This window comes from Mchenga conophoros, linkage group LG13 (genome assembly GCF_057382185.1).
Source record: "Mchenga conophoros isolate Kocher_MC1m ecotype Shallow Benthic linkage group LG13, M_conophoros_male_GT1.1, whole genome shotgun sequence".
Lineage (NCBI taxonomy): Eukaryota > Metazoa > Chordata > Actinopteri > Cichliformes > Cichlidae > Mchenga > Mchenga conophoros.
Window position 1 is genome coordinate 19,484,052 of NC_140538.1, and position 288,358 is coordinate 19,772,409.

General features: G+C 39.6%; 9 protein-coding genes and 1 long non-coding RNA gene across 22 annotated transcripts in view; 3 read left to right on the top strand and 7 right to left on the bottom strand.

The window, feature by feature from the left end:
* Positions 1-4,757: 4,757 nt before the first annotated feature.
* bmp5 (bone morphogenetic protein 5) lies at positions 4,758-18,406 on the bottom strand. Its single transcript, XM_085297068.1, has 7 exons — positions 17,440-18,406; positions 14,856-15,048; positions 10,818-10,966; positions 10,259-10,456; positions 6,437-6,513; positions 6,201-6,311; positions 4,758-6,068 (listed from the first exon to the last, which is right to left on the bottom strand). Exons 1-7 carry the CDS (start codon positions 17,930-17,932, stop codon positions 5,919-5,921), a joined length of 1,371 nt encoding a protein of 456 aa, XP_085153194.1. The 5' UTR covers positions 17,933-18,406; the 3' UTR covers positions 4,758-5,918.
* Positions 18,407-19,427: 1,021 nt separating this feature from the next.
* col21a1 (collagen, type XXI, alpha 1) lies at positions 19,428-43,447 on the bottom strand. The gene is made up of 29 exons (XM_085297069.1): positions 43,282-43,447; positions 39,073-39,200; positions 38,391-38,945; positions 38,052-38,217; positions 37,732-37,960; positions 36,483-36,653; positions 35,143-35,220; positions 33,941-34,015; positions 32,730-32,792; positions 32,254-32,307; positions 32,117-32,170; positions 31,973-32,026; positions 28,165-28,218; positions 28,026-28,079; positions 27,897-27,950; positions 27,471-27,524; positions 25,711-25,755; positions 25,564-25,617; positions 25,439-25,492; positions 24,372-24,425; positions 23,747-23,818; positions 23,372-23,407; positions 22,704-22,748; positions 22,314-22,346; positions 22,077-22,223; positions 21,917-21,971; positions 21,643-21,834; positions 21,487-21,564; positions 19,428-21,350 (listed from the first exon to the last, which is right to left on the bottom strand). The coding sequence occupies exons 2-29, from the start codon at positions 39,167-39,169 to the stop codon at positions 21,163-21,165; spliced, it is 2,865 nt and encodes a 954-aa protein (XP_085153195.1). The 5' UTR covers positions 39,170-39,200; positions 43,282-43,447; the 3' UTR covers positions 19,428-21,162.
* Positions 43,448-51,248: 7,801 nt separating this feature from the next.
* On the bottom strand, positions 51,249-68,324 carry LOC146561206 (uncharacterized). Of its 2 annotated transcripts, XM_085297070.1 has the most exons (28): positions 68,211-68,324; positions 67,649-67,760; positions 66,471-66,594; positions 64,977-65,370; positions 64,799-64,876; positions 64,609-64,704; positions 64,474-64,527; positions 60,675-60,728; positions 60,519-60,572; positions 60,393-60,446; positions 60,210-60,263; positions 60,069-60,122; positions 59,937-59,990; positions 59,482-59,535; positions 59,337-59,381; positions 59,206-59,259; positions 59,058-59,111; positions 58,914-58,967; positions 58,701-58,772; positions 58,580-58,615; positions 57,628-57,672; positions 57,515-57,547; positions 55,250-55,396; positions 54,591-54,767; positions 53,779-53,869; positions 52,580-52,657; positions 52,164-52,319; positions 51,402-51,461 (listed from the first exon to the last, which is right to left on the bottom strand). In XM_085297070.1, exons 2-28 carry the CDS (start codon positions 67,725-67,727, stop codon positions 51,403-51,405), a joined length of 2,304 nt encoding a protein of 767 aa, XP_085153196.1. In that variant the 5' UTR covers positions 67,728-67,760; positions 68,211-68,324; the 3' UTR covers position 51,402. The 2 variants fall into 2 exon arrangements, with proteins under 2 accessions (XP_085153197.1, XP_085153196.1); XM_085297071.1 differs by having other exon boundaries at positions 51,249-52,319.
* Positions 68,325-69,039: 715 nt separating this feature from the next.
* Positions 69,040-172,435, bottom strand: dst (dystonin). Of its 3 annotated transcripts, none has more exons than XM_085297073.1 (105): positions 172,050-172,435; positions 171,697-171,728; positions 170,353-170,541; positions 166,243-166,456; positions 149,750-149,811; positions 147,505-147,594; positions 145,759-145,857; positions 144,605-144,682; positions 142,070-142,162; positions 132,875-133,041; positions 132,561-132,673; positions 132,345-132,451; positions 132,142-132,261; positions 131,797-131,892; positions 131,577-131,704; positions 130,091-130,184; positions 129,851-130,005; positions 129,289-129,757; positions 129,063-129,191; positions 128,870-128,947; positions 128,602-128,763; positions 128,248-128,352; positions 127,941-128,036; positions 127,731-127,856; positions 127,491-127,643; positions 127,244-127,398; positions 127,009-127,135; positions 126,658-126,841; positions 125,895-126,052; positions 125,626-125,804; positions 125,389-125,527; positions 125,110-125,303; positions 124,834-124,996; positions 124,673-124,756; positions 124,349-124,456; positions 124,159-124,257; positions 117,835-117,981; positions 116,568-116,656; positions 116,374-116,482; positions 110,589-115,796; positions 110,338-110,484; positions 110,006-110,221; positions 109,784-109,927; positions 109,457-109,693; positions 108,608-108,760; positions 108,286-108,519; positions 107,891-108,175; positions 107,066-107,614; positions 106,473-106,649; positions 105,510-105,633; positions 104,631-104,839; positions 104,188-104,505; positions 103,938-104,104; positions 103,645-103,801; positions 103,115-103,241; positions 102,877-102,927; positions 102,381-102,616; positions 102,105-102,234; positions 101,633-101,832; positions 101,037-101,535; positions 99,460-100,928; positions 92,637-92,798; positions 92,365-92,535; positions 91,920-92,086; positions 91,621-91,780; positions 91,073-91,399; positions 90,831-90,915; positions 89,894-90,135; positions 89,592-89,798; positions 89,379-89,498; positions 89,141-89,248; positions 88,835-89,053; positions 88,544-88,747; positions 88,001-88,232; positions 87,547-87,773; positions 87,320-87,442; positions 87,134-87,235; positions 86,168-86,269; positions 85,641-85,814; positions 85,225-85,380; positions 84,762-84,959; positions 84,305-84,433; positions 83,570-83,740; positions 82,432-82,587; positions 81,882-82,088; positions 81,505-81,624; positions 80,805-80,974; positions 80,566-80,725; positions 79,835-80,029; positions 79,620-79,748; positions 79,120-79,263; positions 78,642-78,830; positions 78,387-78,516; positions 78,031-78,194; positions 77,781-77,943; positions 77,542-77,696; positions 77,387-77,461; positions 77,169-77,186; positions 76,229-76,345; positions 74,239-74,356; positions 73,494-73,607; positions 71,291-71,481; positions 70,932-71,042; positions 70,255-70,381; positions 69,040-70,137 (listed from the first exon to the last, which is right to left on the bottom strand). In XM_085297073.1, the coding sequence occupies exons 1-105, from the start codon at positions 172,231-172,233 to the stop codon at positions 69,881-69,883; spliced, it is 23,307 nt and encodes a 7,768-aa protein (XP_085153199.1). In that variant the 5' UTR covers positions 172,234-172,435; the 3' UTR covers positions 69,040-69,880. The 3 variants fall into 3 exon arrangements, with proteins under 3 accessions (XP_085153199.1, XP_085153200.1, XP_085153198.1); XM_085297074.1 differs by lacking the exon at positions 145,759-145,857 and having other exon boundaries at positions 73,542-73,607; positions 110,589-111,757; positions 112,277-115,796; positions 172,050-172,432; XM_085297072.1 differs by lacking the exons at positions 109,457-109,693; positions 109,784-109,927; positions 110,006-110,221; ... (1 more) ...; positions 110,589-115,796; positions 145,759-145,857 and having other exon boundaries at positions 172,050-172,412.
* A 2,486-nt stretch (positions 172,436-174,921) lies between these two features.
* znf451 (zinc finger protein 451) lies at positions 174,922-183,343 on the top strand. 7 transcript variants are annotated; one of them, XR_014894846.1, is made up of 14 exons: positions 175,682-176,024; positions 176,125-176,188; positions 176,433-176,516; positions 176,615-176,728; positions 177,251-177,362; positions 177,746-177,893; positions 178,001-178,127; positions 178,215-178,374; positions 178,557-178,695; positions 178,833-180,349; positions 180,419-180,487; positions 181,753-181,818; positions 183,036-183,141; positions 183,219-183,343. XR_014894846.1 is itself a non-coding variant. In XM_085297076.1 (14 exons), the coding sequence occupies exons 3-14, from the start codon at positions 176,129-176,131 to the stop codon at positions 183,074-183,076; spliced, it is 2,637 nt and encodes an 878-aa protein (XP_085153202.1). In that variant the 5' UTR covers positions 175,682-175,878; positions 175,982-176,024; positions 176,125-176,128; the 3' UTR covers positions 183,077-183,194. The 7 variants fall into 7 exon arrangements, 6 of the variants coding, with proteins under 6 accessions (XP_085153205.1, XP_085153207.1, XP_085153202.1 ...); XM_085297076.1 differs by lacking the exon at positions 183,219-183,343 and having other exon boundaries at positions 175,682-175,878; positions 175,982-176,024; positions 183,036-183,194; XM_085297079.1 differs by lacking the exons at positions 175,682-176,024; positions 183,219-183,343 and adding an exon at positions 174,922-175,052 and having other exon boundaries at positions 183,036-183,194.
* Positions 183,344-184,336: 993 nt separating this feature from the next.
* bag2 (BCL2 associated athanogene 2) lies at positions 184,337-187,033 on the top strand. Its single transcript, XM_085297085.1, has 3 exons — positions 184,337-184,593; positions 184,877-184,986; positions 186,242-187,033. The coding sequence occupies exons 1-3, from the start codon at positions 184,472-184,474 to the stop codon at positions 186,634-186,636; spliced, it is 627 nt and encodes a 208-aa protein (XP_085153211.1). The 5' UTR covers positions 184,337-184,471; the 3' UTR covers positions 186,637-187,033.
* A 577-nt stretch (positions 187,034-187,610) lies between these two features.
* Positions 187,611-194,737, bottom strand: rab23 (RAB23, member RAS oncogene family). The gene is made up of 7 exons (XM_085297084.1): positions 194,326-194,737; positions 191,948-192,181; positions 190,955-191,040; positions 190,537-190,693; positions 190,326-190,408; positions 190,134-190,226; positions 187,611-190,029 (listed from the first exon to the last, which is right to left on the bottom strand). Exons 2-7 carry the CDS (start codon positions 192,100-192,102, stop codon positions 189,896-189,898), a joined length of 708 nt encoding a protein of 235 aa, XP_085153210.1. The 5' UTR covers positions 192,103-192,181; positions 194,326-194,737; the 3' UTR covers positions 187,611-189,895.
* An 8-nt stretch (positions 194,738-194,745) lies between these two features.
* Positions 194,746-233,314, top strand: LOC146561211 (DNA primase large subunit-like). Of its 2 annotated transcripts, none has more exons than XM_085297083.1 (14): positions 194,746-194,977; positions 197,083-197,232; positions 197,364-197,476; positions 200,326-200,420; positions 200,522-200,642; positions 201,402-201,497; positions 202,478-202,615; positions 207,200-207,267; positions 207,981-208,053; positions 208,294-208,479; positions 216,635-216,761; positions 216,947-217,029; positions 230,005-230,073; positions 232,295-233,314. In XM_085297083.1, the coding sequence occupies exons 2-14, from the start codon at positions 197,088-197,090 to the stop codon at positions 232,520-232,522; spliced, it is 1,542 nt and encodes a 513-aa protein (XP_085153209.1). In that variant the 5' UTR covers positions 194,746-194,977; positions 197,083-197,087; the 3' UTR covers positions 232,523-233,314. The 2 variants fall into 2 exon arrangements, with proteins under 2 accessions (XP_085153209.1, XP_085153208.1); XM_085297082.1 differs by lacking the exon at positions 194,746-194,977 and adding an exon at positions 196,138-196,251.
* LOC146561212 (uncharacterized) lies at positions 221,320-227,333 on the bottom strand. The gene is made up of 2 exons (XR_014894845.1): positions 224,358-227,333; positions 221,320-224,056 (listed from the first exon to the last, which is right to left on the bottom strand). It is a non-coding gene; the product is annotated as an uncharacterized LOC146561212 (long non-coding RNA).
* Positions 233,315-247,941: 14,627 nt separating the features above from the next.
* Positions 247,942-288,358, bottom strand: part of khdrbs2 (KH domain containing, RNA binding, signal transduction associated 2) — a 78,358-nt gene continuing 37,941 nt past the window's right edge. Inside the window, exons 5-13 of one of the 3 annotated variants that reach the window (XR_014894847.1) lie at positions 286,211-286,338; positions 283,710-283,896; positions 265,146-265,228; positions 264,416-264,474; positions 256,810-256,906; positions 254,299-254,351; positions 251,660-251,753; positions 250,534-250,601; positions 247,942-248,661 (exon numbers count right to left, since the gene is read on the bottom strand). Coding sequence is in view for 1 of the 3 variants with exons in the window: in XM_085297087.1 (XP_085153213.1) it covers positions 256,812-256,906; positions 264,416-264,474; positions 265,146-265,228; positions 283,710-283,896; positions 286,211-286,338 (552 nt within the window). In the remaining 2 variants the exon portion in view is untranslated. Of the gene's footprint in view, positions 250,602-251,659; positions 251,754-254,298; positions 254,352-254,473; positions 256,907-264,415; positions 264,475-265,145; positions 265,229-283,709; positions 283,897-286,210; positions 286,339-288,358 lie in introns of those variants that run through there. The other 2 variants (XR_014894848.1, XM_085297087.1) reach the window with 2 other exon arrangements.

Here is a 288,358-nt window from a genome sequence, read left to right on the forward strand (position 1 = left end):
ACACACAAACTGTTCCATATATTTACTCAAATGATTTCTTTTTTTTTGTACCAGTGAAAAAATTCTGCTATGAAGTTGGGCATTTTATGGACAAGAGTCCATGTGGGAATGACTCACTTTTGGAGCATGCTGCAAGTGACCACTTCAAGAGCTGCAGTTTTTGGCTAATCTGTATTGGCTTGATTTTTCTGAGCTAGAGGTTGCTGCTTGGTTCAAATGCAGGGAGTTGTTGCAAAACCATAAGTCAAGATTCATTACCTAAAATGTGACCCCCAAAAAGTATTTTAGGGCAAACAGAAATACAAAGAAAGGCTAAAGTATATAAAAACCATTTGGAAAAAACTGATGCAGGAAGCAAAGTAACAAAAAATGAATAAATTCAGAAAAAATAAAAGCTAACACTAGAGCCTTTTGAGGTACAGCAATTTGAAACCTCATTCATACAGTAAATCGCCATGATTATTACAGGACAGACACGGATTTGGATTCAGAGACAGGGAAATATCCTGTTCATCAGCTTTTGTTTATATGTTACATTATTTAAAATTCCACATGTTCTTTGACAAAAATAGTCCAACCCAAGCAACATGGAAAAAGAAGACAGCAGGCATGGTTAATCATAACATATAATGTTAGAAGCTATTTTTGTGCTAAGAAAAAAAACACAAAGGAATCTCTAAAGACTACCATGCTCTATGCATTTGCATGGAAAAAATCTGTTGTGCAAATGCTGCATGCAATAGAAAGAGAAAACGGCTCAATGTTCGATTAGCATTTAAAAACATGCAGTATGCAAAGTAAACTGGACATTTAAATTTTTAATTCTAGCCTATTTCTTGCATCCCATCAGGAAAGACCAATGCAGTTTTAAAACATGCTAATAAGACTGAAAGGAGAACATTTTAAAAATATAGAAAGAGTTGAAATGCACAGGTGCCAACTATAATATTAATTGGAGTTGACAGCTGAGTTCACAAACAGTCTGCTGTAAATTAGAGAACCTGAGAGCCCCTCTTCTCTTACTCTCAAAGATTATGCGCATAAGGGAATAACAAGCAAACATAATAGTGTTTCTGCACTGCCCCTTGTGAGGACACATTCCTCGATGGTCCTACTGCAGCCTTGTCATACCAAACAATGTGTAAAAATGTGACCCATATGGTCTCCTTTTCAAGAGGGTCTGATTGAGCTATATGGAAGCCATAGCCCACCCACAGAATACAAATAAGGAGAACCACATGTGGGGAGATGAATTAGGTAAACTACACAACATTTTTATTAGATACAATTTCACTTGCCTTGTGGATGGACTGCAAGGTGACACTTTCAAAATAAACTCTGAGCCACAGAAAGAAAAAGATCTCTGGTTGACACAGTGTAAATCAATAAAACATGGAATTACTAAACTAAATGAACAACGGCTATTATTTTGCACAGCTATATTAGACTGAACAAAATGTGATCAAGCCAAGCTTTGTTTCAGTCATCGAAACTGCCTGCAGCCCACAGCAGCAGTAATTGATCACATCAATGATAGTCAAAGTCAAAAATGTTCAGGTTAATTGTGTGGAAGTGTGCATTTGCAGTGTACCCAGCATATTAATCTCCACTAAGGCGGCGAATAAATGTTTAGTTTCACAGTTTGTGAGTATATTTGTGAACAGTTCCAATTCCAATTCATGAACAACTGGTTACATGTGCTTTTTATTTCAAACAGTCTGATTTGCATCACTTGTTTAGAAAATTGATAACTCATAATACTTCAGATGCACTTTAAAATAAACTGGAACAAACTATTGGAAATTAAATTAAATACTCAAAAGGGCCAGAAGCCTTAAGTTTAAAAAAACAAACAAAAAAAAAAACCAGTGTTAAAATCATATGGTGGACTTTGTGTCATGTATGGCAAGGTACCAAGTTTTATCATACAGGGGTGAACAGATATAAATATGTGTTGTGTACAAAAGTCTTAACCCACCCCCCTTTTCTTCATATTTTTCTTGAAAAATGTGAAATAGGTGCAGCAATTTATTAAAACTTCTTCAAATTGACATGGAAATACATCATGTAAGGTTAAAACTCAAAACAAATAAGATTACTTTAGTTGCAGAGGCTTCGTGAAGGAAGCTCCTCTTTGGATCTTGGCTGCCTTTTGTTCTGTTCTCTGTCAAGATGACCACACTGCTTCAATAATGTTAAGGTCTTAGCTCTGGGGAGGCCAATCCATGTCTGGAAGCGTGTTTTTCTATCCACGTATGCTATGACAGTGTGTCTGTCATGCTAAAAAATAAAGCTTTTGCCAAGCGGACCCTTTAAATATGGTATTGTCAAAATGCCAAATTTGGATTAATCACTGCATAAGACTTCTTGCCACAGATTTTCAGTCCAGTTCTTGTGTAATTTAGCATAGCACTGCTTTTTTTCCCCTAAGAATGGGTTCTTGACAGCCACCATTACACTGAGACAAATTCTGATGATGCTTCAGCAAACAGTAGCTGGACCAAATTGAAGACTCAGATGCATCTTTAGGTCCTGTGTCAGGTCTTTTTTTCTTATTTCTTAAGAAAATGACTTTAAGATACTGCTCATCTGTTTATGCCCATCAAACTCTTATCTTTGGCACTTTTTGTAAATTAGATTACTTTTTCTAAGACAAAAAAATAGAAACAAATGATGTGTGTGACAGGCTGCTATTACAATTTAAAACTGGTTCTTTACTTTAAATTGTATGGTTGGCCCAACACTGGTTCATCGCTTCAGCTAGGTGACTTTTTATGCTAGAATGATTCATAGGTCAGGGTTAAGTGGCTTAACAAACAAAACATTCCCCTGAAAGTGGTGAAGTACAAGGACTGGACTGAACTGGCTGAGTGAGAAGGCAGCCAGTGGCCAAAGAAAAATTATGAAAGACTTGAACATTATAAGAAAGTCTGGCTCCTTAGAAGCAAAGTTTAAAGTAAGGAGGGATGGCATGATATTTTTACATTAGACAATACTTTGCTTTTTCTATCCATCCTCTTCTGCTTATCCTTATTAGGGTTGCAGGGGGCTGGAGCATATCCCAGCTTCTTTGCTTTTCCAGTATTTCTAAAATATTTCTTTTTGTGTAGTTTTACCCATTTAGAACCAGCTCCTCTTGACTATGGAAATTTTTTAGACGATGACTGATATGCTTCACTGCACTAAAAGGAATTACATTTTTAAAAAGGAAAAAAGACTGCAACGTTCTGCCTCTTTTAAAAAAAAATAAATCTGTGATTCTAATTTTGTCATCTCTAAGTGGCCACCTCTGTTTGTGGTCTGACAAGATTAATGGCACGTTATAGCAGCTTTTTGTATTTGTTTTTCAGCATGGGTCAAAGCATTTCCTGTGGTGGTGGATTCGTTTACATTAAAATGACCTAAATCCTCAAGCACTTGTGACTTTTGGCCCAGTCAGGTAGGAGCTTCAAGATGATGTCTCCTTAATAAATATATCCTGTTTGCTGAATAAAAGAACATGTTCTTAACAGCTGCTGACATGGATACCTCTGTTTTCTTAATCAGGTAAAGAGGATAAACATGTTTGTGGTAGAAAAAAAATATCAGCACATGGAAACGCATCTCAACATTATGCAACTATGTTTATGTAAAGCCAACAGCATGTTGTGACATATACTATAAACCGAGTGCACGATGCATGAATAATTCACAAGCAACCATTCAGGAAAGGTAAACTACCAGAGGTTGTGACCTTTTTCAGAAGTGGCCACTACAAGTGCGGATCTGATAAATGTCAAGGCACCTCTGACTCACTGCTGGCTGCTTTTGACCGCGGGGGTCTCGGAGGAAAAGGGGCCACTATATTAATCCGCCCCGAGTATGGCAATTGTTACCCTTTCATGTGGTCAAGAGGTTACTGTTGAGGAGGGTTGTGTCATTTTGGAGAACCTAAATAGAAGCTCATTCATAGCAGCTCCTGCATTACAGACAAGGAAGAAATGTAGCTGAATTGGAAAGAATCCATCATATTAAACAGTAGATGGGATTGTTAAGTGCTAGGAGTAATCATGCCAGGCAACAGGCCACAGGAATGCAAATCACCCCTCAAGCCAAGAGTTAAGTTAGCAGGTGGCCTCTTCTATTCACTGAATGTCAACACTCCTTTTCGATGGAGCCCACATAACATCTGGGCAGGCCAGCCACTGCTTTTAATTAAGTGAAATACAGTCACTCAATGTTCTGCCATGTCAGAAAAAATGTTATAAAACAGGGAGGGTGGAGGGGGAAAGTGCAACAGTACATATCCTGTGTTCAGTGAGGGTCAACACAGTTGTGCAAATAAATATTAATCCTTAACCTAATCCCTGCATTTCCAAGACCATTGAAGAGTTCTGCGTAACCATAGTACTTTTTTGGAAAAAGCACATTCCCTCGCACTTTTCGGGAAGTCCTGCTTATCCATGGATGAGTGCACCAACACTCACTCGGTTTTGTTTATGGTTTCCACTTTGTTTCCAAGGTTGAATCTTAGCTCGAAGCAGATGGGCAGTGACAAAATGTGAATTTACAGCATGCCGGTAAGTATATATGTATCAAGCATGTCACATAAATAATATGGTTGATGGGAACTTTCCACCATAATCTGGAAAATGTTGCTTTTCTCTGCTGTCATTCTCATGATAATCACTCTTTTGGGCTGGTATCGGAGGTCACAGCATTGCCTCGCTGGTAGCACTGTACTACTTAGCATTACCGCTCCCTAAGAGCATGTCATCAGGCTCTGTGGGTGTACTTCTAGTTTATATCATACTTGTCAAACATTGATAAATCTGAGACGGTAGTTTGGCAGCAGTGAGTAAAAGATCCACAGAATTCCAAACAGAAATACCTAAAAAACTAAAAAAACAAATAAGAAACAATAAATAATGCATTTATTTCACCAGGGATTTTTTCTTTCTTCTTACAGATTTATAGTTGTGCGTGATAAATGAAGAAAGAAAAGCTGCGAAGTCAATAAAAGCCGAGCAAAGATAAGAGCTTTCAAGTGGTACATTTATTAAATACACAGCACTCTACGTTAAGATACACTACTTTCCAAACATGAGATCGAATATGTGCGGCGCAAAGATGTAACTATGACAAAGTCCACAGAGAAATGAGAAACAGTGTTTATGTAAGAGATAAACATTGTTAAAAAAATAAGCGAACACTCAACATTATACGTGTTTCATTCCAGACTGACATATTCCCTTTCTGAGAACACCAGAGAAAAAAAACTGGCTTGGAAAAGGTGAAACAGTATCAACGCTGAAAGACGGTGACAGCTTGAAAACAGCTTTGGGCAGTTTGGTTTATATTAGAGAACGCTCAGTGTGTTATTTTAATCCTGTGATCCGATTTAATTTGAAATATTTCCAAGAGCCTGTTGAAGTTGAGACGTTAGTGTTAATAGCATAATATGGAGATCCCCCTTGTTAATAAAATGTGCTTGTGTTACAGTATCGCGGGACATTATTCTGTATGCGTCTGTCATGAACGATTACCGTTCTGAACTGGGAATGAACTCATTAAGAAATTAACATTGAAATACAGTGTTTATAGCGTTTGTAGAACACTATGTATAGGAAAAAAAAGGAGAAAAGAAAACAACAGAAGAGGAAGCGATCATAGTGACTCCAGTGAACAGTTTTCTCATAAAAGATATACAGTCCTAACCAATACAAAGTATATGCCAACGGACACAGAAGTTAAATGATAACTGTTGTAAAGTAAAATCAGTATTTTGTCCTAATCATTTAAATATCAAAATATTCAGTGCTATTTTTTTTAAAAAGGAAAATAAATTAATAAAACTCTATATACATAATACTGAACATGACATCACACCTCCAGCAATTCCCATGCCAGACTGCATAAATTAAAATTGGCCTCGCCCGTTAATGGCACCCACAAGACCTAACTACCATATTTCTATATTTCTTCAGGATAACATTTGAGCTGTCATCAAAGTAAAGTACTGATATTGCATTGAGCTTGGTTGGGGCGCAGCATGGTTTTGGCACATTGTCAGGAAACATTAAGTGGACCTATAAATGAGAGCATAAAGTAGAGTTTAAAGAGGTGCAACAGCAGAGAGTTACAAATGGTAAGAACGTTATTAGCTTATAGCCAGACTTTACTGCAACACGCATGCGGGATACACTCTAAAGAATGCTTACCAGAGTTTGCACAATAGCATGATTTGTTGCATTCATGTGTGCGTTGAGTGGAAACGAGCACTCGCCATCACAGTAAAAAGCAGCATAGCCCTCCGGTGCAATGATCCAATCCTTTAGAAAAAGAAGACATTTAGTATACCTGATTGATTATCTCATAATTTGACTAAATGAGTCATTTTTGTGTGATTACCTAACAATTTTTTCATTGTAAGAGATGTCGAATATTTGTGTTTTACCTGCCAACCCAAGTCCCGAAAGCTGACATAAAGCTCGTGCTTCTTACAGGCTTGCTTCTGTTCACTGGTGTTATAATCTGAAAAATAATAGTACTTTTTTTATGACAAGAAATTATTTTTTTAACTTACTACAACATGCTATTATGAATGTATTGCTTTTGGAGTTAATGGATGTTTCAGAGAATTATTAATACACCCAACATTTAAAGTTGAAGTAAAATTCCTTTCATTTATAATGGTAATTGGTGGATAATAAGCATTAATCAATGTGCTGGATTATTTATCGAAATGACAAATATCATGTGTAGCCACTTATAAACAAATTTGTTTCCAAAGTAAGAAATCAAGAAAATACTTTGAGAAGAAGAACAAAGAACAGCAGAACTATGATTGAGACTGTGTCAGCTCCCAAAAAGACAAATAACAAACTAAAAACCAGCAACAAACAACTTAAACATAAACAGTTACAAAGAAAGAACAATACAGTATCCACATCTGAACCAAAGAGTAAAACAGTGAAATGTGGATTATTAAATATTAGGTCTCTCTCCTCCAAGTCTCTGTTAGTACATGACTTAATAATTGATCAACAAACTGATTTACTCTGCCTTACAGAAACCTGGTTGCAGCAGGATGATTCTGTTAGTTTAAATGAATCAACACCCCCGAGCCATTCTAACTACCAGAAACCTCGAAGCACAGGCCGAGGGGGCGGTGTGGCAGCAATTTTTCACACCAGCCTATTAATTAATGAAAGACCAAGACAGACTTTTAATTCATTTGAAAGCCTGATGCTTAACATTGTCCACCCCAGCTGTGAAACTCAGAAACCAGTCTTACTTGTTATCATCTATCGTCCACCTGGGCCTTACACAGAGTTTCTGTCTGATTTCTCAGACTTTATATCTAATTTAGTTCTGAGCTCAGATAAAATAATTATTGTGGGTGATTTTAACATCCATGTAGATGCTAAAAATGACAGCCTCAACATGGCATTTAATCTGTTATTAGACTGAATTGGTTTCTCTCAAAATGTAAAAGAACCCACCCACCACTTTAATCACACTCTAGATCTTGTTTTAACATATGGCATAGAAACTGAACATTTAACAGTATTTTCTGAAAACCCTCCTGTCTGATCATTTCCTGATAACATTTACATTTACAATAATTGATTACACAGTGGTGGAGAGTAGACTTTATCAAAGTAGATGTCTTTCTGAAAGCGCTGTAACTAAGTTTAAGAATATAATCCACCCACTGTTATCATCTTCAATGCCCTGTACCAACACAGAGCAAAGCAGCTATCTGAACGCTACCCCAACAGAGGTCGATTATCTTGTTAATAATTTCACCTCCTCACTACATATGACTCTGGATACTGTAGCTCGCTCCAGTGAAAACTAAGGTCTCTAATCAGAAGTACCTGACTCTGTGGTATAATTCTCAAACACGTACCCTAAAGCAGATGACTCGTAATCTGGAGAGGAAATGGCGTGTCACAAATTTAGAGGATCATCATTTAGCCTGGAGAAATAGTTTGCTGCTTTATAAGAAAGCCCCCCGCAAAGCCAGAACATCTTACTATTCATCACTGATTGAAGAAAATAAAAACAACCCCAGGTTTCTCTTCAGCACTGTAGCCAGGCTGACAAAAAGTCAGAGCTCTTTTGAGCCAACAATCCCTTTAACGTTAACTAGTAATGACTTCATGAACTTCTTCACAAGTAAAATTTTTAGAGAAAAAATTACCAATAATCATCCCACAGATGTAATATTATCTACAGCTACTCTTAGTACCATTGATGTTAAGTTAGACTCTTTTTCTCTAATTGATCTTTCTAAGTTAACTTCAATAATTACGTCCTCCAAACCATCAACGTGTCTTTTAGACCCCATTCCTACAAAACTGCTCAAAGAAGTCCTGCCATTAATTAATTCTTCGATCTTAAATATGATCAACCTATCTCTAATAATCGGCTATGTACCACAAGCCTTCAAGCTGGCTGTAGTTAAACCTTTACTCAAAAAGCCATCTCTAGACCCAGCAGTCTTAGCTAATTATAGGCTAATCTCCAACCTTCCTTTCATATCAAAAATCCTTGAAAGAGTAGTTGTCAAACAACTAACAGATCATCTGCAGAGGAATGGTTTATTTGAAGAGTTTCAGTCAGGTTTCAGAGCTCAGCACAGCACAGAAACAGCTTTAGTGAAGGTTACAAATGATCTTCTTATGGCCTCTGACTCATCTCTGTGCTTGTCCTGCTAGACCTCAGTGCAGCATTAGATACTGCTGACCATAATATCCTATTAGAGCAATTAGAACATGCTGTAGGTATTACAGGTACTGTGCTGCAGTGGTTTGTATCATATCTATCTAATAGACTCCAGTTTGTTCATGTAAATGGAGAGTCCTCTTCACACACTGAGGTTAATTATGGAGTTCCACAGGGTTCAGTGCTCGGACCAATTCTGTTTACATTATACATGCTTCCCTTAGGCAGTATCATTAGAAGACATAGCATACATTTTCACTGCTATGAAGATGACACCCAGCTCTATCTGTCCATGAAGCCAGATAACACACACCAATTAGTTAAACTGCAGGAATGTTTTAAAGACATAAAGACCTGGATGGCCGCTAACTTTCTGCTTCTTAATTCAGATAAAACTGAGGTTATTGTACTCGGCCCTGAAAATCTTAGAAATATGGTATCTAACCAGATTCTTACTCTGGATGACATTACCTTGGCCTCCAGTAACGCTGTGAGGAACCTTGGAGTCATTTTTGACCAAGACATGTCCTTCAATGCACATATTAAACAAATATGTAAGACTGCTTTCTTCCATTTGTGCAACATCTCTAAAATTAGAAATATCCTCTCTCAGAGTGACGCTGAAAAACTAGTTCATGCATTTATTACTTCCAGGCTGGACTACTGTAATTCATTATTATCAGGATGTCCAAAAAACTCACTGAAAAGCCTTCAGCTAATCCAAAATGCTGCAGCAAGAGTCCTGACAGGGACTAGAAAGAGAGAGCATATTTCTCCTGTTTTGGCTTCCCTTCATTGGCTTCCTGTTAAATCCAGAATTGAATTCAAAATCCTGCTCCTCACATACAAGGTCTTAAATAATCAGGCCCCATCTTATCTTTATGACCTTGTAGTACCATATCACCCTATTATAGCACTTCGCTCTCGCTCTGCAGGCCTACTTGTTGTTCCTAGAGTATTTAAAAGTAGAATGGGAGGGAGAGCCTTCAGTTTTCAGGCCCCTCTTCTGTGGAACCAGCTTCCAGTTTGGATTCGGGAGACAGACACTATCTCTACTTTCAAGATTAGGCTTAAAACTTTCCTTTTTTCTAAAGCATATAGTTAGGGCTGGACCAGGTGACCCTGAATCCTCCCTTAGTTATGCTGCAATAGACGTAGGCTGCCGGGGGATTCCCATGATGCATTGAGTTTTTCCTTTCCAGTCACCTTTCTCACTCACTATGTATTAACAGACCCCTCTGCATTGAATCATATCTGTTATTAACCTCTGTCTCTCTTCCACAGCATGTCTTTTATCCTGTCTTCCTTCTCTCACCCCAACCGGTCGCAGCAGATGGCCGCCCCTCCCTGAGCCTGGTTCTGCCGGAGGTTTCTTCCTGTTAAAAGGGAGTTTTTCCTTCCCACTGTCACCAAAGTGCTTGCTCATAGGGGGTCATATGATTGTTGGGCTTTTCTCTGTATCTATGAAGCGCCTTGAGGCGACTTTTGTTGTGATTTGGCGCTATATAAATAAAATTGAATTGAATTGAATTTTAAGCCCACTTACCTCCAGTTTTTGGTGCCTTTGAGGATTGTTGTTGATTATTCAATTTATTGCGATTGTGGTTCTTTTTTTTCCCACCAGCAGCTCTGACTGAGCGAAGCAACACCCCGCTGGCCTTGAAGAAAGCAACCAGGAACGGCTGTTTGGACTGGGGCCCGTTCCTCCCGATGATTCCAGCAGATTTCATGTTTATACTTCGTCCTTTAAAAAAATAAAAAGGTAAATAAAACTTTTAAAACAACATTTAATCTCAATGGGTAGTTTTAGAAATTTATGACTGCTTTCAGAGTAAGTACAAATACAAAAACCAGGTCAGCTCATCTTAATTTTTTTGATTTATGGCAATTAATTGGTGGGAATTGGTGATAAATAATCATAATCCAAACACTGCCAGACATTTGACCTGATGTCACATAAAACATTTTTGTAAAATCAAATGCAGACATTGTGGATTGTCTTGAAAGGTGAAGTTGACCTTTTAAAAGTCTAGGAGTTTAAAATAAATCTAAAGCGATTACAAGAGAAAAAAAAGTAATGGAAAGAAAAACTGAACTCCACTTGCCATCTACAGTTTCCACACAGAGTTGCAGGCCCAGGTTCTGCTGTGGATTCATCACCCAGTGGTTACTGGTAGCTGTTATGTCAAACACTAGCCAGCCTCCATCAGATGCCTGGACCTTTTTGGAGTCAAGTAAGAACGTCTCTGCATCTCTAAAAAGTCAATGAAAATAATGTCATGAACATCTGCACTAAATAAGCTACAGTTAAAATGAGCAAAAACAGCTGGTGCATATATCACTGGCTACTTTGTTAGGCACATCCATTCAGCTGCTTGTTAACACAACTGTCTAATCAGACATTCACGTGGCAGCAACTGAGAGAATTCAATCATGGTAAAGACAACCTGCTGAAATTCAAACCGATTCAGAATGGGGAAGAAAAGCGACTGAGATCAGAGAAGAATGGCCATAAACGCAAACGCAACTCAAATAACCATTTCTTAAAACCAAGCTAACCAAAAGAACTTGTCTGCGTGCACAAAAATTGGACAACAGAAAATTCCATCCCACCTAGTATCTGCAGCCTACCTGAATATTGTTGCTGACCATCCCTTTATGACCTCAATGTATCCAGCTTTCTGTCTATACTCCCTTTCCCCTTACCCTCCAACTGGTCATGACACTTTCTTCAGTTTCTTCCTATGAAAAAGGAGTTTTTTTATTCCCACTCTCACAAAGTGCTTGCTTATAGGAGATTGTCTGATTTTGCTGTAGGATATTTACCCTGGCATAAAGCACCCTGAGGTGACTGTCGATGTGATTTGGCACTAAACCTGAATTAAATTGAATTGAACCTAATTGAATTGAATCTTCTGATAGCTGCTTTCAACAGGATAAAGGACCATGTCACAGAGCTCAGACTGTTTAAAACTCGTTTCTTGAACATGACAATGAGTTCACTGTACTCAAATTGCCTTCAGAGACACCAGATCTTAATCCAACAGGGCACCTCTGGGATGCGATGGAATGAAAGATTGGCATCATAGATGTTCAGCTGACAAATCTGCATCACCCGTGTAATCATATCAATATGGACCAAAATGTCTGAGAAAATAAAGTGGCTGGTGAGTGCACATGTACTTGGCATTATTTTCTAGAACATGTAGACTGAATCTTATCATGACTGAGTACTTTATTCCAAACTCTGTGGCAACTCTTCCCTCCCTCCTTTGGAAATCAAACATTTTCATTCTTTTTCCCCCCATATGTGTACTTGCAAAGATATATAATGACTTTAATTTGTGTGATTTCTTTTGGGTTATTTTTTTTCTTTCTCTTGTTTGTCTGATTTGTTATGTTTTTATGCTTTTCCTGATAATGAATAAAAACTTTGGTCTGGAAGAGTGTTAAACTCGTTACTGTGTGCTGGACCTGAAAAGAAAGCGGTGCTTTTGTTGGAAAAACCTTTCACTAGTAATAAATAGCAGAGTCGTGGGGCACAGGGTTTGCCAGTACTTCAGAACTTTCAGGAGCTATGAATCATGCATATCAGCTGTTTTTCTTTTGCTGTTTTTTAACATAAGCTTGACATAAGGCCTCAATCAACTCAAAGTTGAAAAAAAAAAAAGCCCTACTTCCTAATTTGCATTGGATTCCTTTCAAGTTGCAGATCAGATAAAGCAGAGCCTGTTACGTTTTTGTGGTTGCCTGATGCTGGTCAGAGACAACCAAGATTTTCCGTCAGTCCTTCAGGAACCATTTATGTCTTTATTGCAGGTGTAATAAAAATCAAGCATAATCTTTATGCATGACATACTTCTAAACTTCCTTTTTGACTTTTGTAGCTTTTAGCTTATTTCCTGTGATAATTTAGCCTGAGTAGGTATAGGTTTGTAGCTGTATCCAAGAGTGCAAATGTTTATCCTACATTTTAATCTGGGGTCACTAGAGAATGTGACTGAACACCAAAGCTGAGTGGTAACTGTTCAGACTGCTCTGTGTTTAACAAACTATGTTCACAAGTCAATATTTTCCATTAGGAATTCATGTTCAGCAGTAAAGTTCAGTACCAGAGCAGGTGTGACTCTGAGATAGGTGTGCAGTTGTCTGAAACTACAAGTACTCTGACTTTAAGTATACATTTGACAACCTGTATGGATACGAAGCAGAGCATTTTCACATAGTTGCTTTTGTTTCTGTGTTTCATTAACTCAGTGAAGACACTAGCAAGTAAACATAAACCCTGCAAGTTTAAAATAGCAAAATAAGTTGTGCTGTTATAAATTTTAAAAAACAGCTTAAAGTTCAAAGAACTTATTAGTCCTCAAATACATACATAAAGTGTATTCTGGTTACAGACTCCACAGACTTCCCCAATACCAGCATCTTATATACAGTGTTATTCTCATGCACTATTTAACACATTATCTCTATCACTGGCCATTGCTTTTACTGAACTTTTATTATTTTAAGTAAATGGCAGAACATGTGGACAGGAAACATTTTTTTTAGTGGGATTTGATTTTCTAAGCTTTATATTGTCAGTCTCTTAAACCCCTAAAATACCCTAACAAAATGGTTTTAAATTTGCTACAGAGACCACAACCTGTTCAATCTGTGCTAAACTGATTTTGTTGAATGGGCCAAATGAGAACCACTGGCAATCATGAGTATTTATATAATCAGCATTTTGTAGAAACTTAGTAGAGGTTTGTGGCACAACTTCACCCGCTTCCAACGTACAAGGTGAAGAGGATATGGTTTAAAAGGGGGTCAGACCTCCAGCAACTTGTGTAGTATATAAAACAACATTAAGGGCACAGGCTGAAACTCGTCTGTGTCTATAAGCAGCATTCTGCCTAACGTGCTGGAGGCAAACACAAAAGAATCTGTATGGCTTTACAAATGAACCCTACTCATACTGTAACTGCATTTAAGCTTTTATGATGACAGAAAAATCCAGAAAACTGTTCTCTAAGATTTCAGTCACTGTGAAAGACTCGTACCTGTTTGTGAGCACTAATTCAAATACACTATTCTCCATGAAAGCATGTGTGAAAACATGAACTGAGCATTCTTCCCCTTTAAGATGGTAGAGTCCATTGACTTGGACCTTTTCAAAGCCCCGGAGGGCCATATCTTCCCTTCAATCACCCACACACATTTTTGGCAAGCAAATGTGGGCCCACTTTTAAGTGCACCCTTGTGTATTCAGCTATGTCTTGCTTTAAACTTCCGGAATATTGTTAAGACAGGCAGGTGGCGGGCATAACAGTGACCACGGGAGCACCCTAGGGAGCCTCCAACCCCCTCCCGATACGGGCCCTCGTGGTTTCATCTGGGACACAGCCAGCTTGGCAGGCAACACAAGACGAGTGATAACTGACGGACCTTCCAAGCTTCATAAGTGGCCAACTTGCTAATGGAGTTCTCTTTATCCGTGAACTATATTTGTAAGGCAGACATGGTGCGAATGAAGGAGAGCAGAGTTTGAGATGGGAGGATGTGCTTTGCAAGTGGAAAGTTTCAACCCCCGACAGACAATGGCCATTATGAAATAAGATACAAATCGAGATGCAAATAGTTTTAAATAGTTCTCACTTTTTGCAGTAGCGGCTACTTCATTCTGCTTTTTCACTACAAGGAAGAAGCTTCCAGCCTGTTTTACATTTCACTAAACCTTTAAATAACTGAGAACAAACTTAACATAGGTCCTTTGTCTTTGTTCTTTTTTTTTAAAAGACTGACTCACTTTATGACTCATTTTCCCCCTTGTTTATCTACAATAATTTTATGCCCATAAAATGAAGCAGTAAGTCCTTTAAACTGTAATCCAAGAAGTGCTGGGACATTTTTAGTTAAATGCAAGTAGCAGCATTAGTAAAAAGAACACTTTCATGAGTTTACTAAAGCAGCAAACACCAACTGGTTGAGGTAAAGCATTTTAGTTACACATTGCTGGACACTTTAAGCTATCGTTATGTAATAAAAATATCAGAAATTATTTAGAGATTACCCAGTTAAACAGTTCAGGACTACAGAGGTACAATCACATTTAATATGAACATTTAATACATAGTTGTGGTTGGTCTGGCACTTACTTGTTTTGATACTCTTTGATGACTTGATATATGGTCACCTTCAGGGTAATATTGTCGTAGCGGCCATGACTACGGTCCTTATAGATCCTAAACTCAGCTGCAGTCACTGCCTCCCCGTCCGGTATTTGAGTCAGATCAAAACGGAACTCCTTGTAGTGTCTTCGTTGGTGAGAAAAATCTTTATCTTTCTCCACTGGAAAAGAAAATACTTTATGACAAAGTTGATTTCTACCGGGAAGAAAAGTTGATGAAAAAAAAAAATATATATATATAAATGTATGAGTTCACCTCCTGAACTGCTTCTTAAGCTGTTTAAAGGAGAAAATATGCCAGCATCAATGCGCAGGAAAAAAGTGTAATTTATCACATCTTCTTTCACATTCAAGGTCCAATCCAAACATTTTGACTACCAACAAAAGCACTTTCCAGTTCATTAAATCAGTCAACTCAATACAGGTAGCAGTTCCCAGACAGGCCCTCTACTGTGTGCCTAACTGCATTCTCTGGCCATGATGAATGGGCTGTCAGTTAAGAAAAACAGGCTGATTTCAATTAAAGACACTTTCGTCTGCTCCTCAAGTAAGAAAAAGAGCAGACAGGATTCTTCAGCATCACATGAGTGTCTACTCTGACCTCTTTTCTGACCTCATTCTGACCTCTGCTAGGCTTCATAAAAAGTAGCTAACCCTTAAGCTTGAAAGTAAAATATTTCTAATATAACAGATAATATAAGATTACTTTTTAAGGCTCGTCTTTTTTTTTTTTTTAATCGGTGGATTTGTTTTATACCTATGTGGAGACAAGTGGAGGATATGCACAGCTTCTATTTTTTTTTCCTAAGGGGAAGCATCTGATTTATATATATATATATATATATATATATATATATATATATATATATATATATATATATATATATATATATATATATGTCCTCAATTTCAGCATCAAAGAGCTCCAGTGTACCTACATTAGGGACATGCTGACAAAGTGACCTCGGCCATCTCTCACCTCCACCTGGTAGCAGAGTAAAGGCATGTGGCTGAGGTCAGCGGATGTTCTGGCATCCACGGTGATATCATGCAGTGCATTTCCCTGATATTTTATCGAGAGGGAACGCCTGCCGTTACTTAGCACAAACAGGTCAGAGGTCAGCTCTGACTTTTACCCACTGAGCGCGTTCCATTATATTAGCCACGGGTGGTAATCTGAAACAGAAGTGTCACTGAGAACACAGAGCATTTACCTTTGAAATAGCAAAATATTAAATAAAAATGTAAGATATCAGTTTTATTCAGCTGGTTCTAACTGGGCTGTAATGAAATTATCAAATGACTGATGTTTTATTAATAAAAGCCCCCCTTTTTATGCTGTCTTGTGTGTTTGGATGTTTGAATAGCTGGCTTCTTATTGATACTAGCGTAAGCATATTAAACCGCATAAAATGCCACATAGACATTTTAAAACAGTTGAGGTCAGTAGCTATATGTGAGTGTACTGTAATAAAGACAGAGCCCCATTGAACACTCCACTGACAGTCTCCAGAATGAGAGCAGAGCCTTCAAGCCTGACAGTGTACATGCCCTGGTGTAGCGGTAAGTGGAAACAGATGGGCTGAGACCAAGGTGAGGGAATAATGTTACAAGCAAGTCTCCACAAATTCGCTTTGTATTTTGGAAAATACAATCCTTAAAGAATAAAATAGTGAAACTTTGTAGATGATATGTTACAGGGATTTGTTTTTAAATATTCAGTTCTGCAGGACTGTGTAATATTTTGATTAATATTGCGAATATTTTTAATGTCATGATGGAATAATAAATGGTACAAATAGCACAAATATTATGAAAGGGGCTTGTGGTTTCTCTTAGTGACAGAACCTCAGATATGAGTATCAGTCAGTATCACCCTCTTTTAACAACAGGAAATAATTTAGGCCAATTTTCTCAAGGTCAGACAGTCATCTGATAAGTCGCTGTGAACTGCTGGGTTAAGGGTCGCAGCTACCGAACAAACACAATCATTATACATAAAAGCGACTTCAGAAAAAAATAGAAAGCAGCACAAATTGATGGGTCAAAACGTTCAGCTCGATTGTGTTAAATACAAAATATTTAACAGGAGTCTGTAGCAACCCCTCGGTACTCTGAAAATGACTGATGTCTGACGACGAACTTTATTTTTTTACATTTAGATGCACAAATGTCTTTTCAAAAATTATAAATCTTGAATTTGCTCCTCGGCAAGTTTCGTATGAGAGCTTGCACAGGTTTCTCTAAAAAAATATTGTACGTGTGTCCGGTTATTTTCCAGAAATAAGTGGTAATATTTTTCATCCCAAAAAGCAGGCTCGTTCAGCTTATGTTGGTGTTTTAAGATTTGCCTTAATGTCATCTATAATAAGAGAAATAAAAAGTTTAAAATCCCTCACTTATCTCTGTCGAGGAAATAGAAATCTAGTGAAAGATGAATAAGTCAATTTCTTTCAGTGTCCGTGATAACCAAGAATCACCTGCACATAATCCCGATGTATATATTGATTTATAGCACGTGTGGATATTGATCCCGTTTTAATGACACTTACCCAAATTGACAAAACTCATAACCATGTCGGCGTCATTGAGAAAGTTGGTGTCTTGCGCTGTGGTGAGTGCGGGGCTGTGGCCTACGAGAGGGGCCGCTCGGTAAGGCTGTGCCACACGGGAGTAGCCGGCATGCTGGGGGTTGTAGTAACTTTTCCTAGAGTGCCCTTGAGCCTTGGCACTAAAGCTCTTCCCTGCGCTCTCCTGCACGCCCTCCTCCTCATCCACGGCCATGGCGTTGTACAGGTCTAGCATGAACAGCGGCGCGGAGGACGCCTGCTTCCCGGGAGAGAAGGGCCTGGGACGGTGAGGCAAGCCCAGGATGGAGAGGATCTCTCTCTGTATCTCCCTGCGCTCGTGATTGCGCAACCTCCTGTAAATAAAACTGGAGTGCACATGATTGTCACTTAAAACGCAATGCACGCACGACAGGAAACTCAAACAGCTCCACGCAAGTCCAAGTACGGCACGGTTCAAAGGTGTAAGCGCTGTCATCTTGACAAATCAGCTCACTTTGAGATGTGAAGATGAACTACATCGCACTCAGTGAAGGGAGAGAAAAAAGCGTAACAATTTATGCTATAGTTGTGCCAACACGGAATCATAGACTTTCCATATTAGCCAGAGGCACCACAACTTTCACGGTGGTAACTGAGGAGGCTTTTAGCAGTCTGCCCTTCTACAAATGAGGTATCAGCTTGCAGAAAAATCGCCGCTCCTCTCCTGTGTGCGAGCTTCCTCCAGCAGCAGTATTTACGCCTCCAGGATCCATCCGAAGTCTCAGCCACACCAAGTATTTATGGAGCTGTGTGACCCCGTCCCGCACCTTACTCCTTTGTGATGAAAAAACGTGTAGGTACGCCCATAACGTCGGGGGATAACCTGGAGTTTCCAAGTGGATGAAATGTGTTGAACTGTGTCAAAATTAAGCAGAGAGAAGCACTCGACTCATGCCCCGGCGCGCATTTTTCTTTCCCCCCCTCTCTCTCACTTTTTTTCCTCCCCACTGAGAATGTGTATTGGGGCTAGTTGCCCTTTGAGTCCACCCCACACTCCTCAGCTTTTGTTTTTGCATCCTCCTCTAGCGGCCGCAATAAAACTTCAGCCAGGTCCCATGATGAATGTGGCGACTCAGGAGTGTAAAAGGAGACACTTGAAATCCGAGAGGCCTTCCTAACGAGTGAAAGAATAATGACAGAGCCTTTTAATCACCTCAAGTTATTGAAGGCTTCATAAAAGAGGGTTTCAGCTGCATCCACCGCAAAACAACGAGGGTCATGTTTTTATCATGCATGGAGGATTCACAGGTATGGAAATATTAAATACACTAACAAACAAGGAGAATATAGTAAAGCCATAATTCAGGACGGGAGGAGATAAAGGCCTGCTGTAAACCACATACCGCACGTGGTTATATGCTTTAATTTAAAATTACATCATTTCACTCAACAGCAAGAATTAAACATGAGTATTTAAGTTTATTGCAGAAAGCTTCACCCTCATGGGACATTAAATAAACACAAGCGAAAGCCGCCATGCTGGGATAATTAAACATATAAACAGAGAGGGATTCACGTGTGATGAGTGGCTACTGTCCAAACAGGGTGGAAAGGAAGTCTTCTTAGAAAAATTCATACGCATACTAAGATGTTGCCACATAGCGCCATCTAGCGTAAAAACCGAACATTTAGTCATTTCTGAAGTTTCCCTGCCAGCCACAGAGCGTTTTAGCTGAAGCTGCGCTCATCCAAGTTTCCTAAAGCAGTGTCCTAATTCGACGAGCCATGCGATGATCTCTCTCCTCTTTTTTCTTCCAAACCCATCACCGTACTTAATCCCCTTTTGATGCTTCACTTTGAGTGGAAACTCCCAAGTGCAAACCACACCCACGATTCCATGTGAAAGATGAGATCAGTGATGTGATAGGAGAGCAGAAATAAACGCGTAAAGTTCAGAGACAGGACAGCAAAAGCCAAACAAAGTTCACAAATCCTTTAAAAGATTTTTTTTAATTCTAGTTTTTAAAAAAGAAAATAAAAATGGCAAAAGTCATACCTTCACACCAAATAATAACATTACAAAAGATGTTTAAGAGAGGTCACTGCTGAAATGTGATGTGCCTCTCTTATAAATAAAAAAAAAATACCTGCTACAGTAATGAAAGGTAAGCTGGGGGAACATAAATGGATTAAAATGTGAAACTAAAGTGTTGGTGTGTTCATAGGTGGCACATTTTTTATATATATATATATTTTACATCCTAAATATAGAACAAATAAGACATGGCAATGAATGGAGAAGTATTGCAGTAGGAGGGTAACCGGGGTGATGTGTTTTGTAAAAAGTTTTCACGCACAAAAGTCAGAATGCTTTATGAATTCGAGCTTCCAGGAGTGAGTACTCAGCGAGAGGCAATCAAAGTCACAGTTTTGCGCAGAAACTTGTTAATTTCTGTGATAATTCATCACGAATCAATTCACAAATCATCATTGTTTTTTCATGTGTGTGTTTGAGTGTTGATTTTTGTTGTTCTGTTTTTTAGTGGAACATGTGGCACCTGCCCTATGTGCAGTAAAATCTTATAACGAAACATGCAGTGAAGGAACACAAGGGGGCAATATAAGAAAGTGTACCAGCCACAGGGACTTACAGTACAAACTTCAAGATTATTAGGAGTCAAATATGTCAGCCAACTGCAGTCAAACGCTTTAGTAACGCCATATTAAGATGTGACCAAACAATCACCATTCATTTAGAATTCACAAACAATTTGCACATGTATGTACACATAGGCCTTATACTGATAGGTGTCACACTGGAAATGGTGGGTTTATTTAGGTGTGGTTCACAAGAATCGAAAGGTTGCATGTAAATAATGTTCAACATAATTGACTGTATGTGTAATCTGCACATACACCTCACGTTTTGAAGTAGGTGTGCATGTAATTAGTTGATGTTAATGCAGTGCATGCCATAAATCTCATTCAAAGTAAATGATGGCATGGCTCAAAATGGGTCCTTCCTCTGAGCTGACTAAATGCCAACAGCTTCAGACAACAGCAGGATTGACAAACACCTCAGACTCAAAGGTGTTCTCATTAGTTCTAATTATAAATTCATCTCTTCATCAAGATTAAATATAAGGCTCAAACAGTAAACAGGTGTATGTTTTTTGTCAGCAAAGCAGAAGATTTGGTAAGATTGTGTTGGAAAACCATAATAAGCTTTCTTGATATGCAATAAAATCTTGGTTAGACCTTTATGTTTGCTGGCGTTTGGTATGCTGCACCTAATACGACAGGCACTGCACTTACATTTCCTACCTATACACAAACCCAGATATCCATCAAACTGTTAGCTGTAGTGTGTTCATAGATGGTGTGCATGAGTCTATGCGTAGTAATCTTAAATGCAGTGAGTACCGTGCGTTACATGGCTGGCACATTTGATACCTCATATAAGGTGCTTGGATAAGAGGTATTCACTGGAGCCAATCATTAATCCTCTTAACACCACTAAATTTTCAAAGAATGTTCAAAGCCATATGACTAATAATACAAAATACCATCAAAGAAACTGGGATGCATAAAAGGTGTCACATAAACGGTGTCAGAAGAGGTACGTTTTGTTTCCATGTCAGAGAGGAACTGTAATGGTGAGATCTTCCTGAGAATATCTGTTCTGCATCAGCTTTATACTGGTGCCTGCAGTGATGCTGCCTTATGTCAATAGTTTGGGCCTTTGCTGTAAGAATCCCGCCTCATCATGCCTCCATAGCACATGGATGGATCGCACACACCAGGCTCACCAGGGATGCCAGGATTACCACTTTTACCCTCTGGGCCATTTTGACCAGGGGGCCCAGGTTTACCTGGAGTACCTGGTTTACCATGTCCCTCCGGACCCATTGGACCTGTGGAGATATAAATAACAAGCAACCACAATGGAACACAGCTGAAAGCTAAATACCAGATATCCACTAAAAGTGCTTCTGCACTTTTACATGACCTTATCAAATGAATGGAAAATAAATCTGTGATGTTCTTTACCTGGAGGTCCAGGAGGCCCATGGTCTCCAATCATGACCCGACCAGGGCTCCCCTTCTCCCCTTTGAAACCTGGTTCTCCTGCAAACACAAGTGTCCTTGTTAGAGAGATTGTGCAGAAAGTTTTAGGATATGCGACTAACTTGACCTTTATTTTACCTTTGAGACCATTAATCCCAGGATACCCCGGCCGACCAGGGTGGCCTGGCAGTCCCCTAGAACCACTAAGCCCAGGAAGACCTCTGAGTCCCTGGGGCCCCATTGGACCTGGTGGGCCAGGAGATCCAGGCTGACTTTGACACCTGGTACAGCTACTCTGCTGATTGCTCAGTATCAATAGAGGCAGCTCAGCTGGAAGGATTGATAATGAGATAGTTTCATTTGGGGAAAATACATAAAAAATGTTCAGCAGGTAGATTAAAATGATACATACCCTGAAGAAGCTCTCTGCATATCTGCCGAATGTGATTGTCTGACATTGCACTTAACTGCAATATAAAGTGATAGACCACGACCAACCACTAAGTTATACATAACACGATTACAAAAAACCATTACAAACAAGTTGTTAGTACAGTATAAGGCACACGTACATATCTTCCTTCGGGTCCAGGTGGGCCAGGAGGGCCCATATCTCCCCGCAACCCTCGGGGGCCTGGTTGGCCTGACTGACCTGGCTGTCCGGGTCGTCCAACTTGACCTTCTTGACCTCTCTGCCCCAGATCCCCTGCTGTCCCTTTCTGGCAAGGATACCACCCCATTATTAGTAATACTAGTTATTATTCATGTTACACTGAGGTAAGGTAATTGCTTTATTGAGCTTGACATACCTCTCCTTTCAGACCCATTGGACCAGGTGATCCCTGTCAATCAAAGTAATGATAAATAATTTAAAAAGATGATAAAACACTCTGAAAAGCACTGTAATTGACATTTATTATTATCATTCTCACTACGTACCACTTATTAGCATTTGTGTGTTTAGGCCTATGCCCCCCCCCCCCAAAAGAAAACAAAATAAAAACAAACTAGAATAGTAGGCATCAAACTCCAAAATATGAACAGATAATCTGATTTTTGGAGGTATTGAAGAAAAAATATTATCTACTAATTTTCTTGTCCAAATTTAGTTAAATCTCGCTAAACTATGCATTTGTACCAGAAACTGTTTTCTTACACGTGTAGTTATGATGCAACAAAGCCTTTCAGAATTAACTCACCACACCCCCTGGCCGCCCCTGCTCTCCTTTTTCACCTTTCATCCCCTGGTGTGGAAATCATTAGGTCAACATTAGATTATATTAAAAAAAACACATAAAATCAGGTTTCAGACTTCAGCCAATGCTGTATATGCAAAGTACTGTAGATGGTGCTGTCCATTAAAAAATTCACTTAAAACAGGAAGAATGACACATATTTATAGTAGTATTGAGTTTTAATGTAGTTCAGTGTAGCCATTTCATTCTCATTAGCATTGCTTAAATTAAAAAAATATGTTGTTTACATCCCAGATCAGAGAAACCTCCTGTTCCAAAAAAGCAAGTAAAGCTGACGTGAAAGCTTCCAAATCCAGATACAAGATGTGATAATAATGATTTGTAAGTATATTAGTAGACTGAACTATTATGAATTCTATGTCCAAAAAACCTTCCATCATCAGGAGAGGTTCATCCTTCCAGACAGCAGACACAAGCCTGGAATAGACTTTTGATTTGAGGTTCCACAGTTTCACTGTAATTGCTGTTTTTGGACAGAAGCAAATCTTAATCCAACACCCAAAGGTGATGTTGCGCTAATGTAAAACAAAGGTTGTGTTCTCAATTTTCTAACCATTATTTGATCTGCTTAACTTGTGCTGACTGCAATATAATTTTGTCTTGAATCTTACCATGTCGCCCCTTTCACCTGGATTCCCCCTCTGTCCCTGTGAAAACAACAAAGGCACAGAGTTTCATTTTATAACATGCTTTTAAAGTTAGACACACTAAAGTCTGTGCATATCACAAAAAAAAAAAACCTAACACCTGACTTTTTGTAGCGTTTTTGTACAAATTACAAATATTACCTACAAATCTGATTGTGATTTACGGCTAATTGATATGAGTGTTCAGTCATTTTTATAACTGCTATTTCTGCAGACCATGGACCTAAATTTCACAATCTAAACAGACTTAACCCTGACCTGGAATCAAGAGAATACTTTGAATTTCTGACTAGATGTTAAAATTCTGGTGATATCAACAAAAACAGATCATGGAAATACCTTGCTTCCCTTCATTCCTGGCATGCCTGGGTGCCCTGGTTGACCTGGACTTCCTGGTTGCCCTGCACTGCCCTTTAAAAGCATGCAGTTAAACCCAGTAGTTAAAAATGGAAGCAAACAAAAGAAATAACTGTTATTTAAGAAAGATGCTGTTCGGCCAGAACATCATAACCAGACCCTTCAGAACACTGGCATAGGATCTGTCAGGGTGTCCTGTAGGGTCTAGCTTAGGGTTGTAGAGCTTCTGGATTAATGAGTGGGGCCTCTGTGGGGTCATACGGTGGTATTCAATGGGTTTTGCAGCTGAGGAGTTTCTATAGGAGTTTGTCATTTTCTTTTTGCAGTTCCTGATCAGTGTTTGTGGTGTGGCAGGGTGCATTGTCTGCCTTTGTGGTCTGTAACACCGTTTAGGTATGTAGTATGCATCAAAGTTTAAATGCCAAATGTTTCCCACTAGAACATTCCATTTTAAATAAAGGAAAATAATGTATTTTACCTGTCAGTGTGGTTTGTAGTTAATGTTGTGGCTAATCAGTGTGTACTGTGGTTTTGATTTATATACTGCATTAATTATCAGCTTCCAAAAGAACTTGCTCATCTGGTTCATATTTAAATGGTAACATACCGCAAGCCCCGGTGTGCCTTTTATGCCCGGACTTCCTCTTTCACCCATATTCCCCTTAATTAAGAGATAAAACACATTTTAGATTGCAGAAAGAATACAATGAGATAGCATCCAAACCGCATCCTATTATGTGGCTGATATTTTTGCTTTCTTATCATAATTCATTTTCAGTGATACATGCCATAGTTTGAGCATACTTTCATGAGGTTTTGGGATTGTGCAGTTTGAAGTTTAATTGTGTCTAGTCGGTGCTTTCTTTTCCAGCTGAACAAGCCTCTGTAATTGCAGTCTGAAGTTCAGCCATAAAATCAAAGTAGTGCCTGCATGTCCATAAACTACGTTTTCACTTGTGTGCCATTCACCAATACGCATTGGCTTGTTAAAAGCAGATCAGCTAATGAAAAATGATTAGGAGACAGCGTGTCCAGACCAGACAAGCCCAGACTGCTTACATTTCCACTAAAATTCCACTGACGAAAGCACTAGATCCTGATCGTTGCTTAATTTAGCTCCACTGGAGAGGCCAGAAGATCGTTACTTGTTCTAAGGTGTATTATAGCAAAACAGGGACCAAACAAAACATGCAATGCTGCCGGCCAAGTACTTTTTCTTGTTTTTCCTCAAAGCTTAGAAAGCATCAAAGATTCAACATTATCCAAACTAATGTGATCATGTGCTGCAATTCATTTAGTATCGGCTGGACAATATATATACTGATGCATGACAATATGCCATACTGATCTGCTGTACTTGGAGGCAGCTGCACTGCATTGTAATTGGAGACAGTTTCAATCAAGCTTGAGCTTGCTGCTCACTAATGCAAGCATGGATTAATGTGGATTAATCTTAAGTTATTGATTTCTCTGTGTCGCACTTTTAACTAGTGCATTCACAGCCCGAGGGCTATGGAGGGGGATAAACTCACGTTAACCTCATAGTTTATCCTGTATTAAATGTCTGTTGGTAAGATCAAAGTCAGCCATTATTTCTACTAAGTTCATTCTTTTTTTCATCACAGCTGTTTGAAGAAGCTCAAACATGATGTTCTAACAGGTGTAAATCATTACCTTCAGTCCGATCGGTCCTTGCAAACCTGGTTCACCAGGTAATCCCATTTCACCCTGCAAAAGAGGGCAAAACTGTGTTGCTAACTCTTCAGATCAAACATAAACAAGAACAGCTATTAACTTACAGGTGGTCCAGTCGATCCTTTAAAGCCCCTGGGTCCAGGCTCACCAACTTCTCCCTTTAATGAGAATCTTATCAGTCAAATATAGTCATAATTAATAAAGCAAAACCATTGTTGAGTTTGCTTTGCACATACATTAGGAGCTCTTACCTTTTGTCCATCCAGGCCTGCATTTCCAGGCAATCCAGGCATACCCTAAGAGCAACGTGGTGTTCCAGTTAGTATATTTAATAATGAAAAGAAGACAATATGACTATCAGTGCTACAGATTTGCATTGTAAGAAACAGAAATGGCATTTTTTAAAATAAAATTTCAAAGGTATCGTTTGACTTTATGCCTTACCATTGTTGTGAAATGATTATTTCATTGTGTCAGTAGCAATTGTTGTTATTTTCTCTCCATAAAAAAACATTATCTAGTCCTTGTGGATGGAGAAATGCCTACCAAAATGTTATGCTTCCCAGATGTGGTTGGTTAATTTACATGAGAAGCAGAGTAAAGTAGCTTGAGGCTTTTTTTGAGGTTAAATTCTTGTGAGTAACAATTTAGTAAATGTAATCACCCCCAAATCAAACTATTTCCTGCAATTTAAGTTTGTTCTTTAAACTAAACCACATAGATCCCTGGAAAAACCCTATGTGCCTCAGCTGAACCTCAGTTAAATACACTGTATTTGCAGATAAATGCAATAATTTTTAAGTGAATGGTTTAATGCACTGAAAGTTTTTTAAGGTCAGCGTGCAGCAATTACTATACTTTTTTGTGTTTCAGTTAGCTCCCATATGGAAAACATATATATAAATCTTATAAAGTTTTTATCTGTCTTGTATGAAACTTGTATGAAAAGCATACAAGAGTGAAAACACATATAAGATCCCTTGAAAAATTATATAATGAAACCTGTATGTTTTGTATACTTACTAAAAAAATATATGAAAGTAATGAGAAAGTGGCCACTTTCATGAGTAAATCATGTAAGCCTTATATGATTCATATATGATTTACTCATGAAAGTGGCCACTTTCATGAGTAAATCATATATCATATGGGCTTTTCTTAAATAAATGCTTTCAGATGCTGCCTTACACTGAAGTTTCAGTGTGCATAGAGGACAGATGGGATAGGAAGGCAGTGAGAGAGTATATAGTGTTGCCGTGAACACACAGTCCTCTCCAACACGTGAAGAAATCCCCTTGTTGGGACCTACAAAGGAGAACTGCATCTTGTTTTAACTTGAGGAAGCGCAGTTCTAATCCTGCCTCCTTGGATACGTTGCTAGCGCTATTGTTCTGATGGGGGAAAATGGCTTACAGCCTTGTGGAGCAACTGAGTCATCTTTTGCAGACCCATCGCAAAAGTTTGGACGAGGCTTATAATCATGATCAGTGGGGTGGCTGCCCAGTTGAAAGACTTTCTTCCTAAAACAGATTTGCCAGAGCGTCACAGCATTCCCCCGATGAGTTACTTTCACTGCATGAGTCTGTTTGTTACATAACAGGGTTATCCTGGGATGAACTACAGGGGAAATACCCCTAATTTACTGCCTGTCAGGGGTAGTCTTCGTACTGACACTGTGTTAACACTGCAGTCTTCATACACCAAAAAACATTATACATGCAAACCTGCATGATCCGTGAAATCGGCTCTTGCAGTGGCCTACTTTACTCTTCTCTTTGTATGTTTCTACTATTATTTCATGCTAGAACATTTGTAAAACATTATGTGTTCTGCACTTCTGGTTCAAAATGCTTTGCTTAAAAGTTAAAATCTAAAAAACAATATGATATTCATGCAAGTCTTCAATGTCTAGGACTCCAATTAAAGTTGCAAGACAATAGCAGCAGCTTAAACAACCTGGAAAATACCAAACCTTTGATCAGCACTGTCTATGTGTGTGTTTATGACTTACAGGATGGCCTTCCCTTCCGTCAGTACCAGGAATACCACTGGCTCCAGCTTCTCCCTTAATACATTTGAAAAAAACTGACATTTAATTTCATCAAAATTTATAGTTAGAAGCCCTCAATTCCAATACCCACATGCCAGCTCAATCACAGTGCCCGACATTTTAGTCAATTTGAGTCAGTCAGTCGACATCTATTTAAAATGTGAACTTCATGCTCGATGTTTACAAAAGCTGGGAATTGGAAAAGGACAAGAGGGACACTTGGTTATGCATGATTCGATTTCCATGGTTGCCAAAAGTCAACAGCACAACATAGGGGAACAACTAAGTCTTTTAGGAGTGTGTGCACTCATCCAACCTCGTGTCACTATTATTCCCCTAATCCCTGAATGAGCTTTGTAACATACTACACTGTCAGAGCAAACAGACCTTTTGACCAGGTCTTCCTGGAAATCCACCCTTTCCATCTCTCCCAGGTAGACCCTGAAATCACAGAAAATTTCATTATATACACAATTATGATGGGCTGTGAGTCGATTCTCAGTTTTTTATACATACAGGTTCTCCCAGAGGACCTTGTGGCCCAAGAGGTCCTATACTTCCTTTTTCTCCCTGACAGTAGACAATCAGCCAGTTAAAGCATGCATATTTCATGTTTAAACCTCTGAACTACTTTCAGGATTGTGTGGACACGTACCACATGTCCAGTTTTTCCTGGTAACCCTGCTGCTCCCGGGGTCCCTTGTGCACCCTAAGGAAAGATTTTCACCTTCAGACAGTCGTGTATCAACATCTGCTCCAGAGTATCAGAGTTGTTTGTGATATACATTGATGGAAAAGCAAACAACTTTTTGTTAATCTGAGGCCCATAATGTAGACAGAGAACTTCATAGTAAAGTCTGCTCTGTCACAAATATGCAGCAGCAGTGGTCTTTTCTGTTGCCTAGATAAACAGTGAACTTAACTATTTAGACTGAAACTTCAGGGAGTGGCATGTTGTATTGCATCATTGGATATTTTTAAATTTGCACTTGCTGACCCAAAACTAGACATTAGTAAAGTTTCTGTTATGCGTTGCCAAGTTAAGGGAACAATGCGTCACTGGATTATAACATACTCAGAAGGAAAAAAGCCTAATTTTGGAACAAACGGGGAATTGCATCACTTGTTTTTCTGCATTCAAAACTATGCTAATGGCCTCAAGAAGGAACAAATTACTGTATAGTGCAATACCAAGATGACATTTGTTACTGGCTGACTCAGTGACTTTGGTGGGCGACATTTTTATTGAGATTCTGTTTGCAAAAATATGCTGAATGCAAAAAACACCGTTGGAAAAGTGTAGACGTTTCTCTCTTTCTGTCTCAGCCCCATTTGTTGTTCACTTAATAAACATGACCCAGTAGCATTCTCATACTCAACTGTCTCAAAAAACACATCAGAAATCTCCCTGGCTATAATACTGTAATCTTGTTTGCAATGGATATCAAATGAGCTATGGCAGAGGGATTAAAGAAGCATTTATGAAAGCTTGTTGTTGGTCTTCACGCTGCAGTGAGTTTTGATAAATAGGGTTTTGTTTTACTTGTAAATGCTAAGATGTGCCAACCTATATGACAACACAGAGCTTAAAAGAAGGACATTCTTGGAGACTGCACTATAAGCTGACTGACCAGTGACTTGCAGAAAGCTTTTGCTATGGGGCTCATGCTAACAGGTGTGTTTACTTTCGAAGCAGGGGTGCGGTTTTCATTGATTTCTGCTGAAATGAATGCCACCATTGTAGTTACAGTGTTAATAAACTACAGAGATCAATATCACAGGCTGGATGCCCACATAATTAGCAACAAATTGTTCATTGAAGGGTGATGAATGACTGCGGCCATGAACAACTACCACAGACTGCAAATACACAAACATAACCTTGAATTCTGTTCTCCTGGCTTAATTTGGCAGACATCTCATGTTTCTGTTCTCTACATCCTATGCCAGGAAAAAAAGATTGCACCCTTGGTGGTCTTACTATATGGGAATAGTTTGAAAAGGCAGATTGAAACATGTTTGTATCCAAAGAAAACAGTTTATTCTGCAAAGGGAGGAACCTAAAGAAAAGCTTTCGTAGGTCCTTGCTAGGAAAGGTTTTTCGGCTATTGTTCTGCATTGGAAACAGAACAATAGCCGAGAGGAAACGCCTTTTGACCCAGACATGAAGGGAAATTTGGTTTGATAGTTTCATTTAGACTATTTAAAGCTGATTGCCAAATAGTTATAATTTCTGATATAATTATTCTTTCTCCCACAGCTAGGAGGATTTCATGCATGTAGTCCAATAATGCTCTTTTCACTGTTTTGGCCTCACAATGTGTGTGGAATGTCCTTCAGTGAAGTCCGGGCAGAAAAGCCTCTGTCCATCTTCTGACGGAGACTAAAAAACAGACTACCTCTGCTACCTCTTACTCAACAAGAGCAATCCAAGACTGCATGCCTCTGCCAAGGTTGAAAAATTCCCTCCACACCATCCATGAATTAAATCCCTGGATCCAGAAAGATATCTGGATCTGGACTAGTTTGTGATACTGAGACAATGTCTCTCTGCATTTCTCGTAATGGTAAAGAATTCTTCCAAAAGTTCCTGGATCTAGACTCATATTTAGATTGACTCCAAACCCCTTATTACTTATAATCTGGGCAGACCCTATTTCTGGTAAAATCTTCATGCATATCTTTAAGAGTCCTGCAAGCAACCTAACAAACCAAACCAAACCAATTACGTAACACAAAAATCTTTTAGAGCTCTGTTTATAAAAGAGGTACTCCCACATTTGGACGATATTTAGCTTTTGCTCCACTTAGGTTAAAATTCACTTCTTGTAAGTCACTGTCTGCCAGAAGAATGTAACACAAGTAGAGGTCCAATTATGGGATTTCAAAAGAGCGCTGGAAATGGGATAAAATAAATAAATAAATAAATTCACCTGGTCCTTAATAGTGTAGTGTCTGCTTATCGAGAAGACCGTCCAGCAGCTTGTAAAAACCTAATGTGATACATCCTGGACACATGTGTCCGGGACAGATGGCACAGGAGGATTTACTCCAGGCGCAGAAAAGTGTCAGCAGTCAGCTGAGAGAAGTTTTTAGACCAATACTAAGTGCTTGAATTGTTCTCCCCTTCAGCCAAATAGCAGGGGGCCCCTGTGGTCCCACTGATGACTGATGATATGACAGAAATGATGCAGTTTGCAGCAGCTGCATTAACTTAGTGAACTTTAAAGCAATGCTAAACACAAAATGCTGTTCAGATGAACATAAAAGGGACTCTGCTGTGTCTGTTGTTGCTGTTTCGGTTATCGAATAAGCAAAAAATGCTGGATCACTTAGGCTTCGCTTGCTTTTAATTCATTTTTAATGGTCATTTCTACGAAAAAATGTCCTTCCAAGGAAGATTTTCAGACTTTCTTGTTGCTGGATAAAATTTACATTTTCTCAATTTTTTCATTTGGACCTGTTGTGGTGGCTGGCACATTTCAGCGTACATATGATGTATCCTATCATATAACAACATGCATAATTTTCTATTTGTGTGACTAAACAGTGGAAGCTGTTTTTTAGCTGATGCACCACTTATTGTGGGTAAGTCTTGATTCCATAACTTGGTTTTGTTGTCATCTAAGGCTTAGAGATTCCATCCATCCATTTCTGAAAATCACTTGTCCAAATAAGGGTCATAGGTCAGAAAGTGCTTTTCCCAGCGGTCATGGGATGAGAGGCAGAGTAAACCCTGGGCAGGTTGCTAGTCACTTGTATTTTTTCCAGAATTATGAGGTTTATTCCTAACTGAGATCCATGTGACACATATAGTCCTCTGTCAAGGCGTGATCAGTTTTGTTAATTTGGTTTCTCAGATCACATGGTCTATCTACAACTAAATATTAACCGCACTTCTTGTAATCCAGTCCTAGGACCTCTACCTTAAATATTGTAGTTATAGACTAAAAAGCAAGGAGAAGATGCAACTCGGGCTGAACAAGACACCAAGAGGAAAGAAGATGCACCCCCGGTTCTCTTTTTTAACGTTCCTAGGAAATGGCGGTACAAAAGTCAGGAAATATGAACACATTTAAAAGGTCTCCGATGACCCTCCTGCTCTCTCTGCTCTCTTGTTCCACACTATAGATGCTGTACTTTTTACTCTCCCAATGGATCTGCTTTATCTTCAAAACATATGGCTTCTGGAGTGATTGATGCAACAATGTTCAAAGTTGATGTGTCTAGCAGGGATTTCCTCTCAATCCTACATTTGATCTCATAAAAAAAAGATTTAGCTTGAAAATTCAATGTGTTTTTCTACTTTTAACTATCGTTTCTTGTTCTTTTTTTCCCTTCCAGCTATAGCAGAGTTTCCATGCTTGAGCTGATTTCTACAGAAATATAAGGAACTGGATCTAGATACTATATTAATGAATAGAAATGAGGCAACAGCTGAAAATAATAAATAACATCAGCACCTTCTCGCCTGGTTGTCCAGGTGGCCCCGGTAACCCAGGAATACCCCTCTCACCCTGAAAGAATAAACTTGTGTTTAAAAAAAATGTCTATCAGTCGCCACAAAATCATGCGTGACACCACAAAGTGTTATTTGACCTTCCTACCGAAACACCGGGCCTCCCTTGCTCTCCTTTGTACCCATCTGGTCCACGTGACCCCTTAAAACAAGGAAAATGAAAGCAGCTTTAAATTTTCAACACTATCTTATCACTGACTTTTCATCCACTGGTTATTGATTTACCTTAATTCCCGGCGAACCTGGGAAACCTGGAATTCCTCTAAGCCCAGGGATACCCTTGAAATGAAAAACAAAAAAGACAAGAGATGCACACGTTTGTTTAAACATCTGAATCCCCTCCACTGTGTGCATGCTCTCTGGGTGATTCTAGGCTGCGGGCAGATGCTTTTTCTGAGTTTTTGATCATGCTGTAGAACATGTGGTTTACTTTTGGATAGTTTTCATCACACAAAATCACCACCATGTTGCCAGTGCTGCTATAAGCAAAGATGTTTCTTATTTAACCACTGGAAAATTAAGAAAGTAAGCACATTTACCAGTGTGTTTTAACATTCTGAAGCAGTCCTGACCACATATAATGAATAAGAAGAAAACCGTTATGATCTACTGGACACAGATACTCAACTGGCTTTCTCAAAAGCTGCTGTGGATGCTGCTGTTGGTGATTATGTTTGTATATTGAACTATGTAGTACTCACAGGCTTACCATCAGCACCAGGAGGACCATGCTGACCAGGAATACCAATGCTTCCTTGCTCTCCCTAAAGAAAGTGGAATGACGTTATTCAACCATGTGTGATTAAAACTGTATCATGCAGTCTCAAAGCAGTAAAGTAATCCATTTAACACACCTCCGGTAACAGTAAACTTTCTCACAGTGTTGATTTAATTTATCTATAAAGAATGCTTAGCAAGCTTGTTTATCTAATGTAAGATGCACCATGTGGGGTCTTAAAGAACATCTGCACGCCAGCAATGTTCCCAGCATTTTGGATCTATTAGTAAATGTAATAAAAGCATACCGGTGACCTTATAAACACAAACATTAACAAAGAGAGTCTTTTGCCAAGCTTATATCTCTCTGAGGTCCTTGTATAACGGCTTTTATGACCGGGGCTTTTTGATACCCTGTGATCAATAATGGCAAACATGTAGGTTTTATTTCCCACTTTGGTAATTTTCCATTGCACCCAGTATTTATCTTTGACAGCAGTCTGGTTTGGTTTAAGAAAAAACAAAAGTACAATACTCCGTACATGTCCTTACAAGACAAACTTACACACACAAACACACCATAGCAAGCCTCACTGGAGAAAAAAAGACCACTTGGTGCATCCATAAATTATAATACTGTTAGTTTTCAGCAGGTAACTGTGTGCTTAAGAGCTTAAAGTGCTAAAACTTCCCACTCAGCACCGTTTCTGACACAATCTGTTTTCACAAGCTAGTAGGATCTGATCTGTTGGTGAAGTGCAACGTGTGCTCGTCATTTACAGGATGTCTGCACACAGTTCACTAAGGCTGAGCTATAAGAGAGGGAAGGTTTGAGTTCTGCCCTAATACAGTTTGTCATTCCTGAGTTTACACATAAATTCATACTGTTAAAGATAAAGTTGCTTTTGTGATAATTAATCTCTTCAGTCCGCTACAGCTTAAAGCAAATATTTAATGAGCAGTCTGGACACTGAGGGGCTGGACAAGGCAACAATGTATGCCAAAGCAGGAACAAAGTCAATGTGTCTGCAGTGTTGGCACACAGGCAAAGAAAGATCTTGTGACTAGATTCAGCTCTTTTTTAATATGAACAGGGCAATAGGGTGTCTGAGCGATCTCATGGTTAGATACTGTGTGCAAAGCAAAACGACAAAAGGCAAAGACTGTGAGGAAAGAGACAGAAAAAAAAACTGACCTTCATTCCTGGTTGTCCGGGAGGTCCAGGAGGACAAACACAAGGTTCTGGAGTCGGTTCAACGCGATCAGAGCACTGTAATAACCAAGCATAACAAGAAATCACAGCCACACACTAAACATAATCTGCAAAGCTCTGATATTAAGGTTTAGTCTTTGGGTTATTTGGTCTTTCTCATTAAAACTGAAAATATGCATCACGATTTCTTGAAACCACTTTAAAGCTGCAAACCATGAGAGAGGGATATATATTCAAAGGATGCAAAACAGAGAAAAACAACACATTCTCAAAAATCAGAAGGTGAACGACAAGTACAGGCTTTAAAAATTCAGTTCAATTCAGTTTTATTTCTATAGCACCAAATTACAAACAAATACTTCAAGGCGCTCTACATCGTAAGTGAAAAACCCTACAATCCCCTGTGGTCGAGCAAATGAATAAATAACATCCTTACATATGAATTGTTCTTGTCATTTTTAATTAAATTTTTTAAGAATTCTAAAAATAGTAAAATAGAGTTGATAACATGATATAAACAGCTTCACTATGTTTAGCTCTAGCCTACTTGCATATGTACATATGTAGGTAGATATGTAGGTGTCGGAGAGCCTCCATTCAAAAGAAAATTGATGACCAATCCTGGAGATTCCAAACAAACCACTGAAAAGCACACACAGAGAGAGGAGAGAAGTAGCGATACTTGGAAAGCATTTGTAATTTTAGGCTTCTCATCTTGTCTCTTTTGATATTTTTATCCAACAGCTTCACATGAAAAACAGTTATTTGGCACTGGCTTTTGCGGTTGTAGCAAATCCCAAGCCAACAACGGGCCACTGCTTTGCAAACACAGTTAGAGCCAGCAGGCAATAAAAAATATAGTGCAACATCTCTGAAGCTGAGCCACGGGTCCTCCTCCAGCAAATTATTCTCCGCATGAACAGATGTGTCTTAAAATTAATATGCTAAGCTTACACCTTCGCTTGTAACGCTGCAACGGACTACTGATGAAATAACAGGAAAGAAAGCATCACTGTACAGTCTGAGGTGTGGAGTTAACTGAGGATGAAATCTTTGGCTGCGCCATCACGGGGCGCATTGCAGAGCAGAAGCAGATGTAATTAGGAGAGGTGAAAAGTAGGTGAAAGTACGTTATCTTTTGGATGGAAAAACAGGTGTTGGGCCAAGCAGACTCATATACTTACAACTCCAGGTATTTCACAAGCAGTCTCCCGGTTGTTCTGCTCAGGGTCACAGTAAATGCGAAGTTTCTGAATTTCAAACTGGGAAAAAAAATTAAAGGAAGAGGTTGTTGTTAGAAACAAAACTTCCGATATTGGGGACAAACAGATTGTAATATGTGGCCAATTACGTGATACTTATTTTAGTTTTATCGGTGCTTTGCCACTAATGAATTGTAACAGCTATTGTATAACTGCTGAAGAAAAATAAGTGCCCTGATTGGCTGCTGAGCTGCTACATGTTGCCAGACCTCCCTCAGTGTGCACAAATGCTCTGCAGTGTTGTTACGCTATTCTTCCATTATTTGGTTATTTGGTTTGTTGTGCTGGTAGTGAAACGTCTCCAGGAGGTCCCAGGGACTGCGTCACTTCAGTTACCATGAGAGCATAATAATAATAATTTACATTATAAAAAAAAAAAAACCCAGATCAACACATAGCTTTGATAATGGCACTGACTTTAAACCTAAATAGGTTTGAATATAATAATATAATTTCTAGTTGGATGACTATTTTTACTTATAATGTTAGTGTAAATTGGCCGGTTTTATCTTTCTGTGTTTATAAAGACTCAATAACAAAAATGTTTTTTCAATTACAGGTGTGTTTATTCAGAAATAATACCATGACTGACATTGTTAAATAGCTCAGAAATTCATGGTCCTTATGACAATGGATAAGCACATAGAAAAACATTCACTGTGTTTAATATTGTGGTTCATGTGAATATATTCCCAGGAATGTTGAATGAATAAAAGTTGGTATTCTTTCAAAACAAAGGATTTTCTCATGCTTCCCAGTTCTTCACGTGTCTTGTTTTAGTTCTGGTGAATCTTATTGCATTAACTAACACTGCGGCACAACGGTGACATGAGAAACCTGCACATCTATATCATGCATATGGGCCTCGGGCTCCTTTATGTAACTGTTTGTGTTCCATCAAACTGAAAATAAGAATGAAAACATCTAGAGTGCAGAGCACATCTATTCTTCTTTTCAGTGTGATTATTGTTGGCTCACTGAGAACTGACCTCCATATATCTATCTATGGAGCAAATTACAACACAGCACTACTAATACAACATTTTTAGTGCAAATGGTGCCAACTGAGACAAATAAAACAACGATTCATAAGACCATGTGAACAAAAGGGTTCATTTTTGCCAAGGATTTATCACTCACGGAGTTAAACATGTCTCCTAGGAGGTAGCAGTAAACTGCATGGTATTATGTGATCTAGTTAAAAACATATATCGGCACTGAGTTTGCTTAGCTACTCATTAAACAAATGCTCATAGACTTACTGGCACTGTTGTTTCCTTTCTGACATATTTTCCTACTTGGGTTTTTCCATTGATGAAAATGCCAACAGGGGGCTCCAGTGATAAGGTTTCAATTTCCAAGTCATCAACATAAAGAGTGACATCCTCTTCGGTGACCAGCAGACGTAGCTGGTGCCATTTCTCATCAAACAGCTTCATTTATCATAGAAAAAAAAACAAGAATAGCCAAAACACATTAAAACAACCTAGTGTGATGATAAACACATGAAAAGGGAACCTATTATGCTCACTGCCAGATCTGTGTTGTTTTTTCTTTTTCTTGGACTCTAGAAGATTAGCTCTGCATGATTCACAGTTTGGGCCTTTAAACAGCCCCTCACTGTCTGAAAACAGTCTTTTTCTCATTGGCTGCCCCTCACAAACAGAAGGTTTGAACAACAAGTGAGTGAGTATATGGCAAACTATAAAGAAGAGCATAATAGGTAAACTTAAAATAAAACTTTGTGTACATTGCTTTGCAACAGTTTCATCTTCTTCAAAGCTATACAAAGCTGGCATCAGGATTAGATTTTGACCCTTACACACTTTAATAAGGATTGTTTGGCAGTCATAGCTACCATACAATCTCACAATACTCATTTAGGACATTTTTCCACTTCAGTTTTAAGGATGTGCACAGTTTTATAAACAAACAACAGCAAAGTGCTGCCAGGCAGTTTTGAGATGTGACCTAAAAGTGAGAACCAAGATCATCATTTTGATCAGGTGTTTCAGCGAGAAAGAAGATTTCATGTATGTATTGCACTTATAACTTAACTCCAGTGGGGATCATGTTTTGTCTTTCTGTCTGAAAAAGAAATCGCATTTATTGTATATTCTAACCTGTTTGTTTTGTTGTGTTGTACAAAAACATGAAGAGAAGATAAATGACCCAGTACAGCTTAAAAGCATCAGTAAAAACTAGAAAACTATTACAGGTACAAGAGACAGATTGAACCAGAATGGTCCAAATGAAACCCTTAGAAGCTGAGATAGCCCAACTTTTAGCCACTTGTATGGCTTCTAAATGGGCTTTACCTCTTTTCCCATAATGCAAATCTGTTTTGAATTAGCCTGTCTTCCTCTTAAACATCCTCATGTTCTCTGAAATAGCTGGAGCTGTCTTGAAAGGCAAAGAGAACTTAAACTGATGACACCACAACAGTTATTTTGACTTAATAAAGCTCTTACAAAACAACAGAGGATACAGCCTTTACACAGTGTTACCTACCTTTGCTGTCTGTTGTGAAAAAGTAACAGTCTGAATCCCATTTGGTGCCTTGCTGGTTGTTGTGAACATGACGGTGTGGTCAAAACCGTTTAAAGTTACCGCCATCTGAGGTTTACCATCTCGTGTCTGTACTCTCCACAGGTCCCACTCCTCTTCTGCAAGTGATCCTTTGTACCTCAATGTGGCCACGAAAACATATGAAGGAGGCAGGCCATCAGGAAAAAGGTTCCTGAAAAATAGAATAAATAGAAGATGGTCAGCGTGTCATACTTTGTCATACATAAAGATGATAAAGAAAAGAGAAAAGCATCCATAATTACCGTGTAGCTTCACTCAAGTCGACACGAGACGTCACCTGATAGGCCTTAGAGCCATAAAACGTCCCTTGAGTGTTCTTTGCTTTTTTTGCCAGATTTAAATGTAACAAGATATCAAAGCCCTTCTCGTCACGGGAATCTATAGGAATTCTGGCGGGACAAACAGTCTCTGTAACAGAGAAACGCAATAAAAAGGACAGAACAAGAGGCTGGATGACAAATGGAGTTCTTTATTATATTAAGAAAAAACACTATACTACTAGCACGAGAGTAACATTTGAACACATTTAACTTCATCATATTGGAGAAGAAAAACACAGACAACAATCAACAGCTGCTTACCTTCACATAGTTTCTGTCTTATGACCTGCCTGATCCTGGAAATAGCTTTGTAGTCCTCAACAGAGAAGACATAAGTTGAAAATGGCTTGTTTGCAATGTCCCTCAGCTCATCCTTTTCTGTCTCTGGACCAACACCAATTGCAAACAGGATTACTCCTTTTTTCCTCGCTGCCTCAGCAGCTTTCAGAACCTCATCTTGAGACTTCCCATCTGTGAGGACAACAGCAATTCTGGAAACGCTCGCTCGCTCAGAGAGGCCAAATAGTCTGTCTGTAGCAAACTCAATAGCTGCCCCGGTATTTGTGTTACCCCCCCTGTATTCAATGGACTCCATCGCCTTGATGAGGTCTCTGTTGGTGGAGTGCTTCCCCAGAGGTATTTCTAAATGGGGACTGTCACTGTACTGGACGACTCCAACCTGGGTAAACCTCTGCCCGACATTGAAGCTCGTCGTTATGTTGACTAGCCATCGCTTCACTATTTCAAAATTGACATCTTCAACACTCCACGAGCCATCTAGAATAAAGACCAAATCACATGGTGCAGTCCTACAACCTGAAGTGGACAAGAAGTGCACAATTAGCAATGCAAAAAAAACCGTTTTAATAAATCATATTTAGTTGAACAGCTACTAGATATGCAATGCGTTACATGTGATAAATGAAGACAGAAGCATTCTTACTTCTTAGGTCTTCATCTTGAGCCGCACTAAAGAAATGGAGAAGCATGAAGCACAGGCATCTTAACACACAATGCATGGATGTTGATTTGTAACCCATTACGGAGCAGTAACTAGTTCCAAATTTGCACCTACAGGAAAAGGGAAAAATATGCTTTGTATAGCACAGAAAAACAAATGGACAATGCATGTATTTATGACATGGTCACTGTGTATTTCTTGCCTTGAAAAAAGTTAATGACTCAGGCTATTGTTTTCCCAGTTATTATTGTTATTATTAAATGCTTGGCTGACATTTATTTTGGCTCACCCCCAAACCACATGTAGGTGATTGTACAGGGTGTGCAATACCTTAAGTTATGACAAGGATGTTGGCCACATAATAGGTTTTTCAAAATGATGATGAATGATTCAAGCTTTGTGTACACATGCAAATTAGAAGCAACTGTGCAGCATTTACGCTTTGAGGTCATGGCAATTCCGTGAATTAATGATTCATACTCTAGTTATGCATTTAATGTTTATCCCCTTGTGCTTTTTCTTTTTTAGAACTGTCTCCGCCACAGATATTACTAGAGATCAATGTCTCGTCAAGCTGTCTGGGTCCATTATCAGAAACTATACTGTAAACTTTGTTGTCAGGTTGAGGCCCAAGTTAAGCAGAGAACAGATGGGGTGATCGGCAGATATCGCACTGTGTTGCTAATGAACTGAAATAATAAAGTTGTAGGGGGAAAAAACAGAAAGACAATGACCTTAAAAAGATGCAAAGAGCTGAGATACTGCAGAGTCAGCTAATAATTCATCCTTGAAAGTGACATTTTCACATTAAAGTTGGGTACTTGATTTATTTCACGTTAAAAATAAATATTAGTTGGAGCAGCTTTAAATTCAAAGTAGAATGCTATTACTGGTATCTTAAAGTTACACTAACCCTAAGCCAAAAAGTTTTGGCATCAGCCACACATAAGGTAATGTAATTGTGACATAATGCAGGATAAGTTTTCACACTACGCTTTTCCTAGAGTGCTAAACCGCAAAAGGAAAAGCTCCGGGGTATCATGCTCTGTTGACAGCACTACTCAGTAGCCACCCAGAATACGACATGACTGACTCGCACTGCTGCCATCAGGTATAAACCCTGTTATACTGTATTTGCTTACATTCACTTCCTCGCTCCAATGCTGCCACAATTCCCGCGTGACTCCAGAAATTCCATATTTACTAATAAGCACCACTAATCTCCTCACATCTCCCTCGCATCCTTCCTTCATGTGGCGCACAATATTTTTCCGATCTCACCGCACAGCCTCCGCCGCCTCAGTACACCTAAGCATTTTCCCTTCGAGCCTCATCAACCACATCCTCACATGGCTCTGTCAGCTTCACAAGTAAACAATTTATTGGACCTCTGACCACAACTGCTCTGAAAACCAGTGCTCAGTGTTTCCTGTGGGATTATCAGCTGTTTCCTCAAATCTGCTGCCATTTGCCAATCTCTGCCCACCCTTGGCCCAAATACAAGACGCCTGCCCAGAAAAGCTTCACTCCCACACTTTCCCTCCTCCTCTTCCTTCTTTCCCATCAGCACATGGAGAAATGTTAACCGGTGTCTGCCACATGCTGCTAAAGACGTACAGCAGTTATGTTGTCAGGTGGGTCATTCTTAAGAGTAAGGTTATTGTACACTCTGGCAAAATGTTTAAAGTTTTGGCAGAAATGAACATAGAGAATGAAAGTTTGGGGAGATGCCTGCTAAAGTGTTTTGCACTTATGATTAATCACTTTTGTTTTTCTTCCATATTATTTTAAACTCTCTTCGGCTTATTCATCACTTTTCTGGCTCTGCTACATTAGCCTCACTTGTGCTGACAATTTATTAACTAATTGACAAACTCCATTGTGATCTCACTTCCCAGCCTCTACTTATCCACCTGCACAACAATGTCATTGAATGATACTGAAATAAAGCAGTTTCAAGGCAAGTGCACAAAGCAGAGTTTGTCTTTTAACAGTACTTAATACTAAAAAAAATACGTGTCTGTATTTTTTTAGTATATTTTACAAGTAAGCACTAATGCGGTTGCATTATATTGCAGTGCAGTGATCATTATGTTTGTTCTAATAGACATATGAACAACACCGTAAAACGATGAAAGTTTTGTTTTTATATTTAGCATAATGAACTAGAGAGTGCAACATACAACTGTGTGTTGCTTCTCTGGCTCTTGTATTAAATCATCCGTTAAAGTGGTTCCCAACACGTGAAAGAAAGAAACTGCTGACATGCTGAAAGGAAGCGGTTACAAATGAGGACCAGATATGCCGCATGCAGTAAAAGACTCAGGCCTTGTGGAAGGAATTTGATGGGAAAAAACTGACCATATACCTTTTTGAAGCTTTTAATTGTGACATGTGAAGGTCAACGAACACACGGAGCAGGATATGACCCCTGGCCTCACGAGTATTTTTATTCCTGTGCGGGCAAAGAGCGGTCACACTCTTTAACATAACTAAGTTTTTCCACTGTGTAAAGTCAGCGTGGAAGTGACACCAGCTGAAGGAGGCGTTAAGCTGCCGTCGTTGTGCAAGCCGTTTTCCTCAGAATTTTTTTCCCCCGCTAGAGAGCTGGAGGAGGTTGCTGGAAAACCCCCTCACTGGCAGCGTCCAGCCAGGATGACTTTCCCCTCAACTGACTTTCCTCAAACCGAGTATTTCTACACCTCTGCTCGAGCCACATGGAAATGATTTGCGCCATCAGACAGTCAAATTCCAGCTGTGGACGGTGACCAGACACATGTAGTCATGATGAAGGGAGTCATCCTTCATCGAGGGATAAAAAAAAACAACGTTGCACGTGCCGTGCCATCATCCTTCATGCATAATGTAGCAGAGTTAACAGGTGCACTCGTGTTGCAGGTAATCATCCCACTGGCGCACTGATCTCTTGTGTTATTGGAGGCAGCACAGACACTATTAACCTCCAGCTTTTGTTTTTGGTGGTCTCAACAGTGAAGCTGGTATGCAGAGGATTAAATAAAACTAAGTTAAAAGGTCTAAAATAGCTACCACAAGACACTCATTCTGTGCTGAATCTGTTGTTTGTTGCATTTTATTCCACTTTAATAGAATTTTTGTGAAGCTTAGTTTAGTAGCACTTTAGCTCCAGCTGGAAATGCTGTTCAGAAAGCTGCTGAACAAATGATATCTCACATTTCCCCAGATAACATTTCACTTGTTCAGGGTGGGCGACACACACTGAGTCATCACAGATACTAATGAGAGTATCAGACCTCATATTTTAAGCTTAATAATTACACCTTACTTGAAATGTGGCCATGATAGCACTTTTTATTACTAAGCTCGCAACGGGAGAAAATTAACACATTTTTCTATTTGTCTTGTTTCTGTAGTGTGCGCAATGCAACTGCAGACTTTAACTCCACGTGAATTGCTGAAGTTAAAATTATCTGCTGCAAATTTGGCTAAAGGAAGTTGTTCCATTCCAGAAACAACAACTGCTGTTCAGCATGTGCAGCACTTGCCAAGATCGAGGGGATTTATTGCTGCCAAATTCTTCAAGCAACAAGGGAAAGCCAAACCCTATCAGTTGTTCTGCGTGGAAATCTGTTCAACTAATCCAAACAGTTAAATAATGCGTTGTAAAACGTTAGCTCATAGAGGTCCTATAGCTTTTCAGCAAACATCTCCATTTTAAATGAGTTCATTCCTTATTTATGAAGATGACTGTGCTTGACATGCATGCAATTCTTACATATGTTTAAAAAAAAAGTGCACGAGTACAATACATGCAGTGCAGTGATGCATTATCCAGAATGTTTGCAAAGATTTGAGAAATATGACAGAAAAAAACATTTTATGAGAGGAGAAATTGCCAGGAAAAAAAATCCTGAGATGAATCCCATTCATTCTTTTAGGATAGTTTCATAAACAAGGGACTGATAACTTATTTAATGTCTTCAATATGCAACTGCAACAAGTCTAGTACACCAAACTAAGCAGTCAAATCTGAGCAATGTTACCACGTTATAGCACACAGCAGACTGAAAATCATGTCAACATGTGAATGTCAGTGATCATGAACAAACACTTTGAAATTAGCAAACAGTTGTTTTGCTATGCACACAAAAAACCTATACAGCACAACAGCATCTTTAAGTCAGTAAAAACAGAAAGGAAGTCAAAAGTTACCAGTAAGCGTCCAAGCACTTGTCTGAATTCCCATTAATCCTCTCATTGAGAGCCAGTGATCAATACTGTTCACAGCCCCAGATTCACAGAAAGTGGATTTCGCGAGAAGTGCACATGTTTCACTGCTGAATGAAAGCCTGCCCTTTCTAGAAGCTCTCCTCTGTTTCTGTCCTTCTTCCTCTCAAACCGGCCCCCCTCACTCCGGACTTTTACTGGCCCGCAGCCACCCTCAATTACCATGGGTGGAAAGAGAAGCAGATAAGGAGAGCATGAAATAGTGAACCAGACAACCCATCTCCAACAGTCCAAAGGGAAAATAATAGTAATGAGCAGAACTTCTTTCCAAGTGTTGAGGGTTTGGATTGTTGCTTAAGGCATAACCAGAGAACATGGAGTTTTCTGCAGGACAAGCAGCATACAATTTTTGCTGCACTGAGTCACACATATTGTATTCTTCCATGGTACCCTCACCAAGATCAAGAGTGCTCAGCAATGCTTTGCACTACCCCTGTTTGAATTCCCCCTTACTCACTCCAATTCACCACTCAATGGGGCAGCAGATCATGTTATACAAGTCGGCAATGAACAAGGTGTGAAAAGCTACTGCAGTGCTTTTCTCTGCACAGACAGCTGGAAGTCATTAGAAATGCACAACTTAATCTGTTATCTGCAGAGCAGGCAGATTTCATTTTGATCCACACTAACATGTTTTATCATGTTTGTACTCAGGGGCAGCCTGCTCTGCATCAACTAACAACAGCAGCTAGAGGCTCTGTGAAGGCTCCAAAAAGCACTGTACAAAACAACACAGAACAACTTGAAGACAAATGCATACAGTAGTAAATCTGTGCAAGGCTGGAACTCAGAGAGCAAAATACAGAATAGTGCATCACAACAGATTTATAGTGCAGCATAAAATTAACCTTTGCAACTGTAGATATAGCCAAAACAATGCAAGAAAAACTCAAAAATGTCTCATTTGCATTAAAACAACTGGAATACTAACATTTAATTTCATTATGTGAAATTTATTGAAGTTATTTAATACAAGTAGATGTACTCAAGCAGTTAAAGTAAGATTCCTATCATGTTAATTACCAGTAATAATGAGGATTTGTAATGCTAAATAAAACTAGATTTGATTTTTAAAAAGGCCAGCGTTCCACACTTCTATTTCTGATTATTCTTCATTTGTAATTACATCAAGAATTAAAAAGGAAACTGCACAATTCTTCTTATACTACTCTATACATTATCCCCCTCTCTATAGGGTAAACCAAATTGGTAGACAGCACAGTGATAAAATGTCTAAAAATAGAAATGTCATCTTACGCTAAGAGCAGCAGTGGTTCCTTGATGACGCCCTTAGTGACCCTGAGCCTCAGCACACTCTGGTGGATCACACAGGCATATACTAACTTGGTGCTGGGAACCTGGGAGTGGCCAGCCTTCTGGTGAGACCAGACTTTCCAATGCTGAGTAATCTCCTGTCTCTTTAGTTTGTAACCAACAGGAGATGATCATCAAAGAAACCACAGAGGAGAATGTGTATTTATGCTAGAAGAAATCTAGTCAGTGGTCATATCTGGAAATATCTGATCTGAGCTTATTCAATTAAATGGCACAGGACACTTAAGATAAGCTGTTTTACGGAAAGCATGAAATAATAAATAAGTCGTATTTGATTAATCTTACTTTAATACACAAAACTGTTGTCTGTGTGTTTGTTTGTTTGTTTGTCTGCAAACTGCTCCTACATGATCAGGATTTGAGCAGTAAAACTTTGCACAATGTTGCATCTTAGGTTTCTGAGGGTTCTCATCTATACCATGTATCATGATGTCATCATAATTCTGTGCAACCACCTAGCATTTGGCTAAAAGTGACCTGTTTTCACATTTTAGTACCCCTTTTTTAAATCATCATTGATATTTACACAAGTTATACAAGAAATATTATGGCACCATCATGATACTTGGCAACCACATAGAGATGGGTTAAAATGGCCTGTTTTTTTGTTTGTTTGTTTTGTTTTTTACCTATGTTGACCTACAAGCATCCCATCAATAGCATCCAATCAAATAGGGTGATCGTGGCTCAAAGAGTTGGCCGGAAGGTTGCTGGTTCGAGCCCCGGCTCGGACAGTCTCGGTCGTTGTGTCCTTGGGCAAGACACTTCACCTGGTGATGGCCAGAGGGGCCGATGGCGCGATATGGCAGCCTCGCCTCTGTCAGTCTACCCCAGGGCAGCTGTGGCTACAACTGTAGCTTGCCTCCACCAATGTGAGAGTGAATGAATAGTGGAATTGTAAAGCGCTTTGAGGGCCCCGAAAAGCGCTATATAAATGCAATCCATTATTATTATCATTTTAATTTTATGACAATAACATGTCATTTATATCTACAAATGCTCAGTAATGCAGATCATAATGCAAACATCTACTAAAAGGCTAAAAATGATCAACAATTACCACCCTGTGTAATACAAAATGGACAGATTTCTTCCTTCAAATAAAACTACACAGACTCAGCTACTGTAGCCATGGTTATTGTACAGCTGTTACAGTTTTTCTCAGTCGCTTTGGTGCGTTTCTCAGAACACCATTAACATTTGCACAGCAGTTAGTGCATTTCCCAAAACAATTAGTGCAAACTGCAAAACCTAGTGGATAGCCTGCAAAAGCACGTCACATGCACAGAATTGATTATCCATACCTCAAAAGCAAGTATCCATGTCAATGAAACTGTCAGTGCCATCAAAATGAAAAGTCTTGACACCATCTTTATGAACAAGATAGTCAAATGGCATTGTCATGTTTCCACTATGACAGTTTATAATTTCAGTGTTTCCCATTGCAAAAACAATTGGTGACACCTGAAAATGCTGACGACAGCACTATGGCCTACCTGTACAGCCATCTGAAATGTGCAGTAAAGTCACTGTAGATGTTATGGGAGTCTTGGGAGTAACTGAGACACTGAATACGTACGTTTCACATTTCCATTGTGTAGAAGTGTTTGTAATCCTACAGAATTGTGCAAAAGAAAAATATGCTACAGTCACTTGTGCACTGTAGAATACATGTAAACATAAAATCACCCATTTGGTAGAGCTGTGCACTAATGTGAACAATAAACAGCACATGTAACAGTACAGTAAATCATTCTGGCACATCCAGACGTTCCTGTCTGTCTGGCCACATATTTTCATCTACATCACAACAGATGTTATCCCTCGCAATGCAGCGAGGAAAGTATCTCCTGGAGTGGCGAATCCATCCTCTGCAGGACCCTGCTGTGATGTCGTCACATGCTGCATCCATGGCTGCTAGCAAGGCCATTTGCTCATGTGGATTTAATTTTTCTTGAGTACTCTGTCAATTGTTGAAATTGAAACAGATTCAATATTGCCAAATACCGTGTAATTCTCTATGACAGCGCTTTGTATGTCTCTCAGCTTTATTGCATTGTTTGCAATGACCATTGCACAAATGGCTTCTTCTTGCTGTGGGGTAAAAAGGGGCCCTCTTCCGCCTCCGCGAGGTTGTCTTACAATCCTATGTGGTGCAGAGTGAACTTTTTGTGAAATTGCAAATACAGTACAGTAACATGTGATGTGTCTGAGATGGCACAGTACAGTACAGTGTATTACTGTTTTCCCTACGGAATGTTTGAATGATTGAACTGACAGTAGTTCTTCCAATATTGGGTTGCACCCTTCGACCAGCCTCCTCCATGGTGAGGCCGTGATTGACAACATGGTCCACAATTGTAGCCCTTATTTCATTAGGAATCCGCCTATATCTGCCTCTTCTCCCTCTTCCCCTTCCCCTTCCTCCCCGCATCCTCACCCCTCTTCCACGGTGCTGACCTTCCATTTTGTGTCACAGAAGTGTAGAAATGGTACACACTAGCTCCTGCGCAGTTTATATATGCTTGCCAATTGGGGATTCACAGGATTCATCCATAATTGACAGTGAACAAGTTGTTTGTCATTGGTTACAACTAAACTTTCACACGCCTCCTCATGAGTGACAGCTGTAATTCACCCGAGATCAATTGTTCAATTTCGGAGACATTTCCAGGAACAATGATACAGAAAGGTATAGGATTTGCTTGACAGATGGCCAATATTTGGCATGTGATAACTAGTTCAACAATTTTGTGTGTGATGACTCAAGCAATGGATGTATGACTATTAGTTTTATTGGGAACGACTATTCAGCATCCATAGGTATGATTACTTTTGACTGACATGACATAAGCAAATGGAAATGTCAGAAAGCAGCAGGGAAATGTATGGAAGCAACTGATTCATGTCCAAAAGCATTTGCAGTTTGTTCAGAGAGAGGAGAAATTGCTACTATGATGTGCACAAATGACTGAGTGTTGTGGAGGTTGAACTAATAGTTATGAGAATTTCAATTCTGATCTGAGAAACGCACCAAAGCGACTGAGAAAAACTGTAACAGGGTTAGGGATTGGAGCAGAAAAATCCCTGATGGTGGTGCAACTATAGATAGACAGACAGATAGACAGATAGATAGATAGATAGATAGATAGATAGATAGATAGATAGATAGATAGATAGATAGATAGATAGATAGATAGATAGATAGATAGATAGATAGATAGATAGATAGATAGATAGATAGATAGATAGATAGATAGATAGATAGATAGATAGATAGATAGATAGGGCCGACTTCATCCAACCTCCAGAAAGGTTTTCAAACATGTGGTAAACATTGTGAAGGGGTCTATTTTAATACAAACTATGATCTTTTCCCAAACCAACCCAAGATGTTTTGGTCAACCAAAAAGAGACTGGAGAAGAGCATAATCAACAACAACAAAAAATAGCTGGAATCTTTCAATCAAAAGACGGTCATGCACAGGATACAAACCACAGTCTCCTTGGGTAAAGTCATGTGCTAGTATTTTTTATCCCAACCCAAAAGGAGTCTTTGTTGAGCTTTTATTTGGCAAACATTCACATGTTGCTTGAGGAAACAACCTATTCTGTCTCTGAGGTATATAAATGTGTTCATGTAGTCTTGTGTGCAATTGTTGCTTCAAAAATTATGTTCTCTCCTCATTGATTTCTGACTTGTGATACAGCACTTATCCCTAAGCCTTTTTCTAGTGATTCCTGATTAGTACAACAGTGTGCACACACATAATATATCCAGAATTTTGTGCAGCAGAGTGTAGATTTTCTTTTATTCTTACTGGTTAATTATTACACAACCCATTGTTTTTACTGACCCAGTGCAACAGGAAAAGGAATGTTGTTGTCTGGACTTCTTTAAGTTTTCTGTAGACGTTTCACCTCTCATCCGAGAAGCTTCTTTAGTTCTAAGCGCAGTTGGTGGAGAGTTGCCCTGGCTGTGTGGTTGAGGTCATTGTCTTGCTGAAACGTCCACCCGAGTTTCATCTTCATCATCCTGGTAGATGGCAGCAGATTTTTATCAAGAATGCCTCGGTACTTTTTTCCATTCATCCTTTCTTCAGTTATATGAAGCACGCCAGTGCCGTATGCTGAAAAACAGCCACACACCATCATGCTCCCAAGTCAAAACCTCACTGTTGGTTTGGTGTTTTTGGGGTGATATGCAGTGCCTTTGACCTCCAAACATGCCGTGTATTATGGCATTCAAAGACTTGAATCTTGGTCTCATCTGACCACACTATATTCTCACAGCATTTCACAAGCTTATCTGTATGTTGTTCAGTTATCTTTAAATGGGTTAGGGTTAACATGTCTTCAACATGCTTCTTTATCACCGACAGTGCTCACCAGAACCTTCAGTAGTGTAAAATTCTTCTGTAACTGGTTTTACCCTTCACGAGATGTTTAATGTGTACCACCTTGGTAATGATACACCCTTTTATAGGCCAAGCAGCTGATATTTATTTGCAGTAAGTGGCAGGAATACTTTATATCTGCTGATAGATTTCAGCTCGTGACCTTTAATGCTTTTTTGCACCTCCCTTCTTCATGTGTTTAATACTTGTTCCCTGTTTGATTTCTCATTATTGCACATAACTTATGGAGATCTATAGTTTGATAATTTTTTTGCATGTGTGAATGGGAAGGGTTCTTATAGGCATCTGCTGAGAATTTCATGTCAATAGCACCTTTAGAAATATATTTACTTAGAAAATTGGTGACATATTCGATCCTTATTTTGCCCGTATCAGTGCTATCTCCAACCATTATCAAAACACTAAATGAGGGAATTTGTTTTAGAAGAACGGCGCTCCACCTCTTGGTGTTGTTCCAGAGACTTGTCCCCTTTAATTAGATCTCTCTCTGTATGGAAAATGTAAATGCTTCAGTATGACAACAAATACTGTAACTTCTTTTTATTAACAAGTTCGCCTTTAGGCAATAATATGGGAAAAAGGCAGATCAAAGACAGCTGAAATCAGTTAAAAGCCTCCTTTGTATTTGGCTGTTCATCACTGTAAGTGATTCCCATGATATGGCCCCACAGTCTCAGGCAAAGGGAATAAAGGCCTTTTAACAGATTCTTGCATTGCCCTCTTTTTCCTTCGTGATCAGAAGACATTTTTGCACAAAACTCAACCCCATAATATTTAACATTTATATCTGGGACGAACTCCAATGTCCTGTCCTTTAAAAAAAGAGAAGGGATGAATCAGTTTGAAGTCTGTTAATAAACTAAATGAATCTGGTTTGCCCAAATTGGAAAATCATATATCTGCATGAAACCATCATTATGTCATCTGCCCATACAGTGCCATCGCATTTGCCAGCATATTAAAACTTGTGAATGGGCTAAAAAGTAACATTAATGAAAGGTTTGCTTGTCTTTATTATCACTTTGCTGATTCTCACCTCTACAAAAAACATGACTATAAATTTGGCTTCTTACTCGTATCGACCAACATTTACAGCGTCTGGCAGCTGTTGCTAAATTTTAAGTAACTGTGTGAGGACAACATAAAACAGCTCTATGAGAATCTCTGATTTAACTCTGTAACTTCTGTCGGTGCTGTGCTTTTTTGGAAATCGAATTTCCCAGAGGAACCCACCCGAGGGATTAATAAAGTTCTATCTAATCTAATCTGATTTGGTGCCATCACTTTGAAGCTCAACTATACTGAGTCATTTTTAGTCAACTCATACGCATTAAGCCATATTTATCATGATCACTTGTCTGGTTCGCCACAGAGATAAATAGCAAGCATGTCCTGAAGCAAGTGGTTGAGCACAGAGCGAAAACTCGGAGGATAATCATGGATTAGTAATAGTTTCCATGACAGAGATTGCTATAGCATTCTTTGATGGTGCAAAACAAAGCAGCATGGCACACATGATGCTGCAGTCGCGGAGAGTCTGGAGGATGACCATCTACTTTTGATGGGCTTTGCAGAGGAGACAAACATAAGACACTGAGAGGAGCCACACACAGCGTTCCACGTGTGTTTCTTCTTTCTTCATCAGATTTGGACAGTGGAAAGAAATCTTTTTTCTCAACTCATTGACTCCTTTGTGGGCTGCAGGATTAATGGGACCTTTCCAGCATGAATGGATCACAAAGCAGGGAAATGCCCCGCGTAGGGCGTTGGCCAACTACACGGCAAATACAGATAGATAGACTCAGCACCTCTTACCCGCGAGCAATTTAGAGCCTTTCCACTTAAGCAGCACCTTTTTCAGCTGGAAAGTCCACAAAAGGCTGAGACTGAGTCAACTCTGCTGCACTGCTGTGAAGCAAAAGCTTTGTAACAGTAGTTAAAGAGCTACTCTGTAGGAAACATTGCAGCTTGTGTCATTGTTGTAGGATTTTGAAACGTTTTGCTCGTTGAATGCAAGGACTCACAGATGTGTAAAATTCAAAAGGCTGAAAAGTACACCAACACCCGATTTTATTAAAATGCATCATGGTGACTGTGATGGCTGTTGGCAAATGTTATAAGAAAATTCAGTAAGTGCATCTTTGTGTGGGATTTTTCTGCTTCGAGGAGTTTCTGGAAACACCCATCCAGAGTTAAAAATACATTTTTAATTGGGGTTTCATTTTTCCATGTCTAATACAAAATGAACAATCACAGATTTCTTATTTCAAATAAGACTACAGAGTCTTCGTACTTACTTGCTGTAGTGATGGTTGCTGTAAATCAGTTTACAGGGTTTGGAGATAGGAAAATCTGTGAATGCAGTGCAAAACCCCTCAACAAAGGTAATAATTATTCACAAGAAATCAAAAACCCAAACTTGATATTACGTTCCAAGTTGGCACCCTATTCAAACACTGCATGTTGCTCACCGAGTCCAAACACCAAGAATGTTTCTCTTTGCTTTTGGAACACTTTAAGCATTTAGTAACATCGTCTGACCCAGACAATTAAAGCAATGATAATAATAATAATATTAAAATACAGATAAATCTCTTCCAGACTTTTGGAAAGATTCAATTCCGATATTACTGAAGGGGAATGTACTGTTGTGGAATTTGTGCAGCACACTAACGTCACACTAGCATCCAGTGCCAGTTTACAAAAATACATGCACAGTGTAGCAATTGATTAAGAATTAATTAGCAATTATTAGCAACCATCAAACATTACATGGTTGTTGCACACACAATAACATGCTCTCTTACCAAAAATGGATTTTTATTATAAAGATGTGTAATTTTGTTTTTTACAAATATATTTTTTGCACCACTTTTGTTCTCACACGATCAGTTCACGTTTGATTTGCATATTTACATTAAATTTAAATGTATCGTATCAGATTCTAACAAACATCATGCATGTTTTATTCCTTTAAGGTCAGTATTGAACATCTATATTTCTTCATCTATGGCTGATTCCTCAACCTTCGCTCTGCTGGCTGCGGTGACCCACCAGTGGAGTTCAGCTGAGCACACCCAGAGGTGACGCACACACCTGGAGGTCCTCTAAGACCCGGATGGCCCCTGAGCCCAGGCCGGCCCGTATGCCCCCTTTGACCCTGCCTTCCAGGCTGGCCATTGAAGGCTCTGCCAGGACGTCCACGCTGACCTGCGACAGAGTCAAAAATATTGTTTAGTCTTCAGTTCATGCAGTCTGCTCAGTGAGCTGAGTAATGCTTCTTGTGCAGATTCCAAGACCAGCGTACTTCCAGAGAAAAATCATTTCATTCTGTCCAAGAAGTACTCATGTTACTGTACACCAGCCCCTTTTCCCTGGAATTTAAAACTAAGAATAAGCTGAACATGCTTAGCAAAGATGTCGACATCAGTTGATGCCTTAATTTCAGTTAAAAAAAAAGTTAAAAGTACCCTTTGGTCCAGGGTCTCCAGTATTACCAGGCAGGCCGTAACCCTTGGCTCCTTTATCACCTTGCTCTCCTCTGTCACCTGCAATCAAAACACACACGCAGATGCATGAGTTCAAGAAAGATCTATATGTTTGGGCTGCTAGACTACTCTTTACATCATTTCCGCTTCGCCATGCTCTCAAACTTAAGTAGTCATCACTCTGGTCCACTCATTTTCTTGGCTGCCTCATATGAACCAATCAGCCTCTTTCCCTTTAATTCTCAGTACTCTTCTGTCACTCTGTCTTTTAGCCTCACTTCTGTGTGTGACCCAGCTTCTTCCCATCTCCACCTCATCTTGGCCAGACAGAGATCCTCATCCAAGTCTACACATGCTTCATCTTTGCCACCATCAGCATCTAGACGCCGCTATGTAGCTTAACTGGAGTGTAATTGCCAGAGTTCTGACTTTACTACTCAAACTCTATATTTCAGGAAATCATGTTCAGTTCCTTTCTGAACTCTACTAATGACCAAGCTGTTGATGTTGATTAAACACCATACGTGTTACTGAGATCACTGGTAAATTAATGTTTAAAACACCTTATAAATATTCTTCAGTTTCATTGGCCTGGCAGGGGTATGACCGTGACATCACACTCAGGCCTCAAACCATAAATAAGAAAATGTACACGTTCATGACCAGGAGCTGAGCAACCAAACTGTGCACACGGCTAAAACTTGATGTTGATTATCTATATCAGATATTATGACATCATCATGTTGCTCAAAAATATGATCACACAGAGCACACCTGGACCCTGAGCCCTTGAAGGGTGCAGGTAGATGCTGGGCTGGTGGAACGCTTAAAAGACTCAAGAGATTTCTTTTTCAGTAGTGTCCATTTGGGACATGATTCTACGACAGTGCAAAATCTGTGATGCAGCGCAGCTCAATTTGCTGCCCTGAAGAACTTGAAAAAGAGTCAGACACCATGTATTTTGAGTAAGCGTTCCATTCATAATGTACTGATGTATTTCTGGGGGGTTTTGTCCTGATGGTAAGAGGCCAAAAAATAAAATGATGTCTGTTTAAGTATAGGATATCATAGCCTTCTTTCCAGCACGTATTCTACCTAAAATAAACCTTGATTAGTTATTATTTTTTCATGTATATTAGACTGTATTCATAAATACAGTCTCCCTTGTTTGTTATCCATACCTGCTTCTCCTTTTCGGCCTGCTTCTCCAGCTTCTCCGTAGAATCCCGGTGGGCCCACTTCTCCTTCCGTGCCATGATTACCAGGATCCCCCTGACAACATCATCAACAGGAAAACACATTGTTAATCTTTTGAGTGTTTTCAGCTTGAACCTGGCCACCACTTAAGTCCTGTTTCACCTCTAACCAGCTCTGAACAAAAAGTCTGAAAAGATTTATTTGGCTGATAACTCAATACTCTGATGGGAAAACACTGCATTTTATTGGTGCATCACTTGTTTTAGCACCAAACGCCACAACATCAGGCTTACCATCCAAAATCTAATATAGAGGAATATTTTTATATAGTCATGGTTTCAAGAACATTTATCAGCCAGAGAGTTATTGTGATTAGGAGTTGTGGGACATGAATTGATTCTACACTGTAAAATAATGTGGAAAAGCCTTTCTAATCCAAAGACAGCCTTGATACTTTCCAAAAACCATGCAAAACAGACCAAGTGTCTAGTCTGTGACTCCTTATTTGTCCTCATGGAGACGTGGAAAATTGTAATGTTTTCATTCCAAGCTTTTCTGCCAAATACTTCAGCTCTCTTAGTCCAGTCCAGACCTTCGCAATGTGTTTGCATTTTACTCAGCCAGGCAGACAATAATGAACAATGTATGGAGAATGTACTTGGATTCTGACAGTGTGTTTAAGCTAAAGGTCTGCACAGGACATGTGCAAATTTTTTTTCTTTTTTTTTATAGTAAATGTTCCTAGAGTGTAGACTGATATGTCTTGAACAGTGAACACCCAAAGTGTAAAACTCACAGGTGGTCCGGGGGGTCCTTTCTGTCCAGGGGGACCAGGGGCACCCATGGGAACATCCCCGTACAGAGGACAGACAGCAGCACATGTCCTCTTCACTGAGTTGGCAAACATGGACATCTGCTCCAGGACCACTTTCTTACAAACCTCAATCACGTGTTGAGCAGGGAGGGTCGGACCCTGTGTAAGAAATCATTACCACATCCATCACTGGAAGGATTCCAACCACGGGACATGTAAAATGGATTATTACAGGACGGGGCACGCTGAAGCAACGGCTGCCTCTCTGAGGGAAATGCAGCGAACAAAGCCAACAATATTTCCCGAGGCTCATTATGGATTTATAGCCACACTAAACGAAACTCTTGCTGTGACTCACTACTAACTGCAGGCTAATGAGACACTGTTTAAATGTGTTCTTGACACCAAAGCTGTTACCAAACACTGTGTGTGCCAGTCAGTGTAACTACTAGAGCAAATGATTACTCTGCGCTTTCTGTGCCATTTTTCACAGAACGATGACGTGCCAATTATAGTAGAGACTGCTTTTCATGTCAGTTACAGAGCTAAATACAAACAGTACTACTCTATACTGTAAGCATTTAAATGTTATTTGTATCAGCCAAAAAAAAAAAAAAGCCGGAGGCTTGTATTTTACTTACTGGGGGACCCGGCGGCCCCTGAAAACCATCTGGTCCAAGTTCACCTCGAACACCCTTGACTCCGACAGGACCTGAACGTCCAGGTGGGCCTGCAGGCCCGCGCTTCCCTCGTCCTCCCCGAGGACCCTGCTTACCCCTGTCTCCAACCTTTACAGGATGTTAACAACATCAGCAGGACACGATTAAGGATGGAGCAAGCGTATACGTCAGGATACAACATGTAATCACTTCTGCATGGATGCAAGCTTTATGGAAAGCATTAACTGCTTAAAATCTGAATGATATGAATGGTTATAGGTTTAGGGACAAATGTTATACTGAATACAGGAAATAAAGAAAGTGTAAACAGACATTTAAAGAGTAAAATCTTTCAACCTCCCAAAACCTGCCCTGGAAGTATAATGTATAAATATATTTTTAAAAAAACATGATATTTTTATGGACGTTTGAAAATAGAAATTAAATCCGGCAGAGAGCTTTGAGAAATGTGCAGAATTCATTTTAGTGCATTTGTGCTTCTGTTCTTATCACATTGACAGATGTTCTAAATATGTTTGGAATGTTATTTAATGGATTCGTATCATGTGACGATCGGATTTTCTAATCGCCGTAGCTGCAGAAATATTATAGTGTTAGGAAACTCCACACCTGCACAACTCCTCTCTTCAGTGACTCAACTAATCACAACTAGCCTGATATATTAAATCGGAGAACTGGGTTGATTGCAAATGACAGCTTATAGTGACGGAAAAAAGGTTCGTGATCCCTCTGGAATTCCCAGGAATTCTGAATTGATTATTCCTAAAATGTGCTCTAATCACAGTTATAGCTGCAATCCAAACTAATAACACAGAAACATTTGTACTTTTCATGCCTTTATTCAACGCATTGAGTAATCACTCAGCGCATTCTCCTTTACTGGCCAGGAAGTGTCTCCTTTCAGCAGACACTTCCTGCAGCTGCTTATGAGTCTTGAACAACAATAAAGAGGAAATTTGGACCATTGCTCCTACAATAAGTCTTTCAAAACATTTCTTGGATTGTTCTTGATGGAACGGACCTCATCAAGTCAAGCCAAAGCTCAACTGAGTCAAGATCAGCAATCGAAATCAGAAAAGGGATTTTTTGTTTCCCCTCCCCCTTTTCCATAATTCTTGTGCTGTCTTACTCGTGTGCTTTGGGGTATTGTCCTAAGCTTATGTGATGCTGCCCTCACATTCACCTGTACAATTTATCTCAATGGCTGCACGTCTTTCAGAGGTAAGGCAGCAAAACAATTCCAAATCATGATACTCCCTACACCATCTGTGGTTGGGATGAAGTTTGGGTGTTGCTGAGCAGTTCCATTATTTCCACTTAAGTCTCATCTGTGGCAGAACAGAGTCTCAGATGTGTTGTGGAACATCTCCGTGGACATTTGTAAACCGAGGACGTGTTGCAAAGTGCAATTCCAGTAACATCATTCTTATTTTTAAGTCTTCTCAAGTGGCATTTAAACACTGTAGCAAGTTTTATTAAAGTGTTTTTTTGTTACCACCGAGCTCTTTGCAGGTTGTGCTCTTGATGTGATCATTGGAGAAGACTTTTGCTTAAGAAAAGTAGCAACAGTGTTCAGTTTTATCCATTTTTTTCTTACTTTGGCTTGAACACCTTGAAAAGTGTACTAGAAAGCAAGATTAATGACTTAGCAAAGTAGGTCGAGCCTAGAGTTGGGAGTTTTCAGTGTCACAGAGGTGACCTGACCTGGCTAGATCATTATGGCAACTTATGTTGAACACATAACTTGGTCTTTAGTAGATCATGTTCAGAATTGTGTTCAATGAATACAATTAATTTCACTTCAATTTTGTGACAAACTAAAGCTATTTCCATATCTCCTTTATTAGACTATGGGAACTCAACAAACTGAGAAACCTTTAATTTTCAATTGTAGACAATGCACTTTAAAATTTCTGAATTCTTAGAAACAAGCAGCAGCACAGTGAGCACACTAAGGGGTAATATGGATGCATAAACTCGTAAGAAGTGCAAAACTTATGTTGTAATTCTCTCTCACTTAGATGACACTGAGTCTGGAACTTCAAGTAATTACACAGCGTGCAAAACGTTTTTCCTGTAACTGCAATTGAACTCTTTAAATCAGTTTGTTCTTGAAATGAATGTTGTACACCAAGACTTTTAATCATTAGTCGGTGTTATAATTATTATGCTCCAATTTATCGTTAAGAAAAAAACACAAATACAGTCTCATGTATGAAATCTCACCTGTCCTGCTGGGCCCTTAACTCCTTGTTCTCCCTTTAAAAAAAATTAATTTGATGTTAAGATAGAAAAAATGAATATGTTGAGCAACAGGGAAAAGATAAGTAAGGCAGTACCTGTACACCTTTAACTCCTTTAATACCCTGGATTCCCGTGTCACCCTGTACAAGGCAAAAGAAAAATAACATTTTCATGATTTTTTGCAATTATTTTGGTTCATTATATTGATCACATTCACACTGAGCAGTCCCACACATACTTTAGCAGGTTAGTCCCATACACTAAAGTCCAACACTGTTAGCTACTCTACTCTATCATTTTTTGCCAGTGTTCATCCCACATCCACTGTGGGCTGACAGCTGAGATGATCCAGTTGTAGAGCTATGAAATATTTCAATAAGCATATCTCCTGCATGCATTCTAATACCATATGTCCATCCATGCTGACCTTTACCAACCCATATGCGAAAGTCATGTTTGCAAATTGAAAACACTTCTGAACATGCTTTATTTTAAATTACTTTTCATTTATTGATTTATTTGTTACATAAATTATTTGTTTTTCTTCTTCATGTGAAGTAAAACAGTGGTTTCTGCATGAATATCTCCCCTTTTCATTGGTGTGGGATGTACTGTAAACACTGAGAGCAGGTCCTGTGGGGGAGTTTAGCACTTTTAGTGACCTCCTGTCCATATGGAGAGACAAAAATACACTGAGCCAACATGCCCTGAGCAGCAGCCTCTGATTTGACATATTAAACTGTTTCCTCGAACTCTACCAACTTATGTTACATTAGTGGGCAGCGAAATTAGGGATGGTTTATACAACATTATAAAAAAGTGCTGTCTAGTATCTAATTGGACCTACCATTGTTACCTAAATACAAGGTTGCTTTCCAAACCAGGAAAATGTCTTGGTTTGGACAGAGAATCCATCTGTAAATCTTAAATTCTATGTGGCTCATTGACCCAGCAAATGATTCCCAAATAGCCACTATAATTGAACCATTAACAGTAATTTTGCCCCCATTTTATTTCTCAAATGGGTAATGGATAGGGATGTATTACCTTGGGCCCTCGTTTTCCAGGCATGCCCACATGTCCCTGTAAAAAGATGACATGGTTTAATAGCTCGAAGAAAATGAACTAGTGTTTGGAAGAGTTAAGAAAAGTCATCTGGAGCACTTACAGTGGGTCCAGGTGGGCCAATAAATCCAGGTCTTCCTGGCTTTCCTGCAGAACCCTTGTAACCTCTGGGGCCCTAGAGGATATAACATTTATTAACCAACCTAAGCTACAGCTTTATTCTTTGTCATTTCCCTTTAGGATGGCAAACTACTTTACAAACAAAATGGATTATGTGCTGTCTTTGGTGAATGAAATGCCTGAAAATGTGACTTACAGTTTGCCCTCTGGGACCTATTTCTCCTGGTGGCCCCAGGGTGCCTTTCTCCCCCTGTAAAAGGAACAAATGGCCAGATATTAATCTGCCAAAAAAAATACATTGTACACTTATTTACAAAACTTAACAATATCAGTGAGTTACCTTTGCTCCACTTTGTCCAAGTTTTCCGCTGAGGCCCTGTGGTCCTTGATAAGCCTGTAGAGAACAGATGACATTTACAGTATAATGATAAATGGGCACTGCTTCCAAAATTCTACATAAACATGTCATTATAAGAAGAATATAATACCTCTATTCCTGGATCACCATCTCTGCCAGGTAAGCCCGGATCTCCAATAATGCCCTAAGGAGACATATTATTTTTGCAAGTGCAAGTGAGCCCTCGGGTGTGATGCGCTGAGTGTGTTGGCAGTGAATTACCTTTGGTCCTATGGTGCCAGCTCTGCCCACAGGTCCTTGAATTCCCTAGATTTCAAGACAAAAACACTCATAAGAATTCAAAATTATGTTGTTATAAATTTAATCAAGCAAAATAATATATCCCCACGGTTGATCTGTGACTTACAGGTCCCCCCTTCAGTCCAGGAGTTCCACTTTCTCCAGGATCTCCCACAATGCCCTGTAAATTCATCATACAAAGTGACATAAGTTAAAATGTTGCTTTATCTGCAATACATTTGTTTCAGTAGTAAATTAATAGGACGTGCCCTCATATAGTTCATGCAGTGTAGGTATCATGTAGGTTATCGCTGCAGTTCAAGCCCTTCTTCCAGTGACTCACCAGCTTACGTTAATATAGTTCAGGCCCTCAGATCTCAGCCAAAATCCAGCCACATGAACTAATGTTGTTTATGGAGACGGCACATAAGCCAAAAACATAGCTCTATTCCAGTGTTTTACAACATTAAAAATGATTTACGCGCCCTTCATGCTCACATAAGGGGATTTTGAAGGAAGCGCACAAAGACTATAGAGTGTTTTTTTATGGATCATGGAAAAGGGAATCCCACAACCACCCACCTGCTTTCCTCTAAGCCCAGGTCGCCCTATTGCACCAGAAGCCCCTTTTTCACCCTAAAAATAAAAACATAACAGTTTCAGATTATATAATATGAGGGAAAAATTAAGTAAACTGTCAGGAAACTTGAATACCTTAACTCCTTGAAACCCAGGAATCCCTTCATATCCTCTGATGCCTTTAATACCCTTCAAGGAGGTCAAAATGTTAGCTATACAGTAATTATATAATGATTTGCTTAAGGACTTACCACTGGGCCTGAAAGGTTAACTTACAGCTTCTCCCAATTTTCCAGTCTCTCCAATGTCTCCAGGTGGTCCTTGAATTCCCTGTAATTACAGTCAAATGTCAACATTAATTTCTTTGAGTCATCTATAAAGTTATATAGCTACAACAACAAACTTATAACTTCATTAAGTGGCTTGCCAATTAAAGCAAGAACTCAAAAGGGTTATTACCGTAAAGCCCGTTGCCCCTTTTAATCCTTTCAGCCCTTTGGGACCTCTGTCTCCCTGTTAACACAGCATCCCATTAATATTCATCATCATTTGTAAAATTCTGAGGTAAAGAAAATGATAAATTACCACTTGGCCCCAGGGTCCTCTCATTCCTTTCTCGCCTTTGATTCCTTCTTCACCCTGAGGATACATACATGCATACATGAGGCTTCATTAATGAATCTTGAGAACGAGCCAAAGTGAAGTGCAGCCCTGATGGGATCGTTTAAAGACAAATCTCACCTTTGGGCCTGGTTCGCCAATGTTGCCATAATCTCCTGTGTTCCCCCTTATGCCCTGCAAAATAAAGTTTGACTTAATCAAAAGCAAGACTTCTTGCACAACAGCTATTTGTTGGTGAAAGGCCCGGGGAGCAGCGTAAAATTTAATTAACGGTGACTGTTCTCACTGATTACAAGTTAATAAGATTTTTGTCGTTAAACTTTGGATACATCAGACTAAGAGTCTCTTACACTTCAGACTTTCATCCCTAATAAACACAAGGAGGAAAGGTGAAGTGCTAGAGAGATGAGTGACAGGGTGATTTGGGGCAGAAGGACAGCAGCAAGAGAGACAGAAAAAGGGAAGATCTTCAAGCTGGTGTCATATATGGTTTGGAGTGAGAGTTCAGATTGAGCAGTTTGGAGACAAAGTTAGAGAGCCAAGGCGGAGATGGTTTTGATATGTGCAGAGGAGGGAGAGTGGATATACTATACAAAGGATGTTGAAGATGGAGCTTCCAGGCAGGAGGAGAAAAAGACGACCACAGAGAAGAATCATGAATGTAGTGAAGGGGACCATGCAGAGTGTTGGTGTGACAGATGAGTCAGGGAAAGGGTGAGATTCAGGCAGATGATCCACTGTGGCAACCCCTAAATGGAGTAGCCAAAATGATCATTTGGCCACTGTAAGACAGAGCTAGAATAGAGAAAGAAACATCCATCCATTCACTTTCGCTTATCCTTTTCAGGGTTGTGGGGGGACTAGAGCCAATCCACAATGTCTTAGGGTGAGAGGCAGGGTACCTCCTGGACAGGTCACCTGTCTGTCACAGGGCTAACACAAAGATGGAGACAACTATTCACACTCGCATTCACACCTATGGGCAATTTAGAGTTTCCAGTTAACCTATCCCCACTAACTGCATGTCTTTGGACTGTGGGAGGAAGCAGGAGTGCCGGGAGAGAACCCACGCAAATACGGGGAGAACATGCAAACTCCACACAGAAAGAAAAGGAACTCAGGACCTTCTTGCTGTGTGGCAACAGTGCTAGCCACCATGCCACTGGGCAGCAGAACACATTTTAAATAAAAATACAATTCTTTGCTTCCCTTTCCCACCATTAGCTAAAGTAGCAAAACCATTATCATTGTGTCAAAATGATAACGGGCGACCGTGGCTCAAGGGGTTAAGAATCACATCTGTAACCGGAAGGCCGCCGGTTCGATCCCTGGGCTCTCTGTCCTTGGTCGTTGTGTCCTTGGGCAAGACACTTTACCCTGCTTGCCTACTGGTGTTGGCCAGAGAGGCCGATGGCACGATATGGCAGCCTCGCTTCTGTCAGTCTGCCCCAGGGCAGCTGTGGCTACAACTGTTGCTTGCCTCCACCAGTGTATGAATGTGAGAGTGAATGAATAGTGGTATTGTAAAGCGCTTTGGGTGCCTTGAAAAGTGCTATATAAATCCAATCCATTATTATTATTAAAACATAAGATTAAAAACACTGCAAAGTCTACCATATAATCAGTTGTTTGTTTTTGCATTATTTTTGCTTATTTTCCATTATGCAACATTATTATTATTATTATTATTATGCAACAAATTGGCCTAAATATCAGCTCTAAAGCTAAGGTTAATACCTTAGCTTTAGAGCTGATATTTAGACGCACAGCTGGTGAAAATAGCTTTCAGTAGAGAGTGGGACAAATGCTTTGTACAGTGTCACAGCAAATTATTTAGACAAACATAAAAGCAGCACACAGTAAATAATGTTCTTGGCAAATAAAGGAAGATTTGTTTTGCCTTTTTGTTTGTGTTTTAGAGAAAAAGCTGGCTATCTAGTTGTTAACCGTGTCTCTATATTCATCTGGTATTGATCTTTTGATTTAATTCCAAGCAGAAAGAAAAAAATGAGACAGTATATTTCCTAAAATGTCACATTATTGCTCTAAAAATTAGTCCCCAGCCAGAATAGAGTGAGTTTAGTTTAGCCCACTTTGACCTGGTGGGAGAGGTGGGAAAAACTTGGTTAGTCTCTTTTAAGATCAGTCATTTGGTGCTCATGTGTAATAGATAGGTGTAGTATCTATTTTATCATTGATTGATTTCTTTTTTTTAATCTTTTGATCTTAGACTAGACCATCTAATGCTAAGCTAACATTTTCAAGGCTAGAACTTCCAAGTATTAAGCTTACCATTTGGAACAAGTTTATTTATTTTTCTTACTGTCAAACTAGTCTGAGAATACAAATAAGTTTAAATACTGTAAATGTCAGCGCTCTCATATTAGTCACTTCAATGAAAAATATACACTAGCACTATTTAGGAAAGCTTGGTATAACATGGATCACTGTTGTTTGCACAGATGCTGAGTTCCTTAGTAGTAGAAGGAAAAGTGTTTCCCAATTGGCTGCATTTCACTAAGTCAGCAAACACATTAAGCAAGGCCAGGATGCCTTTGTCGTGACAGTTTATTTGTCTATCTCACTTAAAGCTGTCTTTACGCAGACTCAGCTGGATGGAGTTGAACCTCTAAACAGTGAGCCGAGAGGCATGACCTTGAACTTTATGACATATCAGAGGCAGTGAGGCTGAGAGGAGCAAAGGACCACCCACCACCTGAGATGGCCAGTTCATATCCTCTGTGCCAGGAAATGCCCTCGTCAGATGCCAGCAGGGAAGGAGATAATCAAGCTGGGGTTGTGTACTTCACAAGCCAGCAGGAGATCAAAACTCTAACCACTTACACAAGGCAGATGTTTATTCCCAGAGGCGCTACAGCCGCAATTTGGGACATGAATAATGTAGCATGTACACTTCTGGAAATGTGCTCTAAGTGTATGTGAGTCGACACTCAGGCAGCATGGGAGATTTCTTTGAGAGCAAAGGGCATGTTAAAAAGCCAAACTGACGCACAAGTATAAAAAAAATGCTCCTTCTTTAAACACATGTTCAGAGACTTTCTGATCCGTGCCAATAACAGTGACTGCTAAGCATCAAAGAGATTAACAAGTCATAAATTTAAAGTGGAAATAATCACGTCTGCAGCTCTCTGAAGGATAGAAAAGTGAGAGTATTTATTCATTCACTGATGCATGTATAACTGGCTCCGTTAGCCTAATGCTTTAATCTTTCGAATTTTCTGACACCTTTTCTCTTTTTCCCAAATCAGTCCTCCTCTTGTAAAAGAATTTGCCTTTTAGAGAAACAATACATTTGACAATTTTTACACAAGAGTTAAGCAGTCTAATGCCACTCATTACCAAGCACTTGGAGGGCATGGTTATTGCTCAACTGCCTTGTTTTCCTGTGTGTGGGATTCATTACGTTTGGCACGGTTTCTTCCAAATGGGAAAGCAAAACCATTACAAATCCTGTGATCGTTTGCCAGTTTGAGTTTAATCCTGTATTCTAAAACAACAGCGCCTAAATTTTAAGATGTAAATGCATATTTCAGAGCTACAACAACAGCTTATTGTCGCATCCATGTTGGTTCATGTTTATCTAGGATTCTTCAACATGAGTTTTCGAACCGTGAATGGAGCCCCCGTGTTTACTATCGCTAAGCGCTTCTGCTTCCAGATCTGTTTCCATCCTGTCGTCTCTCAGTTGTGCCTCTGTTGCCATTTTCCACAGCTTTGCTGCTGTCTCACGAATGAAAGTTTTACAGTCTCCCTCACCCACAAGCCAGCTTAACTCTTTATTGAGCGGCAAGAGGAAGAAGATTCTGCTCATGCTGAGAATACGTGATGTATTGTATACTGCAGTATGCATTCATCCAGTGAGGTTTGACGCTTTCATGGAATATTGTATATTTTTTACCCAGTTCCCTGGTCTCCCTGGGTCTCCATCCTCTCCCGGAAGGCCTCTATGACCCTGCAGAAGAATAAAAAATATGGCATGACAGATTCAACTTGTCTGTCAACTTGAGCCAGTTGCATGCAGAATGACATTCACCTTTGGTCCTGGAGCGCCCTGGATGCCAGGCTGCCCATGCATACATTTGCAAGAGGGTCTTCCCCCTGTGAGGCCGATCACTGCATATCCTCCACACTGCAATGGACATATAGGTAACCATGTGACTCCACACATACTCCACACCTATCACTAAAAACAGAGATGCAGTAATGTTAGATGGATGACTCACCACGCTCGAGAGCTCACAGCAACCTTCTGAATAGGCCTTTTCTGGGTCACATGACACTTCCATCTGCTGTAAATCCACCTTGAAAGAAACGGAAGATAATATGAGAAAATAAAGCTATATAAAAAAAATCAAAACAAAGACTAGTTAAGATAATTGCAAATGCAAAGTGTCAACATACAGACACAGAGCGATCTCCTGCAGCACGCTTTACAATGGAGGTATATCCTTGGTGGATGATTGGCCTTGGCTCATCAATGGACTCCACTCTGATCTCTTCACAGTCTATCAGCAGTTTCACCTGGCTGCCCTTCACACTCAGTCCTACCTTGTGCCACTCTCCATCAAAGACCTTCTCCACACCATGGAAGGTCCTCAGCATCTGGCTCCCATGGGGGCTTGTGAAGAAGAAGTCTAAGGAACGTGTATCACCCTGGAACCGAAGGCCAACCTGCTCTTGTCCCTCAGGGTCACTGATCTGCCACAGGTTCCAGGACTCCTTGGCAGTGTCTTTGGTCGCCCTAAATGTTGCAATGACCGAGTAGTCGGAGGGAAGTCCATCTGGGTACATGTCGCTGTGGCACAAGAATCAGGTTTAGAGGGCTGGGTGACTAAACAGAGGGTACTTTATTTCAAAAATCAGCAAAAAAAATTCTGGGAATTTAATAGTTTTATTTTATATGAAGAAGTAAAAACTGAGACACTTGAACTATGGTGGTGGTGGAGTTTTATATATCAATAGTGCCAAAGTTAGCTTGGTAGCTAATCTACAGCTGTAGTCTGCACAAAACTAAAAAGGAAAAAAAATGTTAAAATGCATTTTCTACATAATAAAGTGTCAATCGATGTTGCTAAGCTTTTAAAACAGATGTTTTAAACGGTGAACTTGCACAAAGGCAGGACCTCCCTCTCTGAGCAAAACGAAGCCATCATTAACACCTGTGATTTTCCTACTGTGACAAGTCAAATTCTCTGATGTGAAAAAGCTCTACTGTGGGAACTTGACCTGCAGTGACACCTGTACCAGAATCCTACACCACAGTTGTTTGTTCATACTGCAGACACAACACAGTTGTCAGTGTTAAGTTGTTCAACAAAGAGAAATTTAACACCAGTCTTGAAAGATTAAAGGACTCAGCTCCGTTTGCACTCCTGACCAGATGCAGTGTGATCAGAGGTGTCCTCTGCTGCACCTGTGACCACACCTGATATTCAGTGTGCACTCCTACACATACCTTGGTTACACCACTTGAGATCCGTATCAAGTAATATATTATATGAAAGGGAATGAAGAGAGCTGTACAACAAACTTTTTTATTTTGTCAGCATGATGCCCTAGGATTTCACAATGACGCCTTATGGTTTGGCAAAATCGCACACGGATAACTATATCTTTATATTCTCAAGTTTTCACAGCTTATAGAAGCTAAAGATTTCAGGCAGTTCTGCTCCAGTCATATGAATAAAGATAATTAAAAGTCAGCATGTAATGCCTCAAGGTCATAGGCCAAAGGTCGGACATCAGCCAATAAGAGGAGGCTGACATCCTCATATTATAATAAAACAACATAAAACATCAAAGTTTTAGTGTAGACCTTCGGGGGAAGTTCTCAGAGTGCTCTTAAGCTAGTTTTTAATTATTTCTAAGCTCTAGTGAGGTTTAGCAGATCTGTACCTCATGGACTTCTGTAGATGGATGGAGGGGTTGATACGGTAGGCCACTGCCTCAGGTTGAGAGCCGTCCACCCTCCTCACTCCTCTTGAGTCAGGCACATGAAACTCCTCCAGTAAGTCAAAACCTCGCAGCACAAACACTCAGGTTAGTTTGCTTTATAACTGGTTGAGCATCAAAGGTGTTGGACTATTTCTGAATCTTACGTCACTGCTGATATCACCGACTTTTATTAGATAGATGCATTACTCAGTGTTGTTATTAATGCCATCTAATCAGTGAGGTAATCCATTAAACCCATTAGCACAACAAGGCTGTTTATTTTCCTTCATGGGTGAATTTAACCACTAAATTTTAAACACTGGATGCTTTGTACTGCACTCTGAATGAGATCAGCATTGCTGCAGAATTTCCTGTAAATGTTCAGATTAAAGCTGGGGAATGTTTATGATTACACACACTGTGACCTAAATATACACCTGCTAAGAAATATTAGCCTTAGATTTTTTGGAAAACACTGTTGCCAGGTTATTTTTATGTGAATTGGCTTGTTTGTGACTTTAATCTGTGGATACTGAACAGGACACCATAGCTAAGAAAATGTAAAAAAAAAAAAATGTTTCAGGCTGCACACTCTTTGGCTCCAAATAGTAATCTAATCCTCAAAACATTTGTTCCTGATTTCTCTCATTTTTTTTTTTTTTTTGCTGCTCTGTTTTCTATCAAAAGAAATAAAAACACAACGATAACTGTTTTTTAGTGATAGCGTAACTCTGCTGCAGGAGTTCAAAGTTTAATGTGCAAATCTTAACCCTAGATTGACCTCTGCACACCTTTTACTGTGCATATTGGCATGGAGCAGCTGTTGGACCAGGCACTGGGCTGACAAACAGTGACATCTGCTGGTCAGAATACAGTAGTGGGCTACCGTTTAGAAAAAAAGAAAAAGAAAAAAACAACTAATTCTTAATATGATATTTAGGATTATAACTGCCGTTTACTTTTTTTTACCACAAAGGGCTGATCTGAGATTAGATGGCATCATGTATAACAAGAGCTGCACCCACACAATCAACCAACACCTGTCTACATTTGGTTATGATACATAAAAAATTGTTCTTTTTATACATTCGAAAATAGGCAGTAATATGAGGTTACGCATTTAAAAAATGCAAACTTACTTGGCAACTTTTGACACTGGGCCAGTCGCAAAAGAGAAAAGAGAGCCACAAACACCAGCATATTTTTCTGAGCTGGCATTTTCAGTTTTTTGATGTCTGGAATTATAAGTGCCTGTAATACAGCAATTAAACAAACCAATAATTCTAAGAGATCAGGTCGCACACTATGTTAATATAGGCTTTGTGAAACCCTCCGATGTCTTCCAAAAGTACTCCCTACCCATGCACAAAGGTTAAAGATATCAAAAGAATAGAAGGAAACTAAGAGTAATAATAATACCAATAAGAAAGCATTTTTCTGACTATGTTTTATTGCAAGATTATCTTCAGTATGAGCTGTAGTTACAGCTTTGCCTACGCAAATGATTTGCAGTTTAAGCACCTAGATTGTTACCTATACTATGATTACAAAACTAGATAACATGTGTAACTGATCCAATTAAAATGTCCTCAGCTCAACAACCTGATATCATTTATTGCTTTTAAAACTTTCCTGCTACCTCCTTAAATTGTATTAAATGTAAAAGTTAAGAAAACTGTATGGAATATTAGAATTACTTACATATTCCTGTGAAGCTTCTGGGAGTTCCCGTTGATGGATCTTTCCCAGTTTCTGGTGTGTGGATTTAAACCGTTCTAAAGTGCCATCACAGGGCCGGTGTTTGAGCTGAGCAGGAGGATCATTCAACCCCTGAGCTCCACTCCACCTTTGGTCCCCAGAGGATCCTTCTCTTCTCATACGTCAGCCAGACCTAAGACGACTAAACAGCCCTGCGTCACCACATTGAAGAGGCGCAGGCATACTTCATGCAAGTTAAAACTACTGAAATGATGCTTCAGTGTTGGAAACTAATCCTGTCCTTGAACTTTGATCAAAATTTTGATCAGTTATGCTAAAAAAATAGTTGAATTTAGTGATTTGCCTTCGGAAAATCAGTTTCTCTGAGAGAAAGATGCAGTATGTCACAGCTAAACACAAGACGCTCTGCAAACATTCCATGTAGAAAAGATCACACCTTCAATCTAACCCGCCACTGCACCTAAACACTGCTGAATTATACTGCATACAATAAATACCTGCAACACATGAAAAAAAAACCCAAAAAAACAAAACATAAACTGTTCTGTTTTTGCTTAATAAAACAAGTTCCCATTTCCCAAGTTCTCCAGCTTATGTAAAAAAAAATTGACAGACAAACAGAGATGACGAGAAATATCCATCCAGTCTCTTTCACTTATCCAAATCAAGGTTGCGGGGAGGCCGGAGCCTATTCAGGGAAATCTTTCAGACAGCTATTGAGAGATTGGCTGGTGGTGTGACCAACATCAGAGCTACAGGGCCATTGTGAAGTTGCCCATGCAGCTAAAAATAACAGAGGAGACAGAGGCGATTCTGTGGTGCACACCAGTCTCTGGTGGCTTTCTGCAAGCAGGTTTATTACAAAGTAATGTTACAGTAACAATTTCAGCTCTACCGAAATTAACCATACATTGACATGGGTGCACAGAGAATGTCTACATGAAGTGGTACCTCTTCGAGGTCAGAGTACTCATTTGCTGTGAGGTGGTTAAACAAAAGACGGGCTGCAGCTGCTGACAAACGGGTACATAAAAGCATCATGGTTACGAGGTTTTTGCTACTTGTCTTAAATAGGGGTTTTCGAAGGCTTCTGCAGTGCTTAGTGGGGTTTATTGTAATATATTGCATTGCCCTTTAAATGCATGTTGGCAGTATAACATAGCACTTAAATAGATAATCGCAGTGTGTCAAACGGTACCATAATGCACCATCTACTCCAAACAAAAGCATACATAAATAATAGTACATTCAGTAACTCTTAGAGCACTATCCTGCATCTTTGCCCTTCATTAGTGTAGAAATGTTAGTTCGGCTTGATCATTCCCAGATTTTCTAGTGTTCATCAATCCTCTTCGGGATTTGCATAAATAAAAATAAAGTACAATAAAAACAATTTGACATATTTTCACAAAAAATAAAATACATTAAAAACAAATACACAAGGCCATTGACTTTCCATTCTCACAAAATATTAAACCATATTGCCTCTTAACAGAATATTTTACATCTTTGCAAGAATTTAAATAACACGTGACACATTTGCAGTCTTTTTTACTTTTTTTTCTTTAAGTTACACATCTCCAGTGTCCATTATGTGTTTAGGGTGCAAATAGCTCCTGGGTTTGTTGTTTGTTTGTTTTCAAGGCCACTGTCTATCGCTTCAATCCCTTGGCCAGTTTGCTTGTAGGGGTCATTCTTCTTTGAGGTGTGGGGATCTTAGAGGGTTTCCCTCCGTGTTGACGGGACGCGGAGCGCGGCGTCGCTCTGGCAGAGTCGCCGACCGTCTCGGAAACATCTGAGCACACGGATTGGATGTCTGAGATGTCAAAGTCGGAGGCGTCACTTCCTCTGCGACTGCTTCCTCTGCTTCCGGCTTTACTTCCTGGTCGGCTGGAATTTTTTCTCGATTCTAGAGAGATAAAATCGGGAAACACTTTAAGAAACACTGAAAAGGAATTCAAATTTACATGTGAATGCGATGGATAGATGTGGAGAAAAAGTTGCAAAGATGATGCTTTCTACTCACCACCTATTGCCTGCGTTCGAGCTTTTAGTACAGCAGCACTGATCAAGCTCCCTTCTTCACCTGACTGAAATCCTTTGCCGGACAGGTACCCAGGCAAACGCAATTTGCTGCCTTGAACCGCATTACTCTGCGAAAGAAACAAACTTTTATTAAAATGTAATCAGATGCAATTATTAGTAAAAAAAAAATAGAAGACCAAATTTTTAAAAATAAAAGTCTTGAGTATGTATATGTAATAAAAATTAGTCTTAATTCTTATTTTAAAAAAAAGAAACATTTTAGTAAAATCATAATTTTTCCCATAACTGAGGTGTATCTGTCAGATGCAGTTAGTATGAATTCATGTACAGCAGAGCAATACGTCATTAGACATTAATGACATGCAGAGGCGACATATGAAGTTGTACATGATGTAGTGGTATAAAAAATAAAGGTTAGGAAAGAAAAGAGCTAGTGATTGAGCCAATTATTCAAGAAAAATAAAGGTTACAAACCCAAATAAAATCTAATAAGCTCATTTTGCATCTTCAAATCCAATGAAGTCAGAAATAAATCTACAAAAAGGCACTTTTTGCTTCTTCTTTTTTTTAATTTTTTTTTTTAAAGATTTTTCAATAGATTTCAGTTGGGTCATATATCTGAAGTGTTTCACATCATGTGCTGCATTATGACTATACCTCTGAGGATGAACCTTGGCTCCCAAAGGAGTCTGATGATTTAAGAGGAGTGGAGGGTTTGCTGTTTGTAAGCCATGGTTTATCATAATTGCGGGTTATGTGTTGGGGATTCTGGGGAACAACGGCAAATCAAAAGACAGAGAAATGGATTCACAAACTCAAAAACTATCAGGAACACTAGATGGAAGAAACACAGAAATCAAACAACAAAATGACCAAATTCTGCAAGGGTAATTAAAAAAAACAAAAACAAATTAAAAAGCAGATAAATGAGAGGAAAATCATGATGGTGGTGGAGAGGTTGGGGGTGAGACAGAATGAGGCAGCAGCCAGCTCTAATGGCAGATGTAGCCTCTCACCTTGGGTGTGCTGGTCGCTGCTGGGTTGATGGGGACGGGGAGGCTCTGACTGGAGGTGGATCTGTTGGGAGAAGCTCCTCGAGATGAAGGCCGAGACCTCCGGCCTCTGTAGCGGAAGCTTGCCATCACTTGAGTGGTTCCCTCTGGGAGGATGAACTTCTCTCGCAGCTCCACATTGGTCCTGCCTTTAGCTAAGAAAGACACTCAAAATGAGCCATGATGCACAAATACACCTGTCACTGTTATTTTTGTGTTAATGGTGATTAAGATGATGGTGAGTTAACAACCCACCCCCTCATTTCTTTATATTGTGCCAGAAAAATGGGAAAGAGATGCCGAGATTTATTAAAACATGCAGACTGAGAGTAAATGGGAAAACAGTATATGAGGCGAAGTCTGAACAATTCTAATGAGCTTTTATTCTTCAGCACAGTTTGAACTCTCTTATGAAAGGCTTCTTATAGTTTCTGATACTTAGTAGTCTTCAGGAATAGCTCTCCAATCTTACTGAAGGATATTCAAATTTCTTTTTTAGATGTTGGCTGCATTTTGTTGCACAATAATAATGTTGAGCTTCAGGCTCAAGGGAGCCCAATCCATGACAGACAGTGTTTCACTGTGAGCTCAGGATCACTGTCATCCTGTTAAATGACGCTGTTGTCAGTCAGATCCTCTCCAGATGGTATTGTATGTATGTGGATCCAAATCTAATGGTAGTTTTTTCTGTTCATGATTCCAACAATTTTGACAAGATCCCCGACACCACTGACTCCAAGCTCCAAACCACGACAGAACCCCACTGAGATTTACAGATTGCTGCAGACACTTACTGCTGTGTCTGTCCTGACTTCTTCAGTACATATTGATCACTATTTGAACCAAAAATTTCAAATTTAAATTTATCACTCCTTAAGACATGTTGCCACTTATTTTCAGTACAGTTCTTGCCTAATTTGGTGCGCATCAGCCTCTTCTCTGTTCCTTATTCTTAAAAATTGCATCCTGACAGCCACATGAGTTTTTGCAACAGGCTCTTAGTAACCAAGTACCTAAATATACCATTTAAAACTGGCTCTTTGCTAGATTGTCTGTTGTGTGCAGATAACACTGCGTAAAGTGCCTTGATTTATGTTTTAATGATTCACAGGACGGTGTTATTCATCTTAACAAACAAAAAGCATTCCTCTGATGCTGGTCAGAATAAAAATGAGTGAAAAAGCAGCCAATGTCCAAAGAAACATTTTGAAAGACCTCCAGAAACCCAGAAGAACTATTGCTCAAGACCACTTTCAAAAATTTACCAAACATTCTGGATCCTTCGATGCAAAATATAAAGAAATGAGGGGTGGCTCCAGACTTGTGCATGTCTTGTCGTGCACAACACTGCATGCTAAGCTGTATTCCCGGCTGTGTAGAAATCTGTTGCTTCTAACGGTAATATCATGAATTGGAAATTTACCAATGTATTTTTCTTATAATCATCACTGAACTACACAGCAATTTCCAGGCGACCCCAAAGAACAGACCAATGAAATGTTATCATGATGTGACTCAACAACAAAACAGCTCATGCAGTTTCATATCTCATCCATACTGTTGAACAGACGTCCAGTTCCTGTTGCAACGGTAGTGGAATAAGTGACAGCGAGAAAACTAAAATAAATCAAAGTGAGTCTAAACACTCTCACAAACCAAAGAAGAAGAATTATAGGAAACTAAACTACAGTGTATAAACTAAACAGTACGGTTACATTGAAAACAAACAGACCTGCATGCAGTTTTAAACACTAAGCCACCCTGTCAAACAAAGTAAATGGTGTAAGAAATACTGCTTCGGTTTTGTGGCGTGTGTTTCATAGAGGCAATGTAACCATTTTCCCCTATGAAGGAGCCTATACTACCAGGCAATACAGTCAGATAAGCACAGCTCGAACCCTGGACTGTAAAAAGAAGCTTGACTCAGAGCTCCCTATGACATGCGGCGCGAGTAAAATGAGCCAGTTTCATTGTGCTGAAGTGCTCGAAGGTGATGTGATTCCCACAAACAACTGCATGCATGAAAACCAGCCGCAGCTGAACGACAGCTGACTGCAGGTGGAGCCGGTTTCCGAGGATGACATTCTTTCACACTGAGCGCTCACACGCAGCTACAGTACGGCACACACCAGGACCAACACAAGCTCGGATGTGCAGACACACATACCACTGGTGGGTTCATGGAGCAAGGTGAGAAAGTTTGAGATTTGCCAACCTATAGGAGACTGAGTAATTGAAGAGTTTGATTCCGAGCGCAACATTTTGCTCCCGTGGTGATGCACTAGAAGAAATGTTCATGTTGAGCAGGAGGCGGGTTTAGTGGGAAAAACAGAAATTGATCATTAATACAGATGCTAGCAGAAACATGTCGGAGTACCAAAGCTAAATGTGGGTCGCATTATGGTATATATAAGTATATATGTAGGCAGCACTGTTAATAAAAATATGCTTACAAATGAAATATATTTTTAACAGATGATTTAACTGTGTTATCTCATTCAAGCATTCAGTGTTGAGATAGCGGGAACAAAAGAAAATAAACTCATTTTAACCCTCAGAAAATTGCAGTATATTATGTAAAGATATAATATAATATAATATATTGCATGAATTATCGATATATGTGATATATCTTCTATTTTTAAGCTCCAAGTTGCCATTTCAAACAGGCCTATATAAATAGACATTGGACAGTAGTTACGTTTCATGTTTCAATAACTGAGCTAACATCACTGAATACACAGTAATCTTAATCCAGATCATCATCATCCTCCATGTGTGGGTAGTAAAAAACAATGATATACAATCAAATTCTTTCATCGCACGCGAACAAAGAAAGTGAAAGTCAGTACAACAGCTGACCTTTAAACAAAATTGGATCGTGACTCCTCAAAGTTAACCTTTGAACTCACCTCGACAGGGGTCATTCTTCACCAGAAACTCGTCCAGTGCCATCCAGCCTCCTCCCACCCGCACCATCACAGTGCTGCGCAAAATTCTCACAAGGCGAAGCTGCTGAGAGTCTCCAAACTGCGATGGGGGAAGGAAAATAGAGAGGGGAATGTGTGAAAAACCTGACCTTCCTGTGAGCACATCCACACTGCAGACCAGAAGCTGTGCAACACTGGAAACCAGAGTGGAATGAAGAGTTACATTTATTCCAGCTAATTATTTTAATTGTGGGGGAGCAGATGGCTTTCATCCAGATTATTTCACTGAGCTTCAAAAACGACCTGTCGGAAAAGATTCACATCTGCTTCTGGTTTCTCTTATATGTTGTACAGGTTTAAACACACACACGTAGACATACAATCATAAACACAAACAGATTTTGACACAAAAACATGAATTTTATCTTTTCATTCTCAGACACAACAGAACACAAATTACACAAAGGTCAATCCAACTTTTTTTTCTACAAGCGTGTGCTATTGTTTTACTAGTTCTAGTTACTAGTTCTAGTTACTCATTGAGTTCATGCTACAGTGAACTGACTACTTCATAGTCATTGATTCATTTACTATACACTACAACTTGAAGTAGAGCCTGACTGATTTTGTTAGTTGATATTCATTTACTTCAGATATCCCATACAGGATATTGGTATCTGTGTAAATAAGACAATAAAATAATTACACAACATAACGTTCAAAAAGAGCTTTTTGTGACATTATCATGAATTTTGTGAAGCCCAAATGATTTTTAGTGATACCCGTACCAATGATATTCCAATGGCCAATATATTTTTCTCTGTCATGCACAAAAAACCTCACATTGGTTATGTGAAGTTATTTATTTACATGCCCACCTCTGCTCGGAATGTTTTCAGAGCGCCCTCTGGTGGACACACATCAACACTCATAACATGGTTGAATGGTTATTTCTCCCGTCTCTTTTTTACTTTTTAATTTTCATTTATCAATCCCAATAAATGCTGATGCTGACAGATTAGCAAATAACGTTTTTTCCTTTAATCATATAATTTCATTTGTATTTTTAATTAGAGCTATCAGAATCAGCCTCAAAGCCATATCATCAGTCAGGCTCTACATTCATACCTGCTGCTGTTGAGGGTTAACTTAATATGAGATGTTGTAAAGCAGTAAATACATCAAACTTCACAGCTTTACAAACTTAACCAGCCTATTTTTTCCTCTCTTTTTTCAGTGATCACTGTGTAATTGTGGTTTCTGGTTGTAATGTCTATGTGTCTGGCTTTATCTCAGCAATGTAAGACTCCACTTTTACTGCAGAAGGAGCCTGTGAAGAAAAAAAAACACCATAACTGAAGGCACATGATTACACCACCAGGGGGCCCCAGTGTGTAATAATTTGACTTCATGTCACCTACCACACATAGCAGACATAGGAACAGTGAGCATGTTATGGGGAGAATGATTCAAGCTTTATGAGGGCATACCACACATGTCAGCCAGTTGGATGAGACCATGAGCATCAGGCACAAAAACGGAGTTTGCAATTACAGCGTGCATGCTTTCTGTCAAAATCAACATCACATTCTGATCAAACGCACAAACATCAATCTCCTACAATCCAGCACTTTGTTGCACTTTCTACAGCTACAAATACTCAGGATGCATTGACACTGATGCAGATCCAATGCAGCTAGCTCCAAATGGCACACATGAGGAATGGTTCAAATCACTTCTGTCTAAATCCACCACCACAGTGTGACACGCAGACATGACCAAACACTGATGACGGTCCACTAACTTCCTATTATCATATGGTATCTCTTTAACTGATAACAAAAATCCTGCACTTGTATGATTATCATAATGATTTAATGCCACTGGTGAGTCTAGTGATCAAATACATTAAAGGTGATGATGATCTGGAGTAAAAGGAGGCACAAGAAACAGCTTAAGAATAACCATTTACCAGAATACAGCTTTCCAAAACTGCAACGTGTAGGTGGGGGGTAAGATTTTGATTTTCCCTGTTTGCTATTGTCTCATCGCCGATTAAGGAGTCATGTAAGCAGTGAACCAGACCAAACTGTCAAAAGAATTATTTTTAATTTATTGTTGTGTGATAACAATAATACAAACTAGTTCATAAAGCATCACTAACGCCCCTATCCCCTCTCACTGACCCCTCAGTAATGACCTTTTTCCGACATGCAGGTTGCCAGCACATATTAACAAAGTAAGAGAAGTGAAAAGCAACGTGTTCATTGAAATCATCAAAGTTGCCCAAATAATGTAATAAATAGTGTCAGCCAGTGCTGAGGTAAATCATTCCCATGACACTGAAGCACCAAAGGCAAGCACACAGAAAGCATTATTGTATGCCCAGCAGATGAATTTATGCCCATGAACCAGTAAAATATGGGCTGAAATGGTACTGGCACGCCAATATTGCATTTTCTGAAACTCAAAAGCAGATATACAGATATATATATATATATATAGAAACATTAATTGCACTAATTATAACGCAAATAAGTCTTATTTCCCCCCAAAAAACATAACCTATGTGAAAAGAACAAATTTAGATTGGACATAAACGTCGACTGCCATAAAACTTGAAAGCATGCTTCTTTCATTTACTCATTTTAAATCAGATTTAGAGTTATGTGTGAAGCTACCATAAATTCTCAGACCAAACACACATCTCAGGCCAGTGTTAAATAAAGTTAGATTAAATCAGCAGGCCATAGACTTTTTTTATTTCTACTTCTGAGTTCCAGAACATCTGAGAACATCAGCCAGGAATCTGGGCAGAAAGTGTTAATTGGACAGCAAACGTGGTAAACGAAAAAAGGACGCAAGGCTCGATAAGGCACAGAAGAGAAGGAGGGAAAGAAAAGAGGATGTACCTGATTTCCAAGGTAGAACTGGTGATGTGAGGAACAATAAAAAATATAAAAAGGTTAGCACACATTCGCACTTTTGTCATCATGTTCAACACTTACCTTTAACAAGAGTATTCCCTGAAAAGTCTTTTATTTTAAATTATTTCATAACCATGTCACAGCTTGTATTGCTTAAAAAAATTTCACTGTTAGATAAGCCAAACACATAAAAATGTGCTTACCCGGTATTTATTGGCACCAATTTGCTCCACCTGGAATCGTTTTGGACATTTGCACTTTGCCACTTGGCGCGTGACCTGCGAACGCATCATTTTTTTTATTAAGCGACGCCTCACATTTGAAAATGTGAAATTAATGCCGCAGGCGTTCTTATTACCTCGTCCTCAATTTTGTCAGCATCTGTTAGTGGTTTGTAAGCGTCTTTGTTGGGATGTAGAGCTGCTACAAACTCGTAGTAGTCAATGTAGCCGTCACCGTCTCTGTCAAAGATGTCTGCCACGGCGCTCATCTCCAGACGACTTGTTGGGAATTCTGTTGAAGAGACACTGAGTGTTGCAAAAAGGAGCATTTTGTTCAGCGGTGTAGATGTTTTTCAGCTTTGAGTCTGACACTTACTGGAGGAGAGGATGCCTTCTATGAACTCCTGTCGCGTCACTTTGCCGTCTTGGTCTTTGTCAATGCGGCGGAAGAAGTCCATGACGCGAGACTTTTTATGGTTCATCCAGCGCATGTAACGTTTCCGCCACACATCAAAGTCAAAGTTGGCAAATTCTTTCAGCTGAGCAGATAAAGAAAGAAAGGTCAACATTAATAACTAAAAAGCTAGAAATTTGCAGAAAAATGTCTGCAGATTTTGCTAGATTACCTCCTCCAGTCTGTCCAAAGCATCATTGAGTTTCCTCCTTCTGTCCAAAGCCAGCAGCCACACGTGCTGCCACTTGGTCACCAGCAGGTTAACCCGTGGGTTCTTTGTTTCAATGGGAGCTTGTGTTGATGACGCATACATCGCTTGCGTGGGAGAACGTTTTCCTGTAAGGGAAAGACAAAAAACTTTAAAATGACTGTGTTTCCACCATATAATCAGGAGGAATGCATTCACACTGACATCATTCCAGGTGCTAAAATGGGCAAATTGAGGATGTCGTGTCACCCTGAAGTGATTCAGAGCATGGCCAGATGGCTCGGGTCATACTCTATGAGGAACAGTGATTGGATACATACTTCCAGCTCTTCCTTTGTCCAACACGGGGATCTGAGACTGGATCTGGGGCTCCGCAGCAGCCTTCCTTTTGTGTGTCTTGGTGATTTTGTCAACATCTGGTTGCTTCCTGGTCATTTCCTCCATGAATGCCTGCAGGGGGCGAGCAGCAGTAAACTACTGTTAACTGAATGCCCACGCAATCATTAAAATATGGAATTAAAAAAAAAACGAAAGTTATAAAATTTGATTTATTATCATTTGCTTTTTTGATGTACCTGGTGTTCTGCTATGAGGTTTTTGACCTCCTCGATCTCCTGAGGGAGTGGCTCCTTATCCTTGTCGTTGAGGTTGGTCTCAGCCCACTGTAGCCACGTCAGAAGATTTTCCAGCAGCTCCTGAGTAGCTAGCAGCTCAGTGAGGGCTGTGGCCAGTCGCTGCTGGTGCTGTCTGGCCCAAGCCTGCACCTGTGTAACAGCAGTAATACACTTATATTACTAATAACTAAATTAATTTCAGATACACTGAAATCAAGTTAACTGCACACAACTTGATTTTGTTTACCTGCTAAGATGAATCATTATTACTTTTTTTAATATAATGACTATCCATAGTAACTTTTTCTCTGATTTTTTGAGTGCTATAAAGAGTTTCTGATCCAACCCTTGTTAAAATGAGTAATTCTTCCTTATTTTAATTTATCAAAATAGGTTAATGTGTTCTGTCAAACCTGAAGGTATGAAACAGTGGACTGACCTCTTCAAAGCGGGCTTTAATGATGGTGTTCCAGTGCTTGATGGTTGTGATAGAGTCTGGATGGCAGATGCTGAGAATGGCCTCCCCCATACTGGCCGCTTTATTTAGAGCCACTCGCTTTTCTTCCAGTTTTTTCATGAACACCTTTAAAAGAATTTTTTTTTTAAATTGAAAAAGCGTTGGGATTCGAAACTATCCCATCCCATATCTAAAAATAAAAACAAAACATTGCTCATACTTGGTTTAAAACCGGAGCAGAGCCCAGTAATTCTAATCAGATGACCTCATAGTTAAGAAAAATATTTTTGGCACTGAAAGCAGCATGCCATCTACTTTTAGACAGGCTGCAATTACAGAGTCAGGATCTTAACTGTTTATTCAAGCAAAGTATTGGCAACGTGTTTTATTTCTTTAATAAAGCAACAAAAATATGAAACAACTTAAGACATAAAAGTTTTTTTCTGAAATAAAAAAAAGCAGAATCATTTGCATTGCTTTACCTTGTGTTGTTCGATAAGCGCTCGCAGAGCTTCTTCATCGTCGGGCAAGCTGCCATGGAAGCGCAAACTTTGCTCTGCCTCAGCTAGCCACTCCAGCAGGATGTGAACAGCAGAGTGAAATTCTTCAGCCTGCAGTGGGAGAAGACACATATGTCAGGCTAACATACTTTACTTACCTTCTACCTTGTGATTGTTTGGAGTACTGTCAGGAATACCTGGCCCAAAGCCTGCTCCAGCCGGGTCTGCTTAGACACGGACAGGTTGCACACCGTCTCCCAGCGCGTGCTCAGCTCCAGCATCTGGACTTTGACCCAGGAGGAGTCATCGTGAGTGTTCTCAATCAGCTCCCTGGCTGAACGTTTGAGGGCCTGGACGCTTACCGTCCGCTTTCCCAACTCCTTCTGAAAAACCTGCAGTAACGAGACATTTGAGGACACAGTCAGCCAAAATATTAACAATATCCAGTTTTTTAAATGACAAATTCTTAAATTAATTTTAAACATTATTTCAAAAAACATCTTTTTGTCTCTATTTCACAGCTGGCCCAATGACAAGAAGCATAAAACAGGGTGCTTTTAGTATCTGTTGTCCTCTTACTTCAATAAAATGCTAACACAAAGAATGTTATTAATATAATATTAATAATGAGTAAGGAAAAACACACCAGCATCAATTTTCAAAGCTTTGCTCAATACACAACCCGAAAGAAAACAGACTCTCAATGAGAAAGTAATACAATGCCTCCCCTTTTGTTGTTTTAATGTATTGTCTATCCCCCGTGTTAGTTTAAGATTCTTTCGTCTTGTATTGTGTTAGGAATGATAAAAGGTTTGGGCGTGGCAGCAGTGAAAGGTTTCACTTGATTTCTGCCACTAACGTCAGCAACAAATGGGCCAATCAACAAAACAAAGGGATCCTGGGTCTTCGGTGTGGTGCTGTTCTCTACCTTGTGGTTGTCTATCAGGTTGAGAACCAGGTCTATGTCTCCATGTACGGGCTGGTCCTCAGCCAGCTGAGGTTCCACCCTGTACAACCAGTCAATAAGAGCCTGGAGAGCATCTGTAAACTGGCCGGAGAACAACAAGGCCTCTTCCAGCTTGTTTTGTCTGCAGAACAGAACAAAATATTCACAGTGAGGCTGTTTAGCAGAATGAAATACAACCCTCATTGGGAGAAAATCCTCACCTTTCCACTGACTTCCCACAAACAGTGTCCCATTTGTCCCTCAGTTCACTCAGCATGTCGTCCAGCTTCTGTCTGTCATCCTGTAGAGTGGTCTTGTCTTTCAAGGCCCGTCCTGTTCGAGTGGTGGTATCATACACAGAGTGTTTGCTGCCAAGAGCTTTCTGGAACTCCTGCACGATGGGGAAAAAAAAGGAAAAATAATATACACAACCCCCAAGTGGTCCGGTTTAGTGGACTCATAATGCCTCTATCTTCAAATGGAAACAGCAAATCATCTCAAGAGATTTTATTATTATTACTACTGGCATGTCAAACAGTATCTTAATCTGCGTGTGGTGTGTGCTTTTTGTGATTAAGAATACAGTCTTCAGCGAGAAGAACAAAAAGGAGGTCAAAACTCAAGAGCTCTTGCTCCATAGAGATTAAATGTATCCAAAAGCTAGGGCAGCCTTAAAACATTTGGTCCATTCAGGGATTATGACAAGATTAGCACAATCTCCCAGCATAACACCACAAACACAACAATAGTCAACAGCAATGTAAGCATTTGGATTCTACTGACTCTGTAATTTCAAATAACAGATCCCATTTTCAAATTCCAGCTCTGGTGTTTCAGATATTTCTGTTTAATGAATGAAACGTTTTTTGTAGATGTTGCTCCATGTCTCTGGCTGTGTTAACACATTTTTCTCTCAGTTACCTTGTGCTGTGCCAGCTGCGTCTTGATTTTATCGGGATCATTGGCAATTTCCACTTCAGAGTCCAGAGTCTTCTCAGATTCATCTAACCACTCCATCAGTTTATTGAAATTTTCATGGAACTAATGAAAAATTAAGAACAAAAAACAGTGTAAAGCATTTTAAAAACAGGTATGAGTTCACTAGATTTATGGCAGAGCCCTGCTTAATGTTAGCATGATTGGAGCAGAAGGGCCCTATAATTCAGAAAGTTCTGTAATAGGCTGCAGAAAGAATAAGAAACAGGTTTAATATCCTATTTCCAGAGCTTTCCAATGATAATAAAAAGTCCTGATGTCATGCCTGTTCAAACTCAGCATAAATATTCACAGAACAGTACCTGCTTCGCCCTCTTCCTGGCGTCGTCCAGTAGACGACCCCGCTCAACAGACCTCTGCACCAGCTTCTCCCAGCGCCCTTGCACGCTGAGCAGCAGGTTCTTTATCAGGACCACATCCTGTTTCTGGCTGAAGTACTTCAGATGTGTGCCCGTCTTGTCCAGTTCAATAATGTGTTCTCTGTGGGAGTTTACCTCCGTCACAAACATCTGCACAGACACAATGCGAGGGAGAAAAGGGAAAGGATTCAGGCCAGATGTTCTAACAATAAAAAAGGAATAAAGGTTTTTCAACTGACAGCAGAGGAAATGTAAGTCATGTGGGTAATGTGCTAATGAGCGCTGTTCTCAAGGATAATACAGATGCCATTAAGTCATTGTTGGCTTTAAGACAAAGCAGAATGATGAGCTGGTAATCATGAACCGGTAATCAGGGTACTAATAATTTTAATTTCTCACCGACTCAATAAGACTACTAGACGTTACCGCAGTAATGTCTAGTAATCAAGCAAAGTTGGACCAGAAGGCCTGTCCTCCACGTGCAAAGACGTACCTTATGCTCATCTATCTGAAACATGATGGTCTCCAGTATGAGGGAAGCGGGCGAAACTGTGTTCAGCGTCTGCTCTGCTTGGGTTAGCCAGTTGATGAAATCTTGCAGGGAGTTGTGGAAATCTGTAGCCACAGTCAAAGCTTCTTCTAGTTTCACCTGTGGAGACGAAACGTTAAAAAAACTGAAGTAATACTGGACAAAAATCAAAGAGCGCTATCCTGTTTATAACACATGTGCATTGTTTAGCGGTGTAAAGTATCTCTGGTTGTTATAGCAACAGATAAAGAGGGCACTGTGGGGGATACAATTGCACTTCAACAGTGCCAAACATGACCTCTATTTAAAGAGAGGAAGTTAATATATCTGGAGGGGACTGATGGCTGAGGCATCATGAGGTTTTAATTGAGTAAAGGAAACAGCCACTCCATCACTGAAAAACATCCGTTTGGTACAGCTGAGGCCGGTGGCTCAGGGTCATCACATGGCAGTAAATGCTGTGCTAATGACATTACAAACCTGGTGAGAATTACGGCTGCTGATGTGTTTTTCCCATTTATCGTGGGTCATGTCGAGTGTCTTGCTAAATATGGAATTGTATTGTAGCAGTGCATATGTCCTACAGAAAAATAAGCCACTTGACTGCAGAGGTATCACAGGGAAGGCTGTAGAGAGTTTGGCCAGCAGCTCTGACCAGCGCTAAGATTTACCAGACTTTGATTTCCTGGGAAGAGGGCCAAAGTAAATAGGATGCAAAAGCAAGATGTTACAGTAAAAGTTGAAGCAGCTAAAATAAGGAGAACCATATCTGAGAGCAGTGGTGGTGTTTTATACATTTTAGCAACAAAACTAAAAAAAAACCAAAGTGAATGATGACATTTGGCTTAAATATTAGCTGATGTTTTGTCAACCCTACACTGTGGAAACGTATGACACCACTGTTGTTCCACTCTGATCTACAGTGTAACCGCATCCTGTGTGTCCTCGCCAGCGCTCTGTCTTTACACCATTGGTTATTGGCACTGGGATTAGAAGCTTTCAACCACACAGTCATGGCTCAAGTGTGTGTCAGCGATCCCTTAATCTGAAATCCTGAGTCATCAAGCTAAGGGCAGTGAAAGCCATTCAGTCATTCCCCTACCTTTCTTTCAGCGACCTTCGCTTGCACTGCTTCCCATTTTTCCTTCAGGTTGGCGAGGTCCTGCTCCGTGTTACTGTCTGGACCCTCGGGCATCATCGTTAGCAGTTGCTGACCCTTGTTCTGGAGCTCCTGATACAGTTCCTCTTTTGACTCAAAGGCAGAACACAACTCCTGTGAGGAAAAAAAAACAACAACACAGAGGAGAGTGATGGTTTTGTCAAACAGGCTGAATTACAGTTAAAGACCGATCTATTGTTACTTTTGGATTTCTGCAGTGTTCAATGGGATGAATTTGTCAGTCGCTAGTCCAAATGTAACTCGAAAATGGTTAAAGAATGAGCATGGTGAGTCATGCCGAGCATCTCAGAAGCATGTTTCTCACAAACATTTGACCAGGATAATGTTACTAATTTGATGAAAGTAATCTGTCTGTTTTCAGTTCCCTGAACTGTCACCACTGCTGCCTCTTAAGGGAGAGCTCACTGTGAAAGTGTCTCCATTACAAAGTAGGAAGACAAAGCAGGAAAACATTCCTAAATTCATTATAGTCAGATACGGATGAATCAATTTGAAACACTTGAAGAGGTCTTTTTTATCACAGACTGCAGGGCAATGAGAGTAGTGTATTTTGTAGTGTCGTTTAATTTTCACACTTCAGATAAAACACAGAAAAGACAGTCACCTCCTCCCAAGTCTGCCATCTGTATGCAGCCTCTCATATTGTTAAACACATACCAGATGGGCGTTAAGCTGCTCCCGGGCCGTGTCTGGTAAGCCTCCCACAGCCTTTGATGCCAACAGCTGACGTTCTGTGTCTTTCAGCCACTGCTGCATGTCTTCTATCTCACCATGGAAACCCTGAGCCTGCAACACAATTCAACCTGAGTCAGGACAAAAGGTGCCTCACACACTCGCTATTAGCAACCTGTGATTCAGAGAGGAGGATGTGTGAGTTTTTAATTCCTTGGATTCATTTAGCTCGGTATTTATAAGCCTGTTTCATAATGAATTAAAACCTTAAAGTGAAAACAATAGAATGATTTACTTTAGCTTTCAGGATGCAAATCGAATAATAAGAAGGGGGTAGGGAGAGAAGTCTCTCCTCCCTGCAGAGCTTTTTGACTTCGACCTAAAAACTATTTTCTCACAATTTAACAAGAAATGAGACACAGGTTAACTTTTTTTAATATACCTGAAGCAGAGAGCTTTCCAGCTGTTGCTTCCTCTGCTCCGTCTTTTCCAGGATGGCTTTCCATCGCTGGTTCAGATTCTCCAGTTTGCTCTGCAGACTAGAAGCTTCCTCTCCAGCGCTGGACTGCACCAGATCATTGCCGGCTTTGTTCACTGTCTCGACTGTTGACTTGTGAGCCAACACATCTATCTGGAGGACCTGCAGAGATAAATCAGCAGGAACGGCAAGATGTTGTGCAGATGGATATTAAGCACAAAGTGGATAATGACTAATTTACTGTAATAAACAGCACACTGACAGATACCATAAATGTTTACTTAATATGGTTTTAATGCCTGTGAAGTGTTTTACATTTTTGTATGTGATACTGGGCTATACAAATAAAATTGAACTAAACTGAACTGAAAGGACTTATTTGAAAAATAGCCCCCTAAAAAACCACAAAATAAGAGGTTTGTCATACGTTGTGCTTGGCGAGCTCTATCTCGATGGCTTTGGGGTCTCCTCCAGCATTTTTCTGTTCATTGAGCAGCTCCTCAGTGTGGCTCATCCAGGCCAGCAGCTCATCCAGTGCATGCTGGAACTGCCCCAGTGCGAGAAGGCCTCCCTCCAGTTTGTGCTGGATTAATGACAGATTAAACCATTTAATTTTGCAGGGAGAGAAAACAAACTGTTTAAGCCATTGCTGAGTCTGGTTTCTAGCCCACAAGAAGCTGTAGAGGTACTATACAATATATTTCACAGAATGATTGCAGACCTTGTTTAAACATGATATTGCCATTCCTTTTAAATTTAGATATCAGTGTCAGCGTTTCTGTTTTCTTATATAGCTTGCACTTTCGGTGTGAAGCTCCCCTTCTGCTTCTTTCTCTCGCTGACCTGCCGACTGATGATCTTCTCATCCAGGTTGTCCCAAAGCATTTTGAGTTCAGACATCGGCTCCTGGATGGCGGAGCGGTCAGCCTCCTCTGTCACCTTCTTCAGCAGGAGGCCGGCCTGGTGGTTCAGACGCTCCATCTCAATCTGTAGCTGGTACGCTTCTCCTTTGAACTCCTGGCAACCCAGCACATGCAGCGGTACACCCAATCAGTCAACAGAAAGAAGGACGCACAGACAATACCAGCTTTGTGTTTTCAGAACAAGATTTGTCTTATTGTACATCAAAGTAAATCCGGCTACTTTATGAAGCCATTTTCTTAGTGCTTTTGAACTAACACAAAGCAGACCATGAATCGAGAACTCAGCATAAACACAGCTGGTGTTTGACACAGCTGCTCTAACATCAAGGAGTCAAGTTAAAAGAATTGAAAAGTCTGAGAAGAGCTATAACAATAATAATATTTCTGTTTTTGTGAATGATGTTTTGATCTAAAAAAACAAAACAAAACAAATCTACAAGACTGTACCTTGAGTTCCACAATCTGCTGCTTGACGGTTTCCAGATCCGTGCCCACAGGTGACATTGAATCCAGCTTGCTCTCCAGAATATCCACCCAGTCAAACATACCCTGCATACAGCGTTGGAAACCATTGTTAGTGAGAGAACAAAGCTGGGTGCACAGGGTGTCAAGTTTCAAACTGAGTTTAAAGTTATGCCCTGAATCTTACAGTTGGTCTGTTTGGCTGATAAATTAGAAAATTATACACAAAGAAAATGAAAAAAAAAACCCCAAACAAGCCCTGAGGTTACATGCCAATGTGCTGAAGAAGTGCAAAGAGGAGATTTAAACTTGTGTAAAAGAATCCTTCCTCACCGTGAAACTTTCTTACACACTAGTTAATGTTTGAGCCAAATATATCACGACCACGCGCTGGCTGGTGTTTCAAAATCAGTAGAGCTCTCATGAGATGTTATATCAACTGTTAGATCAACTGCATGGTAATATGTGGTTTCATCAAAAGGCCTCGGAAACTCCCTGGCTCACTGTATCTGTTAAATATCAAACATCTTGTGATGAACAAGTGCTTGTATATTGTGTAGCTTGATATTAAGTATTTAGCCCTTAAAGATGACATTCCCTCTTAATCTGACACCTCTATATATATATTAATAAAGATGTGGTTTGATGACCCTTAGAACAGTTTCCAGGTTTTTCCAAGGATAGCTACACAGGCAGAGACAACCCTTATTAACTTGCATGCTCAGTGTTTTGTTCTATAAGCAGGCCTGATATATGAGAGAAACCCCACGTCAATAAAATAGCTTCAAGGGTTACTCCTAGGCTTCCAAAAGATCACATCAAATAAAGTTAAAAACCACGAGAACCGTGACTGGGAAGTTTTGGAAAAGGTCTGCTGTTTCAAAACTTTTTAAATATTCTAAACCCTTTAATTTTCTGATTGTGTTGCTCTTGAGGCAGTGATCAAAGCACCTGCAGGCCATCTTGAAACTGCACAGCAGCTTGCATGGCTTCTTCCAGTCTCTCTCCTCTCTCCTTCCACGTCTTATTGAGATTCTCCCACGCTGTATTCACCTGAAAAAATAACACAAATATTTTAGCATGATTATCTTGTAGGCAAAACCTGTAGAGTGAGTGCTTTTCAGTGTAGTCTATTACTTCATCCAAGCTCTTCTTTATCACAGGTTTATCGGGTTCCCCGCAGGCAGTCATGAGCTCCGCACCCTGGTTTCGAACCCCATCGAGTTCCTCCTGCAGCCCATCAATCTCCTCCTTAAATCCCTGTATGGATGCATTGTTTTTTTTAATTATTTAATAATCAAAGTGCACCACCTCTCTTAATTATCCATTTGTTAATGATCAAAAGTAATAGGTTTTTTATTTACCTCCACAAATTCCTGTTGCTGTTTGACGACTGAAGGATCGACTCCGGGCTCCTCCAGCTCCCTCAGCAGGTCGTGGCTGTCCTTAATGGTGACGATGAGGGCGGTGTGGTCACACCAGAACTTGTCTGCGAGGTCCATCACATCCAGCAGCTTCGCCTCCCGCTCTTCCACCAATGCCTGGATGTCGTTCCACAGGAAAACCATGCGGTCCAGTTTGTCTTGCACAGCTTGTACAGAGAAAAAGTCACAATTAGGAGGAATACAAAATGAGGCAAAGAAAGTTTTTCCACGTTTACAGCAACATTTACAGCGGGAAACTTGGACTTTTTCTTGATTCGTTAGTTATCCTGAAAAAGGAAATACATAAAAGCTACATGCACCTGGAGAAAAGCTTGATGTTTGATAAATAATAATAAATGTATAAAAAATGATTGAAAGCATATCTATACCGTACCTTTGGCAGACAGGTCCTTGTCTGCCCCTTCGGATCGTGCGATCATCTCTTCACCTCGTTGCTTCAGTGTCTCATAAGATGGCTGCAGCTTCTCCAAATCCACAGAGACCGTCTTATTTTCTGTAATCTGCTCCCTGATCTTGTCCACCTCCACTGAGATGGATGGAGGCTGATGGAGGCGTTCAGCGATCCGTTCCAGGGATTCGAGCATGGGATCAATTTTATCATGGAACTGGAAAAGGAGGAAAGGAAACACGTCAGTTTGCATATATAATTTATATCATGGGTTTTTATTATGGAAAGTTACCTTGAAACAAGAACACGTCTGTATAATTATTTTTTACTTTGACAAATTTGCACATATTCAAAAATGTAAAAGCTACTCAACTAACTGAATAGACAATTAACAGCCAAGGTAATGTTGATGTTTACATTTGCAAACTATGACCACCATTTGCACCAGACATCACTATGATCAACTTAATTATTCCCAATAATCATATATTATCAAATAATCAAACCTAATAAACAGCTACTGCTTACCTGAGTGGATTTGGAGATGGCTTCATCCAAAGTGGCAGCTCTCTGCTTGACATCAGCTTTCAGTTTGGTGTAAAGTTGGTCAGTAGCTGTGTATTTCTCTCTGATGGGCTCACCCTCCACTGGGCTGAGCTCAAGTAACTGAGGACCAGTTTTATTCATCTTATCAATATGGGGCTTGTGCTCTGCAATCAGTTCCCGCATTTGCTGGAGAGGATGTGACATGATCAGTTTAGTTTTTAATTATGTGATTAAATGTTTTGTGTTGAGCATCAGCGCACATTGACCACTTACCCTGAGGTCCTCTTGTTGCTGCCTGAGCGTGTCGTACTCAATGGCAGGCGGGGGTAACTGGCTGAAGGTGTTTAAAGTTTCCTGAAGCCATGGCCCCAGCTCCTCATAGGTCTCCCAGAACTGAGTGGCAAGAGACTGGGCTCGCTCAAGCTGCAGACAACGCTCTGAATTCAGCTGGCTGACGACACCATACTTCTCGAGGAGAGTCTGTGTCTTGGCCTGATTGAAGCCCAAGAAGAATCATTTTGAAATTTCTGTCCATTTTCTTACTGAAAAATGTCTGAAATTTGAAATATATTTTCTTACCTTTAAGATTTCTTTCTCCTCTGGGTTTTTGCTGGTCATGATGGCCTTTCCTGTTTTCACAATCTCATCTACAGCATCTTTGTGTCTCATGATGTCCATGGAGAAAATCTGTAAAACCAGTAGAGTGAGTTTGGCTGTATGTCAACAAAAGAAACCACTGTGTTTACTCTAATTTGTTTAAATAGAGATCTGTACGCACACACACAGACATGCACACACACACACACACACGGCTAACCTTCTGTGCTTGGAGCTGAGCTGTGGTTTGGTCCTGCTCCAGCCTGATCTCACCCATCGATAGCAGTTTCCCCTCAGCGTCAGTCAGCCAGGAGAGTTCATTGTCTGCGGCCTGTTCAAACTGGAAACAAGAAAAAACAAGAGATACATTTAAAAAATAGAGAGAGACAGTCGAATGAGAATAAAAGGCAGTGCGTTAAGTTATGTGGTTTACCTGTTGTGACTTGAGTATGTCAGCATTGATCTGGTCGACCTTCTGGGTCAAAGTGTCATAGGCAGCTCTGTACCTCTCATTATCCTCAGACACAAGTTTGTCCAAACTCTCACGAGTGTGCCATGGGATCAAATCCAAGAGTGAACTGCTCAACTCATTCAGCTGGTCCAACACTGGTTTTTGGTCTTTGATCTCTTTCAACATGGCCTGGACAGAAAGCACCAGTTCATAAGTAATAAATGCATTGCTGCATTGTATGAATACAATTACAATGTTTTGGACAAAGTTGTAGAAATCCTTACCTTCTGCCTGCTTTGTGAATGAATCAGCTGCTCGCCGACTGGCTCCTGATGAGCAAAGCTGTTAATCTCAGCCTCTGCTTTCTCTAGCCATGAGCTCAGATCCGTGTGAGTATGCTGCAGCTTAGAAGACAGACTCAAAACCTGCTCCAGTGTCTTTAAAACACTGGCACTCATAGAGTTTATCTCAGCATATTTTGTTTTTATTCCATCCAGTTTGCCTTGGATAACGATCACCTCATCACCTATAGACATAAAGTAAATAATAATGTTCACTGTCATATGCTTCTTTTGTTCTAAAACAGAGATACCTTATGCTAACAACTTCCTGCTAGCTGAACTCCGGGCCAAAATTCATGAGGTTAACAGAAAAGAATAAGCCTGCATCCTACACAATGTTGTCATTTACAATCTGCATATTAAATTTATAGCAACATACATCTAGCTGAAGGTTAGCTAAGCTGATCACAAAGGCTGCAAACATAGAAGGAGTTTTTTTAAAAATTGTATTTGTCCTGTACTATGCAAATCAGAGAACAGGGGTTTTATCCATAACCTTAAGTTTACCTGCCCCTGTCCAAAAGTAACAAAGCGTGCTTATTTGCACAACCAGGGCTCTCTTTTTGCTACAAAATATATACTTATATGGAGATTTATATTAAATAGATGGTGGCTAGCAGCTACTGTGTTTTAAGCATTTCTATTATGCTAAGCTAAGCTAACTGGCTGTTGGCAATAAACAAATATAAATCCCATTGGACAGACAGGTGTTATCTCACCATCATTGAAAAATTAGAAATCTATTTCTCTGCAGAAGTTCATAGATGTGAAAACAACGTAATTCATGCAAAACGTCACTGCTCAATAAAAAGGGCAATAAACCTTATGATGAGTAGTACAGAGACAGAACTGTTTGCTACACTGATAAATGAAGACGTGCCTGTTGTTTGCTTCAGTAGCTCTACCCCATTGGAGATGGCTTGGTCAACATTCTTCTTCCTTAAGCCAATATCATTTTGCAGTGCCTGAAAAGAAAAAAAAAAAACAGACTTCAGAGAGTCACTGAGAGTAACAAGAAATGTTCCTATGGTGACACACAAAAGAGCAAAATAAACTGAAACATGATTGATGCAACTTAAATGAAAGGGCTACAAAATGTGTGGCCTGAGGAGGAGTGTATACCCGTTGGTCTGCCAGCTGCTTTTCAAGAACCTCTAGTCTGTAGTCTTCCACCGACACTTCACTCAGCCTTGTGTGTATCTCGTTGAGCCAGTTCATGAGAGCCACTTCATCCTCTCCAAACAGCTGGGCATTTGCCAAAGCTTGCTGAAGCATTTCAGCTTTCCTCCTGCATCGCTCCTGGAGCTCTATGTAACTGGCCTGAGCGGTGTCCAGTTTAGACTGAACAAACTCCTTATCGTCCACTGAGCTCACAGTTTTGAGCATTTGGCCAAGATTGACAGCCTGAAACAGGTCTTTACTGTGATTCATAATCTCCTCCTCTAATGCCTGGCGGCAGGGGATGGGAAATGGACCAAGAAAACATGACAAACAAAAAACAAACACGTGATAAAAAATATTCAACTGAAATTTAGAAAGATGAATGGGAAATAATGAGAAGCGCAAACTTACAAGTAACAAGCAAAATGAATAAAACTGAAGTGAACTTAACTGATAGTTTAAAAAAAGCATGAAAACAAATGGAAATGATGAAAAATGATGGATATTACCTTGTGCTGAGATATCTGATCTTCCAGCTTAGAAGTCTCAGTGCCTATTGGCTCAGAGTTGGCGAGGTGTTTCTCTGTGGCTGACAGCCACTCGCTCAGCGGCTCCAGAGTCTCATGGAACTGCTGAGTCACCACTAAGATGCTCTCTAGTTGTTTGTGCCTGGAGATTGAAATCATACCAACCAACAGACTTACTCCTACTGGTCATTAGAAAGAATGCACCTTCGCTTTTAAATATTGAGGATCCACCCATCTTTTATATGCAGTCTATGGTTTTACATTGCAGTGTTTATACTAACCTGTTTTCAGCCTTCTTGAGAAGCGTGTCCCACCTCTGTCCCAGGCATTCAATCTCTTTTGCCACTTTCTCCTTATCCACAGACTCTGCCAGTTCAGCAACCTTCCCTCCCTCCTTTTTTATTAGCTCCACTGTCGGCTTTCGGTCGTCCAGCAGTCTCTGTAAGAGCTGTCAAAGGCAAACAAAGAAAGAGAGTCATTGGGTGCCTTTTCATTGCTTTATTTTGAAGAAAAAAAAAAACCCAGTAAATTTACCCAACAAAAAAGAAGTGCTCTTTAAACACAAAGCTTTGTGTACCACACTTGTTTTTAACAATTAATGCCAATTAAATAAAATTAATGGCGGGGCCAATGTTAAGCAAACATGAAGTATTGAAGTGCTAACATTAAAACAGACTTCAATGTGTTTTCTCTTTGTGTGAATCTGTGATTGCACCACTGGCTTACCTTCTGCTCTTGTATCTGTGCCTTCACCACTTTGAACTCGGCAGACGGAGGTTTTTGATTGGCCACGAGCTCCTCCGTGTCAGTCAACCAGCTGAGTAGGGACTCCAGAGCATCCTGGAACTGGCCACAGTGCAAGAGGGCTTCGTGCAGCTGGGCTGAACGCTCAGCAATCTGCAGACCAAATGGTAAATATAGATGTCACCTGTTTTAAGGGCCAAGGTCAAGTCTTCATATTTTCACAATGGAAAAAAAAAAACACAAACACGTGTAACCTTTTTGTTGAGGGTATTCCACTTAGAGTTGACACCTTCCAGGTCGTCCTCGAGTTTCTTAGTGCTAGTGCCTTTAGCAGCATTCTGGATCAGACCCTGCCCGAGGGAATTGATGTCTTGAAGCTGGTTCTGCAGTGGATCAATGTCCTCTTTCTGAAAAGCCTAAATAGACATGGAACAAATCATAATGAATATTTTAGAATTGCTCAAAATACAATGTCATTGATCTTCAGGACATTATTTCCTGTGGCCTTGAAAAATCACATTCATACAAATCCAATTAAACTTGCATTATGTGTATGGAAAGAACAGATATTTCCATGAATTCATTCAACAAATCTGGAATTTGAGAAGGTGAATTACAATAATGTCCTGTTTTATAAGTTAGTTCAAAAACAGCTAAAAAAAAAGACACACATAAAAATTCATAAATTCAGTGCATAATCCCAGGAAGTTATTTCATTATTCATGTCCAGAGACTACAATCGCCACATCAACACTTTTGGTTAACTTTTAAAAATCCAGCTAACACATTCAACTGTTTAACCAGTTAAGGAGTCATCAGCTTGGTTAATGGTTAAATCCCAGCTGTACACAATCACGCAGACAGACTTCCAGTCTGGCTGCTGAGAAAAACCTCATTCACCCATCGTGTAATCAGATATGTAAGACAAACACCAATCCATCATCCATGAAAAACGTATCTAAAGAGATGCATAATAGTGGTCAAAAGTTCAGAAATGGAGGGAGAAACTATTTTGGGCCACCTGTGGGGTCAATAAGCCCATAGGGTCCATTTCGGGGCACGCAGCAATGGCATTCAGTAAAGCCTCGATCTCTTGCTCCCCTGCGTGCTGGAATGTCTGTATACTTTTAGGCAGACAGGCTTCCAGTGACTGCAGAAACTCCTCCAGCTCCTCCATGCTGTATTTGGATGCCCCTTGTTGTACAGTACCGGGTTGTGTTTGCTGGCAGCTCTCCGTGGGTAGAGTTACAGAGTTTCCGTAAGTCTCAGGCTGTGTCACTACCACACTAACCAACTCACAGTCATCCTGAGATGACACATCCTCTAACAGTTCAGCAGTGGATAGCTCATCATAGTCTGTTAAAGTCCTGGAACGCCATCCAGAGGTGTCATTTTGAGCTCTGGAGGCTGACCCTGAAGATGACTTCCCTGTGGAAGATTTATAATCTCCATTGCTTAGGTTATCCCTTTCATTAACCTTGCTCCCACAGGATTCTGTCTCCTGAACCAAGCTGCTACTGTGGTAAAGAGATTGGTTGTCCCTCACAGGCGAGAAAGGAAAGTCCTCCTGCCCTGAGCTGAGCGATCGCCCTGTTTTCAGGTCCCCAGACACATGCATTGCCTCGGAAGATGAGAAGCTTCTTGTACCGGGGCCTGTTCTTATGTGGGATCTACGACCATGTCGCTCCCTCTCCACAGTAGGGCTGTACAAACCCGAGTCCTCTTCAGATGTCAGTGAGCTGGTCCTACTCTGTCCTCTTTTGCCATTGATCAGGCCAGGCCTCTCCGCACTACCAGAACTCACTGTTCCACTGCGGCTTGCGTATTCGCCCAAATTAGTGGGGGCAAAAGTCCGCCATGACCGCCGATGATGACCGCCATGGTCCTTTTTCTCTCCTCCCTGCAGACGTGACTTCGACATTACTGTGTCGTTCACCCTAATAATGTCCCCATTCAGCTTAAGTCCATCAAAGATGGCACGCTCATCTAGCGTGACAGGTTTTCTGGTTTGGATCTCAAATGAGCTAGAAGGAGTGAGAGCTCCATTTCCACACAGGCTGCTGAGGTCTAACGTGCGATGGGTGTAAGGGAGGTTGCCTGTGAAGTGACGGGAAGAAAGACTACCTTTAGAGCCCGAGTCTATTTGCTCATTGAGCCGGACGGTGTCATAAATGGATCTCTGGGGCACATAGCAGTCATCAATGTTCATATCCTCCTCCTCCCCCTTCCCAACACAGGAAGGGTTTTGTCTGAGGCAATCTGGTCTGCTCAGAGGCTTGCCCATACTAAAACAATTGTCACAGCTTACAACAACAAAAAAATATAAAGGAGGTATTGAAATCCTTTGAGGTATAAATTTAGTGTATGCTGAGTAGTTTAAAAAGAAGCCAACATGTGGTCAAAGTAACCGTGTGCAAAATAACACTGTTTGTCCTCTCTTAAATGAGAAGCTAACAACTGAACATAAAACATTTCAACTATTTTTTAAATAAAATATTCTCTCAAATTACAAATTCAGCCACAATTAAGATGATCAAACTTCAAAACAAAAGGCTTTGGATATACAAAAATATTCAAACAATATCTCCCAAAAATGCTCGGACTGTAAAACAACTTTATATTCCATAAAAGGAATGAAAGTTCAGTCTTTCAATAAAGTCACCTATTCCAAAAATATATTCCTCTGGGCTCTTCTCCAAGTATTGCCAAATACATAATTACTATTCCTCTGGTAGAAAGTGCTTCCTTTTTCCTGAAATCCTTACAACATCCACGTAAACTTCAGGAAAATCCTCAGTGCAAAGTGAAAATATCCAGAAACAAATCCAGCAGGCTCCACTAAAAACTGCAGGCAGTTCTGAGGAGAGCTAGTACTCCTGGATAAACAAAAAAGCCTGCCCTTCCTCTCCCATCGCTCCCCTCGCACTGACAGACACTCTGCTGGCAGAGGGTTTCATGCCCCGCCCCCGCTCATTATTCAGACAACATCTGCCACAACTCCTTTTGTGCTCTGAGCCGCTCCGGCCCATGTTGATTGGTGGGCATATGACCCTTTTCCCCCCCTGTTTAATTCCCCCTTATGTCCGCACGGCCCATATGACTTCACTTCTAACCCATGTTTGCATCATGACACATACTCTCACTTTTCCCTTTTTTTCCTTCAGTGACTGAGGAAATGAGAAGGGGAAGCAGTACGCACCAGCTCTCACTGTGATGACATCACACTACGCTGAAACACACACACTTTTTTTTCCCGTCTTTTCTCGCTTTGCCCTCTGCTTTCTTCTCGTGGACGGTTGCTGTGGACCCCACAGATATTCTTAATTACAGTGGAATGCTGAGGGAGGCACAGGTCCCAGGTAATTTAACACCGACGGCTCTGCCAAGTGCATGACGCGACTTTTTAATGTCCACTGACCGGGGGTAGGAGAAGAATGCAGGATAGAGAGGAGATAATGAAAAGAGTTTGTATCTGTTTCCTGCATTGTCAGCACCGCAGCAGCTCTGCGTGAATTTCAACAACCCAAACCACGGTTTCCAGTTCTGCACGCTTGAGCAGAGACGGAAAGAGGAAGACGTTAGGGATAAAAAAGCAAAATTTTAAAGCGAGCGTGTGTGAAGCTGGGACAAGTCTGAAAATTTGAATATATGAATACCAATTATTTTTCCTTTTCAGCTGCTACAGGTCTCTTTGTCACTCTTTGTAAGTTACATGTAGCTTTACAACCTGGCAAACTTTTCATAAATTGTGAACACTACATTTTATTTAAGTTCTAAAGACCAAAAGTAGAGGGCACTAAAGGTTGAAGAGGTGGTTTGTTTGTTTTTTAAATTGAGTAAAGCTCTTTTATTATCACCAAAGATGAGCAAACATTATTTAGAGTGCATGTAGTGTGTGTTCGAGGGCGTGTGTGCACTTCTTACAAGGATTACCAAATCTCAGTGATGCTTTGCTTTGCTTTCGTCTCTATCGAGTTATTACTTTTGGCCTGTAAATGGTAAATGGCCTGTATTTGTATAGCGCTTTTTCTAGTCCCTAAGGACCCCAAAGCGCTTTACACAACCAGTCATCCACCCATTCACACACACATTCACACACTGGTGATGGCAAGCTACATTGTAGCCACAGCCACCCTGGGGCGCACTGACAGAGGCGAGGCTGCCGGACACTGGCGTCACCGGGCCTTCTGACCACCACCAGTAGGCAACGGGTGAAGTGTCTCGCCCAAGGACACAACGACCGAGACTGTCAAAGCCGGGGCTCGAACCGGCAACCTTCCGATTACAAGGCGAACTCCCAACTCTTGGTTGAGATGGCCTGAAACAACATTTCACTCAAACTCACTGCTTTCACACTAGATGGGTCTTTTTTTTTTTTAAATCCTATTGCATCTAAACTTTATGTCTGCTCTCTCCAACACTAGAAACCTTTAATGAGTAAAAACTCAACATAACAACTCCATTACACCGCTCGGCTGGCCCACAGGGGTTTCATGTTTCACATTAATAATAATTTCTCATGACTTTGTGAATAATGAATAATGTGGCTCCAGTGACACTTTTTACAACTATCATCACCTTCAATGAGCTGGAGTAGCTACAGTGTGATTCAGAAGGTAGACATTTGTCTTGACTTGCAAGAGACACTGATGTAATGTCTCAACAGTGAGAAAAAGTTGCCACACCAGCCCCCCACCCGTACAGTTGAGTCACTAAAACATGACCTTGGGTGCACATAAAGACACACAGGGCTTCCAAGCTCCTACACAACTCACGGGAAAACAACAGCAAACACATGAAGTCGAAGACGTCTCATTCGAAACTTGACCTAAAATGGTAACAGCACATGAAAGAAAGGAATCCAAGCGCTGTCTTTCTCTGTTTATTTCTTGCTCACTAGCTGCCAATAAAGTCCACTTAACCAACAGCAAAAAATAGCCTGATTCACTGGATATAAAAAGAAGATGACACAATTATCCAGACTGCTGCTAAATAAAGAAACAACTTCAGGTCCAACACTGATTTGCTGTCCTGGACCGTTCCCCCCCCTGATATTGTTACAAATGAGTGTAAAGAGGATTTTCCGCTGACAGCTGAGGCCGTGTATGCCCTCTAAACGCAGAGTGGCAATAAGACAAAGACTTGGGGGGTGAATCACCGTGACAATGCTGCTTAGCAACAACTTGAATCAATCACTTTGTTAATAGCTACCCTGCAAGCTCTTTAAACTAAACTCCACACTAGAAGCAGGCACCTCCGACCTTGCTACCCCAATGATATTTTAATACAAGCATCCCTTGTGGGGGTTGGATGCTCCCCTGTTCGAGTGCAGCTCCCCATTAATTGAGAAAAAACAATCCCTTGACCTACATACAGGACAGATCTGTGTGGTTTGCCTATACACAGCTGTTTACATTGTTTGGGGGATTTTGGTAAATACTAATACTATAAATAAAGAAGGCCTTCATCATTGCACCTCTACAGCAAATATAGGTTAATCTGCTTTTGAATCCACAGGAATTTAGGAGCTTTTAGAATATTTTGCATCCGTCTGTGAACCTTAGTACTGGCTAACCCATGTTTGATCCCTAAGTGATATCAGCAAAGGCACCCATAATTTTGTTAACAATGTGTGAGAGTTCGATTAACTTGAAAACAAACCATTATGTCTGTAAAACTTTCCAATATGCTTAAAGGCCCTACAATAACGCTCCAATACGCTTAAGTCTATCAATTTTACACACTGAATCCAAAAATTACAGGCAAAAGTTGAAATCAAGAATTTATAGACTTTGGGATTAAAGTGTTCATTGGCATAGGCTGTAATTACATAGCAGATAGTTAAAATAATCAACCTATTGATTGATTTAAAAATGCTTCACCAATTGTAATGGACACTTAACTGAGCACAAATACTATATTATTCAGGGGATTTAAAAAATGACAGCAATGTCTTTACCAACAGGGGTCAAAATAACAGACATCGACTTTGAGCTCAGAGCTGCAGATGATCAGGTTGCAATGGTTTGGATCAACCATATCTGTGTTAAGAGAGGAAGATGCAGGCTCAGCGTCATCATAAAATCAAGCAACACCCTGCTGGCAGCCACCTGGCTATGACGGCCCTTCCCTTTTGCCCCATCACTGCATATGGAGCCCTAGCTCTTTTGTTGACACCAGATGCCCTAAATGAACCAGGAGTCCCCAGAGGATTGTGTGCTCAGTGTGCTGGTATAATTTCTCCTGTGCGAGGTTCTGTGGGTAGACAGCATGTATATGTAGGTTTTAAAAGTTGTTCTTTTTTTTCTTTAAACTAACGGAATCCAGATTTAGGCTTAAAATTAAAGCAGGATTCCAATTAAATCTATGTAGATCACAACTACAGTTCCCTCAAAGTGCTCTATACTGTAAGGTAAAGACCTAAGAATAACTAAGAAAACCACAATGAGACAATCCTCTGTGAGCAAGCACAGTGGAAACAAAAAACTCCCCTTTACAGGAAAAACCCTCCAGCAAAAAAATAGATCATTCTTAACTCATTTTTTTGTAAAGCACTTAATCCACTATTGTAAAATGAAAATTTTTACTTTAATGCTTAAAATGTAATTTTAGCAGGAATATCAGATATATTATATATATTGTTATAGATATTGTTGAATTTATTATATTATATTCAGTGTTGCTAGAAATTAGTTTGAAAATATTAAGCTTTAACTTTATTTTGGAGGGCTTACATCCGAAACAAAATCGTTAGAGTAGAAACTGACAAAAACACAGCACACATGATAAGATATCAAATGTCTACTGCTTTTCCAAAAGTAAAAAGTGAATGCAAGGCACAAAAATTGAGATTTTTTTATGATCATAGGAAATTACTGACTTTTGAAATAAGCTAGATGTATGAGGAGGTATAAAGTTCCTTACAACAATGATCATCAGCTTTACTACTGTAGCAACACTGATTCCCGGAAATCACAAACCAAAAAGGTGCAGATATACTGTGGTTTAATGTGTTAAAAATGCCATATTATCAGGCAAAAAAACTGAAAATAAAGCCTCAGATCAGGACAAACATACCTTAAAAGCCTCAAGCTGCTGGTTGATCACTTCTGTCTCCATGCTGACTGGCTCCTGGGACGCCTCCTTGTCCACAGCTCTGCAGAGTTTATCTTCCATTTGATTGAGTTTACCATACAGCTCCTCTAGCTTTGTAAGAGTACTCTGCACCTGGACCTCTCTTCCTTTGGCTCTGTCTAACAGTTTGCCACACTGCTTACTCAGAGCATGCAGATCTCTCTTCAGGCCCAGAAGGTCAGGTGAGGGTTCAGACTCTAACATCTTCTTACAGCTGTCTCCAGCATTGGCTGTGTTAGCCATGAGCTCTCGCAGCTTAGTCACAAAACTCTGAATGCTGTCCTGCTGTTCTTTAAGAGTGTCCAAATTGAGATCCACTGGGGACATGCTGTCTAGCTCATCATCCAGCTCTGTGAACTGTGCAAACATCTCGCGGATGTTGTTTTGAAACTGTCCGATACCCTGCAGTTTACCCTCCAATGCTTGACATGTCTCCTCCAGTTTCTTATTAAGGTTGCTGTAGTCCTTTTCTATGCTGTCTGCCTGTAGTAAGAGGTCTGTCACTCCTTCAGCATCTGGGACATCCACCACAAGGTCCTTGGCCAAGGCCTTCATGTGCTCTACTTGATTCTGCACAGCCTCTAAACTCTTGTGTTGGGCTTTCATGTTGGTTAGGCTCTTGTTGCTGTGTGCCTGAACTCCCTGTGTTTCATAGGCATCCACTTGCTTCTTAGCTCCCTCAAGCTGAGTCTTTGCCTCTTTGCACGCATCATTAAATTCCTTTACTGTGTGCGAGATCTTCTCTGAAGATTCCCTTTTGCTCTGCAGACTTTCCACTATATTGTCTACTCTTTTGCCAGTGCTAGCCTTCTCTTCTTTTATAGCGTCAGTGTCTGTGTTGGCCACTTCAAGAAGGCTATCTGCAGCTGCGTTGAGCTGCTCCACCAACCCTCTGTGCTTATCAACATCCTTCTGGAGAGCTTTCAACTGAGAAATGGAAGTCTCCACAGCAGCAGGATCAACGGTGAGCTTGACTCGGCCCTCGCTAGCCTCACACTCCTGAATCCAAGAGTTAAGCTTCTCCGCATGCTCCTGATACTTCAGTGATCTCATCAGAGCAGTTTGGAGTTTGTCAGCCTGCTCTGCGGAGCTCTTCTTCACTTCTTCCCAGTTGGATGAGAGGGTAGTAAGCTGACCTTGTAGTGCTAACTTCTCTGCACCATCAATGTTGTGCAGAAGCATCTCTCCCTCTCCAATGATTGTATTAAAAGCTTTCTCATGTTCACCGAGAGCCTTCTGGAGTTTACTGTGCTCCTCCACAGTTTGTTGCAGAACCTCCACTTTGGCAGAGATGGGTTTGGGCTTCGATTGGTCCTGGAGCTTCTCACCCAGCCATGACTGTAAATCTCTGGAAGTCTGATGAAACTGCTGAGAACTGGCAAAGGTGGAGTTTAACTGTTCAATTCTTTTTGCTGGAACAGAGAAATATGGAAAACATATTCAGTAAGTTGATCAACACCAGCGATAAAGTGAGTTTTATACAATATAACCAAACAGATTTTAATTTTCAGGACACTAACCTGCTTTCTCTTCCAACTGCTTAAAAGGCTTGCAAACACTCTCCAGCTGCCTTGCGAGGTCTGCTTTGAGGTAGTCCTCAGTCACCATCGCTGTGAGCTCTTCATTGATGGCCTCAGCCTCCTTCAGCTTCTTCTTCTCCTCTCGCAGCTGAGCCGAGATGTTCTGGGCATCCTCCAACTGCTTCTTCACAGCATCAGGTTGCGTGCTGAGGCCCTGATGGTTTGTGAGCTGACTCTCCAGGTGAGTGGCAGTGTTACTGAGGCTCCTCAGTAACTCCTGAAACTTTCCGGTTTTCACCACTGCCTGATCAATAAGGCTGTCTCGCTGGTCCAGCTGTCCTGTGAGGCCTGCCCACTTCTGAGTGACTGCAGCAAGCTGCTCGTTCACCAGCTTCCCACTCGAAGGGTCCTGATCACCTGATGAGCTTAGGATGGCGGAGGCAGCTTCCTCGAGTTGTTCATATTGAGGTTTGCGGCTCTTAAACTCATTCTGGAGGATCTGGGGGATAGAGAAAGAATATCAGATGACGATGAGCACACCTTAAGAAATCCTCAGGAAATGCTCAGTGAAAATGAGTCAAAGGCGCCATTCTAACCTGGACTTGTTGCTTCTGCATTTTAAGCATGTTCGGGTCTATGGAGAGGGGTCCAAGGACACTCATCATCAGCTCCTTCTCTGAAAGCCACTGACCAAGCTGCTGCTCTGTTGTTTGGAAGATGTCCAGATTCTTGTTGGACTGCTCCAGGTGCTGCTTCCTCTCCTCAACAGAGCCACTGATGTCTGCCCAGGCAGCATCTGAACAGGAGGACAGAACAATCACACCAATGTCCATTAGTCAGCACAACAGCACCTTTATGTCCTCTGTCCCACTGTTCTCCTAGCAAGCCTCCCACCTATTCACAACCTGGCACAACACATGTGTTAATTTAACCAGTGTACTGGGGGAAGGGACTGAGGTAGGCTCACATTTTGATAAATGAATTTATTAAATGCAACATTAGAAGTCAACATAGACACATAGACATAAACAACACGAGGCCATTTGAAGCCAACACCACGGACCACACCTATTTCTGCCAGCATCTGCTTCCATTTTGCTGCCTCGGGTGAGTTTGGATGAGTCTTAATCAAGTCGAGAAGCTTCTCTCTGAGCTTGTGAAGCGCCTCTTGTTTTTGCTTCATGTTGTCTTCAAATGCCTGAAAGAGCAAAACAAATCATAAATACCTAATGATTTCTTTTAAGATTGTCCAATGGCTATCATATTCACAGTGAGAACCACATGCAGTTTTGTTATATAATTAAATGTAACACTCCACGTGGAGAGCAGCAACACTTTTTGTACCTTCTGCTGTTCAAGCTGTGTTTTCACCGAGTCTTTCTCTGTGGCTGCACTGTTCCAGGACTGTGCGGTCTTTTTCATGTCCTTCAGCCACAGCATCATGTCATCTGTCTCCTTCTGGGCCTCTTTCACCTTCTGCAACAAACTACTCAGCTGTGCTGAGCGATTCTTCAGCGTTTCTCCGAGGTCCGTGTACCCCACATTGATGGAAGACATGTTCTGCTGAATAACCATCAGCTCTGAGGATATGAAAAATAATCTCACTGTTATAATTTTATTTTTTCCAGACATTTATAGTCAGCATGAGATATTAATAATAGTAATACATTAGCAACATGCTATATGGTATAGGACAGTGTATTCAGAATATGAGGACATTTCTTATTGTCTTTTTTCTTTAACTAATAGTTGTAATCTGAAGATACTTAGAGGTTATTTACGCAGCATGGACCACATACACTCTGATGACAAAGCAGCACCCACATACACACTTCATTACCTTTGTTGGTTAGGTAGGTATGGCTTGCTGGACCATCACCATTAGTAAGAGCTGATGCAAAGACATGAAACAAAGCTTATGTTAGGAACAAGCAGATGGACCAGAACTCATGGCACCAGATCCTTCAATGATCTTTAACAGTTAGTAATTAAACAACACTCAGAAGACAACCCAAACACTACCCATCTGATTCAGTTTTATGACTCATATACACGAGTCTATGTGTGCTGATGTTTACCCGACTTGTTGGGAGTCTTTGTCTTGGTAGGTGATGTGAGGAAAGTAATCAAGTTGCACAGCGTCGATCCTTTAGTGTTCAGGTCTTGGACAATGGGGCCTTTGGATGTCCATTCATCTAGTAATCCCTGATAAAACATTCATTATATGTCATTTAGAAGATAGATAGATAGATAGATGGGTAGATGGACAGACAGACAGATCTTTTTATCTTTTCTGTGAAGAAAACAGTCTCTCTGCTGGACAGCGCACTGTTTCACTCTTAGATATGTCCTGTATAGATACCAACTATTTAGCTGTCATTAGCAGGCAGAGTAAGCACATTTGGGTAGTTTGGACTTTAAGGAGACTCGGACTATAATCTACTAAAACGTAGTGACTACCTATTGCAAAACCCATGAATTCCAAACTGCTGTGTCAGTGTGTAAACAGCAGTGACTTCTGTTCCAGCACCTTAACTGCAGTAAGATAAAACACATATAAAAATAACACTCTCTCTAAAATATACTTTGTATTTATCTCATGACTCACGGTGACTATCTGCAGGTCGCTCTCCAGAGTTTTCTCACTGCTGCTTGGCTGATCTGCAGGTACTTTGTCATTAGCCTCCTCCAGCCACTTAGTGAGAGCGCTAGCTGCAGATCTGAACTCTCCCAGCTGGTCCTGACAAGATGACAGTTCCTCTTCCCTGCAAGCAGGCGTGAGGAATCAGTCAGAGTTTGCATCCATTTGAATATTACAAACAATGCACAAATGTTAAAGTTAATAAAAAGAACTCAAAATTAAGAGTTAAAAATAGCAAAACCCTGTTCTTCCAGACTTACTTTTCTTTGATGGTGTCTTTAAAGGTGCTGAAAACATTTGAGAGATTGTCCAGCTTGCTCTGAATTTGGGCTTTGTTTCCATCAGGGCTTATTTCAGACAGTTCCTTGGACAAAGTCTGCAGCTTCTCCAAATCACCAGCATATTCAGCCATATCAGCTTTGGTGTTCTGCAGAAAAATATCATCTGTCAGCTAATCTGTGCATGATGAAATTAGATTAGTGAGAAAATAGTCAAAATTTTTAAACGCACCTGCATTAGCTGAGACAGTTCATTGAAAGTTTTCCCTGGGCCGTCTGTTTCGTGCAGGTCCTGTGAGCGCTTCAAAACAAACTGCTGGACTTTTTCGGCTACATTCTCAAACTGCTCTACCTTTTCTTTCAGCTTCTCCAGAGTAGCAATTTTTTGCCTGTGCTGATCACACGCATCAGAGAAGCGTTGGGAGAGAGAGTCCATCTTAGACTGCAGAAGCGCGGCAGCAGAGGGATCAGCCGTCTCCACAAACTTCTTCACCTTGGCTTTCATGGCTGAGATGCTGCTCTGGCGACTTGCTATGTCCTGCTCTAAAGCCTTAAACAAAAAAAAAAAAGATTGAAAACAGTAAAGTTTTATTAGATTATTAAAATAAATATGAAGCTGGTACGAAATTTTAGCATTATTAGAGCGCTGAAATGTTGACCAAAAAAACCACATACTGCTTCTTTGCTCAGGATGCCTCCAAGAGATGCAGAGTCCAAGGTTATTTGCCCTTTTTCTTCCACACTGGCCTCAACTCCCTCCATCCATCCCATCATCTCATCCAAGCCATCCTGAACACTCATAGAGCGAGTCAGGGTGATCTGCAGCTTCTCATTTCGATCGCTTACAGACTTGGAAAGGTTGTCGTAACGCTCCACTATGTCATCTAAAACGCACGAAAACAAATCAGGTTCTGCTTAAAACAGGATCATGTCTCGCTGTCTGGAACACACCATAAGGTAAACATTTCAAACTAAGGTAGAAACATATTTGGCTTTTATGAGTTTGTTTAGGCTATAATGTTGGCAAAGGACATCCATTAGCTTTTTGGTTGAGGTAACAGCATTTTAAGTACATGCCAAGAAACCAATAACTGGGGAAAAATGAACACAAATGATTCAAAAGCCATGAATCACACTGATAACATTTTTCTGTTGTAGTAAAGTAATGGTGAACTCTTTGTGGTATGTTGACACCAACCTAGCTTGATAAATCATGGCTTTCTTTTTTACATTAACACAGTGCTCGATTAGTATTTCACAGGGCAGTTTAAAATATGTAAAATTTTCCAAAACTACTTCCAAATTATTTAACTGTCTGCTGCCTTTCAAGTTACTTATTTAAAAGGTCTAAATCTGAACAGCAGGAATTTGGGTGTCCCTTCAGCCCTGAGTAGCTTTTCCAGACCATGGATTAGGCCCAGACTAAAAGAACAAGTAGTGCAGACTTTCATTAAAAAAGTTCATAGTCTAGGACACTAGGCTTAATGTCTGTCTGGGAAATTGAGCCATTAGATATACAGATCATGCTGTGCAGCTGACTTTTATTTTTCTCACCTACTGTCTCCTGGATCTCATCTGGATTGCTCAGCAGGTCACCTTCAGATGTTATTAAAGACTCAGCTGTTTTACGTAAAGAATCAATAGCAGTCTGGTGCCCCATCATCTGACCTTGTAAAACCTGGAGATTAATAAATAGTGACAAGAAAGGTAAAAAAAAACAACAACAATCCTCATAAATACATGCTCTGTTTCTACAAAATCTACTCTTTTTATATAGCGTACTTGATGATAATAACCTCAGAGCGATCGTGTCTGGGTTTAATATTGGTTAGCTGAATGCACCTATGTGACTTCACAATTACTCTTAGAGAAGTGCTTAGAATTTCTGCAGTGATTTCAAGTCCAAGCCCAAAGTACTGTGTTTCTTGGTTGGCTCACAGGCAGCTCTTATCTGTGCATATTTATCCTGTAAGTCACTACCTCGCTACAGAGAAATGTTGAAACTAGCTGCAGCCAAAGCCTTGACAGAGACAGCTCTGTCAGCCCAGTTCGTTATCTTCTCGTAGGAGTATGCGCACTACAAATGACCAAAGTTAAACTATTCACATGTGGGTTTGAGTTTAAACGCAAAGCTAAAAATAACTTTGTTGCACTTAAGTCAGTGGAAACACTGTATATGGCGAGGCAAGGTCTATTGCCCTTATAACCCCTATAACTGTCACGTCTAAACAAGGCTGTTCCTTCTGTCTGTGCTTGGATTGCGCCTAACCTTTAGAGTTGACGCCGAGTTGATGAAAGCTATAATGAGGATAAATAACACAAAAAATAACATAAAAAAATGTCTAAAAGTATCTTTTCACATGAATTCTCTTTGGCCTCGATAACAAGGGATAACAATGAGATTAAAGAAAAAAATACCACAGGGTTGAAACAAATCTCGGCTTTTCAACACAACATTCTTGACTTGACTTTAAACTCTTAGGCCTAATTAGTTCAGCTTTTTGCTGCGGTTCTTGCCTTGGTGTCCTCCAGCTGTTTCTGTAGCGTTTGAGGGTCAGCTGCTATGGCCTCTGATTGCTGCTTTCTCGCCTCCTCCTCTGAGCTGTTGAGCCACTTCAAAAGACCGGTGCTTGAGTCGTCATACTTTTTGTACTTGTCAACCACGTCTTTGAGGTTGTTGCCAAGCAGATTGCACTGTGACAAAAGAAAAATAGATTCACTTTGGTTGTTTAAATAAAAGAATAATAGCAAAAATAACTGACCATAAGATCTCGATCTCAAAAAGCCATTTTCACAGTAAAGTTAACTAAAAGAGGTGCTGCAGTTTTACTTATATTATAAAATAATATTTTCAAATCTAATTTCAATCAATGTTTTCTGTTATTTATTCCACTGTAATTCCAACTAGGACAGCTCTAAACTTTCTGTGCAGCAAATCAGCTTCATGTTAAACTACATCAACTTTAACCTTAACCTTATATACATTTAAATAAAAATTAATTTGCCATTTAAAACTTTTTTTGGTGTTTATTTTTTATTAGGACAGATGCTGCCACACAGTGGGAAAAATAAGCCATTACGCCCATTCTGATCAGCTGCATACTAAATACCTGTGAGTGTAGTGTTTTATATCGACTGGCTGCTGAATCTAGTTTATCCTTGACAGCAGAACAGGTCCCTGAAGTATCCACATGCAGCAGCGGATTCTTAGCTGCCGGGTCAGCTGATCCAAATGCCTTAGCCACGTCCAGCACTTTCTGTCCCGAAATAGTGATGAAGCGAAGGTCCCCTTTGTGGGAAATCACATCCTCCGAGAAGCTTTTCTGTCGCTGAAGGTTATCACTGAGGATATTAAGGGAGCTTGCAGGTGCTCCCAGTTCCAAAATCTCTTCTTCAGCCTGGTTTAACCAGTTTTCAAACTCCTCACAGTCGTCCTGGAACTTCTTCAGCTCCTCCTGGACACACTGCACCTGCTTCATCTGCTGCTCAGCCTGAGTCAGGGACGTCTCATAGCGCTCCTTTAGCTCTTGGATGTTCTTCTGCAAAGCCTCCTTCTCCTGTGGAGACAGCACGTTGGCTTGCTTGTCAAGCATAGCCTGAGCTGACTGGGTGGCCATGATCAGATCCTGCTGCTGGGACAGAATCTCCTGGTGATGGGCCTATGGTCACAATTATAGCAAAACATGTTATTAGTATGCCATAAGATATTTTAGACATTTTTGAGACCTTAAGTGTAGTCTTATCTATTTTTTAATGTTTTGAAAACACTCAGAGGCATTTCTTGTCTCCACCATCTCTTTAATACACGTTATATTTCAGTTATTAAGACAGCTTCATGTTTTCAGTCTAGTAATCTTAATATTGTGAGCTGTTAGGAAAAATGGTATGAATCACTATTGAAAATAAATAAATAAACTCCAACAAACTAACTATACCTTGAGCCCTTGGTACTGCTTATCAAGATTCGGGGATTCATTGTCCTCGCCACTGGTCTCTCTGCCAAAATCCTTTTCAGTGGCCTGCAAAGCGTTTCCGTTGGCATTATCATCGTCTGTTATCAGTCCCTTAGCTGAAGGTTCCTCTGGCAGGTTTCCATTTTCCTGACTTACATGGTCTGTTTGATCCAGGCTGCTCTTGTTTTTATTTCCTACATTGGAAATCCAGTCCAGAAGACCTTCAATTTTGCTCTTACTCTCCTCAAGCTGTTCGACAGCTGCTGCCTGTGCCGACAGACCACACATTAACAATGCTGATTTCACTCTAACATACAATTCAAATTCTCAGGAAACAGAGAGTTTTTACAGAAAGCACACATGGAAGGAAGCCAAACCTTTTCGCTCTCCTGCTGTATGGCTGTCGTGACAGCTTTCTCCAAATCTTTTCTGGAGTCCTCGGCTCGCTGGTTGATGACCTTGGCTTTGCTTTTAGCCTCTTCCAGCTTGCTTTCAATAGCGGTGATTTGATCTGGTGTCATCTTGCTTCGGTTTTCCACGAGAAATGTATTAGTACTGCTGATCACATCATTTAAGGCACTGGCGTTTGTCAACACGTCTTTTTGGAGAGCCTTGTGAAGAAACAGAACGTTTTTTTAACTGATGAATGAAGCATAATATATTTTTTTGTAGGGCAAACCAAGTGAAGTTATGACAAACCTGATGCTCCTGCTGGTACTGCTGCAGGTCTGTAATGCTCTCAGCATTTTCAGCCTGTTGCTTATGGCCAATCAGGCGGTTCTCAGTCAGCGTGAGATTATCACACACGTCCGCCAACTTGTCTGTAAACTCCTTCTGTTTCTCCAATAAAGACTGACATTAGAAAAAAAAAGGTCAAACTTTATATCTTTAAATTTCGTGTTGCGCAAATCTATTCTCACTAAAACATTCATGTAGACACAAACATCAAAGGTGTAAAATAGTTTTCACATAATGAAAATGAAAGGAAGGAAAGGAAGGGAGCAAGAATTCGAGCACACAGAGGTAACGTGCAAAGTTTGCTTCAGAATAAACTCTCCTAAATCAAACCACTGTAAATATCGAGTTTGCTGTAAACATGCTGTTTGCCAATTTGTTGCCATGGTGCTAAAAAGCACAGGAGGACATCATATTGTGTGTTAGTCTGTTTGTTTTTCAGGACATTTTCCAACAGAGATAGCACATTTTGTCCAGTTAAATGTTCGCCGGAGTCTCAAAGCCTGTAGAATGAAAACAAGCACAGAAGTTAGTCTGCAGCAGGGATCGAGCACTCAAGCATGCAATGCTGTTATTTCTCTGAGCACTTACAACCTCAAACTCTGGAAAAGAAACAACAAACTCAGACCAGAATACACTGAAACATGCAGAATGTCTAAAATAAAAATAAAAACCCACTCAGATTTACAGCTTAAATTCAAGTAAAACAACTGAAAATGTCAATCTAAACTGCAACAAAAACAGAGCTACACTTTTTCTTTCCAGGAAAAATCTCAGTGAAATGATATATTTATAACATATACACAGGCAGACCTCTGCCAGGTTTTCTCTCTCTCTGGCATCAAGCAGGACATCTAAGGCACTCTTCTGTGTTACAAGCCTTTCTATCTGGTCTCTGAATGCTCGCTGAGTGGTGCTGAGGAACTTGAGGAGGTAGCTACTCTTAGCCGGACTCAGGAACTGAGTGTGCTCTGAAATAAAGCACTGGATATCAAACGTGACATCCTCTAACTTGAGCCTGGCTTCTTTTTGCAGATGGTCCTCCATGTCCTGGGAAAATAAAACATGGAAGGATGTTGAGGGTTTTTCTCCTCTTGTTTACTCAAGCTGTGCAATGCTTTAAACTGCAATTTAAGGTACCTTATTCTGCTGGCTCAGATGTTTCAGAGTGTCCACATCACATGTGTTCAAATCCACACCCAACATCTCAGAGTTATTTTGAATGAGCCCCGCCAGCGAATTGAGATCACTGAGATGCTGCTGATATGTTGATTCCAAGTGTACCTAAAATCATATATAAAGGGGTTAGTGGCTGATGCTACTGCTATATTATTGTATTTTAATTACTGTGTTAAGACTGACCTTCCCTGTTTCCATCGCTTGAATCAGAGAGCTGCTTCTTTCTGCACACATCTGAGACACAGCAGTAAAATCTGGCTCTAACTCCAGATATATCGAGGCCAAGTCGTGGTGGATCTGCTGGGGAACGTCTTCATCAGCAGAGTTTATGAGTTGTTTGGCTTTCTCCATATCGACTGTCAGAACATCAGCCAGACTAGAAAGCTGAGACTGCAGAGACTAGATAGAAAAAAAAAGAATTTGATCAGGAACTGAAACACATGTTGACATTTGAAATATGTTAAAAATCGATCATTTATTCAAAAACAAATGGGCTTCAGCTGGTCATTTCTAACCTGACATTCGTCTATTTGGTTCTGCAGTTCTTCCATGTTGTTGTCTGTGGGTATTGGGGTTGAGAGGTCTTTTCTGGCATCTTCTAAAACATCAGAGTGATCCTGCAGTCTCCCAACACACTCCAAATAATCGTGGATGGAGAACAGCTGTGGGTAAAGAAAAAAAAAATGAATTCACAAAAGGAACAGATGTTACTAATGTCCAAAACTAAGAAATGATGAGCTTAGCATTCAGCCAAAATAAACCGCACCTTATATTTGACCTCCTCAACTTTGCAGCCATATGAGCTGGCAGAGGCCTCAACAGATGGTTGGTGAGTCTTTGGAGCACCATCATCCTCTCCCGACTCCTCATCCTCTCCCTCTGAACTTTCCTCTTTGATGCTCTCCAGTGTGTGCCACTGTTCCTGCTGTGATTCATACCCCAGAGCGCTGCTGAGGGTATCCATCACTTCCTTAAGCACTGAAAGGTCTTGGCTTGTGGAAACAGTCTTAAAAACCTGCAGCAGCTGCAGCTGGATATTTGGAGCATCAGACTGCTCTGTCTCTTGACTTCCTCTTTCATCCTGGCTTATCAGTTTTGCTTTCCTCATGTCCTCGCTGTCTAAACTGAGAGAATTTTGCTTCAGTAAATTCATGAGGTGATCTGGGTGACTGCTGTCTGTGAATCCTTGAGATGTGCTACTCTCGTGGAAACTGTTTTTATGTAAAGATTGTGCATTATTCTTATCTATAGAAAGGGCATCTTGAGAATCTTGAGCTTGTGCCCTTTCCAAACCACTGCTCTTATCACTGTGTGTAATATCTTCCCCCTGGTCATCTGCATATGTCTTTCCAGGATTAGAAAACACTAATGGGCCTGAAGAGGAAACAACAGGTATTATACTGCTCTCAGACAGGAAATCCGTAACTGTGTGAGTATCCACAGAAACACACACTTCTAAACGTTGATCCTCTTCTATAGGATCAGATCTCATCTCTTCTCCTATTCTACTTCCAGGCTGTCCAAAGTTGTCTGATAAGGGAAACGATGGATTTAAACAGGACACATTTCTATCACTATCAGGATCGTCTGTGTCCGTTCTTGATGCAGAGATCTGTTCAGTATCAATAGCGAAAATGCTGTTGTTTTGCCTCTCTGGGAAAAGCCTCTCAGCATCACCTGTAACACCAAGCACTGGCTCTAACAAGTCTTTAGGAGTCACCGCTAAATCTTCAACATCATTGCTGCTGTGATAAACAGTATTTGTAACAGCAGGTATCTCAGAAGAGGAGCTCTGCTCTTGTGGAGGTCTTTCACAAACAGGTGCACTCAGGCTCCGTTCTCTCTGACAGAGAGATACAGGGATTTGCTCAGCATCAACAGTGAGAATATCATTGTTTTCCCTCTCTTGGGGAAGCCCCTCAGGATCACCGGCACCTTCATGGGCCGCCCCTAACAAATCTTTAGGAGTCAGGGCTGAATCTTCAATGTCATTGTTGCTGTGATTGATGGTATTTGTTGCTGTTATGCTGCTGTAAACAGCACATAACTCAGAAGAGGAACTCTGCTGCCGGGGCCCTTCACAAACACCTGCACTCAGGCTCCGATCTCTCTGACAGAGAGATACAGGGATCTGTTCAGCATTAACAGTGGGAATGTCATTGTTTTGCCTGTTTTGGGAAAGCCTCTCAGCATCACTTGTAAGGCCACAAGTAAACCCTAACAAATCTTTAGGAGTCAGGGCTGAATCTTCAATATCATAGTAGGTTTGGTTGATAGTACTTGTTGTTATGTCTCTATTAACAGAAGATATCTCAGAATAGGAGCTCTGCTGTTGTGGTCCTTCACAAACAGGTGAGCTCAGGCTCTGATCTCCCTGACAGACAGATACAGCATCAATAGAGGGAAGGTCATTGTTTTCCCTCTCTTGGAAAAGTCTCTCAGCATCACTTGCACCACCATGGGCCGACCCTAACGAATCTTTAGGAGTCAGGGCTGAATCTTCAATATCATTGTTGCTGCGCAAGATGGTATTTGTTGCTGTTATGCTGCTGTAAATAGCAGGTAACTCAGACGAGGAGCTCTGCTGTTGTGGAGGTCTTTCACAAGCAGCTGCAATCAGGCTCTGATCTTGCTGACAGAGAGCTGTGGAGATCTGTTCACCATCAATAGTGAGAATGTCATCATTTTGCTTCTCTAGGGAAGGCCTCTCAGAATCACCTGCTCCACCATCTGTAAACCCTAAGAAATCTTTAGGAGTCAGGACTGTATCTTCAGTATCATAGTTGCTGTGATTGATGGTATTTGTTGCTGTTATGCTGCTGTAAACAGCAGGTATTTCAGAAGAGGAGCTCTGCTGTTCTGGAGGTCTTTCACAAACAGCTGCAATCAGGCTCTGATCTCTCTGACAGCTGCTGGGCTCAGATTCATCATTATAATCACTTTCTGCTTGCTGACGTAATGCAATTCTGACATCTTCTGCCCTGTTTTTCACAGAGTTACAATTACCCCTGGAAACCGAGATGACTGCACCCTCAACCAAATCCCCAAGCGATGTGTAATCCACACTCGGAGCTGGCTCACTGCCCAAAGTTGACCGAACCCCACTTTCATCTTCCACTCTAGCTTCCAAAGACAAAGCACTGGAAAATGAAACTGACGTGCCGGTTTCACTCTGAATGAATGTCTGTTTTCTTACACTGGTATCATATCCATCACCGAAAACATCATCATCACTGGGTATGCTGTCAGATTTACCGGAGTGATAAGCAAAAGTGGCAGACTGAGTCTGGCTTTTGGAATCAGTATTGATGCCAGAGATTCTTCCTGTCAGCTCGCTATCCATTAAGGTGTGTGACTCACTGTCCTCAGCCCCTAAAGGCAATTTTCCTATATGATTGATACGCTCTGCTGTAACCTGATTCCAATAAGAGGGTGAGATCATCTGAGGCATGTTACCACTTTCTGATGGAAGGGAAAGATGTACTTTATTAGTCATTGTTTCTACACTCCCCACTGCCTTACACGCCAACTCTCGATTTCTATTTTCACTCTCTCCTTCTTTGTTATTAGCCTCTTCTTTGGCTAAATCAAGCACCGTGACAGCAGCATTTCTTGAAATCACCTGCTGTGTGTTTTCAGCTGCGTGAATTAAACCCAGATCTTGATCTTCAGAAAGAGAGTAAACACGGTTTTCCTCTGGGTAAAAGTTGTCTTGCGAATCTGAATCCCTGACTAATTCAAGCGGGAGTGCCTCACCAATGCTCCTGCTGCAATGAGACCTCAAAAAGCTCTGCTCTGTGTGACATCTGCTTGACAATGCCTGTTTTAATCCAGAAAATCTGTCTGTCTCAACCATCAGGATGGGATTTTTTTCATCTGACTGTGAGTCATGCAGCTCTAGTACCATCTTATCATCCACTAATCCTTTATTAAGAGCTTCCTGCAGGTTATAACAATTCCCAGAGGTGACGTCCAAAATGCCCTCTTCCTCCATTTGGGTTTTCAGAAGCGCAATAGCACTCTTCCACTCATTTCCACCCTCCACTGAGTCCTCAGAGCTTAAAAACTGAGGTTGTTCAATATGAACACTTGTTGTATCAAAGCACTTAGCCTTATAGTGTGGTGGCACCTGATGGCAAGATTTAAATGAGGACTCAGAGCCAATCATCACTGAAGGTGAGCTAATATTTCTGCTTTCCCCAGAGCAAAATGTGTGAGGGACTGACACATTTAGAGAACCTGGAATATCAAGACCTTCCCTGGCATAATCTCCGGCCTCCTTTTTCAAAGTATTTCCAGAAATTCCTTCTTCAAACTGATCTGACTTTGTCCACCATGTGTCGTTTTCAAACGCGTTTTCCACCTCTACACCTCTGGTGTTAAAATCAATGTCACTACTCACTAAAAGGTCCTTGGCATGATCGTGTTTTGAAGCTTTGTCATTTTTATTCGATTTTTCATCAAAGGTTATTCTTCCATTGCCAGAGGAAACGAAATTATGAGGCTCAAATGTGTGTTGTGTGTTTTCATCAAAGGTGATTCTCCCGCCGGTCTGGGAAACAAAGTCATAACGATCAAACACGTCCTCTGTGTTTTTTATTAACTCCTCTGATTCATCATTTATGTGTAGCGACATCTCAGAATCTGCGTCTTCAAAAGGATTTTTGGCATCAAACAAAGTCAAATCAGTCAAACCTTCATCATCGTTCGGATAAAATAGCGTGTCTTCAAGAAAAGCATGAGCCATTTTGTTTAACTGATCATCAAGTATCAAAACCCTCTGTTCTGACTTTGGATCAATGTAACTGTTCATCATTAAGTATGAGATGAATAACTGTTTTGCTTCCGTGGGAGAGGGGAGATTAACTTCTGAACCATCATGAGGCCACCCATCAACTGCCAGCTTTTTATAAGTGAGCCAAGATGAAAACTTTTCACTAAGGTGATCAACATCTGGCAGCACATCTGGGATCTCTATGGATTTCAGAACCTCTGCTGTGTGACTGTCGATCCAACCATTTTGAATAGCGGTAGTGATATCTATCACCTCTGAATTTTCTGGAATGTAAAATGCTGCTATTTTCCCTCGATTAGTAAAAAGTCTGCAGGTAAACTCACTGGAGGTGCTTTGACAATCAGATTCATGTGAGGCAGACACCGTTTGGATTTCCCCAGAGTGAGGCAACGCAAGTCCCATGAACTGTTGCTGATTTCCCAGGACGATGAGTGTGCTGCTGGAGCTCATCAAGTCACACTGAATGGCCGCATCCACCTTCAGCCCACCTCCAGCATTCTGGAAGTTACCATTTGACACCTCAGTTTCATTCTGACCTTCTAGATCCCCCTGAGCACCTAACAACCTCACCATAATCTCCTGATTACTAAAACCACCCGAAGTCACACTGTTAATATTCCCCTCTGATGTCTCTGAGCTCTCTCTGCTCAGGCCCTTGAATATCAGTTTATTAGCCTCACAAGCTTCACCCTCCTCTTCAGGCTCTAAAAAAGACAGACTTTCTGCAGTGCCAGGATTTATCATATCCTGGTGAGACTTTTTCCTCTGAAGGATGTTTACGTAGACAGAAGCAGGAATTAAACCACACTGAAATGCCTTCTCCAGGGTCATCGTGTCCCCTGTGTAGGACATCTGCACTTCATCACTGACCTGGCTGGCCTCTATTATCTTTATGATCACATCTTCACACATGGACCCTTCTCTAGCTGCTGCTATGTCAGACAGGGACACAGAGGAGACATGTGAACTCTGTATGCATTTGCTTGAATCATTCAACACTGGCAAGTGATTCAGCGTTGATGTGTAGATGCGATTTTCTTCAATAGCTTCGTCACACCCCAGATGAAATTGGGGTTCAGAGAGGTTAGAGGTTAGGAGGGCCCCTTGATGATTTACCAAACCTCTCTGATCAATCAGGCCAGTCATTCCAGTCCCAATCCTATCAAGGGGTTTGAAATCCTGCAGGAAATGAAAGCATGACAATTAATCTCACTAGCTTTGGCTTCAGCCTCAAAATTTGTTCAAATTTTACTAACTGAGGCAAGACAAAATCTATACTCACCACCACACAGACACGGGTTTGTTAAGACAGCGTTTGTGCAAGAGCAAGACTGCAACGGGGTTGCAACAGGAGGGTGATGGAGAGTACATTTAAAGCTATCATGCATCTGGAATATAAGCATTCAGCATCTTGCAAAAAGAGTGTCATTAGTCACACAGCACACTGTAAAGTTATATATCTGCTATCCTGTTGAGCTCTTAAAGAGAGCTTAAGCACACTGAAAGAAGTGAAATATCAGACCACAGCTTGGTGCAATTAGCATGTTTACAGCATACTCAGGTTTGACTGGTTTCAGCCATACTAAGTTTCTGTTCCTAAGGAGCCAGTCTAAGAGAAAGTGCGACAGAATTTGGCAAACACTGTACTAGGGAAAAGAGGATAATGGTTAGACATGCAATCGAACATCAGGGGGCACTGTTTTCCAACACATTATAGGGCACACTCCATTAATAAACACGAAGCCTATAATCCAACCTCATCTGCAGAGGGAGTCTGATCTGAACACTGCTGGGAGAGTTCATTGTAGGCCTGAGTGAGAGACTGCAGCTGCTCTTGGGCCTTCTTTCTTTCCTCTTCTGTCATTCTGTAAAGACAAAAAAATATTAAGGATGAAGCCCCTAGCTTTACCAGTCAGTCTTTTGCATGCTAGTCCAGGTAAGGAGGCTTACTTGTCACTGTGTTTGTTTAGCATCGTTTGTGTGGACCTCAGCGCTTCTGCAATTTGTTCTTTTTTAGTGACGATTTCCTCCACTGACACCTAGAACATCAAACAGCAACAACATGCATATCACCATGTTAGAGTCAATGATGCATAGTGACTTTTATGGTAGTTTTACTTTACAATTGCAACAAAAAAACAAGATAATCCTCAAAAATGCACACACACACACACACACACACACACACACAAATACTTTTTACAGACTAAATTAAATTTTTCATGATTCATTATTTACATGAAGCATACTGCACACAACAACTTTGCAATAAATATTAGCAATGGAAACCTACATAACATTTTAGTGTTTCTCCTAAAGAGGACTTGACTGATTTACACAGTCTTTAATGAGGCTATAATTTTAACACTGTTATTTCTGATAGCACTGTGCACATTGTGCTTTATTCTGTTTTACATAAGGGGCATGATATCAGAAACAATAAGGGGAAGGGGAAGGTGATTTTGACATAATTTGACAAAATAAAGTCTAATTATGTTACACTGTAATTACTGAATTGTGATTTTACTTTACAGACATTTATTTAAGTTTATGAAAGTATTACTACAGAAATGCAAAGGTCCACTACTAACATCAAAAGATATATAAGAAGTCAGTGATCTCATTAGCAAATGACATGTAATGAAAATCTAAACTTCTTTAATTCACACATTTATTTTATTTTCTATTCTTTTATGTTGGGCAGATTTAATTATGGACCCCGTGATAATAAACTGCCTCTCACCACTATTTAGCCATGATTTAATTCCTTTTGCAATATAATGAACACATCAGGGATAGTTTTATATAAATTTCATGTAACCTTAAGGTGAATAATATCAGTTTTGGGCCACATGTTAAAATATTTCAATAACCCGTGAGACTGACGTCATTTATTATTCAGTGAAGTGCATTAAATATGGGTGCTTGTGCAACATATGCATTTGTTTTTATTATGAATAAAATGAAATAAGTATTTCATATTATCTTTGTAGGTCTTTGTAAGTGCATTAATTAAATCCATGAGCTTCACAACATATATGGATAAAATGAATCAGGAAGTAAACAGTTTGTTTTATTAGAAATCAAACGCTGTGACAGCAAAGGGTGGTGGGATCATTTTGATTGGAGTGTTTTTGTCATTAAAAAAATTCATATATAAACAAAAGTTAGCAATAATAAAAAAACAGGACACACCAGGAACATACACATTATTTACCTGCGGCTTATTAGAAGCATCTGTGTTGGCATTACTATCTTTCAGAGCATCCCCACCATTGCTCACGGTCTGTTTCACATTGGACATCCACTGCAATAGTTTGTTAACCTTATCACCATTCTCTCTCTTCTCCTCATCAACAGATCTCTAGAATTAAAATAGACGGACTTTTAACAAGATTGTTAACTTTGCTACAAAAATAAACCAAAACACAGGAAGAGAGCTGTCAAAATCCATTCATGATCACGTTAAAATCAGCAAAAACCAAAAGAAGAAAACACAAGAAAGCTTTGGACAACCATGTACTGAAAAACTGTTTTGGTCAGAGCTGAAGAAGAATCAGCAGCACTGAAACACAAATATTTTTTACCAGTTTAGCAATGCGAGGCTTCATTGGTAATACCACAAGAGGCATCTTTGTTCATCAAAAGGTCAAAGATAACGAGAAAAGACTCACTGACTTTAAATCCACCCCACCAAAGGCTAATGCTATAATAACTGACAGGTTTTTATTTATATGCCCAAACATAATGAAATGTTGACTTTGGTCCAAAACCGTGGGATTTCGTAGCTTCCAGTAACCTTAACCCGGTGTGGCAGTCGTACACGCTTCTCTCCAGAGCCTCTTTGAATGTAATTCTTCTCTTGGTCCTTGGACAGGTGAGGCTTTTGGTGTGGAACTTCTCGTCTTTGAGTACAGTGGCGGTAACTTTATCAACGAGTCCGCTCTGAACGACTTCTTCAAGTGAGATTCTGTCGTGGGTGTCAGGTTTTATCAATCCTCCAGTCAGGAGCTGGAATTCAATACAGCGGAAACCGGCGTCTTTTGGGAGGAGATTTTCCTGAACAGCCTGGGAAACAGACAAAGTCTTTGCAGTCTTGGGATGAATGAAGCCATTAAGTGCTTGGTCAAACTGCAGAAGCTGCTGACTCAGTGCTTCATCCAAAAGACCTCTTTTGAGAGCCTCGGTGAGGGTAACTCTCTCTCCACATGACGGGTCACAAATACCTCCAGTGCAGGCCTGGGCCTCTAACAGCCGCAAAGCAGTAGCTCTGTCAGTAAAGCCCTGTTGAAAACCCTGAAAAACCGAAAGCCTTTTCTTCTGAGTGACATCCCAAAGTCCAGCAATGGGGCTGTTAACATCTTCCACAACAACCATTCTTGAAAATATCATGTCTGCGATCTCAGTGATACTAAGAAGACCTCTGCGATAGCTCTCAAGCTCAGACGATTCCAGGAATCTCTGACTTAGAGCCGACTCAAGGCAAAGCTGTCGGCCACCTTTGACATCAGTAATGACGTGAAGTGGGGTTCCACTGGGGTCAGCTGTGGACTTCTCCTGCCATTCACTCTCCTGCTGTGACAGAAACAGATATGTCTTCTTGTCAATGTGTTTCCCCTTGAATGCTTCATAGGCTGACATCTCAGTGCCACAGTTGCTGTTGACAACTGACACCCTATGAGAGCTGGCAGGAGATGTGCTTGTTAGGTGCCTCTGACCAAACGGAAAGAGAAACACTCCACCACTGATGTCGTACAAGCATGCCTTCAGTATGTCAGAGTAGTATGCTTTCTGCCCAGTGTCAGGGTTGTGATAACCTTTGGGGTTACTGACTGGATCATAGAGACTCTGTAGAGTCTCCTTGTTCAAAAGACCCTGATCTACAGCAATGTGAGCTGTTACCCTGACCCCAGTTGCTGGGTTTATCAGTCCTCCAGTAGCAACCTGGACCTCGAGGATCTTTTTGGCTTTGTATCTATCGAGAATCCTTTCCTCCATGGCCTGAAACACAGACAGCTTTTTGCCTTTAAAGATGTAGCCACTAATAGCTTTCTCAGCCTCCATCAGTCTGTCTTTCAGGCTCGGATCTATAATCCCCCTCTCCAATGCCTCGGCAGCTGAATGCGTTTGTCCGGTAGCCAGATCTGTAAGGCTTCCTGTTGCAGCCTGAGCCTCGAGAAACTCAAGGGCATATGTCTTTGCTAGGAAGCCCTTCTCAGCAGCTTCCAGGAAGGATATCTTTTTCTTGCTCGACTCCACATAAATTCCAGCAATAGCAGCCGGTTTGCCGATGTACTCTTCATCCGAGGGCCTAAATTTGACAATATTTTGAATGCTTACACCCCCTTTGAGGTCTGGGAGCTTTTGGGGAGTTGAATATGTCACGCTCTGCTGTCCATTGCGGTCTGTTATACTACTCTCTGATGCGCTTTGGTACATTTTTGTCTTGCTGACATTAGTTTCGTGCAGCTGTTTGTCTTTAAGTCCCAACAGAGCCATGTATCCCTGTGCTGTCACAGAGCTTTGGAAATCAGTGTTAACGTGGCTCTTGTAAGTCACACTTTGCACATCTTTCTTGAGAAAAGCGGGAGTTTGATAAGGGGAGCTATCCAACATTGAGTTTGTTGTTGAATCCTGCTGAAGGCTTTGACTGTGAATGATCTCCCTCTTATCTTGTCTGACATGTTTAATCACTTCAAGGGTGATTTTGTTCTCCGTTGTTGCCATCTGTAGATGTGACATTGGAAGAGCTATTAAGTTTTTACAGCTACAATTATTAATATCAACTAACAGAAAAAAACAACTACTGAAAGGAGCATACTGCATTTAAAAATACTGGATCTGTTAATAAATGCACTATTATGTTCCTGTAATGCAAAATTCAGCCTCGTGCGTACCTGTGAGGACTTTTTCACTGAGAGAATCTCTTCATCTCTCCTGCTTTTTGTATCTTGATTTGAGTGCACCATTTTCTGCATTATAGCGACATCTGCATTCATCAGATCAGCCTTGTTGTCTTTCACATACTGGAAACTGCACTGAGTCGCCTCTAATCCGAGTGTCGAAAGCTTCTCCTGAAGGCCTTTAACCTCTTTGACGTACAGCACTATTTGTTCCCGCAGAGATCTTGCCTCATTTTCTCTCATTGTGAGTTTCCACTCGCTGTCTTTCAACAGCTGTTGAAACTTTGTCCATTCACCCGTTTGCTCATTGCAAAGGCTTTGCATAGCACTGATTTTTGACTTGAGTTCGACTTTTTCTTCCTCGAGTTCGTCTATTTGAGATTTTGCTTTTGACAAGTCTCGCTCGAGCTTCGTTCTCTCTTGCTGCACTTTGTCCATTTTGATTTGAAGCTGTTGGTCCAGTTGTTGCTTTGAATCAGCTGTGCTCTGATGTTTTATCTGCTTCATGTCTTGCTTGAAATACTTATTCAGCATCTCTGCTAGTTCAGCGCTGTGCACTTTGGATTTCTCGCTGTCGTTTGTGAGCTCGGACTGCAGTAAAATGATTTTTCTCTCTATTTCAGTTTTCACTAGCAGCAACTGCCTGTCATAGCCCTCTCTCTGGAGTTCTAGTTTGCTCTTTAACTCCTCCAGCATTTTCTTACACTTATCCAGTTGTTCCTCCATCTGCTGGGACCTCAGCTGAAGCGCAGCGTTTTCTATTTGCTTTTGCTCGGCTTCCGATTGGGCGTGCTGAAGGTTTTCTCTCAGTTTTCTGACTTCAGATCCCAATAAGATGCTTTTCTCTAATGCCTCAGCTTTCTCCCTCTTTAAAAGTGTATTCTCATTTTGTAGGTTTGATCTGGATTTCTCAGAACTGGACATCATTTCTTTGATTGCTATTCTATTTTTCTGAAGCTCAGCCTCCAGCTGAATTAGTTTGGACTCTTTGACTTTTCTCTCTTGGGCCTCTTTTGCTAACTCGTCTTTTGTTCTTTGCAGTGAGGAGCTTAAATCTGAAAGTTTAGCGTTCAGGTTCTCGGCTTTCCTTTCCGTTTCTCTCTTCTCACTCTGAAGCGTGTAAAGTTCCTGCTTTACGTTTTCTGTCATTTTCTCCGAGGTGCTGGTTAACCCCTTAAAACTGTGCTTTTGTTTGAAAAGCTCATCTTCTAAAGCTTTGATTTTACTGAGATGCTTTTGATTCTCTGCACATTCCTTCTGCAGTTGTGCATTTTTAGCATTCAGCATCACTTTCAAATCATTGATTTCAGCTTTCTGCATGTGGACCTTTTGATTTGCCGAATTCTTGTCAGAAAGCACTGACATCAGCTCAGTTTTAAGAGAGGTTATTTCTTTCTCATAACTGGCAGTACTTGAACTGAGAACTTTGATTTTCTGCTGCAGTTCAGTCATTTTCTTTACCTCCTCACTGTAATCTTGCAGTTTAATTTGAAGCTCATGAGAGCTTTGCGATTTCTTATTCAGCTCCTCCTCGATAATTCTGACCTGTGATTTGGTGCCCTCTACTTGAGCCCTGAAGATTTTAATTTGCTGATCCTTGCTGTCAATTTCCATCATCGCCTGATCCAGTTTAGCTTTGATGTTCTTTAGATTTTCCTCCATCTCCAGATTGATCTGTTTCATCTCATCTACTCTCGCCTGCCACTGAGAAGCAGCTAATTCACTTTTTTGAAGTTCTGCTTCCAGATTTTTACACTTGCCCTGCAGCGCCTGCTCAGATTTTTTCATTAAGCTACTTTCTTCCTTTGCTGTTTGAACTTGCTGTTTCCAGCTGTCGATCTCTCTCCTTAAAGACCTGAGCTTTTGTTCTGAAAGTGACCTCTCTTTTTCCATTGACTCCATCTGGATGTGAAGACCTTGAATATTACTCTCCGATGAGACATTCATCCTCGTCAGCTCACTGGATTTAAACTTCAGCTGATCTATTACTGACTGCTTGGAAGCCAGGTCTAATTCTAAGCTGTTAATCTTGTAACTATTTTCCTGTTCAATGGAGCTTTTTTTCTGCAGCTCTCCATGGGCGATGTTCAGCTGCTCTTTAAGGCCTTCTATTTCAGTGCTGTGAAAAAACATGTTTTGTTCCAGAGAGGACTTTGCTCTTTTGAGAGATCTGATTTCGTCTTGAAGCTCATTGATGGATTTCTTCATGTTCTGTGTTTCCTGCTGGAGTTCCTCTGATTTCTGTCTCATGCTAATCCTCTCAGCTTCCAAGTCCATCTGAAGTTTCTTCAGTCTGTTATTGCTGTCATCCAACAGCTTTTTATAACTCTGTGCTTTTTCTTCAGCCATGTCTGCTTTTCTCTGGACCAGGACCAGCTCCTCTAATTTCTGCTGCAGAACATCCACCATCGTGCTGTCATTTTCTCTGAATGCAGATGATCTCAGCTCACAGTCTCCTGCTGACTGGCTGTCAAAGGCCAAAGGCTGCTGAGCCACACTTTTAGCATGGATTTGGCTTTGCAGCTCATGAACAGTGGCAAAGTCTATTTCCTCCACATCTTTTTTTCTGTGAAGGCTTTGGGTATTAATATCGTGGCCATCGTTTCTATCTTTTAAGAAATCGTCTAGCTTCTTCTGAGTCAAAGACCACGTGGCCTCTGACTGCTCGATTAACATTTTTGTGTGCTTTAATTCCTGCTCAATTGCCATTTTGTCTTTAACTGCTATCTCTAATTTAGCATGATACTGATTCAGATCATGCTCGAGCTGGGATTTCTGACACTTTAGATCACCAATTGTCTTCTGCTGTGTTTCTATTTCTCCTTCCAACTTTTCCAACTGTTCTTGCCTCTCAGTCAGCAAAGCCTCCTGCTCCCAGACCCGCTGCTTAAGTTGACTAATCTCTATATCCTCTGTAGCTTTTTGGAGCTCCATGCTTTCTGTCCACCTTTCATTCTCTGCTCTTTCAAAAGCTTTTCTCTTCTATAATGGGAAAAAACACAAATCATCCACTGTAGACATTGTAAATTAGCGCCATTAATAATAAAACAATCTCTCCAGGAATTTCCTTAATGAGTTTTGTTTATAAAAGAAGAGATAGTTGTACTGTAAATGCCTAAAAACTGCAAACATACCATCAATATTTTAGGTTTGATTTTATTTCAGTTATAGTTTTATATGTCAAAACTAAGCTTTAGAACTAATGCACAGATTCCTGGAGAGACATTTAAAAGAGACATATAAGATCTACTGCAGCAGAATTAGAAAAAAGCTTTCTCATCCCAGCAAGTCAATATCTCCAGGAAGGAGCTACCATCCATGCAGACATGCACTGCTCCATTTCCTTTGCTTCTTTTGTACAATGAAGCAAACTCTCTTCCCTCACGATGAGACCTCCATCTGGGATAATTGTCTTGGAGTGAGTCAAAAAGTCAAGGTAGACAAGTAGTGGAAGTGCTGTGAGCCACTAAAACAAGCTGATAAAAAAAGAGAAGACCACCCAGGAAGCATGCCCATGTGCGACAATACAGCTACATTGGCATCAGGAAACAAATGGTGAACAAATTGAAATTGAAAAAGTGCCACACGAATCCCTGTTACCACAGAAAGTTTTATGTGTTAAAGCAAGAATAACTCACCTCCTCGTCCTCAGTTCTCTTCAGCGTTTCGCTGGCAAACTTCACATACTGAGTCATCAGAGTCACCAGAGCAGTGTAGCGCGTTCGGAGATCCATAAACTATAAACACAACCAAGTATATTACTGAGCAGGCACTGTTGTTCATACAGAACTCATTTCTTCTGCTGACAAAGCCAAAATAAAGTTTCACCTCCTGCTGAATGGCATCAGAAGAACTCTGCATCCTCCGTTTCTTGAGAGGAGATTTGTGCTGGGAGTCGACCATCGCTCTGAACGTCATCAGCTGAAGTTCATAATCCTAAAAAAGAATTTCACATGAATTGATGGTGAACTAGTTTTTGTTAGATTATTATTGCTCAGTCTCCTTTCACCAAATGTCAACAAAATGTGACTAACTGCTGCACTATTCAGAAAAAATATTCTGCAAAAGCCTGCAGACCTGATGCGTTACTGTTTAGATAACAGAACTGTAAAGTGGGGGTTAAACTAAATTAAAGACAACAAATGGCTTCACCTTAACAGCAGATGAGTACTGCTCTGAGTACTTTTGACATTCGTCGATACTGCTCTGTTTCTTCTCAATTTCAGCAACAAGGATCTGAAAAACACACATTTTAATACATTGTGTATCTATATAAATGTTTTTTGCTGTGAATAACTTCTGTGTTGTCCTACTTTTTGTTTGTTTAACAGCTCAGCCAGTGCCTTGCTATCCTCAGGCTTGTGTTCTTGGGCCTTCAGCTGTGCTGCCTCCATGTCTCTAACCCATTCATCAAGGCTACTATAGGAGTCTCTGTAGTGCTTCAAAGATTTGCTGATACCATCCAGGTCGCGGAGCCTGAAAATTGGTTGGATAAGCTTTTAGTGATCAATACATACACTGACTATTTTCTGCAAAAACAGCTGGTGTGCTTGATTTAATTCAGAATGAATAAATGAAAAAAGCCAAACCTGCTATCGATCTGCGAGTGGATGTTCTGCCACCTCTCGCTCAACTGATCCGCCTTTTCTTTGTGCCAGTCGAGGTCAAAGTCGCGCTCGTTGTGCGCTTTAAACATGCGGTCACTGATGAGTCGCGCCTTCTGCAGCTCATCCTCCATGTCGTGGAATGACTCCTGTCTCTCATCAATCTCTGTCCGCCAGTGCTGTGTGCAGAAGCAGGAATGGTTAACAAGTGAAGTCAAAACACTGGGTGTGTTGGTGAAATACTGTATCATGTTGGTGTAACACCTTTAGTGTGGAAATGACATTTTCAATGGATTTGACATCAGGGTTCATGGCATCTTCTTCATAGAGTTTGGACTCATAGGCCTTAACAAGCGCCTCTGCACTCTGACTGTGTTTCACCACTAAACTCACAGTTTTTAATCTGCAATAGAAGAAAAAGGTCTTTAGTTCTAATATTCTTTTGTATTACAAACATACATATAAATGAATTACCTAATTACAATGAAGGGAAACTCTTACTTGTCCATATAAATGGAAGACATGGAGTACACTTGGCTCATGCTCTGAATGAGGACTGTGAGCTCAGATGAAAGCGTTGCCACAGACGGAGAACCTGCGGCCTGTCTGAGGAACAGCTCGCACTTCTCCTTCATGGCATCCAGATCCTCCTTCAGCTTATTCAGCTCTGCCGTCTTCCTCTGCCAGAGCAGATGAGGGCGGGGGGATGATTTAAACTGACAATAACAGCGAAGTTCTCGAGTATCATAAATGAGTATTGCAATGTGTACCTCATGCTCTGTGATACGCTGCAGACTCTGCTCCAGGTCATCTCTTTCCAGGGGTGAGCGTATTTGCCTGATCAGGTGTTCTTCATGGGCCTCCAGATGCATACGGAAGTTGCGTATTTCCGAGATGTAATGATTGTACACCGACTCCTCGTGTTCCTCTGTGTAACAGAAAAGGATCAAAGTCTATTAAAAATACTGACATCTTGGTTGCATTTTTCTTTTTGAGAGTAATAAATATAAAGCTTTGCGTTATTTTGAAAATCATCCAAAGGAAAATAATTTAAACCCAAAAATACTGCAGTTTAAACTGACTGCCTCTAGGTGGCACCCTTATTATGCTATAAGGTCAAGTAAGGTCTGATGCAATGGAGCTCAATCCACTGAACTTTGTATGCTGCTGAGGTGGAGTCAGTCCCAAAATGAGAAAATTATGACTAGTGCATTGAGAAAAAAACAATCTTTTAAAAGGAAATGCAAATATTTTATACTGTATATGTGAATACTGCCCACGTGCATATGTATCAACACAGCGGAACAAATATTCTTCAAATTTTCCCAAAATTAAAATTCATGACTACACATAACACTTTAACGGCATATCAGTGCAGTATTTACATTCACAGCAAAATCAGAGTAATTCCAATAGGTATTAACTTAAGGCTTAAAAGGCTTAACAGCCATGTGTTTCCCTTTGCTGTGTTTTGTACAATGTACACAAGCTGCTTGTTGTTACGCAGAAGGGGAAGGGAGATTTGAGCCTTGCCTCTCTCTGCGGATCTGAGCAGTTCCTGGTAATACTCCTTACACGCCGCCACGTCTCTCTCGAGCTGCGCGCAGTCCGCCATAGTGAATACCTTTGACTCCTCGCTGTCTTCCAGGAACTCATCAAAGTGGGACTGCAGGTTGCTCAAGACCTGCTGATGCTCACCTGGCAACATGGTCTTTATCTGGAGTGATGAGAGCAAAACAGTCAAACAAATAAAAACAAGTGTAAATAACACAAACTGGCATTTTCCTAGAATGATCGTTATCAAACTGAAGCGTGATTATCACAAATGATCGTCAAAAGAAAAGCTCGACTGACTGCAGTCTGAAAAAACAAACTTCGACATACTGAAGCCACATTCCAGTTGCGGATGGCTTGAATGTCAGCCATTAGATAATGCCAAGACACCACACTCTTCATGTTGACGTGGGAGTGGTGCCACAGTGCCAGGACGTTCTGATATAACTGCTCAGTTCTGCAGAAGCAAAGGTTATATTATTAATATTATTTGCTGCGTCAATGAAATTTGTGAAAAAGATTACTATAGGGGAACTGTAGGAAACTTAGCATCCTACCAACTCACCTTGAAGCCATATCAACGGCCTCTTTGTTGGGTGGAGGGACAGTGAAGCAAACAGAGGGAACCATCGCCTCATTACCTGCTGGGTTGATGACTTTCCACTTAGCCCGGTGAGAGTTACTGGCCAGTACGCACTCATCCTCTTTATAAATGGTAATCTGAAAGAGTTGACAAACCGTAACTGATTTACTATAAATGTTTTATATAAACCGAGATTAAATGTGATGATTCACGGCACCAATAATAGTACCTCTATCTGACGATAATCACAGATCGCTTTAACAGGGATGGAGGATCTTAGTGGATTTTCAGGGTTTCTGGGCTTGAGCTGCACAATATTTTTAGCCCTGCCCACCAGCCCAGCCACAGTGCTGCGGTACTGAAGGAGCTGCTCTTTCTCGTCCTAAGGACACAGAAACCCACAAAAAAATGTGTTTTCTTCATTTCGCCTTTAAATGCACACACACTTCATATCTTTCTGTCATTTTACCATGGACTCCTGAATGAGATCCTCCAGTCTGTGTAGGCTACTTGTTCGATCACAGCTGTACTTTCTTTGAATCGAATCCTGCAAATTTTTCAGGTAATCCATGGACTCTTTGGCATCACTGAAAAACTGCACAGTGAAGGAAAGAGAGTTGAATTAGATGTGGCAAACACTTTGCTGCATTCGCTGAAACAGTCCACGGCAGCAACTCACCTCAAAATAAATGGCATTCTCCTTGAGATGTTGTTCGACACATGAGCAGAGCTGTAAAATCCAGCTCCACTGGGTCTGCATTGCAGCTTTGTATGCCTTAAAAACAAACCCCAACATTAATTTTTTCAGATTAAAAAAATACATACATATCTTGGCATCATAACTGGAAAATTACAAGTTGAATCAGGACTTTATAATCTTGTAATTGCTGTGAAAGATGAATGCAGGGTGGAGTCACTGCTGCTAGTCCAAAATTTGGATTCTTAATTGTCATATTGAGGATGCACAAAGAACACAAAGGGCTTACTTCAATAGTTAGCCTGGCTGGGTGGTTCTTGAGCATAAGGCGCTCTGCCTTGTCCTGCACAGACTTGATGGCTTCCTCCTTTTCATCCAGCTCCCTCATCAGGTCCTGTATTAAGACATTAAGCTGAGCATCACTGGCATTCTGCCACGGCATAAAACCAGTTAGTCCATCATCTAACAAAATCTCATATCCCGTCTCACTGATTTTAAGTTTAAAAGCTAAACATTCAAGCCCCAGTTCCTTTTGATGCGAATGGTGCCTCATTAAATAAATGGAGCTATAACGTAAGCAAAAACTAGAAAGCCAAATCGTTGTTGATGGAAGGTTTACTAGCTTCAACAAGCAAAGACTTACAGCGTGGTAATCCCTTTTTTTGGAGATGTTAATGTTGCGATCGCTCCAGTCAAAGGCAACCTCCTCTTCCTCCTTCTCGTTCAGCCAGATGAGCTCTTGAGTTGCCTGTGATACAAAGTCATGCAGGCTCTCCAGGTGGCTTTGCCGCTCCCTGGATGAGCTCTGAAAGAGACGGGCGAGTCAGACAAAAACAAGCACGTAAGCAGTTGTAGTATTTATTGGAAAGCCATTCATAAATTCGGAATATTAAGCTCGACAAATCTCTCACCAAGAGTCGTTCATACTGCTTTTCCAGTTTGTTCAGTTTGTCTGAAAAGCTGAGCTTTAAAGGCATCGTCATCTGAATCTGAGAAAAGAAAAACATGTTTATTTATTTATTTATTTATTTATTTTATTTTTTGGGGGGGGGGGGGGTTCTAACACAGCTAACAAAAATTTATGCAACTGCAAGAAATACTTACTTCACTTATTTTGGCTTCTTTAAGACTCATTTGGAATTCTTCGATCACTCTGTGTACATTTTTGTGGTTATCTAAATTCATTTTCACACTTGGCATATCAGATCCCCACTCTGAACGCTCCAGCTCCATCTTAACAACAGAAAAAAAACTCAACACAGATACTCAGCATCTCATTTTAAGTGCCTTAAAATAAACCCACACCAAGTTATAAATCAGAGATGCTCACCTGCATCTCTTCTACCCAGTTTAGAAGGTCCTGAACAAACTTCATGTTGACCTCTTCTTCTGTCAAGCTGGGGTCTGCCAGTGAGGACTTCAGTAAGGGCTTCCGGATCTGCATGTTTTTCAAATGCCTGAGGCTACCTGGGACCATGTCACCACCGCTCCCCAAGTAGCTCTGGACTGATGCAGGCTGCAGACTCGGGGTCAAGGCAGGAGTCAAGGATGGGGTGAGGCACGGCGTAAGGCTGGAGGTGAAGGTGGACCCAGGGGTACCTATTCCCCCTGGGGTGAGTGCAGGAGTAAGGGCTGGTGTCAGGTTAGTGTTAATGCTCTGGGAGAAGCCAGAGTTCAGACTCTGTGTGATGCCTGAGATCATCATTTTGGTTTGCTCTGTTGTCAGGGTGCGGCCTTTGCTGTACACAGAGGAGCATTCGGCTCTCAGGGCTAGAAGATCATCGCGGAGTTTTGACACCCTGTATAGAAGCAGATGACAATTTGAGACATGTTTTTTTAATGACATGAGGAAATTTCAGTGTTTTATTTATACAGAAGGATGTACTTTGTACCTTTGGACAAGCTGATCTGCAAATGGGAATTTTCCATCCAGGAGAATCTGGATATCCACTACTTGTTGTCTGAGAATATTCTCACACTCCAACAGGTAGCCAGCGATCTCAGCTTCATTTAGGAACTGAATACCAGACTCAAGACGTTTTGCATCCTTTGAAAAGAAAAAGAAAGGACTTCCAACTCATTGCTATTTTATCACAGCTTGCTGGAGTATTAAACTGAGAGTGCATGCTTACAGACTGCAGGGCCGTTCTCGCCAGTGCAAGCTTGTCCTCGCCGTTAACACAGTCTCGCTGAACCCTGTTGGCAATCTGCTGCAACATTTCAAGCCTAAAAAAACAAAGATGGAAAGTTATTTTACTTGTTTTCACTTGTTTAAAGTCAAAATGTCTAACTCCCCCCCCCAAAAAAAAAAAATTGAGTTGTCACACAGTGCGCTCACCTGGATCCATAGGCAATGTTGTTATTGAGAAACACTGAGCTGTTAATCTGTAAAGGCTCAGAGTAGACGGTGTCACCAGAGCCGTAGCTGGTGAAACTACTGTTGCTCCCGCTTAAATAAGCCATCTTACTTTACAATGCAAAACTCCTACTGCAGACAAAATCACTGTTTTTCATCCTAACCATCCCCCGAAACAATATCGGGCTCCAAATTCGACAGCTCGATGAAAGCATTCGCAGACCTAACTGAGGGAGCTGTTTTCAACTTGCTCATATTTATAGTGTCACAGCCAGGTGAGGAGCGAGTACAAACTCCCACCCTGAAATACTATGCCGCCCTCGGGGAATAAAAATTAAACGGCAGGTTGAGACAGTCCAGCGTTGTCAGAACTGAGTCTGTTTGGAGGACAGCCAAACTGCTGTAATTGCTGTTTCTGCCAGTTTTCACCACACCCTGAAATAATGCAGTAAATATGATGTGTTTATAGACCATGGAGGAAGGAATTGATATGTAAACTTGTCTAAACGACCATCATTCATAGGGAATTTGGGAAGGTGATGTGTGAGTTTCCATAGAAATACCAGCTACACTGTAAAGCAAACAACAGATGGGGTTCAAATACTTGAAAGTCTTCGCCAAAGAAAATCGCTGCGTCGGTTCACACTTTGACATAAACTTGTGTTGATTGCATTTGCAAATTTTTGCCACACAGGAATCAAGATAATCGAGATTTGTTTTTGTGCTGCTGACTTTGCACTTCATTATTCAAGCAGAATGTAGCCCATCCTCATCATATGCGTAGCATGCACTTTGGCTGTAAACCTGAGCTGAAATATATCATGTAAACGAGATCTTAGATCAGTTGGGGGATTTCTGCTTTAATGAGGCAAATCGCTCTCCGACATGCTACACTGACCATCGGTGTCTGGTTTCATTAAAGCCATTAGCAGGCTTGCAATACGACACCGAAGCACTCTCCTCACGCCACCCTCAGAAAATATTTTGCAGACTCACTTAACATGTGTCTTCATGTTTATCCTTTTTTTGAAGAAAAGCAGCTCATCAGTGATGGTTTGATTTCTGCATGTGACCTCCAACACACACACAGTTTGTCATATTAAATACCCACTACATTGACTTATGCGCCTACACATTAGCAGAGTTAATTTCTTCTGCCCATTAAAACCATAAAGTCATAAATAAATTAGTTTATAGAGACTATAAAGATGAGACCTTAAATCACATTAGGATGAGCCTGGGCAGAAAAAGTGCACACCTACCTTTCCACCTCTGGCCTCAGGCTCTTCTCTCTTTCCAGCATGGCGACAATTAGTTTACCCCATTCCTTCTCCACATCATTCGGATGATGACCTGGGGGTAACTGAAGACGTCCAAACTCGATCCACATCTGTCAGGGACAACGCCGGCACACTTATTATCGCTGCAGTGCGTAAGACCATAAATGCAGGAAATGTGTAATCCAATCGTGCACATGTGTACCTCAAGCATTTTGTAGAGATTTTTGATTTTTGTTTTCTCATTTTCTTTTTGTGGGATTTCATGTTCTTTGAATTGAAGATATTGTGTATAAAGTGCCTGTAAAATAAAGAGCAGATTACATAAAAAACAACTTATTTAAAAGTGTCCGATCACTTTTCTGTACCCCCTGCATAATAATCTCTCATGCAGCAAACGGATGCAGCTGCCCTCTCACATCATTAGCATCGCTTTAAGTTGAGCATTAAATTGCAATTATCCTTTACCTTTCAGACATACAGATATGCCTACATTCCAAACACAGTGTAAAACGGGATAACTGGAGCTCATCTTGTTGTGGTGCCATACCTTGAGTTCTACAGGGTTATTGGGGAATGATCTACTTGACATTATGGCCACATTGTGTTTGATCCACTGGCTGAGGTATTTGATCATGTTCTGGTACTCCACCCATTTGATATCGACGTCCTGTTTATAAGAGAAGAAGAATCATGAGAAATAAGGGATTTCTTAGCATTTTAACTTGGACTCGTTGAAGTCGCTTAACTTACATTAGGACTAACTCCTTCAACTCCATCGGGTACTTTGGGGAAGGCATCGTACAGTGTTGAGACGTAGGTGATGACTGATTTTTCATCAGGAGACTGGACGTCAACATCTGATGAGAAACGTACAAACCCAGGGGTCACGAATGACAGCAAACAAGAGCAAGCTGCACTCTGAGAGTTATTTTTCATGATTTGAATGACTCTGTATGTGACTCTTACCCTCAGGATCCAGTAGTCTGGCCACCCCCAGCTGTTCAGCTACACAAAATGCGTCTTCTAAATTTGATCGGTTGGTCTGTGTTGACACACGGCTCATGTCCACAAGGTCCGGTCTGTAATAGAAAGAGGCAGAGGTAGGTAGAGGTAAGGTACACACGGTGTATTACTGTAAGGATAGGGCAACTAAAGCTATAAAAATAAACTCAAGCAGTGATGTCCATATTAGCTGCATTTTTTGAATAAATCAAAAGAAAACCAAAAGCACTATTGTTCTGCAAAAACATGCTGTGTTGTGTGTGTGTTTGTTATAGTACCTGTATTTGTGAATAAGGGCATTAAATAGCCTCCCATCCCTCCACGAGGTTGTGAAATTTTCACATCGCACACCTACGTAGCCCTCTGTCGTCTGCTTGGACCAGAGCAGCAGTCTCTCCTTGGCTGTCATGTCCTCGGACTCTCCCGTCACATGGATCTCCGAGATCTGCCGCAAGGCAAAACAAAAAAACAAAACGCAGAAATGAAATGGCATGACTTCCACGCCTGAGGGTTCAAAGACATCAAATCAAACACATAAACTTGCGATGCACTGCTCTGTGGCATTAAAACTTTATCTTCACTGATTTGCCTGTTTTATAATGGGCTTTAAATGGTCTGGCACCTTCATGTTTCTCTGACCTTTTGCACCTCTGTGTTCCATCCCATCCTCTCCAATCTCAGGCCCCTGGCCTTCCAAAAGTTCCCAAAGCCAGAAGAAGAACTACTGGGCAGCGTGCTTTTTCTTTTCGTGCCCCATCTTTAACTTAAGCTAAGTTAAAGACCAGCTTATTCACTCTATCCTGCTGGTCTTAATCTTATGCCTAAAGTTTTTACTGGTTCTTATTGCTGTTCTCTTTTGTTTTATCTGTTTTTAACTGTATTGTTTTTATTTATTTCCCATTTTTACCTTCAAATAGCAATTTATTTGAAAGTGCATTATAGATAAAAAAATTTTATTATTATTATTATTATTATTATTATTATTATTATTATTATTATTATTATTATTATTATTATTATTAATATGAGGGGAAGGGCATGCAAGAACAGCAACACCAATGGCTGTAACTTAAATGGCTGCTGGATCGACACCTGCGTGCCTGATAACTCGCTCACAGTGAGGATACTCAACTCTATAAGGAAAGTTTTAGTTTTGATTTGATTAACATGAAAAAGTGAAATGATTGTCTGTCCCTGTGTGTTGGCCCTGCGACAGACTGGCGACCTGTCCAGGGTGTACCCTGCCTCTCGCCCTATGACAGCTGGGATAGGCTCCAGCGCCCCCCGCGACCCTGAAAAGGATAAGCGGAAGCGGATGGATGGATGAAAAAGTTTGCTGAAAATGTCTGCAACATACCAGCAACGTGAGACAGAGTTGCATAATAAATTATCCAATAGTTTTACAGCACACTATACAGCTTCAGTATGGTATAATGACGTAAAGCAAACACTGCCACGTCACAGGTTGATTTTACAGCTGCGTGTTTATAACGTGTATTAAAAATGTGTGGTTGGTGCACTAGCTTTAAAGTTTATTTTCATATCTGGAAAATCTCTTTAACTTTGGTTCAAAACTTTCTAGGAGTTTGTTTTTGTGGAACACAGATACCAAGTAGCCGAAAGTATGGAAACATTATGCATGAGAGACAGGCTTTACACATAAAGCAGAAAAATCACAGACTGTGGTTTTTTTACAGAATGAACTGCAGTCAGTTCAGTAAATCATCAGTCAGTTGATCAGTAAATCAATCTATTCAGGTAGGGAACATGGTGACAACAACAAAAAACATGGCAAAAAAAGAACAACAAAATCCTTAACATACACATGAATAAAATACAGCGATGTATAAACCTCTGTTTAACTGGACACCACTTTAGTCCTTTTATGCTTTAAACGGAAACCATATATAGTGAGCACAATCGGGCACAATTATGCAACAGTTATACTATTATTATTATTATTATTATTATATTATAGCCACAATTCCAGCAGATCAGCTGATCTCAATGCCAGTCCACATCAGCTGATTGCTTATCTGATATCAATATAAAACTCACTATCCGACATACAGGAAATCAGACTGTTTAGGCTGCTAGAGCACTTACATGCTCATCTGCAAGCTGCTTTGCAACCCAGCTCCAGCTTTCACATTGAGAATCTCATATCTGTCACTGACGCCATGTTCTGTGCTGAGGACTTGCTGCTTCTGTCTCCTGTTTGCATGTATACACGTGAAAGGGCTTTGATTTCCCAGAACATGCCACCAAATATAAATGACTGCAAATCAAAATATCAATCTTCCACTTGAGTATAGATCTGACTTAATTATGATTGTGGTGGTAAGTCAAACTTCCCAACCAGGGATTATTACAGACAAGCCAGGGTAACCACAGCTTTCTTCAAAGTGAAAAATAGAAGTGTTAAAGAGCTTAATCTGATTAACTTCATTAATTTAACTGAATGCCTTCATATGACTGTGGCATCCATACCACAACACAACACAAGGGTAAAGGAGATTTAATAAGACTAACAGCAATTTGGTGGATCATCAGCAGGGATGCATTTCAGGGTGAATCACTATATCGTTTACTTTTGCACATTTTAGCCTCCATAACCCACTGAAGCTACAATACTATAATAAAAATATGTAAAAATACAAATTAATAATTGAGCTGTTAAATAACCAAAAGCAAAATCTGAGTAACTATTTTTCTGATATGGTTTCTTTGTTTATTTTTGTAAACAAATGGGGGAAAAAGTGCCAAAAACTACTGATGTGACTGAGTTGCAAAATGGTTTGAGGTTACACTTTTTTTTGTTGCATACGTGAATACAAAGTTAAATATGAAAGCGCAAATACTTTTGTCACATATCTGACACTTCCTCCCAAACCGCCAATTGATAATGCACCACAGATATTTACTTTATCTCCTACCAAACTTTACTCTGTGGAGAACTACAGTTTTCTCTCTTCTCTGTTTCACCATAAGTTGCTGCTAATGACCAAAAGAGATGAAGATGAAGATAAATTTGAATGATTCTCAGCATTCCCTGATAGTGTTAGCCAGCTAACGCAGATAACATCAACAGGAGTTTGTAGATTTTGTTTGAAGGAGGAAGAATAATGACAAACAAGTTTCGAAGAAGCATGACACTAGAAATAGCTCCCATACTTCAAGATAAAGTCATCTGCCAACTGAGCAAAGCAAAAATGAATCATATACATCTCAACTCTTAGATGTAATAACAGTAATATTATAAACTGTTCAGTCTATAAGGAGATCTATAGATGTGCCTTATATAGAACAAACACACAAAAGTTTGGACCAAAATATTAGATTTGCATTGAATCAGTGAATCTCAGGTACACAAGTACAGATACTGAATTTCCTCTCTAAGCATTGAGATGAGTGCAGAATAGTCGCACATTAAAACACATTTATACAAAATGCTTTCACTCGTTCACAAATGGTAAAACAACAATTATGAGCTTATTTTCACTGTTTTTTCCATATTTATAAACTATTTTTGAAATACTGTTAAAATATTGTGTACTGTATGTACTGATCATCAGTATAATATGAATTTTTTTTAATGCAAATCAAAAATGTTCTATATGAAATATACAAAAACGTACACGTATAATGAATTATTCTATTACAGTATATTCTTCTCAGTTCAAAACAATAGTTCTTAGCTAATGTGATTATGTGACCTAAATGGTTTTCAAATCGTTTTCTCTCACGTGATCTTTAGTTATTGTGTCTACAAAAAGCTTTTAACAATGCAGAGTGACCTATTTTATCATCTATCATGTACTTGGACACCACCATTGCACTGTTACAGTATCAGACTTCTCCCTAATCTACATGATTTACCCCTGTACCGCCTACAAATAGCACATGGTTTCTTGGTTTACCTCGTGTTCGCTGGAAATACATTTGGCCAGAGCTGGAGCATGTTCTACGTAACCAGAGCAGGTGTAGGCCCTCCGTCTCCTCCTTCGGTGTGCTTGAGAGCCCCATATAATCTTGGCAAAGGTTTCCTCACTTCCAGGTCTGTCATTACCCCTTAGTGTCCGTAGCGTGTGCTCCACTGCTCCAAAGCTAACCGCCCTCCTTAACTGGCGTTGTAGAAGCTTCTTTACAAGCAAACCCTCCTTAGCCGGGACACCTTTGGAAGTAGTGCTGACACCATGGAGCTTCTCTTCCACAGAGGACCTCCTTCTGTCACCATCTGCCTGGTTTGTAGAAAACTTTTCCAACCTGCACGTTAACCTTGTGGCAAGAGGTTGAGTCTGACCATCCCGAAGGATCAGAACTGGTATTTCTCCAACATAAACACCTTTGCTGATGCTGTCTTGCCTAGATAGAGGTTTGGCCACTCCTGATGGCTCATCCAGCTCGGTTTGGTTTTCTCCTGTGTTGCCATCTGGGTCATTTTTACACTCTCCACCACTGCAGATTGCTTTGGTTGTAACAAAAGTCTCACTTTCAGGACTTCTGAGAGATCCAGCAAGCTTTAAGTCTTCCGATTTCCTCTTTTTCCTCTGAAAATAGCGGCGACCTTTAAGATCTTTGGATTCAGGTCTCAAAGGAGCCCTTTTGGGGTCCAAATAATATTCCTCTTTCGGACCCCGAACACAACCACAGGTGTTTCCCATGGCTGTAAATCATATGGTGTCCTAAACATCCACAATGTTAAGCTCCAAACAGCGACCGGTTTTAAGGCGAAGTATCCAGTAAGCTCTACTCAATCTAAAACAGCAGGATCCCATCGACATGAAGCCATTGACAGCTTTGCAAGTAGAGCACCGTAAGCAGCGCTTAGCAGGGCAGCCAGACATAAAGCTGGCTCCACTCAGAGCAGAGCTGCCTCCGTCCTTTTGTTGACTGCGGAGAACCGGTCAGCCCCTCGCTCTCTCTGTCTCTCTCACTCTGCATTTCTCACTTGCTCTCTCATGCGTCTCTCCTCTGACACTGGAATCTTTTTTGACCTTTGAAACATTTCTCTGGCTTTGATAATCCAGCACAAACACCATAAATGCACACACAGACGTGTGCTGGTAGCCCTCAGAGCAGGAATGAAAAAGAGTCGTGGATAGACCTGTTTCAGGATGACAAGTCTGTTGCAACAAAACAGTAAACACGCATATGATAGCCGCCTCTTTCCTGTCCTAATATTTATGTAATGCCATAATGTTTCTTTGGGTAAGAGGAGAAGGATCTCAAACTGAAAGTGCATGCCAGTAGAAAACCACGAGCTATGCTGCTTGAGAATTTGGTTCAACAAGTTTAAAGTTCCGTTTAATGCGACGAGTCAGAACGGCTTTGAAAAACAGCAACATATATAGGCCACAAAGAGCAGAACAAGCTCAGGCAGATCCGAGCCGGACAACATAGTGCTTTCACTTTGTCTATCGCTCAAACTCTGCACAATGGCTGAGCCAGAGGTTGGGCTTAAGTCCAATGGTTTAACCAAACAATATGATCTCAGCTGATCACCATGGCAGCAGTTCACATGGGGGCAAATGCTGTGCCCGAGAAATGATTCACCGCATAAAACTCTTCTAGCAATTCAAAGAATTATATAACACTGGACACTTAAAACACTGTCTGAGAAAGAGCGGGACAAACGCACTGCAGAAAAAATGAGGGAAAAAAGTGAATAATAAGTGTGTTAAAGTGTAACTATAATCCCACCACACAGGAAAGCTTAAAATAGCTTTGAGAGTAACATTTAAACGAGTCCCTGAAGGTCAAAGTCACCTGACAGCCAGCACAGTCCAAACTGCCGGTCACTCCTGCTTCTTCTCACGTTCACCTCATGAGACAACTACGTTGGCCAAGCTGCAGTATTAGCCTATGTTCATACATCTGACAGTAAACATGCTAATATCTTCAAAAGAGTGTGTTAGCATTTGGATTTTTGTTAATGGTGTGTGTGTGTGTGTGTGTGTGTGTGTGTGTGTGTGTGTGTGTGTGTGTGTGTGTGTGTGTGTGTGTGTGTGTGTGTTAGGTAAATGACAGCACACATGGAAAGAGTGATACTTCATTAGGGTAAAACAAACTGGTTCAGTCAGCAGCAGCAGTACTTTGTCATGCCAGCGGCATCTAGCCCTCCACACTAAAATTAATATTGTACTAGTTCCCCATGTCACAGGTAAAAAAAATAAAGATAAATATAGTGTGCACCATTTTGAGAATAGGAATATCATCGGCTTTGTGTAGCAAGGAAACCTCTTGCACACACAGGAATAAACAATGAAGAGCGACATAACGAGTTAACTGAAGTCAAATATTTGCATAAGTCATAATAAAGTAGCCTGCAGGTATAAGAAAAGCGTGTCATGGAAACAACCCTTTGTTTTCATGCAATATAAAAGTAGTGTTGAGTTCATACATGCCAGTGTGCTATCAGCTGTGACATTTAATAAAAACCAAAGCTGTACACTTTCAGTAAAGCTCAAGTTCTCTCCTGAAGTACCCTTGTATCCTTTTTAAATCAAGAAGAAACAGGCCCCTCGCTGCCACATCCACAGCTTAAGGGCTTGCGTGAGACCGACAGCAGCAGGTGTTGGCATCCTCGCAGACGCTACCTGTCAGCATGTCCAAGCAAAATTATATCAGCTACTTTTCCTCCATTAATTCACTCAGGGCTAGTCAGACAGATGTTTGTTCTATTAACGCTATACGCCTGTAAGACACAGAATTATTTTTGCAATATTTTTCTTCTGACTCACAACTGCCACGTGCCAAAAGCATAGTTAATCTAACAAAAGAAATTGAGATGGGTGAAGTTTCTGCATGCTGTTAGACTTCAGAAGAAGACTGCATGCTGGGTGGACACTCACATTCTTCTGGCACGCACATGCAGACTAGCTCGCTTGGCATAATGTGCCACTGTTCAGTGAAAGAATATTTTTGAGAGCATTCAGGAGGAAATATAACCAACTCTAGAGCACACGATACCCCAAAGCTTTTTTTGTTAATGCACATTAATGCTTAGTTGTACCAATGTGTGCACAAACATTCCCGAGATACTGAGAACATTAAAAAAATTATCTTTTTCAGTAATTTCCCTTTTGTTTAGACATTTAATATTCCTTAAAGGCCCTTTAGGCTGCTAGGAGCCATCTGATGTTACAACTGGATATGAATTAAACATGAACTAAAGTAAATTGTCAAGAAAGACAGAAAAAAGCCCAGAGAGATGAATGTTGATGATGGGCTTGATGGAGGGTATGGCACTTGGCAAACCAGCTTCAGAAGGGGTAAGAACTCATTCTTATCAAAAGAAATGGCCTTTTTTTTTTTACTATGTTTAAAATATTAACAAACTTAATTACAAATGAATCAACTGTGTCTGTAACAACTTGTCACATCATCCCTGTGCTCATAAACAGCTTTGTGTCTAAGCAAAGCCAAGCTGTGACGAAGCACTTCACACATCAAGTGCACAGGCCAGATGATGACACTCACGCAGGGGTGAAGAAACACCATCAGAGGTGATGATAGTGATTCTAAATTACACAATTGATATTGAATACTACTGGAGGGGCTATAATAGAAGCAGTAGAATTATGCTGCTGATACTTCCCAGTGCAACAACAAACACAGGAAACACACTGAATAATATCAGAAGGTACGACAGAGGCGTTCCCTTCAGACGGGAGGCGTTACAGGTGCTCATGTTGGAGGGGAGATGTATTATATGGATATCGATATCTATAAGAATTATCTATATCATTTGTAAATATAGCTGCTACTGCCAACAGGGTGACGAAGGAAGCCAACCAATCTACTGCTGGTCAGCACCCACTAAGAGCTAACTAAAGCTACTAATCTGGACTAGTGCAAATATACAAGACTTTTTTTAAATGTGGAGTCAGCCTCTGCAAAGAAAGACATCTCTGGTTGACAAATGAAGCAGTGAAGTATAGCAAGCATGTCCCATCACAGTGGCATTATGGGTGTCGTCTTGATGATCGTGGTGAGATGATGATCTTGGAAAGAAGGGTTATTTGCAAGTGGTGGTCTGTTGCGGTGGCTGGGCCAGGACTGTGGCTGGGGGGAACCTACTGCCCAGTGAACATCAAGAAGTTAGAAAGGTGCTTGGGTCACCCTTTGGCTACAGCAATTCATCTACCAAATGTGACAGCGATGAACTTCCAGTGTATATGCCCAACAGGATGATTTTCCAGGGCCTGAGAGGGGACACAGTTTCTCTTTGGTGCATCCCAACAGTGGAAGACGGGCCTTGTGATGGCAGATGCTTTCATCGCAGTGGATATGACCACCATGAAATCCAGAGAGGGGTTTCAAGAAACTTAAAAGGCATCAAGAAAAAATGGCTAAAGTAATAAATATATATGAAATCAATAAGCGGTTATTTTTCGTCTAACTTGTAAACATTTTTGGATATTTTTGTAGTGTCCTTAAGTATGTTCCTCAGGAATCATAATAAGGCTGATGTTTATATCAAGCAAACAGCCTTCCAACAAATAACATACCCACACACACCTACAGTCTCCACTTTACATGGCTTAAATTCATGTACAGGATGCTGTGTTTTTACATCAGACTAGACAGATAAATCCTTCAAAGCATCAGGCTTTTCTAAATGTTCATGCTGCTTTTCCCACACGTTTGCATGAAACAGCGAATGTAGTTTGTTATTTTCTTACAACAACAGTTACGAAGTACTTTTTCACAAGTGTTTACTTAGGTATGATCTAAGTAAACACTGTCGCTAAGTTACTTATCAAAACTAACCACGGTAACAAGGACCTATGTCACCACAAACTGTTGCGCCTTTTTATCCAGCAGAATAAGACAGTCCAAGGTTAGATGAAGTTAATAGTTGATTCTTTTTGTGTTACTGCGTTTATAACTCCTGAAAACATTTTAAGCTGTTAGCTTCTGCAGGCATTAAAATACACGTTTTCTTCGTCTTCTGTACCAGTAACACCTCTTCAGTATTATAAAAGTACAGACTGGGTGTCTGTAGGTTCTGACCCGTTGTCTCTACACTTTACTTTTTAAAGGGATCTGTCAGTTTTTTATTAGAGGCATGGCTTTGGCCAGTAGGGGTGCTTATGAAAATGTAGCAGTCTCCTTCACTTTAGCCTTTAGAAAATTCATTAAACTCTTGTACTATTGGGCAATCCAGCAAGTTAATCATACAAATTTAATAGGAAAGCTAAACTGGACCCCTATGGTGCTATGGTGCTATGGCAACACTGAAAACATAAATAATGTCCTTCACTAAACTCAGCATAACAAATGCTGCACAACTTTGACACCTTGTGGTTAAAAACAGAAACACCCAAGTAATGTCGTTAACTAATTTTAAAACATCTGACCTCATTTAGCCCAACACAAGACATTCAAAAGCAGAGGATGCAAAGATCTTAATTACTTGGCAATTAAAAGCATGAGGGTGACAAAAATAACTGGAGTGCAAGACTGACCTGAAAGTGCAGAATTATGGTCCAGATCAATCCCAGCGTCAGTTTTGGGTTGCCGTCTGTGATGTCATCATTTCTTATATTTACAAGTTTGACCTGGTAGAAGGAAATGCAAATTTAGCACATGCAGACTTATTTAAGTAGTCATAGCCTGCTTCTTCTTTTTTTTATATATATTCACCTTTAAGCACTAACAATGAGTTTTCCTCTTCCATATTATGCCTGTCATTCCACAACCACCACAAGAGGGCACAGTCGCCATTGTATTGTGCTAGGGAAGATCGTTACCATAATCACAGTGTGGCACTGAGGGGAACTCGTTAATGTTTTGTAGTAATTAAACGTTTTATAACATAATGAAAAAAGTGCACTTTTTAAACACCCCCTTCAAATAAAGCAGGAAACTACTAAAAAACGAAAATAGTCTGACCACGGTTAGATATTATAGCATTTAATAAGGAACTCATCCACTGCCCATCAGATCATCTGTAACAGCTGTAATCAATCAAAGTTCAGCTTGGACAGTTTACATGCTATGACTACAGAAGTTGCATCATGTGTCTGGTATGTACTGAAGCAAAACAATAGGACAACTCATTTGTTGCGATCTATGAATCCTTTGTCTCGAGCCTTACGTCACATCTGGCTGTGGCTCAACCAGGCTGCCTTCATCTTCTCATCCTGAGCATGGTGGGGGAGGGGGATGCAATCAAAGCTCTCTGAAATCCCACTGTTGGGATTTGCAGTCAGCGCTCCTTAAATGCTGCTATTACTGTTCATGTTTCATGAATTTTTTGTAAGGAAACAGAAAAATGCCATGAATCCAGCTGTGTCTGATGGTGGCAGTGTCTGAGAACCTGCTTGAACCCAGATATCAGCTTTTTTGCTGTATAAACAAACAGATAGCTACCCCTAAACATGAACTGATATATTTGTGTAAACCATTTGTAAGCCTTTATGTGTACTTAAATCCATAGGTTCTTGAGGGCATGAGACAGTTAATTAATGTTGCCTCTGTACACCAACACAACAATTTTACTGCACATTAATCAAATTGTAATCAAATGACAATGTAACTGAAATGCAGACATTCAGTTTTAATTCAAGGGGTTTAACAAAGCATTGCAAGGGCTGTTTTTAGTAGCTGAATGAAAATCCTTTGTAGTCAATGACTGTCTGAAGTCTAAAACCCATAGATGTCACCAAAGGCTGTTTCCTCCTATGAGGTGCTCTGCTAGGCCATTACTGCAGCAACATTCAGCTGCTGCTTCCTTTTGGGTCTCACATCTGAAAATTATGCTCTCTTGGGGTGAGATCAGGTGACTCATTTGTCATTAAAGAATATGCCATTTCTTTTTCCTTGAGAGAGCCTGGTTTGGTTTGGTAGTGTGCTTTGGGTCATTAACCATTTGTACTGTGAAGCTCTGTCTGTCAGTTTTGTAGCATTTGTCTGAATCTGAGCAGAAAGTACATTTCTGTACACAGTTCTTCCTACTACATCTATCAGCAGTCACAGCATCAATAAGCACTAGTGACCCAGTTCCAGTGGCAGTCATAGACTCCCATCCGATGATATATTCTATATCATGTTTGATAGATGAGGTGAAATGCTCCAAGGCCATTTCTCTCCTTCTCCATACTTTTCTCTTCCCATCACGCTGGTAAAAATTTATCTTGGTTTTACTTGTGGCTCTGGCTGTTTCTAATCTGCCCTTCTTGTTTCTTGAGAGCACCCAGTGGCTTCCACTTTGTTGCAAACCCACTGTATTTCTATTTATGAAAGGGTCTCTTGAATGCAAAATCTGGTAATGATACACCTACCTCCTCAAGAATGTGGGCTCGACAGGGTTAGATATTAAGAAGCTGATTTTCATAAACAAATAAAGATTTGTGTTATATTCTACTTTTGTTGTCTTCTGTGCAGACCTTTTGTTGGTTCTGAGCAGGTCAGTCCATTCCTTTCTAAGAAGGTACCAGATTATTGACTTGGCCACTCCTAAAATCTTAGATATCTCTCTAGTTGGCTCATTTTGGGTTTTCAGCCAAATGACGGCCTCCACGGGACTCCTATCGAGATTTAGAGTGAGCAGCTGCAAAGCTCCAGCTCAAAATCTGGAATTAATGCTTTATCTGGAATAATGAGAGAACATGTCTAACCACTAAACAATTAATTATGAGCCTCTGAAAATGGGGGGTTGTCCATAAAAACTGCTTTCCTAAACAGTTAATGCAGTACTTTTGTAATACCCCCTGAATTGAAGCTGAAAGCCTGCATTTATATCAGATATTAACTGTTTTATTTAAAATTCACTGTGGTGGAATACAGAGGTCAAATGACCAAAATAAAAGCATAATTGGCCAAAAACATTTGGATCTAACTCTAATTCATTACCAAATCAAAGTATAAAAATTACAGCTACTTTTTATGGAAACTTTCAGCTGTGTATGCAAGCTGATTTCCAATAGTCAAGCTGATGGTGTATAATTTAAAGAGTGTGTGGCAATATTGGTGAAATTACTCCAGTCACTATTCCTTACCTGCCGCCTCTTTAAATAGTCCAGCGCTATCTGTACATTCTGGAGTCTGTGGAAGCGCATCCTCCCTCTTTCCCGAGGCTGTGGACATAAAAAGGGAAAGGGAGCCATGTGTGCAAATCAGGATCTTCTCAATGTTAAAGGACACATTTTAAAACAATACAAATGACATGGAGGAAACAGGACATGCGTCTAAGGTTCTTACCCACTATTCTGGTAAGATGACATAAAAGAGCAAACACACAAAAGCTCTTTGCACAACAACAGTGGCCATCTCCCTAAAGAAGATATGCTACATATCACGTACCATCTTAGAACATTTTCCACCATTACCACCTGAACATGTCATAACAAATCACGCTTCCTATGACCTGAATAAATCAATATTATTTGCATGTCTGTCTTCAAATCATCACAGAAAGTTGCATAATATGATCACTTGCGGCAGATGCTTGTGAATAGTCAGGGGCCACTGAATGAGGTCATGAAATGGAAAATGCATTCAAGCCAGGATGCAGCAGCAGCTAAAGACTTGCACTGCATTCAGCTACCTTATTTTGTTTAGTAACGATGAAATGACACCATAAATATAAACCCCATTTGGGTAGTGAATGGTACTCAGTTCCCCTTTTGAAGCCTTCTTCTCAAAAGCAGCATATGAAAAATGTCCAGATCATCACGCAAGACTGAAGAGTTTTGACTGTATGACTAATGATGCGCAAAGCTAGTGAAATGAGTATAAAGACCCAAGCTTCATGGACAGCTTCTGTCATATTTTATTGAATCTTTTTAATGATTTTGCAAGATCAGTGAGCCAAATCGCTCTGTCTTTTTTTAACAGGAACAAAAACTGAAAATTAAAAAGCCTGGGTCTTTGGATCAAGGGCACATTTTTTCTGTGCCATCGGTATCACATTCTAATATGAAAGAAATTTTATAATGTGCTCATGAAAAAAGGTGACTATGAAACAAAGTGCTTCATAGAAGGAAAAATAAAATGGCCAAGTTGTAAAATTCGTCCCTGCTAAAGCAAGTATTTTAGACTACAGTAAGCACAAATCCTATAGTGGGATTGTGTCTGTGCTTCTGTTAACTGGTCACAGCACGCCCTGAATTAGTTTGTTACTAAAGGGGGTGGGAGGGCAAGCCACACGTACCCCCTTATCATCATCCACTGTGTCTCCATGCTGCTCAACTGCGCATGCGTCTGTCCCACTCACCAACCGCAAAGTCTTCAGAAAATCACGCTCCCTTGGCTTATCATCGAAAAGGCAACACATGGGGAAGAAGAGGAAGACATGGACACACACAGCGGCCAAATCATAAGGAAGTTAGACAGTGGACAGAAACAAGTCAAAGAGTGGAGAACAGAGGAGGAGGAAAGTGGGATGTAAACAGAAAACAGATATGCAGGAGGATGAAAGTTAGTCATACTAATGGGGAATAACTGCTGGGATTCCTTGCATGGGACTACATGCAGTCTAAATATACAGACTAGCAACATATTAACACTGACATGTACTACAGTATGCACAAAAAATATCTGAACGTACTTTGGGTAAATAAAGGATTAACAGGTTAACAGATGAATGAAATACTTCAATACTGAAAACATGCAGTACTTCAGGAGCAAAGCATTGCAGCTACATAGTTTTTACTTTCAGTTTTGTTTGAGTATACATTTTCACAGTACGACTACTCGATACTGCAGATTAACATATTTTTAAATGCTGGTCAGAAACAGAAATTTAAAAAAAAAATGTGACTGGTGATGTTGGGAAAAAAAATCTATCTCAGTTTCACTTCCTGGTCATTCCAGGTTTTGCATGACAGAAAGTGGCTTCAGCAAAGTGTTGCTAAAGAAATCCCAATGCTTTGACTTTAACTGTTTATATTTTTTCAATGCAATTCTGCCCACTTAAAAAGATTTTACATCGTATATATAAAGTCAAATAAAAAATATTTAATTTAATGCATATTGTCAAATTAAATTGACGTGTTTAGCATACATCAGTTTAAACCAAGTGTATCCTCTTTAATAATTAATTGTTTTCATAAATGAACCTTGAATTTTATTTATTTCACATGCATTTTACTCTAAATTATTGCTTCGTGCTCATGAGGGTAGAGACTGTTTTTTAGTTGTTTTGAGTGAAGCATTGAAAGTAAAGTGATTATTCCTCTGAGCTGTGATGCAACATTTTATATCACTTGTTTTAAAAGCAGCCTCAGGAGTTAGAGGGCGAAAAAGCTTGTTAGCAAGTTTGTTAAGTGCCCCAATTAATGTGTCAGAAACCACAGTGGGCAACCACAGAGCTGATTTAGAGTTTACATTTCTGAATGACAGACTACTTAAATGTTATATCAAATCCCACATGAGCTTGGCACAACTTGAGAAGTAATACTGCTACTACTATCACAAATAAACAAGTAACAAAATGTGAATGTAAAAAACAAAAGACATACTCTACTGCTCACATTCATCTTAGACTGAGTAGAACAGCTCAAAAAATTAAAAGAATGACCACATGAGGAAGTTGCATTGATGTCACAGAGAAGACAGAGAGGAAAATTCATTAAAAGTGGGATTTTGATGAGTGGGTTTTGGTGGATACAAAAAGTGATTGGATGGTTTTCTCCCAAGAATCCCTCCCTCCCACAATAAGCCATGTGAGTAAGAAGAGGGAAGGGCCAGTGCATCAGTTATGAGATGGTATGACATAGTGCCCCATGGGAAAAAGAACAGTTCTCGCACTCTGTTTATTAAAGTCAAATGAGAATCTGAATGGGTTTGTAAGACTGGTCTCATAGGAAACTCCTCAGGCTAAGAATTCAACTGGATCCACAAGTACCAAAACACTGTCAGTGTTTATGACTAGAGTAACAGAAAAACATGAACTCACCAGTGTATCTCCAGACAAAACCTCCAACAGCGAGATCAGGTTATGTCCATCTCGTAAGTCTTCATAAAGATCATTTATATGCTTTCGTACCTACACAAACAGGGAAGAAACGACACTGTAAACTAACTGCATGCATCATATTAATACCAGACTCTTTTTTTTTTAATGTAGTTTTAAAAACATTTTAAGAACAGATCTCACAAACAATGAAGGTCTATCACATTCATAAAGTTGGCATGGCAGTCATTGTTTTTGTTGATGCTTCCATGTGTCAATCACTTAAATTGGTTTCATTTAAGGTCTAATTTTGGGAAAACTTGTTTTAGATCACATTCTTAAAACACGCTGAATCTGTTGAGTTGTAGCAGGATATCACTGTGACACCTCATCTTAACACCTGCGAAAGGCACTTTGCAAATCCAGTTTGATGCTTCCTCCTTACAGCAGGCCAATTTCTCCTTCCTGCCCTAAATACCGCGCCTCTGAAATCACCCTGCTGCCCGATGACCTGCTTTCACACAGGGCTTCCAGCACTGTTATCGCAGATAGTGGCCACAGCTGTAGAGCCAAAATAGTCCTGTACCCTTATGTTACTGGATCAGCAAAGCAGGTCCCCGACTATTATTCAGCACCTCTGAATTCTCCGGGACCACATCTGAGGCCTGCTCACACAGACATTACAATAACTTAAAGTGGCCCGAAATCTGTCGGTGGATCAGAGAATACAATGTAAATATTACAGTAAAACCATTAAGTCAAGTTGAAACAACTAGGGGTAAAACGTTTCTGATGGTATTACTATCTATAGATTTATTGATGTGTCATGTACAGACAGAAGACATTATTTCCTTATTTCTTCTGCCAAGATTGTGGTAAAGTTTACATGGTGTGTTGATGCAAGCTGTAGCAAGCATTTCCTCAAGGTAGGAACTAGTAGATTCTTCTCGTTCACCCTTTTTTTACTTTTGAAAATAATAAAACATTTCTGCTTAACCTCACATGTAACCAACCATCCATAAGTCATAACCAGTCACTGATAACAGGAGGCCCATAGAGGACTGATTTTAAGAAATCAGTTCTTTATTCCAAGTTTATCCTCGTATTTGCTGATAATTGCATGAAAAGCACAAAATACGCTTATTTCATATACAGATTAACCAGACACTTTAATAGGTATACCTGTTCAAGTGATGGTTAACTCAAATATCTAGCCAATCACATGGCAGAAACTTAATGAATTTAGGCATATAGGTGCATTTCAGTGCAAGCCATCCTTCCAAGACCAGAAATATCACAATCTTAATAGCAATCAGATGCATGCATGTCTATATATATATATAATATAAAGTCAAAATGCTTTTTTATATTTTGCTTTGTTCATTGAATTTATTTTTGCAAGACACCACATTTGACTACGAATGGATTAAAAACGCTCCTCATTCGGGAAGCTAATGCAAAGAGTTGCAAACTGATTAAGTGGCTGCACAGAACAAAGCCGGACATTTATTTTTGCTTCAAAATGTTTGTCGTATTGGCATTTATTCAGTTTTAATACAGACAGATAAAGACGTCCTACTCACAGGAGCATAGGATTAGGAACTAATCAGAACTAATGAGCAGCTCACTTTTTTCTCTGCTTCATTATGTTTTCTTTTCTTTTTAGGGACTTTATTTAAACTGAAGCAAATGAAAAAAATGTAACTGAACTACATATTTATAACTCGCATTACATACTGGACATAATTGAGACTTTGGTGATTAATGTACCACTTATGCAAGAACCTCATAAAGACAACACTGTAAATTGCGCCCAGATTCTTTTATTACAAAGACATATTAGACGAGACGTGCCGGTGCTTGTCTGTCTGTCTGCTAAAGTGTTTCATTAAATCCACACAGATTAAAACGCCACAGTAAGCATTTCAAATTCCTGAGTCAACAAAAGGCAATCATTTGCTGCAACAGTGCAGCAGAGCATGTCCTTCTAAATGACTTTTAATAAGCTTTAATAACATCTGAGGAGGAATGTTAACGTGTTAAGACCTAACAGGGAAAGTCATATTACTTAGCCAATAAATAATGAAGAACATGAAAATGGTTTTTCAAGCTGCTGTGGAGAAAAAATGTTGGAACACTAGCAAGCATTCAGACTGAATCTATAAACGCCATGGACACAGAAATTGGGATATTAAAAAATAATTTAGAAGTTCAAAAGAAGCACTCATAAATCAGCAATGATTCTTACCTTCACCAGATGCTGGTTTATCCATTTTGTAAATGTCTTCTTTTGCACTCTGTCTCTTTCATCTGCAGAGAAAAAAAACACTTTCTTTAGATTCGGTGTTTTGGCAACATACACCCCTTTTTGTAAATGCCACCACTAAAGAAGCTTAATCCTGCTATGCATACCTATTCTACATAACCTTTTGGGATGCTTTGTGTTTAAAGTAGCAACAGGACATTATGCAAAGTGTGAAATAAAATCTTCCCCAATGTATGTATGAAGGTAAAGGTGGTTGTTTTTCCCCACAGACGGGCATCTAAAATGTGCTGTAAGTGTTTCAAATAAAATAATATATTTCCTGTGCCAGTAAGTCACTCTGTAATATTAGTTTGTGGATTTACAGCTTTGATGAAAATCATGTTGAAAAGTAAGTAGAGAAAATATGCCCCAGTGTCTCTAAAGAGACAGAAATAACTGTATGACAGTGTTTTTTTGTTTTGCGTCACCATAGCAGCCAGACTTCTTGCAGAAAATGGCATATAGGTGGAACCAGGAAACAAATGGATGCAATTAAAGGAGAAAAAAACAAGAAAACTAAAAAATGAAATCAAGTTAAGTTTTAAAATATGTTTCTCAGTAACATAATAACGACTGAGAAAAACTACACTCTTTTCTAAACAGTGACTTGTTTAATATTTTTCATCATATTTTTCTTTGAGTTGGACGTCCATTCACTGGCAGAGGCAAACCAGAATCAACCCTGTCACCACAGCTATGACTCATTTCCCCTGATTCCACATCTTCCAGCTTCCAGCAACTTATCCTCATTGAACAGAAAAAAACTCACATGCTCAATCAATAACATGACTACACCATCTGTCGGCCAGATCACATTCATTCCAGCAACACTGTGGAAGCCTGAAGCTCTTACTGCAGACGAACAACACAGATAACCTCCTGTCTTTACTAATCTTCAGCGTGGAAGATTAGGCTTGCAAAATAAGTTTTGCGTAAGGACATTTTACCTGCAGTTAGTAAGAAGCAAGTACAGGCATGACTAATCTTTTTAAGGAAATGACAAAAACCAGTAAGACGAACACTAACCCATGCAGCACATTAGCGCTACCAAGCGCTCCCTACGTTCCCTCTCTGTCATTAGGCGGTACTTCATTGTCTGCACCCCTTCCTGAGGGCTGTCGAGAGGATCGCGATCCAGGTACACAGATGCCATGCGGATAAGTGACTGAAGAAGAGGCAGCAGCAACAGTCTCCCTCTTCTCGCCTGCTTGCCAACCACCCTCTAGGGCTCTAGCTGTGACTCCCTCTCTCGTCAAACTTCCAGAACGAGTCCTGTCAGGTTTTCCATGGCGGCTTGCTAATTTTGGTTTCCATGTGGTTCACTGTTTATCTTGCAGCAGCGCTCAAAAATCATATAAGAAAGTCAGTGTGCTTCATGGAAAAAAGGAAAACGGAGAAATTGCTCCTTGTTAGCTGACTATTAACAAAGAACTAGTTTCTTTAAACCATGTATCACACTTTCTCATGACATCATGTTTCACTTAACTATTTCACATATCAGATGCATCTTGTGCAATATAAACATTATCAACTGTGAGCCCCAATTTTCAAGAGTGCAAAAATAATCATCTTTCTATTGTTCAACTGCCGCCAAGACTTAAAATGTTTACTCCAGGAAAAACAACTGAGAACACTTTAAGTCAAAGAACGGCCAAAACCTCCTATTACGCAACATGAATAATAACAGTTTTTAGTTGAAGTCCTTCATCTGTTTTCTTATCATACTGAACATCACAGTTATATAAGACAAAAAATGAAAGTGCTCTTGTAGTGACAAATGATGCTTCAGAAACTTGCATACTTACATCCAACACACTGTATTGCAATGCATGGCTATATACATAACTATAATATTTGTTTGTAATATTGTAATCCTGCATTTTGAAAGCATTAGTTTCTAACAAGAACTGAGCCACTCTGTATCTACCTAAGTTTATAAAGGACAGCATATTCTCTGTGGAGTCACAGAGTCTGAAAGATGCCCACACAGTATATAAGCTCCCTTTTCAATGATATAGCAGCTTTGCATGTGAAGGGAAAGAGTCCTTCAGGTTTATAATGAAGCTCGAAACATGCATTTACAGAACAGGGCGCCTTCAGAGCTCTGTGACTGTATTCTCTGCAGATTTGTACATTTAGCTCATCTAAAAATAGTGCATGATTAAAAGCAGCTGAGAATTCAAAAGTGGGTTGGACTGACAACTATTACTTTTTTGATAATCTGCACAAAGCTCAAAGACTGAATTAAAAAAAAAGATACAGTGCAACAAAACTAATCAGGAGAAGCAAACTGAAAGGAAAAGCGAGAGTGATGCAGTGAAACCCCTTCCCAGCAGCACTGCTGTGTCATTGCTGATGTGAATGTCCCCGTGACTCCGTCGTGCAGCTGAATCACACAGAAATAAAGCAGTGCACTCTGCAGCAGGACACCAATTTGGTGCGTAATGCCCATGTCTAAGCTCTCTGCTGCATAATGCATAAACCTCTCCTGAAAAGCTCATTAATATAGATTGACTGGGCAAGTTTTCCAGGAAACTCTCCAGCTCAGAGCAGAGGTCAGGAGCTGAAAGAAGTGTCATCAACCAGCTTTCAATCACAGTCAGTAACAGATAACCTTAGAGCACATGATTTCACATACTTCACAGATTACTGATAGCGCACAGTCAATACACTCATATCAATAAATGTCACAGCATGGCAATCAGGTTGACATTATTGCTGCCATTCATGTTTAAATACAGTATAAATAGATAATGAACAGTTTAGCATATTATTATGTGCTACAAAGCAAGTCATTTCTGTAAATAAGCTTCCTAAATATTATTAAAGTGAGTTTAGTGGTATGGTGCCCTCTTGAGGACTTAACAAGAATAAAAGTGCTCTATAAGAGCAGCCTGAAAAGTATGCCTTATAATTCTAGTGATATATTATTTGTCTATGAAATCAGTGAAGATCAGATATTAAACAGCAAGTACTCAATCTCTGCCCCTCTAAACTAAAGTCAGACCTAATGTGTTTATACAAACGTCTCGTCATGATATAAAACGTTATCAGCCTTATCGCACACTTACTTATTACAGTTAATAAATTCTATGATTGCACTGCTTGGACTTTTGTTTCATCTTATATGCGGTGCCACATTTAAGGTTCCAGTGACACAGGCGTAGAGACAGGCCAATGACACCCCTGACAACCACAGGTCGTTTGAGAAGATTGGTTGCTGAGTGCTTGCACACGGTCAAAGTGACCCCTGCTAGCGATTGCTAGCACACACTGTGACTTTGTGACCCACTGACAGCCAGCAGCTGCTCACCAACCGGTCCAGCAATACACATTTTTCCCAGAAGGTTGCTGGCCATGCTCTTGGCCTGTGTGGCTGAGGCCTTATTGTGCTAAAACAATGCTGTGCAAACGTGCATTTGAGCCATCTACTTTCTTCCACTTATCCAGTTCAGGTTTGTGGGAGCCTGTTCCAGCTGTCACAGGGTGATCGGGAGGGTGCACCCTGGACACATCGCCCATCTGTCACAAGTCAACATGTAGATACTGATACAGCATTTCAGTTATGACTAAAACATGTGTTATTTATTACTGAAATACTGAATTAGTATATCATTTGAGTATGTAGATGAAATCTCTTTAATATACTGGCTCAACCCCATTCGGTTACATCAGTGACACACAACATCCATGCAGTTCATTTTAGCAGTTATCTGAATGATGCCAAAAACTATGATACTGTCAATAAATAAGTAAGAAAGTGAGGAAAACATCATATGAACTAATTAATAACTCAATACTTGAGGTAGTAAATGTATGATGTTCGGAAACCTTTGCAAAGTAATTAAACTTACAGCGTGTGATTGCTTGTACGTGTCTGTTTAAATGTTCTCACTTTGGTAGATGATTCACCTCCACCAAAAGTCTGGGAACCGGATAACTGGATTGTGACCTCTGACTTTAAACGGTTGATGTTTGAAGAATCACAAGTTGTAGAAAGCCCGACCCGACAAACCACCATCCTAACGTCTACAACCTCAGGCGATGTCTACAGAATGCATTTATCAAAACCTTCTTCCGATGAGCAAATTTACACCGAGGCAGGAAGTCAAACTGGTAGTAATTAAGGTGTTGTTTACTGCACAGTCTTACATCGCAGTGTGTGAACATATTCAAGTGAATAGTTTCTTTTAACAATGACAGCAAACAGCAGTGCTGTGAATCATTAGCCACAGCAGCCAGTCTTGTATAAAACTAGATGATGAGCATAACACTGTTGTGAGGCCTGTGTGCACTCGGTCTGCAGTCCATGCCGAGTGCAAGCCAAGAGTCCACCCACAGCATTCGAACGGTCAGCCTGAGACACTTATTTGTAGACCTCAGCAAAGCACATGTGCATGGCTATAAATAGCTACAACCCTAAACCATGCTGCCCCTGCAACTGCAGGCTACATAATCTGTGCCACTCAGGTGACATCCTTCATTTTCTGCCACGCAAAGATGAGTGAAGCGAAATCGTCCTTGTAATAGAAGTGAATGTATTTATTTGAACAGAGATTAAAGTTGCATAAGTTTGTATCCTTTGATTTTGGAATCTGATTGATGTAGCGCAAAACAAAACGGATCAAATCCTATGATATGTTCTCCAGCATCGAATTTGCATATTCAAAACTACATATTCAACACATGAAACTGATTTTGTACCCAAATAAACAATTCAGATTCTAATTTGCTTTCAACTGACTTTCAGAAAATGAAAAATCAACCCAGCAGTAGTACAGCCTACCCTTTGACTGGCTGTTCAATTTGTAATTTCATCATTCTGTTTAAACAGAAGCAGAAACACAAACAGATGAATTTCAGTTTTCCTGAGAACATCTGGCAGAGAAGGACAGGGACACCCTTTGGTATTTTGTTATGTCACAATGCCTAAAATATCCTCACATTCTGAGAGGAGCAAAGAAAGCTCTACCAATCACAGTCCACCCTATGTAATCCCTTTGCTCTCTTATGTGAAGGAAATAAAAACAAGCATAAAGCCTAAACTCAAGAGCACTCAACCTTCAACCCACTGACGAGGACGCACTGAACGTTCTTGCTCAACGGCCTCCTTTCACAGCTCTTATGCTGCAGCCACTTCAGTAAGCAAAGGCCTGTGTGCTTTATTTAGAGTACAAGGTAACCCATTGCACCTTTATTTAATAGTGACTCTGGTCATTTAAAAAAAACCCTCAAATAATTCAAATAATAAGCCCCTCCTCCACACAGTGGTGATCCTGCTCATACACTAACATACATTAAAAAAATTAAAAAAAATAAACCTTTCACTAAATGCTCCATCAGGACAAAACCTGTTCAGTCTTTGCGTGTTCCTTTTGAAAATGTTGAAATAAATCTATTTATTATATCACTCTACATCATAATTATGGTGTTTATTATTTAAACGCTTATTATGTTTCGAAGCAAGAGTGCACACTCGTGGCCTACAGCTGTGGCTTTGTGAGGCTGCACATTAGAAGAGTGGCGCTTTGAGCAAAACACCAACATGCTGGTGACCCCTGGTTTTTGTCAATCGAAGGTCGGCAACCTTTGCTATCGAAAGAGACATTTTTGAGCTATTTTTCTACCCCCCAAAAAATCTATATGGAGATGCAAAACGTGGCTACTTATGATTATTTGATACTTTAACTGCATTTTCAGTTTCTTATTTTGGATGTTTTGCTAATTATTTTAATTCTTTTTTCTTACCAAAAAATAGATCAAGTAGAGGAAAAACAGTCTAAACTACTACTTCAACTGCCTTTTCTTCTACTAACATTATGCTTCTGAAGCGCACATGTACATAAAGACAATGGCGAGTCAGAATGTTTACCAAATACATACCATATTTGCTATCTTAGCATATTGCCCTAAATAGCATAATCGCATTTCCTAATTAGTGATAAACACAGTCTACGGCTAAGCTGGTATAGCTTTAGGGCTGCCACAAACGATTATTTTGATAGTCTACTAGTCACCGATTATTTATGCAATTAGTCGACTAATCAGATCATCATCCACTGGACATAAAACTACAGCTTATTGCACCAGCAGCATCTGCTCTTATATAACTATCATTAGCTTACAGCTTTAAGCTTTTAAGGTGCTAACTAAAAATAAAGACAAGATGATAGTTTATTCAATTTTAATGAAATTTGCAGATTGTTTCGGTAAAGTTTAATAAACTCCTTGCTATCTAAAATATAACAGGACACCAGAGTAAATTCTCCAGCATCTCACACTTCTGATAATCAGCTGTCTGCTTGACGTTTATTCAGCTGTGTAAAAACTATAACTTTAATCTCAGCCAAACCGATTTACTCAGGAACAAATAAAATACTAAAAAAAAAAGCCAAACAATAACATTTTTAATTTATCTAAGTGACTCATATATATTTAACCTGAGTCGCGAAAGACGGCGTGGGTTTGAAAACAATTTGCCGGGAGTCCGGTGTTCTCACGGCGCTAGTGACCTAGCCCCCGGCTAGCTATCGAGCTAGTGGGTAACAGATGTCTCCGAAAACGTAGGAGCGCTTTTGAAAATATGTGGTGTCCTGATAAACTGAGCAGATATTTGAGGTTTACACAGCTACATTCTCGCCTGAAAATATGTTAAACGTTTATTTTGTGACCCAGAAAGAATAATAAGAGTAATATTAAAACTAACTAGCTACCGCCATTGTTGGAAACTAAGCTGGGCCGCGCTATGAATTCTGGGACACAGCTGCTTCTTCTTCTTCGGGGTTTAACGGCAGCTGGCATCCTTGTACATGCTGTGCTGCCATCTCCTGTTTCAGTCCGTTATTACACTCTTAAATCCTGCTATTATTCCTGCGTCTTTTGCGATCTTACAAAGCTTCAAACGACACGTCGACTATTAAATCAGTCGTCGACGATTTTGATAGTCGACGTAATCGTGACTAGTCGACAAATCGTGGCAGCCCTATATAGCTTTGAGGGCCATAACTCATAATCCAAACTAAAATGAAATGTTAAGTCAATCAAATCAGAAAAAAAAATAGTGATAGGACCGAGAGACTGTCAGCCCTTAAACATCAAATCTCTTGCAACTTACAGCAACCTAATATTACTGATTCTATTATTCAACAGCATATGCCTGTCAAACTATAAATTGGAGGTTTATATAAGCTGAATCACAACAGAGGACGACTGGTGGCTCAGTTCAATATGATCAGCTGCAATCAGTGTGTGTTTTAATAGGCACGCTGACATCATTGTTCCTGGTGTAAACAAAGACAGAAAAACATCATAGAGGGGGAGATACCGGAAGGTGCATTTTTCCCATTCTTTGTAAGTGAAATATTGTAGCCAGTAGGGTAGGGCAAAGACAGAGGTATGTGACTGGAACAGGTTGCCAAGCCTTCAGAGCAGCCTGTTCAGTCAGTCTTTGCTTTTTTGGAGACTAAAGTAAAGAAGAAACCATAATATTAATTTGTTTATGACTCCTTTCCTACAACTGCTGCTGAGAAAGTGCAGGCTCTACATTAAAAACGGGACAGCATGAACCAATGCTGCATATCCTTAAATTAAAAGAGCCATCGCTTTCTGAAAACGTGCAGTAGCTGCAATTTTAGCTGGATACACAGACAGAAAATAATAATTAATGACTATTCTCACCATTTCTGGTGTAATAATGATGCGCCCTGCTACACCCATGGGTGAACTGACCCTTGATGAAATACAAATGGAGCATAAAGATGAAGCTGGCAGCTTACCCACAGACATGAGCTGTAACTACTCAGGTACTCAGCAAAGTCCAGCAGAGGAAACAGAGAGCCATTAATGATAGCTAATGGCACATAAATACAGACTTACGGCACTTGCTTGAAAACACACACTCACACACGCTCAAACACACACAGCTGCAAACAATCCAATAGCTTCCATTTCTTCAGCAGCTGCACCTGCCTTATTGGACCATGACACCAATGAATATTTGGCTCAAATGTGGCCCATATCTGTAGATTTCTGTGCGCCATATTTGGCCTTGACTAAGACCATTGACTCAAGGTGAATCAGCCACAGGTTCACTCTATATGTAGCCCACAAAACACTTGTCATAACACACATCAAGCCCATCTCATAACTTTGTTGGCCAGGTTTGCCCGACACAACGTTTGCCAACGTCCTAATTGAGACGTCACTCAGATTGCACTCAAATTTTGCTGCTCTCCACTGTTGTAAAACAATGACCACTCAACATCAACAACTGATTCTTTTTCTTTTTTGAAATTAAAGAAACACCGATTCACAATTCACACTGTTTTACAGACCATAAGAATAAAACAAAATTAAACAAAGCCACATTTTTCCATCATTCTGAATTATTTTGTCCTAGTTTCCCTCCCAGTTTCTCTCCAGGTACTCGGGCTTCCTCTCAGAGTCCAAAGTCATGTAGTTACTGGGGTTAGGTTAACTGGTGATTCTAAACTGTTGATAGGTGTCAATGTGAGTGCAAATAGTTGTCTGCTTCTCTGTGTTAACCCTTTGACAGACTGGCAACCTGTCCTGGGTATACCCTGCCCTTCACCATATGGTATCTGGGATAGTTTTAACCCCTCCTTCAACCCTAAATTGGATAAGCAGAAGAGAATGGGTGGATGGATGGATGGATGGATGGATGCATAGTTCAACTGTATAAGATACACAAAGCTAATAATTATCTAGATTTGTTCTTACAATATTAAAAGAGACAGAATATTCAATGGTATCTATAAGGTGGTTCAGTGGTCCTTACTAAATAACTCTGCCTTTTTTTTCCCACAGATACTTCCTCATAAGGAATAATAAGATATGATTAGCACCATTCCACTTTCAGTCAAAACAATGATTCCCTTCACGCTGTACAAAAGCAGGTATCCCCGTGCACTCATTCAGGTTTTTCCACTAATTTGCCATTATTGCGAAGCTTATATGCTACATTAATTTCTTACAAGTGAGCATAGCAATAGCTAAATCTAATATGAATTCATAATGTTTTCATTTTCACCAGTTACACAAGGTATAAGGATAATCACAAGAGTATTGAAATGGTTTTTAACCAGCAGGTTTCGTGATGTGAAGGCAAACCAAAAAGCAATGGAACAACTCATTTAATGGCTGTTCCACTTTAAAACATGGAGCAAGGAAACCTGCTTCCTCTTGCCACTGCGCCACTGTGGCACTGCTTCCCAGCAACGGCTGCATTTGGGAGAGAAGGGTGTTGCTGCTGGAGCGGGAGAGGAAAGGCTCCAGAGCATGAGTCAGGGGTGGGACACAGAGACTCACAAGATGATCTCATGTAAGCGGAGCTAAGCGGGCCTGTGGAATGAGGTTCAGTCATGCTGGTCTCATCACCATGACAGCATATAAATACAACAGAGAGCATGTATTGCACTCAGGCACAGATTTGTTTTAATGCAACGACACTGGACTGCAGTAAAGCCATATTACAGATAGATAGATAGATAGATAGATAGATAGATAGATAGATAGATAGATAGATAGATAGATAGATAGATAGATAGATAGATAGATATGACAAAAATAGTAAGTTGCAATTCTGTCGCTGAAGACAAGGGAATAGTAAAGAAGTGTTTTAAGAGTTGTTATGTTTTTTTGAAATGAGATTTATTGATTAGATCCGTGAAGGACCTCGCAGCAAGAACAACATCATGCTTTAGCACTTGCTGTAAACAAAATGTACTGGCCAATAGCAAGAAAATGATCAGGCATTTGATTACTGACTGTAGATAAGAAGCAGTATGATCTAGGAATGCATCTTGGCGAAACCTGCAAAACGAAACTGAGAGCACTCTGAGGGTATGGAGAGTGTGAGTGTGTGTATGTCGTCCATTTCTGTGTGCCTTCATGTTGGGTGTGTGTGAGTGCTTGTGTCTGTGTATGCTTGTTTGTCTGGTGTCAGGTCACATCTTAGACTCTCCCTCTCTCTTAGAACATCTCAGGCTCCCCCAGGTATGGGGCCTATTTTCCCAAGCTACATTCCTTGCCAGTGGCTGGTGTCCCCATGGACTGGTGCATTAGTACTTCTCGGGGTCTGGGGCTAGGTGCTCTGGTGTGTACTGGCTCACTCCCAAGGGCCACTTGGTGGGCCTTGGGAGTGAGCCTCTGCTAGGGGCTAGGGGCTGAGCCTCTGCTAGGGGCTGGGGTGCCCTTGGGTCTCTGGTCTCTGGGCCCAGAGCTCGGTCTGCTCCGGGATAGCTGGCTTCCAGTGCACCACTGAAGCCATCTGGTGCTTCTGCAACATGGATGCTGGGTCTCTCCTCTGCTCTTCTCTGAGTCGGGGCCGCGGTAGTACCTCCTACTGAAGCTCTCGTGCTCTGGGGGGCCTGAGGATGTCTGGAGCCCAGGTCTCCTTCATGTCTGCTTCAGGTCCTCAGCTACCCACTTACATGGAGAAACATTACGAACACAAGCGCACTCACACAAACAGGTGTACATAAAAGTGTTCACACAGGTGTTCACGCAGGTATTGACAAACACACTATCTTGGGCTGCTGCTGCCTCTAAAAAATCTTGTACTATTACTGTGTGTTTTCCAGTAACATTGTTTTTTATGCATATATTGGTTGTTGCTGTGGTTGCTCTGCTTTTTTTTCTCAACAGCTGTTGAAGCAGTGTTTTTCTTTCTTTATCCCTTTTCATGTCCTCTATTTTCCCTTCTTCTCCTTTTGTTAACTTTCTTCCCAACTTCTCTTTCCTTTTTTTCCCCTTTTCCGCTCCCCAGTCTCGTCCGTTATGGTTGTAATAATCCAAAATAATAAAAAACTAGTTAAGTTCTAATAAAATATGACTATCAAGTGGACAATTATAGTGAAAACCGTAAGGCTTCACTTGTGAAAGTACATCTGTTTGGCATTTTTTGGCCTTCGGACAACAATTCAAGACAACAATGCCGAACAGGACGCGGGAAAAAAAAGAAAAAGATGATAAAGCTGAAATCAGAAACTGATCCAGAAATCTAATGTAATTTTTCTGTCATGAGCAAATGAATCTGCAGCTATCAGATGCATAATATGGCAGGACAAACCTCATGTTCTTCCTTTAAATAAATTCCTATAAATAAATGAATTTCAGGAGTATCACCTTAATCACCATGGCACATGAACATGTGTCTGCAACTTGTATCTTGCTTCCATTAAAACAAAGTATCTTTTGTACGGTAGCAGACTGTCTCCATACAGCCAGCCTGCTTTGTGTGTGGGCCACTAGGCCATTTGAATGTGATGAGTGGGCTGTCGACATAGAGCAAAGGGGTTGGGCTGCACAGCCCAGGAGGGTGGACAAAGGCAGTGACTGTGCAAAACATGCAAAGCTCTCACTTGCCTCTGTGTGTGATAAAACAAGGCAATAAAAATATTAAAAGGGGTTAGCTTAAATCATACGAAGATATTTTTAAGTATCTGCAATAGTCCTGCAAGTCATAATGAAGAGCACAGAGACTCACAGAGAGAAATCTGACAGACACACTGGCAGACCACACCCTAATAAAAAACAGAACAGGCATCCTAAAGACTGGTTCAGTGCTTTGTATGAGTACTTGCAAATAACACACATTTTTAGTACCTAGCTGGTTACAGTACACATCTTCTTGAAAATTTATTACAAAATTGGAGGATTTTGTGTAATGTGCTTTATTAAAATCTGCAAACAAAAATGTATGTGTACTGTAAGGTTTACTGGTTAAATAAACATTTCCAGCAAGATTCTCCTTTATCAGCAGGCAAAACATGTGCATGTGGGGTTCTTATTTCAATTATTACATTGTTCCTCCAATGTAATAAAACCATCCAGGCCATCAAACTTCTTAAGAACAAAATGAACTGCAAGAAAAGCTGACTGAACCACCAAATGGTTAATCCATTAAATCTTTCCTGATTTCGAAGGATCATCAGCTGTTAAGAAACCCAGTGGCCCCTTCATCCTGACAGCCTACCAAGCAGGCTCTGCTAGAACAGTGTGATCCCATACAGCCACTCCCCAGTGCCATTAAGCACTGCATGTTTCTAAAAAACATGTCTTTAACTCATTCCTCGAGTTTACAGTCTTTTGTATGTGTACCCTGCATTGAATTTCAGTTCAACCCAAAGCAGTCGCTCTGTTTAACGTATTATTAGTGCAAGTACCTAATTAGTGCCACATTCCTACATCAGGTATAATAACAGCAACATACTTGCCCTCATTTGATGGCAATTGTGGCAATTCTAAGACCTATGAACTCACATTAGCTCAGAACCACAGTATGTTTGTAAATTGATTTAACTCTTCAATGGTAAAGTGTACAGAAGGTAATATAATATATTAAAGCCAAAAGTGTAAGGACAATAATCAGCATAATAAACGTATACGTTCCTTGTGTTTGCATTATAAGCATGAGTGATAAATACATAACTGATACCAAACAATTATAAAAGTTATTATTTACTGAACAAAGCATTCACACTCAGTAGTGACCCAGTGCAGCATTATCTACCCATCCATTTTTTTTAACTGCTTATCTTCTTAGAGGTTGCAGGAGCCTATCAGAGTTGTCATAGGGCAAGAGGCAGGGTACAGAGCACCAGTCCATCGCAGATAATACACACCAATCACCAATTATCTTAACAAGCATGTTTGGACAGTGGGAGGAAGGCAGAGCATCCACTGAAAACCTACAGAAACAAAGGGAGGACATGCAAACTCCACACAGAAAGCCCTAAGCTGACAAGGAGCATCAAAACTGCACCACTATTCTATTTTCACTAATAACATGTTTGACATAATTTATCTAATAGCTTTATTCAGTGAGCGCAGAGTATTCATGGTTAAGTCTTAAAGCTGAAGGCACAGTATAGAAGTGTATACTTAACATGCACACTTCATTATTTCTTTACTTGTCACAAATCTTGTCATCACTGCACTACTGAGAAATGTTATCGCACACCGAAATGTTTCCTGACATCACGGAGGCCTAGTGTGCCTGAATTTCAACAGGTAAAAATGAAAACAAAACAAACAAAAATCTGTCTCTTAGCCTGCTCACTGGCTTTTCTGTTTACTGGTCTGTGTTTGCTTAGTTACTGTTGATGAATTTGCTATGAAAAAGCGACTCTTTGATACTCTGGCCATCACATGGAGAGACGCTTCAGGCTGTGATCGTATCAACTGGAAATAAATAAAAAATAAAGCGATTTTTAGACAACGTCCAATGGAAAAATGTCTCAGCTCTGAAGAAAACAACATACTTAATGAACAAAAGGTTGCACAGGATTGATTTAAAGAGATTTATCAGCATTACCCATATGGAAAAGATATATATAAATCTTATAAAGTTTGTATCTGTCTTGTGTGAAACTTGTTCGAAAAGCATACAAGAGTGAAAACAGATATAAGATCCCTAGAAAAATTATATAAATGAAACTTCTATGTTTTGGATACTTACTAAAACAATATATGAAAGTGGCCACTTTCATGAGTAAATCATATAAGCCTTATATGATTCACTATATGAAGTAGGCCACATCTGATGCAAGTCTTTTATAAGTTTTTTCTATTTCTTTTCCATATGGATATCATCCGCTTATAAACACGACTTATTAAGGCAACTCAATCCAGTAATTTCATCAAACTTCTCCTGTTGTGTAAAACTGCAGATGCAAACAATCCAGAACTTTGTAAAGAATCACTTCAGCTCATAAGTAATGTGTTTCTGCTTTCTTTAACAGACTCTGGTAAATGAATACTGAAAATCTTTTTACTTTAACCGTCAAAGTTTGTTGTTTTTTTCTCCGATGAAGTGCAGAACGTAACCAAAATAGATTGGCTATAAGAAAACTCACAAACAAACCTTAAGTTTTAACCAGGGTCTGTCTGTCCAAACAATTCTGTGCAGAATAATATCAATAAGTCCAAAACAAGGACTCTAAACCTATTTCATTTTTCTTGACATAGTGATAAACTGGTTAAACAGTAACATATAAGCATTATTCTGCAATGACAATGCTTCAGACTGATGCAAAATAGTTTCTTAAAATGATGAGGAAAACAGAAAAGAAGCACCTTACCCTTCCTTGATAAGTTCATATTTCATGCAACTGTTGATGCAGAGTTAACGTTTTCCCTAAAATCAGTTTATAACATCTAAAGCGGATCACAGACTAGCTGTGATGGCAAAAGAACACTCAAAAATAAGTCTGCTTGTTGTCTTATTGCAGCTCTTCTGCCGGAAGACACCAGCCACAGATTCCTAATGATGCTACATCATATGATCCCATTAGAGTGCAGTCGGGGCGTTTAAGCCTTATACCACAGCTGACTGTGCCTGCTGGCTAAAATACTCAACAGCTGAGAGAACATACTCGCAACAACTATCTGGTACAACAGGGCATAGTAATAGTTACATGTTGTTCTGATGCTTCAGATTCAATGAACAGGAAATACAAGAGTTGAAAGCATGACTGTCTGTTTGAATTTTGCCCTACCGGATCTCCAGAGGCCTGCTACGAGAATGCATGATTATGAGATGTCAAGATCTAGCCGTCGCATATATGCTGAATGAAGTTAGCCCTTTATGTGTGATGGATTTGTTCTATTTAATGAGATAGACCCAAAAGGAGCAGCCAGAAAGCTACTGATGAGAGCTGACGCGTAGCCTGCTATGTCATTGTCCTGCCAGGTCTGAAGCACCAGACATTTGAATTTCATTCCTGTAAGCGAGATCATTTTAAACATACAATAATAATAATAATTTACATTTTGAAAATATGATTTGCTCATACTGAAGACTTGTTTTATCCACTTGGACCTTGACGCTTGCAATCAGAGTTTTTCCTAAACATATTTCAAGACTAATGTTTTTAATATAACAGCTAAATAAAATAATTAATAAGCCTCCTATTTAGTGAACAACTATGATGACAAAAACCCTTTGTTTGGACTATTCAAAATCAACCTAAATGTGATGTCATGCAGGAAATATTCCCACTTTTTCCACAGCAGTGATAAAGACACGAACACCAGCCAGTCACCAGAGAGAGAGAACGGGGGGAGCAGGCTGACATTTGTTGAACTGTCAAGCAGCAATCAGGCAATTTCTTCTTCGCCCTAAAGCTGACACATATCCATTCAACACTGACTCTCCTACCTTTGTATTTTTCCAATACATCCTCATAAGCTTGGAGGTATTCCTGTTCGTCCGAAAGCGCATAAGCCGGCGGTGCGTACTGAGCCATAACCCGGGCTTCCCAAACTGGACATTCACCAGCGACGGACAGGGACACAGCACGAGTGAGTGTGTGCGTGCGTGTGTATGTGTGTGGATTCAGAGTGTAATCGGCGGTGTTGTTGTACGAAAGGAAACGCCCTACAACCCTCCCTTGTCTGCGCTCCGACCAATAGGCGACACTTCCTCTCCGGACTTCACCAGATTGATAGGAATGACTGTCGTACAGGCTACACTGGAAAAAACAACCGAAGGTTCATTTTTTTAGCATGTCACTTAAATCAATACTGGCTTTAAGGATAAATTAAAGCCATTTCAAAATCTTATCGCGAGTGATTTTCATTAAACCGGAAGGACCTCATCTCAGTAGGATTTTAAAACTGGGCTGAATCATGCTAACTGCTCGTTTTTTTAGAGTGCGCAAAAATAAACGCCTATTCTTGTCAGCCTCTCCAAATAGAGACCGTGTAGCTATCGCGTGTCCGAGCGGTTTTGGCTGATTTGGCCCAAACAAAACGTTTGAAATCGTATATTTATCTTTGTCGCCGACATAAGCTCTACATTAAATCTACGGATACCCAGCTTTCATTGAACGCGTCACGCATGACAATCTGTATCTGAAACGCTATTTCTCGTATTTTACGGCGTTAATTAGAGTCAAAGTATCATTATAAAATGCTTACGTGCTATAAAACAAGTTTTCCGATCAACTTATCAAGTGTGAAGAAACTGCCAGCCCATGGCAGGGGGATAAAAAGCTTTAATTACCCACTTCGGCGCCAATAAACGTGTACTGTGACTGTGCATATCAGCAAATACATTTTAAAAAATTATTATTATTATTATAATGTTTTACTTTTTGGTTAATAACAAGGGACAAATGTTAAAACTACACTAGACAATCAAATTTTTGTTGGTTGGGTTTAAAGCATCAGTCTAAAAGCAGAAAACAGGTAGACCAAAATACCATCACATGTGCCACAGATCCACGTCACTACAGACAAGCTTGTCCCCAAATAAACCTGAGCTCACGAGAAAATAATAAACTTAAGGAGGTCTGTCATTTTTTTCCCTCTAAATACATCATATGTGGGGATTGTAACATATCCCAAGACGGTTTTTGTCCTTACTGCACATTGCTATCTAATAACTCCATATTAAGGAGACTCCCCCTCACCTGCGATCCTGAGCACAGCTCTCTCCGCCGGATCCAGCACGGATCCTCCCTGGATTTTCCTCTTGGACCGCTCATGTCTCGGCAGGTTCCAGGGTAAAGTGTCTCCGGGTGCGGGAGACGCCGATCCAGATTTAAGACTGTACTCATCCTCGTCCGAAAAATCCGCCGAGGAAGACATGGAGCAGTGTAGGGAAGGATTGCCCGAACTGGAGCTCTGTGAGACAAAAGAAAAATGGGGATAAGGGTGGAAAGAACAATGCTTGTCTTTAAATGTATGAGAAACACAGCTAAGCAATTAAAACGTTCACAACCCATCCCCTCCCCGCCTCACCATCGCGGGTCAAGGTGCATAAATATGGGCACGTTAGGTGTGAGGACGCACACTTGATCCACCAACTCCAAATGACCCGTAACAATAAGCGAACGAGGCAAATGAAAGCGATGCGAAATCAATAGTATCTGGCTCCCCCGCCAGGTCAATGACAACACTTACCACTGTATACATGGAGACCTGTCAGCTGGAAGAAAGGCAAAAAAAAAAAAAGAGAAAAGAATCCTTATGCGTGTTATTGGCTTTCAGACTTCATAGACATTTTTCATAAGGTGCCACGCCCTTTGAGTGATGCTCCGGCCACGCGTTCGTTCCTTGTCGGAGCATTAAAGATGTGAGGTGATGTCAGATCTCCAGAGGGCTGGAGGGATGATACGCTGTGTGTTGTCGAGGCAAAGCTGGACCGTGATGGGAGAGCAGAATGCATGTGTCTGCGCGTCATACCCGGTAGCCAACAACAGCAGCTCCAGGAGCAGCGACGGCGGTGTTAGAGCGCCATCCTTGTACAAATCTGATGTGTTGCTACAAATAGCGACCTTAAACGCGGGGTTAATATGAAGACGGGGGGTAATCCCACTGATTACCATGGCGAGGACTCCACAACAGACCCCCCTGGGTCACTGCTCTGACTTTGCACACAGTTACACAATTACGTGCGGATGGACACTGAAGTGTTAAACAGAGTAAACCACTGTGCTAGTCAGAGTCCAGCGGTTGCACAACACGACACACTTGGTTTAAATATTAAATCAGAAATATATATTTTAGAACAAAACCAAATTAACTGACATTTAGTTCCAGGATTGACCAATTAGTTCAGTTCTCACACATTCTCCTTTTGTAACACAAGTCACAACAAAAACGCTCAAAGGCAGGACTGGTAAATGGATTACCTTCTTTTGCAATTCCTTGCTGCACCCTAACACACCTGAGGTTGGGCAAGAGAACAAATACAGGCAAGCACAGCCCAGTGGATAGGGTGGGGCAAAGTTATAGCAACTTCAACCACTTAAGTGACAAAAGTGCAGTTTAATGACACTTGAAACAGATAATCTGTGCACAGGAAAGGAAGAGGTCTGCCTTCCTCTTAGTCCTGTGTTATTAAAAGGTAAACCTAGAGCTTCTGCACAGATTGTGAAAGTGGAGGATATTATTTCTTTGGAGTGACAGAAAGTGATTTGTGGCTTAAAATAGCCACTGCTTTCATGGCTGTCTGCAGAGCTGATAAAAGCAACATGCTGTTAATATTAGCAGCCTTTTTTTTTTAAAATTGTCGCATCACTTTTCATCAGGATGAGATCAGTCCTAAAAAGTGCAGCTTAGTGTTGCAGTTTTTATCAGCTCTCTTCATAATTCCTACTCATAAAATGCAAAACAACTGCACGATTCGAGGAAAGTTAGTACTAACTTACTACTGGAATAAAAGCATGTTCTCAGAAGTCCGTTTGCACTTAGTTTCATTTAAAGAAAATTACAGGCATAAGACTAGCTGAAATATTAGATCCACTCTCACATCACTTGGGGAAGTAGATGATTCTTTATTACTTTTTAAAACCTCATAATCTTTGCCCAAGAGCTGTTACTGGCGCTAAAAATAATATGAGCATGATCATCACGAAGGTTACTCTTTACCGGTGAAGACTTCTTTTGGTTACTGTAAAAGAAACCAAATTTTTCCACTCACGACCTGGTTTGAATCAACACTGGGCTGAAATTGCTTGTTTAAGCTGTATTCTGCTGCTGGTCAGTGTCATTTATATAGATTACATGTTTATCAAAAAAAAACATACACAAAGAATATTTGGTTTTATCACAACAAGCGAACCATGGTGGATTATTCATTTTAAACACACTGTTGTGAGCTAGGCATGTAAACACATTATAAATGATGTATTGTGGCCTGAATTAGGCCCGTGCTCACTGATCTTGTTGTTTTCATAATTGCATTCATCTCTTAATTGTTATTCTCATTGTAATTCAAGTAATTTGCAAACCTCCTTTTCTTGCTGTGTTGTTAAACTAACAAGATTGTGTCATGGCATCATTTATCTTTTTCTTAATCCTTGGTTAAACATTTCACCTGCATAACAAATGTATAAATAAAACGTCACATAAAATGTTAACTGGTGGCAGCAAAACATCTGGTTCAGAAGCCAAATGACTACATCTCATAGATAAGTCTTTCCTCATAGTTGGCTCCAGTCAAGTTGTTATTCATCTTGTCTGCTGACCAGTTAAATAGTAAAAAGCACAAAAGTGTTTCTGTTATCTACAGTATTGCAACACAACAAACAACTATTGGTGGAGTCTGCACCAGTGATGGGTGTGAGGAGATCAATATCATCCTTTGGACAGTTTGTCAGTCTAAATTTATACACTCATACTAAACAACACCAATGTAAAGCAGTAGGGGTATGCTGTATGCTGGTTAGTGTATTTAACATTCTCAATGCAGTCACATTTGAATCAGACACATTCAAAAACACCCACAGATGAGATGATTTTGTGAAATCAGAATTTCTGTCTCAGGAATTCAAATATATATTCCCAGATTGGAGGAGCAATACATAAAGAAAGGGCATCAAACCAAAGGACTTTAATGTGGTTGCACCTTTTGTTTCTGTAAGTCACCTTCTTTCAGGGGAGGTCCCCTCCTTCTTCTGCTTTGTGCTCCTGTAATCATACGTTATCCCCCCACCCACTCGGTCTTTGGGTCAAATGTTGTCCCTGTCTTTCCTTACTGTAAATTTTTACCAGCACAATCTGAAAGTGACAAAAGTATTGAAGGACAACAGGCCCAGTCGTGTTCTCAAGCAGTGCAGCTCACAGACAAGATAACACAAAGAAGGTGGAGATGTGGAAAAGGTGAAGATCTAAAACTGCGGTGAGTTAAAGGGCACAGGGAGCGTACCATATTATGCTTCCAAAGGCACGCACTAGCGTGCAGGCTAGGATGACTAATTCAAATTATTTAAGGAGTCATAAAATCTAATAAAACGGGTGATTCACTTGTGAACTTCAAGCTGCAGCAAAACCAGAGTTTATTACTATAATTATTGTTATAATTAAGTGAAATATGTTTGGATTGTTGAGTCCACTGAACCTTTTTAATGATGCAGCTCCTTTAAAACACCGCGGCATGGGGCATATCCATAGAATACTTTATTTCTGTTGAGTTCATGTACTTTTTAATTTCTGGGGAAAAATATTTAAAGCAAAGATTACAGGATCTGTTGGTAAATATCTTTTTTAAATTTTTAAATGTAAATGCTGCTGTTGATTATTTGCACTACTGTCCATGTACAGCTCAAAGGCTACTTTATTTTTTTTTATTTAATGTATATCTTGCACCACTGACACTATTCTACATAGTGGCAGTAGTTCCTTAGAGTGTCCTTTATCTTTTCTTAATTCTTCTTTATAGTAAGACTAGGGAGAGACAGTATTTCAATTCTTCACTATGTCCTGTACAGGATTGGCAGTAAAAAAAAAAAAAATCTTTAAATGTTTGGTCTTGATTATGATGATTAGAAACTGAACAAGACACCCTGCAGTACCAGCACAGCAACGTTTCATTTCTTGGTAAGAAACCCATCATTCAACAGCACACCCAAGTGTCAGGTTCCTTAAATAAGCATCTCCCCTTTGCCCTAGAGCAAGTTAGCACTCCTTTCCCAGAATCAAATGTACATTGTGATGTTCCTGTTGAGGGGAGCAAGCAAATCCAGCGTATTGTTTTATCATTACTCTTAATGGTAACAGTGAAGTGGGGTACCTACAGGTTTACGTGTAGGGGTGACTTGTACAGACTGGTAAAATTCTGGCAGGACTCTCTTCTTCACTTTGCGTTTTCTTAGAGACGATGATGAATCGGGTTCACTTTCAGGAACCTCGACCAGATTGGGCTTTTCCTCTGTCACTCGAGCATGTATGCTCCTTCTCGGGCGATGTGGACTGTGCCTGAAGCCCTGGGGAACATGAACATGTCAAGCTGGTAACAGATTATGCATTAAGCATACCTTAGCATAAGAAGTTAAAAGCTGTGTTAGATTATGAAGAATTACAGCGTTTGCAGTTCAGGTTTAAAGTAGAGGTGGGATGCTGTTACTTTATAGGCTGATCACACAGAAACTTCAGTCACTCTGAAGAGAAAATGTGCTTTTTGAAATTACATTTATCTCAAGTTTTCTTAAAGATTGAGGACACTGTTTTACAACATTAAGGCTCTAAAACTGCCCTGCATTTGATGTCCTTGAACATGATACTGAATCCCTACCAGCTAAAGTACTGAGTCAGTAGGGATTCTGTATCATGTGGTTCAATAACATGACCTACAAATGAAGGCAAGCTTTTGGTTTTGCAAATATAAAAACAAGAGAACTGCATTCTATTCTATAGCAGTGTGGTTGGCCATAACACTGGTCTGCCAATGTTGCACTTGAAATAAAGAATAGCTTTACTAAAACCTTACACTGTCATTAGTTTCCAACAACTCCATAGTTGCAATTGTAATTAAAAAGAGGCTATCTCTTTCATAGGCCAAGTCAGGAAGATTAAAACCGGCTACTAAAACAGCTTTATCCATAACATAATGTTAATTTTTAGTTTAGCATAGCTGTTGTAGCGCTTATTTTTATTCGTAATCATTCTCTTCCAGGCTAAAAGCTTAGTACTTACATGGCTATTTTCTTAAACCATTTCTACTTTTATTTTGAAAGCAAAAAAGCTTAAAACGGAAACGGATCGACAGAAAATGGTCTTCGTGTTTTCAGTCGTCAGCACCAAATGACATTTAACATAATGATATTGTGGATCGTTTTTTTTAAAAAAAAAGCGGTTTCTGTGGACTCAGAGTTAGCTCTAACCCATGTGTTTCTGGGGAAAAACAGTAGTGAAACTGCAATATCACCCACATCATTTATTGATAACACATGCGCACTGCGCACAGCATAGACCCTAAAATAGCCATGCAGCCCTCGATAAAAGTCTAAAAGAAACGCTCTTTAAGGTGAAGCGTTGGTTAAATCACAGCTTAAAGCTTAAATGTAGTCTCACTTTAACACAAGTGATCATTCCTCCTGGCTATTAGGTGACAAAGCCATTATGTAAAAAGTTCATCCTACCTCTGATCGAAAATGATGCGTTCGCAGGCCAACTATAAGACAGATAACAGATGTTACAAAAAAGATGTTAGGATGTAAAACATTGCAATGACTGCAGCTCGGCTAAGAGATATGCATTTGGTCAGAAGTAATAACAAGTTTAAGATGCTTCAGGTTACTTTACGCACAGCATCACCTCTGAGTCTCACAGCCCGAACAGGCGTTAACAGTGATGACTCTGCTTTTATATACAAAAGATAAACATAATCAGACTATGAACGATTACACGTATCTCTAATGTCTGTAGGCTACATGAATATATGTACCCTGAGCTGTCAGGAGGAGAAGATGCGGCTGGCCTGTACGCTACTCACCGCGGTTCTTGGGGCGTCCAGAGAGCACAGATTTTATTGGATGCTTTCCATTACGAAGCCTGCGATGCCAGCAGCAGAAAAACAAAATTGTCGCAATAGTCCCCAGCAAAAGCAACAACAACAGCAGCACACATTGAATACTGTACGGCCTTAGTAGGACCAAAAACGCCGCAGCGATCATCATAAGACGAGATATAGGGCAGATCTGGCAGCCTCAGACAGCCGGCTCCTCCGCTGCCGTTATGTCGCTGATAACTCGGCAAGAGAATAAAGACACTCACTGACATACGTGAAGCATCGCACAGTAAACCGTGGAGAGCGCACAGGTCCAGAAAGGACAGCCCAGACTATTGATATCATTATTGTGGGGTACAATGCATGACTCAGCAGAGACGCCACTTTAAATTATTTATTTATTTTTTAACAGGGGCAGGGAGAGTCAGCAGATTCATCCCAGCATCACTCTGCTGCAGAGGGGGCTGCCCACACGAATAACGCTGCAATAGTAAATGACACTAATCCGTGTAGACCCGTGGATGTACTGCACTAGTAGGGTGGATATATATTTCTTTAATATTTTTAAATGTGATCTAGCGTGTCATCGCCACTGTATACACATACAGCATGTTTTTGGCCGGAAATGAAATATCGTTTGTATTTTGTAGAGCAGGTCTACCCAGTATGGTTTTAAAATGTATGATAGGTGCTGAGATGAGGCAGGTCCTATGCACAGATACTTTGAGGATTAGAGCGAGCAGAAACTCTGATCATAAGCCAACACGGGTTATGTAATTTTGGGGTGAGATGACATCATCTCTCCTTCTGCTAAATGAAAGACTCAGACAAGCAAAGTGTGGCAGGAGAAAAACACGTGTTTATACAACACCGCACATTGTGGGCGTAGGTATGTAGATTACGACTATTCTATTTAAATTCTTAGACTAGTAAATAAATAGTTTTCCACCTACGTATAACAACATATGTATAGTTGTATGTGTCACTCATACATTTACCAACTTACAAATATAATCATCCCAATAGTTAGACATAAAAATCGACATTTTATTTTTCAAATAAAAGAATTAGTTCTCATTATCCATCAGGTCATCTTTGATGTTTAAGAGTACAGCTTTCAGTATTATTGAATTAAACTGTGTTACAAAATGTCAGCTTTATAAGTTATTGTAAAAGCTGTGTACTTACAAACTGCAACTGATGCCCTAGATTGCACAAGGCTATACTAAAATGTCTGAAGGTGTTATCATTTGTCATAAAAAAGCAACAACAACAACAAAACACAACCTACAGACCTTCTTTCACCTTGTTTGAATCCTGGTTATGTCTGTGTGCTTGGCTTTAACTTTCTAACTACATGGCCTGCTATAAATATCACTGCATATTGCCATAAATGCAGTGATATCATATTGCCTGTGTCAAATATGTAACATATGAGTTTTAATAAATAGAAGAGAACAGAACAGAATGAAACCCATATCCAAAAAAGTAAGATGCTGTATAAAATGTAGATAAAAACAGATTGTAACTGAATTTTTTAGTCACAATAGAACATTATAAAAAATCTAATCTTTCAACTAAGACATTTTACTATTTCATGGAAAAAAAAACATTATTATTATTGATGTCATCAGCACATCTAGAAACAGTCAGGATTTGGGCAACTAAAGCCTGGAGGTGGTGCTAAAAAGAAACAGCTGGAGTAGCATGTTGCAAGGGACTAGGCTCAGTGCCAACAGGTCAAACCAGAGTGTTTCAGAAGTAAAGATGGCTATAGGTTCACCAGTCGGCAAAAAACGAGGTTAAAAAATGTGGAACAGTTTCAGAATGACGTTCCTCAGTGTAGAATTGTGAAGACCTTGAATATTTCATTGTCTACAGTGCATAACATCATCAACAGAAAATCAAAATTGGGTGCCTGCGATATTTGAGCCCTCAAACAGCGCTGCATTACGAACCTGATGATCCTGCTATGGAAATCACTGCATGTGCTTTGAACAGAGTTCACAGTACCATCCACAAATGCAAGTTAAAGCTTAGGCATGCAAACAAGAAAACCTTATGTGAACATGATCCAGAAATGCTGCTGTCTGATCTGGGACAAAGCTCCCTTAAAATTGACTCTTTTAAAGTACAAAACTGTTCTGTGGTTGCACATCTGGAAGGCCACAATCAATGTTGTAAGGTGTGCATATTTCAACAAGGTGACACTAAACTCTATACTTTCACCAACTGACAACATTTGACACATCACAAAATAACATAAAACAAAGAAGACCCAGGAATGTGGAGCAACTACAATCCTATATAAGAAAAGAATTGGAAAAGATTCCTCTCCCAAAAGTCCAACAATTGGACTCATTAGAGAACCTAAACGTTTACAGACTCCTTTTAAAAGAAGAGGGCATGCTACACAGCAGTAAACATGGCCCTATCCCCCACCCTTTTGAGATGTGTTATACTTTTTTTATTGTGAATAAAATATTTGTTTATGAGATTTGCAAATCAATGCATGATGAAACTGGAATTACAGAATAGAGTAGATGTGTATTCTGCATTCAACAACGTGGTAGAGAAGGGCGCAGATGAGCACCATGTAATGCTGCTATTTACATATGTGTTTGGTGTTTATGTATATGAAGGTGTACAATTCATCTCTCCACTAAACGATGTTAAATATGATACATAAATATGAATCTAGGTAAAGTTGGCGCCTCTGGCGGGGATAACTAGAATATTAAAATAGTTGTAGTTGGTAACATCATCGCGCTTCGACCCGGATTAGATAAGAGCGCAGAGGCGGACTTTGTTCTCTCGTGTATTTTGTAGCAAGCCCAAGCTCCGTCCACGCGGCGCACACTCTGCGAACAAAAAAACCGCACCCGCGTCCGCATGACGTCATGACGTCCGGACTAGCTGCGTTTACGTTTATTTGGGATGTTGTAGCAGTGAGCTACCAATCTGACAGAGTGAGCAACACAGGCACAGGTAATGCGATGCTTATCTTAATTTAAACCATGAGTCTCAGTTATGCCGCATTTGATCGGTTTTACCGGACGTTAGCCCCTCGTCGGCATCCATTTATTTTTTTTAGAGAAGGTCGTGTAGCACCTTGTGGGAATGGGGGTTTTAGTTTCAGAAACACTTCCAGTAATACCCTACGAAGCGGACATTAGTTAAGCGGTGTGAAAACGCCAAAACTGCAAACACTCGTTTACAGTTTTTAATTTTTTAAAAATCTAACATTACACAACATAATATTATCTTGCATATCTCACACAGTGAGTGTTTGGGACCCATGAGTTATTTCTTTCAGAGTGGAGATATCACTGCTAATAATAGTCTTCACCAGAGTATGGTTGGTAGAACAATCCCCCAGCAGAAGATGAGTGAATTCTCGGTGACATGTAGGGCTTTTTAACTTCGATCATTTCAATGTGTGTAAAAATCGCTTTGATTTACATACTATGATCATCGAACTTCATGCAGCCCGTGAACGCACCACCATAGTGTAGTGGCGCGTAACTTCTTCTTCGTTCCACTTTTGAAGTGCTGTTTAGAAGCTCGCAGCTCACTCCTGCCGCCGCTGGTTAACAGGTATACTGCAACAACACTGATTTAAGCCGTTGAATAGTTGCTGTAGAGCAGCTCCCACATGAGAGGCAGCACCGAAGAGAAGTACTAAATGAGGTGGCGAAACGAGGAAGAAACTATGCCCCCATGTTGAATTTCTACACGGGTGACCCTCGTTAAAGCAAGTCGTATTTTCCTACTTTTAAAAGGCTTGACAACGACAAGAAGTTTTCAAAAAAAGGTGCATGCTAATATTCGTTTGCTCAACGTCTCGCATATTTGCTACGAGACCTAAGCTATCCAGCTGCTACTGTTTCCTTTGCCTAACTGTCTGTGTTGTTCAGGCTTAGCTTAAACGTAACTGTTAAGCTAATTGCACCAAAAGAGGTAATTATAATTGTTACTGTGTTGTCCGAAGAACTGTCGCTTAGCTTTATAAGCACGTACTCCAGCTTGAAAACGTGTGTTATCTTCCCGTTACCTTTAGGAACATGTCCTCCACAGTTGACGCAGATGAAGATGAGGTGGAAAAAGAAGTCGAGTTTGTATCAGTAAGTCATATGCACTCTGGCTCTATTAAATAAATATTAGTTGAAAATGATAACATTTTGGTTTTCAAACTAGTGGCATTGTTCACTGTCACGTCAATGAAGCCTAATAAACAGACGGCTATTTTTTTCTCTCAATTCACTGATGTCTCATACTGTCCAGGTCCTTATGATTTGGACTTTAGATGTGTTTTATAAGCCTGAAATAGTGTTGATGTTTTTCTTTCTTTTTCTTTTTTTAATGCAGGAGGGCCCTCTCAGACCAGTATTGGAATGTATTGACCTGTTGAGTGACAGTGAGGATGAGGGATGTTCATCATTGCCCAATACAGTAAGTTTTTTTTTAAACAGATCATTTGGTTATTTAATCCTTTTAATTCATATGTTAATATCCTTTTTTTCTTAAAAACACATTTCTTTCAATTGTAGCTTGAAGATAAAATCAGCCGACATAAAGCACGTGTTACATCTACCCTGGACAGACTGGCACACCAAGTGGCTGTACAGAAAAAGGAACGAGCAGATAAATGCAGAGCATTCAAGGTAAGGTTGTTGACAAATAAACTGAGCCACTGTCATTTGTTGTTTGTTGGACTTTCATTAATCATTTAGCCTGTCAGAAAATTGATTCTGTTTTCACTGTTTCCATTCAGATCTGTACCTTTTTTTTTATGCACAGCAGGAAAGAAAAGATGCATTGCCTTATGCTTTATGTGAACTGTTGTAAAATAAATTTTACTATGAATTTTAAATTGCTAACACATACATGTGCTCATTAACATATTCACAAAGAACATGAAATTTAAACTCAACTTTAGATCCTCACCAAGATTTTACTGGGTTAGTGTATGGGTAGATTAAGCCCAACTTTATGAGCAGCAGTGCCCCCCTGTGGGCACAAAAAATGGGGAAGGTAGTCTATTCATAACATGCAACATTACTTGGAGAACCAACATTAAACAGTCAGCTGGTTTTCACTGATGTGTTGTTTTGTTTGTTTGTTTTGTTTTGTGTTTTCTATGTGAGGCAAATATCTTACGTGTTACGTCTTTGTCCCTTTTTCAGGAGAAGCAGATCCTACAAAAAGCTCATGGACAACAGGAGCTGGCTGTTAGCGCTGTAAATGGGATTAATCAGGAAGCCAAACGTTGTGTAGACATGTGGTTAAAGATGCCAGGTAATTATTGATCGGAATTAGAAATCTGTTGTAGTTGTTTTACTCAAATAAGTAGAACGACTTTTAAAACATTTTCCTGTTACGTAGTTGCTGTTTGTTTCTGTCTTTTTGGTTTGTTTTTTACATTTCTATCAGTATGCTAATTGCCTCTGCCAAGGAGGTCATGTTTTTGGTAGTGTTTGCATGTGTACATGTTATTCTGTCTATCTGTAAACACAATGGCTTGAAATGTTTTGAATGAATTCTAAACAAACCTTCTAGTGGTGTAGAGTGGCTTGCATCCACCGGGGTCAAATCAATGATTTATTGGTGCAATTTTCTGTTATAGTTGTCAGTGGAGTGGCTTGTGGGACTTAACATACTGCAATATTGTGTTTATCTAGGTCTTAAACCTGGAGCGATCAGTGCTGGTTCCGAGGGAAGACAAAGAGCTTCTTTCCACAGAACTATCTCAACTAGGCATACTTGTCCAGTAATTAACTGTGGTCGAGTTTATGATAATGCTTCCCTCCTTGATGGACACTTGAAAAGGTAATAATTCTTCATTCGTGAGTGTGTTGGTACAGCGGCTTAACTGTTTTCCTCACAAAAAATGGTTGTCTCTTGCACATGTATTGAGTAAAAGCTCTTGTATGCAGGTTTGATCACTCCCCATGTGACCCGACTATCAATCTTAAAGGAAGTCCATCAGAGTTTTTTGCCTGTGTTGCATGTGGAAAGAATTTTCAGGCCAAAGAATCCTGGAGGAACCACGTTAAGTCGAAGGTCTGTGCACTTTTCTGACTGTGCAATTAGAAGTTGCAGCCTGAATCCCTGCATGGTGTAATAATTCAGAACTGTTTTGGTTACTAGGTGTCCTCGTCTAATGCCGATGGTCATAGCATCAACCAGATGTATCAGCGAATTGTGTGTTTTGCATGTCCTGCCTGCTACAACCTCTTCAACCTCAGAGACGAGTGTCTCCAGCACATGTCAGCCGAAAGCCACTTCAAAGACTCACTCGCCTTAAGAGGTAATTTTTTTCTTTTTTTTTCTTTTTTTCCTCTAATAAATAAAATCATTACTTAAAAACAGCATTTTATATTTACTCAGGTTACCTTTGTTTGTGTGGTTCTAGAAGATCTTAGATACTGGAAAGTAGCTAAATGAGCCAATTTGCATTTTATTTTACATTTGATTTTAAAAAACCCACAGGAAGTCCGCTGCCAGTCCCTGTCCCTCAACATGTCAAGAATCGTCTCATCGCCTTGTGCAAAGATGTAGCGTTCAGTGTCCGCTGCTCTTTGTGTCATAACGTACTGATCTCCCATCAAGCAGCTCAAGCTCACTTTAAGTATGTTTTGTTTTTGTTTTGTTTTTTTACAACATTTGAATGTAGTGAAACCTCTTTATATATATTTCACTGATTGTATTCAGATCCTTTATGAAACTCATTTTTATGGCCCTTGTCCCTCATTTTCCTCTTTTTAGTGTGTACTGCAGACAGGGCTGTGCTGTGGCCAAAGCTGACAAGACGATAGTGCAGGTCATGAATCAGCTGCAAGTGCGAGGACAGTGTTCTGTCTGCTGTGAAATCTTCCTCAGCCAAGCTGAAATTGAGAGACACAGGGAGTCGATGCAGCATGAAGTTGAACTCAACCAAACAATGGCAAAAGCACTTCTTCAGCACTGCAGGTTTAGTGAAATTCAACACTTGAAGAGAGCTAGAGACTCAACAGACACAGAGGAGACCACTGGCCTTGCAACACCTCTCAAAAGAAACAGGAAGAGCGATGACCATGACAGATTTCCAGCTAAACAGCAGAGCTTGGGGACAAGTGTGACTGTTACCAGTAGCGGGAGCGTAACAGCTTGGTGTTGCGAGTGCGGTCTTCAGTTCTCAGACGAGGCTGGAGCCAGTAAGCACCTTCTGGCTGTGAACCAAATTTTCCATCAGTGTGGCGTGTGTGGCAAACATATGGGGGAGTCTTCCATTGCACGTCTGCATATGAGTCGCTTTCACGGGGGCGCTCATCTCTCAAACTTCCTCTTCTACTGCCGCAAGTGCAAAGTGGAAATGCCTCGGTACGAAGACATCCTGTCACACGTGTCCGGAGCTCACAGCGGACACACGTATTTCAGTGAACAAGAAGTGCCTGAGCAGCTTCCCATAATCGTTGATGTCAAGCCATCCACTAGCAGTGACGTCACATTTCACTCCTCGTCTGTGGCCAAAGTCCAGCTGAGCACAGAGGTGTCTTCATCAAAAGTAGAGCAGTCTTGGATGTGCAGGATGTGCGAGGATGTCTTTGACTCGGAGGCTGCCGTCCGTAAACACTGCAGCGATGTTAGTAGTCACAGCTTTCAGAGATTCGTCTGCGGACACTGTCCACAGAAGTTCTTCAAAGAGTCCACCGTACGGAGACACTGTATGAATGAGCATGATGGGCTTGTAAAAACTTCCTATTTCTGCGGCCTCTGCGACAGCATGGAGTTTGGATCTGAGGAGGAGTTTTTTGAGCACTACAAGAATCTTCACAGTAAGGACTACTACTGCATGGATGAGGTTGAAGTTGTTCAGCCAGATGCCGCTGATGCTGCCGCTGCCGCTGAGAGGACCAGTCAGTTTACATGCCCGTGCATGGGTTCGGAAAAAAGTAAAGAGGACATGAAAGCCACTTACACACAATGCATGAGGAATCTGGCTGCGGAAGAAAAATGCCAGTACATCTGTGTGCCTTGCGATGTATCTGTTCCATCCTATGCACAGATCAAGACTCATGTCCACACAAAACACACAGCCTTGAACCTGGACAGGAGCTTTGACATCAGATGCAAAGACTGCCAAGAGAGTTTTATGGATGTACCGAGTTTCCATAAACACTACCACTTGCAACATTGTACACTGGATCCCTGCATGAGTTCCAGGACCTGCAGGAAAAGCTCAAAAGCCGAACCCACCACTCCAATAATACCTAATGCTGCGGAGATCAAACCAGACAGCAATGGTAAATCTGTTAAAATGATTCACATTTAATGTCTTGTTTTTGGATGTTAATTTGTATTCATGTTCGCAGAGATTGACGACGAAACGCTGACATTTTTGAACATTGATCACACCAATGACGAGAGTGAAGTGCAGGAAGGTAGGCAGTAAACTATACATATATATCACTGATATACAGATGAGGCCAGAATTATTAGTCCCCCTATGAATTTTTATTTTTATTTTTTTTTAAAAAGTGCTGTTAAACAGAGGAAAGAATTTTAATCACAGCTTTTCAAAAAAATCTTAGATTTTTATTGGTTACATTATTTTTATTTTGCACACAGGAACCAAATTATTTACACAAACTACCAGATAAGTCATCCTGATGCTAATAGGTGGTGTATCCTTTTTGCTGGATAACAGCCTGCAATAGTTTTTTGTAGTTTTCAACAAGTCTCACACACATCGCCTGAGCAATCCCTGTCCATTCCTCTTTGCCGAGTCTCTCAAATGCGTTCAGATTTGATGGGCTCCTGGCATAGTCCTTGGTCTTCTGTTTACCCCACATCAAGTCAGGTCTTTGAGCAGTCCAGCCAGTAATGCTGACTTTGGTCTTCTGGAGGTAGTTCTTCACCAGGAGTGACTTATTGTTTATGTTGTCATGTTGAAAGACAAAGTGACTGCTCAGACCCAATTTTCCTGGTTTTCTTTAAAAATTTTCTCATATCTTTTTTTCCTTCAGGATTTCTTTGACTTTGACAAAGGTGTTTTTCACATGATAACTCAAACTCTTTTTGAGGTTCTTATGCTTTCTTTAAATTGGAAGATGAACCCACAGCTTTAATGATTTTAAAAGCTTTGAGCATTACAAAAATAAAGCACATCATTGCACAGTGGTGGTTTTTGCTATAGCTAAATAAAAAGGCCAGTTTTCTCAGGGAGCAAATATTATTGACCCTGGTAAAAAATAAAAAAAAAATTCTGAAACAATTCTGTAATTGTGTGCAAATAGAAATAATTTATGCTTCCTAAAGAAAACTAGTGTGTTTAGTAATCCTATATTGAAAATCCTTAGCTCTATTAAAAAAGTACTAGAGCAAGTTTGAAATGGACAAAATTTTTTAATTTAATTTATTTTATTTTAATAGGGGACTAATAATTTTGTTGTCACCTGTAACTAGAAAGAAAAGACTGGATACTAAATAAACGCTACTTCTTTTTTTCTCTCTTTTCGTCATGAGACCCTAACGGCTGTCTGTTTAAAGAGAATTCTTGCTTTAGCTCAACTGCTAGTAATTATTTGCATAATTTAGCCTATGAATGTCCTCTCAAACAAAAACACACTGATTTACTTGTCTTAAAGTATCCTCATTAATCTTGATTTTTAACAGCTTGGATAAACGACTCTGTATTCTGTTACAGTTGAATCGGATGATGAAATGAAACGCGCGCTGTCTTTGAGCGCAGAAGAAGGACAAGAGTCAGCAGGTATGTGTGTGCAGGGCTGAGGATATAGTCTCTTTCTCTTTTGAACAGTTTGTAAGTCAGTACAATACGACATATTGTATTTTTTTGTTATTGTATTCAGATAAACATCCAGTAAGTTATACAGTCGGTGATTGTTAACATTGCCCTGCACATTAAGGAATGAAAATGTCAATGGATAACATGCAGGCTTAAAAAATATTTGAACAGTTGGTTCAGTGAGGTTTATTCCCAGCCTTCTGGGAGAGTTTTTTTGTTCTTTTATTAGATAGGAACAGACAGGAAATATGGGAGATGCAGTGTGATGTGCACTCGCAGTCTGGCTGGCCAGGAATCGAACCGTGACTCACTGCTTGGAGGAATTTGAACACATTTAACAAACATCGAGATAAAGAATGTGTTTGATCAAAAGGATGAAAGAGAAACTCGACTGTAGTTTTGTGTACTAAAATGATGTCAGGCTTACATTTGAGAAAGCAGGAACCTGCTGCTTAAATCGGAAAGTAATGTGATGAATTACATCTGTGTAAACAGGTTCTTCAGAAATTCATAAATTCCCTTCCTACTGGGGACAAACAGTAAAAGACTGTGATGTGAGCTCAAGCATAGGATGACACGTTCATCCGACCATCTCAATCTTCAATCCTCCATGGTTATGAAATATTTTCAGAAAGATGAAGAGAGAAGTCAGTCCTCGGAACAAAAGGCACTCAGAAAGGCCACCATCAGATTACAAAAAATGCTTAGAAACGCCACAGAGGAGTGCTTTGAGCAGGATTACAGACACAGCTCATTTCAAAGCCAAAGTGTGGGTAGAGGGGAGTGGAAACTATCCAGCTCACAGACTGGGACAGCTAGGCTTAAATTTACAAATAACACGCACAGAAAGTCTGCAGCTTTTGAAGGTGTTATTTTCAGACAAGTCCAAATTTAGCATTCATGCTGATCTCTTGAATGGAGTAAGAAACTCCAATCAGTCATGAAGAGGGGGGCGGGGAGTGTGGATGACCTAAAGGCTCTGCTGGCTCAAAGACGAAGGAAACATTTTGGGGATCACTATAAATAGATTTGGAGATATGAAAGAATAGAAATGTTAAAGTTATGACATTGTGGTCAACATAAAATGTTCTCAGTGTTGTTGAAATGATGCAGTTTGTAGTGTTTTCCATATGGCCATGCTGGTATGAATGAAGGTTTTCTCGTGTAATTTGTTTTCACAGAGTTGGAAGAAGCTCTCAAAAGAAGCCTCCTGGAGTTCTGAGAAAGCCAGTAGTGCTTTTGTAACATGCTGTTCATCGAACGTTATACTAGAATGTTTTGTACAAGGTAACGTGTTCAGAATATAATAAAGAATAAATGTTTGTCCTGTTTCTTACTTTTTCTGCGTTTTTCATTATTTGCAGTAAGTGGACACCAAACTGAACCTTGCAGATTTGCAATTTTGTAAGCTTGATACTTGTGAGGAGCCAGAGTGTTTCGACACGTGTGCTATAGATGGCATCCACCACACTGCAAGATGCCTGAGCTGAACATGTGACCACAGTGCTGTGTCTCCAGTTGCGCTCTGTTTTCCAGTGTATTGTATGTCACAGACTCTTCGCATGGTGTCATGTGAATCCTGATCCTTCTATGCTAGAATGTTAGATTATTTTTCTTAAGGAAAAAGCTTTTGCAATACCCAGAAGTCTGCAATATAAATTCACATAATTGTTGTGCTCCAGAAATGTGTTAATTTGGTGCACACACTTAAGAGTGCACTCGAGTAAAACTCGTATACCCAGCAATTAATGTTCCCAAGGGGCCCACATTACAAACTGGGACTACCGCAGTACCAGTTTCTCATGTGGGCTCTTGGATAAAATTAACAGCTCATCCCTGCATACACTGATCTGGGTAGCCAATTCCTTTTCATGGATTAACACTGAAAATATGAATTCAGAATTATTATATTGTACTCAACTGCAATATATCCGTCAAAGTTTCCATTCCCTTGGCTGTTACAAGCCAGATATCTGATTTTGGGCAAGTTGGCTAAAGAGCAAACGCTTTGAAGATAGTTGACTATGAGGTAAGTCTTGGGTGTTGTGCACTGACACAGTACAAGTTAATTAGCACTGGGCTCCTGGTTGTAGAATTTGGCAGCTCCAGGCTAACTGCAGTGCCAGAGGTGAAGATGCCTTTGTTGGTGAGTAAAAACTCCTCATGTAATGTAAGGAATTTACAATATAGTATAATTTTTTTTAATATATATATATTTTATAGTACTTTAGTCATTGACATAAATCACTGTCAGAGTTAAAAGGTTTTGGTGGTGGATTCAGCAAAGTCTATTAACTAGTTTTGTTGAACAAAAAATAGTGACTGTTATCCTATTAATTTAAATCCTAGCTCGTTTTTCTGTGGGCCGGACGGCCGTTTCCGGGGTCCTTCAGGGGGTCCTCGGACCCTCGTTTTGAGAGCATAGTTCTGGGCTCCTCGGGAAGCTTCTATGAGGAGTGAGTGAAGGAAGTCACAGCCCATGTTTGGAAATGTTCTCCCAGGGGCGCTGCAGCAGCAGCCGGTGGAGCTACAGTCAGCTGGACAGCTCGGAGTTGACCGCACACGGGATTTGTTTTTACTACGGAACGGATCAGCCTTGTGACGGGTGTTCATCATCATGGCTCAGGCAAAAATACAGGCGAAGATGAACGAGGCTACCTGTAGCAAGTTCAGCAGGACGCTATCCATGGCAGATCGCTCGGGGCGGCTGCTGGAAAGTTTGGACCAGCTGGAAATGAGGTAGTTAAGTAACGGGCCTTAGCATGAGCCACCTATTCAAGCATTGTCCTTTGTGGGATATATATGACTGCTCACATTTTCTATAACAAGTTATTACAGCGCTTAAAATGTGCCATAAAAGTAGCTTTAATTTCTTAGCGGTTTTCCGAGAACAGTTAATGATCACATGTTTTATAGGTGGGTTGCTTTAGGTTCGTAGCTCACAGCATCATAATCATTACTCTCGCAGTTTAAGGATGCTTTTCAATGGACGGTTATTGTCATGCTTTGTTGTTTCCAACAGGGTGGAGTCTTTACGCGAAGCGGCATCGGCCATGGAGCAGGAAAGGGAGTGCATCCTGGAAATGATTCAATCTCTACAGAACAGTCAAGAAATGCGTAACATCTGTGCTGGTGAGGCGGCTTGCTGACTATCACAACTTGAACTCAAAAGTCACGCGCTGGTTGATGTCACTGTGAACATATAGCCTCCTAGTATCATTTTGCTGTGTTTTGAATTCCTGTATTTTCTGCTCTGATGCCACTGCAACATTGTGATCCAATGAAGACACGCTTTGAAAGTTAACTTTGCTGTTGGGTGGAGGTGGGCTCGTGAATGTCTGAGGATTTAAAGAGTTCCACCCAAGTAGTTGTTTACAGCTCATGGATGTCATTTATACATCAAGCTCTATTTTAATGAAGGCACTAAACTAGGCTGAACATGCTCGTTGAAAACCACCTGCAGTCTTTATTTGATTACCCGTATTTCTTTTCTTTTTTTTTTGTTTCCAAAGAAAGCGTCCACTTGCAAAGAAATCATTACAGTGTACAGTATTAGGCAGAAGTCTTGAGCCACTCCTTATTTCTTTCTACATTGACAGTAAAGTGGAAATAAGTGCAGTGATGTAGTAAAACATGCACAAATAAATAGAAATACAAAATATATGTGGCAAAACAGAATTTGGGCTACTGCCTTTTGTTCTGTTCTCTGTCAAAACGATCCCACCCTGCTTCAGTAATGTTGTGCTTTGGGCTCTGGGGAGTCCAGTCCATTACAGATAGTGTTCCATTGTGTGTTTCCTCTGTCTGGCTTTTAATCCATTAGCAATGTGTTTGGGATCATTGTCATGCTGAAAAATGAAGCCAATCAGATGCTTTCCAGATGGTACTGCATGGTGGATCAAAATCTGACGGTAGTTTTCTGTGTTCATAATTCATCAATTTTGACAAGATCCCTAACACCGCTGATACTTACTGCTGTGTCTCTTTCCTGACCTCCTCCATACATACTGATGACAGTTTGAGGCAGAAAATTCAAATTCAGCAGACTTGATTTTCTTTCTATTTATCTGCTGTAGATTGTTTTTACACCAGCTGCTTTGTCTCTCAGAGAATTTTTTTAGAAAGGCTTTGCAGATCTGAAGTGTAGATGTGTAAGCCCACCCTGTTGTTTTACACTGCATAAAATAACTGTGTCCCTGGCTTCTGGTAGACTGAGCACAGTCATGAACATGGAAACTTCAGATAATAAAGACAAGGGCAAGGATTTGAATTTAGATAAATCTAGCCAACATGCTACCCCTTACAAAACCTAGTTATCTGTGGTAAATGTATTTTTTCACTTAATGTATTTTATTTAATTTTTTCCCCTGTGTGTCGTGTCTCTTAGGAGAGAGAGAGGAGTTAACTTTAACTGCAGACCGTTTAATGGGCCGGACGCTGTCTGTGGAAATCTCTGTTGGGACAATCAGAAACCCGCAGCAGGAGGAGGCGCTACAAAAAGCCACATCCATCATAGATGAAATAGTGAAAAAGTTGCTGGACGACATGGAGGGGAGCAGGCAGAAGCTGCTGGCCCTGCACGCCGCATGTGTGACTGAAGCACCGGCCATTCCCATCGACCAGAAGTTTCAGGCCATTGTGATCGGTTGCGCTCTGGAGGACCAGAAGAACATAAAGCGGAGGCTGGAGACTCTATTGAGAAATGTTGAAAATGCTGAAAAGAACATCAAGATTATGGATCATCAAAAACTCGAGAACACAAAAGCAAACGGTAGTCAATAAGACTCATCACCAAAGCATTAAATGTGCCTTGAATGTTCGCTTTCAGAAGGCTGCTACTTGTAGCAAGAAAAGTGAGCAACAAATATCCAGTTTTACCAAATCATTGTCATTTTTACATTGATCTACTTAATATTGGTTACTTAATGTTTATACAATGTACGTGTGTGTTCACATATGCACCTAGTGCAGTAAAAGATTCTGAACAGCAATGAATTAAACAACTCTCTTTTTGTTTCATTGCCTCACTTTTAAATTTAGGTAGTTGATTTTGTAAGTGCACACACTACCTCTTTGTGTGAAATCAACACAAGATATATGGATTTTATTTTGTATTTGCACATATGAGTTTTATTTCAGATCACGTGTCAAAAAACGAAATAAACCTGTTGTCTTATGAGTGTCGGGCAGAGACTTCTTTAAATATACAGTGCAGCATGTGGCAAGTGCCTCTGTTTATTTAGAGGCATTATCCTCTACACCACGTGTCCACACACACGTGGTGTAGAGGATAATCTATAGGACAAATTTAAAAATCGAGACTTACAACACTTAGTTGTTTTGTGTCAAATAGAAAAACAATGTCAGCAGTGCAAAGGGCATACAATGTTTTAAGTAAGTAAAGGTTGCCTTTGTCTAGGAGCCCTACATATTATCACTTGCTCTTCCCCAGCGGATGGCATTTGAGCAAACTCATCTATTGTTTGGCATTTGGCATAAGGATATGAAATAACATAGAATATGAGGATCATGAGGTATGAGTTTCTCGTGTCAAGGTACTAAGAGCAAGGCTAAACTTCTACACCCATGTTAGTTGTTTATTAACTTGTAAAACTGCCACGGGTACAGATAACCATCTTTTATCCAAACTGTCTGCACTTCTAAAATTACCTAACCTTATTCACTCTAACTAAATGTACCCAGTTAAAATAATAACAACATTCTGGTTAAAGAAACTGTCATGAAATCATACAATGGATGCTCAAGAAATTTTTTATTTATATCAGATTGCCACTAAACACTGTCTCACAAACAAAACAACAGACACACAGTTGTGTGGCACACTCCAGGGTGTGACACAACAAAACTGCAAGTCGTGTCGTTTTTCTCAGGCTGAAAGCCAACACAAGTTGGTTTGTCTTTCTAAAGGTGTGAATCTGCTAATGAAGTCATGTGAGAAAAAGTAAAAGTAAAATTAAGACACAAAGATTACACCTGAGTGACAGCACTTAAGTATGGTTAGTTTTAACTGCTGATTCTTTAAAATTATACGCCATCTTAATGATAAAGTGCAGTGAATCAAGTCAGTCAAAAGACAAAGTAAACACAAACTAGCACAAGCTTGAGAAAAACATTACTTACAGATCTACTGTGAAGGCAATTAAAAAAAACAAAACAGCAAAAGGGTGGATTAAAATGTGTACTCTGAAGAATGTAAACATTGACAAGGCATTGTAATGATTAAACATTCACTGATATGGGAGGGGAAAAGGCCTGCATGCATTACAGTTATGCCACTTTGCTTGTCTCAAAACAGCAGTTTACAAAAAAAAAAAAAAAACCCTAATGGGAAACTGAAATGTGACACAATCTTAGTACCAACGGTGTAACTGTAGAACACATTTTAAGCACCTTTTGGTATTTTCACAATAGAAAAAAATTCTGAACACAGATCTGAAATCTTTTTTTCTTTTAAGAGTAAAGCATGCATGCACATGTATTCCCAGATGACCTATGTATTATAATTCCATTAGATAGCTACAACTGAAACTACTAAGGAAATGTTCATTCAAGACAGAAGATTTAATCTAAGACTTTTCTATATTACTAAATATTTTGTTGTGCTTGGTAAACCTGTGTAACCCAATAATGAGTTCTGAAAAACAGAAGGAAAGGTGAATACATTATACATTTCACAGATAGTTGTATTGAAAACTAAGGATTAGGACTGGGAGATTGTTTCTGGGAGTACTCTCATTTAGTTAGAAAGAAATGTAATTTTCTTGCATAATCAGGCACACGTAAGCGCTTCAATAGCAAAACATCCCCTCTTGATTGCCAACTTTTTGTAACACCTTCTGAGAGCATTCGTTTACATCCCGCCCTAAACTCCACACCACAGGTACAGTACCTACTGAGCAGTGAGCTTTCATTTTTCTTTTCACTTTCTGGCCCCAATACAGCTCCTTTTTTATAGTCTGGAGAAAGTTCTTCACAATCCAGGTCAAAAAACTAATAGGAGAATTCTGTATTGTGTTTAATGTACTCTGAATATATATGTCAAAGCTATAGAAATAATAAACAAAACAATGTAAACAACTGCAATCAAAAGCATAGTATTGTATTGTAACTGACAATTGGTTGTAACTTGAGGTACTATGATTGAAATAACAGATTTTTTTAGTGTAAATGGTGTTTTATGTCTAAAATAATTTGTTTAACAAGTGTAAGCAGACAGAAAAAGGACTATTTTTGTGTCATTGGTTATTGATATTTGGTTACATACCTATATCTATGAGAGCACATGTTTAACCACAGCTCAGAAAGAGAAAATTTGGCACATAAGATCAGTCAAAGCTATTGTGCTTCGTACAAAAATACTTCACGCAGAGATTTAACTCAGCGTTCAATCAGGACGAAGAATATAGTTTGAACCATTATCTGTTTAACAGTTAGAAAAATATGGAATAAAATAATCTGCTTATCTTTTATAATACATGCAAATGTATTGCACAGCTGAAATGTTAAACAGAATAACCACGTACAGAAGGAAAAGTCTCGATGGAGTGCAACTTTTGCTGTTACATACTTTGATGAGAGTCGGTATGTCAAGTTTCATTAAAAAAAACAAACAAAAAAAAAAAAAGAGTGAAAAAAAAAGAAAGAGCAAAAGCCTCGGCCATAAGGGGGAAAATCCACCTGCACCAACAGCTAGAACTTCAGTTGTTTTGGGCATCATTAAATTAATAACACAACATACTGTAGCTGCAGTTGTTTCTTAAGGCAACCATTAGGAGGATCCAAGTATGTACAAAGGTTAGGTTTTGTGCCCAGATCGCTGATGAATATTCGAGACCGCAATACACCTATCAACATGGGGCGAGGAAGATGAACATTAGGTTAATAAAGTAATATAGTGTAGTGTAGTGTTTCCCAGTCTATGTGAGCTTTGGTCACTAACTGTCGCTACCTCAACAGCTTACAATAACGAGCAATCTAATGTCAGAAATAACTGTCGGTCAGTAAAATGAAATGATTTTCTCTAGAGGAGGCTGCAGCTTCCAAAGGGATTTTTAGTCTTCTTGGTTCTTTGCTTGTTAGGACGCAAAGTGATGACTTCTCTGCCGTTGCTGGAGCTCTGGTTGCAGACATTACTACTTGTTGTATTAAAAACACCTTTGGAAAAAAACCCAGAAAGAATGAGTAAAGGCTATTTAAAAGAAACAAAAACAAAACAAAACACCAGAGCTTAAATTGTGATACGAAAAAAGATTTCTTACCTATTTTATTGCTTGTTGTGTGGACCACCTCTGTCTCCTCTGCTGTTTGCTGTTTGAGTCGCTGTAGATACTTCTCAGCTAAATACTTAAAAACTAAATGAAGACAACAAGCAGAAATGTTATGACAGTAACATTAAGAAACAAGCCATTTTACTTGCATCTGATCAGTTGTTCAGATTTTCAGTAACCTACCCTCATTCACATTTAGGTCCTCTTTCACTGAAGCGCGATAAAATCTTAGCTTAAGCCTCTTAGCCAATGCTTCTGCCTCCTCACTGCAGTACAAGTGAAGGAAATACAGCACTTCTTAATTTTCTTCTAAATTAACAGGCTTATTTTCAATAAACAGTCAGCACTCTTTTCTTTAACAGTTAATTGCTTTTCTGTACCACCGAATCCTTACTTTTTTATAACAGTCTCTTCCAGGAGGTCAATTTTGTTTTGCACAAGAACTGTGGGAATATCTCCAACTTCTGCTTCCACCTTCTCCTTCCAGCTGTCAATAGCCTGAAATGAGTCCCGGTCTGTGGTGGAGAAGACAAGCACACATGCCTGCGCACCTGCAAAGTAAGATCACATACACAAACAGTTCACGTTCTCAAGCTGTTACATCTTGTAAAAAAAAAAAAAAGCATGTTGAACATGTTGCATAATTCATTGTCCAAGAGCAAAAACACAGATTGGATTTAAGAATAAGCCCTCTAGGAAATATATATGTATATATATACACTAGTGCTTACACTTACACTGGTTGGAAGCCTAGAAATAGCCTAGAAATATGGGATAAGCAAACGTTATTTGTTGCAGAGGTGCAATCTTACCGCGGTAATAGGCCTTAGTGATGGCATCAAACTCCTCCTGCCCAGCAGTGTCCCAAAGCATTAATCGGACATCTTCATCATTTACACTAAAACGATGAGAAAAAAAATTGACTAGTTACATATTCATCCATCTATAATATCCTATTATATCCTACTCAGCACACTCTACTTGTTTTTCTATGTTAATAGACAATCACAAAAACTACAATTTTAAGACATTTGGAATAAAACATTTCCTTCAATAAACAAAAGTAATAATATTTAAATATATTTTTTAAATTCTCGTCAAATAACTTTCTCTTTTAATTATTATTTATAACATGGAAAAAAAATATTTTATCATGTTTTCTTCTAGGGTGGAAAATTATTTCATTTAACTCAAGAGGGCTCTTGTTCCTCCAGGAGTGTAATGACATACATGCGTACATACATACAGTACACAGTTACTAAGTAAAGTAAAATAAGTAAAAACTAGATAGGCATTCAATAGAAGAATTGAAGTAAAATAACAAAATAAAACAAAACAAATCTGGTTAATTAACCAACATGGATGTCTTTGGACTGTCAGAGGAAACCAGAGTACCCAGAGAGAACCAACGCAGTCACAGAAAAGCCCGAGCCAGCCTGTGGATTCAAACCCAGGACCATCTTGCTGAGAGGCCACAATACTACTGCACCACTGTGCTGTGGTTAATAAAATATTAAATAATAATAATTAATGTTAATTAAATAAAAGCTAAATATAATATAACAAAGTGGCCTTTTTAAGTAAAATGTGTCAAATTTAGTAAAATTCAGTTTTTAAAAAAAGAGTAATTTCTGATTAAACCTAAAATGTGGGTACCAACAGGATTCCACATTCCAATATGTATTTAATATTGTAAAACAATTTTATACAGCTGAAGTTGTAGTTAGTTAACAGACCCTCTGTGACTTTGATTATAGACTATAACTGATAAATAATGTGGAACAGCTTTCAAATGAACATCTTACAGTATCTGCCTTTCCAGGAAGTCCACTCCAATTGTCTTTTTGTAGTCTTTAGTGAAAATGCCCTTGCAGTAACGTTGGATCATACTGGACTTGCCGACAGCTCCGTTGCCGACCACGACCACTTTGATGGCCACTTCCATGTCCTCCTCCAACATGGTGATGACGTCTGGCTGATTTTCTCAGTTCCACTGTGCCTGTATTGTTTCAGAGCTGTGATGGGAGCACATGTACCGGCTGAAAGTGTAAAATAAAATATTAGATACTACAAAAAAAAAAAAAAAAAAAACACAAAAAAAAAGCCACACAAACACTGGACAAGTGCAACTCAAATGTGGTTTATATATGAATCACTCACTTCAGAGACATTGTCAGTTGAACAAATATGATGAAAACCAACTTTGTTACTCAGTTTATAAGTTACTTATAAATGCTGTTAAAGTGCGGCTGACAATCAAGCAAATTAGCAGAGGCGCAACTGACTGCTACTTCTTTTTAATACTAATCAAACTTATTTTCAGTTTGATATGTCAATATACTGTTACAAATGTAGTTGTCAAAGCCTAAAAAATGTTTTACAATACATTTTTATAGCCAACAGTCACAACTCAACTTTTATAGGCTTAATAGTATAATTATCATATTCGCCAGCAACACAAGCACTTCATTGCACTCTAATACACGGTGTCACATACACAATGTCTGTAATTAGCTTTTAAACTGTTATGGGTGCACATTTTACTAACTGTTGTAAAACAAATTTTCAGCTTGACTGGAGAGGTGGTTCACTATGTTTATTGTTCCATTAGTGCAGAAAACTGCAGACTCCGCATAGCAACCGTGTCCCCACAGCTATATACTTGGAGTGGCTGAGTGCTATGCTAAACAACATATTGTGGGAAAGCTGTTCTCAGTGGACACTGACAGCCTACTGCGTGACTGTAGTGTTCAACAGCCTGCTTGAATTTGAGTCACAATATGTATCTGTAATTGAGCTGAATGACACATCAGTTGGTATAACATGAAGGCAAAACACAGCTGAAAATAGAATAGTATGCTCGTCTTTTAATGTAAACTCTGTAAACTGTAAAGTCTTGACTTTGCATTTCTCTTTAGTTGAGCAAAGACCTCCTCTTCCTTTCAAGCAGCTAGTCCTCTCCTATTCAAGTGTAGTCGGTTCGCGATTTGTACTTTAAATATGTTTTATCATCACAGAAACTGTCAAACTGGGAGGTTAAGAAGCTGGTTATGTATTGTTTATTTATAACTACTATAAGTTCAGAGCAACGTGATTCAGATTTAGATAAATGATGATGATTCGCTTTAACAGTGTTTGAAAATGAGATCTGAATAATTGTGCTCTTAGTATCAACAACAATGTGGGGCAATCTTTTTGCACTGTGGTCATGTCTTATACCCCACATTTCTGAAATGAATTACAACTCTCCTCAGGTGATCTCAATAGGTCATGTTAGGGCAAGACCTCACAGAGGTTTCATTCTGAACCCCCACTGATGGTAATGTGAGTGACCCAAGTTGGGTTTTTTTTGTTTTGTTTTTTGTTTTTACATCTTAGCTCATTTGGTGACTCACATTATCAATAAGGATCACTTCCAAAAGGGTACCCCCAGGGTAAATACTTGTGACTTTCCATCATTTGTTTTTTTAAGGGAAAACGCCTCTTGAAAGAAGTCCAGCTGCCTTCTTTTTTCAAGCTCTAAAGAAGTGACTGGAAGGTGCAGTTTAACACTTCAAGACAGGTATCAGCTACACATTTAAACACAATATTCTCCATACCTGCACAAACAACTGTCCTGAGTAAATTCTGGGCTTTCAGGTCATCATTACCATATTCATACAATACAAATGTGATAACACAGAATCTGAAATATACAGGCCTACTGCATTTTTTACATAACATGGTAGCAGGGTATGTTTTACATTGCTATGCACATAGTACTGAATTCTGCTCAGTATGAAGCAGATAATACACCCCCCTTTGCTAGACAGTGAGTCATCTTCATAGACTCACCGTTACTTGTCCAGGCCTCAAGGCGGGGCACCACAATTTTTTGAAGCAAAGACTGAATAACACAGATCAAAACGCCATGACACGCAACTAAGCTATTCAACTCTGTCGAAGACTTTTGCTATATGTAATGCGTTCATAGTCTCTGATGGGAATTAAGTTTGAAGTCAACTTCCCACTCCTCTTCTTCACTCAAATCCCTTGCCTTGGTCAAGATAAGACCTGTTGAATTGCTGAAAGGAGGCTCCCCTTGAAGTACAGAGCAGCTCCCGAGGTAGTGCGTTAAAGCTGGGTGAAATAAACGGTGAAGAAATGATGGGAAAGCATGCCAAAGAAGCGTGCAGTTTCTTACCTGTAAAACGACGCTACAACTCATCCAATGACATTAGGCGAGCTATGCAGTCAGCTAACCCACATCCACATATCTACAGCCTCCCGCCGCTCTTCTCCGTGGCAAGAGACGCAAGAGACTCCGCTGCTAAGGGTGCCTAGCTAAGATTAGCCACTTTTCACAGAAGAAAGACAACCTTCTGCTCCGTTCGCTAACGACTTCTTCCCTGTGTAATGCAAAAACGTTCTCTCCTAAACGAAAGATACCGTTTATTGACTGTCAACACCTGAGGTCACTCTCATGACATTTATAGAATGGATATGCATTGCTGCCTATTTCAGTGAGCTACGTTGCGCGTGAGAGCTAGCCAGGCAGGCTGTTGGCTAGCTCGCTAGTGTTTGTTGCTAAGCAGCAGAGCCAAAGAATGCACAAAGCAAGAGAGTCGGCGTGGACGCGCCTCTGTCCTCGGGAGTCTTGGGAACACTTGTAGTTCTCATATGTTAGCCCTAAAAGTCACGTCTGTTTAAACGCTGAATTATTGTTGATATTTTTTTTATTCACAACCATTATATATGTCTTCTACGCGTGTTTTATGTGGACGGATCACAACAACCAAGAAAAAAGCGTGTGAAAATTACTCACAACCGGATTAAAAAGTGAATTTTACTTTCAGGTATGTGAAGTAAAATGCATGTTATAAAGCAGAAACACGGAAATGTGTTAAAAGGGAGTAAATGTACTTTCCACTACAGTTTCTCCCTTTCTGAATATGTGTCATTAATGTGAAACTATCAAATAGTTTGTTAAATAACTTTAAATAACTGCAGCTTCATTTTTTTTTAAAAAGGCAGAAAACACCTAACCGTCTGCTGAGAAAATTGTAGCAATGGTTGATGTTAGTTAAAAACGTACCGACGTTTGTTTTTGTATAGGTTCATTTTACTGTATGCATATGAAACTTACCAAAAATGAGCAGAATTTGGGTTAGAATTTTTGTTTTGTTTTGTTTATTGAGTTAGCCACAAAATAAACTAAAATGTCTCTATAATATAACATGACCATTTACCAATTTCTCTAAATACAAAACTTTTGTACGTCAAAACAGAATACTTTGGATTACATACAGTGGAAAAATAAATGCGAAATGTCTGATCTATTTCGACCACAAAAATCATAGGAATAAATGACATGGAATTTAAACCTTTCCTGAAAGTGCTTTACAGAATATATTCTGTTTATTTTAAATCTAACATTCTTGTGTCAAACATGCGGTGTTTCATTCATTCCTACATACACACCCGTATATCCATATGCAGTGTCTGTGTGAAGAGAAGTTTATATGCTAAGGACAATGCCAGTAATCCTTATTTGTGGAAATTTGCTGATCTGATAGGTAAACTGTCTGTGGAGTAGTGATATTTCAGAAGAAAATCAGTTCAACCAACCTTATCAAATGGGCATTTGGGAAAGGGGTTTCTGTATGATTTTTTTAATATCTTTAAATTTTAAAGTTTAATTTCAAAGCTGTTATTAATCGTTTGAAAAACAATGATTTTCTTGATTTGAAGATAAGGTGAACCCGCGTTTTAGTGGGGCATTTGTTATGTAATACACGTGCGCCCGTGAGTTTGTGTCGGATTTGGTTCAAACGCCAAAAAACAGAAATAGAAACATAGTGTGAAATAGCAGTGGCTTGTCTTGGCTCAAGCCAAGTTTGGGTAATAGTATTTTAAACGAAACTGTTTGCCTGTTTTTTTCATGGAGGTCATCGTTACTTTGAGAGACGGGGCGGGCTGTCCTAAAAAGTAAAACGAGTACACACCACTTCACAACTTTCGTTCTCTTCCGGTGTCGGATGCAACGTCATATTTTTACCCGCGTTTGTTGAACAGCCCCTTTTGTTTGGCGGGACTGCGTTATTTGGAGTCTAAAAGCTTCATCTAATCGGTAATGTAACGACAGTATTATATGCTTCTTGTTGCTCCTCAACCGTGAAATAAGTTTCTCGGGCTGTTTTTGAGCTCGGTCTTTTCAATGCAGTTTAAACTCAAATCTGATACCTAGCAAACGTCAAAGTTGGATTGTTTTTCACTACCCTTAACGTCTTGCTATGGGCTCTATTGCTAACTTAAGCTAAATAGTCTATGTTAGCGGCTACATTTAGCCTTAATGTAGAAATTGAGTTTATGAGAACGACAGTTACTGACTGCTGAGCCAGTGTAACATAACAAAACATACACAGCTTCACACTGTCAGTTCAGTTTGTGTGCAGAGGCTGATTTTTAGATGTCAGGAACATTTCGACTCTTCATCACAGTCCCTCAGCTATGGATTGAAGAGACGATTAGTCAAGGAGAAGCTCCGTTTGCCAAGTTTTGCTTTAAGTGATACCGGGTGCCACTTATGCACTGACTGGTTAAAGGTTAATAGCAGATGCTGTGCAGAAATTCGTTTGTTCTGATTTTGTATGGCAGCATCCTTTACCGTTTGAAATCAAAGAAGCTCAATGAATTTCTTAATGTTTGTTAGTTATAAGCGTTTTAATGGTGGCTCGGGTCTTCTCCACAATAGTGTGTTTTATTTATTCAACTCCTAGTAAGGAGAAAATGGCAAAATCAAGCGTTATGCGTTTGAAATAAGAACAGCTTATTTAATTTCCATGAATTTGTATTGAATGTCGCTTTGGTCAATGGCTCACTACATCAGATATGGCAGGTTTGGGACCCAGCTTGTTAGCAAGTGGTACATTAAAACATGCTTGATTTCTTTTACCATCAGGCACTATGCAGTTTGGAGGCAGAAAAAAGAAGATTAGCACTATCCCTCAGTCGGAGCTCTATGGGCAGCACCTGCAGTTTTATGGACAGCCTCCTCTTGAAAACATCTCTCTCTCTGAATTTGAAACATTTGCTGTGGAACGACTGAAGTGTAAGATTTGTCTCATACTACTTGTGAAATCAAATGATGAAAATTACTGTAAGCATTGTTTTCTCTGCTCTTGTGTAATACATTTTATTTAGGACATGTGGTTTGTAATGTTTGTTTTAATGCCACTGTAGTGTTGAAGACTGTGGAGAACTTGGGTGTGAGCCATGTCAAGCTTACAGAGCCGTATAGACGCAAACTTGAGAGTCAGCTTAAAGCTCTGAACTTTCCTTACAGACCAGATGCTGTGAGTATGTTTCCCATTGTGCACCTTTAAACAGTATTAATGAGTCAGTTATTGCATTGTGTTGTCAACAACTTCAACTAAAGCTTTATCACAAAGAGATTTCTTTTTAAACTTTTACCCGCTATGTGTTTTAATGAAAACACAGGGGTTGGATTTGTTTAGGGTCCTGTAATATCGCACTGCACTTCATGGTGCTTGTCCCCCCCTTGTGAGTGAGACATATCTAATAAACTGGCATAGCTTTTAGTAGGGCTGAACGATTATGGAAAATAATCTAATTGCGATTTTTTTTGCCCCAATATTGCGATTGCGATGCGATATGCGATTATTTTTTAAGGTCTTTGTCTTCTGTATTATTAAACAAAGACAAGCAATACATCATATAGTATGGCCAATACTATATTACATTAATTTTAAACTGTTCTTTCCTGGAAGACAGACCTCTGTTATGATGACATGAGGTGATGCATGAATTGATGACTGACATTTTTATTTAACTTCTTCAATCACAACAGTATATTTGAACATACACAATAGTTTATTTTTAGCTTACAAACATCTGAGCATAAAGTGCTGACAAGGAACCCTGGTGTAAACATTAAAATGAAAGTCAGTACAATGTGCAGATTGCAGAAATATACATAAAAAAAATCAGTGGCTTTACCACACTCAGTTTTTCGACATCTGTGAACTACTAGACAGTCATTCAATTAAAAAATAATATTAAATAAATAAAACTAATAAATAAAAAATGCACACATCTTACTGATCTCTGCAGTCAGTAACATTACACATTTTTATATATTTTATTTATTGTTTACTCTATTTAATTTGTAAAATATGTGTACACACACACACACACACACACACGTGTAGAAAAATATTTAGTATACACATCCAGAAATGCATATACTATTATATATTGTACATATATTTATTAGTTTCAGATGTAGCCATTCTTGTATTTTGCTTGTTTACATTATTGTATTTTGCACAACTCTGTTGCTTGTGAAGCTCGCACACAAGAATTTCACTCACATGTGCTGTACCAATGTACCTGCACATGTGATGTGACAATAAAAGTGATTTGATTTGATTTGACATAAAGTGCAAACATAATAGCAATTGTATAAACAATGAGTATGGCTCAGCTAGCCATAATCATCCTAGCTCACAGGTTTTTTGCTAGGAAGACCAGCATATCTACTTTTGCTGGCTTTAAGGATGAGCGAGTGCAGGTCACTATATTCCCTCCAGTGCTGAACAGACGCTCTGAGGGGGCACTTGTGGCTGGCACACACAGATATTTGCGGGCCATCTTGCACAGTCGTGGAAAGTGAATGTTGTGCACCTTCCACCAGGCTAAGGGATCATCCTCTCTGTCAATGACAGGGGTCAACAGGTAACTATTCAACTCTGTCTTCACGACATCTTCAAGTGGCAGAGGCAAAGCTGAAGAGGCCGTACTGGTCCTCAGACGGTCGGGTAGGCCGGAAGTAAACGGCCATGAAATTGGACGGTCTAGCCTTCTGATTAGCGTCACCGCTGTCTCGGTGGAGCTTAATAAACTCGGCCGTCTGCTTCTTGCTATCTAAAATATAACCAGACACTGGTGTAAATTCTCGACTGTCTCATACTTCTGTTTAATAAGTTTTCTGTTTGACGTTTAGTCAGCTGTGTGAAAACCAAGGAGGAACCCACCCGGGGGATTAATAAAGTTTTATTTTATCTAATCTAATAACTTTAATCTCAGCCAAACTGATTTAATCACGAACAAACAAAACACTGAAAAAAGCCCAACAATAACATTTTTAGGTTGTCTAAGTGACTTATATATTACGTTTAACCCGAGCAGCGAAAGTCCGCGGTGATCTGAAAATGATGTGCCGGGAGTTGTGCCGTTCTCGGCCGCATCAGTAACCCTCGAGCTCCCGGCTAGCTGTCGAGCTGGTGGGTAGCAGACGCCTCCTAAAACGTCGAAGCACTTTTGCAAATATGCGATATCTTGATAAACCGAGCAGATATTTGATGTTTACACAACTACTTTCTCGCCTGAAAATATGTTAAAAGTTTATTTTGTGACCCAGAAAGATTAGTATGAGTAATTTTAAAACTTAGTAGCGGCCGCCATTGTTGGAAACTGGAGTTTGGCTGGGCCGTGCTGTGAATTCTGGAATATGGTAGGCCACGAAGGACACACCCGACCCATCCTTCAAATTCGGGGAAAAGGAGGACGCATTTGTCGGCTACATTCGGAGGAGTCTACGAATTTGGACAGCCTTCGGCGCGTCGCTGTGACGTAATCGGTCTACAAATGCGGCCTCAGGAGGATGCAGCCCATGAATTTGGACATGTCCAGAGTATAATCGCAGCCTTTGCGGTTAGAAAATTGCACTTGATCATGTCGCGATATTATCGCAAATGTGATATATCGTTCAGCCCTAGCTTTTAGAGTGAGACCAGTGTTTAGCTCGATGTGTATTGACACAGTATTGACTTTGAGGAGTTAAGCTTGCGCAGGATCCATCAAATTCTCTTTGCAATAGTGATGAAATAGCATGATTTAGCAATAAAATGTATTTGTATTAGTAAAGAAGAGACACTGCTGGGTGTTGCTGAAAACGTGACTCATTTACTAACATTTTAAGACCCTATGCTGAATTACAAGAGCCTGAGATAATGGAAGTTAGTGTACAGCTACCATAAACATGACTTTTAGTACATGATAATTTTTTCATATATGTACATAAAACAAAAACTGTACAACATGACAAGAAGTGGTGAATGATGATTAAATGATTGACATCTATTTGTCTTTCAAATTAACTAATTGTTTTCTAACTCTTAAGGATGACAAGAAATCTCAAAGTGGACCAATTGAATATGAAAAACGAAGAAAAGACCATATCTCCCACTTCATTCTCAGACTGGCCTACTGCCAAACGTAAGTCTTTAGTCTCCATTTAGGAATACTGGAAAATGTGGTCAGAATATAAGTTGTTCAGCTGCAAAAGATAAATGTTTATTTCCATTTGTCTCTCAAAGGGAAGATCTGAGGCGCTGGTTTATACAACAGGAAGTTGATCTTTTCCGCTTCCATTTTACTGAGTTGGTCCCAAAACAACAACTGGCATTTCTTCACAAGAATAATCTCCATTATGACACAGTAAGCTTTCCTAAAGAAAACACTTGACATATTTCAAAAATATTTTTTTTCTGGAAATTTAAGTTGAGGAGGCTTACCACAAAAAAATTCCAACTGGGAACTTTTACAACTGGGAATTTCTGTCTTCTTGTAATAGTGACTTATTCAGAAACACACAATTAGTCTTTTTTTTTTTTATATCACCTTGAAAATTTACTTACTTATATTTGATTAACTTACATTTAAGTGCCTCTTTACCATAATGTGTTTTAGAAACTATATCTTGGATTTTGTTTCTATGTCAGGCTCAGAGTATGTTGAGGACACGGGCCTAAATCCATGCCAGTTGTTTCTATACACCGCATAGTGGTGTTCAGTTGTATTTTCACTAGGTGGAGCTGTTCAATCATCATAACATCTTCCATCTTTAAAAAGTTGGCCCTATTCAGTAAAAGATTTAATTGTGAAAAAAATTATATTTCAAATATGTGTGTATTATTTTTTTAAATAATAAATCCCAAAACATAAATATAATATATATAGTTTACACTATATATTATATAGTGTACTTAGTCTCTGTTTTGCTTTTAGGCTCACAAAAGGAAAGAACTACAGTAGGTTTGGATAACATGGTGGTGGCGGGGTGTAAGCAAGAATGCAAAGCCAATTTTAGGTTTTTGTTTTGTTTTTTTAAACAATGTTTGTTTTCCACAAGCTTATTAACATCATATTAACAGTTCAGCTTATGCAACTCCTCAATGAAATCTCACAACTTTTCAGATTAGCAGCGAGGAGAAGACTGCGCTGAAGGATCAACTTATAAACTCCAGCTTTGGCGTCAGTGGAATCAAGGTGATGGAACACGAGTTCTACAAGGTGAGACATATATATAGTGTAGGTTATAGTTTATATTCACGAACACACCACAGAGGGAATGTAACTTCCAAGACATCTAGACAGTGGCCCTGTTAGGTTGATGTGTCATGATGGCTCGAGTTCTCTTTCTGCATAGTTAAGAGTCATTCAGGAGAGTTTTTGAAGTAGCGATCATTAAAGGTAATAGCACAGTGCAGGATAATATATGGTGTAAGGTAAGTTGGTCAGACTTTGCAGAACATCTTGGATCCTGTGTTTTGAATTCTAGTAACGTCTTCTTTTTGTCCAGTATTAGACTTGGACAAATTACCCCTCAAGCTTTCTCATTTGCATCATATCTATTGTGTAATGCTTACATGTGTGAGAGTACTTTTATACACTGGAGTAAAACTCTGATTTGTCTGCTTAGCGCTACTTTTTTTTTTTTTTTTTTTAATAAACCCCTCATCCCCTGGAGCCAGTATCTCATCAGATAGAGACAGATCATCACCGATATGAAATAAATGAGCAAATATTTCTCCCCGGGGCAGTTTAAACCAACATTATGGAAAAAATCCAGCTTTTCCAAATGTAGAATTACAACGCCACATGTGTTTATCTTACTCTTACTAAAGAAATGCATTGACATTATGTTGTATATTCCGATGTGCATAGTAGGCAAATCTTTTAAAGGCTGTGATTATGTTCTGTCAGTCAGGTCTCTACTCATAATGATTTAACATGCAAATGGATTAAATGCAGTTTTTCTATTAACAGAATTTAAAAGCTAGAGTTTAATTTAAATTTCCTTGCTACTGACAATCATTTTCACTGGGAGAATGTAAATCATCCCATTTGGTTTGCTGAGCTTAAATTGTATCCTTGGATCACAATTTAAGCAGCCAAATTACTAAGGACACACGGCTGGCCTTTATACTGTGAACACATTAATGATTTAATTGTTTTTTTTTTCTTCCTCCAACTGTCATTATGTTTTAAAGGTGCCTTTTCAAGATGCCCTGGATCTTGTGCGACTGAGGAAAGTGTACCTCAAACAAGGCTATGCATACATTCCCCATCAGGATATTGTCACCATTGTTCTCAATGATTTCCGCACAAGGCTGTCTAAAGCTCTTGCAGTAAGTGAAATTTTATTTTTTTGTGTTGTTAACACAATAATGGAGGAGCACAATTGAGAATTCTCAGCATTTTGTTGCTTTTTAAGCCTAAACATAAGAGTTCAAACTTAAATCTGAGCTTTTTAAAACCTCCAAATCTGAATATGCTTTGAACTCCAGTATTGTTCAGACTACAGTACACATGTAGGCCCATTTTATTGCCTCCAGTACAATACTATCTTTAATCATCACCTTTGTGACTAGGGGTGGGTTTTGATCATCGATTTATCGATTAAAATCGATTCTGGCTTGGATAACGTGATATCGATTCATTAAAATCCTGAATCGATTTTTTAAAAATATTAATTTATTTTGACCGAAACGCCAGAATCTCAGGTTAAACCTCACAAAATTTCAAGAACCACCAAACAGCTAAAACAGTAAATGAGAGCAGGTACACGGATTCTGCACAAAGATGTAAACACAAAGCTCGGAGCCTCCAACGGATCAGAATCAGTGAGATGTCGCATTTCTCACCCGACGGCACGGACACGGTCGGGGCTGAAAGCCGACAGCTCGCTGATTCTGATGTTTCGGCGTGTCTGCGCTTTGTGTTTACACCCTTTTTGCGGCGATTCTAAAGCTGTTAGTTTTATCTCTCTCCAAACAATATTGACCAAACCAGCAGCAAAAGAAGATCCAAACTAAGCTTCACAAAAACATCGTCATGAATTCCCTCTGACTTTTGCTGTTTTGCTTCCACCACGATAAAATCACACGTCATGCACAGCTCTCTCTCTCTCTCTCTCGCTTTCTCTCTGTACTTCAAGAACAGTTTCCCGTCTAAAAATCTGTTTTCTGCATTATTCGCTTGCTTGTTACGCACAAGTCTACCATTTACAGCGCTGTCGGCCGCTGTTTTGTTTTTTTCCCTTTTACTTACTTCCGAAAAGAAAACCTAATTTCTGCCGTTCAATAGGCTTCTGAACAAATTTAAACTCTTTAAAATTATGCAAAATGCAAAACGCTTAGCCGTGTCTCTAATAAAACCGCTGTAACTTCAGAGGTAATGTTAATATGTTGATTAATGGTTTTCTTTCATTTTTGATGTACTGCAGAATATTTTTATAAAATCTGCTGTGATGCTTACACCTTTGATAAAGTCTTGCGAGTGTCAGCTTCCTTTTTATAGATACAAAAATATGTAAATGTACTGATCTGAATTATAATATTTCTGACTGTCTGAGGCAAAATTTGCCAGATTTAAATAGAATTGAATCGAGTCGTGGATCGAATCGATTCTAGAAATCAGTGACGATACCCAGCCCTATTTGTGACTCACTCCATCACACCTTCACTTTATATTATTTTACACTAGTGGCCATTTTCATGCCATTTGTGCATGCAGAATCCCCGAATCCATAAGGAGAATTATTAAATTGCCATTGTTGCTTTCACTGCCCCGAGGGAAATGGTAGAAACACAGGGTTCAAATGAGGGGAATAAGTATGCACATGTGGCAGAAAATATCTGGAGGAAAGATTTGGGACATCTAGTAGGAAAGTGCTTATTGTCCCTGCAGGCATGATGTTTTTTTAAAGGCTGCTGAAGGGGGTTTATGATGGGGCCGTATCACCAAGCTTTTGCATTGCTTAGAATGTCCTGAGGGACTTGAAATGCAATGTTTTGGGAACCAGAGGCCTTTTTCCCCCTTTTTTTTTTCTCTTTTTTTAAATAAATATATAATATATGTGAGAAGACAACCCAAGCTCAGCTCCATGGTGGCGAGTAGTCCAGATGGCGAAATGAGCACAAGGAGCAGCAACTAAAGGCAGTGTCAGTTTGTGGTTTATGAATTGACATTAATCAACGTTAATTAGGCAAGAAATCTTGAAATAGATGACTTGCTGTACTGAGACACAGAAAACAATATTTTATTTCATTACAATTACCAGTATTTGTGAATTACATTTTGTGTTATAGAGTGGTAAGAGCGGTGGATACAGGAATTACACATATTTCGAGATTAGAGAAGCCACTGTTTAAAAGAATTATAGAGAAGACGTCGCTTTATTTTTGGCACAAGAAGCTGAAAATGTAGGAAGAAACTCAAAGTTGTCTGAAGTAGACCACACTCTGCTCATTAATTGGTACAGTAAGGTGGAGTAAATATTGGATCGATATGAGGGGTCAGTGTTTTATAGTTTGGCACCCTTTGCTGAAAATTGGCTCTTTTCCTGGTATAGATCCACATCGGGTGGTCAGAGTTCACTTTATTTGGACATCAAAACATCAATACCCAGGTTCTCACATCCTAATTAACCAGTAGACGATAGACATACATTTACTCTACATGACAAAATTACTCCTTTGTACGGCCACATGTTGTAACACAGCCAAAGACGACCTTTGAGTTTATCAAAAGTGCACCTGTTTAAAAAAAAAACAAAACACTAATCACTTTTTATTTTTATTTGTCTTCAAAGACCTTTCATGATTATTTCATTTGCTTTTTTCACATACAGTATGTTATCAGTGCCTGCAAAATATGTGTCAGCCATTACCGTGCATACCTTTCATATTGTTTTCCCCTCTGTAATTGTACATCAGTCTTCCGTGTAGTGTTTTAAACTAGAACGCTGATTTTAGCGACGGATTTTAAGTTAAACGGTAGCTTAAACAAAGGAGCGGCAGTTCTAAGAGAAAATCATTTCAATGCACACTTCAGCCTTTGTGATGTGGTTGTGTTACGTTGTCTGTCACTGTAACAGAGTAGCCACTTTCACTGTCTTCTCAGTTAATACCGTGTCCTCATGACAAAGAGTGGGCTTCTTTGAGCCACTGAGCTAAAATGCTCTCTGGCAATTTGAACTACTTATCTAAAACTCCCTTCTGTCTAAATGAATTGTTTGATAACCAGAATGATTGGATTGTGATTTCTGAGAGTAGTTTTAGATGTACCTGAGAATAAATGCAGAGCAATTTGGTGCTTTTTATTTCTCAAAAAGAAAGAAGTGTAGCATTTAGGTGTAGTAGAATCATAGTTTTCCCTGTGATTCTGAAAACCTCTCAGGTTGTAGTATAACCAGTGTCGGTAAACCCGTTTGCGTGGATGGTATAGTACAGGACGTAAATGGTAAATGGCCTGTATTTGTATAGCGCTTTTCTAGTCCCTAAGGACCCCAAAGCGCTTTACATATCCAGTCATCCACCCATTCACACACACATTCACACACTGGTGATGGCAAGCTACATTGTAGCCACAGCCACCCTGGGGCGCACTGACAGAGGCGAGGCTGCCGGACACTGGCGCCACCGGGCCCTCTGACCACCACCAGTAGGCAACGGGTGAAGTGTCTTGCCCAAGGACACAACGACCGAGACTGTCCGAGCCGGGGCTCGAACCGGCAACCTTCCGATTACAAGGCGAACTCCCAACTCTTGAGCCACGATCGACGTCACTGCATTTGCACTATTGTTGACATACAACAGTTGTTCAGGCAGGACCAGCTTAGAAATTAGAAGAGAAAAATAAAGCTCAAATGAAAAAGTTGTTCGGTTCTGCAATTCTCCAATTTTCAGGTAATTATCCAGACCACTAACTGCTGGAATGGAATAATTCAACAAAACTAGTATTCTTGTAAGTGAGCCAGTGTGTTACTGTAATGGTTATTCTCCTTTGCTGGGGACAGCAAGGGGACATCACAGAGAACGTGTCATTAAAAAGGTATGAAACGGAAAGCTGCCTCTCCATGTGACTCCATTTATTGGTTTGTTGTTCAGTTTAACAAACAGAATGCTGCATCTTAAAATGTCTTTGGTGCATGGTTCAAGGCAGACCTGGAACTGACTAAAAGTCAAGAGTCAGGATTTAGACTCAAGCTTTTTTTGCAGAGGAATGAACATGGATCTTTAGGGGTGTTTCTTGTTTTTCTTTTTTCTTTTTTAAATAAAAAAAACATAATTCAGGCCTACAGCTGCCTGTTTTTAGACTGAGACAGCATGCGAAAGCTTCAAGTCGGAGGATGTTGTAAAGAATAGCCTGACAGTTGCTGTCACATGTTTTAGGATGGTGTTAAAATGTGTTGCGTAGATGATTTGCTCAACCTGAAGTCAGAAAAACCATCTTACTGTTTTTTAAGCCAAGGTTGCGTGGAGATGCATTAACGTTATCACTCTTAAGGGCATTGATACACTAAGCTGACAAGAGGCTGCAAGGATACATTTAGTAAAGCAGGATTTTTGTAATTTGTTTTGAATGTCGTGGATTCACATAGGTGTCGCAGGATTGATCGCACAGCCAGCAATTTCCTTTTTTCTTTTTTTCGTTGGAAATTAGTAAACACTGAGCAACACATAATCAAGGTCTTTAATGATAGATACTGTGGCGAACTTAACTTTTGGTTTAAATTGTTTACACGTTTCTGATCTGTTTGGATAACGGCGCTCCAGAAAGACAGCTTTAATTACGAGATTCTGTGCGCTAGTTTAAAGTGCAAATAGTTTAAAACGAATCAGGTGCACTTAACCTGCAACTTTGGGCCGTTATAACACTTTGACCTAGACTGTTTGCCATTACTCATGTGATGCCCATCTCTCCTGCAGTTGACGGCTCGCTCGCTACCAGCAGTGCATTCTGATGAACGGCTCCAACCTCTCCTTAACCACCTCAGGTAAGAAGCAGGATGAATAACATCGCTGCTGTTTCGCCAGTGTGGCCATGAAAAAGACTTCTAGCACAATTGATCTTCTGCACCAAAGTGTCTTTGGTTGGTCTGAGTTAACCCAGACACTTTAAATAAAGTCCAGATGTTGTGGAAACTTTTTGCCCCTTAGTGCGTGTTCAGCATAAAGCTTCCAGCATAAGGTTACTAGAAATATCCAACTTGTGCACTGTTTTATCTACCATGCCTGCTGCTTTTCTGGGAGAAAATATTGGATGGTAGTCGTGTTAGTTCACATGGGTAATTACAAGGTAGAGAGACAGTCGCAGTTTTAAGAACAGGGTAAGGGAATAAATGGTATAGATCTTTGAGTTCATAGAAAATATTTTGATTTTGGCTTCTTTTTATTATTTGTAGTCTTGGTTGGACAAAGCAAGACAATTGAAGATGTCATCTTAAGCTGTTATGGGTGTTTGTATAATACTTTTAAATCTGCTGAATGTATCTAAAAAAGATCATTTGAGTTTTCTACTTTAAGTTCCTGGCAAACAGTAAACACTGAATAGACTGGCCAAAAGTACTATAGCATCTACAGGTGCTGTTCAGCCAGGAAAGCTATGATATGAAGCTCCTGGTGCACAGGTTTGAGGCTCTGCTGTCATTGAATCAGCAGATCATTGACAACTACACACGTGTATAATGTATTGTTTTTCTTCTTTTAGTCATGCCTATGTGGGACAGGATTACAGCATCCAGAAGAATGTTGGGAAAATCTCCTTGGATCAGATTGATTCAGTAAGTTGCTTTAAACATCTGTTCTTGAAATTTCTTCGCATGGCAAATTCTTCAAGGTGCCTTTTTGCATAGAAGGGCCTTATTGCTGGTCTGGGGCAGTGAATACAAAAATATGTGGTGTTTAATTTCACTTAATTAATATCCTTTGTACTCCATAGATACAAAATATGTACTTATAGGAAAATATAAATTATATAAGGCATTTCTTCAGGTTTGTCATTAACAATTACCTGCTTACAGCTTTCAGGGAAGTCATTCCCATTGTGTATGAGGCAGCTCCACCAGTCTCTTAGAGAAAACCATCATCTCCGCCACGGAGGTCGGATGCAATACGGTCTCTTCCTCAAAGGTATCGGCCTGTCTTTGGAGCAGGCACTGCAGTTCTGGAAAATGGAGTTCATAAGAGGCAAAGTGGATGCAGACAAGGTAATGTTGATACATTTTAATGCTTTGTAAATGAATATTTTCTGAGTATCTTTAAAACAAGATGTCAACAGATGCCTTCTACCTGCTCTCCTGGTGAAGGGTGGTTCAGTCCATCCTATTCATAATTGGTTCATTGTCAACAAAATGTTATATAACATACAGGCATCACTCGCAGGGCTCGCAAAATCTATCTCAGCCCCCGCCCGTCGGGTTATCATATACCCCGACGGGCGGGGTTGAGATAGATTTTGGTCGCCCGACCGGAGATATCGCTAGCTCCGGGACGTTGGGCTAGCGATTTTGCGAGCCCTGACTCGGTAACCGTTCATCCACCCCAGAAATGATACGGGCTACAGTTTTTTATTTTTTTTATTTTACAGGCTAAATTTGATCCCATTTCAAAACATTCTTGGTTTTTTTTGTTTTTTTACAACATATGATGGTACATATGTTGCTGGAAGTTAAGTAAAATATAGTGATACAGTGATGTCTGAATTTCTCAGACTGAGGGTTTTTGGTCTGGTCTGCTCAACACTTCAGTGGGTGGGGCTGCTTTTATTGGAGATTAAGTGGTTCCATCAAAGCTTTATTGATTGAAGGAAAGTTCACTGGTGTCATTAGGTGCACTCAGTGCTTTGATGAGGCTAATGAAAACTGAAGTGGTTATGAGTTGGGTTATTATGTCTCTCGGTAGGAGACAGACACAGTAAAGACATTAAAATTGTTCTGCATGAAGAAAACGCTCACTCTTTATGTGAGTAAGAGAGAGAAGTGACAGGAGACTCCACATAATGGACCAGCTCAGATAGAACAAATAGAATTTCATGCTGTGGAGTTAAGTAGCTATGAATCATGCTTTTTAGTCTTGCAAGGCTTTAAATATAAATTTATTAGACTATTAATTTTTTTAGATTTTTTTGACTTGACTCTAAAAGTTTGGATATGATCGTGTTGTTTGTGTTATGTTAACAGGGCCGGGGAGATTTGTTTCCCGTGTTGATTCACCATAGTTGCAGATACTTTAGGAGGTGTGATCAGAAAGTTCAGTGGGTTTATTAAAAGCACAAACTATGCTGCTATTCACTTTCAAGGCCATCCTCTTATTTACCTCTGGCTTCCAGCGATATGAACACACTTACTCGCCATGCATGCTGGATTTCCTCTCTGTGTGAAAAATAACAGCCTTTAAAGGTGGAGACTTTGTTGTTGATGTCAATAAACAAGCATATTTTCGAGCGCTTTGTGTTGTACTCACCACAGTTCAAGCCTTCCCTTTGATGCTTTATGCATCAAAGCGCACAAAGTATTTTTGGTTTGCAGCATTGCAGGACTTTGTGATCATACCTCATTTGTTAGATGGGATGTCTCTGAATTGGTCTGGCATGCGTACATCGATTCAGATAAATGTTAAAGCATTTCCTTATCATCTATCAAGAAAATAACTTCTTAATTTCTCTTGTTGTATCAAATTGCTTTTTTAGTTGCCTTTACAGTAAGCACTACAGAATGTGGGAAACCTCCTCACATGCCTCACCTTGTCTGGGCTATCTTAGACGTGAAATATGGCTGCCCTGTGGTTTTTGAGTAGGCTTTTTGTTTTAAAATGCTCCATCCACAGTGTGGGCATTTGGGAATTTCTTGAGATATCACGTTTCCTAAAAGATGCACTCTAATGTTCATTAGATGTGAAAACAATCTCTCCTAAAGTTGGGATCTAAACATATCGGGTTAAGCATACCTTACTCAACCAGTTCTTTGAGTGTGTTTTGCTCTTCCACACTGAACTCACTGTTACACCTTATGACTGTTTGCTGCTCTGTTCCAACCTAATTTAAGAGCTGATTAGTCAGCAATTCTATTCACTTTAATTATATGCACCACTCAACATGCAAAATCCAAAATATTTGTCAGCTTTATTTTCTTTAGATGGGTACCTTTCATTGTCTTGAAGTCTGGAAACCTCTAAATCCTGGTGCGTTTGTTCTAGATTAAAAGATGCATTGAGAAAACGTTTGTTGTGTTAGTTGCAAAAGTACTTGCGAATGAGGTGTTTTTACCTGCTGTCATCAAATCATTTATATTTTATAAGATGTGCAGAAATACTGTGGATCTGACTAATGCTGACATCCATGCAGAGCTCACACATAAGTGGATTGCAGCTTTGAGTGCTCATCAAAAGATACAGTATTAACAGACTCCACAGTAGAGCAGGGCGATATGGCCAAAAATATTTATCACGATATATATTTGAAAATTTGCGATAACGATATAACCGACGATATAATTGATGCGAGACAAAATACAACTCCACAACATTACTAGCGCAAAAAGACAACCTTCCATTTATTTTCACTTAAACAAGAAGCTGGTTTTTATGTACATTAAAGCTTTATAAAAATGTAACAGTGCAAATGCAAATTCCTTGCTGAAAGTTTAACCAAAAGGCATTTCCAGTAGAAACGGGCTGACATATCCTGAGCATAACCATGTATAATATCCACTGAAGTTAAAAAGAGGTGCTTTGCAACATTAAACTGCAGTGTGCAGTACGCATTTTTCGGACCATAAGGTGCACGGGATTATAAGGCACATTAAGTGAAACAAAGCAGTCAGATAAATCAAACTTTATTAAACTCATTCTTCTTGCTTCCTCCACTTCTGTACCATTGATTCATTAATGTTGAATTCTCTGGCAGCTGCTCTATTCCCATGTTGTTGCAGTATATTAATGACTAACCTCGTATTGTGGATGGATTATCTCAGTTGTTCTCCTGACTGAAGTTTGGTCCGTTTACAGCATCCTGCCGTGCGATTGCATTTGTCTCTAACCATGAAGAACCTTCACGTTAACTTTTATAAGTGGAAAAGTGTTAGTGTTCGTCCTCCAGCTTCACTGTTTATGTTATGCTAACATAGCTGTGTCGCTAGCGATCACGTAGCACATCATTATATACCAGCTAGCCCAACTTCAGTAACCCTACAAACGTCACTGCTGTTTAGTTTCCTGTCTTCATTTATGTTGGAAGTGATAGCAGAGCTGTACGTTTGATTTTTTTTTCAGAAATCTCTCAGTCAGAACATGCTATATCATGCTTAGGTAACTAGCGAAACTAGCGAGCTAACTTCCGCTAGCTTCCTGCTAACTTCTAACTCCGTTAAATGTAATAACTTTTGTTTTCATGGATGCCTGGAAGTTGAACTTTATAGTTACACCTGGTAAAGCAGCAATGCTGATCGTTTTATTAAAGATGAAAGAATTTAGACAGTTTTTAACTCTAAGTGATGTTGCAGTGTTCGTTTGACCTGAAGCATACGGAGTTTAGGACCCAGATTACTCCCAGATTTAAGAGCACCTTAGTCCGACAAATATGACAATAACAACGGCCGCTTGCATGTTCTGCAAAAAAATGTGCTTTGTTGTGTATCTGACGGACAAACACCAAACCAGTTCCACATCACGGAAGTTGCACCATTTTTACAAACCAATTCTGGTTCATCTGTTTCACTCAATAATCGGCCATGTGCGTATGAAAACAAAGGCACTGCGCATGCGCGTTTTACTCCCATTCTATCGCGATATTTCATTTTCCTATCGTTGCCTAACATTATACCGGTATTACCGTGAACGGTATAATATGGCCCAGCCCTACTCCACAGCAAGTGCCAAGAAGTGATTGTGCTGAGTTGAATAGACACCTGATGTAGCAGTCTGGTGTGGTTGTCCTTATGGACGGGCCTTGATCCCAGAGCCCTGTAGTCTTTGAATACTAATTTGTAGTAGTAGATCACACGGCTGGCATCCTGGTCGTGTCACCCCAGGTAGCCTGCGCTCTTTCCAGTCTGGGTCATGTTTTGCATCAGCCAGACATTTTGTCCAAGCATGTGGGATTGTCTTGAGCCCCTGTTTCTTGCTGGTGCCTCAGTTGAAAGAGTAATGAGGAAACAGATTACAGGATTCTGACCAGAATGGATACACAAAGATGCACATGGTTGTAGCTGCGTAGAAAGCAGGTGCTTTGTCATTTGTAAGGTTCAAATCTTTTTGCTGCATGGGAAAGACCAGCTTTGCAGAAGCAGGGTGTACATGGGATCAATGGGAGGCTAATGAATTTTAGCAACCCTGATGTCTAATATTAATCGAAGAGACACGAAACTGTTGTTCACTGCTGTTTATTGCATGATTGCAATCCATAAAAGCCACAAAAAGTTGCATGTTTAGGACATACAATTTGATTGGAATTGTAATAGGCATATTTTTTTGGCAATATGTAGTGTTTGTATTCTGGGAACGGTTAATAGGAGTGTTATTAAAAGATGTACTCTGCCATTTCAAATATAGATATTCACTCCAAAAGATAGTTAAAGTAGGGTAATTCTGGTTGGAGAACATACAGATGCATGCATACTAAGGAGATGAAAAGTAAAAATATCACTGAATAATTTGTGGAGCACTCAGAAATAGTTTTGCACTAATGCGAACCATGATTGATGTCAGGATAGCTATTTTAGAGTTTAGTTCAGTGAGGTTTTTTTTTTTTCTTTCTTGAATGCAGATATTTAAATAAGGAATTTTACTTGAGGCATTCCATTCACTTTTTTTAAGCTGTTAATTTACTAACCCTTTACTAACCCTAGTAAAGCAGTCTCAGTGAGAGCCCCATGGTATAGCAGAGCCCTCTTTAGCACCCTGTACAGAGGTGGCTTGGGTCCCGTGTACAAGTTCTCAGAGCAAGTAGCTGTGCACAAAGCTCTGCTCTTCTTCCACAGCAGAGGCAGCAGAATCACGCTGACCAGATCACAGCTCTCTGTGATGTATGTGTTGTGTCAGGGACTGCACTTTGTGCCAGGCTGCACAAAGCTTGCTCATTAGTATGCGACAGGCACAGAGGAAAAAGATGGGAGGCAGCATTGCCAAAAGGGAGGCCCGGAGGAAGAGGCAATGTAATATTAGACTAGAGGGGGAGAGAAAATTGATGAAATCAACTTGATCTATCCATTATTCTTGCTACAGAAGTTGGCCAATTCATTTGGAGGAGTGTCTATTTGTACCACATTTGAGTGTGTTGCATTGCCTTGAGGGGGTTGGCCTGCTTTTAAACTACTTGTTTTTCAAATGTTAACTTAAGGTTAATTAACTTCCACTAACTGACACATTCTTTCATAATGTAGGTTAAACAAATGAGTCATTAGATGACATGTCATATTAACTGCTTTTGGAGATGTGTTACAAATGTGCACCTTGCTGTTTTTATCTCAGTATAATTTAAAAGGAGCCCCACGCTTCTTTGTTGCTACCCCATATTAAATAAATCCTGAGATGATTTTTGTCTTTCTTTCTCTCTTTTTATTCTTTCTTTCTTTCTTTCTTAAACAACATTCAACTCATTAGTAGCATCAGGATGTAGGAATTAATTAGAATTTTTGTGTCTTTTCTCCTCTTGGACCACTATTTTAGCAGCTTGAAAAACTCAATTCCAGACCCAAATTAACAGAATATTTGCCAGTAAATCACATATGTGATGTATAATGTTTAAAAGCCAGATAGTCTGAGACTTTCCTTTATTTTTACTGCTCATGCTGAGTTTAAAAGCTACCCAGTGGCAATATTTTGGTCACAATTCTTCAAAATTTAAATTTATGGGATCTGTCGGTAAAGAATAACAGCCCATGTGTCATGTATTGGTGAAGCTATAATAGGCACCTACTGCAAAAGTTATGACATGGGATAGCAGATATGACACAGGTGCTGCTAATAACATTGTGGCCCTGTGCTTTTAAGGCAGAACGGTCAGCCATGACACTTTTGACAGTGAGACAGCAACACCAGACTCTGAAGCTGAAGAAACCAATGCAACCCCCTCCACACACACACACACACACACACACACACACACACACACACACACACACACACACACACACACACACAGCTTTCCTAGTTTGACATGTCAAAATAGGCTAAAATTAAAAATTCCTTAAAATTCCAACTGTCACAGTGAAGTTTTTTTAAGTCCTCCCATTTAGTTTAAGCTGTTTCATGAGTTACAGATTTTGTGTCTCAGTGACTTTGCTGCTCTAATTTTTCAAATATTTAGTTAAATGCTAATTTTGCGTGAATGACCTTTTTAAAAAGCGATCAATGTCTTCTTTTCTGCAACATCAAACTACTGAACTGCTGCTCCTGCATTTTATAGTCACTCACCTTTATGTTGTAGCTTTTTGGTGTGAAAAGGCCCGTTGTGCAGATTGAAAGGGAAATGTATTATAATGGTATTTAACATGAGAGGGATTGGAGCTATAAGCACATCAGTCACTATGGGCTGAGCCTAAGAAGCCATGCCAAGTTTACACACGCGCACACACACACTCTCACTCACTCTTAAGTAATCCCTTTTGATTGTGACCTAATTCAGGATTTTGTGAATGTGCTGTAGAGTGTGGGGGGATGTTATAGTGATGTAGTCCCATGAGCCAAGATATGCATAAGAGCAGCTTTGGCTCAACTCCATTGAACGCATCTTTTGTAAATTTGCTCAGTTTGGGGGTCAGCTGTATCGGGGTATATCCAGGATTATCTGAAGTGTAGGTTGAGGCAAAACAAAAACATAAAAAAAACACATTTAGAGGGGTTTCATTCACACGCCAGGTTGTGCTTTACCTCAGCTTTGCTGGGACAAATGACTGTTTAGTATGGTTTTTGAGGCTTTATGTCACTTTTAGCCTAGAAATGATTGTTTTTTAAATTCCAGGTAACATCTTGAATATGCTGTAACACTTGTGGAGTTCCCGTGCTTTGTTTTAATAGAGTAAGGGAGTCTTAAATCAGGAAAGACCTCTTATATTTATTATTTGATTTATCGTACTTAAAGAAGGTTTTACAAGTTTTTAAATTGCCACTGCAGCTTGGCACATTAGTAAGTTTGCAGGGTTTTATTGCAACATTAATGTGTTATGATGGGTGCAGTCATGTTGATTGTGTTCTGCCACTGTCAGAGCGCCCTCCCTGTATTTTACAGTCGGATTTTTAAAGGCACGGTCACTGCGATGCATTTTAATGACTGCACAGAATTACTGTGCAATAAAAAGTTCACTGCAAAGATTGTGTAAAATGACCCCCATCAAAAAGTATAACCAGCTAGAAGATGATGAGAAGGATTTCAGAGGTCTGTAATACAGTTCATATGTGTCCTTGACTTTGATCTCCAACTTTTAGGGCAGATCAGGTAAAGGGTTTTCAAGATGTCAAACCAGGATTTGCATAGTTCTGCTGCCTTTAAGCCATTGAACTGTTGAATAAGATATAACAAGACCTGGCTTTATCTGAGTGTAAATTCAGTCTGACTGTACACTTGATGGTTAGTACTAATGCAAAGCTGTAGTATAAATGAAAATATTCATGTTTATGCAGGGCAAAAAACACGATCATTTTCATTGTCAAGAAATCTATCACTATTTTTTTTAAGTCTATAAAATTTAAAGAGTAGTAATTACAGTCCATGTATTCAGCATATCCATCCCATAATATCATCAATTTTCTTAATTTGCTTTCCAGTTTGGGATCATAGGGGGCCTGTCCCAGCTGTCACTGAGCGAAAGGCAGGGTACTACTCTGGGCAGGTCAAAGCTAAAACGACTGGCATGTTGAGCATGTCACCTTCAATAGGTTGAATCCAAAACGCCTGTTACACAATGAACGGCAGACATTCACACAAACAACTGCTGTACTGAAATATAAAATGCTTGCTTTACTTACAGTAAACTCATTAGAGCAGTTTAGAGGATTGAACTGCTCATCTGAGTGTGAGCTGCACATTGAGGATTACAAAAGTGCTGTGTACATTAAACTGTGTTCTGGGGCCTTGTTTTGTTGAATTTAAAATAGACTTCATATTGAATTGAGTCCTTCTACAGGGCAGTGGGCAAAAGTTCTGAGAAAGATGGCCATATTACAGCATCCGTGGTTCAACTATCTCGAGTGTGGCGACACCTCTACAGCAGGTTCTCTCTAATAGCTCTATATTTCATTGAGGAAAACACCCTGTCAAAACTGACATGATGTATGACAATGACTCTTTTCACCCTTACCTTGTCCCTCTTACACTCTCATCCTCACTAATGCCTTTCGCTTCCTCTCTCCTTCTCTCCCTTTCTGTAGTTTGACAAAGCATATGCCTACAGCATCCGCCACATGTTTGGCAAAGAAGGAAAGCGAACAGACTACACCCCCTACAGTTGCATGAAGGTGATTTTATCAAACCCACCCAGCCAAGGAGACCATCATGGTGAGTTGACGGCTGTTGGAAGAAGTGGTTGGTTTGGAAACAGTAACACATTTGTGTTCGCTAAATCTTTGCAAATCTGCAGTTATAGTTTAATGTGCTTTCATGCTCCTTTATTTTCTTCCAACTGTTGAAATTCTTTATTTGCATTTTTTCCCTTTAAATAAAATCCCGCCTTATCTTTGTAGGATGTCCATTCCGTCACAGCGACCCGGAGCTGCTGAAGCAGAAGCTTCAAGTGTACAAAGTGTCTCCCAGTGGAATCAATCAGGTGGGTGCCATCTGTCCACAGTCGGTTTGTCAAATGGTTGAACAGCCCTCTAGCCACAATTCCCTTCTCTGACTGGGGACAGCATGTGGGTTATGTTTCTTCTTCAGTCTCACAAAACTCAGCCAGCAATCTTATTGGATTTATAAAAACTGTCAAAGAAATAATTTAGAAACCACCAAATAGTACTCATGTTAGTAGCCAATGGCAGTTTGTCTTAAATATTGTAAATGCCCCCTGCAGAATAGAGCTTCTTTTGTTTTTGTTTATATATATATATATATATATATATATATATATATAAAAATAAAAAAGAGAGTATTTTTTTGATTAATGTTTTGTTTCCTTTACAATATTATACATTAAAGTATAATATTGTAAAGGAAACAAAACATTAATCAAAAAATTGTTGAAAAACAAATTACAACATTGTATAAAAATTACAATCATCAACTCAAATACTTGGTTCTAATTGAACAGAAATTTCTATGAACTTGTAAGAACTGTGTAGGACATGAATCAGTCTGTGTCAGATCCTGAATTTGAAATTTCCACTGAAGTCACGGGTAAGAGACAAGTGGAACCAAGATCTAGGCCATTTGCTTTTTGAAGTTTGCAAAGACTGCTAAATTTTGCCAGTGGTAGTTCACTCTTTGCAACATAGTACGCTGTTCTAAACAGATTTTTCAGGTTTATTTTTAGTATGTTATTTGCAATTGGTGTTTGTTCTGGGAAAGATATTGCAGACTGAGCAATAATGCATTTCTTGCATTTCTCATGGGTTCTAATGGGGGTTCTGGGTTCTGTTTGTACAGTTATGTTTTTTTTTTATGTTGCCATAGTGACGGGTGACGCCCTCTCGCTGCGACGGTGTGTCCTTCTGGGGTCAGAGGGCGCCCTGTGTGTTGTTGTTGTTGTTGCTGTGCGGTTGCCGCGCTGAGCAGTTAGCTAGCGGCAGTGTTCATCTGCAGATGTGCTCCCTGGCTAGCTCACGGGAAGCAAGACCAAACGACACCTCTGTCTCCTCCTTGTCTGAGCTCGCCACAATATTAAACATATCAGGTCCTGTTAAGGTTCACAATGGAGGAGGGAGAGTACAAACCACTCTTGGTCCAGAGGATCTTGGTCAAACAATGATTTTAATGAACACACGTGTGGGAAGACACTCTGTACGCAGACAGCCAGTAGTCCTCGACTTAATCAAAGCATGAACAGATATTTTATAGCATCAGGGTTTGTTTACTGACGCCCCTTCATGCGTCACCGGTACATTTTATACATAGATCAGATCGACACCAGAATGACTTTTCACCTAGAAGATCATCTTCTATTTTTACGGCTGGTACTTTCCGTTCTTATCTTAAAGTGAATTGTTCCTCTTTTTTGTCTAGACATAACTAATCTCTCCTCTAAATAAGTCTGACTAATGTGTGTGTATGTGTTGACCTCACATGCTCTTTGTGTCACCTCTTAACTGTCTGTGTCTCGTCCTCAAATGCTCTTTCTCAATTCACCTGTTGCAATTCTGACCTTTTACCAGACCAGAAGCTCACTGAGACTATGTGTATGTCTTCTACTAAATAAATGTTTTAACCAAGAACCTCTACTTAAAAGCTTAATATAAAATGATCTGATATATAAGTGTTTTGTAAGCATGTATTGCAATTCCTTCTATGTTCTAGTTTTCCCTCAGCATGGATCATCTAGACACTCTCACTAGATGAAGCTTAAGACCTTTAAAGAACCTGAACATCAACTCAAATAAGCACAGATATGCAATATGTATAAAATAGTTATAACTGCACCTGGAATACAAAGTTAATTTAATACCTGTGTGCATAAAACCTTAAAGCCTTCTTAAAGCTATCTGTTCCATTGTTAAAGCCTCGTCTTAGCCTGCTGCTCAAAATAACTTCCTGCTTTCACTTCTGCATACAACTTCCTGTCAGCCTGCAACTCAGTCTTTCTGAAAGAGACACTGTTTAACCCCTGAATGCAATATAAACTCCAGATTATATTATTAATGCAATGGTAATAATGATGAATATTTAACAATAGCAGTAAAATAATTTCCCTGCTCCACACTCCCTCTCTCGACCTCTGGAACACCAGAGGTCGCAATACATTGTGTCCTCGCTCAGACCCTCTCTGGTGGTCTCGGACCTTGAGATCTCCAGGATCCTCGCCCCTCCTGTGGTCGCCGAGATCGATCTTCTGCAAAGGAAACAAAACACCTTTTCCTGCATCTCCCTAACTCATCCTATTTGGGACTCTTTAATCAAAAGCATGATCCTAATTATGCCCTTAACTTATTGACTTGTATTTATGTATATTCTTCAACGTTCCTCATCACTTTAAAACTCTTTAAGCCCTGCTTTCACGTCCGGTTGCTCGCTCTATTTTCCCTTATCTAATCATCATCATCCTGTGCACAAATTGTCGCTGCTGCAAGTTCCTCTACTCTAAAAGATCCAAAAGAAAACAACCACTTTAATCAATTAAGTTTAAGCATATAAGCAATTACTCCTGTATACATTTCATCATAGCTGAATGCTGCCTTTAAACAACTCCTATGTGTTAACTTCATTTTAACCTCACATTTCCTATGTTATAACCCGTTTTTGGTATAGCCTTTTTATTTCTTTTGCTCCCTTTAATGTAACAATACCTTCTAATTCTAATTTATCAGACTTAACCAAAATATATGCTTTCCTTCCTCTTTGGTCCTTCTTTAAATTCAGTTAAAAGCTAAATGAATTTAAGGCCTTTTGCCTGGAGTCAATACTGTCATGTGTGTTTCTTAACTCTGTGTCTGTAAGCGTGTGCAATCCTTCAATGACTTCAATAACTCATATCAAAAAATGCAATATGTATAAAAATCATTTCTATTTACAAGCTCTCCCCTTTATCCTAAAAATACCTCCTATATAATATCTGTATGTGTAAGCCTACATTATAACCACTACTTCTAGAAATCAAAAAGAAATCAAAGCTGTTCTACTCCTTCAACCCTCACTAATTTTCCCTCTAAGACTTATTCACAGCTTTGAAAAACCGGCATTGTATCTTCTAAACAGGATTCAGTTCTGTCATGGTCCTGGGCCATGTTGGCCCAGTATTCTTGGTTCCTTGTATTTTCGCTCCTTATTTAGGCCAGGTTTTCTGAGGTGTCCTGTTGTGGTGTTCCCTAAGTGTTTTTTCCCTTTGTGACTCTTACCCCCTTGTGCCCTTCTGTGTATTTATGAGCTCTCGTCTCTCTTTGTGTTTATTCCATGTTTCCCCCAGCCTGTTATGTCTGTGTTCTCCCCGTGCTTTCTCTCCTCCTGTCTGAACCTCTGTGTACTTCCTGTTTTACTTTGACAGTCTCTCGTCAGTATGCGTAATGTTGTGTCCACTCCTGCCCTGTCTCGTTATGTTTATCAGTGTCACCTGTGTTCCCCACCTGTGTGTAATCTCCCTGTGTTCTCTGTGTGTATTTAAGTTGTGTCTTCTGTTATTCTAGTTGCTGGTTCGTCTGTCTTGTTTCCCCTCGGTCTCCCTGCGTCACTTGTGTATTTCCCCGGACCTCCCTGCATCCTCGTTTCTGGTTTGTGTTATTAGCTCACCCAGTTTAGGTTTCCGGTTTCTTGTTTTTCCACCAGTACAGTTTTGTGCCCACCGTTGTAAATAAATATTCACCTGCACCAGAGCTGCCGCCTTTTGGGTCCTTTTCTACAACTCCACACGGCTTGGCCCGCAAACCGTGACAAGTTCACTTTTAATCCTTTAACCTTAACTTAAAAATAACAGTTTCAGTTTTACCATATCCAAATGATCAAAAACCCCAAAAGTCCTAAAATGATCCTAAATTATTAAACAATTAAATTAATAAACCCTAAACCCCCCTTTATCTTGATACATTTCATGTGTCAAGATACTATACAAAACTAAAAATGCTCAGTTTTCCCCCACTCATGTTCCAATCTATGTCATAAAAATAAACTTAAAACAGAACAATTATCAGTCATGTGTTTCTTCAATTAATGGTAACTGAGTTACATCAAAATGTTTCCCCTTTAACATTTGGCATTCTCCCAACAATATACTATAATCCCATAATCTAACCCCAGTCAACAAATTTTCTCTGGTAAAAACAATTGTTTGTCCACATTAATTCATCCTCACTCACATGCAGTCACACATTCACTCACATGCAGTCACACCATGTATTTGCTGATAGTGGAGCTTCCCGCGTCAGATTCTCCACCCTCAGCAAAATGAGCTCAGTCATTTTTTATTTTCCATAGGAAAATATTTCTTTATGCTTTTGGACTGGATTGACTCGCATAAAATCCTTTTTACAGGGACTTACGACCTGAATCGTCCCCAGGTAGCTTTTTCCTCAGCCAATTGTAATCTGGAAAGCCGCCTTATATTTGCTCTTCCCGAGAATTTTCAGCGCCGTTATTCACTGTTGCAGGCCTGCTTAAAACAGAAATGAAAAAATAGAGCTGATTGTTAGCTCATAAAAACAAAACAAAATCACCTGACAGGTTTTCTTTAAGTGCACTGTTACAAAATAATGGGCCCCTCCCAGACATGTCCATGTTTCCTAAAACTCCCTCTATTAAAAACAAAAACACCAACCCAAACCTAACTGACAAAATCAACCCATCACCACAACAACCTCAACAACCTTAAACGCACAAAAGTTTTGCCACCACATAATTTCGCCTCCTCAATACACCGAAAGTCTCATTAAAACCACACAATTTGCACACAAAAATCACCCCCTTATGCTCTTAAATTCAGCATAAGACCCCTTACGACATCATATAATCACTAAACTAAAATTCCCTACCCCAATCTGCACTTCTCGTCTGCCATGCTTCCTCTTCTGAAAGTCACTTCCTCAGTCACACACATACAGGAAGCTCCTACGTCACCACTCACTCCAGCTAATGTGCATACTGAGTCATCTCTCAAAAAGCTGTAACAACAGAAACATATGTTTAAACATTCCCAACTCATTAAATCATTTTATTTCTTTCTACAGTGATCACTGGTTTTGATCACTCAGTACAAGAGAGCACTCCTAAGTCACTCTTTTTAAAACTACTTTAATCACTTTTTGTTTACATAACTCACTCCCTTTGTCATATGGCTTCTTCTATTCCTCAATTACAAACTCAAATGCATTTTATTAAACATTCACACCATTGTATCATTCATACAAAATAGCAAGCTGTTCTTCATTGCATATGTTTGTGTTCTTAGTAGAGATGGCACGATACCACTTTTTTATGTCCGATACCGATACCGATATCATAAATTTGGATATCTGCCGATACCGATATGAATCCGATATAGTGTTTTTTAATCAACAAAACTGTTTTTTAAAATATCTTGCTGCATTTTGCAAGTCTGCAAGTTCATACTCAAGTTTAAAACAACAACTACACTAAAGCTATTCTGTTATACCTGTATACAAAAAAAATATTTCATAGTTCAGCAATACTGATCAATCTAATAAACTTAGACCTACACCATCCTCCCTATTCTGGTATTTTAAAGAGTACTTAGCGTAAATATTAAGCAACCTAACTAATAGGGTTCCAACTCCCAGCAACAACAAAAATAAATAAATAAAAAATAGGGAACCACCCCTCACGCTCCACCTCATGATGCTTAATCGACGTAATCAACCTTAATTTGATGCAGTGTGAAAAAAAAATGCACAGAAATCAATTCTTTTTCAAGAAATATTAAATAGATTCAACATCTTTCTTCAACAAAATTGCAGACTGCACAGATGGTACCTTCCCAAAGTAAAAAGTACTATAGCTTACTAGGGTATATATTAGACTTAATAGTCACTATATACAGTAATTGACTTCTATTCATTTTACATCAAATTAAAACTTTGGGTGTCAGATAATTATTTATTAAAAGCTCGACATTTTAAATGAGAATAAGAAAGAAAAGTATGTCTTTGTGCCCCCTTTTCCCAGTTAATGCCCTATCGGCCCCCCTGGCTAAACTTTGCTAGATCCGCCCCTGCACAGTTACCAGCGTCAGCTACATAGAAAAAGATCCTGGAGTAGAAAGTAATATTAAATAAATTCTAACAACAGCTTATCAAGCTTAAACGTGCTGCTGTTGTTCAGCCGCTGGTTTCCTCTTTCTGGTGCAAAGTGGACCAAAAACAAACAAGAGAGACAGACTCGCGACAGAAAAGCCGATCAGCTGATCATTTAAGCAGTTTCATGATTGAAGTAGCAGCCGGAGAGCGAGAGGCAGTCGCTCATTAAGCTTAACGTGGGAATGCTTTACAAACATTCAGAGATGGACTTACACACGTGCTTTACTTCTCTCGGGGATAACTTTGTCGGAGATGAAATGCCAGGTTGCTAGCGAAGCTCCAAATGCTATCCAGACCACCGACAGGTCCCGCATGCCACAGCTGCTCTATCACGTGACGCATACTGCTCCGACTGCTAACGTTCTGAGGTGAGTTACGGTGTGTTGCAAGTTTTGTGAGGTGCTTTCGTGATATTTAATGGATCGGATTACATTTTTTATTTTTCTCCGATATCCGATCCAGTAATTTAGGTCAGTATCGGACCGATACCGATACGTAATATCGGATCGGTCCATCTCTAGTTCTTAGCCAGGTTTAATCTGTATCTATGCATTAATCTCCATGAGCTTGTCTTGTCTTCATAAGGTTAATGCATTTTCTGCTTGTGTATGTGAATTTGCATATGTTGCTTTTGCAGTGTGTCAGACTCCTGCACAATTCTCCACTTAAGCCGTCAGTTTCTTTCCCAAATCTGCTAACCCAAATTCTAAGTTCCCACCTTATTAACACCATTCCTGCTCCTTAGCCAGAAGTTAGGGCCCACTTGTCATGTTTATGGAGACATGGCGCTGTAAACAATTCAACCAGAAACTTGCCTTGGCATGTCCAGTCAAGTTAACCTACAGGTTTCTTCCGACCGCTGCACGTGGAAAATTGATCCAGATCTGTTTCGCCCCTATAGAAACACAACTGAGACATTTTCATTATTTTCATATATACTTAAACTACCCGTTTCCCTTTGTCTGGTCAGAAATCCCAACTTATGTCATGTATATACGTGTAAGCAGGTCTTCATTGCTTTTCCTATGTATTTTGTTAATGTTCAGTGAGTGTAAGCTGCTTTCTTCATTGCCTCTATATGTTATAGTCAGGTTTAATTCATGCATCTTTTCTCTGATTTCTTAATTCAAAACTATCTCACTTCTGATTCTTTCCAGAAATAATTTCACATGTAACACTTTGTGTATGTGTGTTTTCTATTCTTGTTTACCTCTTTGTTTGTGACGGTGGACATCTCTAAACCATCATGAGTTCAGGCTTTCATTTCAATCCAATTACACCCTGTATTCTCACAGTCGAACTCGTCCGGCTTCGCCTCTCACTGGTCACTGTCCTCTTCTCTCAGTGTCCTTTTGTTGTCTTGAATTCCAGCAAACACAGTCTGTTTCTTCTCTGTTTCTCTTCAGTATTTTCCTTTTGGATCAAGTCCCAGCCTGGCAAAATACCACATTCAGTGCCTTTAAACAGTCATGTCACACTGTTCTTACCAGCCTGCTGCCCACCGTGCATGTTTCATCACGTGGTTTCTTCTTTTCTGTTGATCCTCTCAGTCATCTCTTTCAAGATTACTCCAAGCATGGCAAATCTGACAATCAATGTCCAGTGCTTTCCACAGCTCACTGTCCCACTGTTCAACTGCCCAGCCTGTAATTTACAGTACATGTTTCCACCTCGTGGTTCCTTACATGCTGCTGCTGGTGTCGTCAGTGTGGTTTCCGTTGCACTGTCTTTTGCCTGCTATTAATTCTTCTCAAGTCCACGATGTTCTGTCGGTCTTCATCAGGAGATTAACTGTCCTTTGAGCTTCTTCTCAGGATGGGGACAAGTGCGAGGTCAAGCTGTAAAATTTTAAGCCAAAATCTGGCCTGTTTTCTCCCAATTATGCTACTCTAGTGGTTTTGGCGCCGTACTCAAAATTCCAGGTTGAGAGAAGTCCACCTTTATTTATCTGTAATCTGTGTTAACACACTAAAACATACAATTAATATCCTTTTCATTTCTTTTCTCAAAACCTCCATTCGCTTTATCTGCCTAGAGTTTAGCTCATCTGTTTCTCTCTCTGGGTGCTCACTCGTCACCTTATATGGGCATGCAAACTTCCTGTCACCCACACCATTTCCTGTTACACACACACAGCACGCAGCTGCTCTGCTGTTTCTCCAGGCTAATCAAACTTATTTTGTATTTACAATCTACAAACCCTCTGTAATTCTACTAACTTTTGATCTAAAATGTAGCCTCATTCACACAATGATTTCATAATCCTCTCACACACACACCTTTTAAATAAACTAAACTCTTATAACATCACTCATGCATCTCTTAAATTAAAAACACTTTCAAACTTTAAAACATCCTACTTTAGATCACCCAAGAAATACCTCTCACACCTTTATTCATCATTCAAAACCTTCTAGTCACCGCATTCACACAAGAAATTGAAAAAATAAAACACACCAGCAACTATTGCTGGAGAGAAGTTACTACTGAAAGTAATATGTTAATCTTAAGTATACACAGTGCACTCAATATATTTATATATCTACATCCAACTTCAGTCAATTACTATACATCCCCTACGGCAACTCAAAACTTTATTTATAGTCCTCTAATAAACATGAATGGCATTTTAAACACACACTCAACAATGTTTGCAGCAGTATTTGTAAAACCAACGGTGGCTTAAACAGTTCACTGCTTACTCATTTGCATTTTCACACTCACACACACCGTCTAAAAATAGCAGCAGGCAGTCAGTGCATTACTGACTCAACACACAGAGATCTCTCACACCAAATTTTCTTATTCTATATTACAACGACGTCTTATATTTACAACCACTGTCAGATCTGTCAGCTTTAGCGCCTACACAATTTCGACAAATTTAAAATAACCGCCCAGCGGATAAACTCCCTGAGTTTTTTTGCGACCAATTAACCAGTATCAAGACTTTAACTGTTTCTGGCCTCATCTCTAAAATCCCTAACTCAATTTAAAAGCGTCAACCAACCCAAACTTTGAAGTTTTAGGTTAAAGTTACACGCCCGAAGTCCAACTTCTTCTGACCAAAAAAGCGCAGGTACCGTTCCAAACGGTAAGGAGACTCTAACTCCTAGCTTAATTCCAGGATGCCCTGTACCCCACAGTTAAGCCAAACTGAACTAACCCTGTTCGCCGACAGGTCAATGTCGCGCGTCCACGACAAGGAGGGAGCGTAACCTCCGGGCTCTGCGCTTCCTAGCAGACTCGAACTGCCGTTCTAGAATAATTTATAATACTTTGAAACAACAATCAACACCCGAAACAAGTGTATAACTGAGGCAGGTGCAACCTAGTGGTCAATGGAGACTCCAACTCACAAAATGACCGCTCAGGTCCACTCTTATGACCAAATTTGGACTCTAACCAACACAATAACCAATTCCCTACCAAACTACTTGAGACTCGAACTCAATTTCTTTGGGACTTCAACCCAGTATTTAAACTTTTCCTGGCAGACTCCAACTGCTCCCGCAGACTCTAACTGCTTTCATTTCTTCTTAGCAGAACTCTAACTGCATCAACTCATGAGATTTTCATCAAAATCAAAACAGACATCCACCAGTAACTTCAGTGAGTAGACTTAAATTTTATCATGTCCAATTTGGCACACTTTGGAAATAATTCAACAGGTAGTGCCTTACCTTTTGGATAAGCCGGCTTATGCCCACTCACTTCGACCACTGGAATTCATGTCTGCCCGTCAGACCACCTCAGAGACCACCAAATTTCTCCATCTAAACCTCCAATCCTCCCTCCTCAACCACCGGACGAAGCCCCCAAATGTTAAGGTTCACAATGGAGGAGGGAGAGTACAAACCACTCTTGGTCCAGAGGATCTTGGTCCAACAATGATTTTAATGAACACACGTGTGGGAAGACACTCTGTACGCAGACAGCCAGTAGTCCTCGACTTAATCAAAGCATGAACAGATATTTTATAGCATCAGGGTTTGTTTACTGACGCCCCTTCATGCGTCACCGGTACATTTTATACATAGATCAGATCAACACCAGAATGACTTTTCACCTAGAAGATCATCTTCTATTTTTACGGCTGGTACTTTCCGTTCTTATCTTAAAGTGAATTGTTCCTCTTTTTTGTCTAGACATAACTAATCTCTCCTCTAAATAAGTCTGACTAATGTGTGTGTGTATGTGTTGACCTCACATGCTCTTTGTGTCACCTCTTAACTGTCTGTGTCTCGTCCTCAAATGCTCTTTCTCAATTCACCTGTTGCACTTCTGACCTTTTTACCAGACCAGAAGCTCACTGAGACTATGTGTATGTCTTCTACTAAATAAATGTTTTAACCAAGAACCTCTACTTAAAAGCTTAATATAAAATGATCTGATATATAAGTGTTTTGTAAGCATGTATTGCAATTCCTTCTATGTTCTAGTTTTCCCTCAGCATGGATCATCTAGACACTCTCACTAGATGAAGCTTAAGACCTTTAAAGAACCTGAACATCAACTCAAATAAGCACAGATATGCAATATGTATAAAATAGTTATAACTGCACCTGGAATACAAAGTTAATTTAATACCTGTGTGCATAAAACCTTAAAGCCTTCTTAAAGCTATCTGTTACATTGTTAAAGCCTCGTCTTAGCCTGCTGCTCAAAATAACTTCCTGCTTTCACTTCTGCATACAACTTCCTGTCAGCCTGCAACTCAGTCTTTCTGAAAGAGACACTGTTTAACCCCTGAATGCAATATAAACTCCAGATTATATTATTAATGCAATGGTAATAATGATGAATATTTAACAATAGCAGTAAAATAATTTCCCTGCTCCACAGTCCCCATAAGGAGAATCATGTGCTAACGGCTGTCTAAATGACTCGGGTAAAGTTTGTAGCATGCTTGTTGTTTTCGTCTGCTTCCACTTGTCTTTGCACTAGGATGATGTCGGCGTAAATGTGCAGTCATATTCGTTGTGTTCCCACTAGTGCTGTCAGCGTTAATCTCGTTGAAATGACCTTAACGCCACAACACGGCAAATCTCCGTTAACGAGCTACCCCTGATCGCCCCGTGCGTAGGGCTAGACGGCCAACACGTTAACGAGCTAACTGCGCTAACACACTAGTTCCCACCCATGTAATTGATCATTGCATGGCACATCCAACATACTGTCTTACTTTAGTCCATGACGCGCTTACCTTCAGGGTCATACGTCACATGAAAACCAAAATAATTCCAAACGCCAAATCTGAATGAGGGTGGGGGAGGTTCAATTTGCCATGTTGCAAAGAGAGCTTAACTTCTGTCTCGCTAGCTTGCCCTGCGCTCTTCCTTCTTACAATGCTGTCTGTGTTGAACGCTCAGTGGATCTGCGCTCGACAGTGCAGCCTAGGCGGAGTAGTCGAACGCAGATTCACTGAGCGCTCAACACAGACAGCATCGTCAGAAGGAAAGTTGATAAAATAAATTACAAATTTTGTATTGTTCGATACATATGCGTACCGAACCGAAAGCACTGTATCGAACGGTTCAATATCGATACGAGTATCGTTGCACCCCTAACACATATATATATATATATATATGGACTGGTCTCTGGGCTTTAATCACTTGACCCTACCTACATTATCACCTTTTTTGTCACACATCTGATCGGGACAAGCTAATGCCATGTGGTACAGCTTTGATTTGGAGCAGTTTTACACAGAAAGATCAGTACAGGTAAATACAACTACATATACATATTTTGAGTTTTACTGATAATAAACAGTCTTCTAAAAATTGCTGAACCCTTTCAGCGGGGAGATGGTGTGCAGATTGCTTACAAAAAAGGTGAAAAACTAATATACAAGTCAATAATTTATGGCAATCTGTGCAGCATTTGTAGAGACGTTTGGGTATATATTCACACATGAGGTTTTGTGAATATAAAAGAGATTTATTTCTGAGAGACCAAAAAGGTAAAGATAACTAAGGCTGTAATAGTATCACGAAATGTCTTGTGAATCTAAGACGTTGTTCTATAATCCCAGAGGAACCTTCAGAAATAAACCTCACAAAATAAAAGCCTTACCATAATAACACAGCTTGTATTGTTCCTATATTATCCATCATTTGTGTGCATTTTAGCAAATGCTCCTCATATTCCACTAAGCAAACTAAAGCTCTGATAAAAACGGCAAAGTCTGACTGAAACGGTGCGTAGCTCGACACTGATCTAACCCCAGCCTCAGTGTTTAGCATGCTGGTGGCAGTTTCATGCTGGAGGCAGCCTTCAGGAATCTGGGGAATAATGAAGGAACTAATTTCAGGCAGACTCCTCAGAAGTGTCTCTCTCCTAGTGAGTACTGATAACTTGGGATTTTTCTTTTTTCAGCAGGTCACTCACCCCGAGTATGCAGTCTCACTGCACACTACAGTGGCTTTATTACCAGAACGTTGCCGTTCTTATGTGACCCAGTAAAAAGTTGGGCTGCAGGCTGGGTGTTCACCCTCTCCCTTTTCCGCTTTGTAGAGCTTCAGAAGGCAAAAAAAAAAAAAATCCCCCAAAATTGAGATCTGTAATCATTGCCACTGGTTATTCTCCAAAGAGCTGACCCAGGGCATGAATATTTAGATTAGCCTAAATATGTATGTGATCTGTTTTTATTAGGTTTGAAGAGATTTTTTGAAGGATGTATTCACTTCTGTCATGATGATTTACTAAAAAAAAGAAATGTGTAAAGTCATTTTAAATAGAGGGCGGGGGAAGTAAAAATTGGCAACAGTATTCTCTGTAGAGTTGCTGTATCAGTATCTAAGGTGTAGAAGTTTAACCTTAATTTTTGTGAACTGTGCCTTTTGTTGCAGATCCTGGAGCTGGTTAAAGGAATGCACTACCAGCTGGCATGCCAGAAATACTTTGAGCTGACACACAATGTAAGTGGAGTCATTTGATGCAGGGAGTAAGCAGGGGTACCTGTGTCAGAGGCAGGGGTTTGGTCCTTGCATCTCATGCATGAAGGCTCAGGAGAGACCCAAAACTGTCATCCCATCCATCATTAGCAGTCTGTCACAGCCGCTTAATTTTCATAGGTTTATTATAGCATTCCAATCTATTTTGCCTCCCTGTGGATGCTTATTTAATTTAAGCTGTTTTATGTGCGTGAGTCATCATCCTGTTCAGTCAGCAAAGCTAGGACTGAAAGTGACAACACATTTTCTTGTTACTGCAGATTGTTCAGGTCATTCAGCTGGAGTTTGCACACATGGATGCACTGCATTTACACAGCTTTTGGTGTAGTGTGAATGGACAGTAGAGGTCAGTTCATTCATTCTAATGACCAGCAGGGGGCAACGCCTCTGGCTTCAGGAACAAGTCAAACTTTACATCTAATCCTACCTTAATAAACACTTTAATACTGAGTCTATCCTCTTAAGCACATCTTTACATATACTTATATTATACTAAGATTAACAGCAAGGTATGAGTCAGGATGTGGCAGCTTCATGTTTGACATTTGACTCGGTGCGTAATGAGAAGATCCAGGCCTCACATGAGGCCTAAAACCACTAGCTCACAAACCAACAGGTGATTGTGTTCAGTTTCAAAAGGAAGGCATCACTACAATTAATGCTGATAGGGGAAAATGACTCATTGCACTTTTAGTAAGGTAACTATTTAGTGTTATTACAAGTTCCTATCCTTATTTAAATGGACTCAATGTATACAAATGTACACTACATGAATTTAGATAGATTTTTAAAATTCAGTCTTTCTGTCAGTGATTTATATCTCTTCACTCTACTAAAGCAGTATAAACGAAACAATGGTCTGCTGGGTTTGGGATGTGAATCCCTGTGTGTATTGCTGAGTACATTAATAGTACATCTAGTAGTACAATTCAGCATGGTCTTAATTTAAACCATAGATCCATTAGCCTGTGTTTATCATGTTACATGTCAATCTTAAATCTGTAGATTTCCAGGACTTTACATTCATATCTTCTTTTTAAAAAATAATGTCAATTATTTTTATTTCAATATACATTAGAACTCTAATTTACTCTAATTTGCTAAAGATTGACTTACTTAGTCTATTTTGTGCCTTATCTTTTTGCTGCTCATTATAGGAAGATTTTTACATATTGAAAATCTTACCACTTGAAACAGTTACTACTGGTAAAATATATCTTTGCTGTCATTATTATCCGTATAATTAAGTAGTGCAACAAAATTTGATTCACTGATATAAACTGTGCTGGTGTTGAACATCTGCTCTGATGTTCCTTTTGTGGGGAAAATTCCCAGGGCTATTTGGGTTGTTTATTGTTTTTTTTATTTAGAATTTGTGGGTCACTTGTTTAGTTAAAGTCATTACATGTACATTTATTTTCTCCAGGCAAACAAATAATAAAATAGCAAACAGTATGTTTTGCAGTCATGTGTAAAATAAATTTATTTGCCTCACATGGCAATATACAGACTGAATGCACATTTTAAATTTTTATCATCCCAACAACTCAAAAAAAAAATGTTAGGAGCTGACGGACTAGCATTTAGGTCTACTACTTGCAGATACCTTAAAATACTATTAAAAGGAAGGCCGGTACTCTAGTGGTTCAATAGGTACGAATAGCCAGTGAAATATCTCCTTGGTAACTGAAGATGCTGACACGCTGTTTGGGTATTTTAAATCATTTACTTTTTCCACATTGAAATGTTTTGAAAACATCAATCAAATTACTTAATTATTTTAAAAAAATCGCAGAAAAGGTCACAGAAAGAGAATTTGTATTCCATCCACTAATTGATTAATGGATTTTTTACTCATCATGAATGATTTTGACATTTTTATTTCCTGAAAGGCCATTTCATCTTTTCACTGTGCTCCGATAGAATAGTTAGCAGGTGACTTTGCGCACTAATGTGGCTGTGAAAGCCTCCTGTCCTCATTAGTAAATAGTTAGTAAATTAGTAAACCATTGCACATCCCCCTTACTGACGGAGATGCTAAATGACCGTCTTATAAAAGGTGACATTTTATTGAATCAGTCAATCATTGCCCTAGCAACCTGCCACTTTTGTGAAAACTAAACCTGCTGTTCTTACTATCTCCTGACCTTCCTTCTCCTGTGGTTTCTCTTTTTTTTATTAACAGATTGAAGACTCATCTTTCTCACTCAATCACCCTAACCAGTACTTTCTGGAGAGCCAGAAACTTCTGGGTGGAGGCAAGGACATAAAGAGAGAGATGGATGCTCCGCAGAGGTCACAGGAAAACTCCGCCTCCAAAGGATCAACCGGAACTCAAGAGGTGGCAGCAAACACCTCCCAACATTTGGCCGAGATGACAGAAGATTTGGAATCTTTCTTTCAAGAGGCCTGATTCTCAAATGTTTAAATACACATACAAATAATTCTGTATCTCTGGACATGCTCTGAATTCTGCTGAATCTTACAAATTCCCTAAACTTCAACTTTAAGTATTAAAGTTGAAAATCTGTCTTTCAGTCTTTTAATTCCAGCATAGCAGACTTTGGGAGAAAAAGTGAAGAAAATTAAAGGAGTGCACCACAGTGCTCATGGAAAGGAAAAATAGAAAGATTATGACCAAAAATAACATTAAAAAAATCTATAATTGAAACAGTAAGCTTTTGTATTTTGTCTAAAAATGTTTTTTTTCTATTTTCTTTATTGCAGGTTTTGATTCAACCTTTCAAAAATTCACACAGACGTTTCTTTTTTTCCGCTGTATGATATTCTTTGCTCACATGTCCGTGATCCTGCATTTATTTCTGCCTAACCATGCGTTAAAACTGCTCTCTTGGTTTGTTTTCCTTCTTTGTTTTTACTCTGGTCTGAACTCAGATGGCTTATATTCTCAGTGCACAGTATTTTGGCAGAGACATGGTTTGGGGGTTGATGACTAGAACATTTCCCAGCTGTCTCAAAAACAATGTCATTGTATTTGCTGGCAGCAGTGTGGATGAATGGTGGCAGGAGGGCAGATGAAAATAAACAATTTCCACACTTGTATTATGCTGCCTTGGAATATTGCCTCCTAGTGCACAATGCAATTTATTCAAAGCATACGTGGTCAAGAGATATTTCCTCACTTTCCTCTTGAGCCTCAGTTCAATAATTTGTTTAAAAAAAATAAAAAGGTGGCTGTCTAAAAGTCTTAACCTTTTTGTGCTGCTGTGGAATTAGCAACACAGACTCCTCCAATCTCGGTTCTTTAGGAGGTACAGTTTTGTGCTCTTATCTCCCCTCATACTATGCACTTTACCAGACTGCTAACTTTGGATCCAATTAGAGGGACAGCAGTGTTAGTTTATGAATGTAAATGCATTTTTCAGGAGGCTGGAGGAAACATTTGGGTCATTTTGTGGAAACCTCAATCTGTAATTTAATCATAGATGAATTTAAGACAAATGTCCCTGATGATGACCAAAACATTATTTGTACCATTAATGCACATTTCTGTTTCACGACTTCCTGTGGCATATGCAAAGCATCCTGCATCAGTGTCTCTCACTTTAAACATCAGAGCGCCCGAGCTGCACATGGCTGGAATTAAATTAGGTCTTAAAATCCAAGCATGGTGCTTGACATGGAGAGGATTTATTCAGTGTAATAAGGCAACTGGATAACAGTGCACAGCCGGGCTGCTGTCAGCAAGAAACCCTTGATGTTTAATATTTGGTGGAGCATGACTACATCTGACAAAGCTGGCACTTTCTTAGACTGTGGGCAGGCACTTGACTAGGACTGTTTATCTCCTTCAAATGGATTTACAATCATTAGTCATGAACTTGCTTTCGTTGTGTGATTTCTTCTCTTCCTGTAGTCATTACATGGACCAGGGGTGTACTGTGGGGATGGTGCATTACGCAAAGGGTGAGAAACATAATCCAAGACGTAATCGCAGCATTTGTTTCAGAAGCCTCATATGGAAAGTGACGTCCATGCCTTTACTGCGGCTTTGTGAATGCACTACAATCTGGAAAATCCCCAAGTTCATCTGTTTTCCATGCACAGGCAAATAATATTGACTAACACTTAAAAAATTTAAAGAGGCACCTTGAGCTTAAACTATGAGCCAGTTACAGAAAACATAAAAAAAATACTCAATTGTTATTTGTTGGGATGTGAAAGAGCACCACAGCGAATCAAAAGGTTATTCATCAGTGGTAATGATTACTTCTCTGACTCTATTGTTCGTTTCTGCTCAGCGCATGATGTATCTTTTTGTCCTAATGCAGCATAAATTTACCCAGGGGACTAAATTTGCAGCAGTGTCATTTGTTATTCAGTACGCCTCACCAGAGGCAGCTCTGGTTAATTTGGAGATTTGCGTGCACGTAGTTTATTTCTTTTTAAGGATTAGATAGCATCTAATAATGCATACTTGTACATCTCACCCTTGAGCTGTATTAAAATTAGCAAAATGTATTTGATAACTGTCTCAGTCCTTATTTCAGATCGAATAAATGATTTGCAGTCATTACGGAGTGTTAGCTTTTCAGTGGGAGGATTTGGCAATGTTTAGTTCTTTTTAAATGAGCCAGCATCCTTGTTTTTTTTCCTTCAATCTAAAAAGTTTGAGCTTTTCTAGAAAAAGCCTGTTGCAGGTTAAGTTAGTGAAATCTTGAGGTGAAGGCCTGTGATAGTCTGGAAACCTCTCCAGGGTTTACTCTGCCTAGCTCCAGTGACAGCTGGATAAGCTGGAGGTCCCCTCACTCCCAGTTAAGCAGGTGATTGATGGATGGATTTTTAGTTTGGTGAGTTTAAAGTCATGTACTTGATGCTGCTTTTTTTCCCCCCCCTCTTTCTTTATAGTGGAAAAAATATAAAAATCTGTCTTTAAAAAAAGGGAATCGGAAGGTTCATCATGCACTCAGTCGCTGCTTTGACTGCGAAACCATTTCCACAAGACCATGAAATGTGAGTTAGAGCTACGAAAGAAAAACAGCTACTGAGTGAACTCTTTAAACTCAATTTAAAAGAACTAAAGATTGTTTTGTCAAAGTTGTCGTTCATTATGTAAAACTGAGTCAGTGAGCCGTTCTGCATGCAGTGGTGTGTAAGATGTTTGCTGAGATGTAATGTTGGTATTACTTAGTTTTACTTCAGGGCGCATTTTAGTTTTGAATGCTGAACTGACCAATACTATATTTGTTAATAAGCTTACTCGCCTGCCACTTTGTTGGGTGCACTTGCTGGGTTGGATTCCCTTTTGCCTCAGAGCTTTGTAGCATAGATTAAGAAAAGTGCTGGAAAATTGTTCAGGTCTTGTGTGACAACAACACCACGAAAGCAGCCCAAACTGTTGATTCATGTTTTCAAGCTGTTTACGTCAAATTTTGACCTTAACGTCTAAAAGTTTCAGCAGAAATTAAGGCTTCACTGACCAAATGATGCAATATTCTATTGTCCATTTATAATGAGACTGACGCTGCACAGTTTCCTGATTTTAGCTGGTGGGAGTGGCACCTGGTGTGGTCTTCTGCTACTGTATTACATGTACTTCAGGGTTTGATGTGTTGTGAGATGCTCTTGTGCATACCTTGGCGGTAATGAGTGGTTATTTGAGTTGCTGTTGCCTTCCTATTAACTTGAAGCAGTCTGGTTATTATACTCTTGCATCAGCAAGACATTTTCACCCAGAGAACTTTCACTCAGTGAATATTTTTCCATTTTTCTGAACAATCTCCATAAAGCATAGAGTGGGAATCCCAGCAGATAAGCAGTTTCTCAAAGCCCATTTGCCACCAACAACCATTCCACTTCATCTGGTCATTTGAACATGTCTAAATACCTCAATTGGCAATTTTATTTATATAGCACATTTCATCTTATGAGAACTTGATGTACTTAATATGGAACAAGAAGACATTAAAAAAATGCCACAGAGCAGTGAAAACAGCAAAGGGGAACAACACCTGCTAACTGTAGACATGTGTAATTGAAATTGTCTGTTTTTGAATGTACACACAGATATAATTGATCTCAGATCAGCAGGCAGCCTTTTGCAAAGAACAGGACCACAATAACTGAAAGCACTTTCAGCAGAGGGAAATCTGATTCTGGGAACAATTATAAGATCTGAATCTGATGACCTGAGAGGTCTGACTGGGTTGCAGCCAGTGAGCAAGTCAGAGATTGAGAGCTTTGTGAACTAATATAAAACATTTTAAAGGTAAGTCTAAATTGCTCTAGGAGCCAATCAAGTTCCTGAAGATGCCTACAGCTGATTTGGGGATTCCTGCAAACAGAGCGTTACAATAATTTTACCACTTGGTCTACATGGACCAATTCTCAGAGTCACTTCGAAACAGTAATTAACCTTGGATATATTTTTTAAGTGATAGAAAGCAGTTATGGTGACCTTATTGATGTGATTATCAAAACTTAGATCAATGTCCAAAATGATTGATGCCGAGGTTCCCGACTTGGATGAAACATGATAGATATGAACTTATGTGTGTATGTTTGCATTAAGTTTCAACCATGTGGTTGGCTGATTAGATATGTGTCAACGAGCAGTTGACTAGGTACAGTTAGACGCAAATATTTTTTACACATTGACACAAGTTTAGGTTGTTTTTTTTTTTTTTTTTTTACCTGTTTACTGAAACGTTCTTAACATGTGCCACCCTCTATTTAATGGGACCAAAAGTAACTGGACAATTGACTCAGACTATTTCATGGGCAGGTGTGGGCAATTTCTTTGCTATGTCATTATCAGTTAAGCAGATAAAAGGCCTGGAGCTGATTTGAGGTGGGTTGCTTGCATTTGGAAGATTTTGCTGTGAACAGACAACAACTCTCCATGCAGGTGAAACAAGCCACCATTAAGTGAAAACAGAAGAAAAAAAAAAAAAAACATTGAGAAATTGCTAAAATATTGTGAGTGGCAAAATCTACAGATACATCCTGAGAAAGAAAGAAAGCACTGGTAAACTCGGCAAAAAGAACTGGACGTCCAGTGGAGACAACAGTGGTGGATGATCACAGAATAATTTCCATGGTGAAGAGAAACCCCTTCACAACACTCTCCAGGAGATAAGCGTATCGATCCAAGTCTCAGTAAAGTTCAGTTCTGGAAATAGTATGAAGAAGGCATGGAACAGCTCATGATCCAAAGCATACCACATCATCTGTAAAACACGGCGGAGGCCATGTGATGGCTTGGGCGTGCACGGCTGCCAGTGACACTGGCTGTTTATTGATGATGTGACACAGAACAGAAGCAGCCGAATGAACTCGGGCATACATACAGAATTACTTTACTGTCTGCTCAAATCCAGCTATATGCAGTCAAATCGATTGGGCAGTGTTTTGTAATACAGATGGACCCAAAACATACAGCTACAGAAACCCAGGAGTTTATTAAACAAAAGAAGTGGAATATTCTTGAATGGCAAAGTAGTCACCTGATCTTAACCCAGCTGAGCATTTCACTTGTCGAAGACTAAACTTCGAACAGCAAGACCCACAAACAAACAGCAACTGAAGGCTGCTGCAGTAAAGGCCTGGCAGAGCATTACAAAGGAGGAAACCCAGAAGCTGGTGATGTCCATGAATTCAAGACTTCAAGGGTTTTCAACCAAGTATTAGAAATGAATGGAAATTTTTATTTTCACTTATTTCATTTTTCCAATTACTTCTGAAGCCCTGAAATTCAGGCATTGTGTTAAAAAATGCTTCAGTTCCTCACATTTGTATGCAATGTTTGTTCAGCCCACTGAATTAAAGCTGAAAGTCTGGACTTGAACTGCATCAGAGTTGTTTTATTTAAAAGCCATTGTATTAATGTACAAAACGTTAGCTCTGTCCAAATATTTCTGGACCTAACTGTATATCTAGCCATGTGGCTACTGTACAGCCTATTTAATACATTTCTAAAATGTCAAGATAATGAAAAACAAGACGTAACCTGACCACAGTGTTCAAACTGATCAAGGTAGTTGGTTTTATTAAAAGTGGATCTATTACACTTTCTTTCTAGGTCACTATTGCTGATATACTAGAATTGCTTTGCACAGTTCACAGTTTAAAACAGTACAGCCACAGCTGTGTGCCTGGCTGTACTTTACCTGTCAAAGAAAGGTAAGGATATCACATCTCTTTGACATCACACATCCAAGTGAGTAAACTATTGGACTGTAAACTGTGAGAAACCATGTTCTGAGCTGTCTGTAAATTTGCTGATCTAAAATTTGAAACTCTGGTCATGTTTTAACAGGAGCATCCATCACTGTAGCAGTATATGGCAGACAAAGACCAATAAAAAGGTCTAATAAAAGCTCTTTAAGCTTCTTTAGGTTTGCTGTTAAGTGTATCTGTGTGTAAATATGAATGTAGTTTTATTTAAGCATCTGATTCCTGTGGTTTCCCAATAAACCTAAGTGGTATAATCCAAATATTGAAGGAAAAAAAAAAAAGAATATTCAGAGTCTGTCCTCCATCTCAAAGCCCTTCTGAAACATAAAACCAACATTGTTTGGGTGTTTAATTTTCTGGCAGACAAACTATTTCTGTAAAAAACAAAATTGCTTCCATCCACTAACAGCAGCTAAAACGACTGATGTGCCACACAACCAATCGGGAAAATATTTTTTAATTTTCAACAAATTCACTTCCCCGTGAGCGCTCATATGACTCACTAATAATGGAGACACTTAAAGAAATTGCCCTGCTAGATTAGTTTGCAAAGTTGAAGGCAGTGGCTGTACAATTGTGTTGCAGTTTGTTGCAAGACCGATAATGGAAATTTCTATTTAAAGTGTTTTTTATTACTAAGCACCGTTTTCAACATTTAGAGCTTTGATTACATTTCTGTTTGATTTTCATTGTTCAGAGTATTTTAATCATCCGGAGCATGCAGTAAAGTTCACAGGACTCAGTTTATGAGTCAATGTTTAATTCAACCAGATTTAAATTCTTTCAGTATCCTCATTTACCTGCTTGTTTTTTATGGTAGCTGTTTGGAAATGATTCTCCAGGCCTCTGGAAGTCTTCTGGAATTCTACATTCTACTAAAACATGTCCTCATTTGGTGTTTTGATCATGATGGTGGAGAATGGCAACAGGGTGCCCCAAAATCTCTCATAGGCCTTTCTGGGTGGATGATGGTGATTGCGAAGGCTGTAGCATACGGCACTCATTATTTTATACTTCTCAAATCATTTAGTGATGTCTTGTGTCCTGTGTATGGGGAATTATTGCCCTAGAAAACCACTAGAATAGAAATGATTTTTTTGTGTGTGCACAGACTGAGTCATGGTAAAAAGAAAGTACACCCTCTTTAAATTGCCAATCCCAAGTACAGCAGCAAATCTCCATCAGAGTAGCTGAAAAAGGGGAAAAAAAAACCTCAAGGTGCAATGGCCCAGTCAAAGTCCAGACCTCAACCTGATTGAAATGCCGTGGAGAGAGCTGTGCATAAACAAATGCCCATAAACCTCAATGAACTGAAACAATGTTGTAAAGAAGAGTGTGCCAGTATTCCACCACAATGATGTAAGAGGCTGATAAACCCACAGAAAACCATTACTTCAAGTTATTGCTGCTAAAGGTGGTTCTACAAGCTACTGAATCATGAAGTGTACTTGCTGCTTCTTCATTTTAGCTTAGGTTTAGTTAAATAAATAATGACACTGTGTAATATGTATGGTAATGACTAGATAATTTTTATTATGTCCTGATATGTAAAACCTTAGAAGTGAAAGATTGTACTTTCTTTTGGTGGCTTTAAATTAGAGGAGAGCGGATCAATCCGAATACTGATGCTACGGATACCAACGCACAGCACAATGTTAAGAAGTGGGCAACAAAAAGGCCTCAGTAGAAGAAAGAAAAAGTTCTAATAGTGACGAGTAGAAAACCACCAAACTCACTTAAAATAGAGTACACAAGGTTTATTTTTCTTTCTAAGCAGAGTAGAGGAGTGAAGGCTTAGTTCTGGCCTGGAATTCAAGAGCTGAAGCCACCACGGTTACAAACAGGAAAAGGTCTGCATCTTCCCGACAAAGGCTTTTTACCCACCTTGATAGGCTTTGCATTTGTAGGGAGTACGTTTTCACAGCAGGTCCTGGGAATACAACTCTAAAGCTCTTCTCCTCCAGGTCGTGAGCGATTTCTTCTGGTTGGCCACCCCCTAATTACAGAGTAGGCTTAAACTTCCTAATACACAGGTCCAACAAACCAGCAGTTTCCAATCCGGTCTTTTATCACAACAAATCCATATAAACCCAAATTAAAACAAATCCTCCTTCCAGTAAAATTTAATTATTTTAGCAGCTAAACCATCCAGGCCAGGTTAAAACTATTGTCCTTTAAAATGCCTTTTTCTCTCACCAGCTTTAAACGTGTCCTACAACATACTTCCTTCCTGTTTCTGCCTTTCTGTCCTATTTATAGAGAAGGGCCCAAATCCACACCAATCAACTACTCTCAGTACTCAGCTGGACTAGAGTGGAATCCCCACTCCCACATGGGTGTGGCTTATATTTCACACACAAACACAAAATACAATTATTGAACTGGAAAATAATCCTAAACCAGTGTTTACAGTGAGATTCTTTCAATTATCCCACAACGACTAGTTAAAAAATGCATTTTACTTTGTTTTGATTTTTTTGTCACATTTGTAGGTGTTACACACCACATGTCTTTGTCCGTGCACCTGTTGGCATCGTTCCACTGATCTAAATGTAGAGAACCGAGAGTGTCCGTTACCGTCTCTCGGTGTCACTGCGTGGTATTGATTGTAACACCAGATGGAAGCATCAGTTACACTCCCATCAGCATTTTCTCTCATTCTTGTGAATCCTGGCAATTCTTGCAGTGCTGTAGAGTGTGATGTTGGGCTCTAAATGATCATTTAAGAAACAATATATTTGCCATCGAGATTGTTCCCAAACACTAAATTAGCCTCGAGACGTGACAAAACTCTTGATTGCAAAACTGGACACAAAACCACCTGCAGCTGTATGTAAATGCATCACTATTCCTGCGGGTGCTGTCTCATTAACCTGACAGATGTGTGAGTCTCTTCTCATGCGATTAACTTCGCTCGCAAACTCCGCGCTCCTTCTAAGCCTTACCTGCAGCCACGTTGTCGCTTCGTGTTGGACAAAACCCGTGAAAGTGGTGCGTTAGTTGCTCTAAACATCCCCTTCGCTCCTGCAGGAATGTTTTAATCAGCAGCAGCACGCATGCGACTTGGCTTTACGCTTCTTCGTATTGTTCTGGATCAAACGGCTTGGTAAACAGTGACCATCTATTTCCGCCCCCAAACACTACAAAGTTTGCTTAACTGAACGTACATTTACATTTTTCTTCTCTCTCCCTCTAGTTATTTTTCCCCTGAGTTATTTGAGCTTTGAAGGTTGGATTTAATGAGATCATATTGTGCATCCATATTTGACTTGAAAATGACTTAGATCTTTGTTTACAATGCTTTCCTTCGTTTTGCTTGGGTGCATGTTCTGCTTGGATTATTATAAACACACGACTGTAGAAATAATCACAGTATAAGTTTGAGCACCTTTAAATTTTCAAACTCGCTTTGCTTTCTCTCAGACCGCATCAGTGACTTGATAAGTAAAATATGTTATCATCACAAGAGGGAGTAAAAAATTTTTTTGTAAAAATAAATGGCTTCTTATCTAATAGAAAGCTAATTAGAGTGTTTCTAAAAATCAAACTATTCCTTTAAGTAAAAACACAAACTTTTTTTAAAAAATGCATTTGCGGCCTACTGCAAATATCTGATGATAACTCATCTATAATTGATTTTGGTTTAAATTAATTCTCAGAAACTCCCACTTGAATTTAAATGTGATGTCTGTATTGAATGGCTGCTGTTTCTCCACAGGAAAAAAAGAAGGAGAAGAAGCTCCCTCACGTCTTCCTACTACCAGTTAAGTGGATTCTGTCACACATATTAAAACCAAATCTGCAGCAGAGTGTGACACATCAAAGGGGAAATGGGAAGCGAACCCCCTTGTTAATGGAGGGAATTGTGGAAGTGGAGACTGTGAGATGTTGGGGCGACATAATGGCACTGACAATCAACCAGCTCTGTGCCCATCCCTTTTCCCTGCAGGGGGATGTTGGTGGAGAGGAAGAGCTGGAGCTTGTTGATGCTTCGTGAGCTGACACTGAGTTAGCAGTCTGAACAGACAGTAGATAAGAAACTGAAAGATGGGCAGTGTGAGGGGGGGAAGAAAGAGTTGGGAGCAATCTCCTGGATTGTCCCTTTGACGTTGATAAATTGAGCAGCCAGATCTCGCCAATCCACCAGATTGCCCCCTTGAGATTGAATGATACAAAAGAATTTTTTTTGCCCCTTTATTTTTACTGCAGATAACCTCCTTAAGGGGGTGTTACAGTAAGATGAAAACACTGTCAAAATGTATTGTTTCTTAGCCGTTCAATTCAAATCTAAAGCCTGCTTTAAGATGAAGACCTTACACGATGTATCCCTTTGTAAGTTCCTGAAGGCAGGCTGGTTTAACCGCTTTGCTCATCTCTGTAAACTGTTGTCAGGCACATTTTGGGAAATGAGATAACAGAGGAATGGTCTTTGCTGTCTTCTCAAACATGGTTAGTTATAAAAAGAAAATGAATGTCATAAAGTGAAACATCAGTATATTCTAAAATTGGTAAGTTTGTTTTTATTCTCTCAAAAGCACTGCATTCATCACTCAGAGAACAAACCATCCTTTGGGCTGTGGAAGTTGACACAAATTATTCGCTCCATTAAATCACACCTGCCGTTGAACATTTATTAAAAAATAAATCTGTTTTGAAATAATCTCAGCCAGAGCGGGGGTGGGGTGCAGGAGCTCACCTCTCTCTCTCTCTCCCACAGCTGCATTGGTTAATCTCCTCCTTGTAGTTCATAGCCTCGGCACCCCTCGGGGAGGTGGGATTTTTTTTTGCACTACTCACATGCATGTTTCATCTTCACAGGGTCTGAAGCAGCACTCGCTATAGAGAACTGCAGTTTTCCCAGGCCCCATAATTGTCTGTAGTTTGATGTCTTAGCTGGTCAAGACCTCACATGTGTGCCAGCAACTTCAGAGAGAGCTACAAAAAGATACCTTTTTTTCTTCTCCTGAATTACATCAGTGTGACCCTACAGCATAATTCCAACACCAAACACACACTGACTAATGACTCATATTTTTCACCCGCAATTGAATCTATGTCATACTTAGCTTTATACATGAAAATGTGTACATCACAATCAAATCAGGCTCAAAACCTACAGAATTGAGCGTTTAAAGTAATCCGTCAAGTGCCTGCATTCAGGCTAAGAAGAATTTTCTGTTAAAGGCCTGTTAACATTTCCTTGCCATTCACACATCATGGTTGAAAAGTAAGTCTGCGGAGAAAAACTAAGAGAAATGTTAATTCAAAATGCCAGAGAGGCTCTGTGTGCAGTTCCCATATAGTTGGCTTTTCTTCGATCCTGAAAATGATGTGAAAAACATTCACTGAGACAAAGTGCTAATACTTCCCCGAGGGTTCCCTCGCTGATAAGGTGAAGTCAATGTAAGCTTGTAATCGATTTCATCAGCTTGCTGCAGCAACCCTCAGAGCATTTTAGTAAAGAAATGCAGCAGTGAAGGGATAATTCAGTAATGCCTTAACTGTGACTTGGGAATGTTGTTTCTGTCTGTGATTATATTAAAATTAACCTTTGGTTACATAGAGGCCTAAGTAAGCCTATATAGTTAACAGACAATTAAAAAATATCACATTGTTAGTGACTGGTGGGTGTATGTACTATATTTGCTGTCAGAGCTGCATTAATTCTTTCAACAAGGTGCTGGAAACATTCATGAGAGACGTTGGTCCATGCTGACATGAAAGCATCACATAAGTGCTGCAAATATGTCAGAGGCACATTCATTAAATGAACTCCAAAGGTGCCCTGTTGGATTAAGATCTGATGACTGTGGAGGGCATTTGCTGAAGGAACCGGTTTGAGAATACCTGAGCTTTGTGACATGGTGAGTTATCCCGCTGGAGCCATCAGATGATGGGTACGCTGTGGTGATAAAGGGATGAACATGGTCAGCAACAATTCTCAGGTAGGTTGTGGCTTTTAAAAGACGCTGATAGTAAAAGCTTTCACGTTGTTTACGCCAAATTCTGACCCTGCAATCTGAATGTCATAGCAGAAATCGAGATTCAGTAGTCAATAGGCTTAATAGTCAATGTTTTTCCAATCTTCTGTTGTCCAGTTTTGCAAATTGTAGCCTCGGTTTCCTGTTCTTGGCTGACACGAGTATCACCCACAGTTGCCTGCTGCTGCTGTAGCTCATGTGCTTTCATGGTTTGGTGTGTTCAGAGATGCTCATCTGCATACCCTGGTTGTAAAAGTGGTTATTTGATTTAATGTTGCCTTCCTATCAGCTTGAATCAGTCTGACCGTTATCCTCTGATCTTTAGCATTGGCAAGGCATTTTCACGCATAGAACTGCTGCCCAGTGGATATTTTCTCTTTTTCAGACCATTCTCTCTGAACCCTAGAGATGGTTATGTGGAAAAATCCCAGTAGATCAGAACTTTCTAAAATACTCAGACCAGTCCATCTGCTAACAACTGTGCCACTTCATCAGGTCATTGTGAACGTGTCTGCCTGCATAAATGCAGATTCTGGCTTATAGCTCATGAAACTCAGAGAGATCAATGAAAAATAAATGCTACACGATACAGAAATTTCTAAATTCTGAAATGTAAGTTCATTTATACACTCAGAACTTGATCAGGGCTCCTGTGCCACAACTTACTGCATCACCATGGTGTGGCATGAAGGTGTTACTTTAGCCTTCCTTTGATAATGGCCTTCAGCTTGTCTGAACCTTCTATAGCAATAACCCAGTATGACCTGAACCCCCATAATGTATCATTGGGTTTTGTTTGGCCAATTAAGCACAGTGATAGCATGGTCTTCAGTCATTTAATGGTAAGGTTATGAAAAGAATGAATTTTTCCACAGCATTTTATTGCTTTGAGATGCATTAACCTACAGTAGCTGGGGAGTGGTGAGTACGTATGGCTCCTACAGGTGGATGTTTACTGGAGTGGTGGAGGGCAGTAAATTTAACATGACATTTTGCAGCTTATGCAGACAATAACATGGAGAGAGTGAATCAGTACTGCTCTTTGCCTCCCGAGTTTGCAGGCTTTGCTCTATACATGCATATGTGCTTATTCTAATTTCCTATAGGAAATTAGAATCAACTTCTTGCCAAGAGCAAATTAAGCGAGCTCACTAAAAAGCAAAACGAGGCAAGGGAAAGAGAAACGTATGAATAAATTCTATTAGCACAGAAATTGTAATTTATTTTACCAACTGGCTGGCTTTTGTACCCCGCATTTTAACTAGCAGCATTATTATTTTTTGATTCAATAAGTTACATAATTGATCATCTTTTACCACATTTTCTCCACGTTGGACACGTGCTAACAGAATATGTGTGTATATATGTTATGTTTAGGTTATGCAGGGGATTTAATATGCATGGACCTACAAAAACAACATTTAGTTCGGAGTGATTATGAGCATGCTCGTACTGCACACACTAATTGTCAGCTCAGTGTTGAGACATATAAACTTTTAGCATTAGCTGAAGCCATCACTGAACGCCCTTTCCTGAGATGTGGCACATCTAATTTTCCTTGTGTGGCTGTAAAGAGTTCCCTGTAGGAAGTGCAGACTTGTCATGTGCTCTCCATTAAAACACCCAGGGACAAAAAGACTCAAACATGACTTTGACTGCATCAACGGCTGAATCAATTGTTGGCTGTTTTTATGTGGGCCTCATGAATCACCTTGCCCTCCGAGCAATAGTTGTTGTTTACTTTTGCCATCCAGATCAAAATGAACAACTGTGTGTTATTTCCAAAGCTGCGAAAGAAAACACAATGAAGGCAAAACAAAAGGGTTTCATTGGGGACATCTGTGACTCTGAATCCTGACAGCTACATTACAGTGTTGCCTGTTGGAAGCATTTATCCAACAGTGTTACCCATGGGTGTATGCGCAATATTAAAGAGCTGGGAGAAAAAAAAAAGATACCTGCTGTGGCTTCATTTTTTACAATCTTGAGTAGTCTGTCAGCTAATTGGACTTTTGGGTTTTTAAGACTAGAATAGCCCACCTTAAATGAGAAAAACTCCAATAAAATCTACACCAGTATAAAAGAATATCTAATGGTTATATATTCATGCTGTAACAAGCAGCAGTGAATGAGATTGGAAAGAATACAGCAGATCGGGATAATAAGCAACAGCTGAGGGTTAACCTGAAGCTCCCTTTCAGATAAGTGAAAAGGCGAAATATCACATATTTACACAAGCTCGCAGGGCAGAATCAAAGCACTGACTTTTTAATACAGGATGACAGGAAATATCCATCTGTATTAGTAAAACTGCACTAATTCAGACTGGATGTTAAACACAAAGCATATCTGTTTCTAGTAAAAGACACGAGATATGAATCACCTGCCATCATTAGACCACGCGCCATATTCAGGCACAATTTATCCCGTTTATCCACTATATGTGTTTGTGGTCTGCAGCAGCTCAGTTGCCAAGGAAATATTAGATATTTTTACATAAATATTTGTGATCTTAAACAGGAGATGTATGCAGAAGCTTACAGCTGTCTACATTATGCATTAAAAACACTCACTGGGAACAGATGCAGACATCAGTGTTTGCTTTAAGACATTATTCAGTGAGAACTGGTTTTATTTTTAATAGAAAGAGACTCGAGCAAATTCCGATGGGATCCAAAATTTACTTAGAAAATTAATTTTTTTTAGAGGCACTTCTTGTGTTGCTTTATTCCTTTTATAATGGAAGCCTTTATTATTTAATATACACTGCGGTGAATTCAGCCGGCACTATACTGTATTTATGAAGGTGTGGAAGAGCAGTTCAGTTCAGTTCCTCCTTAGTTGATCCATGTGCATAGTGCAACATAATATGTCAAAGCTCATCATCTTTCTAAAATTACTGCAGCTCTAATGAGTTAAGGGGGCGGGCTTTGGTGCTAGAAGGAAGCTAAGATCAGCTATGGTAGTCGTCTTACAGTAGCACACACCTACTGTCACCTGGATCCCAGCCTGCTGTCGCAAGGCCAGAGAAACAACATGAAAATGATCAAAACACATCCAGGGCTCTAACTCTGCACACCATTTCATCACAAGCACTACACTGGTGAGGAGGCTCTTTTAGACTCTGGTGATTATAAGCCCTCGTTTTCTATTCTGGCTCATCAAACCAGCTGTCTAAACAAAGCGGAGTTTGCTCAGGTAGCCGTTCTTGGATAGAGGAAATGCTGTGCATGTGAGAATTATCACCATGCTCTGTTTTGCATCATTGAACATTTCTGGGTACTCGCCTAGATCCTGACCCACTTTGGTGTCTTTGTGTTTCCGATATTTAGATCAAGTGATTTTTTTCAGGAAGATAAATGCCATGCTGTCTGACTGACTCTGTGGAGTCTATGTCATCGAGCGAATGAATTAAACAAATGTCAGAATGAGGGGGGGTGGTGGTGGATATTTTGACGAAACAAGTCTGCTGTTCATCTGAGCGGATTCACAACACCCCTTTCCACCCGAAAAGATAACACAAAGACGAACACCCGCATCAAATTTGAGTCGTTAAACCTGCGAGCTGTTTGACTTGAACACATCGCGAGAAGGTTTGGTGCGACTGGTTTATGAGGCAATCGATTGTTTTGTAAATCAAATACGAACACACAAATCCAGAAAGAAGACAGTCGTGAACATTTATTTGAATTGTAGGGAGCTTGTATTGCTTCTATCAATCTCAAGCGTTAATCACCGTGAACCATATGTAGAGCTGGAGACAGCACCGTTCATTATGACTACCACTTTGAAAATGACAAGAGGTGAGCTGTGACTGGCTGCTGGAGTGTATTGTGGAGGCAGTGACGGGTCGGGCCCGTAAAGTAGCTTTGACACTTGGCCAGAATGCCAGCAGTGGGCTCGACTTATTTAATGAACTAACATGTTCGTGTTGGCAGCCCTAACTGAAGCATTTATTAGAGAGCTGGGAACAGACACAGGGTGCACTCAGGTTGGTAATGACAACAGCCACCAAATGACAGCACCTTTAAATAAAATAAGGTGCAGTCGTGTTGAGACTTTTAAAAAAAAAATATATATATATATATTTTCACTTTAGGCCACAGCAAAATAAAAGAATACTGAACAGAAGTGACATTACGCCAAAAGTGCATTTCAAATATCAAAAATAAATGAATGGGACTTTTCAGCTCCAAAAACAGGAATCCTAGTTTTCTAACCTTGGGAGATTTTTACAGGTCAAAACTAAATAAATAAATAAAAGTCTGTATATATAATACACATGTAGTCTAAGGGCGTAAGCACACATAAAAACATTAAAAAAAAATATTGTCCACCAGGAGTGTGACCTGCTGTCTTCTTAGTGCACAGCAACCTGTAACACAAATAGAGCAGAGGTAAATGGACTTGTGTACTGCTGGAAAAAAAAAAAACTGATAAAAGTAAATAGTTGAAAAGCATTTTACAGGTTTGCTTTTTTGTAATATTCTACTTTCTTGGCAAGAATTGGATGAGAAGATTGACACTATGGTTGTGCTGCTACTCTAATTATAAAGCCTAGAATAAAAACTGGATTTTCCCAGTCAATCCTAGTCAATCAACCTGAAAATCAGGGAGGAAGGTCTTCTGAAGCTCACTAGTAGATTGAGTTACATAGATAGAGATATAGATAGCTTGCAGAATTAATGAAGAAATAGACTAAGTTAACCATTTTCTGCCTGTGTGGCATGGACCCTCTTTATCAGACTCTGAAATATGAATGAATGTTTCCCAAAATGTCAAATGATTCTTTTCTTTCTATACATCAATGAATGGAGCTATTCATGTGACAAACATGTAGTCGTGTCGTGTGAATGGATTCTGATTTGTATGACAGATGACACTTGTGTCCTTGGTGTGTAGCTGTTTGTTTGTTTATGCGGAGAGCCTTTGAGCCCCGAGTCTGACATTTTGGCTGGATGTGCATCAAATGCAGTGCGGTAATTCGCCTCCATCCACTGGCTGTCTCTTTATGAATCCCCCAGTTATAATCTGTCAACACGCGTCTGACATCCTGGGTGATGTTTTGTATAGAGACGCAGCTTTTAGCCGGAGACAATCAGCTCGTCCTTGAGATGGATATGGAAAGAGGTAGACCTCTTCTCTATCACCTAGACCTTTTCAAATGAGCTTTTTATTGTCTTGTTAAAAACAAATAGGTGCAATTACTTGAGAAAATAAGAAAGTGAGCACGAGAGCTGTCAATAAAGAGTGTGAAGCCATCGTTTGCTTGCACAGCTGCTTTACAGAATTAGCGACTAGCCTGCAGCATGTTGCATGTCTGTGAATGTCTCCGTCTCTCTCACAGCCAGTCTGAACCCATAAGCAGATGGTATCATTACACGACTGCAGAATGTGTTGATATAACTTCAAGCTGTGCAAGGACTATTTTCTATCATTTATATTTATACTTATTTTCCTGTCTGATTACCAAGTCAGTGATGACACTTCCAGAGTGTGACTTTGTACACCGCTTGGGAATGATAGAAAACAAACTTACCTTCTAGCTGTATTCTGTCTACTATATCTATTTATTTAGGTCTGTATAAGAAATAAATACAATATCATACAATTCAAACAATAAAGATGGGACACAGGACAGAACAGCCAGTCTGGTTTTGTCTGCAGTTCATCAGTTAATTTGCTTAATCTGCACAAAAAACATACAAATCCATAATGGTTTTATAGTATTTAGTAGGTTTTATGTATCAATATCATTTCTTGGCTGGACAAAATTCTTCTTTTTGTGCTTAGGTAAGCTAAAAAAAAGTGCTTTATAACTCCATTTTCTCACAGACCTGCTTTCAGCTAACTTGTGTTAAAAAAGCTTCATTGCAGTGAGTGTTTTACTTTTAGAGTGTTTTGGCCATTGTTACTGATGCCAGATTTTAACAGCGCTACCTCATCTGTTATAAACAACTACACAGGCCAACGGGAACTATAATGAAGAAGTAATATCAAAACAATCACTTGATGATTCCTCACAGAAATTATGGCTAACCTGCTTTAACACAGTTAAAGCAGGTTAGCCATAAAAGTTTGTGTTAATAAAAGTTTCCTGCTATACCTGCAAAACTGGAGAAAGATTTACCAGCGTGTGAGAATTTCCTTTTAAATATAAATCAGATCACCTCTTGATGAATAAATATGAACGAAAAGGTTAAAAAAAGAGCAAAGTAAATGATCATAGTTACCAGTATCTCCTTACCTATTTGTGATCTGTAATCTCTTTCCATCATGTTGCATCATCCCTTCTCTCCAAGTCCAAACTTATTTCTGTGTACAACAAACAGAGGAAAGAAATGATCTTTACTTTTTCATCAGCAAAGATGAAAATCCAAGAGAATCTTTACTGATTCGGCTTTTGTGTATTCTATTAGGAGTATTGAGGCTGCATAAACATTTTTGCTATAAAAAAAAAAGAGAGAAAAAACCAGCTGCTGGTTTTTATAGTGCCTGAGGCTGCAGCAAAGGTCTGCGCAATGTACAAGAATCACCATGGATACGTGCGTGGACTAATGGCATCTGAGGAGATGCAAAGACAACTGCAAAGTCTTCATGAGTTTAATTCTTTGTGCAAAGAAAAAAAAGTCACAATGAATAATGACTCATTTAAAAAGATCCCTTTTGTAATCTCAGTGTGGGAGCAGTTTTATTAGCGGCATTCATTTTAAGAAATACATCAACATCCATAGCAGGCTTTGGGATTTCATCTCTTGGCTGGTCTTGAGCTGGCGGCAGGCTTGTTATGAAAATGGATCCGAGAGCGCTTCTGGCAAAGGGGGCATGAACATCACTGAGATGCACAGAGTTTCCAGCAGCAATGATTACTTCCAACTCATAGGTGCAGATAAACAGGAGAGCTAGTTTTAAGAGGAAAAGTACTACTGAAACTATTTTCGATTCATACTGCAAGTATAAAAATCAAACTTCAGCTATTTAATCTATAATTTATTCATAGCAGTCATGTAACCCCTGCACTTGTTCAAAGAAAAACTGAACAATCACATGTAATCCTTTTAATTAACTGCAGTATCGCTGAAATGTTTTCAATGAAAATGCTGTTTTCTGTGGGTTCATTTAATAAGACGCACAGTGCTGCGGCTCACTGCTAGCCTACAATATTACACTGTGAAAATAACCTTGGAAAATATCCTGTGTGACAATGCTACTGGTGACGTACAAATTGACGACATCTTGTGAATATTGCATTATGTTGACACAAACATTCTTTATATATGTTCCCCAAGTAAACATTTTCACCTTATTGCTTAGGGAGGCATTATATAGCTGTTTTGTCAGGTGATTTATGGAGGACGACACTGCGTACCTACCTAGATACTTCCCCGGCCAGTGAAGGACCTGAACTTGCTTGATGGCAAAGTGTAATCTTCAGGTCTGTAGGAGCCGTTTTCAATTTCTTCTGCTCTGGAGAAGAGTAAACAATGACAATGCAACAATTATGATTGTGTCTTAATTTTACAGTACATGACTTTTGTCAGAAATGTAGGACAATGTCAGTGTGGTAGTGTGAGGTATGTTTGAGGCTTGCTCAAAAGCAGTTCTTACCCCCGTCTATAGGTTATATATATTTCCCTAATGGAAAGATGCACATCCACAATGTGAATCTCATATTCCACCTCATCCCAAAGGTGCTCTATTGTTTTGACATGTAGTAAATGTGGGGGCATTGTGGGTACAATGAACTGATTGACTTGTTCAAGAAACCAGTTTGAGCTCTGTGACATGACACATCAGATGATGGGTACACTGTGGTCATAAAGGGATCAGCAACAATACTCCGGTAGGCTGTGGTGTTTAAATAATGCCCAGTTGGCACTAAAGTCCCCAAAGAGTGCCAAGAAACTATTCTCCATACCATTACCTATGATACAAGGTAACCGGATCCATTCATGTTTACACCAAATTCTGACCCTACCATCTGGAAGTTACAGCACAAATCGAGACTTGTCTCACCATTGTTTACTGTCCAGTTTTGAGTGAACTGTAGCCTCAGTTTCCTGTTTTTTGCTGACAGGCGAGGAACCCAGTGTGGTCTTCTGCTGTTGTAGCACATCTGCTTTGAAGTTTGACATGTAAAATAAGAGATGCTCTTCTGCAAACCTTGGTTATTCGGTTACTTGGTTATTTAAGTTAGTCTAGTCTTTCTATCGGCTCTGAGCATTTTCGCCCAGAGATGTGCTGCTCATTGGATATTTTCTATTTACCGGACCATTTAAACCCTCAACATGCTTGTGTTCAGCAGGTTCTTGACCGTGCTTAAACACCTAAATGCACTGGGTATCTGCCATTTGGCTGTGATTAGATATTTGTGTTAATGAGCAGTTGAAAAGGTGTACGTAATAAACTGGTTGGGTATAATAATAATAATAATAATAATAATAATAATAGTAAAAAGAATTAGAGACTAATAGAAACAGTTTTTGTCCTTGATTAAAAGCAGTATTTTTTCCCAGTGGGGACTTTTGCCCTTGGACGGATGGATGAATGAATGACATTCATAACGGTATGTGCAACTGTTGCGATGAAGGTCTTAGATAAAGCAATGTTAATAATTAGTAAATGCTACAGCTGTAATAAGCTGTGTGTGTATTATTGTGGAAATGCATAATCAAAAATGATTGTAGTGTGAGAGGTGAAAACTCTCGATTCTATTCTCAACGATTCAGCACTAATATAAACAACTACTGATGCTACATCTCACAAGGTGCATATATCTTGTTATGCATGACATGCACGGGTGTTACAAAACGCACCCTTCTATTGGAAAAAGTCAATAGAAGTGGACGAGTTATGAATAAGTCAGCAGGTATCTGACCATACCCATATGGAAAAGAAATAGTAAAAACTTATATGTGATTACTCATGAAAGTGGCCACTTTCATGAGTAAATCATATAAGGCTTACATGATTTACTCATGAAAGTGGCCACTTTCTCATTACTTTCATACATTGTTTTCGTAAGTATCCAAAACATACAAGTTTCATTATATAATTTTTCAAGGGATCTTATATCTGTTTTCACTCTTATATGCTTTACATACAAGTTTCACACAAGACAGATACAAACTTTATAAGATTTATATATATCTTTTCCATATGGGTAGGGATTAAGCGGAACTGTATTTGCAGAGTAATAAAACAAAAACTGAAGTGAAAAATGCACACAGAGATACAATAAGAGCATTACTGAACAGCAGAAAGGAAATGTGCAATAACGGGTCCAGCTGAGACAAAAGCACGCAAGACTGACAGCATATAATCTTGGCAATAACACACACGTTGCTTTCTGCAACTCCAAAACCTCCCCCCTCATTTCTGCACATACAATTGACCTTAACATCTCGCCTTGCGCAGCGCAAATACTTCACTCTGAGCCAATCTCATACAGTCAGTACTCTACCATTCTTCTAATCAGATGATTAATTATTTCTAATTATATTGCAGTTTTAGTTAGATTCTGCTTCCTATACATCTTTTGTTTCCATTATTTTAATTGCATGTCTGTGCTTTATTGTGTTCTTAATGAGCTGTCAGACCTGTGAAAGCTCTCACACTTACAGCTAATGTAAACGAGCATTAATAGAGAATCTATCAGAATATTCCACGAGATGGAAATTATATTTCAATCCCTCAAGTGTGACACAGCCAGCCGCAAGAAAATATTGCTCTTAATCATAGAAATATAAACAAACATAATGTGGTTTATAATACTGTGGATAGTGAGCTAACGTTAAAATGAACATTCAGACATCAACATATATGAGTTTTCAGGTGGTTTTAATGTGTCACCTATGATTTCAAGTTAGCATTTAGAGTTTTTGCTGAATGTGCGAAAGGAATCCAGTGAAGAAACTTTCTAATCCTCTCCCAATTATGCCCCATTTACATGTTAAAAGTGTGAATCACTGATTATTTCTGCAACTGAGGTCGTGACAGTGTCTCCACTCACCTATTACATTCCTCTCCTCTTTGACCAAAACACACCGCGGTGTGTTTCCTTATCTACGGAGAAGAACAAATCAGCGTTATAAAGAATGAATCGGTCCTATGCATCATCGCTAGTCCACAAGTATAGAATGCATGCATGCAATATTTACACACAAGCCTTGTTACATTCCATCACTGTGAAAAAAGTAAACCAATTCAAGGTATTATAAAAGTGACATTTTATTAGAATTACTTTTATACCACCGATGTGGTGTTTAGTTTGCCGAACAATATTTTAGTGTCTTTTTATTAAAATTTATTCTCTCTTTTATAACAGCTGAATTCCTTGTGGATCTAGTTAGAGATGGGAAGGGATTTTAATACAACAGTGCATTTATTTGGGGTTAAAACGGGCAGGTTTACTTTTTTTTAAGTGGAGGTTAGATTAGGATTATCATTAGGGTTACCTGCTTAGTGTTTAGTCTTCCTTTGAGTCCCGTGATCTACACTCTTAATGAGAGTCAGGCTTCAGGTGTACTAATCACAAAAGAGAATTCAAATTGCTAAATAGATCTCAGCTTCGATATTTAAAGAACGGAAAGTTACAGAGCAGGTTTCTCAGGTTAAATGACAGAAATGCAGAAAGGCGTTAGCAGAGACATTGATGAGTTGCTGAGGCCGTTGTTTTCCCCCCTCAGCAATGACATTCAATCAGAAGGTAAATACCAGCATCTAGATCCCGTATTGCCCACATGCTTTTCTTTAAGCTCCAAATGCTGAGAATTTTTAAGGCATTATTATGATAATATATGAGGACTTCTTACCTCTTTAAACGCCATATCAGAGTCAATCAGTGTCTGTTTAATGATGTACAACTTCAGAGAATGAATTAAGAACAGAAATTTATTAGTTTCTTAAGAAAGTGATCAGATATTCAAGGATAACATACGGTGTTTTACAAATGATTCATTTGGGACAGGTTGGTGGGTTTTCTTTATGAAACGAGTTAGCCGTTACCTGCAAGCAGATGTTAGGTTTTAGAAACAAGAAGCTTGAATTGCGTCACGTATCGCGTTAACAAACTGCAGAACAATAGCAATTTAATGCTTCACAGGCTGCTATTTAGAAAGTCTTACACACTGTGTTGGAGGTTTATGCTGTTTTTATTAAATGCCTTATGTACAAATACAGATTACACACAGAACAAAGCACGCATTAGAAATTACACACTGTACATTGCTTTCAACCAAAACTGTGTTTTGCACGATCATGATCTCACATCATTTTGTATCATTTAAAGTCACAACATGGCCTAGGGTAATTTTGCCTGATATTTCAACATTAAACATTTTTTTAGAAGAAAATTTTAGGTCATTTAGACACTCTGCACTCAGGTCTTCAACTCTTCTTCAGGATAGGTTTCCATTTGTTGCATTTAATGTTATTTGTGTTGTGGGGAGTGTTTAGACTTGCCGTTGGTTAGTTATAGTTTTTGCAAATCAAATCAAAGTTGCAGATTAGTTCTGTTCAGATAAAGTGAGAGAAAAGCAACAGTTTTTATTTTTACTAAACCAAATCATCAAAAAAGTGGAAAAAAAATTGCCTTGAAGAAATCAGTTTGAATTTCTCCATGAAGTAATTTAAACCAGACAGCAGCCACCAATCAGTGAACTCTGGAGAAAGGTTGAAGTTTTTTAAAAAAAAACTTTTTCAAATTTAAAGTGAACACATTTTCTCCGTAGCTGTGGCTGGTTAAAGACTCATCGTGCCTGTAAAGTCACTGACAAAGAGCTAAGCTGGATTTTGTGGGCCGTTTTCCAAATTAGGAAAAAAGTGCCAATAGGGTTTGAATAACTTAAAAAAAAATACTCGCATAAGAGGGCAAAACTAATTTCCCCCTAGACAAACTCGTATTTGAAGAACAGGCACAACTAAAATGAGAAAAAGTTTTGCTTGTTTTCCACATCTAGTAGCGTGTCACGGTGGATAAAAACGGACATGGCATCACTGGATGTTTCGCAACACCACGAAAATGCCTCTATTATGTGGGGCACCGAAGTCTCCTTAGCAATTAAAGCAAGTAGAGAGACGCAGCAGAGTTTTGATAGGCTCTCTAAGTCAAATTATGTCTCTATGATTGCCTGCTTTAACACAGTGAACAGGGGTTGGCTATTAAACCTTAGTAATCACTACATTAAAGACACTAAATGGAAACCAACTAGTCACGCAAATCCCACAAGAATAAATCTGCAGATTAATGTTTTAGGGCAGAGGGAGCTGGAATGAAGGGCATTTAAACAGCCAAGAACAACCTTCCTGCATATGGATGAGAACTGTTAAGTGTCTCTTTTGTTAAAAAAAAGGCTCAAACATCAGTATACTGCAATAATTGTTGCTTTATGCGCTTTATGGGGGTGGGGATTTTCTTTTTACTTTCTGAAGAAGATGGGCCAAAAATAAAATAACTGTTACAACATTTATAATGGATTTAAAAAATAGATATAAATAGCTGAGAATTGGAGGTCTGGACCACCTTTAGTATCTGCCATAAGGATGTTTTCTGTAGCCTCCTCGCGTCAGCCGTAAAACAGGGGCTTTGAGACTGGCTCGGGTAGTTCCCCACTCCTCCTCTGCAGATTAAAGCAAACAAACGGTGAAAAAAAGAGTTAAAAACGCATTGCAGAAAGCTGCTGCATTCACAACGGAAACGTCATGTCACAAAGGCAAACTGTCTCTCTTCTCTAGCCTCTCCTAAATCTATTTTACCAAAGACAAGAAAATTTAAGCAAGCAAATTATATCCCAGGTACTATGGGGGCTTCTCTTCACACAAAATTAATTTCATGAGCTCTTTGCCCTCTGACGGACCAACACTGAGATTCGACTGTCAGCAGCTCCTTCCTTAGAGCCAAATTACATAAAGATGCCCACCTCTGCTGCGAGGCACAACGCACCGCTCCCAAATAAGAAAGTGTTTATGAAGCAGAAAATCAAATCATTGCCCCGTTGGTTTAGGTTTGGTCTGACCTCAACACCCCAGTGCACAACTCATTGTGCTGAAAATGAATGAGCCCGCAGACCTGCTGTGGCATCCGGCTTATCGCCGTTGTCATGTGACAAGGTTGTAACTCGACTTCTGGTGATTTATGCAATTTTATTTAAATAGCAGTTTTAGATGTTTCTTAATGTTTTTAGTTGAAATCCAGAGACTCCTTTATAAAATTTGGAGCAGGTGCTGATTTGGAAATTGCAAACTGGCGTTTTTTTCTTCTTTTTTTGCGAGTTTGTTTTTGGGCACAGCAAAGGTTAGTCAGCCGATAGTAACAGCTTTCTGGAATAAGCCTTTAAAGGCACATGCCCAAAAGGCAAAACAGTCCACCTCTGCAATAGGCACTGGTTAGCCCCATGAGCTTCCACTGGCACATTTACTCCTCTGGCCAAATGCAGCGAGGAGCCAGGAAGGTAGGAGGAATTTGATGCACACAGAAGTGGCTCCCTGGGTGAAGATGATTGCAAGTGGGCCGAAACCACAGTTTTCTTTTTCTTTCTCGGCTGTGAATTTTTTTTTGTATAGCAGTGCAGCAGTGTCAGCCAGGAAAGTGTGGTCAACACAACATTTTTTTCTTGTCAGGATTTACTTTAAATCAAATCAAAGGATTTTTGAGAATGTTTTCTTTCTATTCTACTATTTGCCCATGAATGTAGGGTATTACCTTTAGTAATGCTAATACTTTAGTGGGAACTGTCTTTAGTGAAAACTTCTCAAAATACAGAATGATGGATAGTGCTGACCAAAAAATCACTGGTGCTAGATATCATATAAAAATATGACACTATGGAGGCATGTGACACACGACACAGGAGCTCTAGTTTTACACTCCAACTTGATTCACCTCCAAACATAAACTGAGCATATTGCGTCCAAACACAGCAGAACCCTTCCTCCCAGCTTGGGTGTGAGTGGAGCCCTCTAATGGGTCGCCACACATGTCCCCCCTGAACACCCAAACAATCCAGGACCCGGGGCTTAATCAAACGTCCAGAACTGGCTGTGGGTCCACCAGGCCAGGAAAGACATGCCGAACCCTCTGCTGGCCGGACGAGCACCGGCGGGCACGGAGCGATCTCAGAGGGAGGGTCAGAGTCCAACGTCCCGGCAGCAGGTGGGCGGTCGCGGCAGGGGGCATGGGCCAGCACCACAGGAGCATTCTGCAGAACGTGTGCAGGCTTAAGGCGGTTCACTGAAACTACCTCCTACCGTCCCCCAAATCCAAAACAAAATGCTTGGGACCTGATGCAATAACCCGAAACGGGCTGTCGTAAAGCGGACGCAAGGGGGGTTGATGGGCGTCACGCCAAACCAAAATGAAAGGAGAAGATTCCAACGACTGCTGAACAAAAACATCTGGCATGCAGTGGTGCACCGGGCCAGTGACAGAAAAGGGGCCTCAGACGGTCGACCCAGTTACCACTCGTTAAAGAAGCACGGAGCGCGGCCTTGAGTGACTAGTGAAACCGCTCGCACATCCCGTTAGCCTGCGGGTGGTATGCCGTGGTGCGGTGGACCTTCCATCGCAGACCAAAGTTCCGACACAAACCGAGGGCCTCTGTCCGAGGTAATGTCAGCGGGGGGACCAAAACGCTTACTAGCCACGTGCTGAATGTCTGTAGTAAACGACTGAAAAAGGTGAGGGGCTGCCAGATGCCGGACTTCGCCGACTTCGCCGCGGAAAACACACGGAGGCAGTCAGGGGACCAGTCAGCGGGTACTCATTCAATGTTTTAACCGAGGCGGGACGCGGAAAAGCTGCGACGGCTTGCACCTTGTCTGGCAACGGGACCACGCTACCATCGGAGATGCGGTGCCCCAGGAAATCCAGGACCGGTAAACCAAACTGGCACTTCGAAGGGTTCATGATCAGGATTCGTGCTGGCCACCAATATGTCATCCAGACAGACGAAAACGAAAGGTAGCCCACGCAAAACAGAGTCCATAAGTCGCTGAAAGGTCTGGGCGGCACCTTTCAACCCAAACAGCATGCGCAAAAACTCGAACAAACCAAAGGGGGTGATGACAGTGGTTTTCAGAACATCCTCAGCGCGCACTGGCACTTGGTGATATCCCTGCACCAAATCGATTTTGGAAAAAAATCGAGGTCCCGGCAAGATGGGCGGAAAAATCCTGGATGTGGGGAATCGGGTAACGGTTGTTCTCTGTAAGGTTATTTAAATCCCCGTATTTTAAATCCCCACAAGGTTGCCACCGCCCATCTGGCTTGGGCACCATGTGAAGTGGAGAGGCCCAGGCGCTGTTCAAGCGTTGCACAATGCCCAGGCGCTCCATAGCCGCGAACTCCTCCCGAGCGACGGACAGTTTCATGGGGTTGAGGCGACATGCGCGGGCGAATACCGGGGTCCGACTGTGGGGATATAACACAGCAGCAGAACCCTTCCTCCCAGCTTGGGTGTGAGTGGTGCCCTCTAGTGGGTCGCCACAATATTAAACTCTTCTAAAGAGTCTTTAGGGCTGCATCTAACCAATATCTTCATTTTTACGTAATGCTTCAATTATTTAAACAATAAAAAAACAAACAAAAAAAATCAGAAGAACCAAAATATATTTGTTTTTATGTGAACAACAGTGAAAAATACAAAAGTGTTCACTTTATATCGATAGCAAAATACTACAGTAGTGGTCAGCAGCTTGTATACACTCATCATGGGCATGAATGTCATGGTAATTTTGGGATTTTACTGAATTCTTTGAACTTCTCTTTATCCGAGGTGTAATAATTGAACAGCATAGATCTTTAATAACTTTACAAAAGAAAGACTTGTGTTCACAAGTTTGAATTTATTTTTGACTGTGTAGATTTTCTCTTATCCACACAGAGTCAAAATTACAGGCTCAAATATATACATACACTTACTTAAATCTTTTAATAAGTGGTGCTCAAGGTTCTACAATTTACACAAGTTGGAAAAATCTCTCAGGGCCAAGATCATCAATTGAAACAATTGTACGTAATTTTGATGTGTAAGTGTTTACAATTAGGGTGTGTCACTACTTTACCAACCCAACTTTAAATGAAAAGAAAAGGTTCAGGATCAATAAATCTACCAACCTCCATAAACTGCAAACTGCTGAAACACCAGCATCACTGTATTGTGAGTTTGACATTGCCATGGGAAGAGAGAGCACATCGAAAAGTCAAATGCTGTCTGGAGAAGTTTTGTCTTTAGACAAGACAAAGATTGAGTTATTTAGTCAAAATGACAGGAGGAACTTTCAAGCATGTTGGTGGTAGCATCATAGTCTGGCTGTTTTGCTGCCACTGGTACTGGTACATGAGAAGGAGGATGCAAAGAAGTATTGGAACTACCTTCTCTATCTACAAATTAATATCTTTGATCAACAACTAGGCAGGCAGCTGAATTGTGGAAACAGTCGAATGATCCCAAAAACAGAACAAATTGATTCTGAAATGGATAAATTAGGCCAACATAAAGCTTACTTAATGGACTTCCCAAAGCTCCAACCTTCGCCTGTGCTTAAAAGCCGGCTCAATGCCAGGACACCAGCCAATTTAAAAGACCATTATCAATTCTGTTAAGAAGAGCGGTAAACTATCCAGCCACAATTATGCCTAAATAGTGCTGATGGCTACCAAAAGTGTCTGTTTGAGGTATAACTTATTAATGGACAGTTAGCCAAATATCAGTGGGGATATGGTATACATTTAAGCCTGTATGTACTCTTTTGATCCTGTGTGGATCACAGAAAATCCAAAATAAATTCAAACCTGTGGACCCAATTCTTTCTTTTTAAACTCATTAAATATGTATGCTGTATAATCATTCCACCCTGGAAAAAGAAAAGTTTGAAGAAGTCACAAAGAGCCCAAATTACCATGAAACAAATGCCCAACACTGTCTGTGTCATTCAGTCCTTCTGATCTGTAGATCTGTAGATTATGGTTGTGGTTATCTGTGGTTTTGTATTCTGATGTCGCCATCGTAGTTTTTTGATAACAGACATGAGAGCTGGCTGAAAAACAATGAACACTGAATCCATTTATAGTGGCAACTTTTCAGTGAAAAGTTAGCCAAGCCCTGAAGCATACTCTGGTTTATCATCTATTTGAGTCTAAAAGAGAGTGTAATTAACAGAAATATGCATCATGTCTTATTAAACAAGTGCAATCAGACAGCACAACTCCCCCCAAAGGGCAAGGGCTATACTAAAACATTTATGTTTTATGCTAATGTCAGTATTGGTAATATTGAAATCCTGAATAATGACAGAGTTATTTTCACAGATTACTTGTGCTGATGTCAGCATTGCTAATATAGAAATGTAGTGTAGAACAAGGTTATTATCGTTAACGAAAACTAACGAAATAACGAAAACTAGAAGTGAAAAAACATTTTCGTTAACGGAAATAAAAATAAAAACAAAAAAAGGAAAACTAACTAAAACTGTAATGAGTGTTCACAAAACTAACTAAAATTAAATGAATTTATAGCAAAAATGTGTTTAGTTTTCATTGATGTGTGCGTGTCATACAATAGTCAAGGGTGAAAATGAAGTTTAGTTTCCAGATTTATTTCTTGCTGTCTAATTATGCCAGCAGGTGGCAAGTACGTTAGTCGAGTCGTCTGTGTTGTTGCTCCGTCCACGCGCAGAATCATGTCAGGAAAAGTCGGGAGCAGTGTTGGTCAAGTTACTTGAAAAAAGTAATCAGTAACTAATTACTGATTACTTCCCCCAAAAAGTAATCCTGTTACTTTACTGATTACTTATTTTTTTAAAGTAATTAATTACTTAGTTACTTAGTTACTTTTTAAAAACACGTTTTACAACCTGAAGAGGTGATAAAGCGATAGATCTTTCAGCCCAATTCTACTTTTTCTACATAATCCATCATACAAAATGTAATCAAATGGAAAGGCCCCTTTTTAAAACTTGTTTTATTAGTTTTAATCTTTTAACTTTATGCATCAAGCAAAAATTTATTATATGCAACATTCTCTGACTGGAAGAAATTTGTTTAATATTTAAACCTATTTTCTGCACATTCCAGCACATAATTTTTTTTTTTGTGTGTGTGTGTTTACACTCACTCTTTCAAATAGATGCAAGTAAAACACAGCAGAAAATAAATAAAATCAAAGAGTCCTGTTGCGGTCCTGTTGCTCTATTTTCACCTGTAAAGCAGGAGTGGGGTAGGCAGAGGTATACCCTGGTGCAGATGTGCCGCAGCAGTCAGTGGAAGAATCCACGAGTTTCTCTGTGAATTTCCCATCACGTTGTAGCGCACTCGGTGCTTGCTTGGAAGTTTAGGGGTTTTTTTCGCTGTAAAAAGAAGTTTTCTTCCCACGCACAACGGACACTAATGTTTTTGTCACTTTTTATGGAATCAAACTCAAAATAAGGTCAGTACTTCCACGCTTTAAATGCTGCACGCTCATACTCTCTCCCGCACTCGATATATTATCCATTGTTGATCTGCATACAGCTGTTGTCACGAACATCGCACTCACTTACGTCACTGTCATGAGACATTCTCGCAAAAGAAATCAAGGTTTTAGTAACGCAGTAACGCAGCGTTCCTACGGGAAAGTAACGGTAATCTAATAACCGTTTTTGCAATAGTAATCCCTTACTTTACTCGTTACTTGAAAAAAGTAATCGCATTACAGTAACGCGTTACTGCCCATCTCTGGTCGGGAGAAAGCGCCAGAGTCCAATTTGGGATTACTTTGAATATGACTGTGTTTTGGATAAAGCAAGTGTCTTGTAGTGGAAAGAGACAAATTATGAGGGACATTTCTAAAGGGAAGAAAATCCCACAAACTTTAAAGTGCACTTGAAAAGCTCACACAAGAAGGCTAACCTAGCTTACCTTGAGAAGGTAACCCTCATCCCCAGAAACAGACGCTAACCCCAGGCAAGGCAGCGTGATGCATCCCGAGACAACAGGACTGGGATATCTACATAACTGTGTGAGTCAATTGCCTTCAAAAAGTTTATCAATTCACTTGAACCAAAATTATGAACACCCGGTGCTGCAAGAGTTAATAGTCTCATTGGGGCCAAGTTATACATTTTATAGTTGCCTGGTATCAATGGTTGTTCATCTGCCTTTATTTATTTATTTAAAGAACCCATAGGTGGGAATGTGAGTTGTCTGTCTCTGCGTGTTAGCCCTGCGACAGACAGGCGACCTGTCCAGGATGCAGGGTATGGTAGCTGGAATAGCAACATACCCAAGGATAAGCAGAAGAGAATGACTGATATGATGAAACTGGGATTTTGTTACACTTAATTATTGCAAACACAACTAAAACTATAACTGAAACTAATCAAAACTAAACTGAAACTAAGGATTTTCAAAAAAATAAAAACTAAACTAGCAAACAATTGGTAAAAACTAATTAAAACTGATATAAAATTGAAAATCTGAAGTCAAAACTAAATAAAAATAAAAACTAATGAAAATTGCAAAACTATTAAAACCCTGGTGTAGAATATTAATTCTTTTGTGTCATTGTGTATTCATAAAATGTCTTTACTTAAAAATAATGTTTTAAAGAGCTCAGAAAAAGATATATTATTGTCCCCCAAATAAATTTTTGAGATGTTCCAGGGGAAACTAAAGCTTTTTCCTAATTTCCCGAATGACCCTGATTTTTGACCTATGACCATGAAGCATTACATATTAAATGGTGTATTTTATTACCTTAACCCATGATGATTGGAGAAATATTTGGCTTCTATAAGCTGTAAAAACTCGAGATTTCAGACCTGGATGCCAAAAAACGGTCGATGTACAAACTAAAGAAAATCAGGATCAAAGAAAATCAACACATTCTTACAGCTGAGAACCTGGAACTGCAGAGCACAGTGCAAGGTGAAAAAGGACTTCACCATTTAATCAGCCATCCAGCTGCCAAATCATTTTTATGAATCGACTAATCAAATAATCAACCCATTTTCTCATTTTTAATAATGGGGTTGTGTTGCATTTTAGCTGGATTCAACAATTTATAGTGAGTATCAGTACTGAAAAGTGAGGATACATGAAAAAGACAGTGACTCATTTCTGTTCTTGTCGGTATAAAATAAGCTCTACTTACCATAGTTGTTGTAGGATTCATCACTGGTTCCCTGCCCATATTCATAATAGTCTGAAATGCTGAAAGCAGATGAAGCGAAAACACGGGTCAAAGAAAAAAATAATAAGCTGCAGACGACTTTTCTTTTTTGTCAAATAAAGAATAAATGTGATTTCTTTGGGGGGGGGAAAGGACTGCAGTTCTATTATCAACAAGACCAAACACTTTTTTACAAAATCTCTCAGTAGTCCTCTCCACTGTCTGTGTCACTCAGCCCTTATCTATTAGTTCTTAATGAAGAGACAGATCTTTAAAAAGTGGTCATAAACATATCTTCAACCACAGAAGGGCTAAGTTATTCCTAGAAAAGCTGGGCAAATTTGAACAAATTTTACTCCATTTGTTGGGGACTCAGCTGCGGATTTAGTGCATCACTAAATATTTACAGCAGCATGATGGTGTATGTGGGATTAACTACTGTGCCCATGTTGCTCAAGTTGCTCACTGATGTGTTTTTAACAGACAACAGACGTCTCTGGCACACTTTCATCAGGCTTTAGTATACACACATACTGTAGCTTTGCTGTTAGGCTCAAGTCATTGTTGGTTTGGGGATTTCTTGCTCTAATGTACACCTGTGATGGCCCAGCTGGTCACAGTGGACCTTAAACATTCTGTATTGTAACAACAGATGGATGGTAACTGAGAAAAGTTGAAAAAGCCTTTCCTGCTGTGTGTGTGTTAACGTTACCTCTTTGACTGATTGCTGTAGTTATCTTCATAGGCTTCATAACTCTCATCATCATACTCTCCACCGTATCCGTCGTCGTAGGCCTGCGAGGGAACACGCGGTAAACATTAACATTGACTTGTCTCCACATCTCTATCCAGTCTAACTGGTTGGAGATAAATAATATAAAAATAATCAATAGTTAGTTCCATGGGCTAACTATATTACAGTGAGACGGTAATGGGAGAGGAAACAGAAAAATTAATGTCCAACAGGGATTATTGATTAAGGTTCGCAGGGAGCATGTCTCACTGGTAAAGCTTATTGGACACCTTCTGAGTCTCAAGCTGCAATATGGATCTGCACTATTGATAAGTAGCTATTCAGAAAATAAGCACAAAATGCAGCCAGGAGCTTTACACTCGTGTTCGATAACAATACAAGTGGCTAAACAGCACGCAGCCCACAGACAAGCCCTAAAGTTAGATATTTTGCCAACAACCTGTAAGTATTAGAAACCACTTAATTAGGGCTGCTCGATTATGGCAAAAATGATAATCACGATTATCTTCACTGGAATTGAGATCTCGATTATTTGACGATATTTATTTAACCCTTTAAGACCTACTATAGAACCATGTCCGCCAGAGCTTATATTATTTTTTTACATGTTGTAGTGCCATTTGTGGGAGCATTTCAATTTGCTATGCAACTGTTATAGCCCATATTTTAATAATATGTATACATTAAGTCCATAGTAACTACATTAATTGCAAAAAAGTGCAATAAACTACAAAAAAATTGAAAATTGTTTTTGGTTTTTTTACATATATTTCTACGGAGAAATTTAAGAGGTTTATCCCTCAAAACTTTAAATACAAAAAAGTTGCAAAAAATAGTTTACAACTACAGGAAATTTATTTTGAGTGTCTTCATAGTTTTATTTTGGAGAGACACCAATTTTTATATACTGCAGGAAAAACGAAAAAACAATCCTATGATGCAAATTAGTAAAGAAAACAGCAGGTGCATCAAAATAAACTATTTCCAGCAGTGCAATTCGAGTTCTAAGCATCCCAGAAACTATTTAGAAAAGTCAAACATGACCAGTATAGGCTTTTAAGGCCTACAAGTAAAAAAACTACATTTCCGCGAAAATGACGTCACTTCCGGTTTTGGCCAGGAAATGGCGGACATGCGATAGTTAGCGGTGACGTCTGTTTCACTGTGGGAAGTGTTACGAACAGCTGATCGGATCGGCAAAGCGTGTTTCTGGAATATTATGTTTTTGTTGCTGCAAGCGCTTTTTATGCAATTTTTGCAAAGCTTTATGTGGAAGGAAACCGTGACCGAGGAGAAGCTGATGGCATAAGATGTAAGTACAACTCCTCCTGTTTCGTATGCAAAACAAATTATTGCGCTAGTGTTACGATCCAATGTTGCCAGTGTTTTGTGTTAGGCGTGACTGTTATGTGTTTCCTGTTTTACTTTGAAGGTCTGTCTTATCTCAGTGTGTTCAGTTTCCGCTTCCTTGTCTCGTCAGTTCTGATTTGCCCCAGCTGTGTTTCCCTCCTGTTGTCCATTCCCTGATTGCTCCCTCTATGTATTTAAGCCCTGTGTTTCAGTTTGTCATGGGTCGTGATCATTGTGGTGTTGGTATCGTAGTTTTGTAAATAGCTGTAAATAGATTTGTAAAGTAGCAATTGAGTAATTTGTTCACCTTGTATATATTGTTCACTGCAGAAGCCTAGTAGGCATGAGAAGCCATTTTTGTTGATTACGTTTTCTCCTGTTTTTGTTTAGGAAGTTAGGTAAGTGAATTGTCTTTTGTTTGGTTTTTCATTTTGGGTAGGAAAGCGTAGGGACCATTAGGGAGTTTTGTTTGTTATTTTTGGCACTGCTCACTGCTGAAGCAAATAAATGGCTGCTTAGCATTTTAAAAGATACTATTGTTTGGGTTCTTGTTTTGGGTGGAGTGTGGTGGGCCAATGTTTTGTTGCGTTCAGGACACGCCTAGACCTAGAACGTAACATAAACCTCAGACCCTCCAGCGAAGACATTTATGTTACGTTTATGTTACGTTATGTCACACAAAACACTGACAACATTGGATTGTAACACTAGCTTACACGGTTCAGGTTCTACAGGGATTTAAAAATAGTTACACAAAACGGAGCGTGCTGCTCTGACCAGCTTTAAAGGGTTAACAATGACTTTAAAAAAATAATATAAAATAGTGTGCAACACCACTGAAGTTTTTTTTTTTTTTTTTTACCTCTCTTTTCAACCAACGGCAGTCACTCTCTCCTCTCCAAATAACTTCTGCTTAGCTTTCCGAGCTTCCCCCGGGTCCTCTTAATCAGCGGTCTTGCGCCACGGACCGGTTTATGCCCGACAATATTTTCACGGACCGGCCTTTAAGGTGTCGTGGATAAATGAGGGAGGGGCTAATAATCGGCTTAGTCATTTTTAATGATCGTTGAAAGCCCAGATCGGAATCGTGATTAAAATTCGATTAATTGAGCAGCCCTACACTTAATGTATATATGTATATATATATTAGGGGTGCAACGATACTCGTATCGATATTGAACCATTCGATACAGTGCTTTCGGTTCGATACGCATATGTATCGAACAATACAAAATTTGTAATTTATTTTATCAACTTTCCTTCTGACGATGCTGTCTGTGTTGAGCGCTCAGTGAATCTGCGTTCGACTACTCCGCCTAGGCTGCACTGTCGAGCGCAGATCTACTGAGCGTTCAACACAGACAGGAAGAGCGCAGGGCAAGCTAGCGAGACAGAAGTTAAGCTCTCCTTGCAACATGGCAAATTGAACCTCCCCCACCCTCATTCAGATCTGGCGTTTGGAATTATTTTGGTTTTCATGTGACATATGACCCTGAAGGTAAGCGCGTCATGGACTAAAGTAAAACAGTATGTTGGATGTGCCACGCAATGCTCAATTACATGGGTGGGAACTAGTGTGTTAGCGCAGTTAGCTCGTTAACGTGTTGGCCGTCTAGCCCCACGCACGGGCGATCAGGGGTAGCTCGTTAACAGAGATTTGCCGTGTTGTGGCGTTAACGTCATTTCAACGAGATTAACGCTGACAGCACTAGTGGGAACACAACGAATATGACTGCACATTTACGCTGACATCATCCTAGTGCAAAGACAAGTGGAAGCATACAAAAACAACAAGCATGCATGCTACAAACTTTACCCGAGTCATTTAGACAGCCGTTAGCTGATATGTTTAATATTGTGGCGAGCTCAGACAAGGAGGAGACGGAGGTGTCGTTTGGTCTTGCTTCCCGTGAGCTAGCCAGGGAGCACAGCCGTTTATTGACATCTACAGAAGAACACTGCCGCTAGCTAACTGCTCAGCGCGGCAACCGCACAGCAACAACAACAACAACACACAGGGCGCCCTCTGACCCCGGAAGGACACATCGCAGCGAGAGGGCGTCACCCGTCACTATGGCAACATAAACAAAACATAACGGTACAAACAGAACCCCGAACAGCCCTGACCCGCTACAATATGCTGCTGAGAATATAGCCCAGAAGAAGCGTATAGTATTGCTTTTATTTTGGAAAGAGCCATTTCTCTGTAATAAACTCTCTTTTCCAAAGATGAGTGATTCCTCAATCAGATACAGGGCTTGCAAAATCGCTAACCCGACGTCCCGGGGCTAGCGATTTTTCCAGTCTGGCTACCAAAATCTATCTCTGCCCTGCCCGTCGGGCTATTGTAGGAAGGAAAAATATATGTCAATGCTTTTGCATTCTTTCGGAAATGTAGCTGGGTAATTATGTCATTGGCATCGGTGAGCCACTGTCAATATGTGACATATTGAAATCGCGTTTGAATTTGCACTTGTTTTTTGCTTTCACTTTGCAATCGCGCGAATTGTGTATAGAGAGCGACAGTACTGATTGGTGAGTGATGATAATTTGCGCACCAATTCCTCTGACATAGTCTTATCAATCGTTAGCTTACTATGCAAACATGACAAGTGAAATCTCCCGCAGCAAGCTTAAACATGTAAGAGGTTGATCGCGCAGAGAATCGCTGAGCTTATGTGAGTGCGTGTGTAAAAGCAGCACGATATATATTTTAGTTCTGCTGAGCCAAATAAGACAGGTCAGGGTGAAGAAGTGACAGCCAAAGAAAAGCTCACCACAAAACGGAGAAGTTATGACAAATCAGAGTATAAGGCAAAAAGAAAGTGCAGCTTTATGGTTTCATGGACAAAAGAATTTCTGTGGCTGCAATATGACGAGCTAAATAACCAGGGCTGCACATAAGTGGTCCGCAGGTGCGCATTCGCTGTCAAAATAAAAAACACGCACAAGGGTTAGGGTTAAATTTAAAAACTGTACTTTTGAGTTAAAATATATATTTATAATTTTAATAAATGACAAATTAAAAAGGCATGAACATTTTTTTGTATCGAAAAAATATCGAACCGTGACACCAAAGTATCGAACCGAACCGAACCGTGAATTTTGTGTATCGTTGCACCCCTAATATATATATATATATATATATATATATATATATATCATTTATTACTTGTCAGAGTCTGCACGTAGAAAATGATTCTTATTACAGATCCCCTAGTTGCCTCAGATGGTGTGTTAATCCAGTTTGTGCCTGTTTACTTCTACAGAGGATTCTTCTCAGCTTATTTATGCAGGGACCCTGTTTTTGGATCAGTTCAAATAAGAATTAACATTCAGAAGAGGGAAGCTCAGAAAGCCTGGTTAACAGGTCTCAGTCATTAAATCCTCTAATATTTCATCCATTACAGTGATATGTGAACATATTCCTTAAGTGTTTTGTCATATTAGTATCATCTGTTCTTTCCCACTGTGAAGGCTGTCACTTTCTAATAAATCACTTTTAGTTTCTTTTGACTTATGACTCAAATCTCTTTAAACAGAACACAGTTATCAAGGTGCCAAAACACAGCTCTGAAAAGAGAGAACTTGACCAAAAAAACACTCATTAGGATGGGTTTTAATTGCTACTGTGCACTCTGGGGAATGAAATGATATGAACCTATATGATGGCATAGTGGACCTTTTCCAAGGGTTTTGCTCCTTGAGAAACTTTCTGGAGGAGATTTTTAGATCAGAATATTGCAGGAACCAACAAAGGTCAGAAATAGATTCAACCTCCACTGACTTTCAAAAATTATTATTTTTTATTTATAGTTATAAGCTGGAAGTGAACATCACTGAAAGATAAGGTGCTGTGCCCTTAAAGATGGGGCATTATTTATTGTGAAGCATGAGGAGCGTGGTTTAGAAGCATTGCATATGTCACCTCCTGCATAAAATATATAAAATTTGATGGAAAAATGTGCATGTCAGTGCAGAAATTCTCTGATGCTTACAAATGTTTTGGAGAAGGGAGCTAAATGAAGTACATAAGACTATTTCTTGACTATCTTGACTATTAATTCTTTGTTTTATTATTAAACTATTATAAAACTGCTAAACATCTGGTGCTGCTTCACAAGTTTGTTCCCAAAAGCTGAAAAACACAGAAGAGAACTGGAGCTGATTTGGTGTGGGCAACAGAGCCTTGAATTGCAGGAGATGCCAGAGTGCATCAGGTGGCAGATTCTGCAAAATCTGGCTTGTCCTTACCAGACAGCAACCACAAGCATCCTGATTTCATGTCATGTAATCACATCAGCGAACAAAATAATAATCATTTTATTTCTTAAAAACCGAATTGTGGAGAAATGTAAGGATTTATGTCTTCTAATACATTACTGCAAGGATTTTTAATAGATTTTCAGAAAAATCCCTTTATCGAACACTTTCCAGGTGCCCATGGAGCATAACACCAAGCTATTGGAACAACTTTTCAGTGTTTCTCTCTGGTAAAAACAAGTCAGTCTGCACCTAAGATACTAAAAAAAACATAAACACACTATTTATCATTCTGTGTTTTACTAGATTTGATTTATTTATTGCTTTTCTTGCATCGAGACACCACTAAAGAAAGTCATAAAAGAATGACATGAAGCACACGGTGCTCCTGAGTATGGAACCCATGCCTTTCTGCTCCCCAGTGCCCCCTCAACCACTTGGCAATCATATGATGTTGGCATCTGTGTGATTTTGACCGCTATGTACTTGTTTGTATGGCTGAATTAAAGCATGAGGAACAAAACAAAAGCAATGAGTCACAGTATACTGACTGGTCCACAACAGAGAATATCTTCACTTTCTTTAATTCCAGGAACTGTAATAGCTGCTGCAGATATCAGCCTCACACAATTATTTTATTTCTAACACCCACTCTAATCCCCGGAAGAGCATAATGTCAGTCCATATTCACGAGGGACCTGCATCGACTGTTTATTGTTAATCGCGTCAGTCTGGTCGATAGAAAATTATGCTTTCGAGTTGATTATGATTTATAAAAAGAAGCGATGTCATATTTTATTTGTTAAAGTGAAATCTGAAATAGCGTTCACCTTTTGGGGATCACTTCCCACTTCTGAAACCAAACTAACACCTTTATGTTGAACGATCTGCCTGAAGAGAGCACACTATTCTGCTGTATGGTTTATTCATGACGGCAGGGATAATCAGACCCAGCAGACCAAAGGTTCATGTAAACAGCATAACCTGAAACTGGAGTAAGGCCAAAGGGTGTGGAGAACAGTAGACTAAGGTATTGTCTCTTTTTGTAATTGTTGGATCATGCTCATTTAAAGAGGTTTAGTGGAGTTTAAAGTGCTTACGCTTCTTTTTCATCATGATCTAATCTCTTCTAATCCTTTCCAAGCTTGCTATTTCGAATCAAGCTTTACTATGATACATGCAAGTGTTCAGTTCCTTTTAAAGGCTGAATGGATTTTAAATCAGCAGAATAAAATGTGTTGAAAGCTTCAGTGAAACTGGTTGATGGCGGACGGGAGCTTCATAGCTCAATATTCCTCCAAGTCTGCCTGTAATAAAAGAACATATACAGTCTATGTAATGGAGTAATTGCATCTTGTATTAGGTGTGGCTGCCTCTGGTAATGCTCTCTGTCACAAAAGCATAGCTATCAGCGTGAAGGACATCAAGTACAGCTATACAAAAGAAATTACATTCAAAGCACTAGTACACACTCTCCATCTCCTGTCGGGAAATGCTGATTCAAAGTCCTCTGGTTCCTGTGTGGCTTTATTTGTGTGAACACGAATTTGACTAAATTAAAGTTAGGGATTATGTCAGGGATTAAGTTGTTCTGGGGATCCTATACTTCTCTTTTTTCTTGCATGAGTCTTTCCTCACAAAGGCAGTGAGTCAGAAACGTGCATATCTAAGTAATTAACCGTTTTGTTAGCAATCCCACACGAAAAAAAAAAAATCTTCACACTGGACCACAAATATAAGAGGGGATTATTTTCAGTCAGCTGTGAAATAATCATTTAAAAAGACTTCCATCATTGCTGCAATGTAAAGTCATGGAAAACTTGCAGTATATTTATTTTAAGGATAAAAAGACTTGTGTCACTGTTACAGATACAAAAAAAGAGAAATCTAAAATCAATAAATGATACAGAGGGAGAATTCATCCTAACATCCCACGGCCCAATTTACTGTTGAGGCTACTTGTTTACGAGATAGATGTGTGCGTGCTCAGCTCACCAGAAGGCGAGTATTCATTGTCATGGGGTTTGAGTTTTTGTGAGTTCACTGTTGTGTTTTGAGTAGGATTTATTTTTGGCTTCTTTGGGAGTTCTTTTCATCTTTGTTTTCCTGCTTTAAGTTGGGATTCTAATGGGATTCCTTTATATGTTGAGTCCTTAGTTCTTGTTAGTTTAAGTTACTGATGATTTTGTGGCGTTTGTTTTCGGTTAGTTTCCCTCTGTTCCCTTTCTGTCCCTCTGTCAGTGTTGTTTATGTGTTTGTCTTTTGCCTTGTTCAAGTTCATCTGTTACCCCTGTTTAGTTGTGTCTTACTTCCTGTTTTATTTTGTTAGCTGTTGGTCTTTTCTATAGTGTCTAGTTTTACTTTAGCGTTTTCATAATTAGTTTTAGCTTAGTCTTGTTGTTGTTGTTGACGTTTCCATTCTCCCTAATTACCTCATGTGTATGTATAGCTTCAGTCTCTCATTCAGTTGTTGTCAGAGTGGCTGTTTATCTTTCCTGTTTGTCATCTCAGTATTTGTTCCCTCGTGTTTGTTCCCTTCTGTCTTCTGACTTTGAATTTTGCTGATTTTCAATTATGCTCATGGACGTCAGTAAACCACCAAATAAAGGTGTTTTTTTTAGTTTATTCTAGCCTGCATTTGTCTCATTTTCCCTGCATACAAAGCAAGTGCAAAAAAGTATACCTGCAGAAAAACACAATGAAACTATCAGTCATGGACTGGCCTCCCCAGAGCCCGGACCTCAACATTACTGAAGCGGTGTGGGATCATCTTGACAGATAATGGAACATAAGGCATCTAACATCCAAAGATGAGCTTTGAACGTCCTTCAAGACCTAAAGCCTAAAGAACTTATTCCTGAAGACCACTTAAAGAAATGACCAGAAAGCCTTCATTCAGGCTGCGTTGAAGAACAAAGGTGGTGATAACAAATATTGACTTTCAAGCTCATTAGAGTTGTACAAACTCTATTCTCGCCTTATATAGTGTGTTTCAATGTGTGTTTGCACATTTCAGTAACCTGCTCCACCTATTTCCCATTTTTCTAGCAAAATGCAAATAAGTGAAGGTTAACTCAACACTTTGTATCTTACTATAATTTACAAAATCTAAGTCTTTGTGTTTGTTGCTGTGGATCCTCTAAAACCTCTAGAAGAAGCACTTGATTTAAGAGCAGTTTCTTTTAATCTGTTCACATCAAAAACAAAAATAATACAGTGAAATTTATATTGAATTAATCAATGGATGCCACCACTAAACATTACCATGCTCTGTTAACCAGCTGATTTCGTTAAAATGTCTTATATTAACAGTAGTAATGTAGCAATGAAGAACTTAATTTCACGTCAGCATACAATTTGCTAACTTTTTATAAGCAGATATAAAAAAAGATGGATATTGTGTCCAAGGTGACATATTAAGTCAGCCACATTTTTCTAATAACAACAGGGGTTACAAAAAAGAGTTGTACAGAATGAATTGAGAAAATGACCTTTGAGTTAATGGTTTCTGATGTTAGTTTGAAGTCTTATTTAATACAGCAGGACCTTTATTTTACAAATAAGACTTTTATTTAAAAAGGGAAAGTAGCAGATATATCTTTATCCTGTGGCTACCTTGAGATTGACAGGTTTCTACTCTACAAGCATGCAGCTTCCTCCATTTCTAAGTATGATCCATCGCTTACTCATGAGCAAAATGGCAAAGACTAAAAAGCTCAACTTCAGCTTTTAAAACGGTAGTTCACAAACCGATGGTGAGATTATTGTAGCCACCTCCATCGTTTATGTGCAAACAGCAATGTTATGACTGTTCATGAGTCATGAAGGAGCAGTTTTGTTTTGGCATCTGAAGTTGTGTTTATGATGGATTATACTAGCGCTTACAATTGCACTGTGTGATGACAACCCAGAAAAGTCTATCCACTGAGGAACACAATGAGATACAGTTGCAAAGCTGCAAAAAAAGGTAGGTTACCCTTGTCGTAAGACATTTCTTTTTAACCCTTGTGTGGTGTTCGTATTTTTGTTACTCAGCCAGTGTTCATGGGTCTGGTGGACCCGCTAGAGTTTTGGCTTTCCAAATTAACACTATCAAACAATTTTATGTTAAATTACTCAACAGATGTTTACTTCATCCCAATTACAAGACATATGAACAGCAAACATGGTTAATTTTTTCCCTTTACCTTTGTTAGATCACATTTATGAATTAATGTGCTTCTCGTTTTTCTTTTATATAAAATGTTATAAATAAATCAGTTATAATCAAGTGGAGTGAGTGGAAAGACACAACACATTTACACGTGAAAAAATAATTGTTTAATTTTTCTTTTGAAAAAAACTGAATACGGGTCTCACAGACCCGAACACCATACAAGGGTTAAAGCTAAACTATATCTGTATGTTTCAAATGACAGAGTTTGCAATAAAAGCATCACAGGGGATATGCAGCATTCAGTGATTCAAAACTCAAAGGAAAAAATATAAAAACGTTTACCCTTTCCTTTCTTCGAGTACTCCTGACCTTAGCATTAGTTTCATGAACAAAACATGCAGATCTGAAGAGGTGCTATGTGTAAATACTGCTCCCTCTAATTAATGAGGCTTGATTCCTCTCGTTTGACGTTCATCTGTAAAAACAATTAACACTGCTCCTTTTCAACAAGGCAGAGGACATAAATCAAATGTTAACACAAGGCTGGAGAGTTCTCACTCAGTGTAATTAGGACAGCGAGAACCTAAAGGCCCTTAGCACTGTGCTTCATTATCAATTGACAACCTGTATGTCCCCTGACAGTGACTGATCTTCATAGGGAGCAGCCTGTGAATGCCTCTCCACGTGGCAGGAATGTGGGGGGAAATGAGATTTGCAGCCTTTTGTCTCACTGAATAGATGTTGCTGTTCGCTGCTTTCTACCTGTGCAAATTCAATCAGCATGCACCTTTTGTTGTTCCGAACGCACATAAAATACAAGTTTACTTCCGAACGCTACTCTTGAAATTGTGCCATGGGAAATTTGATAGGATGATAATATTTACTACATTGAATAATTATGATGAGCTCAAACCTTGATTACTTTAGGGACATTAAGCAATCGCTCTAGGTTTAGGGATGCTCAAGAAGACAATAAATAAATACAACAGACATTTTCCACTTTGAAAATGTTTGTCTGCGTATACCCTCACAGGTAGCTTAAGTCCCTGATGATACAACTGAGGCTATAATGCATTCTACCTGAGTCTTTACCTCTACTCAATAATCCAGAGGAAATGTGTCATACATCTGTTTTAATGAACAGGAGAGTTCTGCATGAAGAATTTCCATAATTAATATAACAAATGTGAACTCAGCACTGTATCTGAACCTATTGTTATGAAGCAATTATAGCAGATGTGCATCCCACCCACAATGGTGCCCTTAGAAAACTGCCCTCCTTTAAGCAATACACCTTACAAATCTTAGACATTTTTTATGTTCATGCACTAGATGATACGGCGAGAATTTTTCCCCCCTTTTCAAAAGGGTGTCCTTTTGCTTTTTTTCCACAGTTGATAGATTAGAGTTTTTTTCTTCAAAGCCTCCCAAAGCTCTGTGTTTAATCACATTATGGCATTTCCCGCGCTGCCTCAGTATGGTTGCAGGGCTCAGGTTTAAAAAAACCGAGCAATGCGTTTCAATTTTTACCAGCAATTTGTACAATTCATGGTCTGCTGTCAGGGACGAAACACTGTATCACTCTCAGACTCCTCTCTTCTGTCATCAGCCCTGACATTAAAAGATAAGATTTGATCTAGATGGGATCTGATCTTTAACTAAGGCCATGGTCCCAGTCTATACAAAATTCCATTCATCACATCTTTAATCTTCCTCTGCTCTCCATCTGCACTTTTCACATGGAGTAACTTATACAGATTACAGTGTAATGTTTCTCTGCTGCTCTTTCTAGGGGATCAGTAAAATTCATTCCTTAATACTTCCACCAATGCCAGTAGGTAATGGCTATTAATGGTAACTTTAGCACTTCAGCAGCGACTTAAATTACAAACCTCAGTGCAACACCTACAATGACATTTCTGAGACGAGTAATTTTCTTATTAATATCTCAAAAGATGGGAAATCTAGACGATCTTCCAGGATTCAAAGCTTTAAATCCCACAATGGCAAAAACATGTAGCCAGAAAAGTGTTGGCACATCAGATCAGATACTGTAAGAGCCCAGTAGGGAGAAGAAGCTCCTGTGGTGTGACTACAATACATTTAATAATAAGAGCAATTCCAACTGTGCTTTGTGGAAAACATGAAAAAAAAAATCAGCCTTAAAACAAAATCATCAAAAGCAGCCTACATGGTTGGGAAAACAAAAAAAAAAAGCCACATCCCACAGTACTCCAAAACCTCGATGGGGAAAAGACATTTTGTCTGGAACAATTGTAAAACAATCAAAAATACAAACTGACACTGAAGACAGTCGCTGCTCGCTGGAATTGTAGATACCTTATCACTGAAAAACAGGCTTCTTTCCCTGGATAACAGATCTGGATTTTGAGCACTTTCACATTAAAATATGGTAGAAGGGAGATTCATTTTGCAGCAGCTTCATGCAGACCGGCTGCTGATTGCTTAGATACATTATTAATAAACATGACAAATATCTATCAGACAAACTGAGAAAAGGTTAACCCAGCATTAACTGTTTATATTTCAAATTATTTTCCTCTGTTTATTAAAATGTATCAAGGTATAGATGAAAAACTGAAAGCGAAGCCTACTTAGGTTGAGTGTATTATGGGTGTTTTTTTATAATCTTACTAAAAATATAAGGAACACCAAACCTTAAAGGACCAAAATGATGGCCTAGTGATTGCAAACAGATTAAAGTTTTACTAAAGGGCTTATCGGTTTATCTGAAATGATGCAAAAAGCCCAGCGGCGCTTCACTGTAGTACACGGAGATCTGCACCAGACACACAGCAGATGTTCTGGGTGCACTTCATCTGCAATATGTTAATACATTGTCTCAAAAGTGAAAGCCTGGCTGTCATCATCTCTGGATTAGGAGCGTTTCAAATGTCAGCACGTGAAGAATCTGTTAGAAACACCGTTTAAACGTGTTCCGCGGACTCAATGTCTAGACTGACACCCCCTAAACTCGCTCCATGGCAGAGCACTGTAATCCACTTCACTTGTGAATTGTTGCCATCATTTAAAAGGGACAATAATGGTCACTGTCACTGTATTAGTTTTACGACACTGACAGCGTGACAGAGTCCATTCATCACAATAGTCTCCAGAGGAGCCCCCGTTACATGATGACCCGCAAAACAGCAGAAAGGTTTACGGGAGTTTCACCTCAAATGAAGGAGAAAACAACACTCTGTCATTCATTCGGCACACAACACACTGACTCTAAACTACACAATGCATACAGTACATATAGACATGTGTATGTGCTGGTTATTAATAAGCACTGCTATGCAAATTGGTTTCTACCAGAAGCGCAGTGATATTAATAACTTGTCGTGACTGTGTGTAAAAGCAGAAGCTAAAATAAAAATTGTAAATTTCACTGCTGCAGGAAAAAAAAGATTGAGTTATCATCAAAGAGTTAGGTAACTTTTTTGGCGGATAAACCTTTGTTTACTGTATGAAGGCTTGATTTCATCCATTGGTCCATGTTTTTCTAGTTATCCAATACAGGGTTGTGAGGGGGGCTGGAGCATATGTAGATCTGTCTACCTTATAGGGCAAAATGAGGAAAGGTCTCCATGCTGTCCCAGGGCTAACACAAGAGACAACCATTTGCACTCACATCTATGACCAATTTAGATTTAAACTTAACCCCACTAATTGCATGTCTGGACTACCCAGATTCCAAACCAAGACCTTCTTGCTGGGAGGCAATGCTGCTAACCACTGCACCACTGTGCTGGCAGAGTTTTCATATTCTTTTAAAGGAGAGATTTTAAAAAATGACCAATTAATTTCTAACTCCTTCTCAGGAGATAACAACAGAGTAGGTGTGCAAGCCTCGGAGATCCCTGGCTCCTAGTGTACACGTGGAGAAGACAGCAACAGAGTAGTTGGTTTAGTACTTGTAATCCTGCCAAATCAAATATTTTAGAAAGGTGTCTCAAAAATATCCATGGTAACTTTTTGGATGCTTAGCCATAAATTAAAGTGGAAAAAAGTCCTTTTTTTGACTGGGATTACCTACCGCTGTCTACTAATATAGTGTTTGTGAGTATAAGTATATACTTGATAGAGCTGCACGTAAGAACTCGGCATCCTCCGAGCTCCCTAATGCAACGTCCATGATTTCCGGAGGCGCCAAAGTAAGAATAGGTGCAGGTAATAGTCCAGAGACTTCACAGTGATCATCCCGATGCTCCTAAAAGGGTATTTCGAATAATGATAACACATCTGAAGCAGATCCCCCACTGTGTGCTGCCTATATGACTTTTAAAAAAAGCCATTCAGCATGGTTATGTTAATGAAGGAGCACGTATCTCTGGCTTTGACTGATGATGTGAAAATTGTAGCATCACTAACTGGAATCGGTTCACAAAGAGCTTCGGTCTGGCAGGAAGGAGGAAAGAGCGCTGGTGTAAAGGATACAGCAAGGTGAGATTTGTGGGAGAAAGATAGAGAGAAAGCACTTTGTTCATAAATTATAAAGCAAACAATGATACACGATAACTGCCAGCTTCCTTGTGCTTTCCTTTGAAGTTATAAATCAATACCACCCTCGATTAGGTACAATTATAGACTTTCTCACAGTATTGCATTTATGAGACAGACTGACAGTTTGACAGAGTCCATCAATCAACAGTCTCCGGAGAAATTACACAATACTGATACACGCTATATTTTCCTAAAGACAAATACAGGGTGTAGCAACAAAATCACAGCAACTGCTGCTGATATATTGTCGTGTTTCAATAGATTGTTCTTTGCAGGCTTCTTGTAGCGAAATAACAAGAAGTCATACAGCATCATGTACACTCATTGAAGGAAGAAAATGATAATAATAAAAAAAGCCAGGACCTGCATAAAAAGTCCTTGCTGCAATCTGGAAACATGCTTAAGGAAAATTGCGTAATGTAGTAGAAAAAAATAGCAAAGCGAGATATGAGTGAAGAGAATGTTCAGGACAAACTCATCTTTCCATAATCCCCTAGTCTCTGTGCTCCCACCCTCCTTTCCAACCTCCAATTACAAAGAGAAGAAATGCCCCGCTTCTTCACTCCACAGAAATACACAGGCTCTACATCAGAACTCAATTTGGTTTGGTAATGAGACTGCGCTTGTGCATTTCCCCATGCAGACAGCCCAATCTTCAATTGCCTGCACACATGGGGGCTTTTCTTAGCAGGAAGGCTCTGAGGAAATAGGCTGGTAAAAGTGTTGCCTTTTTTCATTTGGATGAAACTTACAGCTCACCTTGTGTAGTCTTTTGAAAAATGACCTTGAGAAATTTGTGATATCTGAAGACAACATACTTTTAAACTGAAGCCTTGAAGATTTATTTCTTTTTTGGATACAGAACATGGCATTATATGAAGTGATATAAAAGATTTTACAGAACGCCGGTCAAGGCACTGATTATGCCTTGAAATGCAGCATTTTCTCTTCACAAGCTGATAGTGCGGCGACTGTATCCCCAATGCAGAGCTTCACGGGTTTCTGATAACCCACTGTACAATGTTCTCTTACATTTACAGCACAATTTACTTAACCCTGCACTGTAAAAAAAAATTGTGATATAAAAGTATTTTACTGTATATTTTACAGGTTTGTACTGTTCTTCTAGAATATCATTAAATTCACATAAATAGACTGTGATTTTACATGTCAAATGTAAATGAACGTAAAATCACTGTAAAGTAATAAAACATAATTTTCTTGTTTTTTAAATGTATCTGTCTATTAGGCCTGCCACGATTAGTCGACTAATCACGATTACGTCGACTATCAAAATCGTCGACGCGTCGTTTGAAGCTTTGTAAGATCCCAAAAGACGCAGGAATAAGTAGTAGGATTTAAGAGTGTAATAACGGACTGAAACAGAAGATGGCAGCACTGCATGTACAAGGATGCCAGCTGCCGTTAAACCCCGAAGAAGAAGAAGTAGCTCTGTCCCAGAATTCATAGCCAGCCCAGCTCAGTTTCCAACAATGGCGGCAGCTAGTTAGTTTTAATATTACACTTATTATTCTTTCTGGGTCACAAAATAAACGTTTAACATATTTTCAGGCGAGAACGTAGCTGTGTAAACCTCAAATATCTTCTCAGTTTATCAAGACACCACATATTTTCAAAAGCGCTCCGACGTTTTCCGAGACGTCTGTTACCCACTAGCTCGATAGCTAGCCGGGGGCAAGGCTCACTAGAGCCCGTGAGAACACCCACCGCCGTCTTTCGCTACACAGGTTAAACATATATAAGTCACTTAGATAACTTAACAATGTTATTGTTTCACCTTTTTTTAGTATTTTATTTGTTCCTGAGTAAGTCAGTTTGTCTTAGATTAAAGTTATAGTTTTTACACAGCTGAATAAACGTCACCAGGCAACTGATCATCAGAAGTGTGAGATGCTCGAGAATATACTCCGGTGTGCTGTTTTTCTTTTAGATAGCAAGGAGCAGATGGCTGAGTTTATTAAACTTCACCTAAACAATCTGCAAATTTCATTAAAATTTAATAAACTATCATCTTGTCTTTATTTTTAGTTAGCACTTACCTTAAACACTTAAAGCTGTAAGCTAATGATAGTTATATAAGAGCAGATGTATGCTGTACGTCTAATGGATGCATGATCTGATTAGTTGACTAATGCAAAAGTAATCGGTGACTAGTCAACTATCAAAATAATCGTTTGTGGCAGCCCTACTGTCTATACATATGCATATTTTGATTGTTAAAATACATTCACAAATGCATCATAATTTCACAAATATTTGTCCGTTATTTGAAAGATTGAACTGTTAAATCCAAATGTAATGCTATGGAAAAATATATAAAATGATTCGTATAAACTTTTTTTACAATGATTATCATTATTGTTAGTTAGGGTGATCGTGGCTCAAGAGTTAGCAGTTCGCCTTGTAATCAGAAGGTTGCCGGTTTGGGTCCCGGCTCGGACACTCTCGGTCGTTGTGTCCTTGGGCAAGACACTTCACCTACCACCTAATGGTGATACCCTGAGGGGAATTATAAAGTGGAATTGTAAAGCGCTTTGAGGGTTTTATAAAGTGCTATATGAATGCAATCCATTGTTATTTAAACCAACTGTTAACTGTATATTTCTGTACATTTAAATATTATTATTCATATTGCCACATTCATTGACCTTTTTTATAGGTAGTTTCATTGTTTAATCACATTAAATAGTTCCCAATTTAATGTTTAAAAGCACTTGAAAAAGGCAAAATCCCATGTAAAATTAGGGCAACAAACTATATTGCCATTACTGAAAATAACCGTATTTTCATGGGAAAGTTATTTTCTGGTATTATTTTGTCATCCCAGCTGCCGGAATATTACTGTTTTTTTAGGATTTTTTTTTTTTACGGTGTGCAAAGCCTGAACCGTTAAATAATTGTCCGAAAATTAGAATTTTTTAAAAAGTGGAGTGTTTATTGGACCTTAGGGCAAATAAAAAAAAATAATTTAGTGTTTTATTTGTATCATGTTTGCTATAATTATTGCATTAAATGTGCTGGTTTTGCTTGTTCAGGGTTTTTCGGGGCAAAAACAGCCAAATATCACACTGCTGATGCACAAAAACTCACGTGTCTAATATGACACAGGGTTAAGGAGACAAAGAGAGTTCCCATAGCTCACATGAATGTTTTTTTAATTAAACTCCAAACCAATAACACCAGTAATTATTTTCAAATAGCCTGTGTTTTAAACAGTATGTAAGCTGGTCTGTTTGCTAATCATTTCTCAGATTCCAGGTCAGATTCCTCACCTGCATGGATGTACATGGAAACTTGGGATACTACACTACCTAAACTGGGCTGTTCCTCAAACAGTCTGTAGTTAGCATAAATGTATGTGCAAGTGGTGCAAAAATACTTATCTAATACAGTGGCTCTCAAAGAGGGCCGATAACGCTTTCAGAATTCTTTTTTTGAAAAATATCTCATAACAAATAAATAAATAAATACATCAAATTAAAAACAGGGTAAGGAATAAACACACAAATTACCATATTAAAAAGCTGTGCACAGCAGTCAAAAATAGTGTCTGGGTACGAGGATGAAGGTTTGTCACTATAAACAGAGCTTAAAGCTGAGACATATCAAACCTCAGCACAGTCTATGATGGCTTAACCCGAGCCAGCCAAAAATAAATCAGGCTACACAGTTAAAGATACTCGATTTAAGGCTTTTTTTTGGGTCAGGTCAAAGCATGACTTGCCTGTGTGGCAGAACTGAGGCAACGGTGAAAAACAAGCAATATGTCTTCAGGTTCTTGCCTCCTTTTCTTTGAAAACTTTGATTACAGGTTAATCTTACTTTGAACACAAAAAACAAACAAACATTTTATTAAGTTAGTGTGACAAATGATCATTAGTTATCATAAGTTTGGAAAATATGTTGTGCTTTTAAACGAGATAAAGGGAAACCGATCACTGCCTGCAACTATGTCGAACTCAATGATCCAAAACCATCATTATACGCTTCTGCAAGTTTTTAACATTTAAAATAGGCAAATATACAATGTAATACTTGCTTGTCCTACTTTTTAAAGATGTCCCAGAATGCCCTACCTTTCCATGTAAAGCACGAATCATCCAGATTACATGAAAGGGAAGTAAATCAAGTCTGATTTACACACACTTCAAGTAAAATTACTATCAGCTATACTTTTCAGTGTGTGCAAAGAGGATTGGACTTACATAGTCGTCATATGATTCATGTGTGACTGCTAACAGCGGGGGCCTGTATCCGACACTTGCTGCTGCTGCCCCTCTGGCTCTCGGGACTTGTACCTCCCTCGTCAAAACTGTCGTGGGAAGTTTGCTGTGTGCTGCCGTCGCTGTCCCCCGAGGTGTTGCCGCGCTCCTTCCCGCGCCTCTGTGGCCCCTGGTAAAGCAAAAAAAGCAAACAAACATGGCCTCAACATTGCCCTAAGAACCTTGCTGTGCAACACTCATAAATAAGCCACAGTAAATTAAGTGGGAAAGTGGAATTAAGAAGAAAAAAAACCCCTCAAACTATATTTAAATCCTTTTTAGTGCTGCATACGTCCACGCTGCCACAGCTGGTGGTTGCCTTACACTGTGCTCAGGTGAAACATAAGATAAACACAGCACTGGGGTAGATCTTGTTATGATCAGAAGGGTGACAAGTGTCACTTTGTGTTTTGTCTGCTCTGCAAACATGCCTGTGGGATGCAACATGGTTATTTCAAAAATGTGACAGAGCGATGTCATGTCTCCGTTTGCACGATAACACATCTGCCTGAAACCGCTGATTAATGTCAGGCTGCAGGCGGACAGGTATAGTTTTCAAATACAGCAAGTTGTTACTTGACATGCACCGGTGGAGAGCAAGGGCCAAAGGGCTGGGGCAGACATGAGGAATTTAAGGTAGGTTGTTTCTTTATATAAAAGTCTGACTATCCAGCAGCTCGACTTCATGCTCGGTGTAGGGACTGCAGGGAGGATTTAACATTGCAAAGATGCCTATTTTCTGCTAACTTACATTTTTACAGCATGATACAGCTAGGGTATGGCAATTTGTCTTCCTCCAGCTTATTCTTCACTAGCTGGCAACCTATTGTGATCCAAAAATACAGACACTCAAATGGGAATTATTGGTGCATATTTTTAATGGAGATTTACAAAAATCGCTTATCATTGCAGCATAAGGGGAAAATCTGGAAAAGAAAGTGGTGGTACTGGTGGTGAATTGGGAGCGTCCCAATGTTGCTGGTGGATTTTGCTCATATGGATGTGCTGCCAGAAATAGGCCAGGCTTTCATGGCACACTCTACCTGGTTATTCCAGAGGGACTTTCATAGCTCACATAGATTAAGGTCAGTTTGCTCAACAATAAGATAAATAAATAATTCAAAAGGAGACTTATAGAGGGATGCGTGAACGTCTGATCCAATGAAATGCTCTGTAGCATTTATTGTTTCTGCATAGGCTGGCCTACAGGAGCTACGCGGAAAGCAATTCACATTTTAAATTTAAAAAAAATGAAAAGAAACCATTAAAAAATATTAAATACAATATGATTAGGAATACTCACAACTGGTTTGCATAAAATACAGAAACATGTACAGGTGAACCAATTAATGTCAAAATTCACCATGAAGGTGGGTGCCTCATTGTTATTTTTTAACACATTTATTTTGTCATTCAGAGCAGGTTAGGTGCTAGGCTCTGTATTACCTGCAAATGCATAAAATTACACATTTTTATTGCATTGACTATTAGACATGAGAGATCTTGTTTTTCTTAAACCAGCCTTAAACCATGACATAGCCCCTGTCATGTTTTACAGAAGAATATAGACTATAGATATGGAATATGGAGTACCAAAAGACCTTTTTGCTGCTGATTTTAAAATCAGTTGTTGTGTAATTTTTCATACCTCAGCCTTTTCTTCCTGTTTCCCTTGTTTAAGAATGGCTTTTTGACAGCTGTGCTTCCATGGTGATGATTTCTAATGAGGTTGGGCGAACAGTAGACGCATATTTCAGGTCCTGTATTCCATCTTTGCTGGATTTTTTGCTATTTCTTAAAGACATGACTTTGAGATACTGTTGCTGTAGATATACCAAGTTTTCAGCAACAAGCTCTTTAGGAATCACTTTGTTGGTGCAAAAATACTATTTTATGCCATTCATGGTAAATTCAAGTATTTTCGGATACTTCAGCTAAAGAAGTTTTAGCAGCAGCCAAGAAGTTACAAAGTAAAAAGTGCCTGAAGCAATTTAGAATTGTTTCTTGTGTAAACATGAGACTGGTTTGGGTGATTTTTTTATGCTTGAATGCTCCATAGGTCAGTATTAAGTGGCCTAACAAACAAGTGGTCAAGTACAAAGTCTGCGCTTAAAAACTGGTAATAAACCAGCCAGTGTCCAAAGGAAAAACTCGGAAAGACCTTCAAACATAAAAGTATAGTTTAAGAAGACTTAAAAAAATGCAGTTCAGAATATAAAGAAATGAAATGTGAGTTTGGCTTTTGCACAGATGTAAGCAAGTGAATTCATAAAAGAGTAGAAATAAAATGAAATGGTTTTAAATATCACACAAGAAACACACCAGTAAAAATGATAAAACACCAAAAATAAAAAATAATTTAAATAAACTAATAATTAGGATGAGAAGTGTCTGTATAAATATTATGTATTTATGTGTGCTTGTGAGTGTAATTAAAACTTTACCTTGTGGTTATTGCGGTTGTTGGTCGTAGACACCTCCCTTGAACACTCCTCCCTCTGCTTGATTCGTCAGAGCCGTTCAACAGGGATAACTCCCGGAGTTGTTCCTGCCTGATCTCGTCATTGTAATCCTGTGGAAACAAAATGCAGCACGTCTCGTAAGAAAACAAAACAGACAAGGTCATTTGTCTTCTGACTGCAACAGATGCTTGCAACAGCAGCAAATGTCATCAAATTAAAATTATCTCGACACCCAAGGGGAGCTTGTGGCTTTGCTGAGCGGTGACTAGCCAGTGAAGAATCTTTTGGTTATGGTTTGACTCAAAACGCAGAGGAAAGATTAGTGGTGGAGAAAAAGGCAATAAATATTTCTCAAATGAGCCGCGGGTTTGTTGGGGAAAGAAGAAAAACTATTTTCCTGTTTAGGTTTCGAAGACTAGTGTTAACTTCCCAGATGGCCTTTAAAAAGAAAAGGTGTCTAACCAAAAAATTTAGGGCAAAATTTATCTTGATGTTGGATGAGGAGAACAGAAACGGGAAATTAAATCAGACAAATATTTTTCTCACTTTAATGCAATACAAAAATAGCCCTTGATTTGTCTGCACACAGACTATAATTGACACTTTCAACAACTTTGCGTGGAATATCGCTATCTTGCGATTCTGAACCATTTTTCTCAGCCCGCTATCAACATGATATGGATCGCGACACAGCAGATAAGGGAGTGGACAAAACAGCCTTCATTATCTTGTCACTGGTGACAGATAAACAAGTGTGTTTTTTTTTTTTTTTTTTACGAAACACTTAAACCGAGTCCACGGGATTCAATACCATGGGCGAAATGTTTCTATAATGACACCAAGGCAGCAACAGATTTCTTTGGCTGTCACTGCTTATGACAGCACATTACGACCGCATGATCTGGTGTCACAGACTAAAAGGAGAGCCCCAAGAAAAATACGTCCTCTCGAACAAACATAAAAACCCAATATATGTTACTATGAGCAGCAATTTCAACTTTTACTCATGAAAGAGCCAATTTGTGGTGTCCATTGTATGTGCACATTTGTCACACTTCACATTCCAACAAATTTTAATATTAGACACTGATAACCCGAATAAAAACAAAATCTACGTTTTAAATCATGATTTTATTTATTAAGGGGGGAAACAGATGTTCAAATTTATGTGGCCCTGTGTAAAAAGGAAATTGCATCCCTTCCCTTCTCCTTGATAAAGAGAAGGGAAGGGATGCAATTTGTCTGACAAAGTGAAGTAGGCTTAAAGTCCTCAAAAAGCAACACATCATGTCATGATTTAAAAAACCCTTAAGAACAGGCTTAGAAACAAATGCATTGACATCTATCAGTCCGTAAAAGGTTACAATCCTTTTCTAAGGGTTTGGGACTCAAGTGAACAATGGTGAGAACAATTATCCACAGATGGAGAAAACAGTGGTGAACCTTCCTAGGATTGGTGGGTCTGCCAAAAATACTCCAAGAGCGCTTCAATGACTCATCCAGGAGGTCACAAAAGAGCAGGGAAAAGCATCTAAAGAGCTGCAGGCCTCTTTTCCTCAACAATAAGAAACTGACTGGGCATAAATGGCATCTATGGGAGAGTTCTAAGGAGAAAACCACTGCTGACCAAAAAGAACACAAAGGCTCACATTTGCCAAAAAACATCTTGATGTTCCCCAAGACTTTGGTGAAAATGTTCTGTGTACTGATGAGATAAAAGCTGAATTTCTTTGGGAGGTTTTAGACCCGTTACATCTGCTGCAAAACTAACAGAGTTTTTCATAAAAAAACTCTGTGGTAGTGTGATGGTAGTGTCTGGGGCTGCTTTGCTGCTTGGTGATGGAACCATGAATTCTGCTCTCTACTCCTGAAGGAGAATGTCCGTCTACCAGTTTGTACCTGAAGCTCAAGCTCACTTGGGTTATGCAGCTGGACAATGAACCAAAAAATTTCAAAAACAAAACCAGAATTAAGTTTTTTTGAGTGGCCTAGACAAATTTCAGACTCAAATCACATTGAGATGCTCTGGTATGACCGTAAACAGGCTCCTAATGTTGGAAAGCCCTAAATGTGGCTGAATTAAAGCAATTTGGCAAAGAAGAGTGGGCCAAAATTCCTCCACAATAATGT

Excerpts from the sequence above, each read along its gene's own strand:
- znf451 (XM_085297079.1), top strand. The coding sequence starts at position 176,129 with ATGTCCTCCACAGTTGACGCAGATGAAGATGAGGTGGAAAAAGAAGTC. Across the intron at positions 178,696-178,832 it reads GCAGCTCAAGCTCACTTTAA|TGTGTACTGCAGACAGGGCT; the intron begins GTATGTTTTGTT and ends TCCTCTTTTTAG. Across the intron at positions 180,488-181,752 it reads CGAGAGTGAAGTGCAGGAAG|TTGAATCGGATGATGAAATG; the intron begins GTAGGCAGTAAA and ends ATTCTGTTACAG.
- bag2 (XM_085297085.1), top strand. The coding sequence starts at position 184,472 with ATGGCTCAGGCAAAAATACAGGCGAAGATGAACGAGGCTACCTGTAGC. Across the intron at positions 184,594-184,876 it reads TTGGACCAGCTGGAAATGAG|GGTGGAGTCTTTACGCGAAG; the intron begins GTAGTTAAGTAA and ends TGTTTCCAACAG. Across the intron at positions 184,987-186,241 it reads AATGCGTAACATCTGTGCTG|GAGAGAGAGAGGAGTTAACT; the intron begins GTGAGGCGGCTT and ends CGTGTCTCTTAG.
- LOC146561211 (XM_085297083.1), top strand. The coding sequence starts at position 197,088 with ATGCAGTTTGGAGGCAGAAAAAAGAAGATTAGCACTATCCCTCAGTCG. Across the intron at positions 200,421-200,521 it reads AGACTGGCCTACTGCCAAAC|GGAAGATCTGAGGCGCTGGT; the intron begins GTAAGTCTTTAG and ends TGTCTCTCAAAG. Across the intron at positions 208,054-208,293 it reads CCTTGGATCAGATTGATTCA|CTTTCAGGGAAGTCATTCCC; the intron begins GTAAGTTGCTTT and ends ACCTGCTTACAG.
- rab23 (XM_085297084.1), bottom strand. The coding sequence starts at position 192,102 with ATGTTGGAGGAGGACATGGAAGTGGCCATCAAAGTGGTCGTGGTCGGC. Across the intron at positions 191,041-191,947 it reads TTCCTGGAAAGGCAGATACT|TGTAAATGATGAAGATGTCC; the intron begins GTAAGATGTTCA and ends TCATCGTTTTAG. Across the intron at positions 190,694-190,954 it reads CACTAAGGCCTATTACCGCG|GTGCGCAGGCATGTGTGCTT; the intron begins GTAAGATTGCAC and ends CTTACTTTGCAG.
- LOC146561206 (XM_085297070.1), bottom strand. The coding sequence starts at position 67,727 with ATGCCAGCTCAGAAAAATATGCTGGTGTTTGTGGCTCTCTTTTCTCTT. Across the intron at positions 60,123-60,209 it reads CTGGAAAATTGGGAGAAGCT|GGTATTAAAGGCATCAGAGG; the intron begins GTAAGTTAACCT and ends ACCTCCTTGAAG. Across the intron at positions 57,548-57,627 it reads AAGGAGTTAAAGGTGTACAG|GGAGAACAAGGAGTTAAGGG; the intron begins GTACTGCCTTAC and ends TTTTTTTTAAAG.
- col21a1 (XM_085297069.1), bottom strand. The coding sequence starts at position 39,169 with ATGGGTTACAAATCAACATCCATGCATTGTGTGTTAAGATGCCTGTGC. Across the intron at positions 22,347-22,703 it reads AGGGGCGGCCAGGGGGTGTG|GGATCACCTGGTCCAATGGG; the intron begins GTGAGTTAATTC and ends TTTGATTGACAG. Across the intron at positions 22,224-22,313 it reads CAATGGGTCTGAAAGGAGAG|AAAGGGACAGCAGGGGATCT; the intron begins GTATGTCAAGCT and ends TATCCTTGCCAG.
- bmp5 (XM_085297068.1), bottom strand. The coding sequence starts at position 17,932 with ATGACAGCGCTTACACCTTTGAACCGTGCCGTACTTGGACTTGCGTGG. Across the intron at positions 10,967-14,855 it reads ATCAAAGAGTATCAAAACAA|AGATGCAGAGACGTTCTTAC; the intron begins GTAAGTGCCAGA and ends TTGACTTTTTAG. Across the intron at positions 6,514-10,258 it reads AAAGGCACCAAAAACTGGAG|ATTATAACACCAGTGAACAG; the intron begins GTAAGTGGGCTT and ends ATTATTTTTCAG.
- dst (XM_085297073.1), bottom strand. The coding sequence starts at position 172,233 with ATGATGATCGCTGCGGCGTTTTTGGTCCTACTAAGGCCGTACAGTATT. Across the intron at positions 108,176-108,285 it reads TACAGCAGGAGAGCGAAAAG|GCAGCAGCTGTCGAACAGCT; the intron begins GTTTGGCTTCCT and ends CTGTCGGCACAG. Across the intron at positions 87,443-87,546 it reads AGCAACAGGAATTTGTGGAG|GGATTTAAGGAGGAGATTGA; the intron begins GTAAATAAAAAA and ends GCATCCATACAG.